This window comes from Bos indicus x Bos taurus, chromosome X (assembly GCF_003369695.1).
Source record: "Bos indicus x Bos taurus breed Angus x Brahman F1 hybrid chromosome X, Bos_hybrid_MaternalHap_v2.0, whole genome shotgun sequence".
In the NCBI taxonomy this organism is placed as follows: domain Eukaryota; kingdom Metazoa; phylum Chordata; class Mammalia; order Artiodactyla; family Bovidae; genus Bos; species Bos indicus x Bos taurus.
In genome coordinates this window covers 64,675,220-64,907,728 of record NC_040105.1, presented here as the reverse complement: position 1 = coordinate 64,907,728, position 232,509 = coordinate 64,675,220, and the positions used below count along the sequence as shown (strand labels likewise).

The 232,509-nt window shown below is 45.4% G+C and overlaps 10 protein-coding genes, 1 long non-coding RNA gene, 2 other non-coding genes and 2 pseudogenes across 43 annotated transcripts; 7 read left to right on the top strand and 8 right to left on the bottom strand.

Moving 5' to 3' along the window:
- Positions 1–21,134: 21,134 nt before the first annotated feature.
- LOC113887143 lies at positions 21,135–21,675 on the top strand (annotated as a pseudogene).
- Positions 21,676–26,550: 4,875 nt separating this feature from the next.
- Positions 26,551–26,653, top strand: LOC113888261. Its single transcript, XR_003509899.1, has one exon. It is a non-coding gene; the product is annotated as a U6 spliceosomal RNA (small nuclear RNA).
- A 109-nt stretch (positions 26,654–26,762) lies between these two features.
- On the bottom strand, positions 26,763–64,445 carry ITGB1BP2 (integrin subunit beta 1 binding protein 2). 7 transcript variants are annotated; one of them, XR_003509758.1, is made up of 13 exons: positions 64,069–64,445; positions 63,778–63,827; positions 63,631–63,687; positions 63,408–63,553; positions 62,615–62,709; positions 62,449–62,507; positions 62,236–62,306; positions 62,023–62,122; positions 61,654–61,767; positions 61,351–61,413; positions 55,419–55,457; positions 27,273–27,388; positions 26,763–27,036 (listed from the first exon to the last, which is right to left on the bottom strand). XR_003509758.1 is itself a non-coding variant. In XM_027534742.1 (12 exons), exons 1-12 carry the CDS (start codon positions 64,130–64,132, stop codon positions 27,345–27,347), a joined length of 867 nt encoding a protein of 288 aa, XP_027390543.1. In that variant the 5' UTR covers positions 64,133–64,445; the 3' UTR covers positions 27,281–27,344. The 7 variants fall into 7 exon arrangements, 4 of the variants coding, with proteins under 4 accessions (XP_027390543.1, XP_027390545.1, XP_027390542.1 ...); XR_003509759.1 differs by lacking the exon at positions 55,419–55,457; XR_003509760.1 differs by lacking the exon at positions 61,351–61,413.
- A 296-nt stretch (positions 64,446–64,741) lies between these two features.
- Positions 64,742–91,292, bottom strand: NONO (non-POU domain containing octamer binding). 3 transcript variants are annotated; one of them, XM_027534738.1, is made up of 11 exons: positions 77,789–78,047; positions 72,638–72,797; positions 71,419–71,612; positions 69,796–70,097; positions 68,896–68,991; positions 68,501–68,697; positions 68,072–68,156; positions 67,542–67,644; positions 66,987–67,026; positions 66,652–66,761; positions 64,742–65,958 (listed from the first exon to the last, which is right to left on the bottom strand). In XM_027534738.1, exons 2-11 carry the CDS (start codon positions 72,786–72,788, stop codon positions 65,824–65,826), a joined length of 1,413 nt encoding a protein of 470 aa, XP_027390539.1. In that variant the 5' UTR covers positions 72,789–72,797; positions 77,789–78,047; the 3' UTR covers positions 64,742–65,823. The 3 variants fall into 3 exon arrangements, with proteins under 3 accessions (XP_027390539.1, XP_027390540.1, XP_027390541.1); XM_027534739.1 differs by having other exon boundaries at positions 72,638–72,808; positions 77,789–77,893; XM_027534740.1 differs by lacking the exon at positions 77,789–78,047 and adding an exon at positions 91,274–91,292 and having other exon boundaries at positions 64,757–65,958.
- On the top strand, positions 91,178–106,496 carry ZMYM3 (zinc finger MYM-type containing 3). 10 transcript variants are annotated; one of them, XM_027534731.1, is made up of 25 exons: positions 91,178–91,199; positions 92,994–93,679; positions 94,616–94,659; positions 94,974–95,046; positions 95,480–95,774; positions 96,009–96,186; positions 96,542–96,760; positions 97,051–97,201; positions 97,418–97,533; positions 97,699–97,785; positions 97,913–98,063; positions 98,275–98,447; positions 98,648–98,813; positions 99,497–99,600; positions 99,675–99,840; positions 100,115–100,227; positions 100,371–100,545; positions 100,729–100,875; positions 101,367–101,470; positions 101,946–102,114; positions 102,387–102,538; positions 103,121–103,235; positions 103,771–104,025; positions 104,803–104,920; positions 105,031–105,223. In XM_027534731.1, the coding sequence occupies exons 2-25, from the start codon at positions 93,013–93,015 to the stop codon at positions 105,221–105,223; spliced, it is 4,131 nt and encodes a 1,376-aa protein (XP_027390532.1). In that variant the 5' UTR covers positions 91,178–91,199; positions 92,994–93,012. The 10 variants fall into 10 exon arrangements, with proteins under 10 accessions (XP_027390532.1, XP_027390529.1, XP_027390531.1 ...); XM_027534728.1 differs by lacking the exon at positions 91,178–91,199 and adding an exon at positions 91,525–91,619; XM_027534730.1 differs by lacking the exon at positions 91,178–91,199 and adding an exon at positions 91,705–91,800.
- Positions 106,497–107,360: 864 nt separating this feature from the next.
- LOC113888061 lies at positions 107,361–108,587 on the bottom strand (annotated as a pseudogene).
- A 9,816-nt stretch (positions 108,588–118,403) lies between these two features.
- On the bottom strand, positions 118,404–125,449 carry GJB1 (gap junction protein beta 1). Of its 6 annotated transcripts, none has more exons than XM_027534343.1 (3): positions 125,357–125,429; positions 121,147–121,205; positions 118,404–119,919 (listed from the first exon to the last, which is right to left on the bottom strand). In XM_027534343.1, exon 3 carries the CDS (start codon positions 119,901–119,903, stop codon positions 119,049–119,051), a length of 855 nt encoding a protein of 284 aa, XP_027390144.1. In that variant the 5' UTR covers positions 119,904–119,919; positions 121,147–121,205; positions 125,357–125,429; the 3' UTR covers positions 118,404–119,048. The 6 variants fall into 6 exon arrangements, with proteins under 6 accessions (XP_027390144.1, XP_027390146.1, XP_027390142.1 ...); XM_027534345.1 differs by lacking the exon at positions 121,147–121,205 and adding an exon at positions 123,362–123,449 and having other exon boundaries at positions 125,357–125,384; XM_027534341.1 differs by lacking the exon at positions 121,147–121,205 and having other exon boundaries at positions 125,357–125,449.
- Positions 125,450–125,528: 79 nt separating this feature from the next.
- On the top strand, positions 125,529–129,522 carry LOC113887289. The gene is made up of 3 exons (XR_003509694.1): positions 125,529–126,296; positions 127,879–127,968; positions 129,483–129,522. It is a non-coding gene; the product is annotated as an uncharacterized LOC113887289 (long non-coding RNA).
- A 7,536-nt stretch (positions 129,523–137,058) lies between these two features.
- TRNAC-ACA lies at positions 137,059–137,131 on the top strand. Its single transcript has one exon. It is a non-coding gene; the product is annotated as a tRNA-Cys (tRNA).
- Positions 137,132–139,959: 2,828 nt separating this feature from the next.
- LOC113887288 (heterogeneous nuclear ribonucleoprotein F-like) lies at positions 139,960–141,712 on the bottom strand. Its single transcript, XM_027534348.1, has one exon. It carries the CDS (start codon positions 141,709–141,711, stop codon positions 140,962–140,964), a length of 750 nt encoding a protein of 249 aa, XP_027390149.1. The 5' UTR covers position 141,712; the 3' UTR covers positions 139,960–140,961.
- Positions 141,713–167,208: 25,496 nt separating this feature from the next.
- On the bottom strand, positions 167,209–189,845 carry NLGN3 (neuroligin 3). 3 transcript variants are annotated; one of them, XM_027533869.1, is made up of 8 exons: positions 189,710–189,837; positions 186,523–187,179; positions 185,841–185,900; positions 181,889–181,948; positions 180,099–180,248; positions 173,235–173,420; positions 169,783–170,572; positions 167,209–169,145 (listed from the first exon to the last, which is right to left on the bottom strand). In XM_027533869.1, exons 2-8 carry the CDS (start codon positions 186,977–186,979, stop codon positions 168,302–168,304), a joined length of 2,547 nt encoding a protein of 848 aa, XP_027389670.1. In that variant the 5' UTR covers positions 186,980–187,179; positions 189,710–189,837; the 3' UTR covers positions 167,209–168,301. The 3 variants fall into 3 exon arrangements, with proteins under 3 accessions (XP_027389670.1, XP_027389671.1, XP_027389672.1); XM_027533870.1 differs by lacking the exon at positions 185,841–185,900 and having other exon boundaries at positions 167,294–169,145; positions 189,710–189,845; XM_027533871.1 differs by lacking the exons at positions 181,889–181,948; positions 185,841–185,900 and having other exon boundaries at positions 167,294–169,145; positions 189,710–189,845.
- Positions 189,846–191,576: 1,731 nt separating this feature from the next.
- On the bottom strand, positions 191,577–213,941 carry MED12 (mediator complex subunit 12). 5 transcript variants are annotated; one of them, XM_027535496.1, is made up of 45 exons: positions 213,747–213,941; positions 213,114–213,218; positions 212,715–212,906; positions 212,422–212,578; positions 211,070–211,251; positions 210,772–210,882; positions 210,391–210,645; positions 209,875–210,021; positions 209,617–209,716; positions 209,350–209,486; positions 208,854–208,985; positions 208,387–208,513; positions 207,696–207,925; positions 207,088–207,168; positions 206,777–206,947; positions 206,430–206,574; positions 206,213–206,263; positions 205,767–205,885; positions 205,432–205,575; positions 204,835–204,998; positions 204,500–204,631; positions 203,852–204,079; positions 203,531–203,675; positions 203,244–203,364; positions 202,785–202,886; positions 202,571–202,684; positions 202,147–202,322; positions 201,787–201,966; positions 200,659–200,730; positions 200,080–200,213; positions 199,750–199,911; positions 199,404–199,515; positions 199,146–199,235; positions 198,602–198,711; positions 198,239–198,374; positions 197,840–198,001; positions 196,502–196,876; positions 196,133–196,283; positions 195,772–195,977; positions 195,539–195,613; positions 195,229–195,446; positions 193,281–193,503; positions 192,335–192,466; positions 192,082–192,163; positions 191,577–191,856 (listed from the first exon to the last, which is right to left on the bottom strand). In XM_027535496.1, exons 1-45 carry the CDS (start codon positions 213,843–213,845, stop codon positions 191,813–191,815), a joined length of 6,531 nt encoding a protein of 2,176 aa, XP_027391297.1. In that variant the 5' UTR covers positions 213,846–213,941; the 3' UTR covers positions 191,577–191,812. The 5 variants fall into 5 exon arrangements, with proteins under 5 accessions (XP_027391297.1, XP_027391293.1, XP_027391295.1 ...); XM_027535492.1 differs by lacking the exons at positions 191,577–191,856; positions 192,082–192,163; positions 192,335–192,466 and having other exon boundaries at positions 193,149–193,503; positions 196,502–196,963; XM_027535494.1 differs by lacking the exons at positions 191,577–191,856; positions 192,082–192,163; positions 192,335–192,466 and having other exon boundaries at positions 193,149–193,503; positions 195,781–195,977; positions 196,502–196,963.
- Positions 213,942–214,047: 106 nt separating this feature from the next.
- On the top strand, positions 214,048–221,927 carry IL2RG (interleukin 2 receptor subunit gamma). Of its 3 annotated transcripts, XM_027535499.1 has the most exons (9): positions 214,048–214,136; positions 216,515–216,605; positions 218,642–218,795; positions 219,044–219,231; positions 219,431–219,570; positions 219,961–220,123; positions 220,690–220,804; positions 221,067–221,136; positions 221,447–221,927. In XM_027535499.1, the coding sequence occupies exons 3-9, from the start codon at positions 218,734–218,736 to the stop codon at positions 221,621–221,623; spliced, it is 915 nt and encodes a 304-aa protein (XP_027391300.1). In that variant the 5' UTR covers positions 214,048–214,136; positions 216,515–216,605; positions 218,642–218,733; the 3' UTR covers positions 221,624–221,927. The 3 variants fall into 3 exon arrangements, with proteins under 3 accessions (XP_027391300.1, XP_027391301.1, XP_027391299.1); XM_027535500.1 differs by lacking the exons at positions 214,048–214,136; positions 216,515–216,605 and adding an exon at positions 214,188–214,354; XM_027535498.1 differs by lacking the exons at positions 214,048–214,136; positions 216,515–216,605 and adding an exon at positions 218,263–218,445.
- Positions 221,928–222,327: 400 nt separating this feature from the next.
- On the top strand, positions 222,328–224,390 carry CXHXorf65 (chromosome X CXorf65 homolog). The gene is made up of 6 exons (XM_027535501.1): positions 222,328–222,522; positions 222,643–222,729; positions 222,943–223,077; positions 223,403–223,471; positions 223,942–224,048; positions 224,266–224,390. Exons 1-6 carry the CDS (start codon positions 222,498–222,500, stop codon positions 224,365–224,367), a joined length of 525 nt encoding a protein of 174 aa, XP_027391302.1. The 5' UTR covers positions 222,328–222,497; the 3' UTR covers positions 224,368–224,390.
- A 433-nt stretch (positions 224,391–224,823) lies between these two features.
- FOXO4 (forkhead box O4) lies at positions 224,824–232,089 on the bottom strand. Its single transcript, XM_027533921.1, has 3 exons — positions 231,147–232,089; positions 226,590–227,655; positions 224,824–226,265 (listed from the first exon to the last, which is right to left on the bottom strand). Exons 1-3 carry the CDS (start codon positions 231,609–231,611, stop codon positions 226,258–226,260), a joined length of 1,539 nt encoding a protein of 512 aa, XP_027389722.1. The 5' UTR covers positions 231,612–232,089; the 3' UTR covers positions 224,824–226,257.
- Between the last annotated feature and the right edge of the window lie 420 nt (positions 232,090–232,509).

Below are 232,509 nucleotides of genomic sequence, written 5' to 3'. Positions count from 1 at the left end.
CAGTCCAGCCCAAGATGGAATCCTGCTTTCAAGATGGAGCCTGTTCTGTCTGTTTCCTCCTTCAATTTAAATTGTACAATTAGATAGTTTTTGATATACTACATTATTAATTTTTTAAAATTGTAGTAAATATATATAACACAAAATTTGCCACTTTAAAGTGTACAATCCAGTGGCATTTGGTACATTCACAATGTGTGCAACCATCAGGATTGTCTATTTCTGAAACTTTTTTGTCACGATGTCAGGGAGTTTTTAATTTCCTCCATTCTGTCTCATTGCAACAAAAATTTGAAGTGACGGACAGACCAGCCCTTAGATGGACCAGTGTTACAGCTCTCAGATGTAACCAGTGTTACAGTTCCATGTTACAACTCAGTTTTATTTAGAAAGTAAAGGAAAAATACATCCTCAAGGCATGAGGGCATGCCTACCCAAAAGACTCCAAGAGAAGAGAGGCCCCTGGCCCAGTTTTGGCTCCTCTTTTTATATGTTTTTTCTCCTCCCCCTGGGCCTGCCCTATGTAAATTGGGCTAGCCAGGAGTGCTGTTTGTTTTACCTGAGGTCCTCACTCCGGTCCTTGGACCTTGCTTTGTTCTATTTACCCAGGCTTTTCCCTTCCTTATCTTTTAGCCACCGCCATTCTGGACTCCTTTTTCCTATTTTAACTACCTAACAACTCCAAACAGAAACTCTTTACCCACTAAGCAATAGCTTCTCATTCCCCTCTTCCCACAGCCCCGGTAAGTCATCCTATAATCTACTTTCTCTCTCCATGGATTGAACTTTTCTGGCTGCTATTTATCTACTGATGGACATTTGGGTCATTTCCAAATTTGACTATTGTGAATAATGCTGTGATAAACATTGGCATGCTGAAAGAAGCTGAACAGTTCTATTAAGACCTACAAGATCTTCTAGAACTAACACCAAAAAAGATGTCCTTTTCATCATAGGGGACTGGAATGAATAAGTAGGACATCAAGAGCTACCTGGAGTAACAGGCAAGTTTGGCCTTGGAGTATAAAATGAAGCACAGCAAAGGCTAATGAGTTTTGCCAAGAGAATGCACTGGTCTAGTAAACACCCTCTTCCAACAACACAAGAGATGACTATACACATGGATGTCACCAGATGATCAATACTGAAATCAGATTGATTATATTCATTGCAGCTGAAGATAAAGAAGCTCTATACAGTCAGCAAAAACAAGACTGGGAGCTGACTGTGGCTCAGATCATGAACTCCTTATTGTTAAATTCAGACTTAAATTGCATAAAGTAGGGAAAACCACTAGGCCATTTAAGTATGATCTAAATCAAATCCCTTACAATTATACAGTGGAAGTGACAAATAGACTCACAGGATTAGATCTGATAGACAGAGTGCCTGAAGAACTATGGATGGAGGTTCGTAACATTGTACAGGAGGCAGTGATCAAAACCATACCCAAGAAAAAGAAAAAAAAAAAGAAAAATGATTGTCTGAGGAGGCCTTACAAATAGCTGAGGAAAGAAGAGAAGCAAGAGGCAAAGAAGAAAAGGAAAGATACACCCATCTGAATGAGAATTCCAAAGAATAGCAAGGAGAGATAAGAAAGCCTTCCTAAGTGAACAATGCAAAGAAATAGGGGAAAACAATAGAATGGGAAAGACTAGAGATCTCATCAAGAAAATTAGAGATACCAAGGGAATATTTCACAATAAAGGACAGAAACGGTATAGACCTAACAGAAGCAGAAGATATAAAGAGGTGCCAAGAATACAAAAAAGGTCTTAATGACCCAGATAACCATGATGGTGTGATCACTGACCTAGAGCCAGACATCCTGGAGTGTGGAGACTAGGGGGCCTTAGAAAACATCACTATGAACAAAGCTAGTGGAGGTGATGGAATGCCAGTTGAGCTATTTCAAATCCTAAAAGATGATGCTGTGAAAGTGCTGCACTCAATATGCCAGCAAATTTGGAAAACTCAGCAATGGCACAAGACTGGAAAAGGTCAGTTTTCATTCCAATTCCAAAGAAGGGCAATACCAAAGAATGTTCAAACTACCATACAATTGCACTCATTTCACCTGCTAGCAAAGTAATTCTCAAAATCGTTCAAGCAAGGCTTCAACAGTACGTGAACTGAGAACTTCCAGATATACATGGTGGATTTAGAAAAGGCAGAGAAACCAGGGATCAAATTGCCAACATCTACTGGATCATTTAAAAAGCTAGAGAATTCCAGAAAAACATCTATCTCTGCTTCACTGTCTATGCTAAAGCCTTTGATTGGGTGGATCACAACCAACTGTGGAAAATTTTTCAAGAGATGTGAATACCAGATCATCAGACCTACCTCCTGCAAAACCTTTATGCTGATGAAGAAGCAACAGTTAGAACTGGACATGGAACAATGGACTGGATCCAAACTGGGAAAGGAGTACATCAAGGCTGTATAGTGTCACCCTGCTTATTTACCTTATATGCAGAGTACATCATGCGAAATGCCAGGCTGGATGAAGCACAAGCTAGAATCAAGATTGCCAGGAGAAATACCAATAACCTCTGATATGCAGATGACAGCACCCTTGTGGCATAAATCTAAGAAGAACTAATAGCCTCTTGATGAAAGTGAAAGAGGAGAGTGAAAATGTTGGCTTAAAACTCAACATTCAAAAAACTAAGGCCATGGCATCCGGTCCCATCACTTCATGGCAAATAGATGGGGAAACAATGGAAACAGTGACAGACTTTATTTTGGGGGGCTTCAAAATCACTGCAGATGGTGACTGCAGCCATGAAATTAGAAGATTGGGAAGAAAAGCCATAAAATTAAAAGACTTGGAAGAAAAGCTATAACCAACCTAGACAGCATATTAAAAAACAGAGACATTACTTTGCTGACAAAGGTCTGTCTAGTCAAACCTATGCTTTTTCCAGTAGTGATGTATGGATGTGAAAGTTGGACCATAAACAAGGCTGAGCGTCAAAGAATTGATGCTTTTGAACTGTGGTGTTGGAGAAGACTCTTGAGAGTCCGTTGGACTGCAAGGAGTTCAAACCAGTCTATCCTAAAGGAAATCAACCCTGAATATTCATTGGAAAGACTGATGCTGAAGCTCTGGTACCTCTGGTACTTTGGCCACCTGATGCAAGGAGCAAATTCATTGGAAAAGACCCTGATGCTGGGAAATATGGAAGGCAGGAGGAGAAGGGGGCGACTTAGGATGAGATGGTTGGATGGCATCACCGACTCCATGGACATGAGTTTGAGCAAGCTCTGGGAAATGGCGAAGGACAGGGAAGCCTGGTGTGGTGCAGTCCATGGGGTCACAAAGAGTTGGACACGACTGAGCAACTGAACAACAACAAACATTGGCATACAAGAATATGGTTTTGTTGATCTTCTCTATTGTTTTTGTTTTCTATCTCACTGATTTACACTTTGATCTTCATTATTTTTGTTAATTTGAGTTTTATTTGCTCTTCTTTTTACTGAGTTGAAAGCTGAAGTTATTGTTTTGAGACCTTCTTCTGTTCTGATACAGGTGTTTAGTGCTTGAAATTTACCCCCTAACTATTGCTTTAGCAGAATGTCATCAGTTCAAAATATGTTCTTACTTTTTTGATTTCTTCTTTCTCCCATGTGTTATTTCAGTTCAGTTCAGTTCATTCGCTCAGTCATGTCCGACTCTTTGTGATGCTATGGACTTAGCATGCCAGGCTTCCCTGTCCATCACCAACTCCCAGAGCTTGCTCAAACTCATCTCCATCGAGTTGGTGATGCCATTCAACCATCTCATTTTCTGTCGTCACCTTCTCCTGCCTTCAATCTTCCCCAGCATCAGGGTCTTTTCTAAGGAGTCAGTTCTTCACATCAGGTGGCCAAAGTATTGGAGTTTCAGCTTCAACATCAGTTCTTCCAATGAATATTCAGGACTAATTTCCTTTAGGATTGACTGGTTTGATCTCCTTTCAGTCTAATGGACTCTAAAGAGTCTTCTCCAACACCACAGTTCAAAAGCATCAATTCTTCAGTGCTCAGCCCTCTTTATGGTCCAACTCTCACATCCATTCATGACTACTGGAAAAACCATAGCCTTGACTGGACGGACCTTTGTTGGCAAAGTAATGTCTCTGCTTTTTAATACACTGTCTAGGTTGGTCATAGTTTTACTCCCAAGGAGCAAGGGTCTTTTAATTTCATGGCTGCAGTCACCATCTGCAGTGATTTTGGGGCCCCCCAAAAATAAAGTCTGTCACTGTTTCCATTGTTTCCCCATCTATTTGCCATGAAGTGATGGGACCGGATGCCATGGTCTTAGTTTCTTGAATGTTGAGTTTTAAGCCAACATTTTCACTCTCGTCTTTCACTTTCATCAAGAGGCTCTTTAGTTCTTAGATTTATGTCATAAGGGTGCTGTCATCTGCATATCATAGGTTATTGGTATTCCTCCAGGCAATCTTGATTCTAGCTTGTGCTTCATCCAGCCTGGCATTTCGCATGATGTACTTCAGCATATAAGGTAAATAAGCAGGGTGACTCTATATAGCCTTGACATAATCCTTTCCCACTTTGGAACCAGTCTGTTGTTCCATGTATGGTTTTAACTGTTGCTTCTTGACCTGCATACAGGTTTCTCAGCAGGCAGGTTAGGTGGTCTGGTATTTCCATCTCTTGAAGAATTTTCCACAGTTGGTTGTGATCCAGTCAGTCAGTCTTTGGCATAGTCAATAAAGCAGAAGTAGATGTTTTCCTGGAACTCTCTTGCTTTATTTATGATCCAAAGGATGTTGGCAATTTGATCTCTGGTTCCTCTGCTTTTTAAATCCAGCTTGAACATCTGGAAGTTCTCAGTTCACGTACTGTTGAAGCCTGACTTGGAGAATTTTGAGCATTACTTTGCTAGCGTGTGTGTGAGATGAGTGCAATTGTGTGCTAGTGTGAGCATTCTTTGGCATTGCCTTTCTTAGGGATTGGAAGGAAAACTGACCTTTTCCAGTCCTGTGGCCACTGCTGAGTTTTCCAAATTTGCTGGCATATTGAGTGCAGCACTTTCACAGCATCATCTTTCAGGATTTGAAAGAGCTCAAATGGCATTCCATCACCTCCACTAGCTTTGTTTGTAGTGATGCTTCCTAAGGCCCACTTGACTTCACATTCCAGGATGTCTGGCTCTAGGTGAGTGATCACACCATCATGGCTATCTGGGTTATGTAGATCTTTTTTGTATAGGTCTTCTGTGTATTCTTGCCACCTCTTCTTAATATCTTCTGCTTCTGTTATGTCCAATACCAATTCTGTCCTTTATTGTGCCCATCTTTGCAAGAAATATTCCCTTGGTATCTCTAATTTTCTTGAAGAGATCTCGAGTCTTTCCCATTCTCTTTTTTTCCTCTATTTCTTTGCTTTGATTACTGTGTTATCTAGAAGTGGATTGTTTATTTACAAATATTTGAGGATTTTCCAGAGATCTTTCTGGTTTTTTTTTTTTTTTTTTTGATCTTTCTGTTTTTAGTAGGTAATTTCAATTCCATTATTCATATTTTGTGTGACTTGAATCCTTTCAAATTCATTGAGACTTGTTTTGCGGACTATAACATAGCCTATCCTAGTAAATATTCTATGTACACTTGAAATACATATTCTATGTTCACTTGTGTGAAGTTGCTCAGTCACGTCTGACTCTTTGTGACCCCATGGACTGTAGCCTGCCAGGCTCCTCTATCCATGGGATTCTCCAGGCAAGAATACTGGAGTGGATTGCCATTTCCTTCTCCAGGGGATTTTCCCAACCCAGGGATCAAACCCTGGTCTCCTGTATTGCAAGCAGACGCTTTATCCTCTGAGCCACCAGGGAAGCCTTCACATCCTGGTAAATATTCTATGTACACTTGAAAAGAATGTGTATTTGGTAGAGTGTTCTATAAATATCAACCAGGTCAATTTGGTTGATCATTGTTCTTTGCTCTACTATATCCTTGCTGATTTTATGCCTACTCTATCAATTATTAAGAGGAGAGTATTGAAATATCTGATTAGAACTGTGGATTTGTCTATTTCTCCTTGCAAGTTTATCAGTTTTTGATTCGTGTATTTTGTAGCTCCTATATTAGAGGCACAAACGTTAGAGTTATGTCTCTTCATTCATTAATTTTCCAGAGAAGGCAATGGCACCCCACTCCAGTACTCTTGCCTGGAAAATCCCATGGACGGAGGAGCCTGGTAGGCTGCAGTCCATGGGGTCACTAGACTGAGCGACTTCACTTTCACTTTTCACTTTCATGCATTGGAGAAGGAAATGGCAACCCACTCCAGTGTTCTTGCCTGAAGAATCCCAGGGACAGAGGAGCCTGGTGGGCTGCCGCAGTCTATGGGGTCGCACAGAGTCGGACACGATTGAAGCAACTTATTAGCAGCATCAGCAGCATTCATTGATTCCTTTGTCATTACAAAATCACTTTCTTTATTCCTGGTATCTTTGCTCTGAAACTTACTTTGTCCAATATTAATATAGCTCCTGCAGCTTTCTTTTGACTAGTGTTATCATGATACATCTTTTTTATATACTTTTAACCTATTTGTATCTTTGTATTAAGAATATTTCTTGTAGGCAGCGTATGATTGGGTCTTATTTTTTTACCCAGTCTGATCATCTTTACCCTGAAACTGGGGTCTTTAGGTCATGTACATTTAACATGATTGCTGATATGATTAGGTTTGAGTCTGTCATCTTGCTATTTTTTTCATTCCCCCACTCTTCTTTGTTCTTTTTCCACCTTCTTTTGAATCAATCAATATTATTTTTATTCGTTTATCTCCTTTGTTGGCTTCTTAGCTGTACCTCTTTGTTGTGTTATTTTAGTGGTTGCTTAAAAGTTGACAGTGTACATCTATAACTTAGTCTACCTTCAAGTGTTATTATACCACTTTACAAAAAGTATAAGAACCTCATATTAATATCGATTCATTTTTCTCTTCCTGGAGTACTCTTATTATACATTCTACTTGTATCTCATAATACATGTTATTTTTTTTTAACAGTTACTTTTTCAAAAAATATTTATTTATTTGGCTGTGTTGGGTCTTTGTGGTGGAATGTGGGATCTTTAGTTGTAGCACGTGGGATCTTAGTTCCCTGAACAGGGATCAAACTCTAACCCCTGTCCTCAGCATCGGAAGTGAAGTTGCTCAGTCGTGTCTGACTCTTTGCGACCCCATGGACTGTAGCCTACCAGGTTCCACCATCCATGGGGGTTTCCAGGCAAGGATACTGGAGTGGGTTGCCATTTCCTTCTCCAGGAGATATTCCTGACCCAGGGATTGAACCCAGGTCTCCCATATGGTAGGCATTGTAGGCAGACGCTTTACCGTCTGAGCCACCTAGGAAGATCAGCATTGGAAGGTGGATTCTTAATCACTGGACCACCAGGGAAGTCCAAAACATTTACTTTTTAGTACTTCTTGTTTTAGAGCAGTTTCAGGGTCACAGCAAAGTTGAGTGGAAGGTACAGAGTTCCTATGATACATTTGTTACAATCAACATACCTACATTGACACATCAGTATTATCCAAAGTCCATAGATTACATTAGGATTTATTCTTGGAACTGTACATTCGATGAATTTTAACATAAGTATTCACCATAATAGTATTATACAGAATAGTTTCACTGCCCTAAAAATCCTCTGTGGCCTGTCTATGCATCCCTCTCTCCCTCCTAACCCTGGCACCCACTGATCTTTTTACCGTCTCTTAGTTTTACCTTTTCTAGAATGCTATATAATTGGAATTATACAGTATGTAGCATTTTCAGATTGGCTTTTTCCACTTAGTAATATACATTTGAGGTTTTTCCATGTCTTTTCATGGCTTGATAGCTCATTCCATTTTGGTGCTGAATAATATTTCATTGTCTGGATGTATTACAGTTTATCCATTCTCCCACTGAAGGACATCTTTGTTGCTTCCAAGATATAGCAGTTATGAACAAAACAATATAAACATCTAAGTGCAGGTTTTTGTGCAGACATGAGTTTTCAACTCATTTTGATAGATATCAAGGAGCGTGTTTGCTGGTCAATTACCTTTTAAAACAGCTATATTGAAATATAATTTACATACCATAAATTCACTCATTCTAAGTGTACAATTAAATGAATTTTAGTACACTTAAAACTTTGTACTATTATCATCACAATTTGATTTTAATATATTTCCATCACCCCAAAATATCTCTCATGCCCAGTAACAGTCACTCCCTGCTCCCAACCCCCAGGCAACAACCACTGATCTACTTGTTTCTAAAGTTGTATTTCCTGACCATTTCACATGAATGGGATCACACAATATATTATCTTTTTGCCTTTGGCTTCTTCCACTTAGCATAATGTTCTTGAGTTTCATCCACAATGTAGCATGTATTAATATTTCATCCCTCTTTATTGCTAAATTATATTTTTTCTTTTTAAATCAGATTTATACAGGTATAATTTATATGCCATTAAATAAGCTTGTTTTAAGTTTATAGTTTGATGACTTTTGACAAATGTATGCATCATGTAATTACTACCACAATCAAGACATACATTTCCATTACCCCCAAATAGTTCCTCTGTATCTCTTTGCAGTCAATCCCAACCACCCCCAGTGGACCACTGTTCTGCTTGCTATCACTAAAGATTAATTATACTTTTCTAGACCCTCATATAAATGGAATCACAGAGCATTTACTCTTTTGTGTCCACTTCTTTTGCTCAGCATATTTTTTAGATTTATTAATGTTGTGGGGCATAACAGTAGTTTCTTCCTTTTTATTGCTTAGTAGCAAGGATATGCAATTTGTTTCCAGTTTGGGGCCATTATGGATAAAGCTGCTATGAATATTTGTGTATAAGTCTTACTGACAAAAATAATAAACAATAATAGGAATAGAAAAGAGTTTTATTTGAGCCAAACTGAGAACTGTAGCCCAGAAGACAGCTTCTCAGATAACCCTAAGGAACTGCTCCAGATAAGCATGGTTTTCAACACAATTTTACATCTTGCCAGAACAAAGAACATCAAAGAAGTCATGGATACATTCTTTTAAGGCTTTCAAAAACAAACCAAAAAAACAGATCAGCATGTACACCCTGAGTCAGTACTGGCCTTGCTATTGCTAAGTCACTTCAGTTGTGTCCGACTCTGTGCGACCCCATACACAGCAGCCCACCAGGCTCCCCCATCCCTGGGATTCTCCAGGCAAGAACACTGGAGTGGGTTGCCATTTCCTTCTCCAATGCATGAAAGTGAAAAGTGAAAGTGAAGTCCCTCAGTCGTATCCGACTCTTAGCGACCCCATGGACTGTAGCCTACCAGGCTCCTCCACCCATGGGATTTTCCAGGCAAGAGTACTGGAGTGGGGTGCCATTGCCTTCTCCAAGTACTGGCCTTAGCACCTGGAAAAGACATCTTATCTTGAAAGGATTATCAGTATCGACATCTCTAGAAGGGAGGAATTTAATCTTTATTTTTAACATGGACATTTTTTACTTCTGGTCAATGTGTCCTTTTCTTTACTAATTAAAGCAGAGTTAGAATGTATGCTTGATAGGCCACAAACAGGCTGTGTGTATAAAATTCAAGTTAACTCAGGTATAAGCCAGAATCACTTCCCCCCACACCTCAGTGCTTGAACATTTCGTTCATCAGTCTGTTTTTAAACACATATTTTTATTTCTTTAGAGGGATACCTAAGAGTGGAATTGCTGGGTCATTGGGTAGGTGTATGTTTAACTTTGAATATTTAACATCTTGAGAAACTATCAAATAGCACACCAAAGTGGTTGTACCAGTTAAAATGCTAATGTATGACAGTCTCAGTGACTCCACACCTTCACCATCACTTAGTCTTAAGTCTTTATTTATTTATTTGATTGTGCTGGGTCATACTTTCGACTTGGGATCTTCATTCTTCATTGCAGCATGTGGGAGCTCCAGTTGCAGTATGTGAACTCTTAGTCGTGGCATTTGGGTTCCAGCTACTGAAACCAGGCCCCCTGCATTGGGAATGTGACATCTTACCAACTGGACTACCAGGGAAGCTCCTATTGTCTTTTTATTTTTTAATATTCTTTTTGGGGGGGAGCTATGGTGGGTCTTCCTTGCTGCATGTGGGTTTTCTCTAATTGCAGTGAGCAGGGGCTACTCATCCTTTTGGTGTCCAGGCTGCTCATTGCAGTGGCTTTTCTTGTTGCAGAGCACAGGCTTTAGGCACACGAGCTCAGTAGTTGTGTCTTGCAGGCTCTAGAGCACTGGCTCAGTAGCTGTGGTGCATGGGCCTATTGGCTTCACGGCATATGGGATCTTTCCAGACCAGGGATCAAACCAGCATCCCTTGCATTGGCAGGTGGATTCTTAGCTACTGGATGACCAGGGAAATCCCATATTGTCTTTTTAATTTAGCAATTCAGGTGGGTATATATAGTGGTATTTCATGGGGGTTTCCACTTGGATTTCCCTGATGCCCAATGATTTGAACAGCATTTCATTTACTTAATTGCTATTGATATAGCTTTCCTGTATAGTACTTGTTCAAATCTTTTAGATTCAAGGGATTAAATGTGATAGAGTGCCTGAAGAACTATGGACAGAGGTTCATAACATTGTACAAGAAGCAGTGATTAAAACCATCTCCAAGAAAAAGAAATGCAATAAAGCAAAATGGTTGTCTGAGGAGGCCTTACAAATAGGTGAGAAAAGAAAAGCAAGAGGCAAAGGAGAAAAGGAAAGATATACCCATCTGAATGCAGAACTCCAAACAATACCAAGGAGAGATAAGAAATGTTCTAAAGTAAATAATACAGAGAAGTAGAGGAAAACAATAGAATGGGAAAGACTAGACATCTTTTCAAGAAAGTCAGATATACCAAGGGAACATTTCATGCAAATGTGGGAACAATAAAGGACAGAAATGGCATGGACTAAACAGAAGCAGAAGCTATAAAGAAGAGGTAGCAAGAATACACAGAAGAACTATGCAAAATAGAGCTTAATGACCCAGATAACCATGATGCTGTGATCACTCAAGTAGAGCCAGACATCCTGGAGTATGAAGTCAAGCGTCACTATGCTTGATACTTCCAAAGCGTTAGGAACCATCATTATGAACAAAGCTAGTGGAGGTGATGGAATTCCAGCTGAAATAATTCAAATTCTGAAAGATGATGATGCTAAACTGCTGCACTCAATATGCCAGCAAATTTGAGGGAGCAGTGGCCACAGGACTGGAAAAGATCAGTTTCCATTCCAATCCCAAAGAAAAGCACTGCCAAAGAATATTCAAACTACCATACAATTGCACTCATTTCACATGCTACCAAGGTCATGTCCAAAATCATCCAAACTAGGCTTTAACAGTACACGAACTGAGAATTTCCAGATATACATGGTAGATTTAGAAAAGATAGAGGAACCAGAGATCAAATTGCTAACATCCATTGGATCATAGAAAAAGCCAGGGGATTCCAGAAAATCATCTACTTCTGCTTCACTGAATATGCTAAAGCCTTTGACTGTGTGGATCACAACCAACTGTGGAAAATTTTTAAAGAGATGGGAATACCAGACCACTTGACCTGCCTCCTGAGAAGCCTGTATGCAGGTCAAGAAGCAGCACTTAGAACCAGACATGGAACAACTGACTGGTTCCAAATTGGGAAAGGAGTACGTCAAGGCTGTATAGTGTCACCCTCCTTATTTAACTTATATGCAGAGTACATCATGAGAAATGCTGGGCAGGATGAAGCACAAGCTGGAATCAAGATTGCCAGGAGAAATATCAACAACTTCAGATATGCAGATGACACTACCCTTTTGGCAGAAAGCAAAGAGAAACTAAGGAGCCTCTTGATGAAGGTGAAAGAGGACAGTGACAAAGCTGGCTTAAAATTCAACTTTCAAAAAACAAAGATCATGGCATCTGGCCTCATCACTTCATGACAAATAGATGAGGAAACAATGGAAACAGTGACAGACTTTATCTTCTTGGGCTCCAAAATCACTATGGATGGTAACTGCAACCATGAAATGAAAAGCTGCTTGCTCCATGAAAGAAAAGCTACGACCAACCTAGACAGCATATTAAAGCAGAGCCGTCACTTTGCTGACAAAGGTCCATCTAGTTAAAGCTATGGTTTTTCCAGTAGTTATGAATGGATGTGAGTGTTGGACCATAAGGAGTGCTGAGTGCCGAAGAATTGATGCTTTGAACTGTGGTGTTGGAGAAGACTCTTGAGAGTCCGTTGGACTGCAAGGAGATCAAACCAGTCAGTCCTAAAGGAAATCAGTCCTGAATATTCATTGGAAGGAGTGATGTTGAAGCTGAAACTCCAATACTTTGGCCACCTGATGTGAAGAACTGACTCATTTAAAAAGACCCTAATGCTGGGAAAGATTGAAGGCAGAAAGGAGAAGGGGATGACAGAGGATGAGATGGTTGGATGGTATCACCGACTCAATGGACATGAGTTTGAGTAAACTCTGGGAGTTGATGATGGACAGGGATGCCTGGTGTGCTGCAGTCCATGGGGTTGCAAAGAGTTGGACACAACTGGACACAACTGAGTGACTGAACTGACTGGCTGACTGATAAGTTTCAAGCAAAGGTGATCATTGAAACAATAATATAGATTAGTTACCTGAAAGAAGGAAAGGTAGAGAAAAAGAGAAGCGAGTTCCACATTGGGCCTCAAGGGTGCAGGTAAAAGGAAGTACAGGAGCCAATAAAAAGGATTTAGAACAGAACATGGAGAACTAAAGACTCCACCAGAAAATTACTAGAACTAATCAATGACTATAGTAAAGTTGCAAGATATAAAATCAACACACAGAAATCCCTTGCATTCCTATACACTAATAATGAGAAAACAGAAAGAGAAATTAAGGAAACAATTCCATTCACCATTGCAACGGAAAGAATAAAATACTTAGGAATATATCTACCTAAAGAAACTAAAGACCTATATATAGAAAACTATAAAACACTGGTGAAAGAAATCAAAGAGGACACTAATAGATGGAGAAATATACCATGTTCATGGATTGGAAGAATCAATATAGTGAAAATGAGTATACTACCCAAAGCAATTTATAGATTCAATGCAATCCCTATCAAGCTACCAACAGTATTCTTCACAGAGCTAGAACAAATAATTTCACAATTTGTATGGAAATACAAAAAACCTCGAATAGCCAAAGCAATCTTGAGAAAGAAGAATGGAACTGGAGGAATCAACCTACCTGACTTCAGGCTCTACTACAAAGCCACAGTTATCAAGACAGTATGGTACTGGCACAAAGACAGAAATATGGATCAATGGAACAAAATAGAAAGCCCAGAGATAAATCCACGCACATATGGACACCTTATCTTTGACAAAGGAGGCAAGAATATGCAATGGATTAAAGACAATCTCTTTAACAAGTGGTGCTGGGAAAACTGGTCAACCACTTGTAAAAGAATGAAACTAGAACACTTTCTAACACCATACACAAAAATAAACTCAAAATGGATTAAAGATCTAAACATAAGACCAGAAACTATAAACTCCTAGAGGAGAACATAGGCAAAACACTCTCCGACATACATCACAGCAGGATCCTCTATGACCCACCTCCCAGAATATTGGAAATAAAAGCAAAAATAAACAAATGGGACCTAATTAACCTTAAAAGCTTCTGCACATCAAAGGAAACTATCAGCAAGGTGAAAAGACAGCCTTCAGAGTGGGAGAAAATAATAGCAAATGAAGCAACTGACAAAGAATTAATCTCAAAAATATACAAGCAACTCCTACAGCTCAACTCCAGAAAAATAAATGACCCAATCAAAAAATGGGCCAAAGAACTAAATAGACATTTCTCCAAAGAAGACATACAGATGGCTAACAAACACATGAAAAGATGCTCAACATCACTCATTATCAGAGAAATGCAAATCAAGACCACTATAAGGTACCATTTCACACCAGTCAGAATGGCTGCGATCCAAAAGTCTACAAATAATAAATGTTGGAGAGGGTGTGGAGAAAAGGGAACCCTCTTACACTGTTGGTGGGAATGCAAACTAGTACAGCCACTATGGAGAACAGTGTGGAGATTCCTTAAAAAACTGGAAATAGAACTGCCTTATGACCCAGCAATCCCACTGCTGGGCATACACACTGAGGAAACCAGAAGGGAAAGAGACACGTGTACCCCAATGTTCATCGCAGCACTGTTTATAATAGCCAGGACATGGAAGCAACCTAGATGTCCATCAGCAGATGAATGGATAAGAAAGCTGTGGTACACATACACAATGGAGTATTACTCAGCCATTAAAAAGAATTCATTTGAATCAGTTCTAATGAGGTGGATGAAACTGGAGCCTATTATACAGAGTGAAGTAAGCCAGAAGGAAAAACACCAATACAGTATACTAACGCATATATATGGAATTTAGAAAGATGATAACAATAACCCTGTGTACGAGACAGCAGAAGAGACACTGATGTATGGAACAGTCTTATGGACTCTCTGGGAGAGGGAGAGGGTGGGAAGATTTGGGAGAATGGCAATGAAACATGTAAAATATCATGTATGAAGCGAGATGCCAGTCCAGGTTCGATGCACGATACTGGATGCTTGGGGCTAGTGCACTGGGATGACCCAGAGGGATGGTATGGGGAGGGAGGAGGGTGGAGGGTTCAGGATGGGGAGCACATGTATACCTGTGATGGATTCATTTTGATATTTGGCAAAACTAATACAATTATGTAAAGTTTAAAAATAAAATAAAAAAATATATAGAAATTGAAAAAAAAATAAAAGTTATAAGAAATATATACAATAGTGTCAAATAGGAAAAAAAGCTTAAGGAAAACGGGGAGCAGCAGTGGCAGAGCTTCCATTGTTGTTGTTCAGTCTTGTCCTACTCTGTGATCCCATGGACTGCAGCATGCCAGGCTTCTCTGTCCACCATCTCCTGGAGCTTGCTCAAACTCATGTTCGTTGAGTCAGTGATGCCATCCAATCAGCTCATCTTGTCGCCCCCTTCTCCTGCCTTCAAACTTTCCCAGCATCAAGGACTTTTCCAATGAGTTGGCTCTTCCCATCAGGTGGCCAAAGTACTGGAGCTTCAGCTTTAACATCAGTCCTTCCAATGAATATTCAGGACTGATTTCCTTTAGGAAAACCAGTCGGTTTGATCTCCTTGTAGTCCAAAGGACTCTCAAGAGTCTTCTCAAAAAAACAAAAACAAAAACAAAACAAACAAACAAACAAAAAAGTCTTCTCCAACACCACAGTTCAAAAGCATCAATTCTTTGGTGCTCAGCCCTCTTTATGGTCCAAATCTCACATCCATACATGACTACTGGAAAAACCATAGCTTTGACTAGACGGACCTTTATTGGCAAAGTAATGTCTCTGCTTTTTGATACACTGTCTAGGTTTGTCATAGCTTTTCTTCCAAGGAGCAAGCAGCTTTTCATTTCATGACTGTAGTCACCATCTGCACTGATTTTGGAGCCCAAGAAAATAAAGTCACTTTTTCTGTTTTTTCCCCACATATTTGCCATGAAGTGATGGGACCAGATGCCGTGTTCTTCGTTTTTTGAATGTCAAATTTTAAGCCAGCTTTGTCACTCTCCTCTTTCACGTTTATCAAGAGGCTGTTTAGTTCCTCTTTGCTTTCTGCCATAAGGGTGGTGCCATCTGCATATCTGAGGTTGTTGATATTTCTCCTGGCAATCTTGATTTCAGCTTGTGCTTCATCCTGCCCAGCATTTCTCATGATGTACTCTATATATGCTTCCCCGGTGGCTCAGATAGTAAAACGTCTGCCTGCAATGCGGGAGACCCGGGTTCAATTCCTGGGTCGGGAAGATCCCCTGGAGAAGGAAATTGCAATCCACTCCAGCACTCTTGCCTGGAAAATCCCATGGACGGAGGAGCCTGATAGGCTACAGTCCATGGGGTCACAAAGAGTCGGACATGACTGAGTGACTTCACTTTTACTTTTCACTCTGCATATAAGTTAAATAAGGAGGGTGACACTATACAGCCTTGACGTACTCCTTTCCCAATTTGGAACCAGTCAGTTGTTCCATGTCTGGTTCTAAGTGCTGCTTCTTGACCTGCATTCAGGTTTTGCAGGAGGTAGGTCAGGTGGTCTGGTATTCCCATCTCTTTAAGAATTTTCCAAGTTGTTTGTGATCCACACAGTCAAAGGCTTTAGCATAGTCAATGAAGCAGAAGTAGATGATTTTCTGGAATTCCCTGGCTTTTTCTATGATCCAATGGATGTTGGCAATTTGATCTCTGGTTCCTCTATCTTTTCTAAGTCTACCATGCATATCTGGAAATTCTCAGTTCATGTACTGTTAAAGCCTAGTTTGGATGATTCTGGGTGTGAAATGAGTACAATTGTATGGTAGTATGAACATTCTTTGGCATTGCTTTTCTTTGGGATGGGAATGAAAACTGACCTTTTCCAGTCCTGTGGCCAACTGCTGAGTTTTCCAAATTTGCTGGTATATTGAGTGCAGCACTAACACAGCTTCATCTTTTAGGATTTGAAATAGTTCAACTGGCACTCCATCACCTCCACTAGCTTTGTTCATAGTGATGCGTCTTAAGGCCCACTTGACTTCGCACTCCAGGATATCTGGCTCTAGTTGAATGATCACACCATTGTGGTTATCTGGGTCATTAAGCTTTTTTTTGTATAGTTCTTCTTAGTATTCTTGCCACCTTTATATCTTCTGCTTCTGTTAGGTCCATACCATTTCTGGTATTTTTAATTTTCTTGAAGAGATTTTTAGTCTTTCCCATTCTATTGTTTTCCTTTATTTCTTTGCATTGTTCTTTGCAGAGCTTCTGAAATTGTCAATAAAAATACCTGAAGGTTGGCAACTGCAAAATAAAACATTTAGAGCTACTAAGGGAAAACTAAATGCAGACTAGGCATTAGATGAAATTGGGAAATTATACATTCTATTGAGTGTAATAATGTTATTGTAGTTATATTTTTTAAATCTTTGTCTTCTAAAGATATATATAAGCCAAAATATTTAAAAGTGAAGTGTGTAGGAAGATGTCTAGAATATGCTTTAAATACTACAGCAAAATTTTCCTAATAATAATATTAATAGTAATAAATGAGAGGGCTAAATAAGGCAATAATAACAGAGTATTCATTATTATTGAATTGGGTGATAGGTACATGGGGACTTATTATACTATTCTCTCTCCTTTGTATATGTTTGAAAATTTCCACAGTAAAAGCTTTAAAAATGAGAGTTTGGAATGACCTCCAAGATATAGTGTTAAGATAAAAACAAGATCCAGAACATGTGGATGGTACGCTATCAATTTGATAAGAAAAAAATTAAAAGAAAGACTATGAATTTTTGTTTATATATCACAGACTATCTCTGAAAAGATACTCAAGACATTGATAACTTTAGGGACTTTCGTGTTGGTGAGTGGTTAAGACTCTGTCCTTCCAGTTTAGGGCATGTGGGTTTGATCCCTTGTTAGGGAACTAAGTTCTCACATGCTATGCAGTGTAGCAAAAGTAAAAAGCAAACTGGTAACTTTAGTTGTTTCCTAGAAGGAGAAACTGTCTGGCTTGGGGACAAGAGTTACAAGGCGATTTTTAAACTGTATATCCTCTTGAAACTTTTGAAATTTTGAAACTATGTAAATATTCAAAAAGTAAATAACAATTAAAATAAATATTTTCTGATAATATGGCTCTGACTTTCATATAATCATTAAGGATTCCTACAATAAAAGAGGTATAATTTAGCCAAGAATTTTAATAATCCTAAAACCAAAATTTTTTTTTTTTTGCTTTTTATTTTTTATTTTTATTTATTTATTTTTTATCCTTCCAATTTTATTTTATTTTTAAACTTTACATAATTGTATTAGTTTTGCCAAATATCAAAATGAATCCACCACAGGTATACATGTGTTCCCCATCCCGAACCCTCCTCCCTCCTCCCTCCCCATACCATCCCTCTGGGCCGTCCCAGTGCACCAGCCCCAAGCATCCAGCATCATGCATCGAACCTGGACTGGCAACTCGTTTCCTACATGATATTTTACATGTTTCATTGCCATTCTCCCACATCTTCCCACCCTCTCCCTCTCCCACAGAGTCCATAAGACTGTTCTATACATCACTGTCTCTTTTGCTGTCTCGTACACCAGGTTATTGTTACCATCTTTCTAAATTCCATATATATGCGTTAGTATACTGTATTTATGTTTTTCCTTCTGGCTTACTTCACTCTGTATAATAGGCTCCAGTAAAACCAAAATTTGAAATAATTTTACAGAAACATTAGAGGTGGGGAAAAATATGAAAGAACAATAGGTACAAAATAATTATTGCTATAGACAGAAAAAGAATAAGTTTAAGTGTTTTGAATACAGGAGTTATTACTCATTGACTAGAAGTAAGAACTAAAACTGGAGGGGAAAAAGGAACAGGACAATTTGATCAGCCAAGCAACCAAACAAATCAATGCAGAAACAGACGACTTGAACAAGACTATAAACCAGATGACTGTTGGCTGACTGGGGACTTCTGGATACCCTCAGATGGGAGGTGACAGCCAGGGAAATGACCATGTGATTAGAGGATTAGAACTTCCAGTCCCATCCCCTGACTTTCAAGGGAGAGGGGCTGGAAATCAGTGCAATCACCAATGGCCAATGATTCAATCAAACATGCATATCAAACATGTACCTCCATAAATATCCTAACCAAAGGAGTTTGGAGAGCTTCTAGGTTGGTGAACATGTGGAGGTACTAAGTGGGTATCACACCCAGAGAAGTCATGGAAGCTCTACACTCCTTCCCCCATAACTTTATGTATCTCTTACATCTGGCTGTTTCTGAGTTTTATCCTTTTATAACAAACCAATAATCTAGTAAGTAAACTGTTTTACTAAGTTCTGTGAGGCCATTCTAACAAGTTACCAAACACAAAAAGGGGGTGTTGGGAACCTCCGATATGTAGCTGCTCAGTCAGAAACAGAAACGACAATCTGGACTTGCAATTGGCATCTGAAGTGGGGGCACACTTGTGGGACTGAACACTTAACTTGTAGGATCTGATGCTATCTCTTGGTAGATAGTGTCAGAATTGAGGTAAATCATAGAACACCTAGTTGGTATCCCCTGAGATCTGCAGAATTTCTTGGTGTGGAAAAAACACTCACACATTTGAAATACAGTAGTCTATAGGTAGAAGAAATGAGTATGTCCCCTTCATAAATTACCAAAAATGGCCCATAAAAAAATAAAAATAAAACAAATAGAAAAAAAAAAGAAATAGAAAATCCGAGATCTATATCTAGTAAGGATATTTAACCAGTAATTGAAGACTTCCCAACAAAGAAATTCGCAGGAGTACGATGGTTTCATTGGTGAATTCAACCAAACATTTAAAAGAGAAGCAACACCGATTCTTCTCAGACTTTTCCCAAAAGTTGAAGAGGAAATACCTCATAATGCACTCTGTGGCCTATTACCCTGAAACCAAAGCCAGACAAAGATACCACAAGGAAAGAAAACTACAGGCCAACATCCCTGATGTACATGGATGTAAAAATCCCCAACAAAATACTAGCATACTAATTTCGACAGCACATTAAAGAGTTCATATACAACAACCAAGTAAGATTTAGCACTGGGGTGCAGGGGTGCTTCAGTATATGCAAATCAATCAATATGATCCACGATATTAACATAATAAAGGATTAAAATCACATGATCATCTCAAATTTTATACACACATACACACACCAAGGGCTTCCCTGGTGGCTCAGCTGGTAAAGAATCTGCCTGCAATGCGGGAGACCTGGGTTCAATCCCTGGGTTTGAAAGATCCCCTGGAAAAGGGAAAAGCTACCCACTCCAGTATTCTGGCCTAGAGAATTCCATACACTGTATAGTCCATGGGGTCACAAAGAGTCGGACACGACTGAGTGACTTTCACTTCACACACACATTGTAGGGGAAAAAGTGATCTAAAGATTCAGTGCAAAAAAAAAAAAAAAGATTCAGTGCAATCCTGATCAAAATTCCAATGTAGTTTTTTGCAGAAATAGAAAAATCCATCCTAAAATTCATTTGGAATCTGAAGCGACCCTGAATAGTCAAAATGGTCTTGAAAAATAATAAAACAACCAAATTCAAAGATGGGCAAAGGGATATTTTTTTCAAAGAAGGTATAATAAATGGCCAATAAATATACAAAAAGATGTACAACACATAATTAGTCATTAGGGAAATGCAAATCAAAATCACAATGTGATACAACTTCATACTATTAGGGTGGCTATGACTAAAAATGAAAAATAACAAGTGTTGGTGAGGATGTGAAGAAATTAACTAGACTAAGAAACTAGACTAGAACTTAACTTGACTAAGAAATTGACTAGCACTCTAGTCAATGACAAAGGAACAAAGAATGTACTATGGAGAAAGGACCAGTCTCTTCAATAAATGGTGTTGGGAATTTGGACATTCACACTGAAAAGAATGAAACTGGACCACTATATTATATCATATATAAAAATTAACTCAAAATGGTTAAAGACTTAAATGTAAGACCTAAAACTATAAAACATCTAGAAGAAAATATAGGTAGGAAATATAGGAGGTAGATCTCCTTAACATTGGTTTTGATGATGATGATTTTTTTAGTCTGATAGCAAAGACTAAAGCCACAAAGGCAAAAGCAACAAGTGAGACTACATCAAGCTAAAAATCTTGTGCACAACAAAGGAAATCGTCAACAAAATAAAAAGGCATCTTATTGAATGAGGAAAATAATTACAGGAGGGAGGCTCAAGAGGGAGGGGATATATGTATACATATAGCTGATTCACATTATTGTATAGCTGAAACTAACACCACATTTGTAAACCAATTAACTTCAATTAAAAAGAAATAAAATAATTACAAGTCATATATCTGAAAAATATTTAATACAAAGAACCCATACAAGTCAACAGCAAAAAAAGTCTGATTAAAAATGGGCAAAAGATCTGAACAAGACATTTTTCCAAAGAAGACAAAAGGTGGCCAACAGGTACATGAAAAAATGTTCAACATCATTAATCATCATGGAAATGCAATTCAAAACCACAGTGGGATAGATATTACCTCACACTTGTTAAAATGACTATGATGGATGTACTTCTTTTCTGGCCAGGTCTCTTTTCTCTGATAACGCTCTTGCAAACATGGTGAACATTCCCAAAGCCCATTGGACTTTCTGTTACAAGTATGGCAAGTACCAACCTCACAAAGTGACATAGTACAAGAAGGGCAAGCATTCTCTGTATGGCCAGGGAAAGCAGCATTTTGACAGGAAGCAGAGTGACTATGGTGGGCAGACTAAGCCGATTTTCCAGAAAAAGGCTAAAACTACAAAGTAGATTGTACTCGGGCTTGAATGCATTGAGCCCAACTGCAGATCTAAGAGAATGTTGGCTATTAAGAGATACAAGCATTTTTAGCTAGGAGGAGATAAGAAAAAGGCCAAGTGATCCAGTTTTGAGCTTCATATTTTATTATGAAGACAATAAAAATTTGAGATTCTTTACTTAAAAAAAAAAGACTATTACAATCAAACAAAAAACAAGTAATAACAAGTGTTGGCAAAGATGTGGAGAAAAGAGAACCCTTATGCACTGTCGGTAGGAATGTAAATTGATACAACCGCTATGGAAAAACAGTATAGAGGTTACTCAAAAAATTAAAAATAGGACTACTATGTGATCCAGCAGTTCCACTTCTGGGTATTTTAATTTTTATTTATTTAATTTTATTTTCCTGCTGCAATGCTCGGCGTGTGGGATCTTAGTTCCCCAACCAGTGATCAAATCAGAGCCCCCTGCATTGGAAGCACAGTCTCAACCACTGGACAGTCAGGGAAGTCTTATCTACTTCTGGGTATTTATCCAAAGAAAACAAAAACACTAATTTGAAAAGATACATGCACCCCTATGTTCACTGCAGCATTATTTACAATAGCCAAGATATGGAAACAATGTAACTATGCACTGATAGATGAAGTGATAAATAAATAAATTATATATATATATATATATATATATATATATATATATATATATATATCTAAGCCATAAAACAATGAAATCTTGAAATCTGCAACAACATGGATGGACCTAGAGGGAAATGAAACAAGTAGGACAGAGAAAGATATATAGAGTATGATCTTACTTATGTGTGTAATCTGAAAATAATAACAACAAAAATCTCCAAGCTTAGAGATACAGAGATCAGACTGATGGTGGCAAGAGGCAAACAGGGGTTTTAAGAAGTTGGGGGTAGGGGTTGGGAGAAATGCATGAACTTTTTTACGTTTAAATAAATTGTATACAGTTTTTTAAAAAAGGAAATTGGAACTTTTGCACATTGCTGATGGAAATGTAAAATGTTTGTAGCTGCTGTGGAAAATAGTTTGGTAGGGTCTCAGAAATTTAAACATAGAATTACCACATGATACAAAAACTTCACTCCTAAGTATTCAGTTCAGTTCAGTCACTCAGTCATGTCCGACGCTTTGCAACCCCATGGACTGCAGCACACCAGGCATCCCTGTCCATCAGCAACTCCCGGAGTTTACCCAAACTCATGTCCATCCAACCATCCCATCTTCTGTCATCCCCTTCTCCTCCCACCTTCAATCTTTCCCAGCATCAAGATCTTTTCAAATGAGTCAGTTCTTCACATCAGGTGGCCAAAGTACTGGAGCTTCAGCTTCAACATCAGTCCTTCCAATGAATATTCAGGACTGATTTCCTTTAGGATTGACTGGTTAGATCTCCTTGCAGTCAAGGGACTCTCAAGAGTCTTTTCCAACACCACAGTTCAAAAGCATTAATTCTTCAGCATTCAGCTTTCTTTATAGTCCAATTCTCACATCCATACATGACTACTGGAAAAACGATAGCCTTTACTAGACGGACCTTTGTTGGCAAAGTAATGCCCCTGCTTTCTAAAATGCTGTCTAGGTTGGTCATAACTTTTCTTCCAAGGGGTAAGCATCTTTTAATTTCATGATTGCAGTCACCATCTGCAGTGATTGTGGGGCCAAAAAAAATAAATAAATAAAGTCTGCCACTGTTTCCACTGTTTCCCCATCTATTTGCCATGAAGTGATGGGGCCAGATGCCATGATCTTAGTTTTCTGAATGTTGAGTTTTAAGCCAACTTTTTCACTCTCCTTTTTCACTTTCATCAAGAGGCTTTTTAGTTCTTCACTTTCTGCCATAAGGGTGGTGTCATCTGCATATCTGAGGTTATTGATATTTCTCCTGGCAATCTTGATTCCAGCTTGTGCTTCTTCCAGCTCAGCGTTTCTCATGATGTACTCTGCATAGAAGTTAAATAAGCAGGGTGACAATATACAGCCTTGATGTACTCCTTTCCCTATTTGGAACCAGTCTGTTGTTCCATGTCCAGTTCTAACTGTTGCTTCCTGATCTGCATACAGATTTCTCAAGAGGCAGGTCAGGTGGTCTGGTATTCCCATCTCTTTAGGAATTTTCCAGTTTATTGTGATCCACAGTCAAAGGCTTTGGCATAGTCAATAAAGCAAAAGTAGATGTTTTTCTGGAACTCTCTTGCTTTTTGATAATCCAACCGATGTTGGCAATTTGATCTCTGGTTCCTCTGCCTTTTCTAAAACCAGCTTGAACATCTGGAAGTTCATGGTTCACGTTCTGTTGAAGCCTGGCTTGGAGAATTTTGAGCATTACTTTACTAGCGTGTGAGATGAGTGCAATTGTGCAGTAGTTTGAGCATTCTTTGGCATTGCCCTTCTTTGGGACTGGAATGAAAACTGACCTTTTCCAGTCCTGCGGCCACTGCTGAGTTTTCCAAATTTGCTAGCATATTGAATGCAGCATATTCAGGTCAAGAAGCAACAGTTAGAGCTGGACATGGAACAATAGACTGGTTCCAAATATGGAAAGGAGCACATCAAGGCTGTATATTGCCACCCAGCTTATTTACTTTATATATAGAGTCCATCATGCGAAATGCCAGGCTGGATGAAGCACAAGCTGGAATCGAGATTGATGGGAGAAACATCAATAACCTCAGATAGGCAGATGACACCACCCCTTATGGCAGAAAGTAAGAAGAACTAAAGAGCCTCTGGATGAAAGTGAAAGAGGAGAGTAAAAATGTTGGCTTAAAACTCAACATTTGAAAAACTAAGATCATGGCACCTGGTCACATCATTTCATGGCAAATAGATGGGGAAACAATGGAAACAGTGACAGACTTTATTTTTGGGGGCTCCAAAATCACTGCAGATGGTGACTGCACTCATGAAATTAAGAGACTCTTGCTCTTTGGAAGAAAAGCTATGACCAACCTAGACAGTGTATTAAAAAGCAGAGACATTACTTTGCCAACAAAGGTCTGTTTTGTCAAAGCTATGCTTTTTCCAGTAGTCATGAATGGATGTGAGAGTTGGACTATAAAGAAAACTGAACCTGAAGAATTAATGCTTTTGAACTGTGGTATTGGAGAAGACTCTTGAGAGTCCTTTGGACTGCAAGGAGATCCAACCAGTCAATCCTAAAGGAAATCAGTCCTGAATATTCATTGGAAGGACTGATGTTGAAGCTGAAGCTCTAATACTTTGGCCACCTGATGTGAAGAACTGACTCATTTGAAAAGACCCTGATGATGGGAAAGATTGAGGGCAGAAGGAGAAGTGGACGAGAGAGGATGAGATGGTTGGATGGCATCACCGACTCAATGGACATGAGTTTGAGTAAGCTCTGGGAGTTGGTGATCACAGGGAAGCCTGGTGTGCTGCAGTCCATGGGGTGGCAAAGCATCGGACATGACTGAGCGACTGAACTGAACTGAGAAATGACTCAAGTGTCCATCAATAGATGAATGAATAAATAAAATTTGGTATATACATGGAATGGAATATTATTCAGCCATAAAAAGGAATAACATTCTGATATATGTTACAATAAATATGAATCTTGAAAACATGCTAAATGAAATAAGACAGAAAAATTCAAATATTGTACAATTACATTCATATAAGTTACCTACAATAGGCAAATTCATAGAGACAGAAATTAGAATAGAGTTTACCAGGTCTGTTGGAAGGGACAATGGAGAAATATCGTTTAATAGGAACAGAGTTTCTCTTTAGGGTGAGAAAGTTCTGGAAATAAGTAGTGGTAAAGGTTATACAATATTGTGAATATACTTAATTCCAATGAATTGTGCACTTTAAAATGCTAAATTTTATGTTATATATATTTGCCATAAAAATGCAAAAAGCAGGGCTTCCCTGGTGGCTCAGTAGTAAAGAATCCACCTGTCAACATAGGATACATGGGGCTGATCCCTGGTCCAGGAAGATCCCACATGCCATGGAGCAAATAACTGAGTTCATGCACCACAACTACTGAGCCTGTGTTCTCAAGTCCAGGAGCCACAACGACTGAAGTCTGCATACCCGAGAGTCTGTGATCCACAACAAGAGAATACCATAACTAGAGAGTAGCCCCTGCTCACAGCAACTACAGAAAGGCCTGCACAGCAATGAAGACCCAGCACGGCCAAAAATAAATAAATAAACAAAATTTTTTAAAAACGCAAAAAGATCCTTGGTGGTCCAGTGGTTGGAAATCAGCCTGTCAGTGCAGGGGATGGGGTTCAATCCCTGGTCCAGGAGAATTCCACATGCTCTAGGGCAACTAAGCCCATGTGTCACAACTACTGAGCCCTCACTCTAGAGCCCATGAGCTGCAGCTACTGATGCCTGCGTGCCCTAGAGCCTGTGCTCCATAACAAAAGAAGCTACTGCAATGAGAAGCCTGTGCATTGCAACAGAGAAAGCCCACAAGCAGCAATGAAGACCCAGTGCAGCCAAAAGAAAAAAAAAACAAAAAAACATTTTAATGGGAAAAGAAAATCAAAAGCCAAAGAAGAGATTCAGAAAGTACATTTCAACCCACATAACAAGAACCTGATTTACTTAGGATACAAAAAGCTTTTACAAAGCAATAAGAAAAGAGAAATAGAAAACTAGGCAAAGGACATGAGTAGTATACACACACATGCAGAAAAAACGGAAATATATGTGAATTTTAAGTACATTAGAAAGCTTAGGGAATTCTGGTGGCCCAGTGGTTAGGACTCCATGCTTCCATGCAGGGGACACAGGTTCAGTCCCTGGTCAGGGAACTAAGATCCCACATGCTGAGCAGCGTGGCCAAAACATAAACAAACAAACAAAAAGTTTAACCTTACTCATGATAAAAAGACTGTTAAGATACCACTCTTTTCCTATAAAAATGACAGTATCAGATAGTTTGATAATATATTATTTTAGCAAAGCTGTGGAGAAACACTCATATTTTGTTGTTGGATTGTAAATCGGTATATCTTTTGTAAGGCAACTCATCAAAAAATTTTTAAAGTGTGCTCACTTTGGCACACTCTACTACATTACTACAGCACATTACTACAATTGGAATGATATAGAGGTTAGCACAGCCCCTGTGCAAGGATGATACACAAATTCATGAAGCGTTCCACATTTTTGAATACATGTATATGTATAACTGAATCATTTTGCTGTACACCTGAAACTAACACAGCATTGTAAATCAACTATACACCAATAAAAACTTTTTTAAAAAAGGAAAAAAAATAAAGTTTATATGCTTTTTTATTTGTAAGTAACAGAAAACTCAACTCCAATAGTCTTAAACAATAAAGATGATCTATTGGTTCCAGTAACGCAAATTCCAGGGACGAGTGGGCTTGGAAATTGGTTTGCTTCTGTGGCTCAACAATATCACCAAGGACCTAATTTCCTACCATCTGTCAGTTCAGTCATCCCAAGTGCGAGCTCCACTGTTTGACTCCGTTCTTGGTAGCAAAAGGGCTGCAGCACTTGAACTCTTCACATCAGCTACAACATACTGTGCAAAAGAAGAGACAAAGCTGGCTTTTATTCTCTCTCACAAGAGCAAAGGAAAAAAAAAAGAAAATCAACCTTCTTCCTCCCAATACATCAACAAATATCTTCTAACATTTCATTGACTTGGTATCACTGGATCATTCCTGAACTTTCCCTTTGACAGGACAGTGGTATGCATTGATTGGTGAAGGCCTGGCTTGCCTGAACCAATAACCAAGGCATAGGGGATAGACTTACTTTGATCATGTTACACGGTGGTGCACCAACTCTTGAAGCTGGGAGTGAGATCAGTTCCACTGTCTTCAAATTTTATGACTGCTGAACAATGGTGAAGACATGGCATGGATAGTGGGCTGGGAATGATATCAATCACTATAATACATTGATACAACAATCATACCTCTAGGAATGTTTCCTAAAATATACTAACCCACATGAACAAATAAGTATGTTCAGATGTTTTCATCAGTAAATCAGACATACATATTCAAATGCATGTGCACACACATATACACCCATTTATTATACTTGTATATACATGGTTTGCATACAAGATATCTGGAGGAATAAACAAGAAACTGACAGTGGGCATCTCTGGAAAGGGAACTGAGGGAACAGGGGTTATAATTTCAATTGTATATCCTTTTATATTGCTTGTGTTGTTTTTTGCCATGTACATGTATTTTTAGAAAAAAAATATTATTAGTTATAGGTTTCTAACCTGTAAGATTGTCAAAGATAAAAATATTTCTTACTAGTTTCTTTATTGGTCAAAATGGCCGAGCAGGAAGACTGAGCTCACCTCCTCTCACTGGCACCACCAAAATCGCAACTATTTGATGAGAGCAACTATTGATGAGAAAGACCAGAATCTAGCAGAAAAGATCTCCTACAACTAAAGTCGTAAAGAAGGAACCACAATGAGATGAGTAGGAGGGCCAGAGTCACAGTATAGTCGAGACCCATACCCCAGAGTAGGCAACCTATAGATGGGAGAATAATTACAATTGCAGAGGCTCTCCCCAAGAAGCGAGGGGTCTGAGCCCCACATCGGGTTCCCCAGTCCAAATTTCCAATATCAGGAAGATGATCCCCAGAATGTTTGGCTTTGAAGGCCAGTGGGGCTTACTTTCAGGGGAGCCAGAAGGTTATGGGAAATAGAGGCTCCAGTCTTAAAGGGCATACAAAATCTCATATGCTCCAGGGCCCAGGGCTGAAGCAGTAATTTGAAAGAAGCTTAGATCAGAGCCACCTGTTGATCTTGGCCAGCCTTCCAGAGAGGCAAGAGACAACTGGACATAGACATATGTCTCATCCTGGAGACAGAGACACTGGGGCTGGCAAGCACCATTTTGGAATCCTGCTTCTAGTTTATTAGCCTTGGGATGCTGCCCCACTCCTGCCCACCAGCCTGTAGGCACCCATATTGAGATGCTTCAGGCCAAGCAACTAGCCAGGCAGGAACAGCCACACACACCAGCAGGCAGGTGGTCTTAAAACCCTCTGAACCCACAGCTGCCTCTGGACATGGCCCTGTCCGCAGAGGGCCCAGGACCCAGTCCTATACACCAGAGCGTAGGTACTAGACCCAGGACCCCCAAAGCCCTGCAGCCAGAGACCCCCAGGACTCAGCTCTGTCCACCAGTGGGCAGGCACCAGCCTCAGGACACTCTGTGACCTGGACTCACCCACCCGTGAGCAAGCTCTAGCCTTGGAACCAGCCTCACCCATCAGTGGGCAGACATCTGCCCAAGGACCACTGTAGCACCACAACCTGCCATGGCAGGACCCAGCCCACCCACCAGCAGGCTGGCACTAGCCCTGGAACCTACTGGGCTATGCCCTCACCCACCAGCAGGCCAACATCGGCTCTGAGACCTCTTGAGCCCCTCAGCCACCAGGATCCATCCTCAATCACCAGTGGGCTGACACAAGCTTGAGGACACCCCAGACCCTGCAGCCATGTCAAGAACTGGTCTCAACCACCAGTGGCCAGACATCAGCTCTGGGACCCCTCGGCCCTGCAGCCAGAGACCCCAGGACCTGGTTCTACCCACAAGTGGATTGGCACTAGTGCCAGGACCCAGCTTCACCCACTGGTGAGTGGGCACCACTGTTGAGATCTCTTGGACTTCAACCCCACCAACCAATGGGTAGACACTGGCCCCAGGATCACCACAGCCCCACAGCTTGCCTTCTCAGGACCCAGCCAAAACATCAGCAGGCAGAGAGCAGCCCTGGGACACTCTGAGCTCTTTAGCCAGCAGCCCGGGGATCCAGCCCCATACGCCAGTGGGCTGAAACCAGCTTTGGGATGCACAGGGCCCTGAAGCCAGAGATACCAAGACCTGGCTCTGCACACCAATGAGCTGGCATTAATTAGCTTTGGGACCACCTGGGCCCTAGCCACACCTATCAGCAGGCCAATACCAGCACTGAGATGCCTTGAACTCCTCAGCCAGCCACTTAGCCCTATTTACCAGTGGGCCAGTACCAGCAGTGGAATACCCGGGAACCTGCAGCCAGGCACATCAGGAACCAGCGCCATTCACCAGCCCCATTCAGAAGGCTGACACTAGATCCAGGAAATCCATCCTAGAAACTGATTCTGCCCACCAGTGAGCAAGCACTAGCCCAGGACCACCCCCACCCCCAAACCTGGGTCCTTCAGCCAGGATCTTGTGACCTGACCCTGCTGACCAGCAGCTAGTAGCCTCTATACAATGCAGGGTCTGAAAACCAACCAAACCAGGGGTGAGCCACACCTATGAGACCACCCACAGTAGTCAACGCACCATAACAGAAGGAACCACTTCTAGAGCATATAGCTCTGGTGACAACAGGGAAGTGTGCTGCTGGGACACATAAGATGTCTCCTACAAAAGGCTACTTCTCTAAGGTTGAGAAACATAACCAATCTACCAGATACATAGAAATAAAAACAGCAAATTAGGCAGAATGAGGTGACAGAGGAACATGTTCCAAATGAAGGAACAAGATAAAACTCCAGAAGAAGAACTAGGTGAAGTGAAGATAGACAATCTACCCAATAAAGAGGTCAAAGTAATGATTGTAAACATGATCAAAGAACTCAGGATAAGAAGAGATGAATAGACTGAGAAGTTAGAAGTTTTTTAACAAAGACTTAGAATATATAAAGAACAGCAAAACAGATGAAGAATATAATAAGTGAAACGAAAACTACACTAAAAGGAATTAAAAGTACACTAAATGATACAGAGGCATGGATCAGCAAACTGGCATACAGAGAGAGTAGTGGAAATCACCAAAGTAAAACAGAAAAAAGAATAAAAAGAAAAGAGGACAGTTTAAGAGACCTCTGAAACAACATCAAGTATACTAACATTCACATTACAGGGTCCCAGGGGGAGAAGAGAGAGAAACGGACAGAGAACTTTTTGAAAACATAATAACTCAAAACTTCCCTATCCTGGATATCCATATATCCAGGTCCAGGAAGCGCAAAGTCCTAAACAGGATCAATTCAAGGAGGACCATACCAAGACACACTGTAATTAAAAGGGCAAAAATTAAAGATAAAGAGAATATAAAAAGTGCATGGGAAAAGCAACACATACCATACAAAGGAATTCCCATAAGGCTATCAGCTAACTTCAGCAGAGACTTTTCAGGTGAGAAGGAAGTGGCACAATACATATAAAGTGAAGTAAAGGAAAAAAATAAATAAAGTGAAGTAAAGGAAAAACCTACAATCAAGAATGCTCTAACCCAGCAAGGCTTTCATTCAGATTTGATGGAGAAATCAAATCAAATCTGTAAAAGTATTACAGACAGGCAAAAAAAATAAGTTCAGCACCACCAAGCCAGCTTTATAAGAAATGTTAAAGGGAAGTGAAAAAGAAAAGGCCACAGCTATAAACATGAAAATTATTAAAGGAAAAAGCTTACTGATAAAGGCAAATATACAGTAAAGGTAGTAAATCATCCACGTACAAAGCTAGTAGGAAAGTTTTAAAATAAAAGCACTAAAAATCAATAAGTTGTTAAAGGCTACACAAGATGAAAAGATGTAAAATATGATGTCAAAAACAGTAACCATGGGGTGAGGGAAGTAAAAATGCAGAGCTGTTAAAATGCCTTTGAAATTAAGAGATTAGCAGCTTAATCACATATATGTGTATATACATTGATTTTACACACACACACACCTGATGATAACCACAAACTAAAAATCTATAGTAGAAACACATACACAAAAAGAAAGGAATCCAAACTAACACTAAAGACAGTCATCAAATTACAAGAGAATAGAACAAAAGAATAAGAGACGATCAAAAAATTACAAAAATTACCCCCAAGTAATTAACTAAATGGCAATAGGTATGTATCCATCAATAATGGGTAATGCACTAAATGGAAATGCACTAAATGCTCCAATTAAAAGACATGGAGTGAATGAACGGATACAAAGACAAGACCCAAATATATGCTGCCTACAAGAGATACACTTCAGATCCAAAGACACACACAGATTGAAAGTGAGGGTATGGAAAAAGGTATTCATGCAAATGGAAATCAAAAGAAAGCTGGGGTAGCAATACTTATATCAGACAAAATAGACTTTATTTTATAGGTTATTAAAAAATTTATTGGAATTTAGTTGCTTTACAATGTTGTTAGTTTCTGCTATAGAGCACAGTGAATCAGCAATATGTATAATACATCCCCTTTGTCACCACAGAGTACTGAGTAGAGTCCACTGTGCTATATAGTAGGTTCTTACTACTTATTTATTTTATACATAGTAGTGTATATATCGGAGAAGGCAATGGCACCCCACTCCAGTACTCTTGCCTGGAAAATCCCATGAATGGAGGAGCCTGGTGGGCTGCAGTCCATGGGGTCGCTAAGAGTCGGACACGACTGAAGCGACTTAGCAGCAGCAGTGTATATATATCAAAACAAAGACTGTAACAAGAGACAAAGAAGGGTATTACATAATAATTAAGGGATCAATCCAAAGAAGATATAACAGGGATTTCCCTGACTGTCCAATGGTTAAGACTCTGTGCTTCCACTGTATGGGGCACAGGTTTGATCCTTGGTCAGGGAACTAAGATCTTGCATGCTGTGGCAAAGCTTCCTCACAGAAAGAAGCTATAACAATAGTAAATATATATGCACCCAACATAAGCACACCTAAATACATACAGAAAATATTAACAGACATAAAGGGAGAAACTGACAGCAACACAATCATACTAGGTGATTTTAACACCCCATTTCCATCAATGGACAGATAATCTAGATGAAAAATTAGCAAGGAAACCCTGGTCTTATATAAAACATTAGTCCAAATGGACTTAATAGATAAATATAGTACATTCCATCCAATAACAGTGGAATATACACTCTTTTCTAGCGCACATGGAATACTCGCCAGAAGAGATCAAATGCTAGGCCATAAAACTAAGTTTCAGTACATTTAAGAAAACTAGTATCATATCAAGTATCATATCTTTTCTAGCCACAATACTATGAGACTAGAAATCAACTACAAGAAAATAAAACTGTAAAAAAAAAAAAAAAAAACCCACAAATACATGGAAACTAAACAAACCAAAGGATCAGTGAAGAAATCAAGGACAAAATTTAAAAATACTTGGAGACAAAAGAAAACGAAAACACAATGATCCAAAATCTATGGGAGACAGCAAAAGCGGTTCTAAGAGGGAAGTTTATAGTGACACAAGGGACTTCTCTGGTGGTCCAGTGGATAAGAATCCTTGATCCCAATGCAGGGAGCCCCAGTTTGATCCCTGGGCAGGGAACTAGGGCCCATATGCTACAACTAAAGATTCTGTATGTTGAAACTGAAGATCCCACATGCTGCAACTAAGGCCTAGTGTAGCCAAATAAATAAATAAATACAGTGATATGAGATTACCTGAAAAAACAAGAAAAATATCAAATAAACAAATCTGACACCTAAAGGAACTAGAAAAAGAAGAACAAAAGATAAAGTTAGTAGAAGGAAAGAAAACAGAGAGAAATAAATGAAATAGTGACTAATAAACAATGGAAAATATCAATGACACTAAAAGTTAATTCTTCGAAAAGATAAATAAAATTGATAAACATGTAGCCAGATTCATCAAGGAAAAAAAAAAAAAAAGAAACGAGGGGCTTACCTGGTGGCTCAGTGGTAAAGAATCCATGTGCCAATGCAGGAGACTCAGGTTCAATCACTGATCTGGGAAGATCCCACATGTCACAGAGCAATTAAGCCCATGTGACACAACTATTGCGCCTGTGCTCTGGAGCTTGTGAGCCACAACCACTGAAGCCCATGAGCCCTAGAGCCTGTACTCCACAACAAGAGAAGCTACCACAATAAGAAGCCTGGGTACCTCAACTAGAGAGTAGCCCCCTCTTGCTACTGCTACTAAGTCGCTTCAGTCGTGTCCGACTCTGTGCGACCCCATAGATGGCAGCCCACCAGGCTCTGCCATCCCTGGGATTCTCCAGGCAAGAACACTGGGGTGGGTTGCCATTTTCTTCTCCAATGCATGAAAGTGAAAAATGAAAGTGAAGTTGCTCAGTCGTGTCCGACTCTTCTCAACCCCATGGACTGCAGCTTACCAGGCTCCTCCGCCCATGGGATTCTCCAGGCAAGAGTACTGGAGTGGGGTGCCATTGCCCCCTCCGCCTGTGCAACAATGAAGACCCAGCACAGCCAAAAATAAATAAACATTTTTTTTAAAAAAACCGAAAGGGTCCTAATCAATAAAATCAGAAATGAAAAAGAAAGTACAATTGATACCATAGAAATTAAAGGGATCATAAGAGACTACTACAAACTATACGCCAATAAAATGGACAACCTAAAAGAAATGGACACATTCCTAGAAATGCACAATCTCCCAAGACTGAACCAAGAAGAAATAGAAAATATGAACAGACTAATTGCCAGTAATGAAACTGAATCAGTGATAATAATAAAAAATCTCCCAAACAAACAAAAGACCAGGATCAGATGGCTTCACAGGAGAATTCTACCAAACAAACAGTTAAAGATGAGTTAACACCTATCTTTCTCAAGCTATTAAAAAAATTTGCAGTGGAAGGAACACTTTGGAACTCATTCTATGAGGCCAACATCACCTTGATACCAAAACCAGACAAGGATATCACACAAAAAGAAAATTATAGGCCAATTATCAGTGATGAACTTAGATGCAAATATCCTCAACAAAATATTAGCTAACCAAATTCAACAATACATTAGAGGATCATACACCATGATCAAGTGGGATTTATCCCAGGTATGTGAGAATGGTTCAATATCTACAAATCAATCAATGTCATATACCACATTAACAAATTTAAGAATGAAAATCTTATGATCATCTCAATAGATGCAGAAAAAGCTTTTGACAAAATTCAGCATTCACCTATGATTTAAAAACTCTCTACAAAAGTGGTATAGAAAAAAAGGGAATTCCCTGGCAGTCCAGAGGTTAGGATTCTGTGCTTTCACTGCCAAGGGCCCAGGTTCAATACTTGGTGAGGGAATTAAGATCCTACAGGCCAAAGAGTAAAAAACAAAGTGGGTATAAAGGGAACATGTGTGCATGTGTGCTCAGTCACTCAGTCATGTCCAGCTCTTTACAACCCCATGGACTGTAGCTCACCAGGCTCTTCTGTCCATGGAATTTTTCAGACAGGAATACTGGAGTGGTTTGCCATTTCCTATTCCAGTGGATCTTCCTGACACAGGGATCAAACCTGCATCTCTTGCATTGGCAGGCAGATTCTTTACCACTGTGCCACCTGTGAAGCCCACAGAGGGAACATACCTCAACATAATAAAAGCCATATACGACAAGCCCACACTTAACATCATACTCAATGGTTAAATGCAGAAAGCATTTCCTCTAAAATCAGGAACAAGACAAGGATGCCCACTCTTGCCACTTTTATTCAGCATAATAGTGGAAGTATTATCCATGGCAATTAGACAAGAAGAAGAAATAAAAGGCATTCAAATTGAAAGGGAAAGAAAATTGTCATTTTTTGCAGACCACCTAATACTATACATCGAAAATTCTAAAGACACCACCAAAAAAAGAGTAGAGCTCATCATTTGGTAAAGTGCAGGATACAAAATTAATATACAGAAATCCATTGCATTTCTATACACTAACAATAAACTACCAGAAAGAGAAATTAAGGAAACAATTTCATTTACAATCACACCAAAAGGAATAAAATACTTAGGAATAAATCTAACTAAGGAAATAAAAGACTGGTACTCAGAAAACTATAATATACTGATGAAAGAAATTAAAGATGACACAAACAGGTAGAAAGATACACTGTGTTAATGGACTGGAAGACCTAGTAGTTAAAATACTACCCACGGTGATGTACAGATTCAATGCAATCCCTAACAAAATACCCATAGTATTTTTCACAGAACTAGAACATATAATTTTAAAATTTGCATGGAAACACAGAAGATCCCTAATAACCAAAACAATTTTGAGAAAGAACAGAACTCAAGAATGATGCTCTCTGACTTCAGACTATACTACAAAGCTATAATAATCAAAGTAGTATGGTACTGGCACAAAAACAGATACATAAATCAGTGGAACAGAATAAATAAATAAAACCACACACCTGGGTCAATTAATCACAATGGAAAAAAGACAGTCTCTTCAATAAATGGTACCAGGAAAGATGGACAGCTACATGTAAAAACTGAAATTAGAACATTATATAATACCATATACAAAAATAAACTTTAAAACTCCTAAAACAGAACACAGGCAGAACTCTCTGTGACATAAATCATAGCAATATTTCTTTGGATCTGTCAATTAAGGCAAAGGAAACAAAAGCAAAAATAAGCAAATGGGACCTCATTAAATGTAAAAGCTTTTGCTCAACAAAGAAATGATCAAGAAAATGGAAAGGCAGCCTACTGAATGGGAAAAAAATATTTGCATATTATATGACAGACTAGGGGTTAATATCCAAAATATATAAATACTACATACAGCTCAATATTAAAAAAAAAAAAAACCTGATTTAAAAATGGGCAGAAGATCTAAATAAATATTATTCCAAAGAAGACACACAGATGGTCAACAGGTGCTCAACACTGCTAGTCATCAGAGAAATGCAAATCAAAACCACATTGAGATATCACCTCACACCTGTCAGAATGGCTATCATCAAAGAGACAACAAATAACAAGTGTTGGTGAGGATATGGAGAAAAGGGAACCCCAGTACACTATTGGTGGGAAGGTAAATTGGTGCAGCCACAGTGGAAACGAGTATGGAGATTCTACAAAAAAACTGAAAACAGAATTACCATATGATCCAGCAATTCCACACTTGGGCATATATCCAAAGAAAATGAAAACACTAATTTGAAAACAGAAGGTTCAATGCAGGATACAGGATGCTTGGGGCTGGTGTACTGGGATGACCCACAGGGATGGTACAGGGAGGGAGGTGGGAGTGGGGCTCAGGATGGGGAACACGTGTACACCCGTGGCGGATTCATGTTGATGTATGGCAAAACCAATACAATATTGTAAAGTAATTAACCTCTGATTAAAATAAATTTATATTAAAAAAAAGAAAATAGAAATAAACACACACACACACACAAAGAAAACAGATGTACCCCAAAGTTCATCAGTTCAGTTCAGTTGCTCAGTGTGTCTGACTCCATGGACTGCAGCACACCAGGGTTCCCTGTCCATCACCAACTCCTGGAGTTTATTCAAACTCATGTCCATTGAGTCGGTGATGCCATACAACCATCTCACCCTCTCTCGTCCCCTTCTCCTCCTGCCTTCAATCTTTTCCAGCATCAGGGTCTTTTCAAATGAGTCAGCTCTTTGCATCAGGTGGCCAAAGCACTGGAGCTTCAACTTCAATAATTCTAATGAATATTCAGGACTGATTTCCTTTAGGATGGACTGGTTGGATCTCTTTGAAGTCCAAGGGACTCTCAAGAGTCTTCTCCAACACCACAGCTCAAAAGCATCAATTCTTCAGCATTCGGCTTTCTTTATAGTCCAATTCTCACATCCATACATGACTAGTGGAAAAACCATAGCCTTGACTAGACGGAACTTTGTTGGCAAAGTAATCTCTCTGCTTTTTAATATGCTGCCTAGGTTGGTCATAACTTTTCTTCCAAGGAGCAAGGGTCTTTTAATTTCATGGCTGCAGTCACCATCTGCAGTGATTTTGAAGCACCCCCCCCCCAAAATAAAGTCTGTCACTGTTTCTACTGTTTCCCCATCTATTTGCCATGAAGTGATGGGACCAGTTGCCATGATCTTAGTTTTCTGAATGTTGAGTTTTAAGCCAACTTTTTCACTCTCCTCTTTCACTTTCATCAAGAGGCTCTTTAGTTCTTCGTCGCTTTCTGCCATAAGGGTGGTATCATCTGCATATCAGACATTATTGATATTTCTCCCAGCAAACCTGATTACAGCTTGTGCTTCATCCAGCCCAGCATTTCTCATGATGTACTCTGCATATAAGTTAAATAAGCAGGGTGACAATATACAGCCTTGATGTACTCCTTTCCCTATTTGGAACCAGTCTGTTGTTCCATGTCCAGTTCTAGCTGTTGCTTCCTGACCTGCATACAGATTTCTCAGGAGGCAGGTTAGGTGGTCTAGTATTCCATCTCTTTCAGAATTTTCCACAGTTTATTGTGATCCACACAGTCAAAGGCTTTGGCATAGTCAATAAAGCAGAAGTAGATGTTTTTCTGGAACTCTCTTGCTTTTTCAATGATCCAGCAGATGTTGGCAATTTGATCTCTGGTTCCTCTGGCTTTTCTAAGTCCAGCTTGAACATCTGGAAGTTCATCGTTCACATACTGTTGAAGTCTGGCTTGGAGGATTTTGAGCATTACTTTACTAGCGTGTGAGATGAGTGCAATTGTGTGGTAGTTTGAGCATTCTTTGGCATTGCCCTTCTTTGGGGTTAGAATGAAAACTGACCTTTTCCAGTCCTGTGGCCAATGCCAAGTTTTCTCAATTTGCTGGCATATTGAGTGCAGCACTTTCACAGCATCATCTTTTAGGATTTGAAATAGCTCAACTGGAATTCCATCACCTCCACTAGCTTTGTTTGTAGTGATGCTTCCTAGGCCCATTTGACTTCACATTCCAGGATGTCTGGCTCTAGGTAAGTGATCATACCATAGTGGTTATCTGGGTCATGAAAATCTTTTTTGTATAGTTCTTCTGTGTATTCTTGCCAACTGTTATTATCTTCTGCTTCTGTTAGGTCCAGTTTCTGTCCGTTATTGTGCCCATCTTTGCATGAAATGTTCCCTTGGTATCTCTAATTTTCTTGAAGAGATCTCTAGTCTTTCCCATTCTATTGTTTTCCTCTATTTCTTTGCATTGATCACTGAGGGAGGCTTTCTTACTGGAACTCTGCATTCAAATGGGTATATCTTTCCTTCTCTCCTTTACCTTTTGCTTCTCTTCTTTTCATAGCTATTTGTAAGGCCTCCTCAGACAACCATTTTGCCTTTTTGCATTTCTTTTTCTTAGGGATGGCCTTGATCCCTACCTCCTGTACCATGTCACAAACCTCCATCCATAGTTCTTCAGGCACTCTCTCTATCAGATCTAATCCCTTGAATCTATTTCTCACTCCCACTGTATAATCATAAGGGATTTGATTTAAGTCATACCTGAATGGTCCAGTGATTTTCCCTACTTTCTTCAATTTAAGTCTGAATTTGACAATAAGGAGTTTGTGATGTTCATAGCAGCATTATTTACAATAGCCATGATATAGAAGCAAAGTAAGTGTACATTAACAAATTAATGGATAAAGAAGATGTGTTAAAGAATAAAATTTTGCCATTTACAACAACATGGATGGACCTGGTAGGTATTATGCCTAGTGAAATAAGACAGAGAAAATAATTTGTTGCCACTTATATGTGAAGTCTAAAATATAAAATTATGTATAAAATAAATAAGCTACGTGGATTTCCATGGTGGTCCAGTGGTTAAGAATCCACCTGCCAGTGTAGGGGACATGAGTCAGATCCCTGGTCTAGGAAGATACCACACGCAGCGGGGCAACTAAGCCTGAGTGCCACTACTGAAGCCTGCATGCCCTAGAGCCTGTGCTCCACAACAAGTTACTGCAATAAGAAGCCTACACACCAGAACTAGAGAGTAGCCTCAGCTCGCTGCAACCAGAGAAAGCCCATGCGCAGCAATGAAGACCCAGTGCAGCCAAAGAAAAATAAATAAGCTACAAGGATATACTATACAACACAGGGAATATAGCCAATATTTTATAATAATTTAATTTTTTCAAGTTCTGCTTATTTATTTATTTATTTATTTGGCTCTGCTAGGTCTTAGTTGTAGCACACAGAATCTCCAATCTTCGTTGTGGCAAGCAGGATCTTTAGTTGCAGTATGCAAACCCTCAGTTGTGGCGTGTGGGATCTAGTTCCTCGACCAGGGATCAAACCCAGAAGCATGAGTTCTTAGCCACTGGACCAGCAGGGAAGTCCCTATAATTTTAAATGCTATATAATCTATAAAAATTTTGAATCATTATGTTATATACCTGAAACTAGTGTAATATTATAAATCAACTATACCTCAATTTATAAATTGTTAATAGTTAGCAAGGGTGATGAGAATCAGACTCATATATACTGCTGATGGATTTACAAATTAATATATCCTCTTTGGAAGACAATCTGGCAAAATCTATTAAAATTAATAATGCACAGAATATTTCACCTAGCACCTACACATCTAGGATTTTATCCTATTGATATACATATTGGCAAAGGTGCATGAATAAACATATGTACTGCAGGAGTGTTTGTACCAAGGTGAAAACCATTTATATATCTATTAACAGAGGATTTGTTATCTACATTATGATATATCCACAAAATGAAAGTTAATTTTTTTAATTGGAGGAAAGTTGCTTTATAATGTTGTCTTGCTTTCTGCCATACAACAACATGAGTCAGCCATAATTATAGATATAATCCCCTCCCTCTTGAGCCTCCTTCCCCTCCCCCCATTGCATCTTTCTAGGTCATCACTGCTGCTGCTGCTGCTGCTGCTAAGTCACTTCAGTCGTGTCTGACTCTGTGCGACCCCATAGACAGCAGCCCACCAGGCTCCCCCGTCCCTGGGATTCTCCAGGCAAGAACACTGGAATGTGTTGCCATTTCCTTCTCCAATGCATGAAAGTGAAAAGTGAAAGTGAAGTTGCTCAGTCGTGTCTGACTCTTAGCGACCCCATGGACTGCAGCCTACCAGGCTCCTCTGTCCATGGGATTTTCTAGGCAAGAGTACCGGAGTGGGGTGCCATTCACTGCTCTTCAGGTCATCACAGAGGAAGTTAATTTTAAGAAAGAATTCTACACAGCAATGAAAAAGGACAAATTATTATTATTGTTATTGGCAGCGCTGCATGGCTTACAGGGATCTTAGTTCCCTGACCAGGAATCGAACCCAGGCCTCTGGTAGTAAAAGCCTGGAATCTTAACCACTGAACAATTAGGGAATTCCCAAGAACAAATTATCGATACATTGAAAATAGATGAAGCTCTAAGACAATGCTGAAAGAAGTCAGATTCAAAAGAGTTCATACTCTGTATGATTCCATGTATATGAAATTCAAATATAGGCAAATCTAATCTATGACTATAGAAGTCAGAAAGCGGTTAATCTTGGAACTGGATAATGACTGAAAGAGGTCACGAGGAGCTAGCCTCTGTAGTGCTGGAAATGTTCTGTTTTGAGCTGGGGGTTGTTTCATAGATGTATTCATACACAAAAATGTATACTTCAGATTTGAACATTTTACTGTATGTAAGTTATACCTCAGTGGAAAAAATGAGGTGAATTATATACTGATAGGAATGAATTTTAAGATATATTTTAACTGTGTGTGGAGATACATGTATATCTCTGTCCATATATATATATATATATATATATATATATATATATATGGAACATTGGCAGTAAAGCAGAGGAAACAATGAATAACTACAACTCTAATGGGTAATTGCTGCAGCAGACTCTTGCTCTGAAGTCATCTGATCCCTGGTGGCCAACAATGTAAGTTTTAAAAGCCCTATGTTTACAGGTGTTGTCTAATTGGAGTTCAGGCCAAGAATAGAGAAAACAGTAGGACAGCAATATTTGAAGGGAAATAGCTGAGAATTGATTTTTTTTTAATGCCAACATTAAAACTCAGGAATCCCAAACAGGAAAAAGAAAACAAAGAAAGGAATCTCCACTCGGACATTTTTAATGAAACTTCAGAACATCAAAAAAGATTGTAAAAGAAACAAGAGAATTTGTGTCTACTTATAGTACACAATACTACCTATGACATATTCTTGTCCCTCAATAGAGAAAAAAATAGAACGGAAATATAAATCTAATCAAGTCTCTAGCTCTCATCAGTATTTAGGAAATACAAGGAACAAGAAAATATCACCACAGGGATACAATTACTAAAATGTATCTTATGGAAAGTGCTATGAGACAAATCACTCAGTTTCTTGAACTAATAAATCTCATGGGAGTTAAAAAAAAATGGTGGGAGAAGGAACGGGCACCTATAGATTAAGAGACTTAAGAAACAGGGACTTCCCTGGTAGTCCAGTGGTTAAGAATCTGCCTTCCACTACAGAGGACATGGGTTTGATCCCTGGTCAGGGAACTAAGATTCCCACATGGTGTGGGGCAAGTAAGCCCCCGTGCCACAACTACTGAGCCAGTGTGCCACAACTAGAGAGCCCATACCCCACAACTTGCGAGAAGCCTGCAAGTCACAATAAAGAGCCCGAGCAGTGCAACAAAAGATCCCTCATGCCACAACTAAGATTCAATGTAGCCCTAAATAAATAACTAAGTATTTTCTTTAAAAAAAGAAACATATCAACCAATTGCAGCATATAACCTGTGCTTGGATCATGATTCAAACAAACTAAAAATAAACACACAAACATTTATAAGACAATCAGGAAAATTTGAACAATGACTGTACACTTGATGAATATAAGAATTTTTTAGAGGTGATCGTTTTGTTGTCATGTTTAAGAAAAGTTCTTATGTCTTACAGATACATACCAAAATATTTATGGATGAGATGAAATAATATGATATCTGATATTTGCTTCAGAATAATCTTACATGGGCAGAGAAGCAGGAGCTAGCAAAATATAGATGAAACAAAATTGGCCATGAGAGCCAAAGCAATCTTGAGGAAGAAAAATGGAGCTGGAGGAATCAGGCACCACCCCAACTTCAGACTATACTACAAAGTTAAAGTAATCAAGATAGTATGATACTGGCACAGAACACAGAAATATAGATCAATGGAAGGATAAAAAGCCCAGAGACAAACCCACACACCTATGGTCACCTAATGTATGACAAAGGAGGCAAGAATATACAATGGAGAAAATACAGTCTCTTCAATAAGTGGTGCTGGGAAAACTGGACAGCTATATGTTTGTTTGTTTATTTGGCTGTGTCGGGTCTTAGTCGTGGCATGCCCTATATTCAGTTTCCATTGCAGCACATAGGATCTTTTAGTTGCGGCATGCAGAATCTTTAGGACTTTCCTGTAGTTCAAATGGTAAAGAATATGCCTGCAATGCAGGAGACCAGGGTTCCATCCCTGGGTCAGGAAGATCCTCTGGGAAAGGGAACAGCAATCCACTTCAGTATTCTTGACTGGAGAATCCCATGGACAGAGAAGCCTGCTGGGCTACAGTCCATGGGATTGCAAAGAGTCAGACACGATTGAGTGACTAAACCACTTGCAGGATCTATAGCTATGGCATGTGCGGGATCTCTTTTTTACCTGCAGCATGAAAACTCTTAGTTGCAGCATGTGAACTCTTACTTGGGGAATGTGGGATCTAATTCCCTGATCAGGGATTGAACCTGGGACCCCTGCACTGGGAGCTTGGAGTCTTAGCTACAGGACCACCAGGAAAATCCGCTGGACAGCTACATGTAAAAGAATGAAATCAGAATACTCTCTAACATTATAAATAAAAATAAGCTCAAAATGGATTAAAGGCCTAAATATAAGGCTGGGCAATATAAAACTCTTACAGGAAAATACAGACAGCACACCCTTTGACATAAATTGAAGCAAGATTCTCTCTGACGCACCTCTTAGATTAATGGGAATAGAAACAAAAATAAACAAATGGGACCTAATTAAACTTAAAAGGTTTTGTACAGCAGAGGAAACTATAAACAAGATGAAAAGACAACCCTCACAATGGTAAAAAAAATTTGCAAACAAAGCAACTGACAAAGGATTAATCTCCAAATATAAAACAGCTCACGCAGCTCAATACTGAAAAAACAAATGAGACTGTCATATAGAATGAAGTAAGTCAGAAAGAGAAAAACAAATATTGCATAATATCACTTATATGCAGAATCTGGAAAAATGGTACAGGTGAATTTATTTGCAAAGCAGAAATAGAGACACAGGGACTTCCCTGGTGGTCCAATGGCTAAGACTTCGAGCTCCCAATGCAGGGGGCCTGGCTTCAATCCCTAGTCAGGAAACTAGATCTCATAGGCTGCAACTAAGAGTTTGCATGCCACAACTAAAGACCCTGCATGCTGCAATGAAGACTGAAGATCCCCCATGGTGCAACTAAGACCCAGTGCAGCCAAAGAAAGAGAATATAGAAAACAACGGCAGGGCTTCCCTCGTGGCTCAGTGATAAAGAATCCGCCTGCTAAGGCAGGAGACCTGGGTTTAATCCCTGGTCTGGGAAGATCCCACATGCTGCAGATTAACTAAGCCCGTGCGCCACAACTACTGAGCCTGTGCTACAATTTCTGAAACCCATGTGCTCTAGAGCCTGTGCTCTGCAACAAGAGAAGCCACCACAATGAGAAGCCTGTGCACAACTAGAGTAGTCCCTGCTCGCTACAACTAGAGAAAAGCCTGCACAGCAATGAAGACCCAGCACAGCCGTAAATAAAAATTTTTTACTTAAAAAAAAGAAGAAAACAACTGCAATCATCATAATAGTGAAATACTAGTGGCATTCACCTTAAAGTCAGAACAAAATCAAGAATATTCACCTGTTTTCTCAACTAATACTGAATGTTGCTCTGCAGGTTCTAGCCAAAGCATGAAGACAAAAGTTAAAATGCTGTAAAGGAAGAATCATAAAATGTCCTTGTTTATATATGATATATAGACAATACAAGAGAATGAACTGAGATACTATTAAAATTAAATAGAAATAGAGTTTAAGTTTTAAATCAATAACTTTTCTCTATAAAAACAATATCCAATTAGAAAATGCAATGGGGGGAAGATCTAATTCATAGCAGTGAAAAAAATGATAGGAATAAACCTAACAAGAAACATACAAAATACTGACATGAATAAAATTACAGAATACTACTGAAGGCTATAAGTATGAATATTTGACAAACAGATAGATGTACAATATTCCTGAATGAGAAGTTTCATTATTTAAAAACTTTTCAAGTAAGTATAAATTTCTACAACAATCTCATTGGGATTTGTGAGGTCAGGGATAAGAGTACTAAACAAGTTGGTTCTGAAGTTCATCTGGAAGAACATATAAAAAGAGCCAAGAAACTTTTAAAAGATAGAAGAAGTAAGGGAAGCTTTGCCTACCAAATATCAAATTATTATATAAAGTTGTGAAATAGTTCAAGAATAGACAAATATATCAACGGAACTGAATAGAGAAGCAGTTATGTGTGAGAATTTAGTTTATGACAAGTATTGCATTTCAAATCTCTTCTGAGGCACCAAAGTAAACCAAAACAACATACAAAACATGTACAAACCCGAAAGGATAAAAAGTTCTTGGGATTTTCTCGATGCAGGAATGTCATTTGAGAAACTGTAGCTGAAATATTAATAGTAGCTGGGAAGAGATTTTGATCTACTACAGAGGATACAGATAAGAAGGGGCCATTTCACCAGAAAAACTATGCAAAGATCCAAGACACCAGGTACAGCAGAGGATGCACATGACATATGGGGCTGGAAACAGAGTTTAACAGAAATTTGGTACAGGGGATACTTTCTAAGACCCCCAGGGGATGCCTGAAACCACAGATAGTACCAAAACTTATAATATACTGTTTTTTCCCTATATATATTAGTATCTATGATAAAGTTTATTTTACAAATTAGGTACAGTAAGAGAATATCCAAATTGCCAGCATCTACTCTTATACTTTGGGGCCATTACTAAATAAAATAAGGGTTATTTGAACACAAGCACTGTGACACTGAGACAGTTGATCTGATAACTTCTAGGAGGTTACTAAGTGATTAATAAGAGGGTAGTGTATACAGCATGGATGTGCTGGACAAAGGCATGATTTACATCCTAGAGTGGGATGTCACAAGATTTCATCTTGCTATTCAGAATTGTGTTCAATTTAAAACTAATAACCCAATTGAAAAATGGACAGAAGATTGAAACAGACATTTCTCCAAACAAAACATACAGATGGCCAATAGGCACATGAAAAGATGCTCATCATCGCTTAATTATTCAAGAAATGCAAATCAAAACTATAATGAGGTACTACCTCACACCAGTCAGAATGGCCATCACTAAAAAGTCTAAGTCCCTGGCAGAATTCCAGTGGTTAGGACTCAGCGCTTTCACTGTCAGGTCCCAGGTCTGACCCTTGGTTGGGGAATTAAGATTCCGCAAGCCACGCAGTGTGGTCAAAAAAAATGTGTACTAGTAATAAATTCTGGAGAGTGTGTGGAGAAAAGGGAACCCTCCTACATGGTTGGTGGGAATGTAAATTGTATAGCCACTAGAGAAAACAATATGGATGTTTCTCAAAAAACTAAAAATAGACCTATGTATAATATGATCCTACAATCCCACTGTTGGCATATACCCAGACAAAACTATAATTTGAAAAGATACATGCACCCTTATGTTCATAGCAGCACTATTCACAATAGTCAAGACTTGGAAACAACCTAAATGCCCATCGACAGATGAATGGATAAAGAAGATGTGGTATGTATGTTTACACAATGGAATATTAGCCATTAAAAAGAATGAAATAATGCCACTTGCAGTAACATGGATGGACCTAGGGATTATCATACTAAGCAAAGTCAGTCAGAAAGAGAAAGACAAATACTAAATGAACATAATCTATGAAACAAAAACTGACTTACAGATACTGAGAATAGACTTGTGGTTGCCAAGAGAGAGGGTAGAGGTGGGAAGGACTAGGAGTTTGAGATTAGCAGATGCAAACTATTATATATAGGATGGATAAACAATAAGGTCATACTGTATAGTACAGAGAACAATATTCAATATCTTGTGACAAACCACAGTGGAAAAGAATATGAAGAGAATATATATATATATACATGTATAACTGAGTTACTTTGCTATACAGCAGAAATTAAATACAACATTGTAAATCAACTATACTCCAATAAAATATTTTTTAAAAACTTACAAGTTGCTTATTTCTGGAATTGTCCGTTTAATGTTTTCAGACTACATTTGACTGAGGGTAACTAAATCATGGGATGTGAAACCATGGATAAGGAGGACTACTATATTCAGTAAAAAATGCTTACCATTTCCTGAGACCAGAAGAAATGCAAAATAAAAATGAGCTACCATTATTTGCATATCTTGTTGATAAAAATTTTAATTCATAACAAAATATCGAAGAGGGTTTTGGGGAAACTGGTACCTCGTACACTGCTGGGTGGCCATGTAAACTGAAACAGCCTTTGTGGAGGGAAACTGAGCAGTATATATTAACACTTCAAATGTGTAAGGATATTTATAACTCCTTTCCAGCAATCCCACTTCTAGGAATCTATCCTCAAAAAATATTAGTATAAATATTCAAAGATACATGTATAATGATTTTAATTGCTGCATAATTTGTAATATTCAGAGAAGGCAATGGCAACCCACTCCAATACTCTTGCCTGGAAAACCCCATGGATGGAGGAGCCTGGGAGGCTGCAGTCCATGGGGTTGTGAAGAGTTGGACACAACTGAGTGACTTCACTTTGACTTTTCACTTTCATGCATTGGAGAAGGAAATGGCAACGCTCTCCAGTGTTCTTGCCTGGAGAATCCCAGGGATGGGGGAGCCTGGTGGGCTGCATCTATGGGGTTGCACAGAGTCGGACACGACTGAAGTGACTTAGCAGCAGCAGCAGCAATTTGTAATATTAAAAAACTGTCAACAACTTAAGTGTTCGCCAATAGCAGAAGAGTTAAATAAATTATGGCATATCCATACTATGCAGCACAAAAAAGAATGTCAGAGATCTATATATATTGATGTGGAAATATTTTAAAGGACAATAAAGTGATACGCTTAACAATTAAGCTACAGAAAAATATTTATAGAATAATTCCAAATTGGGCAAAAAGAAAAACCAAACCTCTCTATAAAAACATAGGTATCGCTCATACTTTTACTATGTCTCTACATGTTGTATGCCAATATGCTTATAAATGTATAGAAAATGTAAGAATACACACCAAATTTCTTATGGTGACTTCTTCTGAGAACAATTTAAGAGTTCAAATACTGTGTTTTCCATTTTATTCACATCTGTATGTTTTTGTTTTTTAAAGATGAAGGAAGCTCATACTAGTAAGTTAAATGTTTGTATCATATTGATGCAGATGATACTGAAATCTATCTTCAGCACTGATTTTTCTCATGAACTCTAATTTTGCATTTCTAATTAACTGCCTGCGAGCATTTCCACTGGAGAAGGCAATGGCAACCCACTCCAATACTCTTGCCTGGAAAATCCCATGGACAGAGGAGCCTGGTAGGCTGCAGTCCATGGGGTCGCTAAGAGTCGGACACGACTGAGCGACTTCACTTTCACTTTTCACTTTCATGCATTGGAGGAGGAAATGGCAACCCACTCCAGTGTTCTTGCCTGGAGAATCCCAGGGACGGCGGGGCCTGGTGGGCTGCTGTCTATGGGGTCGCACAGAGTCGGACACGACTGAAGCAACTTAGCAGCAGTATCAGCAGCAGCAGCATTTCCACTCACATCTTTTGCAATCATTTCAAACTCGTATCTAAAATAAAATTCACTATTGGAATATTCATATAATATTAGTTCTAGTTCCCAGTTTTCCTGTTTCTGTTAAAAGCACTAACCTACCTGTTACTTAAGTTTGAAGCCTTGTGATAATTATCTTATACCATTCCCTCTTTATCAGAAAAAAATCAAGCCCAAGGTTTTTTTTCCTTCTTTTTAAATAATATCTTACATATCTCCTTTCTACTTTCCTTATCACCCTAACTCAGGCCTTTCATTCAACAAACATATATTAAGCACATAATATATATATGCGCTAGGCAGTTTTAGATGCTGCATATAGTGCAGAAAGACTTATATGCTAGTGAATGAGAGAAATAATGTACAAGAAAAAAATAATTATGCAATATTGTTAGCATTTATAATGCTTATCTTGTACTAGGTACTATGATAAGCTATGAGGTAGATATTAAATGAGATAGACTTATCTCATTTAATACTCCTAATGACCCTATGATATAGGCACTGTTATTAATCCCATTTTATAGTTGGGGAAACTGAGGTCTATAGCTCTTAAGTACTTTAAGGTCACATAACTAGTAAGTAGTCAAGATTTGAACCCAGGCAGCCTGATGTTATATTAATAGTTTGTCCTCTTAACTGTTATGTTATATTGCTTCTCATGTAAGGAAACCTCAGCAGATGATAATGGATATGGGGAAAATCAAACAGGGTAATGTGATAGTACCTTGGCGAGTAGGTGCTAATTTAGAGAAGATGGTCAAGAAAGGCCTCACTGAGAAGTGTGATTTTTTTTTGTTTAATGGAAGAACTCAAATTTGACCTATGAAGCTTCTCACTCTGCATTTTGCTAATTACATAGGCATTATGTGGTTTCTATGTATTTACTACAAATTGGCACCTGGATCCAAAGACTAGATCAAACTCGGATTCCATCCCTTTCATATGACTATAGGATAGACATAATGTCTAATATCTTTGCTCACTATTTATCAAGGATTGCAGAACAGTGATATCCTAATTTTATTTCTTTTTATTAATTGGAATGGTTTTGGAAAAAGACATGTCCCTTCATCTACCCAGTTCATCCAGGAAAGGCAGGATAAATACTTGATTATCTCCCTTTATTGATTAATTTTTGAGATAATGAATTGTTTCCCTATCATGAGTGGTGATAGTTGAATTGTTTCCGTATCATGAGTAGTGATAGTTGAGCTGTGAATGTTAAGAAAGAATCACCTATTCAAAGACCTGGAGAAAGACTATTCCAGGTAGGGGGAACAGGTAGTACAGAGGCACTGAGGAAGGAGTGAGTTACAGTAAGTTTAAGGAACATAGAGACTAGCAGTGGCCATATTACTTTCACTCCTTCTGATGTTGTGGACTCAGTGCTTGTGTCCTCTAAAATTCATACATTAAAATCCGACCCTTCAATGTGATGGTATTAGGAGATGGGGCTTTGGGGAGGTAACTGGGCTGTAGCCTACCAGGCTCCTCTGTCCATGGGATTTTCTAGGCAATAGTCCTGGAGTGGATTGCCATTTCCTTCTCCAGGGGATATTCCCAACCCAGGGATTGAACCCGGGTCTCCCGCATTGTAGACAGATGTTTTTACCGTCTGAGCAACCAGGGAAGTCTAACTAGGATTACAAGAGATCGTGAATGGGATTAGTGCCCTTATACAAGTCATGAGAGAGCTTGCTTTCTCTCTTTCCTCTCCACCTGGTAGAGGTCCCTCATCAGAACGTGACTATGTTGGTACCCTGATCTCAGACTTCCAGCCTCCAGAACTATAAGAAATAAATTTATTTGTTTATAAACCACCTAGTCCATGGTACTTTGTTATAGCAGCATGAGTCAACTAAGACATATCTTTTAAATACATTATTCTCTCCTCCCTTCTTACTACCACACCCACTTAAGTTTGAGGTCTCATCTTTCTCTCTTAGACTACTGCAACCATCTTCAATTGGTTTCACTGTCTCTTTCTTCCACCCTAGTCAATTAACTTCTTACTCACCAAAAGCTTTCAATTCAGTGTATAAATCTTTTTGGTGAGAATGAATCTAAAGTTTTAATAATGGATGTCATTGGCAAAATAACACTGATTTAATGGATGGAGGTATTTGCTGGAAAGTAGTGCTAGAAACGAAAGACTACAGGCTTTGTACTCAAACCTGGATTTGAGTCCCAGTTCTGACTCTTGATAGATGTGTGACCTAGAGAAAATTATGCAACCTCCCTGAAGCCCAGTTTCATCATCTATTAAAAAAATAATAATAATGCTTTTAATACACTATTGTGAGAAGTAAAGGAGAATATATATTCTCATTTGAGATATATGTATATATAATATATACAAAGAGAAATAACAGATAAAGTGTGCATGTACACATGCACATTTTTTATTACAATACTTAGATCATAGTAAAGGCTCAATAAAGAGCTTTTTTAAAATTACCCTTCCCGTCATGTATCTTGCAGAAGTTCCAGTTTCAGTGATGACTGCCACATGTTTAAACTTCAGTCATTGCTAAGAGTTGTCCAAGAGTCATCAAAGAATATCTAAAACCTAAGGACCCAACTGGGATTTTAGAAGACGATTTTAGAAGATAACCACACTACTCTAGCCTAGCAGCATCCCTTTGACAAGCCTATGTGGGAATCAATGAGGCCCTTAGTTCATCAGTGATATCTCATATTGATATAACACTTTTCCAAATCACTTTTCATCTCTGATCACCTCATCTCTAACTTAAGTGGGACCCCCACCCTGGTACTTTACCTGTCACTTTATCCAGATCAGTAATTATCTCCCAATTACATCAGATTCAGTGTTTCTGACTCTAGGACCCCTGCCTCTACTGTCCTCTCTGTCTCTTTCTGCTCCCAAAGTCCCAGAACACTGCTAGAGGGAGAACCAAGCAGACCAACATAAATTCATGCTGTCCAATTTCAACTTGGTCCTCACAGCTGCTCAGCAACCCTTTTATTTGTCTCATATGTTCCCTGGCAGTCTCCCCAAAGAGGCTGTTTCAGACCTTCCTCTTTCTCCTCAAATTATAAACTCCAATCTCCCTCCTTCTACTTCCACAGATTTCATATTAGACACTTTCATCAGATCAACTGTCCATCCTGCAGCAAATCAGTAATATCTTTCTCCCTTCCAGCCTTGTCCTCTAGCCATCCAGTTTCCTTCCCGGGACAGCAATCAATGTTCTTGATCTCTTGTTTATCCTTTCAGAAATATTTTATGACTCTACAAGCTAAAGTACAGAGAAGAGGGAACTTGCACTGGTCGTTAAAGGTAAGTAGAATTTGGGTGGGTAGAGAGAAAGGAGATGCTATTCCAAGCAGAGGAAACATCCAGGGCAAAGGCACAGAGGTGGAAATGAATAAGATATATTTAGAAAACAGGGTATAGCAAGAAGAGTAATCCCCTGAGAAATAATCCCAGCTGCTGCCTCAAGAGCTACCTCTCCTTTTCTAGTTCTGACTTCAGCCTGATCATTGCTTCCCTGACTGTCCTGCTCTACATACCAGCAGAGAAGAAATCTGACACTGCATGGCCCCTCACCCATCTTATCTTGCCTGGACCTCCGTTACTATTTATTGAACCATCTGTTTCATTCCTGCTAAAGAGGTCCTAGCTTCTTCCTGAGTCAGTCTCTAGGCCAGACACCCTCCATTTCTTTGGTCACGTAGACAATTTCCTCACACCGCTGAAAATAGGACAATTAATATAGAATATGCATTGTACAGACATTATTGATCTTACCAATATATACAACAGAGAACCTATACAACAGAGATGGAATTGGCAAAACCCAGACTATGAAACTCTACTGAAAAACAATCCAACTTCCTCAACAAAAAGTTGAAAGGAAAAAAGTGACATATAATACATATTCAATCACAATGTGTGGATCTTAGATACTGATTCAAACCAAAAAAGCTGTAAAATTATTTTGACATTTATGAAACTATTAGAAATTTAAATGCTGACTTGATATTTAATGATATCAAGGAAATACTGCTTGTTTATTTTATGTGCGCTAATGATACTACAATTATGATTTTTAAAAAAGAATCCTTACCTTTTAAAGATACATAATGAACTATTTAGGTATGGGATGACATCATATCTGGAATTTGCTGCAAAATATTATGGTACAGAGGAAACAGATGGAACGAGAGTGCCCAAGAGTTGATACTAGTTGAAGCTGAGTGTTTAGTAAGGGATTCATTACAGTATTCAGTCTACTTTTGTACATGTTTTACATTCTCCATTAAAATGCTTTTTAAAATGTTATTGAATTATCAAGCATCTGATGAAAGTGTGTGTATTAATCTGAAGGAGTGGAACAGGAGGAGCTGGAATATGAGAAGAGGAAGGTCTGGAACAGCCTCTGTGGGGAGAGTGCCAGGGAATGTATGAGACAAATAAAAGGGTTGCTGAGCAGCTGCAAGGGCCAAGTTGAAACTGGACAGCATGAATTTATACTGGCCTGCTTGGTTCTCCCTCTAGCAGTGTTCTGGGACCTTGGGAGCAGAGAGAGAGGGGACAGTGGAGGCATGGGTCCCAGAATCAGTAACACTGAATCTGGTGTAACTGAGAGAGAATTACTGATCCAGATGAAGTGACAGGTAAAGTACCTAAGGGTCCCACTTAGGTTAGAGATGAGGTGATCAGAGGTGAAAAGTTGTTTGGGACACTGGTCCCCAACCTTTCTGGCATGAGGGACTGGTTTCGTGGAAGACAATTTTTCCATGGACCAGGGGGTTTGGGGATGGTTTCGGGATTATTCAAACACATTACATTTATTGTGCACTTTATTTCTATTATTATTATATCAGCTCTACCTCAGATCATTAGACATTAGATCCCAGAGGTTGGGGATCCCTAGTTTAGGAAAGCATTATATCAATGTGAGATATTACCAAGAGCCTTGCTGGTTCCCAGAGAGGCTTATCAAAGGGACTCTGTTAGGCTAGAGGGGTATGATATCAAGCTCCTCTTCTAAGATTTTAATTGGATTTTAGGTATTTGGATATTCTCAGATGGCTCTTGAACAATGACTGAGGTTTTAATCAGTAGCCATGTGACCTCAAGCAAGCTATGTCCTTCTCTGAGCTTTGGTTTCCTCATCTATAAAAACTGGGGATAATAATCCTCAGAGATCAGGTGTGAGGATTAAGTAAAATAATGTGGGTAGAAGTGTCCTACACAGTGGCATTCTATATATGATGTTTACTCCCTCAGGAGGTGAATACAATCATACATAATGCTGAAGCTAATGCAATTGTATGGTAAATATGTTATCACTTCACAGACTAGCAAAACCTGAGTGTCAAGAAAAATTTTATTTTCTGGGAATTCCCTGGTAGTCCATGCTTAGGTGTCCAGGTTCAATCCCTGGTTGGAGAACTAAGATCCAACAAGTCATTAGGTGCAGCTAAAAGAATCCTATTTTCTTACTGAAACATTATAAAATTGGATATTGGAAATGTGTCCCTCTTCTCCAAGGGAAAAAAAAAAAAAGAAACACCTCGACCTTCCCAAAAGGCCAAGGTGAAAGCTTTTGGTGAAAAGAAAGAAGAATAGTAGCGGTACTAATAATAGGTACTTACTATATGTCAGATACTGATCTAAATCTGCATTAGCTATTATTATTATAATACACAGATCTAGACCTCAAAGCAAAGATATGGCCTAGAGAGAAAAATGCATGAGTCATTTGCCTGTGGGTGGTATTTGAAGTCATGGGCATAATTAAGAGTGTCTAGAAGAGAGTTATATATATCAATATATGAAGAGACCTAGAGAGCATATTAAAAAGAAGAGACATCACTTTATGGGCAAAGATTCATATAGTCAAAGTCATGGCTTTTCCAGTAGTCTTATACAGATGTGGAGTTAGAACATAAAGAAGGCTGAGCGCCAACGAATTGATTGCTTTCAAATTGTGGTGCTGGAGAAGACTCTTGAGAGTCCCTTGGGCTGCAAGGAGATCAAATCAGTCAATTCTAAAGGAAATCAACTCTGAATATTCATTGGAAGGACTGATGCTAAAGCTCCAAAACTTTGGCCACCTGATGCAAAGAGCCAACTCATTGGAAAAGATCCTGATGCTGGAAAAGATTCAAGGCAAAAGGAGAAAGGGGAAGCAGAAGTTGAGATGGTTAGATAGCATCACCGACTCAATGGAGATGAATTTGAACAAACTCTGGGAGATAGAGAATAGAGGAGCCTGGCGTGCTATAGTCCATGGGGTCACAAAGAGTTGGACACAACTTAGCAACTGAACAACAACAATGAAGAGACTGAGCCTAGGACTGAGTCCTGAGGAACTTCATCATTGAATGGCCAGTAAGAAGAGGAGGAGCCTGTAAAAGAGACTGAAATAAATGGCCAGAGAAGTAGGAAGACAACCAAGAGGAGTGATGGGTCATAGAAGCCATGAAATGTACTTCAAGAGAGAAACCATCATTAATGTCAAATTTTGCTTGAGAGTTCAAGTAAGATAGGGACTAAAGTATCCATTGGATTTAGTGACTTGGTGGCCCAGTCAATGGTAATCTTATCACCCCAGATTGAGGCAGTTAGAAGACATATTGAAGTGTGTTGTGAATGGACTAGGAAGAAGGAAATGGAAAAAGAGTAGTTATTTTAAGAAGTTTGGTTACAAAGGAGAGAAAGGAATTAATAGTAGCTGGAGAGGAATATGAAGTCAAGGGAAATTGTTTTTGTAAGACTGAGGAGACTTGCACATGTTTAAATGTCAACGAAAATATCCAGAGAGAGAAAGGCTGAACAAACAGGGGAGAGAGAGGATAATTAATGGTGTGAGGTTTCCAGAGAGGTGTGAGGGAATACGATACAATGCACAGTGGAAAGAAATGAGAACTATAAAAGGAGGCAGGGAGAGTATTTGTGCTATTATGAATAACTATGTAGATGTGATGGTGGGAAGTAGATGATTAAATAAGATAATACATGTAAAGCACTTAGTATAATGGTTGGCAGGTTAGTTTGTATCAGAAATGGTAGCTATGGTTATTGTTGTAGTGGTGGTTAATAATGTTATACACCTGCTTGAAACTCATATTTTGGGTTTGGGGCTATGTAAAAGGATCTAGTATACTACTTTATTAATGCTGCAAATTTTAAGCTTTATATATCAAGTTTATATACAAGGGTTACTTGAAATTTTTGATTCCTCACCTCCATCCTCTCCAGGAATTCTGAGTAGTTGCTGGTCCCCTGATTTTGATAAGATAGAAAAAAGTTGTACATTTAAGATTAGTGTACTTTATACACTCTTCTATATATATTTTACATCTCTAAATTTAAAAAAGTACATCCTTTAAAGCCCCTTTTGATGTTTCACCCACAGAAAAATGACATTAAAAGTAAACTTTTGGACTTGCCTGGTGGCTCAGTGGATAAGAATCCATATGCTGATACAGGGGACATGGGTTTGATCCCTGCTCCAGGAAGATTCCACATGCTGCAGAGCAACTAAGCCTGTGCACCACAACTTCTGAGCCCACGCGCCACAACTACTGAAGCCTACACCTGCTAGAGCCTGCGCTTCACAACAAGAGAAGCCACCACAATGAGAAGCCCAAGCACTGCAATAAAGAGTAGTTCCTGCTTGCTGCAACCTAGAGAAAGTCCATTCACCGAAACAAAGACCCAGTGCAACCAAAATAATAAAGTGTTCCTACTTTAAAAAAATAGTAAACTTTTGAGCTCATTTTGCATGCTAGGAAGGTGATGCTCAAAATCCTTCAAGCTAGGCTTTAGCAGTACATGAACCAAGAACTTCCAGATATTCAAGCTGGATTTAGAAAAGGCAGAGGAACCAGAGATCAAATTGCCAGCATTTGCTGGATCACAGAGAAAGCAAGAGAATTCCAGAAAAACATCTACTTCTGCTTCATTGACTATGCCAAAGCCTTTGACTGTGTGGATCACAACAAACCATGGAAAATCCTTAGATGGGAATACTAGACCACTTAACCTGTCTCCTGAGAAACTTATACAAGAAGCAACAGTTAGAACTGGACATGGAACAACTGACGGGTTCAAAACTGAGAAAGGAATATGACAAGGCTGTATACTGTCACTCTATTTAACTTACATGCAGAGTATTCAAAATGCCGGGCTGGATGAATCACAAGGTGGAATCAAGATTGCCGGGAGATAAGATAAGATAAGATAGCATCACAGACTCAATGGACATGAGTTTGAGCAAACTCTGGGAAATAGTGAAGAACAGGGAAGCCTGGCGTGCTACAGTCCATAGGGTCACAAAGAGTCGGACATGACAGCAACTGAACAACAACAAACTTGTGGGATTTCCCTGGTGGCGCAAGTGGATAAGAATTTGCCTGCCAATGCAGGGTTCGATCTCTGCTCCAGAAGATTCCACATGCCTTAGAGCAACTAAGCCTGTGCACCACAAACACTGAGCCTGAGTTCTATGAGCCACAGCTACTGAGACCACGTGCTGCAACTACTGAAGTCCATGTGCCTAGAGCCTGTACAACAACAAAAGAAGCCACCTCAATGAGAAGCCCGCATACCGCAATGAAGAGTAGCCTCCACTTGCCACAACTAGAGAAAGCCCATGAACAGCAACAAAGACCCAGTGCAGACAAAAATAAATAAAATTATTTTAAAAGAACTTTTTTTTTTTTAGTCTAGTAAACTTCTAGACTTCCCTGGTGGTTGAGTGGTTAAGACTCCAAGCTTCCACAGCGAGGGGCACAGGTTTGACCCCTGGTTGGATAACTAACATCCCGCATGCCACCTAGTTAGAAAGGATCTGGAGGGTTCAGTTCAAGGGGAAAACTTTATTTGCACTTGAATGAGAGCAGAGAGCTAAGCCAGAATTATTGAATATCCTGAAGGTCTAGGAATCCCCTTTATTTCTGTTTAAACTTTCCTGCAAGGTAGAGGAAAGGTAGAGGAAACTTTCCTGATGCATTCTCTAACATCCCCTAATCTTGCCTCAGTTTCCAAATTCTCAGCCACGCTATGCTGCAATCCCTCACCTTTGCTGACCATGTCCATTCTCCCATCCCCATTTACGCCTAGCTACTAATGAAACCTTATGTTCCTTGAATCTGAACTGAGATAAAAGGGTGCTATGAAAAATACTTGAGATCACCTGAGGTTTGGTAAGCTTCCTAGTTTGATGTTTCTAAGAATCTGAAATCCCAGATTCTTGGCCATGCTGTTGAGGGAGTAAATCTGATTCAAGAGAGACTCCAAAAAAGAGATATCACTCCTCTAATTAAGATCTACATTTAAGGGAATTCCCTGATGGTCCAGTGGTTAGTGCTTTCACTGCCATGGTTCTGGGTTCAATCCCTGGTCAGGGAACTAAGATCCCACAAGCTGTGAGGTGCACCCCCTGCAAAAAAAAAAAAAAAAACAAACAAACCAAAACTACATTTAAAAAGAAAAGGCTGAACTTCCCTGGTGGTACAGTGGATAAAAATCTACCTGCCAATGCAGGGAACACAGGTTTGATCCCTGGTCCCATGCTACAGGGCAACTAAGACTGTGCACCACAGCTGAGCCCATGTGCACCTAGGGCCTGTGCTCTGCAACAAGAGAAGCCACCACACCAAGAAGCTGGTGCACTGCAACAAAGAGTAGCCCCCGCTTGCTGCAACTAGAGAAATCCTGCATGCAGCAACAAGGACCCAGTGTAACCAAATAAATAGAACAAAATTTTTTATTTATTTATTTATTTTGAACAAAATTTTTTAAAAAGAAAATGCTTATAATGCCTTTTTAACTCTCTTTTAAAATCATATTCAAAATCCTTGATCTAGAATTTTAGGTTCTTCCCAATCTAGCCACACTTCACTTGACTCTTTTGTTCCCTCATTTAAACCTTCTGAGGGAATTACCTGGTGGTCCAGTGGTTAGGGCACCATGGTTTCACTCAAGGGGGCACAGGTTGGATCCCTGGTCAAGGAACTAAGATCCTGCATGCCAAGTGGCCAAAAAAAAAAAAAAAAATCCTCTGATATGTTAGCAGTGGTTACAAACAGCAAAAGGACTAAGTTTGGAGAGAATCCAAAGAGGAGTTCTTACTTCTTACTCTACACATTTTTGCATTGTCTTACAATGACAATGTATTGCTTTACCCTCTGAACCACCAGGGAAGCCCTTTGGAATTTATAATAAAATATAAAAAGTAAAATAGAACACCTTCTTACCCAAGCCTGGCTCTCCCTACTCTTCCATAGCTATCCAAATTTCTTATTCTCCAAATCTCCACTCAAAATATATTTCTTAACCCTCACATTTATGGTTGATTGATTTTCAACTAGGGTGCCAGGACAATGCAGTGGGGACAGAATAGTCTTTCCCACAAACAATGTTGGGACAACTGGATAGCTATAGGCAAAAATATAAAGTTGGACCCCTACCTCATACCACATATGAAAAATTTTAAGAATTCACCTGGCAATGCGGGGGACGCAGGTTTGATCCCTAGTGGGGGAACTAAGATCCTACGTGGCGTGGAACAACTAAGTACATGTGCCACAACTACTGAAGTCTCTGTGCTCTGGAGCCCACGCGCCATAACCAGAGTCTGTGCACTACAATGGAAGATCCCACATAACACAATGAAGATCCCAAGTGCAGCCAAATAAATAAGTATTTTTAAAAAGATGGATCAAAGATCAAAAAGAAAGAGCTGAAACTATAAAACTCTTAGAAAACATAGGAATGAATTTTCATATATTAGGCAATGGTTTCTAGGATATGACATCAAAAACATAAGCAACCAAAGGAAAGATAGATAAATTAGAATTCCTAAGAATTTACAACTTTTGTGTATCAAAAGACACCAAGGAAGTAGAAAGACAACACAAGGAATGGAGAAAATATTTATAAATGTTTCTGACAAGAGATTTATCTCTAGAACATATTTTTTAAAAACCTCACTAAAAAGACAAACAACCCTATTAACAAACGGGCAAAGGTTTGGTTTAGACATTTCTCCAAATAAGATACAAAAATGGTCAACAAGCACATGTAAAGATGCTCAGCATCATTAGCCATCAGGAAAAAGCAAATTAAAACCACAATGAGATTCCACTTCACACCCACTAGGATGGCTGTAATTTAAATAAAAGACAAGTAACAAATGATATCTAGGATGTAGAGAACTGGAACCCTCATACACAGCTGATGGGAATGTAAAATGGTACAGCCTCTTTGGAAAACAGTCTGGCAATTCCTCAAAAGGTTAAAAGTTATCATTTTACCCAGAAATTACACTCCAATTATACTTGGTATATATCTAAGAGAAATGAAAACATAGGTCCACATAAAAACTTGAATGCTCACGGGAGCATTATTACAGGAGCATTACTCATAATAGCCAAAAAGTAGAAATAACCCAAATATACCTCAAGTGATGAAAAGATAAACAAGTGTTATATCCACACAGTGAAATATCATTTGGTCATTAAAAGGAACAAAGTACTGATGTCGGATGAGCATCATGTTGGATGAACATGGATGAACCTTGAAAACATCCTAAGTGAAAGAAGTCTGCCACAAAAACCCACATATTGTATGAAATATCCAGAATAGGTAAATCCATAGAGGCAGAAAGTAGATCAGTGGTTGTATCAGTTTGGGGGGAAATTGGGAGTGACTGCTAATGGGTATAGGGTTTATTTTGGGAATGGCAAAAACTTTTAAAATTGATTGTAGTTGGGACTTCCCTGGTGGTCCAATGGTTAACAACACTCTGCACTCTACTGCAGGGGCATGGGTTCGATCTCTGGCTGGGGAACTAAGTAAGATCCCACATGCTGTTGTGTGGCCAAAAAATAAAAATAAAATTGATTGTGGCTGCACAACTCTAAGTATACTAAAAAAAAAAAAAAAAAAACACCCTGAATTTTACACTTACACTTGGGTAAATTGTATAGGATGTGTACTATATTTAATTAAAGCTGTAAAAAATGTACTTGTTCCATGGTGTTTTCCCTTTCTACTACAGTCCACATTAATCACTCCATTCTCTCAACTCCTATAGCTTTTAAAATTGTACTGCACAATTTAGCACTCAAACTACTTGATAATGTTTTTTATTATCTCATGTATATTAGCCTTGACTTGTCAACCACACTACAATTTTCCTAAGAGGAATGAATAAGTCTACTGCTTCTCAGATACCTCTAAACCACCTAACATGTAACTGGGCACGTAGTAAGTACTCAGTAAATACTTGGTGGTTGTGAAGAATTGATTGCATGTGCTTGTATTCACACATGTGTGCTACACACACACACAGAAGCTGGAGGGAACGAATGCAATCTTAGATAGTGAGGTGAGAGAACGACACTATGTGAAACTGCAGAATACAAGATTTATTTAAGGGAAAAAACAGCATGGTTTGGACACTTTTGTTCTCCCCTCCTGCCTCCTGTTGCTCAGTGACACTCCATGGCCAACCATATCCTGGTCTCTGAAATTCTAAGGGAGTCACTGAGATCCTATCTAGACTTGACTGTCTGGTATCACTATTCCCCCATTGCTTCCTCCTCTTCCTCCTCCTCTGTCCAGCTCAAGTCATCATCTGAATCCTCAGACTCTTCCTCATCCATCTCTAACCCAACCTTAGCCTTAGCCTTCTCAGCCAGTGCATCGGGGTGCTCCAGCTGGGCCCAGGATCCTGGGTCAGCCTTGACCAGGGAAATTTCAACCCGAGATGGCATCAAGGAGACAGAGCTCTGCTCCACGTCTATGACCTGAGGAGGAGGGAAAGATAGACGAACACAGAAGAGAAAATGAGGAAACCAAAGGGATTGGGGTCAGGGCAGGGTGGTGATGAATGACAGGGAGAAAAATAAAAAATGCAAGATGGGGAAAAATATAGGGAAGGAATAAGTAAGGGAGAGAGAGAAAGAGGAAAGAAAGGGGAGTTGGGGGGAAGGGGAGAAAATAGGGAGAAGAGGGGGAGAGAGAGAGAATATCAAAGCAAATGAAGAGAAAACCTCCACTTTCCCACTACAACTTCGTCCCTCAAGACACCCTCTATTCATTCCAGTCCGGCCCTTCTTTTTACCCCATCTGCCTCCCCTTCTTGTGCCCCTTTCTCTTCACTTACCCCCCAGAGCTTCATCTGTGCTTGGAACACACGGTTACCATCAAAGACAATGTGGACATGAAGCTGAGAGAAAAGAATTACAGGGGTAGGAACAATCTCAGAAGGTCAGAACACATTATTATGACACAGAAGCAGGCCAGTGGTGTATTCCCTACATCCACAGGCCAGTCAAATAACCCTGACCTTACAGCTCTACCAGAGGACTATGGCGCCTACGTATTAACTGTGTATGACGACTCAGCAGGTAAGATGATAATATCACCCAATTCACTGGCCTCCCATCCAGCATCAGACATTCCTCACCTCAGTTTGACTGGCCTTCACCCAGTTGAATGCAGGAAGTGGAATCTGGCCATATATAGTCACCACTACTAAGGAATCTGTCTGATGCCAATCATGACGGCAAGATGCTGGCACCTAAAAAGAAGATGTGAAATGTGGATGGTAAGAAAGGACTCTTATCCCAAGGGGCATTCTCATGGTGTATGTGGAGAAGAAACAGAGAGTGTCAGAAAGATTAACACGACCTCATATTGCAAAACCACTGGGAGCAGAAATCTTATTTGGTCCATGCAAAAGGGAGAAGATACAGAGCTTGGCCATGAGGTACAAGGAGGAGAAATTATTTGGGAACTGGGTTCTAATCAAGAGTTCAGTAAAGTCAGGACTTACCTGCTTCCCCCAATCATGTCTACCAACTCTGCATCCTGGCTGTGCCAGGAATGCCCCAAAATCCAGGGTCTGGATGCCACAACAGCTCCAAGATTTCACCCTGAGGTAGGAATAGAATTCACTTAATCTCCTTTCCCCTCCCCACAAGCACTCCATCTTAAGGTCAACATTGGGAAAAACCTGTCTCACAGCCCACCCAGTCCCCTCCATCACCCCTCATGGAATTGAGGTGCTCCAGGGTGGTAGGTACATGGAGTAGCATCACTCTCTAGGCCTTGGTATACCTAAGACAGATAAAGGAGAATCAGGATAAGAATCAGATCAGAATGAATAAAAATGTATGCAGCCTCACATCTATACCCAGCCATCCCTCAGGCATCACGTCTCTCAAACACACGCTTGAGTCCTCCACAAACTCTCACTCACAGCATCACATCCTGGGTTCTGGCAGCTGGCCCCAATCCGGATCAAGCTACTGTCAACTCCTGGGCAAAGAAAACAAGAGTCAGGAACCCTATTCATTTCTTCCACCCAACTGCCACTTTCACTAAATTCCAGCCTGTGAAACCTGTCCTACTAAGGACCCACTTACCTGCTCCAGGTTCTTGGTCTAATTCCTTCTGTTCCAGTGCCATTTCCAGGGCTTGGGATATATTTAGCGGAAGCAACTTTGGAAGCAACTCTGACCTAGGGGGTATACGTGGGGTGATTTAGTCCTGACCCACTAACTGTGACCAGCAGTGCCAACCTTCCCACCAATGGTATTGGAATTGAAGAAGTCTGGTGAAAGTAGGGCAGAGTTAGAGAAGATGGATAGTAATCCCATTGCCAATTTTCTTCTCTGTGGATATGCCAAATCCTTGAACCCTGGGGAATTCCCCAGGGCTTCTCTTGCCAAACTACTCAGTTGCTCTAAATCCATATTTTTCTATACAACTGCAATCATTCCCTTTTATTCATCTAATTAACTGTAGACTTTCTTCTGTTGCTCATATTATTGCCACAAAATTGACTTATTCTTCTCGGCAGCCTCCTGGCTGCCAATACTACTACATTCTTAATATATAAAACATATTTTAAAACTCTTTTCCAAAAAGAAAACCCAATTCATTCAACAATCACCCTTGTATTATAACTATGTATGTATTTGTGAGAGGTTATCTACTCTGGTGATTCAAAATACCTACCCCATTACCCCATACCATCTTAAGAGCCAAGGACATTATTTCTGGACAAATTTCCCCTAAGGCACAAAAACATACACCAAGCCCTGACACTTGGGTCTCCTCATATCTCTGATCTCTAGCTCCCAAACCTCAATGACCCATTAATCACTCCTAGGAATTTTCATGAATGTACGAAAAACCCAGGGACCTCCTCTTTACTTGGGCCTCTCCCGACGCAAAGTCTCTGCTGACTTTGGAATCACATTCGGAGGTCTTTGCTCCTGAAGTGAACTGCTTGTACCAGGGCCCTCAGGTTGAGGGACCTCAGGGAGCTTCTCGGCACAGTGTGGTCCCACAGTACAGCCCTAGTATAGATAGGGAAAGAAGATTAGGGATGGAATCCTTCTACTGGGGGCAGAATACCCGAAAGTAAAGAATTTACCTTGATGTTTAGAAACTCAGAGAAATCTACAGTTCGCTTCCGGCAGCAGGACCAACCCTGATAACAAAAGACCCAGCTCAGCTTAGATTCCTGGCTGTATTTCTTTTGCAAAATGCTCTTGCTATTCCCCCCTTGCCTATTCCTCACCTTAAGTGCATCATGGAAGATTGGGACCCCAGGGTGATGGTAACAGGAATCTGTGGATACCAGTAACAAGATCAGGAAGGAAAGGAATTCTTACTTTTCCAGGTTTATATGCTTAGCATCTTTCCATATGGTATTAAAAAAAAAAAAAGAATATCAGTAAAGACTGAAGAACACCCAGACCAATTGAACTAAGGCAGGTACACACTAAATTTCTGTTCCTTTAACAGACTGCCTACAGCTGACAACTCCCTTAGCACCCACAGAGCTCCTGGCAAGGTCAGGATTACTCACCAGGAAGGTTGGTTTGGGGGTCAAAATGCTGCCCACAGCCTTTGTTATGGCAGAGTAGAGACATGGAGGCGTTGGTAGAATTACTGAAAGGGTATTTCAAGGAGTCTGGCTGCCGAGTGGGGAACACCTCTTAGTCTGGAGGCTTTTAGCTGCCTGGAAGGGCCAGCTGTTTCTATCTTTAGTTCAGGAGGCGTATACCTCCTAACATGGGCAAGGGAACTTCAATTGGTCTTCCCAGCCAATAGAAAAGAACTCAGGAACATTTTAGCTCTGAGGCTTAAGAAAAAAGTATCAGGCAGAGCAGGGCTTGGAACCTGGGTGAGGTCAGCTAACCATTGCTGAGACTTGTTTTAGATTTACCATGCCAATTTCAAGCCTGGTCAGAAAGAAATAACCAATTTTAAGCCCCCTCCCAGTTTGGTGAAGGTACCCCAATTCCTCCAGCTATTTTCTTCCTCTTTCAAAGCAGTAGCTTTCCTCCCATCCTCATTACTTCTGTGTACCACCAATAGCACCAGATCTTCAACCACTTTGACCATAGTATACATCTAACTTTCCCATGTTTGCCTAGATTAATATTTTAAGCAAAAGGTCATAAAGGATTATTCTTATAGCCTTGCACTCATCTGAGACAGAACTTCCCTTCCTCCCCCTTCAAAAACAGCACAGAAAATTAAAAGGCTTAAAATGTATTTTAATAAGTTCATGTTGCATTATTCATTTCTCAGAAAAACTTCAAAGGTATTAGGGACAAATCAAACATGGTACACCAATAAAAAATGCACAGCGTAACTACCTAAGATAGGCAAAGCTAAGAGCTACCGTCTGACATTCAGCATACAGCAACCCTGTTCTCAAGATTGTACTAGGCCTATCAAGAAAGCTGTGAATGGCAACATCACAGACACAAAAGGGCCATTTCTGGGTTGTCCTTACCCAAGAAAAAGATGGAGGCAAGTTTAACACAAGATTTTTTTAAAGATACACTAAATGAAAATCTCTAAGAGAAAATGTCTTCCTTGGGACATGAAAGGGTAATATATGGGACATAACAGAACCGTATGTATGTTGTCTGTGACCTCTGTGGACATGTGCCTGAATTCCCACCTGGGAGTGATTGGAACAGTGGGGCCAAGGTCATTGGGGGATGTTTGGTTTTTGTGGTATATGTGGCAGGATCTCTGGGGTGAGACAGTGCACTAAGTCGTGTCTGACTCTTGCGACCCCATGGACTGTAGCCTGCCAGGCTCCTCTGTCTATGGGATTCTCCAGGCAAGAATACTGGAGTGGGTTGCCATTTCCTTCTCCAGGGCATCTTCCCAACCCAGGAATCGAACCCAGGTCTCCAGCACTGCAGGCAGATTCTTTACCGACTGGGGTGGCGGGGGGGTGTAAGAACAAGAAAGCAAATAGAACAGGGTGGACAAAGAGTGGAATGATTAAGATTAATGGGGGCTCTAACTGGATCCATTTTGCCATGGCTCCCTGGCCCTCACAGGCTCTCAACAATCACATGAGATTTTAGGAATGCACCACACAGAATTGATTAGTGAAAGGATATACCACATAGAACTGATTTGTTAAATATCACCCCTCCCTTACCCTCTGCCTCCAACATACTCCCTAGAGTACTACAGGCAGGGAAGACCTAAACTATTGGGAGGAATCCCTAACACTTTTCCAGAGTAGAATTCGGCTAAGTCCAAAAAGGGTCCTTCTTTTAAGGGTTTTGGGAAACTAGACACTGCAATTTTATTAGTATCGGCGACGTTTGTTTGGAGCAAATTCAGCTCCAGGAGCTGCACGGTTGAATGCAGGAGGGGTTCCACCAATTGCCCCAATTCCTTCCATTGTAGCAGCTTGGCCAAAGCGTTCAGTTGTTGGTGGGGTCTTAAAGAGAAAAGAGAATGACGTTATAATAGAACCTGTGCCCTAGCTTCCCACCCATCCATAGTTCCTCCCCTGGAGGCCATTTCCACACCACATTCAAGGTTCCTGATGGTAGGGGAGACTAAGCCTGTTTAGAACTATAGTGGATAACCCTAAAAAGGAAGTTGCTGACAGTTCCACCCAACCATCTTTAACTTTTTATCCTGATTCCTACAGGCTAAGTAACATTATATACTAAATTCCTGGGCTAGATAAATGTTAGCCAAGTCCTTTTTCCTGAACTAGGTATATGGACAAGGGCAGGCCATCACTCTTCAGCAAATTTAACCCTATTCAAAGTAAACATTTTGACACTACAACTAAACCACCTCAGGATTGCATGAGCCATAAACCTTTTGGACTCACATGTATTTCATATGATAATGCCTAACCTTTGTTGCCTTCCCTCCAAAAAGGAACCTATTTACCCAGGGTAGCAAAAAAATGTCAATCAAGACTAGCCAGTCAGAGGATAAAATATAATTTAAGATTGGGTTTGCACAAGACTCAAAGAGCTTGAGGTTAACATTTTATAGATAACAGTGATCCTAAAAACTATTTAATCTGTAGCAAAATTGCAGCAGGCCCAAGGACCATGAAGGCAAAGTCCTTCCTCCTATCACCATTTAGCTACTATAAAGCTCTGCAGTTTACCAATCCCAAGGTTCCATCTGGCATCATAGTGGCTGGTCCTGGAGGAGCTGGGGTACCAGCTGGCACAGGAGCAGGGGGCATGGCACCTCTGTTGTTTATGCCCATAGCACCTAAAGCAGAGTAGTGATCAATAGAGGAGACAGACATTGACATTCTTTATCTATGCCAAAGGAAACAAGTCAAGACTTCTGGGCTAAGACATGTTACCCTCCCACCAAAATTTGCTTCCAGAAATGTCAAGCCCCTTAAATTTGGACTAGGTAGGAGAAGCTACATAGTCCACCAGAGATGAGACAAAAAAAGAAATCTGTACCATTAATCTCCTAAGTCCTTACCTCCCATAGCCATCTGACCCATCCGTATCTCTTGCTCTCTCTGAAAAACAAAAAAACACTCAAGACAGTCCAAGACAGCACTGCATTCATTCTACCACAATCCACTAAGGACCACACACTAAAGAACATCTGCAACAGCTCCTTGAACTAACTCACTGTAGTTGTACAATGAATTCAGTTTAGAGCTACTAGGACACAAGTCAGAGTTTCCTATTAGGAACAAATTGAGAGATGAAAGGAAAGACACATGATTTCTTTCAGGGCTCCAACCTGTACAACAACTGCTGAGGACATCAGAAGACCAGGCAAGGCTGCCACAGGACTGAATCTATCTGATCCTGCAGTCACTGAGATTAAACAGCATATACTAGCCCCAGCTTTTCATCCTAAATTGCCTGTGAGGTAAAAAGAGCTCCTCTTCAAACCTTACCTTTCCTTCCTATGACTGCTTCTTTCTAAAAGAAGTGTCACAGAATGGAAAAATTGGTCATAGCCTATTGTGTTTTCTAATCCTAGTGGTGAGTTTGTCGTATCATGGGCACATGAGAGATATACCGCATCAGGGAAGGTTCCCTTGAATCCTTCCTGCTGTCGTCGCATCATTTCTTCTTGTTGCCGCCGCATCTCTTCCTCACGGCGCCTGCGCTCCTCCTCCTGCCTACAGAGTCACCAAGATATTTAAGCACAGGCATTCCAGAACTTGAACAGATTATCTATCTTAATAGGGGACTCAGCCAAGGAGATCCAAGAGCCCACTGAAACTACCTTAGTTCTCCAGGCAACTGTTAAGTGGGCCCAGCCCTAAAACAACCCAGATGTGTCCTTTAGGGGAAAAAGTTCTTTCCCAAAGGAGCCAGCCTCATGAGACCAGTCACTCAGCTGCTTTCCTCTTTAGTGCAGTCCCAAGAATTCACAGAACCATGGGCAGTCAAAACATCTACCTAAAGGGAGAACTTGAGAAGCAGCCAGGAAATATTTGCCAACATATTTACAAATGCATGAGGTAGCATGGTGGTAAGAAGCAGGAGTGAGACATTACCTTGTAGAGCTGGTGGAGAAAAAGGGTTGGAGGAAAAAAAAGTTACCTGAGCTCCAGCTGCTTTCGTTTTTGCACTTCTTGATTGTGCAGCTCTTCCATCCTCCGAAGTTCTTCTTGACGCCTCATCAAATCTAGAAAAACAACAGACCAATTCAGAATATTCTTCACCCTCCTCATATAGGCCCATTAATTTTCCACAAATAAAGATCCAGAAAGCAAAGGGGATATTTAATCCCTGAGTGGCCATCCGAGGTATCCAGATTCCAAAAATGAAGTCAAACCTATTATTTCCTTCTCCACAGAATCCAGTATCCTCTGCCACATCTCCAAGCTCATTTGCCTACCAAGATCAACAAAATATTTCAGAGAATAAAAGCTGAAGTTTACGCCTTTCTCTACTGATTGATACAAAGAAACTCCTGAAAAAAAGTTATTTTGTCCTTCTTCTAGTTTTAAGCCTTAGGTAGATACTCACCCTGCCTCATTAGCATGACCTGGTGCTCATGGCGAGCAGCCTCCATCTCCATCTCCAGCTTCTCACGAGCTTCCTTGATGTTTCGGTCCACTTGGTCCTGCTGCTGCTTTTCCATCTCAATAAGTGCCTTCCAGCGCATGGCATACTCATACTCAAAGGAGCCAGGCTGTGCAAATCTGGGTGGCTGCTCTCGCTCTCTATTGACAAGGTTTCTGGGTTACTAAAACTCTGTCCAAGATTCTCCCAACTAAACACTACATTCCTCCCAAGGGCCAAGACAATGGCTGCCACTGAACACATACAGCAAAGACTTGCCTCTTTTACACAACCCATTACAAGCCTCCTTAAGAATAAATAGGCAAACAACTAACAGGGAATCTGACAGGATCACATACTTGTGAAATTGCTGATTCTTTATAACCAGCTTCTCTGGGAGTCCCTCCTCATCATCTAACTGGTCCATGGGCTCCACAGTCACAGGTCGAGGAAATCTGGGAGAAAGAAAAACACTCAGTGTTAGTCAAATTATAACCTTCATTAGGCTTCCCTCTCCACATGAGTCAGTGGCACAATGAACTAATTAAGTGTCAGCACTAAACAATTTTTTTTTTTTTAGCACTAAACAATTAAACATACTTCTGAAGGTGCTTTTACACCTAGTCCCAAGTAACCAAGTCCTTTAAACAGAACTCTGTGGAATCTGGGGTTGACAGGATGGGGTCAGGGTTCAGATCTCTGAACACAGCCTTTAAGTAGGTAAAGTACTTAAGTGCGGGGCTGCCCCATTGCAGCCATCATTTGCCTGCCATGCAGGAGATGCTGCAGGTGCCACAGCCTTGAGCCCTGGGTTGGGAAGATCCCCTGGAAAGGAAACAGCAACCCACTCCAGTATTCTTGCCTGGGAAATTACACGGATAGAGAAGCCTGGTGAGCTACAGTCTATGAGTTCACAAAAATGTCAGATACAACTGAGCAAGCAAACTCAGAACTCAAGATAATGACTTAGAATAAATACTAAGAGAAATGTTGCATGCGCAAAACAATTTACGAGTTCTAAAACTTCAAAGTAAGGGGAGATTTAACACTGACTAAATGACAACTTACTGAAAATGTCTATCTTTTAATCCTCATACCATTTCCATTAATTTAAGATTATACTGAAAACCCTACCAGAGAGCTGGATTGTATCTAGTCTTCTAAATGAACACAAGAACATGCTTCTTAGAGGCTAACTCCCGAGACCACAGAAGGAAGTAGCATTTAAGGTATGTTTCTGAAAATGACCCCTCACTCACGTGGTTAGCAGGAAGGAGCCTTCACTGCATCTGTCCAGAGCTTTCCGAGCAGCTGGCTTCCCTGAGAATTCAACAATGCCTTTTCCTGAGGGCCTGCCTCGATCATCCACAATGACTACAGCCCTCTCCACCTGGCCGAACACAGAAAAGGCCTCCTCCAGCAGTTCATTGGACACATACTGAGGAAGGTTTCTGACTGTAAGGGATGCACTATGGCAGGCAAAGCGCACACGCAGCTGCTTTCCACGGAGTGGCATGTTGTCCAGTTCTACTTTGGCAATCTCCGCTAGGGTTCGTGTTTCCTAGGAAGCAGAGCAAAGTCAGAATAACTCAATAGCTGAACAATGACCACCTACACAGCCATCAAGAGTCTAAAGTACCATAGCTCAATACCTCAATGTCTCAAAAAAAAAAAAAAGAAAAGAAAAAAAAACAAAACAAAACCCAAAACCCTTGGCAACAAGCATACAAAAAAAAAAAAAAGGATGGAACTGGAAGAACGGATTCATGTGTTTCAGATAATTCTTTGGTTAACCTAATTGCTCTGATGGCCTTGTAATAAATCAATTGGAAATTCTAGAGTTAACATGACTTACATGGTCATCAGTATCACAAGCTATTCTCTTAAGTGTTAAATCTGGACAACAATGACCAGCATAAAACCTACCCTTACAATACAGAAGTCAGAATTATTTTAGTTTCAGCTAGCTATGTACCAGAGTAATCAGAATCATTATACCCTCCAAGAGGCCTCTTTAGAACCACAGACCTTGATGGGACCCTCCCCTCCACATTCTTAAAGAGGAATCTGAGCCCCAGAAAAAAAGACCTGCCCATATAGTTTTGAGTTAGTGGTAGATCTGGAATGAAGACTGGTTCTAACCGTAACATCCAGTGATCTTACTAGCACATTATGTTCCTCATTTATGGAGATAGATAACACCCAAAAAGGTTTCCCCCACATACTTAAACACATTTCCTAAATCAAATCAGACATCTACACTTAAAAATGATTATGATAAACGTTATATTATGTGGATTTTAGCAATTAAAATTTTTCTTTCAAAGTAGATACAAAAAAAAAAAAAATAGATAAAAAACTGTCCCCTCAAAGTTTTGAAGACTCTTAAGTGAGATAATACATGCATAAGGGCTTTGGAAATAAATTATATAAATCTTGATCATTACTAAAAGTCTTTTCCCATTTTTTCAGGAAAAAATCTTAACTTACTAAAAGTATTTGTAGAGGACAGTAAACAGGGGAAAGGTACAGAAAAAACAAGATTAACTATGACTTGAAAGTTATTGAAGCTGGGTAACAAGTTACGTGCAGGTTCACTGTACTATTCTCTCCACTTCTATATGCTTGAAATTTCCCAATTAAAAAAAGTTCCAAAGGGCATATAAGCCCCAGAGTCCTAGGCAAATAAACCTATGTTGCCTTGAAACAAAAACCTATCAGGAAAAATTAAAATAAAATATGCATTTTGTCCTGTTCTACCAACTATAAGCTTTTACAAACATCATCTAAGAATTATTTCTACTGCCTAATTTTCCATATCCATCATTTCCCAGCTTCACCACCTTTTAGAGCACATGCTCTAAAAGCCTACAGCTGCTTACCAAGCGGATAAAGCCAAAGCCCTTGTCCTTATGAATGAAGACTTCGCCTGCCTTCCCATATTTCTCAAACAGTTTCCTCATTTCCTCCTCAGTGATGTCAGGAGGAAGATTGCCCACAAAGAGCCGGCTACGCTGGGTGAAGGTCTTCTCTCCTGGTTTCCTAAAATTCTTCAGGTCAATAGTCAAGCCTTCATCTGAGAGAAGAAACATAGTCACTTAAAAGATTGGGGAGAGATTTACAACAACTGCTGCTAGATAAGAAATGTAATTGCTGTAGAGAAGTCAACACCATTTCCCAATGGAATCTATCCACTAACCACTTATCAGTAAATTGCACTTAGAATGTGAAAGCAGTATGCAAAGATCTGGGGGGTGGAGGGAGGGAGGACAGACTTCTTAACAACTCTACTGTGGTCCAGGAGCCAACCTAGACTAACTCAGAGACAGAAAGACAATACAAGAGTTACTGTCAAAGAGAAAACCAAGCAAGTCAAGGAGCTCTACGTCAGAAGTGACTGGATTTTTACATTTAAAACATAATTACAAAGAAAAAAACCAAAAAACAAAAACAAAACTGTCCCATTTCCCAATCCCAAATCAATCTTCATAACCTTAACAGTTCCCATTCTTTCAGGCTTGGGGTAATATAATGAAAAGAAATGAGTTAGGAAAGAGTATTCTTTGTAGGAATTTTTGGAAATAAGGAAGATGCGGTTGTTTGTAGTTTTAGACACATACAAGAGGTGCTCAAAGTTAGCTGAATGGATGGGAATGTATCTTTAAAGATCTTTTACTCTGATTAAAACTAGGGAGGCAGAGGCCCCAGGCTAAAAGTATAATACTCAGTATCAGATTTCTTCTCCATTAAGTCTTAAAAACCTTCTTTATATTTTCTCTACCTACTAGTCATATGATGATTACCACAGTAAGAACCAAGCTCTCAGGTAAAACATGCAGCCATCTGTTTAGCAAAAGGATGTGCCAATGCAGCAAAGCAACCTGTATTCAACTGCTATCCTACAGATCTGCTCCTTATTTCAGAGAATCAGCCTTTTTCTATCCTAAATATTGAGATAAATAGGGAAAAGAACAACAAAGGTGTGCCACAAAAGCCCATTCCTTTATAATCCCAAGAGTCGAATCTAAAAATCAAGAAACTATTCCCAAGAGAGAACCGACTTGGGAATGGTTTCTACTTCATTACCTAGCATGTACTTACTCTGGCTGCTGGCTTGCTGCCCATTTGCAGGCATTGGTGGAGGTGGTGGCTGCTGCTGTTGCTGCTGGTGGTGCTGCTGATGGTGATGTTGATGATGCTTCCTTGGAGTGTGGTTTTGTTTCTCCAAGTTAAAAGTTTTATTGCTCTGCATCTTTGTACCCTAAAAATAAACTGGAATGTCAGACATATTCAGTGCTTAGAACATATTCAGTCACTAATTTCCTAGTGACTTACATGTCAATTAATCACCTATGGTACTATTTCAAACAGGTATGGTGAAGGAGTACAATTCAAGTATCTAAAACCACCAGCACTAGCAGTTATATTGCACACAGAAACTAGACAAGTACTAAATAAGAACAGCTTGCAATAGAATGACTTGAGGAACCTTCCAGTTCAATAACTACATGCATTGAAGTGACTTTCCCAAAATAATCTACTCCCTAAAAAATGGCCCTATCATAATATTAAATCACTTTAAAAATACAATTATTGAAATAGATTCTTGTTATCTCCAGGACTAGTAAGTCTTTGTTTTTCTCTGGCACCTTGCAGCCCTAGCCTACAGTTGATACTGTGGAAAAGTATGGGCTGTATAGACTTAGACATACTTATATGTGAAACATGGTCCTAACACTTACTAGTAAATTACTTTTGAACCAGTTCCTTAAGTTGTTATAAAAGGGATAATAAAAACACCTACCTCTCAAGGTAACTATGAAGATGAATAAATATGTGAAAATACTAGTTCTGTACTAGCATATATTGTTATTATTAAATATCATTATTAATCACAATAGAAAGATAAATGACTATCAAAGTAATAGAAGCATCAAATACAAACATATACAATCATAAAATATTAAATTTTGTCATTTAAAATCAACATAAGGGAGTTCCCTGGTTGCCTAGTGGTTAGGATTCCAAGCCACTGTTGTGGCTGGGCTTCAATCCCTGACTGGGTAATAAGAGATCCTGTAAGCCACTCAGCATGGCCAAAAAACTCATAAGATTAAAATGAAAATTCCTGGTATAATCCAGGCTGAATACAAAAGTTGATGGTTTTAAGATGGAAATTTCCTAACAGATCAGCTGAGGACCATCTCCCTTATCCAAAGGCAGTTTTCCAGTAAATTAAAGGACAAAAATCAATTCTGAATCTTTTACCCTAAACATAAGACCCTCCAGTCAGATTTAACTGAAAGATGCAGAAAATTATCTTTTCCCTGAAAACTGTATTATTAACATCATATGATTCCCTTAAAATAAATTATATTCCTCAGATTAAAAAAATGTGACAAAGGCTTGGTAACTGTTGATTCTGGATGAGGAATATACAAGACACTTATGTGTATAAAACTTTCTAAACATTGATACATTTTTTATATCATATCCTACCAAAACTGAAAATATCAATGCAGTTAAGTTTATATAAAGTTGTTTTATAAGACAATAGGTAACAAGAGGTATCAAGATGTTCATATTTCTTAACTCAGGAATTCTACTTCTAATAATTTATTCTAAGAATATAATTTTAAGACTTAAAAACTACATCCATGAAATAGTCACTGTAACTGACTTTCCAGTAACAAAATGATAAAAATGACTTTTTCTTTTTTACTGATTTTTTACATTAATTCAACAAATATTCACCAAATGCTTATTTGCTAGACACTATTCTAGTTGCTTGGGATGAATCAATGAACAGTCTTGCCTTCAGCAGTGATAACCTTCCAGTGAGAGAAAATATACATAATAATTAATTTACATAGTACTTAAGAGGTTTAATGCTAGGAGAAAATAAAAGTTGAATGGAGGGGAAAGTGGATAGGGAGTAGAAGGGGAAGATTTGCAATTTTAAATAGAGTTGTGAGTTTAGCCTCACTAGAAATCTGACATTTAAGCCAAAACTTGAATTCTCATTTATATCATTTCATCAGTCTTTTGTTCTTCATTAATAAAGTACAAACTACATCTTTAACATAGGAAACAATAAAACAAAAACCCAAAAACTGACCACTGAAAGTCACTGTTGACATTTTGATATACCATTTCAGTCACTTATTTACATATCTTCTACATTTATTGTTAATGGACTCTGTATTTTGCTGTCAACCAAGCCCTTATAGTCCTGGGACACTTAGGTTATTTATAATTTGTCACTATTATACACCAATGCGCTCAGCTAAGTCTTAGGGCACCTCCATGAACAGATATTCCTCCCACAATTTCCATTTTTGCTTCTTAACCTTTAAAAAGATACACTGTCATTCCAAAACTGCAACCATAAATGCACTATTTTATATTCACCCTTTTCTCATTCCTCCTGTCAACTTAATTATAATTGTTAATGGTTACATAAAGTCCAATTGGATGTACACTAATTTACTAAACTACTCCCTATGAGACATTTAGGCTGTTTTCAGCTTTTTCCTATTATAATGTTGCAATAAGTATTTCCGTAGGATAAATTCTTAAACACCTTTGTGACTCTTGCCACATAGCTTATAGTTTAACAACTTTAAATACTGTGAATAAGTGCAGCAGTTTCAGAGCAAATTTGACACCTTAAAAAAAGAGAAAATGTTTTTAAAAATAAGATACAAGAAATTAAAACATAAAAATAGAGCTGGGGATAGGTAAGGTGGGCATTAGCATCAGATGTTTTCCCCTATGAGTCCTACATATTAAACATCCCTGTTCCCCTGATCCCAAAAGCCTATAGCAGAAACTTGAATTATTTTCACAGCCATTTCTCCAACTATTTCTTCTTACCTCTGGCTAGAATCCAAAGAGTCTTTCTCTTTTTTTAATCTCCAGCCTTTAAGAGTCAGTGGCCCCAGCCTCAATACCTTGCATCCCATTCAGGAACCCACACTGTTATATGTTAATAGAAATCCTTACAGAGATCCACTCAAAACTGAAATATTAAAAATTCTATATTTACATCCTAACCACACCTCACCACTCCATTCAAAAAGGCCATTTTACAATTTCTTAGTAGAAATTATTTCTTTGATCATAGGGATGTTTTAAACTATTTAGAATTACTTCAATGGAAGTTATTTTTTATTTTAGAAAGTGCAATGTGGTAGTTAAGATGTTAATACCAGATATTTACTGATCACTGAATGTCAGGCACTGTGCTAAGACTATATTATCTCATTTAATACTCACAACTATCTTCTGAATAAGAAAACTGATGCACATCCAAGGTCACACAAATGTGATGAAGCATGGAGTAGAACTCAGGTCTGTTGAACTCTAAAGCTCATGCTCATTGTGAGTAATCGAACTCACCTTGATTTTAGACTTTAGGATTCAAAACACTTACTAAAATGTCACCTAACCTCTTAGTTTCCTCACTAGTAAGATGGGGGTAACATCTATCTCACAGTGCTGGTTATTTTGACCAAACCAGATAATGGACATAACAGCTATTTGTTCCTGCTGGCAATCACCACCCCTATTTCTACATATGCGGTGCTCCAGTTAGACAAATTTCATCAATTACATTCTTCCCTTGCTCTTCTGGATTCTAGCAAAAATTATTTTTACAACCAAACTGCCTACCTTTGTGTCGAGTAAATGTCTCCATAATACCAATCTTTATACTCTTTCCCTTCAGTTTATTTCCCAAGAAGGCATTCAACAGTGAACACAAAATAATACTGTATAAATCACCTAAAACAGTGCCCACAAAGTAGCAAGTATTCAGTAAGCATTTGTCCCTGTAATCTACTTCTGATGATGACCACCAATATAATTTGGAAATATGTGCAGATATCTGGGTAATAAATTCACTGCCCCTAGGCACTGGGGCCTCTGAAAAGGGAATAAATCATAAAGATCAACAGTAAGGATTTATGTCTACTTACTTGCCCCAAAGACTAACCCTGATGGACTTCTTGAGAGCAAATACATATTGCTGTTAGAAAAACTGGGGCTATTTGCAACACAACTGCACAAATGTTGTTTAAGACCAAACACTACACCACATATCTGAAACCTAAAAAAAATGTCCCCTTAATTTTCAGGAAAAGGATCAACTTTTAAGTGAAAACTGTGTGTGGGGGAAATCTGGTAAAAATCTACCAGATGGAGATGGCTGCCTGGATGTGGACCAGCCTGAAAGCTGCAGGAGGCACTGGCAACGTAAGGCCCTTTTCTAAGAATCTCTTAGGACCTTTCATTTAGTTACAAGGAACATGGACAAAGACACAATATAAATCTAGCCAGGATCCCCCCATTAGAGTGGCCAGATGTATCAAATAAAAACACATTACAGTTAAATCTGAATTTCAGATTTTGAAAAATAAATGATCTTTAGTGTCCCATTCTACGTATACTAAAAAATTTGTTGTTTACGTGAAATTCAAATCTAACGGGGTGTCCTGTATTTTCTCTGACAACCCTACCCCTACCTCAACTTTGAAGATAACAAAGTGCCTCCCAGTCCTCCTTAACCTCGACTTCTGTTAAGAACACAAAGCGGCAGCTTACGACAATAGTTTTTCCAAAGGTAAAATACCCGATAGGAAATCCATAAAATTAATTTTAATTTTTTAAAAAGTGATGTCATAAATAGGTCGAGTAGATAGGCAACAGGACAAAAAAAAGTCTTCAGGAATCTGCCTAGGAAAACAACAAGGGCTGGACTAGCAGATGAACTTCCCAGCTCAGAGTTTTGACAAAGAAGCATCGCTGGGGTAGGGGAGGGGGCCCCCTTTCTCCTCCGGAACTAACGGCCTCACGAGGTCGAGAGGAGGAGCGCCCGACAAAGCGCCTCCTCCTGCAGCCGCGACTTCAGGGCTCTCGGATAATAGACCCCACACCCTCAGGCCCAGGGCGGCTCAACGATTGGGGAACTTAGTGACAAGGTTCAGCTTCCAAGATGTGTTGCACAAAAAACGACAAGGGAAGGGAAACGGGAACCAAGTTAAAGCAGAAGGCGAGATCAAGGGAGAGCGATGGGCCCCCGCGGGTGGGATGAGGAGAACGTGTGGCCGCGGAGACAAGGCCTCAAGGGGCCGCAGAACGAACGGCCCACCTTCCTTCAAACCCAGCCTCGCCCTCATCTCTTCCTTCACCGATTGTCGCTAGAAATCCTACTCTTCTCTCCAACAAGAACTAAGTCGACCCCATACTCACCCTCCACCGACTGTTTTCTGCTCAGAGTAACGGCGACGCTACACGGCCTTTACCGTCCCGAGAAAAGAGCGCGCGACCGCCGGAAACGAGACGGCGGAGATCGGTGCCTCCCAAGGGGTACAAAGTAGCGTTCCCTATTGGTTATCTGATATGCCAATCAACATTTCTCTCCAGAGGTGGAATCGGTTTTCCACCATTTCTTCGATCTTATTGGCTACTAAATGTGAAAGACTGGAGTTCGTGTGAACGACAGATGGGGACAAAGAGCGAGGCTTTGTAGCGAGTGCGCTTGCGCAAGTTGCGTCCGCTAGAGGCGGAAAAGGAAGGGGGGAGGGGGATAAACGGGTAGGGAGTGGAGGGTCGGAAGGAGAGACGTCAACTAAGTAATGGAAAGACCGAAAGACCAAGTGATGGGAGGGGCAGAGGAGAGGGGGAAAAAGGGAGAGAGAGAGGAAAGTGAAAAGAGAGGGAAAGAGAAGGGGAGATAATGTGCGCGTAGGCGTGCTCTGAGAATTCCTGCACTGCGCCTGTGCAAACAGCTAGAGTAACAATGTCATTGTATTCAGTGTAGTAGATCTCGCTTTTTTTCTACTGAAAAAATGCCCCGCCATGTTTCTTTTTTCACATTTCCTCATTAAGACTTACACTCTGACACTTCTTACTTAATCAGATTTTCTAGTTGCGTCTCCTGCTGCCAGGTGGACTCATGAAGCCCAGCTGAAACAGTCATCACAATGGTTATGGTTAAAGAAAGGGATGGAGGAGAGGAGGGGAGATCGATACTTCAGTCTCTGCGTAATTACACAGAATTGTAACCAGCACTCTTATTTCCATGGTAACCAGGGAACCCAGCAGTCCAAAGATCATTATTGTTCCCGTGCTTTACAGAGAGAATCAACAGGTGTCATCATTGCCATGGATACATTTTAGGCCTCCAGATCCAGACTGATTTCTGTATTCCAAAGGATGCCAATTTTTCAATAATGCCTAGCTAGCCCTGTGGCTAATCGAGGACTACAACTGCTCACCTGATAGGTCTTTGTAGTTAATTCCCACTAACTCACACTCAGGGTTTCAGGGTCTTCCCACTGGCGCCACCTTATGTGGGGACACAGTGATCTAAATCTGCATTGTCTAGAACCTTCTGCAATGACAGAAATGTTCTATTTCTGCTCTGTTCAATGTGGCTGTACCTACTGGCCATATGTGACCATTGAGAACTTGGAGGAGTGCGCGTGAGAAACTGAATTATTAATTCAACTTCATTTTAATTAGCTAAAATTCAAGCAGTCACACAAGGCTAGTGGCTACCATATTGGACATATCAATACCAATGATTACCAAACTTTTTGAGAATAAATAATGCCTCTATTGGGCTTCCCGGGTGGCACTAGTGGTAAAGAACCCGCCTGCCAATGCAGGAGACACAAGAGACTGGGCTTCAATCCTTGGGTTGGGAAGAGCCCCTGGAGGAAGGCATGGCAAACCCACTCCAGAATTCTTGCCTAGAGAATCCCATGGACAGAAGAGCCTGGTGGGCTATGGTCCATAGGGTCGAAAAACGTGGGACATGACTAAAGGAACTTGGCACGCAGGCAACACCTGTATAATGAAAAATGAATTAATACCTCTACCCTGAAAAAGACATTTTTCCTGCTTACAGAAAACAAAAACAAATACCCAGGAGTAAAAAGAGAAAAGTCTCTCCTGTTCATCCCAGTGGTTACAATTATGACTGCATTCTTGCATTTCTATTTTCTATATTTATACTGTCCTGGTCAAAGAGAAAAGTTTCTACCTTTTTATACATGAAGGATTAAGCTACATAGATTTTTCTGGGCCATGGCTTTCTCATTTTAAAAATACTTTAGCTATCTTTCCATATAAATGCATAAAGATCTATAAGGACTTTTAACATCAAATATCTTACAGACTCTGGCATGATTGTTTTTAGTATATGTTGAGTGAAAAACAAAGTTACAAAAAAGCTATGGATTCAATAACATTTCAACGAACTTTTTACTTACCATAGCTGTTTACACCATTGGAAAACCAAATAAAATAACAAAAGAAAACTTGTACTTTTGTGTATCTTCTTAAGGCAATCACAACATAAGCAGAGAAATGTTAATGTAAACAATACTGTAGGCAAATGAAATAATAGTATCATGCTAAAGGTAAAGGTCACAAAGAGTCAGACACGACTGAGTGACTGAACTGAACTGAAAAGGTAAAGGTAACACAGCTCTACTTGAGTGGATCAGGAATGGCTTCACAGAAAAGAGCACCTTTTAATCATCTTAACTAAGAGGTTGAAGTCAGAGACACCAGTGTACAAAGGTTCAGAGACAGAATGACCTATGTTTTAAGTAATTTGTCATGACTGAAGAGAAGTGGGGAGACTGAATGATTGGAAATTAGACTGAAGAGATGGATATAGGCTAAATAATTAAGGGCTTGTGCCATACTTAGAATTTTTTACTTGAATCTGTATATGATGGAGCTCAGTCATCTCTGACTCTTTGCAGCCTCATGGACTGCAGCCCACCAGGCTCCTCTGTCCATGGGATTTTCCAGGCAAGAATACTGGAGTGGGTAGCCATTTCCTTCTCCAGGGCATCTTCCCGACCCAGGGATCAAACCCAGGTCTCCTGCATTGCAGGCAGACTGTTTACTGTCTCAGCCACCAGGGAAGACAAATAATTAAGAGCCTGTGCCGTGCTTAGAATTTTTTACTTTAATCTGTAGGTGATGGAGAGATTTAAGGGTTTTGTAAAAGTAACATGTCTTTATTCTCATTTTAAAAGTAATAAATGCTTATTGAAGGAAACATTCAAAAATACACATAAACACCATCCATGGGCTTCCCAGGTGGCGCTAGTGGTAAAGAACCTGCCCACCAATGCAGAAGACCTAAGAGACACAGGTTCAATCCCTGGATCAGGAAGATCCCCTGGAGAAGGAAATAGCAACCCATTTCAGTATTCTTGCCTGAAGAATCCCATGGACAGAGGAGCCTGGCAGGCTACAGTCTATGGGGTCACAAAGAATTGGACACAACTGAAGCGACTAAACACACACACATAAACATCAAAATTCACTATGCAGAAATAGCTGTTGGACTTCTCTGGTGGTACAGTGGATAAGAATCCACCTGCCAATGTAGGGGACACGGGTTTGATCCCTGGTCTGGGAAGATCCCACATGCCACAGAGCAACCAAGCCCATGCACCACAACTTCTGAAACCCACGCACCCTAGAGGCCACATGTGCAACTGAGCCCATCTGCTGCAACTCTGAGCCCACCTGCTGCAACTCTGAACCCACCTGCTGCAACTACCAAAGCCCATGCTCTTAGAGCCTGTGCCAAGAGAGGCCACTGCCATGAGAAGCCAGCACACCAAAACGAAGAGTAGCCCCACTCACCGCAACTAGAGAAAAGCCCACACACAGCAACAAAGATCCAGCACAACCATAAATAAATAATTTTTAAAAAGAAACAACTGTTAGCATTTTGGTAGATTTTCTTCCAGGCTATCACAGATACATGCGCACACACACACATAGACAGAGAGACAGAGAGAGACAAAGAGACTGAGAGACAAAGACAATAATTTTTTCCATATATGATAGGTCTGAACTTCAGAAAGATTACTGTATTAATGTACTGAGGTTGCTGTAAAAAATTACCACAAACTTTGTGACTTAACAGGAATTTATTCTCTCACAGTTCTGGAATCCAGCAGTCTGGAATAAGTATCACTGGGAGGAAATCAAGGTGCCAGCAGGGCCAGGATCACTCAGGAAGCTCTAGGAGTGTTTCTTGTCTCATCAAGCTTATGGTGGCTGCATGGCTCCAATTTCTCCCTCTGTGGTCACAGGACCTTTTCTTCTTCTTTATATGTCAAATCTTCCTCTGCCTCTCTCATATAAGCACACTTGTCATTAGATTTAGGGACCACTTGGAATACTCTTCATCTTAAGATCCTTAACTTAATCACATCTGCAAAGTCCTACTTTTTTGCCAAATAAGGTAATATTCACAGGATCCATGAATTAGGACATGGATATATTTGGGGGGCATTATTCAGCTACCACAGTCACTCTGGCAACAGTGTGTAGTAAAGATTGGGAGAGACAAGCTAAGAGATCAGAACACCAGCTAGAATACAATCATAATTTCAGGTGAAAGATGGGGAAGGACTGAACGAAGTCTTTGTAGGGACAAAGAAGAGGAAACCAAATCTAAATAATTAGAAGGTAGGATCAAGGAGGGAGAAGGCAATGGCACCCCACTCCAGTACTCTTGCCTGGAAAATCCTATGGACGGAGGAGCCTGGTAGGCTGCAGTCCATGGGGTCGCGAAGAGTTGGACACGAGTGAGTGACTTCACTTTCACTTTTCACTTTCATGCATTGGAGAAGGAAATAGCAACCCACTCCAGTGTTCTTGCCTGAAGAATCCCAGGGACGGGGGAGCCTGGTGGGCTGCCGTCTAAGGGGTTGCACAGAGTTGGACACGACTGAAGCGAGTTAGCAGCAGCAGCAGCAGCAGCAGGATCAAGGAGACTTAATCAATTAAGAAGGTAAGGAGTAGAAGACTAGAATGATTTGCAGGTTTCTGGTTTGGGTGCCTGATTGTCTGGTTGTGCCACTAACTAGGACGGGAAGCAGAGGGAAAGTCAATCAGTGCAGTTTTGGTCAAGGTGAGTTTGAGGTGAGAAGAGCCAACCAAGCAACAGAGGAAAAGGGTCAAAGCAAGGCTCTGATAAGTCCATTTTTTCCTAATTATTATTATCAATCACATAATACTTGAATATTTTCAAGGTGCTGAACATAATAATGGCGCTAGTGGTAAAGAACCCGCCGGCCAATGCAGGAGATGCAGGAGGCACATGTTCGATCCCTGGGTCAGGAAGATCCACCTGGAGGAGGTCATGGCAACCCACTCCAGTATTCTTGCCTGGAGAATCCCATGGACAGAGGAGCCAGGCAGGCTACAGTCCTAGTGGGGTTGCCCAGAGTTGGACACACCTGAAGCGACTTAGCACGCACACTGAACATAGTAATATAGGGTTTCTCAGTACTAAGGATGATCTGTCCTCCACAAATTACCAACTAGATAAACAGGTAACATCAATTTTTTAAAAAAGGTGGCACTTCCCTGGCAGTCCAGTGGGTAAGATTCTACTTCCAATTCAGGGGCCACGGGTTCCATCCCTGATCAAGAAACTAAGATCCCACATGCCACGTGGTGCAGCCAAAAAGAAAAAAGTGAATGGTCCAGTGTGTAAGACTCTGTCTTTTTTTTATTATTTTAATTGGAGGCTAATTGCTTTACAATATTGTGGTGGTTTTTGCCATACATTGACATGAATCAGCCATGGGTGTACATGTGTTCCCCATCCTGACCCTCCCCATCCCATCCCTCAAGGTCATCCCAGTGCACCAGTCCTGAGCACCCTGTCTCATGCATCGAACCTGGACTGGCCATCTATTTCACATATGGTAATATACATGTTTCAGTGCTATTATCTCAAATCATGCCACCCTCGCCTTCTCCCATAGAGTCCAAAAGTCTGTTCTTTACATCTGTGTCTCTCTTGCTGTCTCGCATATAGGGTCATCATTACCATCTTTCTAAATTCCATATATATGCATTAGTAAACTGTATTGGTGTTTTTCTTTCTGACTTACTTCGCTCTGTATAATAGGCTCCAGTTTCATCCACCTCGTTAGAACTGATTCAAATGAGTTCTTTTTAATAGCTGATTAATATTCCATTGTGTATATGTACCACAGCTTTCTTATCCATTTGTCTGCCAATGGACATCTAGGTTGCTTCCATGTCCTGGCTATTGTAAACAGTGCTGCGATGAACATTGGGGTACACATGTCTCTTTCAATTCTGGTTTCCTCGGTGTGTATGCCCTGCAGTGGGATTGCTGGGTCGTATGGCAGTTCTATTTCCAGTTTTTTAAGGAATCTCCACACTGTTCTCCATAGTGGCTGTACTAGTTTGCATTCTCACCAACAGTGTAAGAGGGTTCCTTTTTTCAAGAATCAATATAGTGAAATGAGTATACTACCCAAAGCAATCTATAGATTCAATGCAATCCCTATCAAGCTACCAATGGTATTTTTCACAGAACTAGAACAAATAATTTCACAATTTGTATGGAAATACAAAAAACCTTGAATAGCCAAAGCAATCTTGAGAAAGAAGAACGGAACTGGAGGAATCAACCTGCCTGACTTCAGGCTATACTACAAAGCAACAGTCATCAAGAGAGTATGGTACTGGCACAAAGACAGAAATACAGATCAATGGAACAAAGTAGAAAGCCCAGAGATAAATCCACGCACCTATGAACACCTTATCTTTGACAAAGGAGGCAAGAATATACAATGGAGAAAAGACAATCTCTTTAACAAGTGGTGCTGGGAAAACTAGTCAACCACATGTAAAAAAATGAAACTAGAACACTTTCTAACACCATACACAAAAATAAACTCAAAATGGGTTAAAGATCTAAACGTAAGACCAGAAACTATAAAACTCCTAGAGGAAAACATAGACAAAACACTCTGACGTAAATCATAGCAGGATCCTCTGTGACCCACCTCCCAGAGTAACAAAAATAAAAGCAAAAATAAACAAATGGGACCTAATTAAACTTAAAAGTTTTTGCACAACAAAGGAAACTATAAGCAATGTGAAAAGGCAGCCTTCAGAATGGGAGAAAATAATAGCAAATGAAGCAACTGACAAAGAATTAATCTCAAAAATATACAAGCAACTCCTGCAGCTCAATTCCAGAAAAATAAGCGACCCAATCAAAAAATGGGCCAAAGAACTAAACAGACATTTCTCCAAAGAAGACACACAGATGGCTAACAAACATATGAAAATATGCTCAACATCACTCATTATCAGAGAAATGAAAATCAAAACCACAATGAGGTACCATTTCAGGCCGGTCAGAATGGCTGAAATCAAAAAGTCTACAAGACTCTGTCTTAAGAACTATAAGTGGATGCCACCTGTATTCAACATTGTACTAGAGGTTCTAGCCAGGATAATTGGCAAGAAAAAGAAATAAAAGGTATACAAAATGGAAAGGGAAAAGTAAAACTTTCTCTACTTGGAGATGACATGATCTTATATACAGAGAATCCTATGGAATCCACTAAAAAATGTTTAGAATAATAAACAAGTTCAGCAGGGTTGCAGGATACAAGATCAATATACAAATGTCAAATATATCTCTATACACTTGCAATGAACAATTTGAAAATGAAAATAAGAAACAATCCTATTTGCAATAATATGAAAAAGAATAAAATGCTTAGGAACAAATTTAACAAAAGAAGTGCAAAGCTTATACTTTGAAAGCTACAAAACATTGTTGAAAGAAATTAAAGAAGATCTAAATAAATGGACTTTGATTAATCAGATAACAAGAGTTATCAAGGATGTAGAGAAACTGGAACTCTGCTGGTGAGAATACAAAATAGTTCAGCTACTTTGGAAGATAGTTTGGCAGTTCCTCAAACAATTAAGCATAAAGTTACCATATGATCCAGAAATGGCACTCTACCTGAGAGAACTGAAAACATTTATTCACATAAAAGCTGGTCAAAATGAATGTTTATAGCAGCATTATTAATAATAGCCAAAAGGTACATCAACTGATGAACGGTTAAACAAATATGATATATCCATCCAATGGAATATTATTCAGTCATAAAAAAGTAATGAAGTTCTGATACATGCTACAACATGGATGAATCTTGAAAACATTATGCTAAGTGAAAACAGCCAGTCACAAAAACCAACATATTTATATGATTCCATTTATATGAAATGTTCAGAATAGGGGAGTCTATGGAGAAGAAAAGTAGAATAGTGCTTGGATAAGGCTTTGGGAGATGGAGAGATGGGGGAAGATTGCTAAAGGATACAAGATTTCTTTTTAAAATGATGAAAATATAAAATTGACTGATTATTAATGGTTGCACATATCCCTGAATATACTAAAATCCATTAAGTTGTACACTTTAAATGGCCAAATTGTATAGTATATAAATTCCATCTCAAAAAAGCTCTTATTTTAAAAAAGAAGTATAAGTTGCACCCAAAGAAGTAATATTAACCTAAGTTGATTTCTCAAGGGACAGCACCATAGCATAAAGTCCTGTAGAGATCTTAGGACCCATATAGACCCAAGAGTGTGTGTCTCATAAAGTCAGCTGACCCTCTGTGGAGTAAATTAGGATATGTTGCTTCCCAACCTGGGAGAGATGTTTGGACAGGTCAGAGTGAATGTTAAAGAGTGGAGTGTAGGACTTCCCTGATGGTCCAGTGGTTAAGAATCTGCCTGTCAATACAGGGGACAGGGGTTTGATCCTTCCCATGTCTGGGAAGATACCACATGCTGTGGGGCAATTAAGCCTTCAAGCCCCAGAGCCCATGCTCTGCAACAAGAGAAGTCACTGCAAAGAGAAGCCCACATACCACAACTAGAGAGTGGCCCGCACTTGGGACAACTAGAGAAAGCCTGCTCATAGCAATGAAGAACCAGCACAGCCACATATAAAATAAATTAATTAATTAATATTAAAAAAGAGTGTAGTCAAATTTACATTAAGTCAAACTGCCACCATTGGACTTTCTGATTAGGAGGAATAGGTGCCCTTTTGCTACATTTCTTTCCTTCTTCTTTTTCTAAAATCTTCAAATAATTTTATTTTGTGTATTTAACATTTCTTAACAAAACAAAAAGAATTTTGCTTTCAATAGAATATTTTTTTCTTAATTTTCACTGAAGCAATGTTATTGACTCTGCTTACTTTTTAAAATTGAAGTAAAGTTGATTTACAATTTGTGTTGATTTCTCCTTACAGCAAAGTGATTCAGTTATAGATAAATATACACTCTTTTTAATATTCTTTTCTATGATGGTTTATAACAGGATATTGAATATAGTTCTCTGTGCTATACAGTATGTATGACCTTGTTGTTTATCCTAACTATGTATAATAGTTTGTATCCGCTAACCCCAAAACTCCCACTCCATCCCTTCTCCAGCTCTCTCCCCTTGGCAACCACAAGTCTGTTCTTTATGAGTTTGCTTCTGTTTCATACATAGGTTCATTTGCATCATATTTTAGATTCAACATATAAGTGGTATCACATGGTATTTGCCTTTCTCTAACTTACTTCACTTAGTATGATAATCTTTAGGTCCATCCATGGTGCTACAAAAGGCATTACTTCATTCTTTTTTATGGCTGAGTAGTATTCTTCTGTTTAAAGATGAAGATTCCTTATCTTTGACTGTCTGCCTTTTCTCCCTTCTTGTTTCACTCTTCTTTCTTTCCTTATTAATCTTATATTATAGAAATGTTACTGCAATTTGAATTCACTGAGGCTTTCCCCCTTTCTCCGTAACTCATTTGTCCAGCAATTCATCCAATAAATATACCAGGGACTACGCTAGAGGTTGGAGATAGAGAAGAGTAAGAACTGGCCCCTATTGTTGAGGAGCTCACAGTCTAGCATTTCCCCATTGTCTCCCTAAATGCATATATCCTTTTCTTCATTCCAGGGTACTTTGTGTATGTGTGTGTGTGTGCACGTGCTTAGTCGCTCAGTCATACCTGACTCTTTGCGACCCCATGGATTGTAGCCCACCAGGCTTCTCTGTCCATGGGATTCTCCAGGCAAGAATACTGGAGTGGGTTGCTATTTCCTTCTCCAGGGGATCTTCCTGACCCAGGAATTGAACTCTCGTTACTTCCCTGGTGGCTCAGACGGTAAAGCGTCTGTCTACAATGCAGGAGGCCCAGGTTTGATCCCTGGGTTGGGAAGATCCCCTGGAGAAGGAAATGGCAATCCACTCCAGTACTATTGCCTGGAGAATCCCATGGACAGAGGAGCCTGGTAGGCTACAGTCCATGGGGTCGCAAAGAGTCGGATACGACTGAGCCACTTCACTTTCACTTTCACTCCTGCATTGCAAGCGGATTCTTTGCCATCTGCACCACCAGGGAAGCCCAAGGGTTCTTTAGAATGGTATAGAACATTACGTAAAAATCCATATGTTTCCAGAGTAGGTTCTAAAGAGTGAACAGCACTCTAATCAAATGGCTGCCAAGTGAAAGTAAAAGTTGCTCAGTCATGTGTGACTCTTTGTGACCCCATGGAATAGTCCATGGAACTCTCCAGGCCAGAATACTGGAGTGGGTAGCTGTTCCCTTCTCCAGGGGATCTTCCCAACCTGGGATGGAACCCAGGTCTCCCAAACTGCAGGCAGATTCTTTACCAGCTGAGCCACCAGGCAAGTATCACCATTTGTTTAATCAAGTTATATGCAGCCTTGCCTGTCATGAAAAAATAATAAAAGTTTGACATCTGGCAGTAGTTAGTTAAGTAAAGCATGGCACATGCAAATGATGGAATAATCTACAGCTATTACAATTATGTTGTAGAACACACTGTACAAGATAATTCCTACTTTGAAAAAATATATATGTGAAAAGAAAACAAAGGACTGGAAGGATATACATCAAAAAGAGTAGTTGTATCTCCAGGTATGATAGGTAGGATAAAAGTGATCATTGCTTTCTTCAAACTTTCTATGCTTTTCAACATTTTTACAGTGAACATTTATATTTTTATAATCAGAAAAGTATATATATAACTAAAATGAAAGAACTCCCATTAAGACAGGGACTGAGTTTTTACCTGTTATGGTGTTTACAGAACGTTAGGACTGCTTTATAAATGGTGAATAACAAGTAATAGAACTCAGTACTATGTCATAACTGTAACAAGGCTGAAATGAGTGTTGAATTGCAGGCCACAATCTTACTCAACACCTGCTCTATTGTCCCCCATCAGCTCATTCTATGTTAGAGCCTTTCATCTGTGGCTAATACATACTCAAACCTATTAAATATGGGCACTCTTCGCTTACTCAAAGAGAAATATATATGCATATATATATATATATATATGTATTTTAACAACATGAAGGCTCCAGGGTATGAAGTCCCAAATCATTCATGAAATCAGCTGTTTCCCTTATAATACGAACAAGAATCTATTAAACACCTGCTATATGTCAGGCAAGTGTACATCTCACTTAATCTTAGTAGCATTGCTATATGAGATATCATTAAATTCACTCCAGTCATTTTCTTTTTTATATAATTGTATTTATTTATTTTTGGCTGTGCTGGGTCTTCACTGCTGCTCAGGCTTTTCTCCAGTTGTGGCAAGCAGGGGCTACTCTCTAGTTGCAGTGCTCAGGCTTCTCATTCTGGTGGCTTCTCTTGTTGCAGAGCATGGGCTCTATAGCACTCAAGCCTAAGTAGTTGCGGCTCCTGGGCTCTAGAACACAGGCTCAACAGCTGTGGCCCACAGGTTTAGGACTTAGTTGGTCCGCAACAGGTGGGATCATCTTGGATCAGAGATTGAACCCGTGTCTCCTGCATTGGCAGGCAGATTCTCTACCACTGAGCCATCAGGGAACCCCTTTGCAGTAATTTTCTAAGCACATCTATATATAGAATTTTTCTACAAAGTTAGCATCATATTTTAACTCCTTTTGTAAAAAATGTAATATCAGAAGTGTTTTCATGTGTCATTTGTTTTTTTAATAGACTATTTTTAGAGTAGTTCTAGGTTTGCAGCAAAATAGAGCTGAAAGTACAGAGTTCCCATATACTCCCTGCCCTCCCTGCCTCCCAGCTCCACAGCTTCCCTTAACTATCAACATTCCCCAACAGCGTGGTACATCTGTTGCAACTGATGAACCTACACTGAGGCATTTGTTGTTGTTGTTCAGTTCCTAAGTCGTGTCCAACTCTTTGCCACCCCATCAACTGCAGCACACCAGGCTTCCCTGTCCTCTACTATCTTCTAGAGTTTGATCAAGTTCATGTCCATTGAGTCGGTGATGCTATCTAACCACTGATCCTCTGCTACCCATTGGAAAAGACCCTGATGCTGGGAAAGATTAAAGGCAGAAGGAGAAAAGGGCAGCAGAAGATGACACATTAATATCATTCAAAACCCATACTTCAGGTAAGAGTTCACTTTTGTTGTGCATTCTATGACTTCTAACATGTCACAAACATGTATTCACCATTACAGAATCATGCAGAATAGTTTCACTGCCTTAAAAATCCTCTGTGTATCATTAGTTTTTTCAAAAATGTGTTTAATGATTACATTTATTGTATGAACATAACCAAAGTTGATTTGACCAGTCCCCTATTGTAGATTTAGATGGTTTTCTTATCTCTGTTTTAAAGATGAGAAAAATAAGACCTAGTGACTTGACAAGTGATGTATCCAAAGGCAACTGGCTAAAAAGAAGGCTGAGTTGAGATTAGAGTTCTGGTCTGTCTCCAGAACCCACACACTATACCTCTGAATACACCATCAACCCCCTTTAGATTGTCTCCCCTCAACTTGAAACCAGCACAAGGATCACAACCAGAGCAGCCAAAGATCCAAGCATGTGTTGAGAAGGGCTGGCAATACAAAAGAACAAGGTGGCCCAACTGAGATGGAACAAACTGAAAATGCAAAAAGGAGGTACAGGGACAGAGAAATAAGAAAATGAGAGATGGTTACACAGTATACTGGTTAAGATAAAGAGAAAGCCGGGTTTGGGAAACCTAAACGGGAAAATTCTTGCTTTTATCTCTGTGTATAGGAGAGAGCAAAGATAACCTCAAGGCCATGAGGGGAGCCAGGAAGGATAAGGTTTCTGAGAAAGTGAATGAGGCAAGGCAGGATAAGACTCCCAAGGACTACAAGGCTAGGAGAGGCTTAGTGTGGGAAGGAAGAAAGGCCCAGAGCAAAGAGGCAGGCCAGAGCAGGAACTGGACACCAAACCTAAACATGTGTCGGGACTCCCTTCCAGCCCGAGCCTCTTCTAGTATCTCAGGATACTAAATACTCTCCAACCCTTGGAGGTCGGAGAGGGGAAGTGGAGAGCGGGGATTGTAAAGTGCTCTAACTCTAATGAGGGCTGGGAATGGATCCTGGCACGCATTTTTTTTTTTTTTTTTTTAAAGCCAGTAGGCCTAATGCTAATACCCCCTCCCCCTCCCCTACTTCTCTAGCTTCAACCCCAGCCACACCCACATGCTAAGGACCATCCAGGAGGGGGAGTGTGTGTGTGTGGGGGGGTGTGGGTGTGGGTGTGTGTGGGTGTGTGTGTGTGTGTGTGTGTGTGTGCGCGCGTGCGTGCTCGTGCCTAAGAGAGACAGAGAGACAGAGACAAAAAAGAGACTGGGGGAGAGAGTGCGCGCGGTGGGGGTGGGGGGTGGGGGACAAGGACAGAAAGGAGGGAGAAACAGAGAAAAAGGAGGAAGAAAATCTATCGGCCTCGGTGAGGAAAACTACTGAAGAGATAACTCAGGGGGCTCTTGGGGGAAGACTCAGGGAGAAGATCCCAGAACTTACCCTAAGACCATGGAAGGAGTGGGGGAGTGTCTTTGCAGGACCTGGTTTTGGGGTCACCAGGCAGTAACAGTTACTGCATAGGCGTTGTCATTGAGCCAGAGCCATTTAACCCTCCCTGAGTGGCTGCAGAGCAGGCTTAAGACACCCCACAACTCTGAGTCTCAGAATGGTTAGGAGGGCCCGAGGCTGCAGACAAGAGGAGGAGGAGGGGCACGTGAGGGCTGGGTCCCTGCCTCCCCCACCCTCCGCTGTCACTCATTACCCCAGCAGTCGCCCAGGGGGCGGGCTCCGGAGAGGTGGGGTTGGGGGGAGGGTAATCTTGGCAGGCGCCTGCTGCATGGCGTAGGTAGGGACTGTTGAGGGGGGCGGACGCTGGGGGGTTGAACACGAGTGGGAAGCGGAGAGAGACACGAGGAGGGGGAGGGGACCGGGAACCATTTGAATGAGAGGAGGGGATCACGGGTAGAGTGGGCTCCAGGAGGTAGGGCGGGCACGGGTGTTGACGAGGGGCCAGACTCTTGAGCCAGGTAAGGGAAGCAGGTGCGTAGATTTGTTTTTTGTGGGTTAGTGTACTTGGCCCTTTGGTGGAAAAGGGGGTGCCTCCTTCCCCAGGGGCGGGCTTCCAAGCTCCGGAGGCTAGCTTTTCCTCAACTAACGGGGCCCCGGGCGGGGGCTCAAGCTCCATCTCCAGTGCCGACGTTCCACTCCGCAATTTCCAGGCGTCCATTGGGCTGGGAGTCTCGCGCCGGGGGCCGGCGCTGTCTCGCGAGCCCCCTCCTTGAGCCAGCCAATGGGGTTGGTTGCTGACGCCGCCCGCCCGCCTGGTGCATAGCGCTGGGCTCCGTGAGCGGCGCTGCCATTTAAAGGGGCCGCGACCCCTGTCCCGGCTGCTAGGGAGGGAGGTGGAGAAGGAGCGCGGGGCCGTCGCTGACTGCAGTTCTAGGCTTGTAGCGGTTACACTAACCCTGCCGCAGGTAGGGGTCGGGCCTGAATAAGCCGAACCGAACCTGCAAGCAGGAGCTCGCAGTAGCCGGGAGGGGGGTCTGAAGAGAGACCGTAGCTCCAAAATGTCTTCCTGTAAATGCCTGCGGTGGGGGGTGGGCAACAGGAGAAGAAGGACCAGGGGAGCAATAGGAAAGGGGGACTGGGCTTGAGGAAGTGGGAGACCCTGAAAGGTAACTGGGGGGAGGGGTTAGGAAAGGCAGTTGGGGGGGGCGAGGAAAGGGCTGAGGGACGACTATGCAACGCGGGGAGGGGGGTGGGGCCAGACAGGGTGGGTAAAGACTGGGGAACTGGGGGGCTCTTGGAGAGAGGGGAGGGGAGATAGAAACTGAGACCGCGGGGGCGGGAAAGGCTCCTGGTGGCTACGGCCCTGGAAGACTCTAAGGGGGCGTTCAGCCGGAGTTGGGGGGGGAGTGAAAGGTGAAGGGGGAGGGGAACTGGGAGTTGCAATGGGGTGGCGGGGGCTAGGCGGGCGGGTGGAGCGCCTGAAGAGTGGGGGTACAGGGCCAAGGCGGGGAACGCTTCTTCCCACAGGGGGCGCTGTACTGGGGGGGGGAGTGGTCATTCGCACTAAAACCTGTGCTAATGTTTGTCGATAGTGGTGGGGGCGGTTCAAGAGAAATCCAAGTGGATGGTGGGGTGTGTCCCAGAGCCTATATAAGAAGGAATTCTGGCGAAGACCACCTCTTCTGCCCTCTTTTCTACCCTTAATCTACAGCCCACATCCAGTCATCCTCATGGATCCCAGTGATTTCCCCAGTCCGTTTGACCCATTGACCCTGCCAGAGAAGCCCTTGGCTGGAGACCTTCCAGTAGACATGGAATTTGGAGAGGATCTACTGGAATCTCAGACTGCCCCAACTCGAGGATGGGCCCCCCCTGGCCCTTCTCCATCCTCGGGAGCCCTGGACCTGCTTGATACCCCTGCTGGCCTGGAGAAAGACCCTGGAGTCCTGGATGGAGCCACTGAGCTGCTGGGGCTGGGGGGGCTACTCTATAAAGCCCCCTCTCCCCCAGAGGTGGACCATGGTCCTGAGGGGACCCTTGCATGGGATGCAAGCGATCAGACCCTAGAGCCTGGACCAGGGGGCAGGACCCCTGAGGTGGTGCCACCTGACCCAGGGGCTGGGGCAAATCCCTCTTCACCTGAGGGGCTACTAGAGCCTTTGGCTCCAGATTCTCCAATAACTCTGCAATCCCCACATATTGAAGAGGAGGAGACCACCTCCATAGCTACAGGGAGAAGGGGCTCCCCTGGGCAGGAGGAGGAGCTTCCCCAAGGGCAACCACAGAGCCCAAATGGCCCCCCCAGCCCTTCAGTGGGAGAGACTCTGGGGGATGGAATCAACAGTTCTCAGACCAAACCTGGGAGCCCTAGCCCCCCTGCACACCCTTCCTTGCCAGGTAGGTTGCCTGATCAGCTGGAAAATCAAGGCTGGGGGATGGTAAGGAGGTGGCTGTGTGGGGAAGAAGTGGGGGTGGAGAGTAGGGATGTGTATGGAGGAGTTAGGGTTTGGAAAGAAGGAATAGGGATGTGGTGAAGAAGATGAAGGAAAGTAGGGAGGGAGAAGCTCAGTGGCTCTGGAGGAAAAATAGGGGCAAGGTTTCAGGGGGTGGGTTGAGAAGACTGGATTTTGTGGGAGAGAGTCCCTTTTTCTTCTCCCGGTGGGCTTTTGGTTACCAGGGTCCTTCCTTCAGGACTTGGGGAGGACACCAGGCTTCTTGGTTCTAAGATCTTTCTGTTTTGTTCTAGATGAGAGTGGGGTTTCTGGGTTTGATGAATGATGCTAGGTTCTGGAGCCAAGTGCAGAGTGCTTTCAGAGGAATGGTAGACATGCAGGGCCTAGGATTGTGTCTCTGATAGTCAGAAACTTAAGAGGCTTGCATTTCTTCCCAGTTCTACCTAGCACAGTGCCTCTCCCAGGTTGTGACCAGGGTCTTAGGGCTTATATAACCACCTGAGTCCAGGGGAACCTCCCCATACATTATTGCTTCCTTTTCCCCTTGCTACCTTTGGGTGGTTGCATTTGCTTTTGTTGATAAACTATAAATTCTTGAAAGGGATGTTACCTGTATTTCCTTAACTCCCAACCATTGGGATAGAAAGCTGGTGGGAAGGTAGGATTGTTTTTTCATGGAGAATAGCTGCAGCCCGCCCCCCCCCCCCTTAGTGCAGAGCTCGAGGTAACCCTGAGAGGGGCCTCAAGAAGCCACAGGCACGCGAGTTTTCCCTTTCAGTTTTGAGTAAGTTCTTCCCCAGGAATGGAGGCGGGGGTTGAGCCAGGGAGGGGGTGGTGAGGGCAGGCTCAAGAATTAGGCTGCTTTCTGCTTCCTTTGCAGGAGATGGCCTGACTGGGAAGGCGAGTGAGAAGCCGCCTGAGAGGGTGAGGGGGGAGGGGATTGGAAGGAGTCTGGTTCCCCCTATAGCTCTGGGAAGGGCAGACCCTTCATTTTCCCTCCCAGATGTTGTTCTGTGGAGAGTGTATGTGAGGAGAGTTAGGAGGAGGGAGGGAGCACTTGTGTCTATTGCTTCTTAAGGAGAAAGTCCAGCCTCTTTTCTCCCCTCCTCCTAAGGGCTGGGCCCAGGGTCCCTACTCTCTCTCCCCCTCCCATCTCTGTACACCCCCCAAACCCTGTACTAGTGCAGCTGGCCCTTTAGCCTGCCCCTGGTGTCAGCTTTCCTCCCCATGTTTCCAAGGTGCAGAAGAGAAGCGAGCGCGTTAGAAGAGTAGAGCCTCCAAAACCTGAGGTTGTGGATTCCACTGAAAGCAGTGAGTAGGACTTGAAGTGTGACCGGGTGGGATGTAGCCGGCATGGATCTCCCAGCTCCTGTGGTGCTGCACACCATGCAGAATGTGAAGCACCTATCTCTGCCCTGGATTGGCATGGGAACCTGGGGCAGTGGGGGAAATTGAAAACAAGAGCAGTGAGAATGGAGTTTCCTGTTTCAACTCTGCCATCCCTGTCCCCGAATCTTCTCACTTGGATCCCTACCTTCCCCTCCCTAGGACATTACAGAGTAACTAAGGGATGGTGACACCAGTAGCTTGAGATTCCAGTGTAATAGGGGCAGAGTGGAAAGCCAAGAACCATGGGGATTGGGGATCCCAGGATCAGCTGAACTACCTGCAGGTCAGGTGATGGCTGGAGGCCTGGTCCCTTAGCCTTTTCTCCCCACGCACCACCGCCCCCCCCCCCACCCAGTTCCAGTGTCAGATGAGGATTCTGATGCCATGGTAGATGATCCCAATGATGAGGACTTCGTGCCATTCCGGCCCCGGCGCTCTCCTCGCATGTCTCTACGCTCGAGTGTGGCACAGAGGGCCGGGCGCTCTTCAGTAGGCACCAAGATGACATGCGCCCACTGCCGGACACCGCTGCAGAAGGGCCAGACGGCCTACCAGCGCAAGGGGCTGCCTCAGCTCTTCTGCTCTTCATCCTGCCTCACCACTTTCTCCAAGAAGCCCTCTGGCAAAAAGACCTGCACCTTCTGCAAGAAGTACGTGAGGGTCTGGGGCTGTGGGGAGAGCAGGGATCAGGCCGGGAGTAAAGGGTGAGACAGATTCTGTTGGCAAGACCCTAGCACCATACGGGATAGAGGCAATTCACTAATAGGAAGGGTGTCTGAGAATGTTTTTGATTCTGTGGTCATTGATCCCAGAGGCGGAAGGTGGAGGCTCATGAAATGAGGGGGTGGTATCGACTAAATGTACAAGCCTGTCCCCACCTCCAGGGAGATCTGGAACACCAAGGACTCCGTTGTGGCGCAGACCGGTTCGGGAGGTTCCTTCCATGAGTTCTGCACATCCGTCTGTCTCTCCCTGTATGAGGCCCAGCAGCAGCGCCCAATCCCCCAGTCTGGGGATCTTGCTGATGCCACTCGCTGCAGCATATGCCAGAAGACTGGAGAGGTGAGGAAGCTGGATGGGGGCTGACTTTCAGAGCCTGGCCAGCCCTGAGCCGCCCCTGCAATCCTGGGGCTGCAGGGGCCAGGCCCTGTGGATGAGGGATGTGGGGAGGGGGAAGCAGCCATCGTGAGGGAGTGGATTCAAGGCTAGAGCTTCTCCAGGATTGTGTGCAGCTGGCCGTCCTTGCCTCCCAGGACCTCAGCATCAAGTCGACATCCTGATGTGCAGGTTGGGGGGTCCCTGGGCCCGCTGTCTGCTGTAAAGGTCTAGGGTGAGGTGGGGCGGGCCATCCTTGCACCAGGGTGGGTGGTGGTGGCCAGGCCCCAGCTCAGGGTGTGTGTGTGTGTGTGTGTGGCAGGTCCTGCATGAGGTCAGCAATGGCAGCGTGGTGCACCGGCTCTGCAGCAATTCTTGCTTCTCCAAATTCCGGGCCAACAAGGGACTGAAAACCAACTGTTGTGACCAGTGCGGGGCTTACATCTACACCAAGACTGGGAGCCCTGGCCCCGAGCTCCTCTTCCACGAGGGCCAACAAAAGCGGTTCTGCAACACAACCTGCTTGGGGGCATACAAGAAGGTGGGGCCGAGGGAGTAGCGCATTAGAGGGCTGTGGAAGGGGGTGTGGTCCTTGGGTGAGAAATAAAGGTGCCTGACGGGTCGAGGGCTGGGAGAAATAAAACAAATAAAGGGGGTTTCAATTGTATCTGTTATGTTTTATTTTTGAAGCTGGCTGGTGGACACACAGGTGTTTGTTATCTCATCATCTATTCTTTTTTGTATGCCTGAAATATCTCATGTTTTAAAAATTTTAAAAATAAAAGTGAAGGGACAAATCCAGCCTCAGCCTCTCCTTCCCCATCCTCACAGAAAAACACACGGGTGTACCCATGTGTCTGGTGCAAGACCCTGTGTAAGAACTTTGAGATGCTATCCCATGTGGACCGTAATGGCAAGACCAGCTTGTTCTGTTCCCTGTGCTGTACCACTTCTTACAAAGTGAAGCAGGCAGGGCTCACTGGTAGGTGCAAAGCCCTCTTCTCTGAGACCCCTGCTGGCCTTCCTTCTACCTCCCATACTCCTTCTATAGTAACCCCTGCTGCCCAACTTCGGCCCCAACCACACTCTCCCGTGGATTTCCCGTTCCATCTCTGCACTGCCTTACACCTGCTGTGTGTTCTCTCTTTCTCTCTTTCTCTCCCTCTCCTCTCTCTGTCCTTTTCTCTCTGTGCCCCAGGCCCTCCCCGACCCTGCAGCTTCTGCCGCCGCAGCCTCTCTGACCCCTGTTACTACAACAAGGTTGATCGCACAGTCTACCAATTCTGCAGCCCCAGCTGCTGGACCAAGTTCCAGGTACTCCAGACCCTGGACGAGGGATAATGGGTGTGGCAATAGAGAGGGTATGAGACCTGGGGTAGGTAGGCCTGGGCAGAGCAAAGAGCAAGCCTGACTTCCCCTCCCTCCGCCAGCCCACTGCACACATCTTGGCCCTCCCTTGTTTGTCTTCCTTCCCTCCAGCGCACGAGCCCCGAGGGGGGCATTCACCTGAGCTGTCACTACTGCCACAGCCTCTTCAGTGGCAAGCCTGAGGTCTTGGACTGGCAGGTAAGATCCCCACCCCCACCCATATTTTGCTACATGACCAGACATCTGTCTGAAGGGGTCCTTCTGCTTGGCTCTCGCTGGGTCCAGATGTCACAGCCCTGTTCCCCCACCCCATGCCCCGTCCCAGGACCAGGTGTTCCAGTTCTGCTGTCGTGATTGCTGTGAGGACTTCAAGCGCCTCCGGGGTGTGGTGTCCCAGTGTGAGCATTGCCGGCAGGAGAAACTCCTGCATGAGAAGCTCCGATTCAGTGGGGTGGAGAAGAGCTTCTGCAGTGAAGGTAAGGAGATGGGGAAGGGCCAGAGAGTCCTGTACCTTGCAGCTGGGAAGAACAGCAGATTAAGTAAGGTAGGCTTGCAGGGTGGTCCATTCTGCTCAGGACACTCTGGAGGCTGTTAAACATTTCAGGTGCACTGCCTTGAGAAAGTTGGGTCTCATGGCCACATGGAGATCTCATGTCTCTGGACTCTTCTCTGTTGCCCCCTTTCCAGGCTGTGTGCTGCTATACAAACAGGACTTCACTAAGAAGCTGGGATTATGCTGTATCACTTGTACCTATTGCTCCCAGACCTGCCAGCGCGGAGTCACTGAGCAGCTGGATGGCAGCACCTGGGACTTCTGCAGCGAGGACTGTAAGAGCAAGTACCTGCTGTGGTACTGCAAGGTAAGGGGGGCTGCATGTCACAAAGGAAGGAAAGGGCAGCAAGGAGCACGGGCTGTTGTGCCATCATCAGGCTGTGGGTCCATCTCCAGGGAGGAGGTTCCGACTAGCCCAGCTTCCGTAGAGTGGCATGGCTTATCCCAGGGCAAGGGACCCAGCACATTTTAGGGAGGCAGGTCTGACCACCCTGTCAACACCCTCAGGCTGCCCGGTGCCATGCCTGTAAGCGCCAGGGGAAGCTGCTGGAGACCATCCACTGGCGTGGGCAGATCCGTCATTTCTGCAACCAACAGTGTCTGCTGCGCTTCTACAGCCAGCAGAACCAACCCAACCTGGATACCCAGAGTGGGCCTGAGAGCCTCCTGAACAGTGAGTCCTGGGCAGGGGGCACAGTTTGTTAGAACTGGCCTGGACTCCTCTGACCCTGGGCCCAGCCCCTTTCTTCTTCCTCTCCTGCTTTCACCTCATCCCTGGCCAGAGCTCCTGTTTCTGTGTTGTTTTTTAGCTTCTGAACTGTGCAGGTACTAGAGGAGTCTCATTTAAAGGTTCTGAGAGCTTTTAAAAAGGGGTTCTGAGAGTTAGATCCTACTGATTTTCTATAAGGTATATATTGTAAGGAATGGGTACCTGCCCTGGTAGAGTGGGGCATATAGGGGTTGTGGTTCCTTTTCAGAGAGAAGGAAGTGTCAACACAAGCTCAACGTAAACACCTTTAGGGAGAATGAAGACTATTGTCATTTCTAGAATATCACCATGGCACCTCCACACTCCAGGGGTACTAAACTCCTGATGGCCATTTAATGGAAGGTCTCAAATTATGGGTTATTGGGGAAGCAATGTTTTTAATCCTTCTTGGCAGCCGGGAGCAAAGAATCTTTTTGGCCACTATTGCTGGGACCTAGAGAAGATTAGAGCTGGGGTGGAGTGAAGGGAAAATTCTAGACTTACCATTCACATTCGGAGTTCTGTTAACAAAGCCCTCCTGGAGCAGGGGTGAGGAAAACAGAGAGCTAGTGCCTCAGATGAGAGCATTCATTTGTTTTGATCTACAGGTCAGTCTTCTGAGGCAAAGCCCCAGACACCCTCTCAAACCAAAGTGGAGAACAGAAACACCATAAAGACCCTACAGGAAAATGGAAATCTGGGCAAGGTCAAGGCAAGAGCCAAGGGGGAAGATGGTCTCAAAGGGGTTACTGTAGCAGTGGTACTCATGTTCCTTTGTGTTTGCAGATCCCTGTGAAGACCCGACCAGCCCCTGCTGCTTCCACTCCTCCACCACCACCGCCACCACCCCCAGCAGCACCCCGCAAAAACAAAGCTGCTATGTGTAAACCACTGATGCAGAATCGGGGGGTCTCCTGCAAGGTGGAGATGAAGTCCAAAGGGAGTCAGACAGGTGAGCGAGGGTACCAAGGTGCCACAGGCTGTATTTTATGGTCTTAGGCCTCTTCCTATGCCTGGGAGCTGGACAAGGGAGTTTCTTAGATGGCTGAAGTGTCCTGCATATTGTTCTGGAGTCCCAGGGTCATCTGTCAACATTTGTTTCAAGGGCAGCTTTGTGATACTGAGCACATGTTAGAGCTTTTGGGGGTGATGAACAAGTATCAGGTCCTGGGGTAGATGTGACTCATCTGCCAGGGTCTCTGAGAAGACCCCTTTCTTGTCAATAGAAGAGTGGAAGCCACAGGTGATCGTGCTGCCCATCCCAGTGCCCATCTTTGTGCCAGTGCCTATGCATCTGTACTGCCAGAAAGTCCCGGTGCCTTTCTCAATGCCTATCCCGGTGAGTGTTCCTGCCCTTCCTGCTGGGGGCCTCTTTCACTTTTCCAGGCTGGAGGCCACCACCCCCACTCCCTCCCTCTCACTAGCTGTTCATCTCATGTGCTAGTGTGGTTCTTGGCATTTAGTTGGGATTCATGCCTCCAGGTGCCTGTGCCCATGTTCCTGCCCACTACCTTGGAGAGCACAGACAAGATTGTGGAGACCATTGAGGAGCTGAAGGTGAAGATCCCGTCCAACCCCTTGGAGGCCGATATCCTGGCTATGGCAGAGATGATCGCAGAGGCTGAGGAGTTGGACAAGGCCTCATCTGACCTTTGTGGTATGCCATGGGCAGCGGTGGTGAGGGAGACAGGGTGCTGCCAGTCTGTGTCTGCCTAAGGGGGTGGAGAATGGTGATCCTGTTGCCTGGTGGGATGGGGAACAGTTGGGATCAGCCCCTGAAAGCCTTTGGGGGGCACCAAGGAAGAGCTGCAGAGACTGAGCCAACCTCCCTGCCACCCAGATCTTGTGAGCAACCAGAGTGCAGAGGGACTTCTGGAAGATTGTGACCTGTTTGGGCCAGCTCGGGATGATGTCCTGGCCATGGCCGTCAAGATGGCCAATGTGTTGGATGAGCCTGGACAAGACTTGGAGGCAGACTTCCCCAAGAGTGAGTAGGATTCAGGGTGTGCCCACTGCATATAGTAGCATGTGTACCGTCAGGAAAGAAATGTTGCTTGTGACCCCAAGAATGACCCTAAACAGAAGACTCTCACAGAGAGCAGTGCCAGAGATACCAGGACACTTTTTTACACTTGAGTCTTGTTTTTTTTTTTTTTTTTCTTTTTGTAGTTGTTATAAAACTAATACAATATTGTAAAGTTTAAAAATAAAATAAAATAAAAACACATAACATAAAATTTACCAACTTAACCATGTTTAAGTTTATAATTCAGTAGTGTTAGGAATCTTCCCAATGTTGTGAATTTTATGTGTACATGCCTGTGAGCATGTTCTTTGTGTATAGCTTTGTCCTGTTGACTATAGTGAAGATGTCTGGGAGGCTCATCTCGAGTCAAGTGGACAAGTAGTGGGAGTGAGGTGGGAGGACTACAGGGTTGAGGTCTTAAAAAATCGATTTCTTCTTCCTTTCCCCTCTAGATCCTTTGGACATTAACCCCAGTGTGGACTTCCTCTTTGATTGTGGCCTGGTAGGGCCTGAGGACGTGTCTACTGAACAAGACCTTCCCCGAGCCATGAGGAAGGTGAGGACTGGAGCTTCTATATCCACAGAAGAGGGATGGAGGCATGAAGGGCAGTGGGGTGGGTGTGGGGCTTTCGTAGCCAAATCAGAAGCCTTAGTTTCCCCTTCCCTAGCCTCCTTTCTCTACCACTGTGTGCATTGTGTTGTGTTATTCACTCAGTCATGTCCAACTCTTTGCAACCCCATGGACTGTAGCCCACCACGCTCCTCTGTCCATAGAATTCTCCAGGCAAGAATACTGGAGTGGGTTGCCATTCCATTCTCCAGGGACTGTTTGCATTAAGGTACAGCCAAACTCTAGTTTCTCCCCAGTTCATCAGAGCTCATCAGAGCTGTTCCTGGGGTCCTGTGCTGTGGAAGCTTGCTGCATTCTTAAATTGGTCCCACCCCGCCCTGGTGGTGAACACTGTCCTGACTTGCTTCCACAGTGCTCCTTGCCTTACCTCTGCTACCCACTCCTTTCTCTTCCTCTCCAGGGTCAAAAGCGGCTGGTGCTTTCAGAGAGCTGTTCCCGGGACTCCATGAGCAGCCAGCCTAGTTGTACTGGACTCAACTATTCCTATGGTGTCAATGCTTGGAAGTGCTGGGTGCAGTCGAAATATGCCAATGGAGAAACTAGCAAGGGTGATGAGCTGCGCTTTGGCCGTAAGTACCCAGGGGAGGAGGGGAAGGGGAGAGGGAGCAGGGCTGTGATTCAGCTGAAGGTGTCCATAGGGCATCCTGTGCAGATGTAGAGGAGTTACAGAATAAGGGGAGATGCCATCTAGGTTTCAAGACTGAAGGCTCTTTGTGTGATTGTTGGGTTTGTTCTGGAGCTGGACGTGACTAAGGGATGAAGGGGTTAATGATGGAGCTAAGGGAAATTCTCCATGTGGAGCTGTCTTAATGCCAGCTACCTCCACTGTGTATCTTTGCAGCCAAACCTATGCGTATCAAGGAGGATATTCTGGCCTGCTCAGCTGCTGAACTCAACTATGGTTTGGCCCAGTTTGTGAGAGAAATCACTCGACCCAACGGTGAACGATATGAACCTGATAGCATCTACTATCTGTGTCTTGGCATCCAACAGGTACCACTGACATGCCGCCTCACTTGTCGTAACTCAGCACAGTAGGCAGGGTCCTACCTGAAATGATTCTGTCCCACTTCCTGTTCCTCACCTCATCTGCTGCCTTGAGCAGGCATCTCCTACTCCAGACAGGACAAGAAATGACAATACTCTACCAAAATCAAAGCTGCATTCCAGGACTATTGACCAAGGAGCAGTATTCATTGCTGTCTGGGTTGCTTTGTTGTCCTCAAACCCATGCTCAGAGGGGACGGATGGGCAGAGCGAGGTCTCCTGAATGGTGGGGTAATGTTTGGTTTCCATGGGGAGAAGTCACATGTGCCTTAGCTGACAAAGGGGTGTGGGCTTGTGAAGAAGCAGCTGTGATACGTCTCTTCCAAACTGTCTTCTCCTCCAACAGGGCCTCAGCACCTGAGAGCTGTAGGTTTACCTGGGGAAAACCACTCTGGATCACTTAACCCAGCAACTGTTTCCCATGGTCTCCTAACTGTCCAGGTCGCCATGCCTGAGGCCGTTGGCATCATTGTCTTTCCTCTAGGGCCCAGAGTCTAGCTGTATGTGTGTCTGTTTTTCTTTTTCCAGTACTTGTTGGAAAATAACCGAATGGTGAACATTTTCACGGACCTTTACTACCTGACTTTTGTTCAAGAACTCAACAAGTCTCTGAGTACCTGGCAGCCCACGCTCCTCCCTAACAGTAAGGGCCAAGGACTTGGCAACCCCTCTGCCCTTTGCTCTATTCTTCCAGTGTACCACTCCGAGCCCTGGACTCTTGGGTCTGCCACTCTTCACAAAAGGGTCTGAGTACAGGAGCGTGTAGTTGGGTGCCTTGGGGTTTAGAGCTAGGGGAATCAGAGCCCCTGTTCTTGAACATGAGGAGGGGATCAAGCCTTAGGTCTGAAGAGCTATCTCTGGGACCAAAAAAGTGACCAGGGTTGAGTGGTAAGTGAAGAAAGAAGGAAGTTGGACTCCTGAAGGTTTACATGAGTGAAACTTCTAATGCAGGTGGAAACTGGGGGGAAAAAATTCCCCCCAAACCCCACCAAAAGCCAACAAACAAATCCAGTCCTCCTGTGCAGTATAGCAAGGTGTCAGGGTTTTACACATGGTGGTCCTTTAGTGACCAAACGAGTCTGGTGTGCTCAGTGCTTGTGAGTGGAATGTGTGGGAGCAAAGGGGATAGGTGTGGGTAGCCAGTCCCTCCTGACAGCCTCTCCCCCTTGCCTTTGCAGATACGGTGTTCTCCCGAGTAGAGGAAGAGCACCTCTGGGAGTGTAAGCAGCTGGGGGTCTACTCGCCCTTTGTCCTTCTCAACACCCTCATGTTTTTCAACACTAAGTTTTTTGGGCTTCAGACAGCCGAGGAACACATGCAGCTCTCCTTCACCAATGTGGTCCGGCAGTCCCGCAAGTGTACCACCCCTCGGGGCACCACCAAGGTGGTGAGCATCCGCTACTATGCTCCTGTCCGCCAGAGGAAAGGGCGAGGTATGATGCTGCCCCCGCCTTTGCTTTTCCTCTCCCTCTGCTTTCCCCTTCCCTGCCCCACCATACCACCAGGTTGGCCCTCTCCATTATCTCTAGCTTCCCTATCCTTCCATTCCTGGTTTCCAGAAAAAAGGAACAACAACCAGTCTTTCAATCTGGTGGGAAGTGATTATCACATATAGGAGGTTACCCAGTTGCCTGTTTCCTGCCTTTCCTCATTTCAGGGCAATTTACTTTTTAGGAGGTGTGGTGGACAGGTAGGAAGCTGTTGGGTGTGTTTGGCTGAAGGGGGAGTTGACAAGAGTGAATGACAGGCTTTCCATGGCTCTGCTGCTGGGCGTAACTGCCACAGTACCTTGGTTTCTATTCTGGCCCTGGAATCAGTTCCCAAGGTCCCTTTTGGACCTGAGACTCTACCAGGACTAATGTGTGGGGTGCTGGAGCCATCGCTGTTTGTCCCAGAAAGCAGCCCTGATTTTACAGTAGGGTCTGTTTTGTCAGTTTGTCCATGTGACTTCTGAGATCACCTCTTTAGGAAATCAACTTTGGGAAGATGATAGAGAGTGTTTTAACAGTGAGAACCAGGGCACCCTTCAGAGCAGCACGTTGCAGAATGTTGAGTTGGTGCAGAGAGACTGACCGACTCTTCTGCCTTTATTTCTCCATGAGCCCATTTTGTATCCTGAGGCCTTCAACCTGTGCCCTGGACTGTGCTCTTGGAGATCCATCGTTGAGACTGCACTTTTAATGAGTCCAGGTCATTTGCCTCCTCCACAGACACAGGTCCTGGGAAACGGAAGAGAGATGATGAAGCCCCCATTTTAGAGCAGCGTGAGAACCGCATGAATCCCCTCCGCTGCCCTGTCAAGTTCTATGAATTCTATCTCTCAAAATGGTGAGTTGGTAGGTTCGCAGGAATGGCATTAGCCTGGGGACGCACGGGCCCTACTTCTCCCAGTTACTGACCTCTGTCCACCTGCCCCCCTCCTGCCCCCACCATTGCAGTCCTGAAAGCCTCCGGACGCGCAATGACGTGTTCTACCTGCAACCCGAGCGGTCCTGCATTGCTGAGTCACCTCTCTGGTATTCTGTGATCCCCATGGACCGCAGCATGTTGGAGAGCATGCTCAATCGCATTCTGGCTGTGCGTGAGATTTATGAGGAGCTGGGTCGTCCCGGGGAGGAAGACCTAGACTGAGCCCACATGCTTCCCGTATCCATCTTCCACGACGTCTGTCCCACGGCCACGTCCCACAGGGCGACAGGCCCAGGAACCGATGCTACTCATTCTGAAGGGCTCTGACTGCCCTTTTCTACTCATCCATTCCCTGCCTTCCCTAGGAATCCCTGGCTTTTACCTTCTCCCAAACCACTTGACGACCACAAGGCCTCAGTCCTCTGTACTGAGAGACTGGTCTCCCAGGGATGGGCAAAACCCAGCTAGGCCATTTTCTTCATGTTTCAGAGTAAACTCCTGGGGCCAAACTCTGAGTGAAGTGTTCATAGCTCTGGTGATCCTGTTGGCTTTGGGTTTCCTGACCCATCCCACATAGGTCAAGGCCCTTGTTCCTAGGTTTGGCCGAGGGAAGAACCCAGCTGCCTTCTCAACCTTGTCCCCACTCACTTCTCTACTCTTCCCTGGTCACAAACTAAGGGGTCTTGTATGAAAGATATGAAAGGAACTATGAAAGTGATGAAGAGACCATTTACCTAAAACACAGAGCTTAGGCACTCTTCCCTCCCACAAGATAATTGGTAGTTGGAAGCCCCTCACTACCTTGTTCCTCCTCCCCACCCCAGCAAGCACCAACGCTTGGTGCTGCAATTTAAAAAATCTTCTAAATGCTTTTTTTCCTTCAAAGGCAGAGAATGACTCTTAAGTATGGGGAGAAGACTCCTGTCCCCTTGGTTTATGTGTTTGTCTCTCTGCCATCTTAGGTTGGCATGAGCCATGGTGTCAACATGCTTAGCGGCTTTCTGTAACTGCCTCCCTTTAGTTCAGTGGACAGAGTTCCGAAGGCAAAAACCACCTTCTGACTTGGGCTGGGGCTGGGTTCCCCACTCTTGTTCTTCCCCCATTGTAAGAGCCAGGCCAAGCCTGTGGGGGCCCTGAGTCATGCAGGATGGGATCTGTGGTCAAAGGATAGGTGAAGAATTGTGGGCATGGGTCCTGCCCCCACTGCCTCCATCTTTTCTCTTCCCCATCTTGCCTCTGTAGTTGCAGAAAACTCTTAGCGTCCAGCAAAGGGGGTACCTAGTTCTTTCCCTGTTGGCTTTGCTGTTCCCCAGCCTCCTTTTTGTGTTTTTATAACTGTCACCAGTTTAGCCACTGTTTAAATTGTATATATTGTTCTGAGGCACCTGGCCTGTCCCTTCAGTGAGCCATGCCCACCTTGTGTTGTAGTGAGAAGCTGTTGTCACGACTAACCTTCTGTCTCTGGAATTGTTTCAAATAAAGAGTTAAAATTGTCTTTTGCCTTCTATTGGGGAGGGAGAGCAATGTTTTGAGGGGTGAATGATACAGTGGAGCAATGTTGGACTACTTCAGATCTCTCAAGGTGTAAAGTGAGGTGTCCCACTGCAGGCTGAGAATCATTTTTATCCATCTCACTGAATGAATCCACTAGGAATATGGTCCTTGTTATAACAAGTTTACAAACACTCAAGAGAAAGATTTATGCAGCAGCTATCTATTAAGGACCTACTTACTACGTTTAAGGACCTAGTTTCAGATTATACATTTCAGAGAAGACAGATGAACTAGACTGGGATCCTATCCCCAGCAGGTTCCCAGGCTAGAGCGGGGAGAGAACAGTGAACAGTTAGCTGCGAGACTAGCAGAATGAAATACAATACCTAGTGCTATGGGACGGAGAAGGCAATGGCACCCCACTCCAGTACTCTTGCCTGGAAAATCCCATGGACGGAGGAACCTAGAAGGCTGCAGTCCATGGGGTCGCTGAGGGTTGGACACGACTGAGCAACTTCACTTTCACTTTTCACCTTCATGCATTGGAGAAGGAAATGGCAACTCACTCCAGTGTTCTTGCCTGGAGAATCCCAGGGACTGGGGAGCCTGGTGGGCTGCCGTCTATGGGGTCGCACAGAGCGACTTAGCAGCAGCAGCAGCAGCAGCAGCAGTGCTATGAGAGAGCGAAGAATAAGGAAGTCATTTCAGGTTTACAGGGGGTTGTATGCAAGTTCACTGAGGGAGGTGGCAGTTGACCCGGGTCTCAGTAAGTAGGAGGGGTTGGGGACCAGCACAATCAAAGGCTGTGATTTCCGATGAGGGGGTGAGGGGATCAGATGTGTTGCTTTAGGGAGGAGATCTCCGGGACAATATGGAGGGTCGGGGGGTAGGGTAGATCAGAAGGCCCGGACATCAGTGGAAGGATTGTAGCTAAAATTCTATGAGCTTCAATGGGGACAGGGAAGAAAAAGAGGATGAATTCAAAATGAGTTTCAGACATTTTGAAGGTCAAGTCTGTAGGCTATGGAAGAGAGGAAAGAATCAAACATGAAATCCAGGTTTCTAGCCTTGATGACTGGAAAAGTGAGACATCTTTTTTAAAAAACAGAACAAATCCACACTTTTATTTACTTAATACAGTTTCACACAGATTCTGTGTCCAATGGTCTTAGCATGAAGTTTGCTTCGGAATTCAACACAAGCCCTGCTGCTGTTCCTTAGGACGAATTACATTTCCCCTGATTGCTCTGGTTTTGTTAGGCTTTTCACCAGGAGTTGCTGTGTTATTCTTTGCTTTCAACACGTAAGCACGTCTCTTGCCTACATATAGTTCAATTTCATCTTAAGCATAAAGACTTTCAATTTTATTTTTATTTTTTTAAGACTTTCAATTTTAAAAAGGGCTGTGTGCTCCTTCTGGTTCTGGACACCCTGCTTATAGCAAGCAAAAAAAATGGCCTTGGACCACAGCCTTCCAGATATGTTTGTCCTTTTAGAAGTCTTGTTCTAAGCAGGCCTCCACAGGCTCCTAGATGGCTGAAACAGTGAAAGTGACACTCCTTTAACCAAGTTGGGAAACAGAGGCAGGGTTTTGTTGTTTTGTCTTGGGGGTTGGTTGGTTGGTTTTTTTCAGGGGAGTTAGGGTAGGAGGATGTTGTAACAAGTTGAGGTTTTGATCACATTTGGTTTGAGACTCCACTGACACATCCATGTGGTGGGCTGTGGAACATGGCATAAAAGAAAATACCCAAACTTGAGTTTTAATCATAGTTCGGCCACGAAAACTTGGGCAAGCCTACCTTTTGAGTCTCCTCTAAAAAATGCCCTGACTTGCTCACAGAATTATTGCAAAGGTCAGATGACAAAACGGGTATGAAAGAGCAATGATGATGCTAGATGCTACTATATATACTAGGCAGTTGAAAATGTGGGTCTGAGGCTTAAAAGAGAGATAAAGTGTCTTACTTTGTTCTAGCTTTATTAAGATATAATTGACATATAATACTGCATAAGTTTGAGGTGTACAGTGTTGATTTGGTACACTTACATATTGCAAAATTATTACCTCCATTGCATTAGCCAACACCTCCATCCTGTCATTTATTTACCATTTTTTGTGTATGTGTGGTGAGAAGTTTTAAGATCTCTCATAGTAACTCTTTAGTGTATAATACAGTGTTGTTAACTATAGTCACCATGTTGCACATTAGATCCTCAGAACTTACTCATATTAGAACTGGAAGTATATACCCTTTGACCAACATCTCTCAATTTTCCCCCACACCCTAGCCCCTGCAAACTACCATTTTATTCTCTGCTTCTATGAGTTCAGCTTTTTTGGAGTCCACATACAAGTGATATCACACGGTATTTATCTTTCTCTGTCTGACTCGTTTCACTTAGCATAATGCATGAGGTGTCAATTTAGAAGTCATCTGCAAAAGGCTCCTAGCTGAAGCTATGAGAATGGACAAGATCATTCGGGGGAAATAAGAAGAGAAAAGGATAAAAAAACGGTACCTTGGAGAATATCTTCAATTAACCAGTGAAAGGAACTGAGAAGGAGAGACCAGACAAATAGGTGGAACCCCAAATCTGCCAGGTGCCAAAGGTAAAACCACCTGATTAAAAGCTATCTTTATACCACAGGCCAGGGTGAAGCCTGTTAATTTGCTTTCTCCTACTCCCATCCTCAGCAGGGCCCAAAGCCATGTAGCTTTCCTACCTCCTTCCCCTACTAGAACAGAGGAGGGTGTGATGTCATTTGCCCAACTAGATTTCTGCCCTGTGCCCAGCCTTGTGCTAATCATAAGTAAGATGAGTAAGAACTTAGAGTCTGTTCTGAGAAGTCCCCAATCTGATAGGACCAAGCTTGGGTCAAGAGTGAGCCAATTAAGGCATTTGGGGTGCAAAGTTTAAGGAGGCACTCCTGGCTGGGGTCATGCAAATATAAGGTTGGCATTTGAGCCACCCTAAGAGTGACTGCCTCCTTAAGGAGGCGTTTTATACCCTAGGTGCCTTGATTGTCTCACCCTGGTCTGACCCTGGGGAAGACTCATACGTCAATAAAATAACCAAGGTAGAAAGTAATTGCTATTCATTCTGTCCCAGGAAATCAAGATGGACCACGGAGGTGACATGGCAGCTGTGTTCTCATGAAGAGTAGATAGTTTATCAGGTAGCGTAGAGGTTCAGGGATCAATGTGCACAAAGGCATGTAGGTAAAAGAGATCTTGGGAGTGTCTTCAGGAAAGGGTGGTTGGGCTGCACAGGAGGTGGAGACTGCACAGGAAAAGGGCTGAGGAGTGATGGGAGGTGTTGCTGGGGGAAAAGGAATCAGGTTGTGAAAGGCCTGCTAAGGTGACCAACCAGTTTTAGCAATGAAAGCCCAGCATCCTGGAAACCCCTTGGTCCAGGCAAACCGAAACAGTCATACCTTCCTCAAAGCAGTGGAAAGTCATCAAAGGATTTTCACAAAGAATTGACAGGGTAGGCTTCATGGTTTTTTGTTTGTTTGTTTTTTAAATTTTCTTGACCTCACCATGGGGTATGTGGGATCTTAGTTACTTGACCAGGGATTGAACCCATGCCCCTTGCATTGAAAACATGGAGTCTTAACCACTGGACCACCAGGGTAGTCTTTGGCATCACGTTTTAAGGTGACTCTAGCATGTCTGGGTGAATGGAGAACTGAGTGCTGAAGAAACCCAGGAGGCCAGTTTCAGGGAGCCAGTGGTACAGAAATGGGTATGTCCTTTGCCTAGGGCATCTGGCAGACATGAGTTCTAGATCCGTGGCTCAGCCCTTTCTTTCCTAGAGCTGTTTGGTCTGGCCAAGTTACTATGTGGGCCTGTTTCCTCATCTGTAAATTGGGGACAGTAATTATGCTTACCTCCATGAATGGTGAGGATTAAGGGAGATACGGTTTAGCACAGTGCCCAGCACACAACAAGCACTTAATAAACATTAGCTTTTATTGTCTACATTACCAGTTAGGAGATAATTTCAAGGCCTGAAGGAAGACTGCAACATAATGGGAATGCTGAGGAGGAAAGGAACTTGAGAAAGATTTGGGAAGCCGACTTACAAGACTTTCTTTGTTGGTGAATTGATTATATTCTAGTGTGAATGATTTTTTGTTGTTGTTGTTGGCATTAATCCTCCAAGGAATCTGCTTTTCAAGACCTTTATCTCTAATTGTGGGATGAGGGGCTTTGCCCCTTAAAGGGAAGGTGGAAGGCAAAGAGAAAGTGGTAAAGGAACTGCTGGAAAATGAAGACCGCATTTGAGATTTCTAAGCTTAAGGGAGAGAAATAGTAGGATTTAAAAACTTGTCATGATTCACGGGGTTGAAAGGTAGGGGTTCTAAATAACTCTCTCTCCCCCTCTTGCCTGCACTCCCCAAATTGCCTTGCTTCCTAGAAATGGACAATTTCTGGATCCTGCTCCAAGCAGAGATCTTGGAAGAAGCACAGGGCAGCCTGTTCTTCAGCTTTCATCATTCCTCTCTCCTAACCTTAGGGCCCCCCAAACATACATCTTGTTTTCCAGCAACTTAATTTTTTCATATCATACTGAGCTTCCCCCACAACCCCCCTCTATCATGAAAGCCTTCCTAGGGCAACATAGAGCGGTTACTTTGGGATAGAGGAGATAGCACAGATTTTGGATTAGAATAGACCTAAGTGTTCATTCTAGCTCTGCAGTTTTCAGCCAGACATACTACTCAACCTCTCAAAACCTCTATTTCCTCATCTGCAAGTATGGGTATAGTAATAGCTATGTTACCATTACTGAGATGATACATATAAGTGCTTAATTTATCACCAAATCTGGTCCATACTGGGTGCTCCATGAGCAATCCCCTTTCTTCTTTCCTTTCATCCACCTAAGTTATTTCCCTTTTTCTTTCTTTCTTTTTTGGCTGCACTGCATGGCATGTGGGATCTTAGTTCTCCAACCAGGGACTGAACCCACACCCCCTGCAGTAAAGCACAGAGTCTTAACCACCACCAAGGAAGTCCCACACTTAAGTTATTTGTAAGTCTGGGAATAAAGTTTCAGAATTTATTATGATTGAGACACATTCTTTTCATTAAAACTACATTAAGAATTAAGGCCCTCCCCCCACAACCATCCTTCCACTTATATCCGAATGTGGCCATATGTACCATTACATGTGTGCAAACATAAAGATTTACCTACTTCAGCACACAATTGACAACTAGACAGTCAAGAAAACATGTTAGGTGAGACAAAGAATTTAGCTCAGTGTTTGAAAGAGCTGGTGAATCTTTCCGTTCAGTTCAGTTGTGTTTGACTCTTTGCGACCCCATGGACTGCAGCCTCCCTGGACTGCCAAGCCTCCCTGTCCATCACCAACTCCTGGAGTTTACTCAAACTCATGTCCATTGAGTCAGTGATGCCATCCAACCATCTCATCCTCTGTCGTCCCCTTCTCCTCCCGCCTTCAATCTTTCCCAGCATCAAGGTCTTTTCAAATGAGTCAGCTCTTCACATCGGGTAACCAAAGTATTGGAGTTTCAGCTTCAGCATCAGTCCTTCCAATGAATATTCAGGACTGAATTCCTTTAGGATGGACTGATTGGATCTCCTTGCAGTCGAAGGGACTCTCAAGAGTCTTCTCCAACACCAAAGCATCAATTCTTCGGTGCTCAGCCTTCTTTATAGTCCAACTCTTACATCCATACATGACTACTAGAAAAACCATAGCTTTGACTAGATGGACCTTTGCTGGCAAAGTAATGTCTCTGCTTTTTAATATGCTGTCTAGGTTGGTCATAACTTTTCTTCCAATGAGCAAGGGTCTTTTAATTTCATGGCTGCAGTCACCATCTGCAGTGATTTTGGAGCCCCAGAAAATAAGTCAGCCACTGCTTCCACTGTTTCCCCATCTATTTGCCATGAAGTGATGGGACTGGATGCCATGATCTTAGTTTTCTGAATGTTGAGTTTTAAGCCAACTTGTTCACTCTCTTTTTTCACTTTCATCAAGAGGCTCTTTAGTTCTTCTTTGCTTTCTGCCATAAGGGTGGTGTCATCTGCATATGTGAGGTTATTGATGTTTCTCCTGGCAATCTTGATTCCAGCTTGTGCTTCATCCAGCCCAGCATTTCTCATGATGTACTCTGCATATAAGTTACATAAGCACGGTGACGATATACAGCCTTGACGTACTCCTTTCCCGATTTGAAACCAGTCTGTTGTTCCATGTCCAGTTCTAGCTGTTGGTTCCTGACCTGCAAACAGATTTCTCAAGAGGCAGGTCAGGTGATCTGGTATTCCCATCTCTTTAAGAATTTTCCACAGTTTATTGTGATCCACACAGTCAAAGGCTTTGGCATAGTCAATAAAGCAGAAGTACATGCTTTTCTGGAACTCTCTTGCTCTTTCGATGATCCAACAGATGTTGACAATTTGATCTCTGGTTCCTCTGCCTTTTCTAAATCTAGCTTGAATGTCTGGAAGTTCACGGTTCACACACTGTTGAAGCCTGGCTTGGAGAATTTTGAGCGTTACTTTGCTATCATGTGAGATGAGTGCAATTGTGTGGTAGTTTGAGCATTCTTTGGCATTGCCTTTCTTTGGGATTGGGATGAAAACTGACCTTTTCCAGTCCTGCGGCCACTGCTGAGTTTTCCAAATTTGCTGGCATATTGAGTACAGCACTTTCACAGCATCATCTTTTAAGATTTGAGATAGCTCAACTGGAATTTCATTACCTCCACTAGTTTTGTTCATAGACATGCTTCCTAAGGCCCACTTGACTTCACACTCCAGGATGTCTAGCTCTAGGTGAGTGATCACACCACCGTGGTTATCTGGGTCATGAAGATCTTTTTTTGTATAGTTCTGTGTATTCTTGCCACTTCTTCTTAATATCTTCCGCTTCTGTTAGGTCCCTACCATTTCTCTCCTTTATTGAGCCCATCTTTGCATGAAATGTTCCCTTGGTATCTCTGATTTTCTTGAAGAGATCTCTAGTCTTTCCCATTCTATTGTTTTCCTCTATTTCTTTGCATTGATCACTGAGGAAGGCTTTCTTATCTCTCCTTGCTATTCTTTGGAACTCTGCATTCAAATGGGTATATCTTTTCTTTTCTCCTTTGCCTGTCACTTCTCTTCTTTTCACAGATATTTGTAAGGCCTCCTCAGACAACCATTTTGCCTTTTTGCATTTCTTTTTCTTGGTGAATCTTTGGAGGATGGCAAAGATGGCAGGAGGAAATAAAAACAGACACTTGCATAGAACTTACTATCAACTAGGTACTATTCTAAGTGTCTTTTATGTAATGAGTGCATTTGATCCTCACTGCAGCCCTGTGATAGATGTACTATTATTATCTCTATTTTACAGAAGAGGAAACTGAGGCATGGAGTGGCCAAACAACTTGGCAAAGGTCACTATGCTGTACTGACTTTTCAGAGGGTCTTCAGTTGACATGGAGAACAGTTGTTCACCATCCTGAATAAATTACCCTTTCTCTTTGAAGTCCACTGTCAAATCGCTCTGCCCTTTCTTCCATAGTTCTCCGTCAACCTTAATGCATCAAGTTGTGCAAGGTCTGCCCTGACCTTAATCTCCTCAGTATCTCCAGTCTGCCTACCATGATGAGTACAGAATTGCCTACAAGTCTAGTAGGAGCCTGGGCTTCCTATGGCATAGTGGTAAAGAATCCACCTGCCAATGCAGGAGATATAAGAAACATGGGCTTGATCCCTGGGTCAGGAAGATCCCCTGGAGGAGGGTATGGCCACCTATTCCAGTATTCTTGCCTGGAGAAACCCATGGACAGAGGAGCCTGGTGGGCTATAGTCCTGAAGGTTGCAAAGAGTCGGACACAGCTGAAGCAACTTAGCATGCACCCACACTAGCAGGGACCTAACTTTTAAAAAAGAAGCATACCTACCTGTGATAGTTAAGAGTTCAAACTCCTGTGTAAATTTCTACACATAGCATATGAGACCCTTCATGGCCTGGCCCCTGCCTGAATTGCCAGTCTTATTCCCTATCACACCCTGAGCCCCATCCCAGGCATTCTTTGCTCTAGAACACACTCCACTCTTTCAAGACCCTGAGCCTTTGCACATGCCTATATCCTCTTTCCTACTGCCCTTAATTCAACAGACTAAGCACTTACTGTGTGCTAAGATTATGCAAGTAATTACCACACAGTTTGATAAGAACTCTAATCAACACATACTACTACAATATCCTGCAGGAATTCAGAATGGGGGGAGGACTCCTTCTTTCTGAGGGGTTGGGGGGAGGGTGCAAGGAGAAGAGAGTTGAAGGTTTCATATTAGGAACTGACCTTTGAGCTGAGTCTTCAATGATTAGGAGTCTGCCAGTCAAGGAAGGGGGAGGAAATCTCCAAATGATCTTTGGCTCCTCAGTCTCGCCACACTCAGACATCAAGTCCTGGTGTCAATCCTGCGTCCAAAGGGTCTCTTACATTTGTGTCCTCTTAACTCCTCCTGCCATTGTCCAAGTCCCACAGGCCCTACTTGGGCTATTGCCACAGTCCCATGGCCAGTCATTCTTCCCCTCATTTTTCCAACCACCAATCCACTGTCTCTGCAGCTGCCAGAGTGAGCTCCCACACTGCAAATCTGAAGGTGGCCCTCCCTTACTCAAAACTCAACTATAGAACAGTCTTAATGCCTTATAGTGACATACAAGGCCCATTATTAACAGGTCACAGTTTATCTGTCCTACCTCCCATCTAGCCATTTCCCTCCTCAAATCCTTCATACCAGATTGTTTATCTAACTCTGAAGACAACACCATACCCTTTCAGATATCTGTATGGTTTCTGCCCGCTTTATTCTCCCTCCCTAAGTGCCCCAATCCTTTCCCCACCTGACAGGTTCAGACTGGCCTAGTCCAGGAATCAAAGGGAGCCTAGCTTGGTGGGCTTTTATAGCCCATTCTGTCTCACAGGTCAAGTCTGGCATTTACGTATTGTGGAATCAGTAAATGGAGCAAGCATTCCCCTCTAGCCACCACTGTGTGCACCCAGGCTATCTGATTGGGCATCTGAATCAGTTCATGGTTGCCATGCCAATTCTCTATGGAGACTGCAGCCTGCTTTGAAATCCCAACTCAGCTGGCTGGGGCCTTGACTACTCTCCTAGTTCAACCAGTCCCTTCATCCAGGAGCTGACTCTGTTCCTTTGCCCCCAGCTCCTGGTATCTCAGCACACACAGATGCTCTAAAAAGACCAGAAATGTCTCTAAGAAGTACTAGTACCGTGAGGGAGAATGTCAAGCCTTTTCCACCCTCAGATCACACCCCTTGAATATTTACCCTTGAATGGGTCATGCTCAAAAGAAGTTTGTGACATCTCCTGGACTTTGCTGTTTAGACTGCTGTCCATTCCCTGGGAAAACCCTTCATTGCCAAGTTCCTTCCACTAGCTCCAACCTGGCTGAACCAGCCTCACTCCTTTCTGGCTCATCGAGTTCTAGCATGCCCTAAGGCTGTGGTCTCGGTGCTGATGATACTATCATCCCTTACTTTTACAGTGTATAACCAGCTTTTGAACATACCTTGTTTGAGTCTCACAAAAGCTCTGTGAAAGAGGTAGAGAGCCTTATATTTCAGATGATGAAGCTGAGACTCAGGATAAGTATGAAGTTGCCAGGGGCTAGAAGTAGGTTTCCTAATTTCATTGCCATCTTCACTACTACAGTTGCTCTACTGGGTGTCTTCAGTGTGGCAAGTACTAAGCCCCACTTGCCTCCTGTATAAGAAACCCTTACATGTTTGTGACATAACCTCAAATAAAAAAGTCAGTCCTAGGGTTAGTCTGCTGTACCCACCTCCCTCTTTGCTATATATATTATGTACACCAGCCCCCCTCAAACTTCCTTTGGTCTGCTCCCACCTTCCCAGGTACTCAGTGGCAAAGAATCCGCCTGCCAGTGCACAAGATGTGGGTTTGATTCCTGGGTCGGGAAGATCCCCTAGAGGAAGAAATGGCAACCCACTCCAGTATTCTTGCCAGGAAAATCCTATGGGTAGAATAGCCTGGCAGGCTACAGTCCATGGGGTCACAAAGAGTCGGACACGACTGAGCAGCTGAGCACACATGCATGCACCTGTTTCACAACACACAAGAGAAAGTGTCCTTTTGTCTGGAACACCCAGCCCAGTAGCTTTATTGTCCCACCACTGCCCCCTGGAGAGGAAAGTCTTGATCTGGAGATGGAACCCCTTTCCAAGGGGAATTCTTAGAATCTGAAGGGAAACTAGATTTCTGAGGTGATAGATTTAACATTTCTCAATGTGGGAAGGGTATGAAGTTCCTTTGTTGAACCAGGATGGAATTTTAAAAACTTTCTTTGGCCTTTTGGACAGAAAGGAGGTGCTGTTGTTTGTTGTGTTGTGTTGTGGAGGGAGGGAGAATGTATTTCAATAAGATAAGAAATCTCCACTCACTGTGAGGGGATGGGACCTCTCCTCTGACAGTAGCTGTCGGTTTACTAAGGAAGGAGATTTCTTGCAGGAAAGAAATGTCTCTCTTTTAAGAGAGGAGGAAACTCTTTTTCAGGATTGCAAAGTGTGTGAGAAAGGAATATTTGGGCACTCCTTTCTTTTCTAAAGGAGAAACCTCCTTGAATGAGGAACCCTCCCAGGCTTTCTGTCTGAAGGAAAAAGACTGTTTCTAGAGAACAATTCTGATAAGATTATGCCTGATTTTCTCTTCCTTTCTGACATACTTCCCACAGGGAGTCAGCATTCTCTGAAAGGGAGTAGCAAATAATTTTTTCTGGTAAGAGGTAGGGAAGCTGAAGGGAGAAACCCACTGTAGGGGAAACTTTTACTCCTAGGGGCCATTGGTGAGGGCAGTGACTCTGCAACAGGGAACCCTCATGAGACTGGGGGAGGCTTTGGGGAATCCATGGAGCCCAGAGTGTCAAAGGAAGCTTAGAAAGGTTCTGGGCCAGCCCTTGTTTGCTCATATGAAAGCTGAAGCTTGCAGAAGGGAATACCTTGCTACTAAGTGACAGAACCAAGACTCGAACCCAGCTTTATCAAGTGCCAGCCTGGGGCTCTTCCCACCACAGCCCCCCAGGGAAAGAGGGGAGATACCTCTTGCTTGGGTGAGTGATGCTGAGGAAACTGCTGCTATGAAATGCTTAACCTGTGTTAGAGACATCTCTGTGGTGAGAGGCATTGATTCCTGAGGGAAGGAAACTGGGGAGAAGGGTAGAATTAGGGCTACCATCTGAGAAAAGGGGTCAGAGTCACTGTGCAATCCAGTGGGTGGCTTGGAGAGCATCCATAGGCAGTGAAGGCTCAGTTTTGAGGGAGGACAGGCCATATTTCCTCCCAGGAGTGCAGGGGACAGGCCTCGCCAAGGTGATGTATGTTACCCTCTCAGACTTGTGAACTTTCTCCATCATTTCCTGTCTTTCCAGAGGGAGTTGTCATTTTAATCTTTTTAAAATCAGAGGAAGGTGCCCAAGGAAACTTTTTGAGGGCATGTAGATGTTTTATAATAGATTGTGGTCATGTTGACAAAACTGCACAAAATTACCCAAACTCAATATATTACCTACATACTTAAAATGGATGAAAAAAATCAGTCAGAGAAAGGGATGAGTGAATTAGAGTCCAATAAAGCTGTTATTTTAAAACGGGGGCAAAAGAACCCAAACCAAACAAAAAACAGGAGAGAATGGCTCTGGGCCTGGTTGTGCCTGGCCTGTGAGGTAGTGGGATATGCGCGGCAGTCCCTCCTTGGTAGCTTCAGCTACTCAAATTGCTCTCTTTCTTTTCCCATTTCTTTCTTGATCAGCAAAAAGCCAAGGCCAGCTCATCCAGGGGGTGGTCAGAGATTGCAGGAGAAAGAACTTCACAAACACACAAGCCACCTCTTCGTTTACTGTAAAATCCTGTTTAATGTGTAACATTTCAGGCAGAGAGGCCTTGGGGACTAGAGGCAAAGGCAACCCTGACCAACCCCCACTCCAGCTTATCTGCCTGCTTCTCCCTCCCTAGCTCCTCCACCCCAGATATGTCCTCCTTTTCCTCAGGGCCAGCAAGCACTGTTCCTCCTTTTCTTTCGTTTGCTACCCTCCCTTCCCCACCCACACGTCCACAGTACCCTCCCTCCACTCCACTTGCCCACATCCCTCCCCACCAATGTGACTCCAGAAATAGGGTATCTGACAGCACGGGGTTAAGATTAGTTTCATAATTGGAGATGTTGTCAGAGCATCCCACCTCTGGTCCCCAGTGGTCCCAGGGAGAGGGAGAGGGAAGAGGAAGGGGTGCAGGCAACGAGAGCTGCCTGCACCCCCGGTAGCCTTGAGTGCTGGGTGGGTGGCCTCCAGCTCCCCACACCTTCAGGCCCTGAGGCAGAAGGCCCTGGGGAGGAAGGGAAGTAGGGAGGGAAGGAAAGTTTTGATGGAGCAACCCCTAGCAGGCAGAGGCCTGCACACTGGCAGGGGAGAAGGAGGGGCAGGCCTGGGGCAGGACAGGGGTAGGGGGCAGGATGGGAGGTTGCCTGGTCTGTGGCATCAGCAGGCCGAGCAGCGGTCACTCTTCTCAGCCAGCCCAGCCCCGGTGCCGGGGCTGCGGCGCAGTATGTCTTTCAGGGAGCCGTCCTGCTCACTCAGCAGCTTGTTGATCTCATTCTGCTTGTATTCAGGTGAGAGGCGATGGCCGAAGCCCCCTGAGCCCTTGCGGGAGGGTGGATTGGAGCGGCGCTGGGCTCGGCGGGCACAGGCCCGGAAGATGAGGTACACCACCTCGGCCACATTGAGGATGATGCAGATGCCTGAGGCGGCCAGCATGAAGACCGTGAAGATGGTTTTCTCTGTGGGGCGGGACACGAAGCAGTCCACTGTGTTGGGGCAGGGGTAGGCATCACACTTGACCAGCCGCACCATGGCGTAGCCAGGGTAGAGCAGATAAAAGACATACATGAAAGCAGCCTCGAACAACAGCCGGAAGACCACGCTGATCACATAGGTCCACCACAGTGTCCCTGAGATGTGGACCTTGTGCCTCTTCACCTCCTCCAGGTGCAGGGGGTCGCCGTGGCCCTCAAGTCGAAGCATTTTCTTTTCAATGTGCTGCTGGTGTGCCACGTGCATGGCCACGAGGAGAGCTGGGGTGGACACCAAGATGAGCTGCAGAGACCACAGACGCACATGGGAAATGGGGAAAAAGTGGTCGTAGCAGACACTATTGCAGCCAGGCTGGAGGGTGTTGCAGATGAAGGAAGACTTCTCATCACCCCACACGCTCTCGGCAGCCACCACCAGCACCATGATTCTGAAGATGAAGATGACAGAGAGCCATACTCGGCCAATGGCAGTAGAATGCCGATTCACGCCGCTGAGCAAGGTGTACAAACCCGTCCAATTCATCCTGCCTCATTCACACCTGCAAAACATGAGCCACAGAACAAGCTGTCAGAAAGCTGGGGTGGAAAGCCAGGCTCCATAACACTGCCTGACACCTCCCCCCAACCCTTCCAAGAGCCAGTGACAAGAAAGGAAGAAGGAGAGTCATAGCTTTTCTCACCACTCCCTCTCCCTTGCCAGCCTCTCCTTCTCTTTCTTTTCCTCCTCACTCATTCACTTGATGACTTGACCTCCCTGAGCCCCATCTCTCTTCTCCACCTTCATCCAACATTCTCTCCTCTCCTGCCCTTCCTTGCCAGGCCCATCTTGTTCTGCCATCAGCCATCCTCTTTAGCTTCCCCTCCCCCAGCTCCTTAAGTTTGGACCTGGGCTAAACCCAACAAAGCCCCGTTACCTTGGGGAGCGCCTATCCCTGAGGCCACCCAGACAGGTTCCCTATGGTCTCATGTCTATGCAGGGGGAGTGGTCCCTGGGTTCGCGCCTGCGTCCCAATTCATCACCGCCCGGTGCTGGGGAGTCATATGCTGCTTTATACCCAGTGTCTGCACAATGGGACCTTTGTGGGGCTCTGAACAACGCCCTTTAGAATTCAGATCAAACGCCCTGACTTCCGCCCACCCTACACACAGAGCACTTGTGTCCCAGCGCCGGACACCCAGCCTGCACCCACCTGTTCTGTGCCCGCCCGGTCCATCGCCGCACCCACCCCATAGCCCCACCAGAAGAATGGCCACAGCGGGGGGGAAGACGGAACAAGGACAGGTGCATGTAAGATGGGACCCAGGGGAACCAGAAGCCTCTGGCCTAAGGCACTCTCCCATGACTCTACTAGAAACTTAGATTCAGCAGGATTTTTCCTGGCTTAAATCCCCTCCAGGATATGGGTGAGCCTGAGGTTAGGAAAAGGAGCTCACTTTTATCAAGCTAGGAACTGTGCTAAGTATTTTCCCATATATTCTTTCTTTTGACCCACTTAGCAAGCCTCTAAGGACTACTACCCCAGTCTTTCCAGCTGAGGAAACTGAAGCCCAGATAAGTAACTCACTTAAGGTCACACAGCTGAAGTGTCTGAGTAGGATGAAACACAAAAGTGTCTGAAGCAGAAGTCTAAGCTCTTTGCATGGTACAGTCTTTGTGCTTTTGCAGATGGTGTTCCCCGAAGTGTAGGCTAGCTGTTAATGATGACAACAACAGCAACAGAAGCAAGGCTACCCATAAAAACACAAGAAGCAAGGAAGCTGCTAACCTGTGAGTGCAGTCCGATCCCAAAGTCATGGAGCAAAGCCTGACCATCTCTTCTTGAGCCTGTACAGAGGATGGCCAAGTGAGGACAAGCCAGAAGGAAAAGGCAAGTTAACCAAGCAAACAGAAGAAGGTTAGAAGATGGAAAAGATAAGAGCCACCTAGCTTCGGGTTTTTTTTTTTTTTTTTTTTTAATCTACTATGACTTTGGGGTAAGTTACCAAACCTTTGAGTCTGTGTGCACATCTATAAATGAGGTTCATACCCAGTGTTATTGTGAGGTTCAATGAAGCAACCTGTAAAAGTTCTTAGCTCAGCTCCAATTTCATGGTTGGTGATCAAGGGAAGTAAAACCTTATCAAGAAGAGAAAACAATGTGGTTTGGGGGGGAACTAAGTGGTTTGCCAAACCCAATATCCCTCTTTATTTCTTCCCAATGCTGCTGTTGACCTATAGAGTCTGTCTGAAATAGAACAGACCATTCTGTTGCTGCCCTGCCCGCGGGTCAAGTATATATTGTAACTCCTGGTTTCCTGAGCTTGCCAGTTGCTCTAGGGAAGAAATTCCCCTCTGTCTCTTAGGCAAGGGGAGGTGGCTTCCTTCTACATCCCACCTTGTCTGCCATTACAAGATCATGCTGCAAGCCAGGAACTAGCTGTGAGAACATAAGGCCTGAACTTTGTGGCAAGTTCTGGGTGGTCCTCGCTGTTGTAGGGGGAAGGGGGAGGGTATTAGTAGCTAGAAAAATTTGTTGTTATTTAGTCATAAAGTCATGGCAGACTCTTTTGTGACCCCATGGACTATAGCCAGCCATGGGTTGGGTTTTTCTGTCCATGGGTTTTTCCAGGCAAGAATACTGGAGCAGGTTGCCATTTTCTTCTCAGGGGATCGTCCCAGCCTACAAATCGAACCCAGGTCTCTTGCATCGCCTGCATTGGCAGACGGATTCTTTACCACTGAGCCACCAGAGAAGCCCAAGAAAAGTTGGGGGAGCGGAATGAAAGAAACTAAGGGGTAAAGGGATAGTCTGCACAAGGTTTCTTCATGCAGCTTAAAAAAAAAAAAAAAAAGCCTCAGTCAGTTCATGCTGTGGGCCTAAACCAGTGCGGGAAAAGCAGGAACACAGGTGCCCTTTCTCCCAACCCTGGGATTCTGAAGGCAGAGCCGGTACAGGAGGTACAATGGAAAGAAATGCTTCATCCAATGAGACCTGTTAGAGTCAAACTAGGTGGTGGAGGAGCATATTGTTAAGAATAACCATTTCCCAAGCCCCTGCTCTCTGCCAGGCCCTTGCACACCATCTCCTGTAAACCTCAAAAGAACCCTGAGAGGTAGGTGTTATTTGCAACCCTCATGTCACAGATGAGGAAACTGAGGTAGACAAAGGTGAAGGGACTTATCTCAGTGTCACAAGGTTCATGTGGTGAGTACATGCCAGAGCTGGGAGTTTTGAGCCAGATCAAGCTGACTCCCTGGTGGCTCAGTGGTAAAGTCTGCCTGCAGTACAAGAGATGCAGGAGGCGCAGGTTTGATCCCTGGGTCGGGAAGATCCCCTGGAGAAGGGAACGGCAACCCACTCTAGAATTCTTGCCTGGAGAATCCCATGGGCAGAGGAGCCTGGCAGGTTACAAAGAGTCAGACACGACTTAGCGACTAACACACATGCACACACACACACGCACACACAGAGACACAAGCTGACTCCAGAGCCCATGTTTTTTCCCAGAAGCTTTGCTGCCTCAGATACAATTATAATTTTTCTTTCTGTGAGTGCTTTTAAGAAACAGAGAGATTGAAGATTGGTCTGACTTTTATTCTCCTCTAGCCCTTCTCTTCTTTCCTATAACTGACAACTCTTCTCCTCTCCTCCCTTCCCAGGGCTTTCAGTTGCCTCCAGATTTGTTCTGTTTCCCCCTCCTTACCTTTCTCTGGCTGCTTCCTCAAACCCCAAAGCGAACTTCAGCTGTTCTCTTCTCTCTGTCGTTTAGGGATGCCTCACAGACAGCCTGGCCACCCCTGAGTTTCTAGGTTCTTTTAGCTCTCCACCTCCCATCTTCTTGAGCCCTCTGGGACATAGCCAGAAGCTCCCTTTAGAGCACCTAAGGACCCTTGTGTGAGCACTGAGATCTCAATTTTTGCTCTCCGTTTAGAAAGAGCTGATCCCTATGTCAACATCAGTACCTCAAGGGTTTCATTTCAAAAACATTCATGGGAGTTACCTGATTTTGAAATCCAAACTGTTTTTGTGACTTTGGGTTAAAGTCCAGGTGTTGATATGCTCTGTGTTGCTCCAGGCATGTTTGGCTCCTGTGTTTAATTAGACAAGATTTCTCTGACCCTGTCTGGCTCTGCCCTTGTCCTCAGATCCAGATTTGCCCAAGCACTCAAGCACAGGTCAAAATCAAGAGATTGTCCTTAGTCCCTCCAACTAATATTATACCCACTTCTCAGACAGAGAAGGTGAGGCTCAGAGAAATTAAACAACTTACCTCAATGACAACTGCACTTCTGCTAAATGGTAGAGTCAAATTTCAAATTTGTTTTCCTCTGACCTCAAAGTCTTTGTACCTTGGCAGCCTTTCATCCTTTAAGGACACTGCATTCTGAGATCAATTAGATCTCAGAACTCAAAAACTGTTCTCCGCATTCCTTTCCACATGTGCCTGCATGCGTGTGTATGCGTGTACACACACACATTCAAGTCTATCTCTTTCTGCTCCTACCTCTTTCCTGTCCCTCCTTCCAACTATGGGAAATCCTTGTATCTTTTTGGTTTGGGAAAGAGGGGCCTGGCTTGGCTAAATGGGGTTACACTCAGCCTCAGACTCCATACTCCCTCCCCCATTTCACAGGCAGCCTCTGGCAAGAAAGGACAGGGGATGTTTTTTCAGATTTTCTTCTGAGTTTCCAGCTGCCTTCATCAATTTGGTGTGGCTAAGACCAAACCCCTCCATCCCTCTCCCTCTTCACCCGCTTCTCTTCCCTGCCTCCAGCCTGTGGTTCCACAGCACCTCAGTCACTGCACTGTTCCCTCCACACTGTCATATGTATCCTGTGGACAGGCTTGGGTCAGGGCCCGTCTAGCTCATTCCAGTTTTCTCCTTCTCTCGCTCTGCCATGATCTTTCCACATGGTAATATCAGCTCCCTTTCTCACTGTTGGGACTACACCCTTTTACTCCTCCATCAACTCTCTGACTTCCTGTTGCTCTCTACTTGGGCTTATTATAGCAGCCACCACTTAGGGAATACCTATTCTGTGCTAGGAGTAGTCTGTTCCTTAACTCTTATCCTCACAACAAACCTGTGAGCTGTGAGTTATTGTCTTCAGTTCACAGATGAAGCAATGGAGACTCAAAGAAGCTGAGTAATTTATCACACAGCTGGTAAGCCAGTGCTGGAACTCAGATTAGGGCTCATGTTGGCCCCTCATCAAAGCCTGGGTCCCTTCCCCATTGCTCTGCTGCATCCACCTCTATACTTCTCTCCATTCAAACCCATCTTGTCGCTATTCTCCTCTCATCTCATTTTCTAAGTCCGTGCATTCTGCCGTGCCATTCCCAACAGATGGAACAACTTTCAAACAACTAGGGGGCTACCCATCCTTTAGATCTCCCAGTCATCAGTTACTCCAAGCTCAGCTTGAGTCTCCCTGCCTCCCTCAAGAAAATGGAAATGCATGCTCCCAAACCTTGGCCCGGCTGGCTGGTCCTCTGTGCCTACCGAGTGTGCTGTATTCATCTGCCCGCGGCCCCTATGTTGGTTGCACGCCTGGTTAGCCTTCTAATCAGGGAAGGAAAACAGCACCTGGCAGTGCCCAGCGGCCCCCACTGAACCCTAACCCTGTGTGGCAGGAAATGTCTTAAAGATATAAACTTAGCCACCCTGAGCCTGGGGGCCCCCTCCAATCTTTCTGGGGATTTGACCCTGTGGGGATGAGGGTGATTCTTGCCTGGGCAAAAAAGAATGAGAGCAGAAGCAACACTGAGCCTGGGAAAAGGATGAGATGGGGGCTACAGAGAAAGACTAAGCAAGCCTGGCACCCGGGTAGGAGGTGCCTCAGTCCAGCTCAGAGGGAAACACAGAAGGTATCTAAGTGGCTGAATGCTGAGCCCAGGAGAAGGCAAGACCCAAACCTCTCCCCAACCCCCACTTCTTCCCTCCTGGGCCACACCAGCCCCTGGGCCCACGTCCCTCAGCCCGCAGCTTCCTCACCTGGCTGCTGCTGCCCTTTCCCAGGGAATGTCTGCAGGCGTGTCTGCACTATGTCACTAGGTACTGTCAGCCCAGTCCAGGGGAGGGACAAAGAGCCCAGGGCTGGAGCCAGATATGGCCCACAGCCCAAGAGGAACCAGACAAACATTAACCAGCTCTACCTCCTCCCTCATACAATCATTAAATAAGATTGATCCCCTGAACTCCCGGTGACTTTGGAGAGACAAATCACATAGCCTGAAGTTACTGCCCCATCCCAGAGGAAGAGAGGCATCTTTGTCACCCATGTATGCATGTTCAGCCCAATCTGGGAGACGGAACTGGACCTGGGCCTCAGCCTTCAGCCTTCCCCCACCCACCGGCCACAGGTAGATCCGGTGTGTGGACGAGCTACAGAGAGGGCTCCTGCACTGGGTGCCATCCCTTCCAGCTCCCAACCTTGAAAATGCTGACTATGGGGAGAGAAAAAACAGCCATGGGCAATGGCTACTGGCCCCTTGAGGCCAAAGTGAGAGACAGCAGGGCTTCCCCCACATGGCAGTACCAGGGTTCTCTTGGGCTCTCTGCTTATTACCCATGCCCTAAGTGGCTAGGGATGGACCAGAGTGTTTCCAGTCCCATCCCACAACCCCCAAACCTCTTCCAAATTGCCTTCTACCCTCGGGGCCAAGGCAGTTGAGCCACAAAATGTACCGTGTGCAGCAACAGATCTTGGCAATCATTAAGGTAAACAGAGAATGTCAACCATTAACTGAGAGAGAAGTCCAGTCTAAAGGACAGTTTACCTGAAGACCCTGCTAATTCTGTGGCCCGGATGGCAGTGAAGAAATAAGTGAAGTCAGCTTCACTGGTTCCCTGCCTTCTCTTCACTCCAGCCCGAGCTCACTGCCAGGAAGAGAGCCAGAAACCCGGCTTCCCTTGGCCATACCCGGGCATATAGGTACATTAATTGATAAATCTTTACTGGACACCTGTTGAGTACCCAGTACTGGTTACATGCCAGGGGCAGATGGCAAAAGAGGGGAAAACATTCTAGCTGTTCTTAAGGAATTTATCAACTTCCTGAGGAAATGAGACGAAGACTCAAAAGTTGCCAGGAAAATGTCGGTGCATGTTCAGTTATGTGGTTCTAACTTAGACTGCTGAGGGAGTTGGAAGAAGGGGAAGTGAAGTGAGAGTCGCTCAGTCATGTCAGACTCCTTGCGACCCCATGTACTATACAGTCTATGGAGTTCTCCAGGCCAGAATACTGGAGTGGGTAGCCTTTCCCTTCTCCAGGGGATCTTCCCAACCCAGGAATCAAACCCAGGTCTCCCGCATTGCAGGAAGATTCTTTACCAGCTGAGCCACAAGGGGAAGATGAAGATAAATTGAGATAATCAGGGAAGGCTTCCTGGAGGAGGTAAAGCTTGAGTGGAAAAGTGAAGGATGGGTGGGAATTGGAAAGGGGAAGGGTAGGGCTAGCTTTCCAGGGAAGAGGAACACTGAGTAAAGGTACAAAGGTAGGAATGAGTGGGACATGACTGGGAGACAGAAAGGAGGCAAGACTGTGTTGGGTGGCTGTGGACAATACCAGCAGTCAGGTAAAGGGCTCAGAGCAGGAAAGATATTCAAAGTCAGGTCGGGAATTCCTTCAGTGAGTGTCTGGTAAACTTATAAGGCAAAACTAAGCTTGACACCATGGGGGTAGGCTGAGTGCCATTCTTTGGCACTTGGCAGTTCATGCTGAGCATTCAGGTTGGAGTGGATAACAAGGACTAGCATTTCTGGAGTACTTAATGGGTGAAAGGCAGTGTTCAAAGTGTTTTGCAAGTATTACTTGGATGCTCAAAATAGCTCTCTGCAGAAGGTGTTATTAATATTCCCATGTTACAGGGGAATTAAGGCATACAGAAATTAAGTGACGTGAGTGAGGTCACTCAACCAGCAAGTGACAAAGCAAGATTTGAACCCAGATAGTCTTGTGCCAGAGGTTGTTTAACCACAACATCAGAGTTGATGAGCTCTACAGGTTCCATGGAGAATCTGAGTGAGAACTGGTCCTTAACTCTAGAAGGTTCAAAACTAGCTGGAGAGATAAGATATATGCCCAAGTACCTACAACAAGGGATTATGTCCTGAATGACCTGTGTAGATACAAGGGGCCAGAAGGCATTCAGATGTAGGATTAAAAGGTACTTATTATTGGAAGAGACAGAGTTGGATGTAGATCATAAAGGAGATGGAGAGGCCAGCCATTCCAGGTGACAGGAAGCTGTGAGATGTGTTTAGGGAACGGTGGGCAGACCTGTTTGACCAGAAGAGAAAGCTCCTATAACAGAGCTCCTAGGAAGGGAAAATACAGGTCAATATCAGTGTGTACTCATTGTTTCTTAGAGTTCTGGCAGGGTTTCTCTAGGTGCTTATAGTTTTAGGCTACAGGAAGTCTTTTTGAGTAGCTTGTAGTCGTATAAAAAATACTGTTGCTAGAATTGACTTGTCCTCTGCCTGTTTATTGCTGCTTGAACACATCTTCTGGAAAGGGGACAGAAGAGAGAGCATGGGAGGGGAGGAAAATGGAGAGGAGAGGAGGAAAACTACTACAGCAAGCAGTGCAAATCCATTGGCTCCTGGTAAGCAGCTAAAATCAGCGTCTGCCTTGAATCCTAAGCAGCCTTTCTTCTCACAATGGACGTCTGGGGGGAATATTAAAAAAAATTATTTTTTACATCAGCCTGTTTACTTCCTCAAATTCACTCAGGAAGATCTTTATTAGATCTCAAAACATACAAGATAAGAGGTCTTAAACATAAGCCTGCTGTCTCCAGGATGGCTCAGATATTAGCCCAAACAAGGCCTTTCCTGTTCTGTCCCACCCAGGACCAGGACAGTTGCTGGAAGAAATTGATCACTTTATTTCAGAGCACATTTCTCCAGCAACATCGTCAGAGTTCAGAGGTTCTAAACTCATCAACAGAATCAGAAAGCCAGTGGGAGCTCTGCTCATTACATCCCGGAACAGCGCCAGCTGCCTCAGCCCAGCGAACTTAAGGCTTCCCTGGATGGTCTGCAGCAGCGCTGCCTCGCATGTGGAGTCCATCATCGAGCCTGTCCCTGGGCCTCATTACCAAACAAAATGTGGCATTTTCTATGGCTTTGATCAATGAGACAGCACTGCTGTATGGCTCAGAAATCAAAGGAGACAGCTTCCCATATAAATGTTGCTTAAGACACACAGGCCAAAAAGATCTTCCCAAATGGGTCCATAGGATTAAGGAAGTGGCTAACCCTGAAAATCTGCAGAACATTTCAAAAGTTCCCACCCCAGCTCAGGCTGTGGAAGGTTATGCAAACTGTTTCCAGTAAGGGCTGCTAGGGAAAGATGGAAGTTGTCCTGTATTAATAATTGCTCTTGGTTGTTACAAATCCTTTTTATTTATTTATTTTTAAATTATCTATTTATTTATTTGGCTGCACCAGGTCTTAGTTGCAGCATGCAGGATCTTTGATCTTCATTGACGCCTAAGGGATTTTTGGTTGTGACATGTGAACTCTTAATTGTGGCATGCAGGATCTAGTTTCCTGAGCAGGGATCAAACCTGAGCCCCCTGCATTGGGAGTGTGGAGTCTTAGTCACTGGACCACCAGAGAAGTCCCCACAGATCCTTTTTAAAAGATGTAATTGTATGAATGAGTTTGTGCCTCAGGAATTCATATTCTTAGAAGAGATCAAAAAGGGAGAGTTATCAGTATTTTTCCAAGGGGATTTCTGAAGAACTGACGCAGATAGTGCACCAATTCACTTGACGTTAAGCATATACCCTTTGCTCTCAGGACAGTTTGGAGCAGGGAACAAAGCAAAATTGCTTCAGCTGTCCTGCTCAAAAAACCTAAAAGTGTGAAATATCCTTAAACCAGCCCCATATTGTCAGGATGGTGCACTCATTCTACCAACAGTAAAGCCTAAAGGTGAGGTGGTGCTTCTTGGAGCTTATAGATTTCCTGGGAGTAAGAGCATTAAGCAGCACCGTATCTACTCCCTGCAGTTTGAAATTCTTTTTGCCCCTGCCTCCCTCATTTTTGTATTTTATTAAGACCCTGGACTTCCTTGATGGTCCAGTGGTCAAGAATCTGCCTTCTAACGCAGGGGGCACCAGTTTGATCCCTGGTCCCAGAAGATCCCAAATGCCACAGAGCAACTAAGCCCGTGAGCCACAACTCCTGAGCCGACACTGGAACTGCTGAAGCCCATGCACCTAGAGCCTGTGCTCTGCAACAAGAGAAGTCATCACAATGAGAAGCCAGGTGCACATGGCAACAATAGCCCTCCTGCTCGCTGCAACTAGAGAAAGCCTGTGTGTAGGCCCACCACAGCCAAAAAAAAGAATAAATCTTTTTTTAAGAGACTCAAACTCCTGGGGTTTAGGAATGGTCCTGTATTTCACTGATGTCTGATCACTGCACCAACGGAGAGTATGCTTGCGAAAGACCCCAGGAAATTCCACATCATTTCAGGTAGCCAAGTGAAACAAGCATAATGAGAAACTGGAACTGTTGGGCTCCTATCTTAATGTTACAGCTTGATGTCCATTTCCTGATTTTTCTGCTTTGGGGTACAAGGCACTGTAAGACCCAGGGAGCAGAGCAGGGGAAGAAAACTCCCAGGTTGCATCCAATCCCAAGGGTAGAAGTAGTGTGATAGGGTTGAGGAATCAGAGAGCAGTCCAGGTTGTAGCCAAAAAAAAAAAAAAAAAAAATGGAGCCAAGTGTCAAGTATGAAGGGTGAAGCAAAAAGCACACAGAAGAATTTAGCTTGTTCTGTTAATTGTCCAACCTGATGAGCTAACACCCTGCCCATTAAGCTGTTAATAATTTAGTACTTTCCAGTTTCCTTTCTTTATATACACACCTATCACTGAACTCATATTGTATATAAAGGGAACTTCTTTTTCATAGGATCTGTTTCCAGGACTTCCAATTAGAAACGTATTGTTTCATCACCCACCCCCTCAAACTGATAATCTAAATAAAACATGTAAATCAGACCCTAAATAGAAGCCCCGAGGCTCATCCTTTCTGTCTAATCTTTGGACTCCTCTGCCCTTCCCGCTGTCAACCAAGTTTACCAACCATAACACCACAAATGCCTTATTGAGAATCCCCTTGTCTCAGCAATCAGCCACTCTGCCCCTGTTATTTCTTTGAACCACTCAGCACTGCTAGGTCAATACCTAGGGGAGTGTCAGGCTGTTGATGACATCCTGAAAGCAAAGGCTTCTGCTAACAAGTATTGTTCATAGGAGGGATGAAAGGCTATCTAGGTAGGAAACCCAGACATTTTTCTCCCTATTTTACCTGCCCCAACTGACTCTGTTGACAGTTAAAGGGCTGATTCCTAGGCCCATTCAGATCCCTGAAATCATGAATTTTGACTGCTTTTTTATTCCATTTTGGTTCATTTGGTTGCTTTTTCCTCCTATAAAACACAAGGATGATTGAGCTACTTCACTGTTTCCTAGGAAATGGGTGTTCAGTGGCATTGGATTTGCCAGCATGAGGGCACTTTTCAGAGTGTCAAGCAGTTATTGATTGCTGAATCTGTGTTAGTGCTTTAATAAACATAAACTGCTCTTTCTCACTGTTGACATTTCACCTCACAGTGTTGGGGATGGGTTGAGCCGTAGCATGCATTGAGGTTTGGCATTATTCCTAGCGAACAACATCGTCTACGAAACTGAGCTCCACACCTTGATAAAGAAGCCCTGACTGTTATCACATGAGTCACTAGAACTTCCACAATGATTTCATACTTATCACAGGCTTTTGGGAAGGGCTCTTTCCCAAGTATTAACCCACACTCTAAATTGTGTAGCCACATATGTAACACTGGAGTGTTTCACTCAGTTCCAATGATGCTAAGTTTGTCTCTGAGCCCAGAAGAGCAATTTCTGATGCTGATTTCCTGATGGCTCCTGCTTCCAATTCCATACTATGCTGTACCCCTTATACTGAAAATCTGAGTATCAGAAAACCATCATAACTTACCTCTCTTCAGGATGCTCAAAGCCACCACACATAGTGTGAGAATCTTAAACTGAATGGTATCTGAGACTGGGCTTCTACCCTATCTGTTTTCCTTCTTAACCACATTTTTTGATATGTCTATACTTGCCATCTATACTTCTTTATCTGGTATTCACTTTTCAGTTTCACTCCAATCCAGCTTCTGCACCTGCTCCCTACTCCATTGAAATAGTTTTCACCAAGGTCACTTTGTTACTAAATCCTTTGGACATTCCTCAGAACTAGTCTTACTGACTCTGAGATGTTGGATTCACTTGACCACTCCCACCTTCTCTAAACTTTCTTCTTTGATTTTTCCATATATAAATATATAGCCTCATCCTGTGGCATGTGGGGTCTTAGTTCCCCAACCAGGGATTAAACCCGTGCTTCCTGTATTGGGAGTGCAGAGTTTAAACCACTGGACTTCCAGGGATGTCCTTCCCTTTTATATTAATCTTTATGTTTGCTGTTACACAAGCAATGTATGTTCCTTATGGAAAACTGGAAAATACCAAAACAATTCATAGGATAATAATAAAAATAATCTGTAGCATCACCATCCAGAGATAAGCATTACTACAAGGTGTGAAACCTTACAGTCATTTTTCAATGAAAATATATACTTATACTTTTATAAAATTGTCATCATACACTACATATTATTTTTATTGAGATATAACATTTTATTAACTCTAGGTGTACAGCATAATGATTCAATATGTGTATACATTGTGGAACGATCACTACAGTCACTCTAGTTAACATCCATCACCACAGAATTTTTTTCTCGTGATGAGAATTTTTAAGATCTACTCTTAACAACTTTCAAATATACAATACAGTATTATTTCTACATTTACCATGCTGCTCATTACATCCCCATGACTTATTCATTTTGTAACTGCAAATGCATACCCTTTGATTCCCTTCACACTTTTGCCCACCTTCCACCCCCCACCTCTGGCAATCATCAATCTGTTCTCAGCAATGCATACTGTTCTATATCCTCTTTCACTTGCTATTATATCATGTTTAAAGATGTCGCTTGCCTTTTGGAAATGAAGTTATGATAAACCTAAACAGCTTATTAAAAAGCAGAGACATTACTTTGCCAACAAAGGTCCGTCTAGTCAAAGCTGTGGTTTTTCCAGTAGTCATGTATGGATGTGAGATTTGGGCCATAAAGGCGGCTGGGTGCTGAAGAACTGATGCTTTTGAATTGTGGTGTTGGAGAAGACTCTTGAGAGTCCCTTGGACTGTAGGGAGATCAAACGAGTCAATCCTAAATCAATCCTGAATATTCATTGGAAGGACTGATGTTGAAGCTGAAGCTCCAAAACTCTGGCCACCTGATGAGAAGAGCCAACTCATTGGAAAAGACCCTGATGCTGGGAAAGATTGAAGGCAAAAGGAGAAAGGGACGACAGAGGATGAGATGGTTGGGTGGCATCACTGACTCAATGGACATGAATTTGAGCAAGCTCTGGGAGATGGTGAAGGACAAGGGAGCCTGGTGTGTTGTAGCCCATGGGGTCACAAAGAGTTGAACACGACTTAACTACTGAACAACAACAAAGATGTCTCTAAATATTTTTCTAAAGTGTATTTTTTAATGGCTACAGAATCTTTTTTGAATTTTCTTACAGTTTTCTCTTCAGGTCTCTCTCTTGTCTAACTGATTGCTCTATGCTTTTCTTTTACTCTGTCCCTTAAATGTTGATGTTCCTCAGAGTTCTAGTCCCTCTGTTCCTGTCACTTTTCAGGCTCTCCCTGAGTAGGCTCATCTAACCCATGGCTTCAACTACAGATAGATTCAAATCTGTATTTTCAGGCCAGACCTCACTCCTGGTCTCCAAATATGTATATGATGTTCATCTCATCTCTTCTGCCCCCAAATCTGCTGCCCCTCCAGTGTTCCCTCATCCCATTGAATGGTCTCATATCCACCCAATAGCTCAAGCCAGGAATCTACGGACTCAGCACTAGCTTCCTCCCCTTGCTTAGCCTCCTTTAACTCTGTATTTGATAAATAACTGAACCCTGTAGGTTTTGCTTCCTCATATCTTTCAGGTCCTTTTCTTTCTTTCTATTCCACTTCCACTGCCCTGGTATAGACTACAATAATTTTACAATTGGGTTAGTAAACCAGTTTCCTGTCTCCCTTCCTCCATTCCTGGCCTCTTCCAATCCATTCTCCAAATTTTCCTTAGAGTGGCCTTTCTAAAATATATATCTGATCATACCCCTCCCCTGCTTCAAATTCTCCATTGGTTCCTCATTGCTTTTAGGATAAAATCTGCCTATAATACCTCTTCCTCATTTCTTTGCCAACTCTCCATTCCTTGAAACTCAGCTCACATAGTCTGCTCTTCACATACAAAGGCTGAGGAGTGGAGAGAGGTAGCCAGTGGCCTTTTATGCTAAATTCAGGAGTTAAGGTTTTGTTCCATCCACTTTCTCTCTCCCTTAGTTTCTCCTCTGTACTGTATATCTCTGCGATAGCACTTATCGGAGTCCACCATATTGTCTGGTTAGTTATGTGTCTTCTCTATTAGGATAACACTTTAAAAAAGTATTTGACTGTACTGGGTCTTAGTTGTGGGATATAGTTGCGGGATATAGACATGTGGGATATAGTTCCTAACCAGGCATCCAGTCCATGCCCCCTGTACTGGGAGTGTGGAGTTTTAACCACTGGTCCACCAGGGAATTTCTTAGAATAACAATTTTTTTAAGGGCACATTCCATTCAAATCTGCATCAGTACCCACGTACCTTACATGTAGTAGGTGTTTAGAAAAATTTTGATGAATGATAATTGATAACGATGGAGGTGGCCAACAAAGAAATGAACTTGAGGTTTTCAACCTGTCCTTAAACTGTCAACATGAGAATGCAGGAAATTCCCGAGATTCAGTGATTAGGACTCTGTATTCTCACTGCTGAGGGCCTGAGTTCAATCCCTGGTCTGGGAACTAAGATCCCACAAGCCACAAGGTCTGGCCAAAATGAGAATGCAAGTCATCTTTTATCTTGCCATTACTCTAGAAATAGGATGATCTGCACAGAGGCCTTAGCTGAAAGCTGTGTCCAATGCTACTGAGAGACCATTAAGAACCTACTTGGCCTGCATTACCCCTCACAATTACCCACTCTTCCAAGGGAAGTGATCCAGGGAGCTTGATCAAGAATCCTTTTCCATACTACACAGCCATAAAAAAGAATGAAATAATGCCATTTTCAACAACATGGCTGCAACTAGAGATTATCATACTAAGTGTGGAAAATTCTTCAAGAAATGGGAATACCAGGCCACCTGACCTACCTCCTGAGAAATCTGTCTGCAGGTCAGGAAGCAACAGTTAGAAATGGACATGGAACAACAGACTGGTTTCAAATCGGGAAAGGAGTATGTCAAGGCTCTATATTGTCACCCTGCTTATTTAACTTATATGCAGAGTACATCATGAGAAACGCTGGGCTGGAAGAAGCACAAGCTGGAGTCAAGATTGCCGGGAGAAATACCAATAACCTCACATATGCAGATGACACCACCCTTATGGCAGAAAGCGAAGAAGAACTAAAGAACCTCTTGATGAAAGTGAAAGAGGAGAATGAAAAAGTTGGCTTAAAACTCAACATTCAGAAAACTAAGATCATGGCATCTGGTCCCATCACTTCATGACAAATAGATGGGGAAACAGTGGAAACAGTGACAGACTTTATTTTGGGGGGGTTCCAAAATCACTGCAGATGGTGATTGCAGCCATGAAATTAAAAGACCCTTGCTCCTTGGAAGTAAAACTATGACCAACCTAGACAGTGTATTAAAAAGCAGAGACATTACTTTGCCAACAAAGGTCCATCTAGTCAAAGCTATGGTTTTTCCAGTAGTCATGTATGGATGTGAGAGCTGGACTATAAAGAAAGCTGAGCACTGAAGAAAGGATGCTTTTGAACTGTGGTGTTGGAGAAGACTCTTCAGAGTCCCTTGGACTGCAAGGAGATCCAATCAGTCCATCCTAAAGGAAATCAGTCCTGAATATTCATTGGAAGACTGATATTGAAGCTGAAACTCCAATATTTTGGCCACCTGATGCGAAGAACTGACTCATTTGAAAAGACCCTGATGGTGGGAAAGATTGAAGGCAGGAGGAGAAGGGGATGACAGAGGATGAGATGGTTGGATGGCATCATGGACTCAATGGACATGAGTTTGGATGAACTCCGGGAGTTGGTGGTGGACAGGGAGGCCTGGTGTGCTGCGGTTCATGGAGTCACAAAGAGTCGGACACGACTGAGAGACTGAACTGAACTGAAATCAAAAAGAGAAAGATAAATACCATATGATATTACATATGTGTGGGATCTGAAATATGACACAAACAATCATATGTATGAGACAGAAACAGAATCACGGATGTAGAGAACAGACTGGTGGTTGCCAAGGCAGAGGGGACCGTGGGAGGGATGGAGTGAGAGACTGGGGTTAGCAGATATAGTTTTTATATACAGAATGGATAAACAACAAGGTCCTACTCTACAGCACAGAGAACTATATTCAATATCCTATGATAAACCTTAATGGAAAATAATATAAAAAGAATATATATATATCTGAATCACTTTGCTGTACAATAGTAATTAGCACAACATTATACATCAACTATACTTCAATTGACAGAAAGAATCCTTTTCCAGGGAAAGATTAACTCATGGATCATGGGAACCTCCCTATGCAAATGGCTCCAAAGACATTCTACTTCTACCTTCTCCCCTCTTTAGCACCAGTCACTGCTCTCTCTAGCTATTTGTAAACCAGCTGGCAAGGAACAATGGACCTGCATTGATCTCAGCTTATTTTAAAGAATGTGTGGTTAAGAATTTTATCTGAGTTGTCTCACCTCTCCTACCTTATCACCCTCAAGCAAACTGTCAGGTTGAACCAAGGCTTCCTGAAGCACTTTGTTGAAGATCGGCCAGTAGGGTTTCCCAGATTTTTCTTCTCTCAACATGTCACTCCATGTTCAGCAACAGGAGTTGGTCTTGCTGAATTACTAATGAGGGGATGTCTCAAGACTTGGCTCCACAGTTTTCCTCTCCTTTCCTTTCCTTTCAATAAATATCTGTTAAGTACCTATTGTGTGCCAAGAACTCTCTTGGGTCCATGGAGGATGCAAAGATGAATGAGACAAGTCTCATTAGTAGGTTAAATAATCAGCTTGAATATAAGGTAAGTGAAATAAGTGTTAAACCGAAGTATAAGCAATATGTTGTGGGAACACAGGTGAAAAAAAGGGAGACAGGAACTCACTAAACACTCAGCTATGTTGTCAATTCCTGTAACATACGTTATCATAAAGATTAATTCTGACTGGGGGAATCTGAAAAGTATTCATGCACTAGGACATTTAATTGGGCCCTGAAAAATGAGTAAGAATTTGACAGGAAGAAAATCAAAGACATTCAAAGTTGAGAGAACACTATGTAAAAAGGCAGTAGGGCATGAAAGTGCATGAGTTGTTCAAAGAACACAGAGTTTTGGGCACGGCTGGGTCATGAAGTATAATAAGGGTAGTATGGGTAATGAAGCATGGAAAGGTGGGCTGGCAGCACATTTTGGAGGAGTTTTGATACCTAGCTTGGACATCTGAGACTTCCCTGGTGGCTCAGATGGTAAAAGCGTCTGCCTACAATGCAGGAGACCCAGGTTCGATCCCTGGGTTGGGAAGATCCCCTAGAGAAGGAAATGGCAACCCACTCCAGTATTATTGCCTGGAAAATCCCATGGACAGAGGAGCCTGGTAGGCTATAGTCCATGGGATCACAAAGAGTCGGACACGACTGAGCGACTTCACTTTCGGACATTTGAATTTTATATAGTAGGCGAGGAGGAACCACCAAAAACTTTCCAATGAGGGGAATGACAAGATGGAAATGAAGCTTTAGGGAGATTAACTTGGCAGGATGAACTGGGAATGGGGTAAAGGAAAGGTTGCAAGAGTAGGTAGAAGGCTGTGTCAATAATCCAGGCACAAAGTTATAAATATTCAGTCTTGGGAAGTGGCTGTGGTGACAGGTCCAATACGACAGCAAGAGGCAACATGGTGCAGGACAAAGCACATTGACTTGGAGCTCCAGTAGTCCTGGGTTCCAGTCCTGACTCATATTTACAGGCTGTGGGGATTTACCTTTCAGGGATTCAGATTTCTTTTCTGAAAAAGGTGAAGCTTTGGGAAATAATTATCTTTAAGTTCTCTTCCAGCTCTAATGGCCTCTGGTTCAAAATAAGTCACTTGTCCAATATCACAGAACCATTATTTGGTCCCAGGCAGTCTTGTCCCTACAGGCAGTGTGCTTAACTCCTGCACTACATGGACATTTATATAGGACCAATTGACCAGATTTGATAAGGAATTAGCTGACTAGGAGAATGAAGGCAGCATTGATATGGTAATGGAGTCAGAGGGAAGCTAGCGTTGTAGGGAAAGATGATATTTCAGACATGCTAAGTATGAGGTATTGGTGGAACATCTGACTAACTATTGAAAGGGTGGGATAGCAGCTCTGGAGAGAGGCAAGGATGGGAGATTTCAAGCTGGCAATCAAAAAACCTAAAAGCAATCCTAGAAACTGTGCAAAAAGATGAGTTTTTAGAAAGAGAAAGTGAGTATAGGAGGGCAAAGAGCAAAGAACTGTGGGAAATGAGAAAAGGGTGGAAATAAAGACAAGGAAGGAACAACTGACTGTGAACCTTGAACAAGCTACTTCCATTTCCTGGCTCTTTTGTCTCCTCATTTGTAAAATGAAGGAGTTGGCACAAGTAAGCGATAAGGCTGAGACGTTCTATGCATAATCAGAGAAGACAGAAGAGAACAGAATGCCATGGAAACTGAAGAAGAGAGTTTCTAAAAGAAGGTTTGAAGAGGTCACTTGCATCTAATGGTGCAGAGGTGTCAGGAATTAAGGATTTAGATGAAGCCACTGCATTTAGCAGTTTAAAACGATCCTCTCAAAGGTAAGACTTCTCTCTCTCACACACACCACTACTTTTCTGTACACTTTCTCCTACCACTTCTAAGCGCAAATATTCTGCAAAGTTCCATTCTCTGCCCTTCACAGCAGTGCAACCACTCTCCAAAGTAATAAGGTATATCAAAAATCTCTGGTCCATATTTTCTTTTTGCACTTCAGTTCACATTTCTAATTGCCTATTGGGCACTTCCATCAGTGACTGCAATTTAGCTGGCAGTAAAAATAATAGTATTAAACATAATCACTAACATTTATTGAGTACTTAATCTTGTTTTGTCCTATACAGTAGGCATTATCCCTATTATGCAGATGAGGAAACTGAGGTTCAGAAATATTAAATAATGTGTCTGTGCTTGCTCAGTCATGTATGATTCTTTGCGACCCTATGGACTGTAGCCCATGAGGCTCCTCTGTCCATGGGATTCTCCAGGCAAGAATACTGGAGTGGGTTGCCTTGCCCTTCTCCAGGGGCTCTTCCTGACTCAGGGATCAAACCCGCGTCTCTTGAACCTCCCGCATGGGCAGGAGGATTCTTTACCACTAGCGCCACCTGGGAAGCCCAATGTTTCTAAGAGCACGCAAATGGAATGTTGCAGAACCAGAATTCTTCCTGATTCCAGAACTCAAGAGATTAATAATTTCACTATGATCAATCACCAAGTCATCATCTTTATTTCCTAAATTAGCTCAAATGCCTTGCTTTGCTGTTTGTTTCATTCTCCTCCAACATTTTGCCACCCTCTTAGAATAGGCGCTCATCCTCGTTTACTCAGAAAGTTATGGAAGTCTCTCAGTGTCTCTTCCCACTTGCAGTTGGACTCTTTCAATTCTGGACATGTGACTGATCTAGTTGAAAATAACTCTGGAAGCTTCCCATTATCTCTGTTAAAGTCCAAACTCACTAACATGCCCTTTATCTGAGCCACAAGTCATCCCCAAACATGGCAGAGACATTTCTGTCTACAAGCTCTTGCCTTTGTATCCCTCTACTTAGAACGCCCTCTCCACCCTCCACCAGGAGAATTTTCACTCATCTTTCAAATCCCAGCTCTAAAGTCATTTCCTCTGTCAGGATTTCTCAGATTCCCAACCCCTTCTGATAGAAATTATTCTTCCCTCATCTAAGCCCCTAGACCTCTTTGTCTGTCTCCTATTGTGTTATCGGCACCTTGGGGACAGTGACCTCACCTTGATCTTCTTCATATCCCCAAGAGCCAAGGCACCCAATAATATGTTCTCCGGAGTTGGAAGAAATTGTAATACTCACCTTCTGTATATTTGTTATTTAACACATGGTAACTGGTATTGTGGGCTTCCTTGGTGGCTCAGCGGTAAATAATGTGCCTGCAATGCAGGAGACCTGCGTTTGATCCTTGGGTCAGGAAGATCCCCTGGAGGAGGGCATGGCAGCCCACTCTAGTATTCTTGCCTGGAGAATCCCATGGATAGAGGAGCCTGGTGGGCCACAGTCCATAGGGTCACAAAGAGTCAGACATGACTGAAACAACTAAGCACAGACACGACTGAAGCGAGACTGAAGTGACTTAGCACACACACAACTAGTGTTGCTATTGTGAAAAGAACTACCCAGATTCCGATTTTCAGAAAAAATAGTTAACAATGACATCTTCACATCATAGTTCAGTCTCTGCATTCTGGTCTCTGCCCCAACCATCAGCTTTCATTATGCCGATAAGTGGTTTCCATATTAGAAAAGCTGCAGACATACTTCAGAGGGAACTTGTCAGTAGTGTGTGATGCTAAGAACAAATCTCATTTCTAGAAAATTATTCTTTCTTTGGTTTCCATTATATCATGCTCATGATTTTTGTCTGCACTGTCCTCCTTGGGCTCCTCTGTAGATGTTCCCCAGAGGTCTAGCCTCGGTGTCTTCTTTTGTGTGTCTGTGTGTGTGTGAAAAAGTCTCTTTAAGAAAAAAGTTCAGTTAACAAAAAAATTTAACAAGTTTCACTTAGCAAAATACACCTGAAAGGAAATCACAGTACAAAGAAAGTTGTTAGTCAAGGCCTCACCAATTCCTACAGTATTAGTGATGTGTCTCAATTTTCAAAACAAATTTTTAAAAAGCTTAAACTTAACCTAAGAAATTTTAAATGAAAGTAAACTAGAATGAACAAACATGAGAAATGTCCTCTTTGAATTAAGGACCTAGCACCTTGAGTTTTCCAAAAAAGCACGCCTCCCCAATGTGTACACGATGATGCGGTGTAAAAGATCCACATTTAACGTACTTAAAACTACTTTAACTCAGATAACATCACTCCAGAAGTACACTACCAAAATGTTAATCAAGAAAAGCTGAAAATGGTTTTAGTTTACTCAATATCTCATGCTAGAAGAAAGTTTGCATGAAAAAACACTTAAGAGGTAATTTTTTAATCCAGATTTCACAAACTCATGGTGCAAAATGGGTCCCCTAGCTTGCTCTAGAGTAGTAACTGTTTTTCACTGCTTGTTGGCTGCCTGTGAAAACTTGACTGAAATAACTCAAAAGCTACTACAAAACTAGTCATATCTACCCATGCTGTTCTGGGCACCATAGCCAGCCCCATAACGGCCACTTACAGACTGGCTCTCAAGACCACTGTAAGTGGACTGGGTTGACACTCCCATGTCTTGCATCATCTGGCTGCTATATGACCCGTTGCTGGCCCCTGTTGTGGAATTCAAGAAAAGTTCTATGTATCTATGTTGCATGTTTGCCCTGTTTTTGGACATGGCCACCATGGCTTCTTCATGAGTGGCAAACTCAACATCAGCTTCACTGGTCACTCTTCCATCAGGGCCAATCTCAATGTGGACTCTCACAGGGTTGAGCAGGGAGAAGTTGTAAATGTCATTCTCTGTGGCTTTGTAAGGCAGCCCTCTCATATGGACGCAGTGTCCAGTGGTGCTCTGGACAGTGAACTCACCATCTCTATACCTGTGGTCGTATATCTCAGACAGACAGTAACTGAGGTCTCTCCCAAACAGGTCGGTGGTGAAGCCATAGCCATCACCGAGGCTGCTGTACTCCTCATGACCCCCATAGCCTGCACTGTAGGCACCAGACCTCATCCTCTCCAGGCCTGCCTGCTTGATGATGCCAGTATACCTCCTGGCTGTGCCAGGGCGGTCATAGGGCCCTGGCAGCTGCACTGACATGAACTTCAGTGGGGGATCCAAGTATGACCTAACTCCCTCCTGACTGCTGTTGAACACCTCAATATACCTGTGCCCTATTCTCTTCTTGAAGAGATCTCTAGTCTTTCCCATTCTGTTGTTTTCCTCTGTTTCTTTGCATTGATCGCTGAGGAAGGCTTTCTTATCTCTCTTTGCTATTCTTTGGAACTCTGCATTCAGACGCTTATATCTTTCCTTTTCTCCTTTGCTTTTGGCTTCTCTTCTTTTCACAGGTATTTGTAAGGCCTCCCCAGACAGCCATTTTGCTTTTTTGCATTTCTTTTCCATGGGGATGGTCTTGATCCCTGTCTCCTGTACAATGTCACAAACTTCCGTCCATAGTTCATTGGGCACTCTATCTATCAGGTCTAGTCCCTTAAATCTATTTCTCACTGCCACTGTATAATCATAAGGGATTTGATTTAGGTCATACCTGAATGGTCTAGTGGTTTTCCCTACTTTCTTCAATTAAGTCTGAATTTGACAATCAGGAGTTCACGATCTGAGCCACAGTCAGCTCCCAGTCTTGTTTTTGCTGACTGTATAGAGCTTCTCCATTTTTGGCTGCAAAGAATATAATCAATCTGATTTTGGTGTTGACCATCTGGTGATGTCCATGTGTAGAGTCTTATCTTGTGTTGTTCGAAGACAGTGTTTGCTATGACCAGTGCGTTCTCTTGGCAAAACTCTATTAGCCTTTGCCCTGCCTCAGTCTTTACTCCAAGGCCAAATTTGCCTGTTACTCCAGGTGTTTCCTGACTTCCTACTTTTGCATTCCAGTCCCCTATACTGAAAAGGACATCTCTTGGGGTGTTAATTCTAAAAGGTCTTGTAGGTCTTCATAGAACTGTTCAACTTCAGCTTCTTCAGCGTTCCTGGCTGGGGCATAGACTTGGATTACTGTGCTACTGAATGGTTTGCCTTGGAAACGAACAGAGATCATTCTGTCGTTTTTGAGATTGCATCCAAGTACTGCATTTCAGACTCTTTTGTTGACCATGATGGCTACTCCATTTCTTCTAAGGGATTCCTGCCCATAGTAGTAGATATAATGGTCATCTGAGTTAAATTCACCCATTCCAGTTCATTTTAGTTTGCTGATTGATGTTCACTCTTGCCATCTCCTGTTTGACCACTTCCAATTTGCCTTGATTCATGGACCTAACATTCCAGGTTCCTCTGCAATATTGCTCTTTACAGCAATGGACCTTGCTTCTATCACCAGTCACATCCACAACTGGGTATTGTTTTTGCTTTGGCTCCAATCCTTCATTCTTTCTGGAGTTATTTCTCCACTGATCTCCAGTAGCATATTGGGCACCTACTGACCTGGGGAGTTCCTCTTTCAGTATCCTATCATTTTGCCTTTTCATACTGTTCATGGGGTTCTCAAGGCAAGAATACTGAAGTGGTTTGTCATTCCCTTCTCCAGTGGACAACATTCTGTCAGACTTCTCCACCATGACCCGCCTGTCTTGGGTGGTCCCACACAGCATGGCTTAGTTTCTTTGAGTTAGACAAGGCTGTGGTCCATGTGATAAGCTTGACTAGTTTTCTGTGATTATGGTTTCAGTGTGTCTGCCCTCAGATGCCCTCTCGCAACACCTACGGTCTTACTTGTGTTTCTCTTACTTTGGACATGGGGTATCTCTTCACGGCTGCTCCAGCAAAGTGCAGCCGCTGCACCTTACCTTGCAAGAAGTGTATCTTCTCACCACCACCCCTCCTGACCTTGAACGTGGAGTAGCTCCTCTCGGGCCTCCTGCACCTGCCCAGCCACCGCTCCTTGGACGTGGAGTTGCTCCTCTCCGTCGCCGCCCGTGGCCTCCGGCGGTGGGTAGCTCCTCTTGGCTGCCGCCTCTGGCCTCGGGCGGGGAGTAGCTCCTTGCGGACACTGCCCCTGACCTCGACGTGGGCTAGCTCTTCTCGGCTGCAACTGCACCGTCGCAGACTGGCACTTGGCCGCCGCCCCTGACCTCAGATGTGAGGTAGCTCCTCCTGGACGCCGCCCCTGACCTCGGATGTGGGGTAGCTCTTCCTGGATGCCGCCCCTGACCTCCACGTGGGCTAGCTCCTCCCAGACGCCCCCCCTGACCTCCACGTGGGCTAGCTCCTCTTGGCCGTTCCTGCACCATTGCAATCTGGCACTTTCGGCCACTGCCCCTGACTTCGGTCATGGGGTAGCTCCTCTCAGCTGCTCCTGCCTATGGCCGACTGGCACTCTCGGCTGTCGCCCCTGACCTCGGGCATGGGGTAACTCCTTGCGGCCACCGCCCCGACCTCGGACATTAGGTAGCCCCTCCCGGCCGCGACCTCAGGCGTGGGTAGCTTCTCCCGGCCACCACCCTTGACCACGAACGTGGGGTAGCTCCTCACGGCCACTCCTACACCGCTGAAACCTGGCACTCTCGGCCGCTGCCCCTGAACTCAGGCGTGGGGTAACTCCTCCAAGATGCCGCCCCTGGCCTTGGGCGGGGGGTAGCTCCTCCCGGCCGCCGCCCCCAACCTCGGGCGTGGGGTAATTCCTCGCAGCCGCTGCCCCTGACCTCCACATGGGCTAGCTCCTCCCAGACACCGCCCCTGACCTTCACGTGGGCTAGCTCCTCTCCGCTGCCGCCCCTGGCCTTGGGCAGGGGGTAGCTCCTCCCGGACGCCGCCCCTGACCTCCAAGTGGGCTAGCTCCGCCTGGACGCTGCCCATGACCTTCACGTGGGCTAGCTCCTCTTGGCTTCTCCTGCACCGTCGCAACCTGGCACTCTCGGCCACTGCCCCTGACCTCGGACGTGGGGTAGCTCCTTTCGGCTGCTCCTGCCTGTCACAGACTGGCACTCTCGGCCGTCACCCTTGACCTCGGGCATGGGGTAACTCCTTGCGGCCACCGCTCCTGACCTCGGACGTTGGGTAGCTCCTCCCGGCCACCACCCCTGACCTCGACATGGGTAGCTCCTCCCGGACGCCGCCCCTGACCACGGACGTGGAGTAGCTCCTCCTGGCCACTCCTACGCCGTCGAAACCTGGCACTCTGGGCCGCTGCCCCTGACCTCAGGTGTACGGTAACCCCTCCCAGACGCCGCCCCTGGCCTTGGGCGGCGGGTAGGTCCTCCCGGCCACCGCCCCCAATCTCGGGGCGGTGGGGTAGCTCCTCTTGGCTGCTGCCCCTGGCCTGGGACATGGGGTAGCTCCTCTTGGCTGCTCCTGCGACATCACAGCCTGGTGCTCTTGGCCCCCGCCCTGGACCTCCGACGTGGGGTAGCTCCTCCCGGCCACCGCCCCTGGCCTCGGACGTGGGGTAGCTCCTCTCAGCCACTCCTGCGATGTCGCAGCCTGGCGCTCTCAGCTGCCGCCCTGGACCTCCAATGTGGGGTAGCTCCTCTCGGCTGCCGCCCCTGGCCTCGGACGTTGGGTAGTCATCCCGGCCGCCATCCCTGGCCTCGGATGTGGGGTAGCTCCTCCCAGCTGCCGCCCTTGGCCTCGGGTGGGGGGTAGCTCCTCTCGGCCACCGCCCCTGACCTTGGGTGTGGAGTAACTCCTCGCGGCTGCCACCCCTGGCCTAGGGCAGAGGGTCGCTCCTCCTGGCTGCTGCCCTGACCTCAGGCATGGGGTAGCTCCTCCCAGCCACGGCCGCTGACCTCAGGCATGGGGTTAGCTCCTCTTGGCTGCTGCCCCTGACCTCGGACGTGGGAACATTTCATGCAAAGATGGGCTCGATAAAGGACAGAAATGGTACAGACCAAAGAGAAGCAGAAGATATTAAGAAGAGGTGACAAGAATACACAGAAGAACTGTACAAAAAAGATCCTCACGACCAAGATAATCACGATGGTTTGATCACTCACCTAGAGCCAGACATCCTGGAATGTGAAGTCAGGTGGGCCTTAGAAAACATCACTACGAACAAAGCTAGTAGAGGTGATGAAATTCGAGTTGAGCTAGTTCAAATCCTGAAAGATGATGCTGTGAAAGTGCTGCACTCAATATGCCAGCAAATTTGGAAAACTCAGCAGTGGCCACAGGACTGGAAAAGGTCAATTTCATTCCAATCCCAAAGAAAGGCAATGCCAAAGAATGCTCAAACTACCGCACAATTGCACTCATCTCACACGCTAGTAAAGTAATGCTCAAAATTCTCCAAGCCAGGCTTTAGCAGTACGTGAACCATGAACTTCCAGATGTTCAAGCTGGTTTTAGAAAAGGCAGAGGAACCAGAGATCAAATTGCCAACATCTGTTGGGTCATCGAAAAAGCAAGAGAGTTCCAGAAAAACATCTGTTTCTGCTTTATTGACTATGCCAAAGCCTTTGACTGTGTGGATCACAATATACTGTGGAAAATTCTTCAAGAGATGGGAATACCAGACCACCTGACCTGCCTGTTGAGAAACCTGTATGCAGGTCAGGAAGCAACAGTTAGAACTGAACATGGAACAACAGACTGGTTCCAAATAGGAAAAGGAGTACGTCAAGACTGTATATTGTCACCCTGCTTATGTAACTTATATGCAGAGTACATCATGAGAAACACTGGGCTGGAAGAAGCACAAGGTGGAATCAAGATTGCCGGGAGAAATATAAATAACCTCATTTATGCAGATGACACCACCCTTATGGCAGAAAGTGAAGAGGAAAGTGGAGAGTGAAAAAGTTGGCTTAAAGCTCAACATTCAGAAAATGAAGATCATGGCATCTGGTCCCATCACTTCGTGGGAGATAAATGGCGAAACAGTGGAAACAGTGTCAGACTTTATTTTGGGGGGCTCCAAAATCACTGCAGATGGTGATTGCAGCCATGAAATTAAAAGACGCTTACTCCTTGGAAGGAAAGTCATGATCAACCTAGTAGCATATTCAAAAGCAGAGACATTACTTTGCCAACAAAGGTCCGTCTAGTCAAGGCTATGGTTTTTTCAGTGATCATGTATGGATGTGAGAATTGGACTGTGAAGAAAGCTGAGTGCTGAAGAATTGATGCTTTTGAACTGTGGTGTTGGAGAAGAGTCTTGAGAGTCCCTTGGACTGCAAGGAGATCCAGCCAGTCCATTTTAAAGGAGATCAGTCCTGGGTGTTCTTTGGAAGGAATGATGCTAAAGCTGAAACTTCAGTACTTTGGCCACCTCATGAGAAGAGTTGACTTATTGGCAAAGACTCTGATGCTGGGAGGGATTGGGAGCAGGAGGAGAAGGGGACGACAGAGGATGAGATGGCTGGATGGTATCACCGACTCGATGGACGTGAGTTTGAGTGAACTGGAGTTGGTGATGGACAGGGAGGCCTGGTGTGCTGCAATTCATTGGTAGCAAAGAGTCAGACATGACTGAGCGACTGAACTGAACTGAAATGATTCTCTTCTTATTCTTCCCTAGAGCCTTCTCTGCTAACTCCTGTGAAGCAAACTGCACAAAGGCTTCCCCTGTAGTCTTGCCCTCAGGGTCCACAGGCAGTGTGATCCTGTTTGGCATGATTTCCAACCCTGAGAAGAACTGAATGATGTCCTCCTTGTGCATCCAAACGGGAGTCCTCGAAGTCTAACGAAACCATCACTGGAAGAGTCACCACTGTTTGGACCACTGTGCTTCAACACCAATTCCATCTCGGTTCTGTGGGACTTGAACACTTCAATGTACCAATGTCCCATGCTTACCCTGTCTTTTTTAAGGGCCATTTTTACATCATCTGATTGAAGTTCAAGAAAAAGTTGATTGAACAAAAAGTTCAACAAAAGTTGATTGAAGTTCAACTTCTGATTGAAGTTCGCCACTCTGCCTGCCTTCTGTACTGTAGATAAAATGAACACATGTGACCCCATCACGGATCATGCAGTTGGAGAGGAAATTCTGCACATCCTTAACAGAGCAGGACCAGGGCAGGCCATGGAGCTTGACCAGAAAGCCTTCATCTCTCTCAGGGCCTAACATCATGGACACTTGACAGAGCAGACGTCAAACAAGCTTGGGTGCAGCTTTGTGTGGCTGAAAAGAAAACAAAAACTTAAAGAACAGCGGGGGATGCCTTCAGCCAAAGACTCCAGGTAGGTAACAAATTGTTCTGCCTCTCCAATAAGACACAGTGCAGTCCCACGTCCTCCTCAGTGTCTTCTTACTCCAAGACTCTTGCTGAGTGATTTACTTGACTTTCTTGCTTTCAAGTACCATCTGTTTGTTGATGACTCCTAGAGCTCTATTTCAGGTTTTGATGGTTCCTTCCCACCTCCACCCCTCCAGCTCATTCCAGCCATTCCTAGTGTGAACATCCATTTCTTTGCAAACTCCCATACTCCCCTCCTGGAATCTGTGCAAGGTCAGTAGATGAATATATCTTCATATATAGTTTACCTTAGGATTGGTGTTGTATATTCTATGTATTGGGGCAAATGCATAATGACATATACCCACCATTATAGTATCATACAGAGTAGTTTCAGTGCCATTAAAATCCTCTGTACTCTGCCTATTCATCTTTCACCCAACCCCAGTCCCTGGCAAGCACTAATTTTTTTACTGTCTCCAAAGTTTTGTCTTTTCCAGGATGTTTTATATTTAAATTATAAGTATATAGCCCTTTCCAGCTGGCTTCTTTGACTTGCGTGTGAGTACATACATACACTCAGTTGTGTCCCACTCTGTGACCCTGTGGACTGTAGCCCACCAGGCCCTTCAGTCCATGGGATTTTCCCAGCAAGAATACTGGGATGGGTTGCCATTTCCTCCTCCAGGGGATCTTCCTAACCCAGGGATCTGCATTACAGGCAGATTTTTTTTTACTACTGAGCTAGCGGGGAAGCCCTATGCATTTAAGGTTCTTCCATGTCTTTTTATGGTTTGATCACGCATCCTTTTTTAGCAATGAATAATATTCTATTGTTTAAATATACACTTATTTATCCATTCACCTAATGAAGGACATCTTGGTTGCTTCCAAGTTGCACCAATTATGAATAAAGCTGTAATGAACATCTCATTGCAAGTTTTTGAGTAGACTTAATTTTTCAACTCTTTTGGATAGATACCAAGGAGTTCAATTGCTGGGTCATACAGTAAGAGTATGTTTAGTTTTGTAAGAAACCACCAGACTGTCTTCCAAAGTGTTTTCCATTTTGCATGTTCACCAGCAATGAATGAGAGTTCCTGTTGTTTCATATCCTCACCAGCATTTGGTACTGTTAGTGTTCAGCTTTGGGGCATTCTAACAAGTGTGTAGTGGTATCTCATTGTTTTAATTTGCATTTCCCTGATGGTATACATGTAGAGTATATTTTTGTATGCTTATTTGGCATTTGGTTATCTTCTTTGATAAGCTGTTTGTTAAGGTCTTTGGCCCATTTTTAAATTGGGTTGTTTCCTCACCATTGAGTTTTAAGAGGTTTTCTTTCTTTCTTTGCATATTTTGAATAACAGTCCTTTATCAGATGTGTCTTTGGCAAATATTTTCTCTTAGTCTGTAGCTTGTATTCTCATTCTCTTGACATTATTTCACAGAGTAGAAGTTTTTCATTTTAATCGTAAGCTTGTCAGTTCTTTCTTTCATGGATTGTGCCTTTGGTATTATAAAAAGTCATTGCTGGGCTTCCCTGGTGGCTCAGTGGTAAAGAATCCACCTGCTAATGCAGGAGGCATGGGTTTGATCCCTAGTCTGGGAGGATCCCACATGCCTTGGAGCAACTAAACTGGTGTGCCACAACTACTGAGCCTGTGATCTAGAGTCTGGGAACCAAAACTACTGAGCCCACGTGCTGCAGCTACTGAAGCCTGAGTGCCCCACAGCCCATGCTCCACAACAAGCAAAGCCACCGCAATGAGAAGCCTGTGCACTGAAACAAAGAGTAGCCCCCACTCCTTGCAACTCGAGAAAAGCCCACACTGCAATGAAGACTCAGCACAGGAAAAACCATAGCCTTGACTAGATGAACCTTTGTTGGCAAAGTAATGTCTCTGCTTTTGAAGATGCTATCTAGGTTAGTCATAATTTTCCTTCCAAGGAGTAAGCGTCTTTTAATTTCATGGCTGCAGTCACCATCTGTAGTGATTTTGGAGCCCAGAAAAATAAAGTCTGACACTGTTTCCACTGTTTCCCCATCTATTTCCCATGAAGTGATGGGACCGGATGCCATGATCTTCGTTTTCTGAATGTTGAGCTTTAAGCCAACTTTTTCACTCTCACTTTCATCAAGAAGCTTTTTAGTTCCTCATATTCAAAAGCAGAGACGTTACTTTGCCAACAAAGGTCCGTCTAGTCAAGGCTATGGTTTTTCCAGTGGTCATGTATGGATGTGAGAGTTGGACTGTGAAGAAGGCTGAGCGCCGAAGAATCGATGCTTTTGAACTGAGGTGTTGGAGAAGACTCTTGAGAGTCCCTTGGACTGCAAGGAGATCCAACCAGTCCATTCTGAAGGAGATCAGTCCTGGGTGTTCATTGGAAGGACTGATGCTGAAGCTGAAACTCCAGTACTTTGTCCACCTCATGCGAAGAGTTGACTCATTGGAAAAGACCCTGATGCTGGGAGGGACTGGGGGCAGGAGGAGAAAGGGACGACAGAGGATGAGATGGCTGGATGGCATCACCGACTCAATGGATATGAGTTTGGGTGAACTCCGGGAGTTGGTGATGGACAGGGAGACCTGGCGTGCTGCGATTCATGGGGTCGCAAAGAGTCGGACACGACTGAGCAACTGGACTGAACTGAACTGAAGGTGGAAATTTAGATTATTGACTTTAGATCTTTCTTTTTTTTAATATAAGGATTCAATGCTATAAATTTCCCTCTAAGCACTGTTTTTGCTGCATTCCACACATTTTGATAAGTTGTGTAATCATTTTCATTTAGCTCCAAATATCTTAAAATTTGTCTTGAGATTTCTTCTTTGACCTTTGCGTTATTTAGCAGTGTTTTGTTTAATCTCCATGTATTTTGGGATTTCCAGTTATCTTTCTGTTATTGATTTCTATTTTAATTCCCCTGTTGCCTGAAAGCAGACATCATATGATCTTTATTCTTTTGAATTTGTGATGGCCCAGAATTTGGCCTATGTGAATTTCCATATGAGCTTGAGAAAAATGTGTATTTTACTGTTGTTGGACAAAGTAATCTATGTATGTCAGTTACATCCAGTTGATTAATAATGCTATTGAATTCAACTATGTCCTTCCTTATTTTCTGCCCATTGGATCTGTCCATTTCTTAATACAGGAGTGTTGAAGTCTCCAATTATAATAGTGGATTCATCTATTTCTCCTTGAAGTTTTATCAGATTTTCCCTCACTTAATGATAAAGAAGAATTTTACAAGACATAGGAGAGATTGGGTTCAACTCTGAATACAATAAAGACAAGTGGGATTTTATAGCCAATAACCAGAGTGAAAGGGTCAGTGGATGGAAAATTACTAAGAGGACATGTCAAGGATGAGGGATTCTTGCTAAACTGACCTAACAGTCTTACTAATGGCAGGCCAAGCACTTACACAACTGAAGTGTGGGATGAAGAACTTGATCATATATCAAAGATGGGAGGATGACTTAGCAGAATTCTTTGCCAAGGGACTTCCTTGGTGGTCCGGTGCTTAAGAATTTGCCTTCCAGTGCAGGGGACATGGGCTCAATCTTTGGTCAAGGAACTAAGATCTCACATGCCATGGGGCAACTAAGCCCATGCATCACAACAAAGGTCTGTCTAGTCAAGGCTATGGTTTTTCCAGTGGTCATGTATGGATGTGAGAGTTGGACTATAAAGAAAACCGAGCAACGAAGAATTGATGCTTTTGAACTGTGGTGTTGGAGAAGACTCTTGAGAGTCCCTTGGACTGCAAGGAGATCCAACCAGTCCATCCTAAAAGAAATCAGTCCTGAATATTCATTGGAAGGACTAATGCTGAAGCTGAAACTCCAATACTTTGGCCACATGATGTGAAGAGCTGAGTCATTGGAAAAGACCCTGATGATGGGAAAGATTGAGGGCAGAAGGAGAAGGGGACGACAGAGGATGAGATGGTTGGATGGCATCACCGACTCAATGGACGTGAGTTTGGGTAAACTCTGGGAGTTGGTGATGGACAGGGAGGCCTGGCGTGCTGCAGTTCGTGGGGTCACAAAGAATTGGACACTACTGAGCGGCTGAACTGAACTGAACTGAACCACAACTAGAGAGCCTGTGTGCTGCAACCAGAGAAGCCCACATGCCACAATGAAGAGCTTGTACCCTGCAGGAAAGACCCAGTGCAACCAAAAAAAAATTATTTGCCAAGACTGAACTGGACAAAGAAAAGATATTATTCTTTTCTCTTAACAATTTAAGTCCATTTCTCATCTGGTCACCTTTTGTTTATTAGATGCCAGTTGAACCATATGTTAAGACTAAGAAGTAGAGGATATTTGCTGGATGATATGAGCCATTGGGCACTTAATGAGGGGAATTTCTGTGGAAAGAAAATAACTACAAAGCTTAGTGGTTGGAGCAGATTATAAACCCAGTTTCTGAGTCCAGAAAGTAGCCAGTCAAGAAGATGTCTATATACTGGGCTCAAAGAAGATTTCCTTACCCTAGTGGAATGAGGACACCATTGGCAATCTGATGGGTTTTCTAGCTTGAAGTTTGCATGGTTGTTTCCTGGAGCAGAACATGATAGATGCAAGTGTTCAGTGAACTTCCTGAGTGACCCACACAGCAGTAGGCACAAAGGTTGCCTATATATGATCTGCTGTGGTGATGCCCCTTTGAGGTTTACATTAAGTTGTCCAGCTTCAGCTTACAAAGCTTCGTTAGATCATGGGGGAAGGTCAGCTACCAGACAACCTTGAATCCCAGTAAGGACCTGGACAGTGATGCTTTAGTTCTCAGCAGCACCAAGTCAAGAGGGTGAGAGAAAAATTGGAAATGCCAGTTTGTAAATTGGAAATGCCAGATATTGAGGGAAACTAGAAGAATTAAGAAGCTGGTAAGGACTGACAAAATGTGCAAGCTGACAGGATTCAGTCCAATTTACAGGTAGACAACAAAGTAGAAAATAAAATGTAGTTTACTAAGAGGTGAAAAACTGTTCAAAGACAACAAACAGGACTACAATCTAATAACCAACAGAGGTGTACTATAGTTTTCTATGGAACACAAGATTTCTCTCTACAGTCACCCCCAACTTTTCCAATTCTTGTTTACAAACTACATCTCATCTCATTAGATTTGGCCTGATTATTTACATAAATACAGCAAAAAATGGTAATTGACCACATACACTTTTTAAAGTTTGCTTTCCTGGAACTTTTCATAAAGAATTCCACATTAGACTTTCAAAGGCCTTCTTGAAGCCAAGCCAAGAACTTGGCACCAAATTTCACTTGCAATACTTATAGATGTAGGTGAATTCCTCCTTTCTTGAAATCCCCCAAATAGCCCAAGATCCTGGGCCTTCCTTGCAAGAAGTGATCTTTATTCACCTGTAAATATGGGAAATCTATAAGCCAGGTACCAGGACAGTTTTTTCAAGAGGACTTTGTAAGCATTGTTCTATAAAGTCAATCTTAGTTCTGTAAAACTGTTTAGTTAGTCATATCTGATTCTAGCACATTATTTTCAAATATGACATTCCGATCAACATCTTGGGTTATGTATGCAATGTTTCTAATTATGTCCTGTTATAAGGAGGACAGATTCTTATTGAACTTATGCAAATAATTATACTGTCATGGAAATAAGAATACTCAAGAGTTTCAAATTCTGGAGAAATCAGTCAGGGAGAAAGGTTTCATTTCTGTTTACAAAAGTACAGTTTACTAGTTGTTAGTATAGCTAACTTAAAAGAGAAAGGGGTTCCTTAAATCCAGCAGCAATACTCCAAACAAAAGCCATAATCATCCTTCATTCAGTGCCATATAATTCATTCTTATTCTGCTTGATTTGGGGTTAGCAGTTTAATGAACCCATTAGCTTTTCCACTGGAGTTTTGAAAATCTTAACTAAATCCAGTGGTATGGTCTCAAAATTATTTAAATAATGCCATCAGAATCCTGTACCCCTGGTTACCTGGCAAAGTCCTTTCTGGGTCCCTGAGACTGAGTGTTACATTTTCAGGAATTTTGTGAGTGGGTTGATGTCACACTAGGCTAAGGCTAAGTCACTTCAGTCGTGTCTGACTCTGTGCGACCCCATGGACGGCAGCCCACCAGGCTCCCCCGTCCCTGGGATTCTCCAGGCAAGAACACTGAAGTGGGTTGTCATTTCCTTCTCCAATGCATGAAAGTGAAAAGTGAAAGTGAAGTCGCTCAGTCATGTCCGACCCTCAGTGATCCCATGAACTGCAGCCTTCCAGGCTCCTCCATCCACACTGGTAGCTTGAAATTGGCTATGGTGAGTGTATTTACATCACCGAAATCAGTAAATTTAGGATCTCCTCCAGCACTCAGAGCTGGTAGTTAAACATTTACCAGCACAACACTAGGCACCTCCAACTCAGCATACCTCAAACTGATGAGCTTTCTAGTTTGTATCTCCTCTTGTAAAGCCCACTCCTCACCCTATATTCCAATCTTTATGTGAATGATGTCACTATAGATCCAGCTGTCAATCAAGAAATCTTTGGCACTGTCCGTGACTCCTTTTCCCCAATCATTCACCACATCAGTCACTGCGTCTTGTCAGTTCTCTCTCAGAAATATTTTCCTGAACTAATAGTTGCTGTCACTACCTTAATTCAAGCTCCCATCATTTTTTACCTGCACAATTGCAATAACCTCCTGAGTTATCTGCCTGCCTGCAGTACATCTGGACACTATTTCTCCCGTAGTCTTCCTGAAACACCTCAATGCAATCCCATCAATTATCAACATAAAGACTGCAGCTGAGTCTCCTTTACTTGTAGGAAAATGTCCAAGATTATCAAGCAGCACCCACAACAGCCTTCATAATCTGGCCTCAAGTCTTCTTCAGATTTATATCCCCCCTCATCTCTACTGTATACCCCATGATCCAGTATGAATTGCTTATTGTTCTCCAAATGTAGCCTCCTCTTTCAAAATTTTATACCTTGGCTCATGATATTCCTTCTGCCTGAAATCCTCCCTACCACTCCAGAGTCTGGGAAATTTCCCCTCTTCTTTGAAGACCCAGCTCAGAGTTAATATTCTTTGTGAACTCTCCCAAGGAAAGTTAGTCTCCTTCCTCCTCCACAGAGTCTGTTCATGCCTCTAATATAGAACTAATCATTGTTTTGTAGTTATCTGTTTTATAGTTCTGACTCACACCCCAGAAGACTGTGCCTTACTCCAGAGCCTAGCGTAACACTTAAAACATAGTGAGAGCTCAAGATATGTTGTTGAAAGAACAGATGGGAGGATGAATGAATGGAGTTGATTCCTAGCTCTAATAACTGGGCTGTTTCCTAGGGCCCATCCTTTAAGTCTCATTCAGGTGCCCCCAGCTCTTCAGTCTTACCTTGGTGCCCTGTATGGCCACTTAGTCTTTGCTAGAATAGTGCTTTATCCAGCTCTTGCCAGATCTTTTGACATCTGGCATCATGCTCTGAAAGCCCAGACCCCATGGCATAGCCTCTGTCACTGGCTGCTAGAAATTCTGGCTGCCAACCACCTGCCAGTCTGGGCTTCTTCCTTGTGTCTGCTGCATCCTGGTTACCCTGATGCTTGCTGTACCTGCCTGTCTAAACAACTGGCTGGGGGTTCTGCTGCTGCTTCTGGGATCTTCTACTTTACCTGGTCTGCTTTCAAAGTCCTGGCCCTCCATATTCTAGCTTCCCTTGCCATCAAAGGAGTTTCATTTCTATCAGTATCCAACTAGCAGATTAGGTAAAGCACGTCGATTAAATTCATGGGCTCTAGATTCTAACTACCTAGATTCAAATCTCACCACTTCCACTTGCAGCCAGATGTGTGATCTTGGGGCAAGTCACTTCATCTCTTTGAACCACAGTTTGCTCATCTGCAACCTGTGCATAATAACGATACCTACATCATAAGGCCAATGTGAGACATAAATAAGATAATGTGCTTAACACAGAATGGGGCATATAGTATGTACTCAATAACTATTTGCTATCATTCTTTTTTTTAAGCACATTATTTGTTATTCATTTGGCTGCATCGCGTCTTAGTTGTGGCTTGCGGGATCTTCATTAGGTCATGTAGGATCCTTTATTGTGGTGCACAGACTTTCTAGCTGTGGCACACAGGCTCCAGAGTGCCTGGGCTTTGGTAGATGCAGCATTCAGACTTAGTTACTCTGCAGAATGTGGATCTTAGTTCCCCAACCAGGGATAGCACCTGTGTCCATGCATTGCAAGGTGGACCCCTAACCACTGGACCACCAGGGAAGTCCCTGCTATCATTCTTATTTTTATGTTCCCAGTATCTAGGACAGTGTTGGCACTCAACAAATGTGCACTGAAAAGAGAAGAGGAAAAAGAATAACAATCAGCAGTTATTCAAGCTTTCCTGATCAAAGTCTACTCCATCTAAATCTACTCCCATCGCAGGATGTAAGTACCCCATGGCCATTTGGTCGTCACTTACCTATTTCTGAAATCCCACCTCCTCTAGAAATCCTTTTACGATTAAGAGGCAATAGCTTTGCTTGTCCCAATCCACCTAGGTCTAAAACTCTCACAACTGCCCACCTCCACTTTTCATCACAATTACATGCATTTACCCTGATTTCTTAGCCACAAACTGCACTTATCCCAGATGTGTCATTGGCATAAATATCTCTGGACTACACATTTTACCACATTAACCCACTTCTCTCTCCCATCTCCATGTGTGCTTTCTGCATTTTTGGTGTCACTTAGCCCTTGTTGCCTTTGATGGTCAGGGCAAGGGCTGTGTGTAAAGAAATACTTCCGGATTGTTTTTTGATGAAGGAGAGGAGGTGGAAGCAGAGCTGAGGAAGGGATAGTATTTGTGTCCCTACTTGTTCTTCATGCCAGCAGGGGCAGAAAGCCTGCCGCTTCTTTCTTATTCATTGGTTACATTCCTCTCAGAGGCCAGAGGGGCAAGCCTGGACAATGCAAATGAGCTGTGGATGGGACTTAGCCAAGGGTCCTCCAAAAGGAAAGCAGCGGGGCTGATGAGGAGTGAACAGAAAAGGAAGGTGCCTTACATATTTCTCAACAACTTCTTTTCCCCAAGTGACAAACTACTCTTTCTTCCCAGAGACACAATACCAAAGTGCATAAGCTCCCTCTGAATAGCTGAGAGCACTTTGCAGATGGGGTGGTTCCTGAGTCTCCAGGGAATTTGTTGTGCACCCACTACCTACAAAGCCCTATACAGGCAGTGTTAAACCTAGGCGAACTGAAGCTTTCAATCACAGGTTTTAGCTGTGGCATAAGAGAGAGAAGGGGTAAGTAGTGATGAGCGTGTAAACAAGAGCGAGCAACTGAGCCTACAAATGCCCAAAGGGGACACATTTAGCCAGTCCCTTTCCCACTTTCTAGTACAGATCTACTATTAATGCTTGCTTCACTTGACTCTAACCAGCAAAGCATGCTGTGAGGATCCTTACCCAGGTGGAAGTTCATGCATTCATCTGTGTAAGTGGACTGGGTGCAAAACAGCTTTTAAGTTCGGTTTCAGCCCCCTACTTGTTTTTCTCACCCCCTTCCCATCGCCCACTTCCCTCCCCTCCCCACACCATTAACGACTCAAGGTCTGTTTCCTCTTTGGGGCTGCAGTCCCAAGCAGTTGTCACATGTGGCCTGATGTAGATGCCCAAGAGACTCACAGAAATGTTTGAAAACTTCCAACCCTAATCGTGTCTCCCCTGACTCCTCCCTCTTCGAGGCCAGCCATGGGAGCGGGGCTGCTTGACCTTTGCTTGGAACTCAGAGCCGCCTGGGGTTTGGCATTGAGCTGGAAACAGAGGCAGAAAGCCACCCCATCACAAGAAAGGGAAAGCTGAAAGAACAGTGACGGGTTAAGCTCCTTATAAGGAAAAAAACCTTCACGTTCCTGCACGGAAATTCCGTTTTTTGCTTCTATATGGTTCAAGTACACTGTAAAGACTAGACCCGATAGGATTCACAAAAACCATTCCCCTAAGGGTGGAGGACAACTAGGAGCGAAGAGAGAAAGAACGGGCGGGGCGGGTATTAGGAAGGACACTGAACGAAGATTTTGAGGGATGAGTCATCAAAAAGAAGCTGGGAACGAGAGCGGAACTAGTAATCTGAGCTGGGAAGGAGATGAGCATTCATTAGGCATCGATGGTGTCAATCACATCTGCTCCACAAATGACCTGAGAGCCTTCCAGGCTTCTCAGACCGGAAAAAGGGTCTCGGTGGGCGGTCTAAAGGCTTTGAAATCGGAAAAGACAGAGCGCGAGCAGCCGTCCGAGGAGCTAATGCAGCAAAAGCTGGTTTCTTAGAAAGATGGCGTTTGCCATCAAGGTCACATGGCCACTTTAGGGGACTAAACGAGATACTAGTGAGAATGATAGGAACAGCCACCTAGGATTCAGATTTTCAGAAGCAGTTTCGAATCCAATTTTTTTTTTGTCAGTTAAATTCATAAGCACATGGAAACATAAGTCCTAAAAACCATCAAAACGACATTTGAAGGAGGTGGATTTTCACTGGGGCGCTTCTCTCTCAGGGAGCTGGAAAGAGTGAGGGATCCCAGGAGTCAAGAGGACTGCAGAACCAGAAGGCAGCTGGGTGCCAGGCCAGAAGGCAACGTGGGAGGCAGGTTGAACCGGGGACTGCCAATCTCACCAGATCTATGTCAGGCTGAAGTCTAGGCAGCTTGCTCTAACGTCAGACCTCACTTGATTTTGCAAGGTTGTCCCGACAAAAGGACTTTGTTGGGTGCCCTGTACATTGTACCAGATAAGTTCACCAATAGTTAGCCTTTAGTTGGTCCAGGATAGGACGAAAAATGCTTTAACCCCTAAACTATTTGTATGTTCTTTTGTTAGATTTATTATCTGTTAGTTTCCTAGCAGATGTTATATATTTTTAAATGGCAACCCGGTTGTAAGTAAACTACAGGATAAAAAGGGATTTGTTAACTTCTTGGCCAGTCAAGTTAGGGGGGCATCCACTATGCTGCCCTGAATTGTAGGGACCAGGGAAGAGCTGGAACGTATATATTTTGTGATCGCAGAATGGAAGCATTCTGATCTAGCTGATTCCTTCCATTTGCACTTCAACCATTTTCACGCTCCCACCCACAATCCATACTCCAAACTGGGAGCTACCCAAGATTCCCAACACTCAGAAGAGCCTACAAAGGCTGTGCCTAAGAAGATGGGCACAACAGAAAACGAGACTTCAAGGGTACCTGAGAATGCAGGCAGTGGCAGAGGGGTTCACATCTTGACTAGCTTAGTCTTGTCCTTACTCAGCTCTGGCCATCCCAATTCAAGTGACCCCCTCAAACTACACTCTAGTATTACCCCATTGTGAGGCATCATCAGACTAGTTCAGTTTTAGTTTTATTGATTGCTTTGAATCTATTCAGGAATGGGGTTTGAGGGCAAAGGGAACCACATGCTGTTCTACTCTCATTTCCCCTCCCCTAAACATTTAGAAGGGCTGTAGGAAGTCTAAGGAGCCTCCTTCCCAGGTGGCTCATTGGTAAAGAATCCGCCTGCCAAAGCAAGAGATGCAGTTCGATCCCTGGGTCAGGAAGTTCCTCTGGAGAAGGAAATAGCAACCCACTCCTGTATTCTTGCCTGGAAAACTCCACGGACAGAAGAACCTGGTGGGCTACAGTCCATGGGGTCACAGAGTCTGACCCGACTAAACACGCATGCGCACGAAGCAAAGTGTAGCCTCAGGGAGCTGATTTCTTATGGAAGAGTTTGAGCTCAGTCATTCTAGACCAGTATAACTCACGCAGGAGGAAACCCTTAGGCCCGAGCTCAAGGGGGAACCAGGCCTCTTCACTGTTCCTTCCTTGGCCACCCTAGAGGCTCACAGCAGTGTCTCTTGGTCAGATCTGAAAGAGAGCTCTTGTCGCGTCTGTTACAGATATTTAAGCCATTGTAAGAAAGCGTGAGTGGGAGGGGGGGTGGAAGGAGGAGGACACAGCAAACATAAACCTATAGTCCTTGGGAAAGCACACATCTCCAGGAAAATATAGAAGCTTTAGTGACAGAAAAAAGGATGGCCAAGAGGCGTGCCTGGAGCAGCACTTTATCTTCCTCCCTCTTTTTTCTGTTAACGCAGACCCCAGAGCGACTCTACCCTACTGGAAGGAAGCTGGCCTCCTCCTATAGATGCTGGGCGGCGCTCCGGAGCTCGCAACTTAGGAAGGAAGCTGCTATCTTCCATCTCGGACACCAGGTGGCACCAAATCACAAGCATAACGCCAAAGAAAACTGGCAGGAAATGGACCTTGAGAGTCCTTGAACTATTTTTCTCCCTCCCTATTCCCCACATGGAATTGAAAAATAAGAAACCTTTCAGATATGGTGGATAATTCTAATTCAGTAAAAACACTTTAATCTTCCAGCGGAAGGTTCCTAGGATTTAAATGCAGCCTTAGTCCCCACCCTTCCCGGAGACCTAGTTCTCAGCAGCAGATAAGGAAAATGGTGACTTTCCTGGAATCATTTCAGATGCCTCCACCCTCCAGAAGAGTTGTTTTTCTCCCAGGTGGTAAGCTGAGAAGTAGCAGACACCAGACTTCAGAGGCTCTACTCAAATCCTGGGCCCCCTTCTGAAGGGCCAAGTGCTCTGTCATGTGTGTGCTAGGAAATGACCATGTCTAAACAAGTTGTAATGTGGCCAACCAGCCTCATGGCCTCTTGCATCCAAACAGGACCACTTCCAGCCCCCACAAATACACTCCATAAGTCCCCATTCCCAGGTTCCTCCACCTGGAATGCTGTCCTCTTTCAGCCATTTCTGTCAGATCCAAGCTACGCGTTGAGGTGCAGATGGAAATCCATGAAGCCTTCCTTCATTTCCCCCAGTCTGAAGGGACCTCTGCTTTTCTAAATTACCATAGTAACTTGTGCCATTTGCTCTATTTGTTGTTCAGTTGCTAAGTCGTGTCCAGCTCTTTGTGACCCCATACTGCAGCACCCCAGACTTTTCTCTCCTTCACTATCTTCCAGAGTTTGCTCAAACTCATGTCCATTGTGTCGATGATGCCATCCAACTATCTCATTCTCTGTTGCCCCCTCCTCCTCCTGCCCTCAGTCTTTCCCAGCATCGGGGTCTTTTCCAATGAGTTGGCTCTTCACAACAGGTGGCCAAAGTATTGTAGCTTTGGCTTCAGCATCAGTCCTTCCAATGAATATTCAGGGTTGATTTCCTCATTTGCTCTATGCTTCTACTTCATGTCTCCCCTACGAAATTGTGACCTCCTCAAGGGCAAGGACCATGGCCTATGTATCTTTTTACACCTTATATTGATGAACACAGTAGGCACTCAACATACAATGATGATGATATCTTACATTTGTATAGTGCTTGAAATGGCAACCCACTCCAGTACTCTTGCCTGGAAAATCCCATGGACAGAGAAGCCTGGTAGACTACAGTCCATGGAATCGCTAAGAGTCGGACATGACTGAGCGACTTCACTTTCACTGTACTGTGCTAAGTCGCTTCAGTTGTGTCCGACTCTTTGCGACCCTATGACTGTAGCCTACCAGGTTTCTCTGTCCATGGGGTTCTCCAGGCAAGAATACTGGAGTGGGTTGCCATGTTCTCCTCCAGGGGATCTTTTCAACCCGGGGATCAAACCCACGTCTCTTATGTCTCTTGCATTCGCAGGTGGGTTCTTTACCACTAGTGCCACCTGGGAAGCCCTTGTATGGTGCTTATAGTTTACAAAATACATTCACATCTATTTTCCCATTTAATCCTAACTACAACCCTGTGTATGAGGGTTGCATGAGCATCCCTATTTTACAGATGAGCAAACAGACTCAGAGAAGTTAACGAACTTGCTCAAAGTTGTACAGCTGGGAAGAAGCAGAGATGGATCTGAATGCAGGTTTTCTGACCCTAAATTCAGTTCTTTCAATTTTCTCTACCTGAGCTGGTGGCTGGGAATTCTTTCGTGGAGACTGAGGTCATGGAATTCATCATGGGACTGGGGGAAAGGGAGGAGGGGAAGATCTAAAGGTTAAACTCCTTTCATCTCTGCTCCCTTTGTACCCCTTCCCCTCCCTTGCTTCCTTGTTTCCAAAGAGGATTTCAGAATGCAATCTTACTTTGTTTAAGAATGTCCTGGTTTGAGATGTCCTTGTGGATAAGAAGAAAACACGTGAAGTGAAGATAGGACAGTAAAGGTGTATTCACAGCTAGTGACTAATGGATCTTTGGGGGCTTGAAGGGAGGTCCCTGGCCTGTCCAATAATTTAACTAACGACTTGGATCAGGACATTGATGGCATGTTTATCAAATTTGTAAATGATGCTGGTTTCAGGAAGATCCCAAGAGGCCATAATGAACCAGGAAAATGAAATGTAAAGTTTTCGTAGTCGAGTTCATCGAAACCAAATGCTTAAGTGTAAGGTAGGAGAGACATGACTCTGTGAAAAGGTTTCGGGTGTGTGAGGTGCCTGTAAGTTCATTATTTTTGACACTAGCTGCCTGAAATGCTAATGAATTCAGGCCTAGGATGTGGAAGATTACATTTGTACCTTCTTGTCTGCTCATTAGACCACAGTGGAGGACTGTCTTTAGCCTTGGACACCACAAAAGAACAGGAGCATTAACAACCTGGAGCATGCACGAAGCACAGAGACCAGGAGTATGAGAGGACTCCAGAATCATTGTATGTGAACTTGAAGAAGGGATCAAAAAGGGGGTGATTGTGGTTTGGGATCAAGTTCTCATATGTCGGAACCATCATCATATAGAAGATGGATTCATCTTGTTTTGCTCTGTAAGAGGGACAAAGGGCATGTGCTCTGGGAAAACATATTTTGACTCAACCTAAGGAAGAACTTTGATGGTTCAAGATGACCAAATATTATGCAATGGTCAGCTTTGAAAGGACAAGATATTCCTATCACTGGAGGTATTTAAACAGAGACAAGATAACTACTTGGCAAAGGCCGCAAAAGGAATCAAGCAGCAGATCATAGGGGTGAGGAATTAGGCAACCATTAAGTTGGCTTCTGACACTGTAATTTGGGGATTCAAGTCAGGGGTAGGGGTTGGGGCCAGAGGTGAACATAGTTGTACCTCAAAGTAGGTACCTCTCAACTAGTTATTATCTCTGCCTCCAGATTGCCCTGCACAGAGGCTTCAAAAATATTTTTCTGAATACTTTATCATGAGACTTTCCAGCTCACCATAGAATCTCAGTAACGCTAGAGGTCATTGGGCTCAATCCTTTATCAGATGCTTTCTTTGCCTTTGAATCACCCACAAGGAGTGATTATCCAGTCACTGCTTAAATATCTCTGTTGACGGCGAGCTGCCTACATTTGAGTTAGTACATTCTAATTTCAGAGATTGTTTTTAATCATTATAAAGTTCTTCTTAAACATAGCAAAATGTTTATATCAGGATGTTGAGATTAGGAAGTTTTTTCTTGTCTGTTTTTGAAGATGTTGGTAATAAATTTTAAAAGGACTTCAAAAGGCTGGAATCATGAGCCAAAACTTTTATTATCATTTTCTCATTATAAAAAAGAAAGAAAAAAAGCCTCTTCCTTCTATCCAGCCCAAATCTACTTTCCTGTAACTTCCACCCCATTAGATCTTAGAGCCCTTGGAGTCACACACAGAATAAATGTCCAGCTTCCTCTTCACTATGAGCCCAGTAATGATTTGCTGACAGTAGAGAAATTTCTCTGGGGATTTGCTAGTTCCCTTACTATTCTCACCACTCTTTCTCTGGCTGTACTTTTGTTGACATGTCCCTTGAAGTATGATGCCTGCATTGAACAGAGGGCCTCAAGTGTGGTCTGACCAGTACAGACGATCTACTGCACAAGACGATCACTTACTTCCTTTATTCTGGACATTATGCTCTTATTAATATAGCTTAAGGTCATGATACTTTTGGTAACAACCAAACCACACTTTTGACTCGTGGATCATGATGAGATTCCATTTACTCTAAAACCCTTTAAGTCACATCTCACACTTCTTAACAGTTACACTGTTACATTTTGAAATTTAAAAAGGTGACATCATCCTTGTCTTTGTAAACTCTGATTTTGCTATACCGAGTCCATCATACGAGCCTCTTGACATCTGTACAAGTTCTTATTCTGTCATCTCACATTTTGGCACTTCCTCCCAGCTATGTATAATTTTCAAAGTTTATCTAGTGACATGAAAGCCGGAAATCGCCTAGAATTCCCACATTTCTTCATGTTGTCCTAAAAGTATGGTGAGAGAATGTTTCTTTGAGCTCCAGATACACTGTAGGGGTAACATTCTAGTCTACCCATCGAGTCAGCCTATCAAAGGAAATGAGCTTGAGTGGGAAATGGTTTTTCCAGAATCCATGCAGGGGCTAAGTGTTCTCTTCCTTTTCTAATTGCTCACCAACCCTCATTTGTTCTAGAATCTTGCCCTCAGTCAATATTTAACTCATTGATCTCAGTGATGCAGCAGTGTGCATCCCTTTCACCCTCCATGGGGTTTTCAAAGCCATCACCAGTTGTCCTGCAACTGGAGCTGCAGGTCGTCACAGCTGGGCTGTTATTGATCGAGACTAGGAGGTGGAGTTGCTCAGAGCAGCTAAAGGCTCTCTGGGACTAGACTCCCTTGAGGAGCCTCTCTCTGGGGCTCACTTTGTCCCTTTGACTCTGAAAATCCTTCTCCTTGCAGAAAAGAAGAAACACGGGAGTTGCCAAGGAGATTTTGTTTCTTGTCTGTGAAACCATTAGCAAATTAAAGAAAAATCAGGGCCCCCCATTATTCATCTGGCAACACCCAAACTCTTCTGCTGTTATGAAGACCTCCACAACCTTTCTTTCCAATCTTTCCAAATGATTTCCCATCATTTGACTTGAACCTTTCACTTCTGTCACTGCTCCTCAAGCACATTTAGAATCTTACCTCCATGCTCTGGCTGAGGACTTTCCCCCAATTTGGAATGCCCATTATTCCATCTCCCACCCAGATCTTACCATAGCTTTTCTTGCAATTTCTCCAGCTCTTTTTACCTTCACCATACAAATGAAGTCACAGAGATTATGCATTTTACTCATCTGATCACAGTTCAGACATACTGTCTGAACTGTCTTCCTGACAGTACGCACCCCAAAGTGGGTATATTTTATCCCTCATTGTATATAGACCAGCACAGGGCCTGGCTTACAGTCCTGATAACCATCCTTGCTTCCCATGGAAATTTTCCACAGTGACTGACCTCTGGCCCTTCACACACACCACGAGTTCAGATCCCAAGATATCTGTGTCCAGCTCCTCAAAAGACTAATATAGAAACTAGATAAATCTAGAGATGGAGGCTGGATCCGGTTTAGGCCCTAATGATTTTTGCCATGTGAAATCAAATCCAAGTATACCCTCAGCCCTTTAAACAAGAACCTGGGCTTTTTTTTTTTTTTTTTTTTTGCTGGACTCAGGGCTGGCAGTCAGCAAGGGGGCCAAGAACACTCAAACCACCCAGGCACAGCACTGACTGTCAATTAGACTGAAACTCTGCCTGCATTAGAGGTCTCGCAGATCTTTTTTTAGGTGTGAAGACCAACTATGATCTCTCACTGATGAGTCCCAAATAGGGTTGGAGCTGGGTTTGCTATGGCATTTTTAGTTCTTAGAGGAGACAATGTCTACATCCTTTCCAACTAGAAAGCCTCCTAATTTGGAGGCACACACACACCCCTCAGAAGAGGAGGTTCATTTTGGTATATCTGACATGGAGTAATCAAAGGATCATAATAATAAAGACTGACTGATCTAAAATGGTCACATAACCTAGCCCTTTGCATTCAGAAAGATGAACACCATTGCTTCCCTTAGTCACTCATTCAATATGGCAACTGTTATTGAGTTACTACATGCCATGATCAACTCCTATCTACAGCAAAGTTTTGCCTTGTGTCTAACTTAATCTTTCCCCCCTATCACTCTCAGAAGATCACCCAGTTCTGTCCTGATTTAGGGGATGATATATCTCCTAATTTTTTGATGATGTTGATGTCACACTTGTCATATAGCAGGTGCTCCACAATTATTGAATGTTATTTTCATCAGCTTCCTCCTTTTTAAATTAAAAAAAAAAAAAAAAAAAACTTAGTCCTTTGGCACATTGTTTTTGCTCTTCTCCAGATCCTCTCTAGCTTTTCCACATATGCTGAAAATGTGTTGACCAAGGGCAGACCCATTACTGTTTTCAAAGTCCTAACCAATGTTAGGTAGAGTGGAGAAAATTGAGGACCATGAGAAAGGTCATATGTTACTGGACTACATTTTAGGTCTGTTTCTAACACTGTGACATTGTGTTTTTCTGAGCCCATTTCCTCAGTTATAAAATAAGTGGGTTGGACTACATGACTTTGAGCTTACTTCTAAAAAACTCAGACTGCGATTACTTCCCAGTGACTCCATGCTGAATTTTTGTTATTATGTGCTAGTATCCAAGTTAGTTTTGGAAAGAAAGAAGGAAGGGAGGGGGGAAGAAGAGAAAGAATAGGGTGAGAGGAAGGAGGGAAGGAGGAGAAAACCAGTTCTACATTAGGGATTCATCCAACTCAAGACCCACCCTGACACCCTCCCCCCAGTTCTATTTTCTTTTTTTAACTAACCTAGGTCAAGTCAATCATTGCCCATCTCTTTTGTCCCCACATACCATATTAGTATTTAGTTCTTGGTTTTGGTCTTTTTACTACCTTGTGTTTGTTCCCTCTGAACGTCATCGTGTTGTGTTGGTTCATCTCCTTCATTCCATCAGGGACACTTGGAAGAATGCTATTCCTGGTTTCTGAGGTGTCTGCAACCCCACCTAACTGTCACACTTGATGAGCAGACTCCTGGTTTAGTCCTTCAAGTCACTGAGGGTAGTACGAGATACCATACTGCTAACTCTGTGGAGCCCACTGAATCTGTCCCCCAGGGTTGACAGGGAGCTACTGATCACAGTCCTGGAGAGAAATGCTCCCAGGGCCCCAGTGACTTCTCCAACTCTAATTCACAGAACAGGAAACCAGTATCCCTGGGGAGGAGAGGGCCCCTGCTCTGTCAGTCACCCAAGGCCAGGGAGTCCACATATCTGATGCTGCACTGGATTCAGACATGAAAAAGAATTTTCAGCATATTAGAGGGCGGACCTCGTCCCAGCTCCCAGTCGTCCAGGACGAGGGCAGGGTAGTGGCGATGGTGGCAGAGGCAGCAGCGGGTGGCGGCGGCAGTGGCAGCAGAAGCCGTGGTGCAGTGGAGAAGGAAGTGTTACTTTTGCAGTTTCATTAGGAGGCCCGAGGAGGTGCCGAGAGAAGGCTTCAGCAGCAGGAACCCAGAGCGTTGGGGGGTGAGGGTGGGGGTGGGGACAGCAACCTGATTAAGATTTGAGAGGCCTTCGTGCAGGGGGTCAGCAGCCAGCCGCCCAGACTTGTATCAGCTTAAAGGCACAGGATGCAGAGGGAGACTGCGAGTCCTCTCCCGCAGAGGTGCCCTGCCAGGAGGTCTGTCGGGGCAAGGCCTGTGCAAGGGAGGCAGGTTGGGAGTGCTAACTGGATTTTTTATTTTTATATCAAGACACTGTGTTTAAAATTTTTACAAAGGACAAACTCCATGGGTTTCCGTTAGTGTTTTAAGAACTTTTCTTTAAAAAAAAAAAAAAGCCAACAACAACAAAAAAACACCGTCTTTTTGAAAGAGAAATGACATACACGAAAGAGACTCTAAAGAAAATGGGGCGAATTTCTGAGAGCATTACCCCAAGGGCAGAGGTAGGACCCAGCTTACACCCAGGGCCCCCAATAATGACATGGCCTCCACAAAACCTCGTTCACCAAATCTGGGGTCCCCTGGTCTAGGGAGGCCAATGCTCCTGGGGAACGCAGGTCACCTGTGGTCTCCACAGCCCTCCACAGAGATAGAGGCGGCTGGTGAGTTGTCCCCTATGGCCTTCCAACCCCATCCAGTGACAGCCCCTTCCTCCTTCTCCCCCATGGTCTTGCTCGAATCTGTTTCTTTCTTGGGGCTCACGTTCCTCAGTCATTGTGTGAGCAATGGGAGTTCCAAAGCCAGAGAGACCTAGGCCTGGAGCCCTCCCTTCCGGAGCCTCTTTGCACTCATGGGTTGGAGAAGCATTTGTTCCAATTTTTTTTTTTTTTAAAAATCAACAAAAACGAGACCCAGAAAAAAGACCAAGTCTAAGGGAGAAAGAGCTACTCTGCTCTTTAAAGCTCCCAAGTCTGGAGTTGGTGGGTGGTGCAGTTCCAAGAGATGCGGAAGGCGAGCACCAAGGGGTATCCAGCTGGTGCTTCAGGCTCCCTGGGAGTGTCTGTGGTCAGGTCTGGGAGCCGGCTTCAGCTGCTGTTCCATGGGTCCTCAGTTTCCCAAGGACTCGTGTGTGTCTCCATTTGAAGGGCTTGTTCAGGTTTACTTCCTTATTTGTGTTGTTGCACATGCGGGTGCATGTCCATATCTGTCTATGTTTGTGCACGTGGGTCTGCTGTTGGGTGTGGGTGCGTGCGTATACATAGATGTCTGCATGTGTCTGCGTGTGTGTGTGCATGTGTGCGTGTGTTTTTGTGGATCTGGGAGGGGAAGAACCAGGATATAGGCTGTGCTCTGGGCTGGAGCTACTATACCCGGGTGGTGGAGTGTGAGTGGGGCAGCCCAGTACTGTTGAACCCTGCGGCAAAGGTGTTATAGGGGTGCAATGTCTGCAGCCCCACCAGGGAGTTGGGGATCATAGTGATGGTGTTGGGGGTCATGAGTGGAATGTCATCAGGGGAGCGCCGCAGGGTCAGCGTGTAGTCAGGCAGCGTGGTGAGGCGCAGGGTGTCGTGGGGGGGACCTGCCTCACACTCGTGGTGTGTGGGACCCAGTTGCAGTGCTGCCAGCTCCTCCTCAGGAGCAGCTCCCAGTTCAGGAGCCCCAGCTCCCCTCTGAGGGCTGGGCTGCCGCAGGGGCTCCTGACGTCGCTTGTCCTTCCGATAGTAGAGAGCAGCGAAGGCCAGGACATTAAGGAACAGGAGGGAGGCCCCCACAGCGATGGTGACGCTTAATTCAGTGGAGTAGTCACGTGGGTTCTCCACCAGGAGTGGCCCTGCATCCTGGTCCCCGTTCCAGGACCCCTGGGCATTCTCGTTGCTGTAGGCGGGAGAGATGGCTGGTCGCTTGGTGCTCCAGGTCTTGCCATTGGGCCTGCGGGTGATGTGGGAGCTGTGGGTGGTATCCGGGGGCGGCACTTTGGTGGTTGTGGACGTGTAGTGGAACATGTCGTGCAGGTTGTATAGGTGGGGCACCAAGTGTTTCCAAAAGGCCACCTTAGTGGCCCGGTAATGATCGCGGACCCTTGGCTTCAGCCCGATGTGAAGGTACAGCTGGTCTCGGGGATTGTATTTGGACCAGGCCACTTCCTCAAAGCGGTTGGCCTTGGTGTGAATGAACTTGGTGTCCTGGGGGACCGGCTTGTTGGGATCCCTGAAATACCACATGGAAATCTGGGGTCACCACTCTATGTAATGAGGAAAAGGCCCAGATTCTTCCTTTAACACCCAGCCCTAAACCCCTTCCCCAGTCCAGAATGTCCTACCATTTCCATGTTTTTTGGGGTCCCTCACCCTGTCCATACCCCTCATCTTCCCCAGACCTTGAACTCCTATTGCCCATGGCATCATGGAAACCATCACATCTTCCCCTGCACCCATCCTCTGAGATCAAGCTATAGGATGCTTCTTCTCACAAGTTATAGAGCATCCATTCATCTTTTCAGCTGCCCAGTTTTTCCAAGAGCCCTTTAAAGGCTTTCTGAATGTACTTTATTCCCACTTCACCTGGCTTCTTACCATCTAAACTCGAATCCCATAGTTATGCCAGTAATTCTCATTCCTGCTTGATCCTTATGCTGACCAAGTTCTGAGCCTCCACAAAAATTTTTAAGGGAAGGAAATGGCATGAAAGACTAGATAAGGGGATGTATGGAGAAGGATGAAGGGGTTACCAATCAAGATTTGGGGACTGTTTTAGGAAGGGAGATGATGGAAGAGGTTTAGGTAGAGGAGCAAAGGGGAGGGCACGCTAGGGTCCCAAAGTAGAAGAACCCCCACCTTCTCCTTACCCAGTCTTGGCAAAGTTGGTCCAGTAGGTCATCACAACAGCACTGAGCATAACGTCATTCTTGGAGAAGTTGCAGGGGAAGAGGTCAGTGGGGCCTACCATAGGGACACCAAAAACATAGGGTACTTCATCCCCATGAGCTGCGTCTGACCAAGCAGGCTTCATGAGGCTCTGGCAGTGATGGTAGAAGGCGTAGAAGTAGGTAGGCGAGCCATAGCGGGCATGCAGATCAGCCGTCACCACTGAGGGCTCCACCCACTGGTGGTCAGTGAAGAGTGCCACCAATGTCTTACGGCGGGTCTCAGGATTGTCACGGTCTGCCCAGTCTGTGTACATGAACTTGATGGTCTCCCGCAGGGTGTCCTTACCCTCAGGATAGCCATACAGATTGTCCACAAAGTTGGAGACTGAATAGTCAAAGTCAGTGCCAGAGACACCATCTTCAGGGTCCACCACCCCTTCCACAAACTTGAGCCCCTCACCCTGGTTGACACCTAGCATGATGTCATAGTTGAGGAACTCGCCCTGTTCCATGAGAATCTCTGGGTCATCAGGAATGACATCACCATCAATCACTGGGCCAAAAGCCACATGGTAGCGGGCTGGCTGGATGTCTTGCTCTACCAGCTCCTTGGCACTCTTTTGCCGAAGACAGTCCACCATGTCAACTGTGTCTAGCACATTACAGCCCACCTTGTCTGCCAGCAGGCTGGTGTACTTCACCGGTTGGTAGTTCACAGCCCAGCTGGACAGAGCAGAACCGCTTTGGATGATGGCCCTCTGGAAAAGCCCTTAGAAAATAGACAGCACCAAGTCAGATCATCATGTCACTCGTGGCCTAGGCCTGGCCCTGTGGGACAGATCAAACACCTCTTCATTCCTTTTTTATTGAGGTCGCCCTCTGGGTTGAATGGGCTGTGAAGAAGGAATAACCCTTTTGCTGGAATGATGGGTTAGGACCAGAGGAGAGGTTGTTGGGCTCTTTTCCTGACTGGTCCCCCGCCTGTTTCTTATCTCCTCATTCTAGGATGATGGTTGGTAACTTCGGGGTTAAGGAAATGCCAGGAAGAATTAACCCCTTGGGTCCCAGACATCAGTTTCCTTAGGCTCCCTCTCTTTATCTCTCCTTTTCTTCCCCTCTTGCTTCCTGCCCAGCTGGGCCCAGCTCTGTGCCAGCACACCACCAGGGAGCTGGCGCTTCCACCACAAAGGGGTCTTTTTCATGAGGGATGAGAAATGCAGGCAGGAGAGAGTTTCACATTCTGGGAGTTTGGGGAAGGATTCCTGAGGGCAAAGGCCCTGTGGTCTGAAGGTCTCCAGGGCATGTGCCCTCCCAAACTGTAGCCTCCACAGGGACTTTCCTTTTCCTGAAGCTACTGATGCCTCAGGTCCAGATTTTCCCCTTGCTAAGAAGGAGCCAGTCCCCCAAACTCAAAACATAGATGATTCTTCCCCTCTATGGAAAAAAGGTATCATTCTTTCTCTGACCTCAACATTCCCAAGTAAGGGGAAATCTGGCCCACAGGTGCACAGTTCTATTCCTCTAAAAGAAAGAGTTTATGGGACTTCTCTGGTGCTCCAGTGGTTAAGACTCTGTGCTCCCAATGTAGGGGCCACAGGTTTGAGCCCAGCTCAGGGAACTAACATCCTTTATGCCATATGACATAGCCACAAAAAAAAAAAAAAAAAGAGAGAGAGAAAGAAAGAAAGTTGAAGGGAGTCTGCATGGGTAAAAAAGAGAGGGAGAGAAATATAGATGACTACATAAGAAAGCCTCATTTTTTGAAAGATTATTCTCCATTAATCAGTTACAGAAACAGAGAATAAATCTTTAAAGCAGCCAGGTTTCCAGGGACACAGGCCCACTATGACACAGAGAATTACCACCACACCAAGAAAGGCTTTCTCCTCCCGGGGAAATAGTCCCAGTCAGAGGAGGCACTGTTCCTCTGTCCAAACAGAGGCACCTTCACCACTCGTCACTTCACTCTCCTTGATGGAAAAAAGGAATTCCTCTTCCTGTACCATCACCTAGGAACACATTCTAAGTTGCCTACTTCCCACCTTAGTCTTCCCTCATGGAGTCCCTGGAGGCACAGAGGCAGAATTTCTAGGTCAGAAAAGGTGATTTTTCTCCCTGAGACAGGCCTTCTTCAAAGAGAGAATGCAAGTCTTCCTGTGAGAATATCACTAACTCATAAGGTGGATTTCAGTGAAAAACTGTGTTCTCTCTCATGGTTTTCCTTACTTTAGAGAAGGACACTTATTTTGAGAAGCTCATCTTTGCCTCTCAGAGGTAGAAAGGGCTCTTACAGTCCAGGTGGCGCTAGTGGTAAAGAACCCGCCTGCCAATTCAGGAGATGTAAGAGACACAGGTTCTGTCCCCGAGTCGGGAAGATCCCCTGGAAAAGGGCATGGCAACCCACTCTAATATTCTTGCATGGAGAATCCCATGGACAGAGGAGCCTGGTGGGCTACAGTCCATAGGTTTGCAAAGAGTTGGACATGACTGAAGCAACTTAGCATGTACTCATAGTCCACAGGTGAAGAGAACATTTCCTGCTGAACACAAAAAAGGGTCCATTTGGCCCTCTTGGAAGGGTCACTGGCAGAGGCTTCCCATCAGGCTAAAAATTAAAGTCTCCCTTAGCTGGGGTCATACAGCTTGGGGGTGGGAGAGGTTTGGTCTGGACTGTGATAAGAACTTGCCACCCCTCAAACAAAGCTCATCCACAGGTTTTTAATGCTGGCTTTGGTCCTGTCTCCCCCGTCAAGGGCAGTTCCTGTCTTACACAGACTTGCTCTTCAGAGATGAAGGCCGAGAATGAGTGTTTCTTACACCTAAAAACTAATTTCCACTCTAGAGCTCTACCCGAAGTCACGTGTCCTTCCCACACAGAAAGATTTCCCCGGCCCAAAAAGAGCCAGTGTCCCTTCAGAAAGAGAGAGAGACATCCTACTCCCACACTCCTCAATAAGACTCCCACATCACAAGGAGAACCTTCCTTTCTCAAGATATAAATGGGATTCTCTCCTTTCCTCTCTCACACTGGGAGATATACATCTTCCCCTAGAGAAACACTTCCTTTCCACTTCTCCCCAAAGAAGGCGTCCCTTGTAGCTCAGCTGGTAGAGAATCTGCCTGCAATGTGGGAGACCTGGGTTTGATCCCTGGGTTGGGAAGATCCCTTGGAGAAGGGAACGGCTACCCACTCCAGTGTTCTGGCCTGGAGAATCCCATGGACTGTATAGTCCATGGGGTCGCAAAGAGTCAGACATGACATTCACTTTCACTTTCTCCCCAAAGGGACACTGAGCTGGTAGGCGAGGGTTGCTGATTCCCCTGGGTGCTCTTGGGACATGAAGCTGGGCATCCTGGAGCCTGGAGGGCCTGGGGTCAGGGTTGGCAGCCAGCACTTGGCTAGTTCTTGTGCTGTTCCAAGAGCTACTCACCTTCAGAATGATGCGACAGTGTGAGGAGGCTGACACAGGATGCACCAATGCCTGAGCCAAAGACGGTGATACGGCGGGGATCACCACCAAAGAAGGCGATATTCTCGCTCACCCAGCGGAGGGCCTGGATTTGGTCAAGGAGCCCATAGTTTCCCTTGGCAGCCTGATCGCCAGTGCTCAGGAAACCTGAATTCAATAAAGGGCATAAGGACAGTGAAGGTGGAGGGATGGAGCATTTGGATGGCGATGACTGTCAGGGGCATAAGGATGGAGGATGAGCATGCAGTGTAGCTCTTTTCACCCAGTTAGCATTAACCATTGCTCTTTTCTGCAAGGTCCAGCACCATCACTCTGGGAAAGATCAGTTTCCTACTTCCTACTCATTCCCCAGTTTGGAAGGCGGGGTCTCCAGACTGTCTGAAAGGGATGCCTCCAGTTGGGAGACTTAAACTGCAGGAATTGTAAATGGCCAGTATCCAGCATCCTTTGCCTTGATGTGCTAACTGATACATTACTCTAGCACCTGTCAAGATAGAGTAGAAAGAGCAGGGACCTTGGCTCTACCATTTACTGGCCATGTAGTTTTAGGCAACTTATTGAAAATCCCTGGGATCTAGCTTCCTCTCCTGTAAAATGGGGATAAAATACTTCAAAGGGTTGTATCAAGGATAAAATGAGCATAGGCGTATCAGATATGCTCAGCACACTATACATCAATAGCTACTTCTCTTTTCGCTTTGTTCTGTCTCTGGAGGAAGTTAAGATTCGAAGAGACTATAATCCCTAAGCCCTCCTGGCACCCCCTGTCCAAGCTTGTCCATTTCCACTTCCTTCCAGGGCCTCAGATGCCCCCTTCTCCTCATTCTCAGGGCAAGTCCTCATTTCCCCATCCTCCAAGACCTAATGAATCAGAAACTCTGGGGGTGGGGCCCAGCAATCTCTATGTTTAACAAGCTCTCCAGGTAATTCTGATGCCTGCTAAAGTTGGAAAACCACTGGGTTAGACCATCTTTTTCGTCTGGTGGAGAAATGGGGAAGTCAGTGCAGCTCATTACCACAGAAACAGGTCTTCCCGCCCACCCACTGGGATTTGCTGCTGAGGAGACATGTCACCATGGAGACTACCTTCCCACCCACCTGCTGGGATTTGCTGCTATGGAGACTTGTTGCCATGGCGACTACCTTCCCACCCACCTGCTGGCTATCCCACAGAGATGTCCTATATTCCCCCTACTCCACCCTGCTTCCATTTTAGTCTGATCTTGCTGCTTCATTTCATCCTTTTCCCTGATATTTAGGCTCCTTGGAAGGCTATCATCTCCTGCCCTAGGCTTTTGGAAAGGTTCTTTCCAGGTGGATAGCTGTGGTGCTCTTACACACTGAAAACCTATACCTGGGTCAGTATTTTTTAACTCCACAGTTAAAAGCTCATCCACAGCCCCTGGGATGAACTTTGTGGGAGGCCATGTTTGAGGAGGCTCCCTCAGCTCACAGAGAGTTCTCCAATGGGCCTGGTAGACCACGAGCAAAAGCTGAATTCAAACAGACTCAAGCAGGCAGAAGACCTCATCACTGTCTTTCTTGAGTCCTTCTGAATCTAGCTACTGTGAAAGAGCTCATTTCACCCTCTTCAAGTATGTTATTAATTTACCTTTGGTGCAATTAAGTATGTAAAGTACTTAGTTATTCCTCTCAGGATCTAGTCACAAGCCCTCTTTAGCCCCAGGTTCCCAATGAGGAAATGAGAAGGAATTAGAGAAAGCCTGAATGAGGATGAATGGAGGAGCTCTTGTGCCTCTAGACAAGGGAACCAGCTTCTTGTCTGGCCCATTCACAAGCTGAAGTTGCTCCTGCAAGTCTTGAAAAGTATGCTGACCAAGATCCAACCTGGCTGTCCAAGCCTTGAGACCCTCCAGCAAAAATCATTGTGTTTCTCTTAGCCTGCCTGTCCTCCCTCCCTCCTCTCTCTTTCCCCCATTTTCTCTCTGCCTTGTCTTTTATTTAGGCAATAGCAGACTTGGCTTTGGTCTTTGCCAAGGTATCATTCAGTGAAATGTGTCAAATACACCTGTCCTAATCAGCAGGGAGAGCCTGCATTTGGATGTAGTAAAGTAGATTTCTCCAAAATGTACCAATTTCCTGGGTTGGGAACAAAGGCCTGAAAGGGCTGAGTGGAGGATTTGAGCATCACTGTCTTCTCCCTTGGGTCCCATGAACCTCAGGATAAGAGGCACTGAAGCTTGTGGATGACGTCATGTCAACCATCCTACTGCAAGCATCCTGCTTGAAGTGCTCTATCCAACAGGCTCAGGTAGATGATACAGTAAATGTCACTGACCACAAACACAAAAAACCTGGCAGTTTGGAAGAGCAGGCATTTTGCTGCTGGTTCCCCAGTAACTCAGTCATCCAGTGAAACCATGTGAGAATGAGGGCTGAGACACCAAACTCCATAAACTGCTAGAGCAAATCTGAGCCAGTCTCCCTGGGCCCGAGTTTATACTGCAGTACATGGTAAGCTGCTTGTCAACAGAAGACAAGGGAATCTGGTACACTGTATCAAAACCAGATAGCATGTCACCCAAGGCTTGACATTTACCAGGTTTTCAGTTTGCCTGAAGGTACCTGAGCAAGGATGTAGGATTCAGTTCTGAAACCTGAAAGAAAACTCAGCAAGCCCTTACTTCCTCAGCCCTAGGGATATCCACATCCTATATCCTGCTGGGGTCCCTTTCTTTTGTTGGTCTCAAGCCCAGTGGGGGCTTTTCAAATTATAGATACCTCTCTGCCTTGGATGGGATCCATGGACTCGCCTGTGACATTGTCTAATAAAATATGTGCATCACCTAAGATGTCTAAAGAAGCACCTTGGAGGGAACCGTCTGTTTGGGCTCAGGGCTCGGAGAAGCTGATGGAAGGAGAGTGAGTGAATGCATATAATTGAGGTCCAAAACTGGTCACATGTTTTGGGAAACAAAACAACAAAGCCTCAGCTATACAACAAAATCCCCAAGAAACAGGGACAAACCCATTTTCTATATCTGGCCCCAAGAGACAAAAACAACTCGTATGTATCCAGAGTCCAATCAGTGGCTTATTGATTACATTTGTGTTCCAGAGCAGGCACTGAAGGGCACACAGGAGGTGGTGGGAAACTTCTGGCCAAATCTTACTTTATGGCTCCTTCTGAGGTTTGAGTAGTATTATTTTGATCATTAACTATTTAAGTCCAAAGAATACAAATGTTTATTTTTTTAAAATAAATATTTTTTAAAATGTGCTGTTTTTTTTAACCCCAAGATGTGCTGTTCTGGTTATGCAAAAAAGAGGAGGTTGTAAGGTGGTGGTCGGGGTCTTAACCTGAATTTCATGGATGAGTTTCAGTGGGATCCATGAAATAATTTCTGTAAGTTTGTGTGTGTGTGTGTGGTGTGTGTGTGTGTGTATGTATGTATGCATGCAAGGATTTTCTGGGATAAGGGGCCATCATTTCAAAGGGGTCCAAGACTCCCCAAAAGGTTAAAAATTTCTGATATACAAGCTTAAGGATTAGAGCAACTGAAGGGCTGTGAAGTAATCATCAAACCAGGATATCACAGGGAGCTTGCAGCCCACAGCTCCCAAGTGACACTTCAAATCCTGAGTCTCTCCTCTGCCTCCTTTCTCTGTGTCATTCTCATCCTCTTTTCTCTTTACCATCCTTTCCTTCCCTTTCTTACTTTTCTCCCCTCATTTCCCCAATTCTCCACTCTCTCTTTGCCTTCATTCCAGCTGGTCAGATAATTTGGAACTGAAGCATATTCTTAGTATTCTCTGTGCTTTCCATTGGTCCTTAGAGAATGGAGCTTTGTGTTGATCATTTTTAAAAGCAGCTGAGTTGAACATTTTCTATCACTCTCATTTAGAAAATAAAGTAACAAAATTACGTCTGGCCTTCAACAACCATGCATGTGTGCCTGCATATCTGTATGTGATTACATTTGTATATTCATTACTCTTCAGGCACTGGGCAGCCCAAGTGTGTGGGTTTACAGCCACCTGCATGGTACCATTTTTACTGTCAGAGACTCCAATCCTCTTTCTCAATGGGACAGAACAGCTTACGAGAGCCTTGCCATAATGTCTGGAGCAACTCCGAGAGCCACAGGAGCAGTGGCAGAACTATAAAACCCGAAGCCCACTAGTCTGTGGAGAGACCAGGGAGATGCCCCACACAGGTCACATCTAGTATCTGGATCTGCTGAAGGGGACGCAGGCTCCACTTTTTTCAGAGAATATAATTTCTCCAGCCTGAACCTCCAAAAGATGTCTTGCTATCCCATGTAGTATTAAGGGGAAGTCAACAGGAGGTGGCCTTTCTGTGTATGGAACTGCACCCACAAGTGAAATGCAGCTCTGGGGTCTCTGAGGTTCGAACAGGCAAAGCCACATATTCACAAGTATATGAAAATAAGGTCCCATCAGCCAACCAGCCCAGAAGAAGCCAGGCCTACTGTTGGTTCAGCACCCAGGCCTGCAGACCTGACAAAGAGCCCTGACCCACACTGGGACTCTGAGGACACCAGCCCTCCAAGCAGGAAGTTGGCTTCTTTGTGCCACTCCAAGGGTATGGGGCTGCATGCGCCCTCAGAGGCCTGTGTGCTTGGTTGCCCTCTCTGAGGCACTTGTTTACCTCAAGACCTTGGCCACAGTTAGGCATTACCAGTTATCAAGGAAGGCACAGGGCAGAGGGGCAGCCTAAATCTCCAAAATAAGCACGTAGGCAACAAAGTATGTGTGGGAAGGGGATAAGGGTGTGTATGAGGAGGTATTTGAGAACTAAGTGTGTATGTCTGGGAGCACAGTGGTGTAAGGGATAGGAGTATATGGAGATATATGTGTGGAGAGAGTAGAAGAAATGTGTAGTGTATGTATATGGGGTATGTAAGTGTGGGGTGTGCATGAGTTTGTATGGATATGGATGACCAGGTGTGGGTATATGGATGCATGTATATTTGTAGGGTAGGAATATGTATACATGTATGTATTGGACATACATACGCTAGATGTGTATAGGAAGAGTATGTGTGCATATGTACATGTATACATGTGGGTATGTGCATGGGGGTCTGTGGGTTTGTGTATAAGGGGGGATGTATAAGGGGGAACCGGAGAAGGCAATGGCACCCCACTCCAGTACTCTTGCCTGGAAAATCCCATGGACGGAGGAGCCTGGTAGGCTGCAGTCCATGGGGTCGCTAAGAGTCAGACATGACTGAGCGACTTCACTTTCACTTTTCACTTTCCTGCATTGGAGAAGGAAATGGCAACCCACTCCAGTGTTCTTGCCTGGAGAATCCCAGGGACACGGGGAGCCTGGTGGGCTGCCGTCTATGGGATCACACAGAGTCGGACACGACTGAAGTGACTTAGCAGCAGCAGCAGTAGCATAAGGGGGGGAACATATATTATATGTAGAGCATGGAATGTGTATGTACACGTGGAAGCAGGGATATGAGGGATATATGTAGTATTTGTGTACTTTGGGGTGGGGAGGTGTGGACTTGCAGGTATGGCTCCTATATGTGTAGGGAGGGGAACAGTGGTTCATGCTTATGTAGGGAAGCTGAGGGACATATGCGTGTGTGTGAATGTTAGAGGAGAGTGGATACAGAAGTGGGGTATGTAGGGAGACATAGATCTGTGTATGTGTAGAAGATTCCCCCACCACTCCATACACACTCCACACATATAGTCTCCCCAACACACATATCTAGATACCCCACACCTTTCTACACTCCTTACCCATACCCCGCATCTTATCCATACCCCACATCTACACAGATTTCTCTCACCTCCCATGTGTACACACACACAAACACATACACACACACAGAGGTTCCCTCCCCATTGCTATATCTACATCTGTGCCCATATACATATGTGTGGTGTTTGGGTGTGGGTACCACTCCAGTACTCTTGCCTGGAGAATCCCATAGACAGAGGAGCCTGGTGGGCTGCCGTCTATGGGGTCACACAGAGTCGGACACAACTGAAGTGATTTAGCAGCAGCAGCAGCAGCAGCAGTAGCAGCATGGACCCAGGGTGTGGGTCTTTGTGTAGAGTGCATTATGGGGGTAGAGGGAAGCATGAGGTGGGCATGTGTGGTGTATATGGGCATAGACGTAGATATAGTGATGTGGAGGGAACCTGTGTGTGTGTGTGTGTATGCATGGAAGGTGAGAAAAATCTGTGTAGATGTGGGGTATGGATATGGAGTATAGAGAGGTATGCGGGTATCTGGATATGTGCGCTGGGGAAAACATATGTGTGGAGTGTGTATGGAGTGGTGGGAGAAGGTGCATATATGTGAGGGGGTCTGTAGATGTAGATGTAGGGATGTGTGTGTGTATGTTTGTGGAGGTGAGAAATAGTTGGACACATGGGGATGGATGTGGGCCATGTGGACATGTGAGGGTATATGGGTGTGCAGATGTGTGACTGACTAAAAGGAATATCCTGTGTATGTGTAGGGTGTTTAGGGATGTGAGGGTGGGAGAATAGAGATAAGGACAGGACACCAGAAAATAAATTGATTTTACAAAACTCAGCCATGCAAAAATCTGGAAGCAGAGACCTGGCTTGAGGCCTAAGAGAAGGTGTGAAGTTTGAACTGAATTTCAAATGGCATCTCAACATTCCAGGAAAGGACCTAGGGATGTGCGTAAGCTCCGAGCAGTTGGGTAAAACCATGGGATAACAACCTTGTGACCACCGTCATTAGCACCGGCTAGAGAACCGAGGGGCTTGTTCTCAACTCCTCAGCCTTCTATCCTTCCTTTGAGAGCTCAGGCTTCCTTCTAGGCATCCAACAGGGAACCATACCTAGCACTCCAACCCGATAGTTGAGGGTGATGACGATGACGTTGCCATAACTGGCCAGGACACTGCCGTCAATCATGTTGCCTGTCCCTTCCATGTAAGAGCCTCCATGGATGTAGACCATGACAGGCTTAGCGCCACTGTCCCGGATGTCTGCAAGGAGAAGGGTTGAGACACAGGCTGGGTAGGCTGCCCTTCCTCCCCCACCCCCGCCAGCCCTGGGGTGGGGTGCGGGCAGCAAAGCTATCCCAGGTTCCAGGACACCACTGCCATCTCTGAGGGCAGGACTCAGGGGGCTGTTCAGCCCAGAGCTTGGGCCATCGGCCAGAGAAAGTCAGATTCTGGTGATGTTTTTAAAGACTGGTTTCAAGTGCCTCCCAGCTGAAGGCAGCCAGGTGTGCCTGATACAGTGAGTTCTACAGAGGCTGTGGCTGAGCCCTGGGGGACAGAGGGCAGGAGGAAGAGAAAGGGCTGGTCCCTTAGCTGGATCAGTGAGTCCCTGCCCTGGGCACCCAGGAGTCCTGGGACCTGACATGGCTTTAGAGAGCAGGAGCTGGGGAGCCCTGAAACCCCCAAGGCTAGACCAGTTACATGGAAATACGGCCATTGGCAGCAGCTGGCCCCCCAGTGCAGACAGAGACAAGAGGTGTGGGGATAAGGGGCGGCACAGGAAGAGAACAAGGGAAAATGTGGGGACAGGGGAGAGAATGGCAGAGATGGGGTTGGGGGGACCTTACTGACATGGTTTCTCAACCATGTGCTCATTTACCCCATTCCCCCTGGACATCAGGCAGACTTAGCTGCAAACACTGGGGATGAGGAAGAGGTGGGGCAGAACTAAGAATGAGAGAGCCCACCCCGAGTCAGCTCTGAGATGAAGATGGAGCCTCCACAGAGGCCACTCAGCAAGGGATTTTTAAGTGGTTGCTCCCAAGCCGTGACTGTCCCAAGTGGGGACAGGGCTGATCTCCTAGACCTGCAGCACAACCCCCACCCCCGGCCTGGGAGCTGGGCTGCACCCCACTGCCCCAGAATACCCTACCAGCCACCAGTGGGCCCCCTTGAGCTGTGTGGCCCCCAGGGGTGGGGGCCAAGGCATGGAGGTAGAAGGGAATGCTCTCTGCTGCTGCAAACACAACCTGTTTTCCTGAGGAGGAAGGAAGACTGGTTCAACCGTCACCCAAAGATCTTATGCCATCCACTGCCTGGTCTGTGGCGTATTGGCCTCAGCCTGGTGTTTCAGCCTGGTTCTTGTGGCCGTCCTGAACCTAATACAGCCCCTGACCCCAGGCCATCTCTCTCTTTCTGGGCGAAGGCCAAGGAGGTTCTAGGTGGCGCTGTTCCCCAGCCCCTGGGGTCATCACTGCCTCACTCCTCACTTCCCTCTCCCAGGAGCCAACCTCCCCACAAAAACACAGGGGCTCCTGCCATTCAGGTTTCTCTGTGCCTCTCCTCACCCCCGCCCTCCTCAGTCCTGCTTTCTCTCCACTCTCCCTGCTGCTCAGTCAGGGCAGGTGCCCAGGAACCACAGAAGATGGGGAAGGAAGCTGTCTCCGGGCAGTGGGGGACCCGGTAGCTCTGCTCGTGGTCCCCTGCTCCTGCCAGCCGTGTCCATCACCCTGGAACTCCCAGTGGCTGACCAGGCCAAAGATGGATGAACAGCCCAACGGCCTTGTACAGGAACAGAAACACACCAACGGACAGACAGACAGACAGACGGGGCTTCTCCCCATTGAGAGGGGGAGGGGCTCTGTGCCATGCACCAGCCGCCACGCCCTGCAGCCCCCAAATACCTTCATCTTCATCCCCGTCATTATCCGCTAAGTCCTCGCCCTGTTTCTTAGCGCCGGATCCTGGGGACCAGACACGGGGAGACACAACAGCACAGAACAGAGAACAAAACAGAGAGAGAATTCAAAAACAGCATGACTGCAGTGTGGCCCAGCAAGCCAGCTCTGGGCCTGGGCCCAGGACAGGCAGGAGGGATGGCAAGAACTGAGGGAATGGGTGGGCTGAGGCCCAGACCTTCATCAGGATGATGGTGTTGCAGGCCCCTGCTGTGCTGGCCTCACTGCACCTCCCTACCTGCCTCTCTGTCCCCAACAGCCTGTCTCAGCCAACCACCTTCCCAGTTAGGAAGGAGGCAGCAGCAGGTGGGCCAGGGCATGGAGCTGGAGACCATCTCAGGGGAAGGCCTTCTCCCAGGTGGAAGGGGCTGCACATGCGTACACAGGCCAGCTGAGCTGGAGCGTGGGGGCAGGCGCCAAGGGTGAGAGGTGGCATCACCACCATGTAGCTACAGACGTGAGCTGCCAGGGCAGAGCCAGGGACCCTAGTCCTAAGCTATTTGGGCCCAGTGGGCAGCCTCAAGCTGGGTCTCAACTGATCCTGATTCCCACAGGAGAAAATGGGAGATGAAGCTTTCCCTCGCTGGGACCTGCTCTGAGTAATGGCAAATGGGGTTCCTGCCCACAGGAACCAGGCCTGAGAGCAGCAAGCATTGCTCTGAGATCAAAAGACAGCCAGAGAGGGAGGAAGGGAAGAGAAGGAAGGGGAAAAGGAGAAAGGGACATGAGAGAGAGAGAAACAGAGATAGGAATGATGGTAGCAGCTCCTACCATGTACCGAATGGTTACCATGTGCCAGACACTCTACTTCTGCCATACTGTTTGATCCTTACACCCCAGTGAGGGAGGGACTATCTTTATTCCTGTTTCACTGATGGGGAAACTGAGGATCAGAGAAGCAAAGTGACTTGCTTAAGATCACACAGTTAGGAAGTGCTAGAGGTGAGATCCAAACCCAGGTCTGCTTGATTCCAAAGTCAATGGTCTTTCCACTGCACCATGCCACCTTTCTGGGATGGGGAAAGGGAAGGGAAAAAATAAGTCAGGAAAAGAGGTGGATCATGGGGAAGGGGGAAGGGAGGGAATAAGAGAAAAGAAGAAACTAGAGGACAGAAGTTTAGGACCTGGCTGAGCTGGCACCAACTCTCCTTCCCATTCTAAGGAGACAAGAAGTTCATCTTGAAAATGGCTTTGAGAAAGAAGACCCACCACCCGGGTGCTGATCAGTGTGTGGAAACAGAGGTCATTCTACAGTACCCCAGGGCTTATCCTCTTGTCTAAGACATCAGATACTCTTGGCCCGGAGGCAGCAAATAGCTTTCTTTCTCAGCTGGTCTGGGTTCCCTTACAGCTATTAATCAAAACAGGAGCCGCCCTCAAATTATAAAATAACTTTTCAACTAGGGCAAGAGCCCAGCCTGAGGGGCAGAAACTGCCTCTGGCTTTCTGAACCTCTAGTGGTGCCTACCGTCTTAACACCTGACGACAGCACTGCCCTCAGAAACCCTGTGGGGCCTGGGGCATCATCACCCACGCAGCAGAAAGCCCCACCCCGTCCTCAAACAGCAAGAAATCACTCATCCTTAAACATGAATTCCCTCCAATTTGATGAAGGTGGAGGTGGGGGGACAGGGCACACCTTCCCCAGGAATTTCTTCACTTACTCTGGACCCTGACTTAAAAGATGCATCCCTTTTGTCCCCTTCTGGGAATGTCCCTGGCTTGCTGCACAGTCCCAGCCTCCTTTGTGCAGATGCTTTGCTCCCTCTGCATAGCACTCACTGAGCAACTCCTCACTGCCATGCCTGTCCCCGCCCCTCCAGGGACTAGCTAGACCACCATCCCCGAGTCCAGTACTGTGCTGCTGCAGGTGCTCAACCAGCCCTGCCTGCTCTGAACACACCACCCCCATAACCATCTCTGGGGACGGGTCTCCCCTAAGAGGCAGGCTTTTAAAATCTGTTTCAAATGGCCAACAGGCCCTGGATAGGGAACTAATTTGAGCAGCTAAATGACCAGATGCCCTCTCCCATGCTGTCTGGAACCCACTTCCCAGCTTGGCCTGTGGGGCTTCACTAAACCAGCTGAGTTTCAACACTAGCCTATGAGCTTCAGAATAGCGATCAAGTCTTTAGTTATTTCTAAATCTTTCCTCTACCTCATATCCCTCCACATCCCAACAGCACCTAGCACATGGCCTTGCCCATAGTCAACAATCATGATTGGTAAATGTTCGAACTTGACTGGTGCTTCCAGGTCTGGATTCTTAGGACTGGACTGGACTGCCCTAGGCTCTTACTGGTGCTCTGGGGGATCAACTGCTCCTAGGAAATGGTTAATGTCATTGCCTCCCCCTCCATCCCCACACCCAAGCAAGCAACTAACTACTAGAAGCAGGTTTAACAGACCCTCTTCATGAATTCTTTTACAGGTTAAAGGAATGTTAAAAGGAATGTTAAGACTGGAATAGTCCTCTACCACCTTCAGATGCAGAAACGGAGGTTCTCAAAGGAAAAGACTTGTCTAAGGTTTCACTGTGAGTTAGCAGCTGATATGGGACCCAGGCTTGTGGCTCCCAGACCCATACTCTTTATGCAGTACCTCCATCTCCTATCTTCATTCATGCAAAAGCGTTTTTACTGATTGCCTTCTGAGCTCTTTACTGAAGCCCTGAGCTGGGTGTGGGGAGGTGGTGGAAAGCTTATCTCTGGGGCAGGGGACCTCCCTCAGAGCTTCAGTGTGCATCAAAAGCACAATATATACATTTCTGGGCTCTTCTCCCAGGAGATTCTTACTCAGTAGGGAATATCCAGTCCCTAATGACCCCACCTGGGGGAATCCTGCCCTATGATTTCAAAGGAAAACAAACTCCAAGCTTGCCAAAGGGTTGTAGGGACCAGGCTGTGATTTTCCACCTGTTCCTTAGTCTGTTACTGCTTCCAATTGATTCACCCCATCTGTATTTCACCATTTGTTTCAGAGGGGAGGTGGGAATGACCAGATGGGAGTTGCCTCACATGCTACAGTGGAAAGAACACTTCCCTGAGGGTCAAGAGACCCAGGTTTTGGTCCAGGCCCTGCCACAGAACAAGGAAGGGGCCTTGAGCAGCAGCAAGTCACTCCCCTGGGCCTGTTTCCACATCTGTAAAATTGGGAAGCCAACTCGTGCCTTATAAGCTTCCAGAGAAGGGAGGGGGGGTGGATTTTCTGAGGTAAGTATGCAAATACTTTGCAAAAAACACAAAGTGGTGTTGGAACAGGAAGTTATTATACAGGTGGTGGGGGGACAAATTCCTCCTGGCAAGAGTGCCAATTTGAAATTTGAGATCTTGTGCCTCCTTTAGAGTCCACAGTTTCCAGAGACCTCCCAAGGTCTGCCATCAGGCCAGCCGGGGGCACTCAGCTATGCCCTGGCCAGAGGCGGTAGACAGGGTGGCAGGGTTGCTACGCCTGGGTACAGTTTGGTCTAAGCTCCAGGGCTGGAGAGTTGAATCTCAACTTTCAACCTGGGAAAGAGCACGGAAGGATGAGTTGGCAGCTCCCTCACCAGGAAAATGGCAGAGCCTCTGGCTCCATTTTGGTGGCTTAGAGTTTCTCCTGAGGTGACCTGGAGGAAAGCACTGGCTTGGTCTTCGGCACACACTTTAGGGTGGAATTGGGGGCCAGGAAGTTTGAAAGAAACGGGGTTTTGCTGCTTCTGCTCTGAACCTGCCTTAGGCCACCAGAGCCTCCCTGAGGGGAGCCGGGGCCCTTGGACGAGGTGGAACTTATGCCTGCTCACTGACCGCCCCCTGAGCCTGGGCTATTTGAAGGAAGGCTGGGTCCTCAGGGGCAAGGGCAGGTGGGCAGGTAGCCCTCCCTCTCTCTCTCTCTCCCTCCCCGCCGGCTGGCTACCTACCTCCTTTCCTACAAATTTTCTTGTTGGGCTTTCGGGCGCATTCCTTGGAAATCCGCTTTACTGTAAAATGAATAAAAAACTAAAAAATAACAGGAGGCCTCTGCCCAGGGGCATGCACCCCCCACCCCCCAGGCCCCAATAGCTGCTCTGCAGGCGGCACATGGCAGAGAGCCTGTCCCACCATCTCCTTATTTCTGTCACTTACCTTAGTGTGACCCCCGCGGGAGGAGGCATCAGCTAGTGAAAGAGGAGGCACCTAAGCACTGCCCACCAGGCTTGCCCCCTTCCCCCCACACACACCCAGCTCCCTTGGCCACACACACACAGGTGGAATGGCAACAGAGGGGCCCGGTGGAGCCAGCATCCTCCCGCGGGGAAGCTGCCAGCAGTGACCCATACTCCCCGGGGAACCCCCATCCAGCATCTGGCCCTAGACCTGTCAAAGCTCTCAGGCCTGGCCAGGCCCATCCTGTGGTAACAGTGTCACTCACACATGGGAGCTCAGACAATGCTGGGAGAGGAAAGAACAGGGAGGAGGAAGAGGGAGGCCAAGCCAAGTGATGGTTAAAAGCCTTTTCACAGACAGACAGATGCATGCTTCAGGGCACACGACCACATGCCAGCCACAAACACGGTGGGGCGGGTGGGAAGCAGGGAGGGCACAGCGCCTGGCCACACTCACCATCCTCCGTTGGCACATAGACGTTCAGGTAGAGGCAGTCCTCGTTAGGCTCCTGGATGTAAGTAGCGACGATATCCAAGTTGGCGGTGAACCAGACAGGAAGCATGACTTCGGGCACAGCTGTGTGGATGTTCTGGGGGCACACTGGGGGAAACTGTGTGGCGTTCCGGATGCCTGACCAGGATGGGGGCGGTTCAGGGGGCAGGAAACGTTTCTCGCCGATCGGGGGAGCTGCGTAGGGCACCCCAAGGTACTGGTCCACAGGCCCCAGGATCTCACTGGGCAATGGTACCCGGGCACCCCTTAGCTTCCCAAAGTGAGTGTTGACTGTGGGTGCTGGGGCCTGGGTACTGGCCCTCAGCACCAAGCTCAGGAACCACAAGGTGAGGCACAGGCTCCGGCCAACTGTGGGCTTGGGGCTCAGGGACAGCGAAGGTGGGCCAAGCCACAGCCACATGTTCCGGGCCGGGGGACTGGCAGGAGAGGCAGACTCCAGGGTCACAGCATCAGCCCAACAGGCAGCCCCTTCATGGCCACACTGACTTGAACCTCAAAACTGAACTCCCGAGGGACACCTACAGGTGCCCGGCAACGTACAGAGCAGGTCGTCCGAGCACCACAGCTTCAGAAAGGGGACTCCCTCAGGGCCAGACAGGCCTGTGGAAAGAGGGAAGTATGCGTCATCCAAGATGGTTGGGAGGATCGTGGAGTGGGTCTTTGGGGCCCTACCGTTCTCGGGCTGTTCTCTTATAGTTAAGAAAGGTTTCTTCACACCCGGGATTCCAAGGACCCTCAGACTGCCATTCAGAGCCATTCGCTGCACCCAGGGAAGTGGTTAGAAAAGCCAAGGGGATGGAGAGATTGACAGTTGTTGCCACTGTAAGTTGCCAGTCCCCAACTTCAACTTCTCAGCCAATGGAGTTCATCGGGGTCAACTGGAGCCAGAGTAGCATGTGGGGGAACAGGAAGTGGAGCTCAAGTTCCTGGGTACTCTTCCTGGACACTGAGCTCCTAGCCTCCAAGACCCATAACCCCCATAGGGTCCTCCACGTCAGGAGAGGGTAGGATTGTGCACCTCACTCCAGGACTAAGGCAGAATAAGGGAATATGCATCACATAAGCAAAGGGGCCTCTAGAGAGATCCCCTCTCTCTCTGGCAGGGAAGGGGGCAGGACAGACATTCACAAGAGTCCCCAGGCCCTCCTGTACATTTCTCCACAGCCCTCACTGCTTCCGAATACTTAAACATCAGTCCTTTCTGGTAGTTATCTCTAATTCACACGGGGTGCCAGAAACTGAGGCAGAAAGAAGTCTGCCTAGCACCCTAGGCATTGTTGATGCTCAGCCAGTGTAAAATAAACAACGGAGGGCGGGGGACACACACTCAGAGACTCACAGAAATAAACTCACAAAGACTCAAGAGGGAGTGAGAGAGAGAAAGCCTGAATCACAGACACTGTGATATTCACTCAGGGACATACATTTCAAACCCACAGAGACCCCCTCATATAGTCCCACCTTCTGAGACAGAGAGCTTCACAGAGCCAGAGACTCAGAGAGAGATACATTCAGAGACACACACATAGACTCACTGAAACCTAATCACACATACCACATAGGTAAATATCCAGGGACACAGGCAGCATAATGGTGACACACAGGTGGAGACAGAAGCAGAAATAGCAACACACTCGAGGCACACAGGCCTTCCGATACAACAGCTGTACAGTCAACACACATACATAGGCACACACAGACACTCCCGCATGGACACACACACACACACACACAATTGAGTTTCCCCCTATTTCTCCCGCCTTCCAAGATTGTAGGCCTGCTCCTTTAAGAACTGGCTGAAGGGGTGGGGGAGGGAGAATGGGAACGCCCGGCCACCGCCACCGAGAGAGGGGAATGAGAGCGTGTGTGTCTGTGTGTGTGTGTGTGTGTGTGTGTGTGTGTGAGAGAGAGAGAGAGAGAGAGAGAGAGAGAGAGAGAGAGAGAGAGAAGGAGAAAGGAAGAGAGAGAGAAAGGAAGAGGGAAAGAGAAAAAGGAGGAGGAGGGAGGGCGGGCAAAGAGACTAAAGGGGGGGCTCAGAGGAAATGGGGAGAAAAGTATGGGTGGTTAGATCCCAGACACTGCCCAGAATGCACCCGGGTGGGGGGAGGAGGGGAAGGGGTAGGAGTAGGGAGGTGGGGCAGGAGGGAGTGGGTGTGCGTGTGTGTATGGGGGGGCTAGTCCGCAGCTGAGTTCACACAATCCCCCCATTCACCGTCTCCATGGCAACTCCGGGGTACAGACCGCTCATTCACACGGCTTCCCCGCCAGCAACCCCCCCACCCCACACCATTAACCCCCTCGGTGCTGCCCCTCCCCGCAAATTCCATTAACCCTTTTGAGATGCCTCCCTCTCCAGTAACCCTTGAGCACCAAATGCTGTTCTCCTGTGAGTCAATTTCCTGCAGCCCTTCCCCATGAACACCTAGACAAATCAACCGACCCCCAAACGCCCTCTGTACCCTAGGACCCACTGTGAGTCCCCAAGGCCAAGATCTCCATCCTGGTCCAACTTGCAATTTGGGAGAAGACAAGGGGAGGTGGCAAAGCCGGGGATTCAGAAAGCATCTGGGGGGTATTCTGGGCTGGAGCAGTATTGGGCGGGGGGCATTGTGCAGGAATGGACTGGTGTCTAGAACTGCAGTACTGGGGGCTTTGCGGGTTCTGAATGGTATTGGGGGATGGAGCTGCAATGGAACGGGGGAGAATAGGATAAAGGCCTCCGTTGGGGGGGGGGCTGCAGAGAGTGGGGGAGGGAGTCTGGCTGTGAGATGCTATGATGGAAGAAGGATGGGGCTGCACTGCGGGGGAGGGGGGACTGGCAATGTGCAAAACAGAAACGGGGCAGGGGGCCCTCAAGAGGGGTATTTTGATGAGCATGCGGGCAGGGCAGTGGAAATAGAGGGACCATGGGCGGGAGGATGATAAGGATGCGGGATTCAGGGAGGAAGGAGGTGGAGGGAAAATGCGGGGGAGGATTGGAGGGGGGGGGGTCAGGGGTGCCGATGGAGAACATGGGATTGAGGATGGGGTGCATTGGCTGGGAAGTGGAGCACCCCAGGATTGGGAAGGGATAGGATCGGGGCAAGGTATGGGCAGCTAGAGGATGAGAGACCGGAGCAGGCGGCCTCACCTGTTCCCCGGGCTGTTGCGAGCGACTGAACCGGGCCACGGACCACCCATATCGCTTCCAGGCCAAGGGCTCCGCACCCGAATCCCCGAGATCTGCTCTCCGGCAGCCTGGCTGCTGTGCCCGCGCACCGAGGGGGCGCGCTGCGCGTACCCAGACAAGGGGGGGCGCGGTCCCTTCCATTAACTCCTTTTGCGCCAGAGATGGCTCAAGTCCTGGGGCATGGCCCAATTCCTCCCAGGCTCAAACACACTCTCCCCATCCTCTCTCTCACACACCCCTCAAATCACAGATAGACGATCTTCCAGGGCAGCTAGTTCAAACTTTACCTTCAAAGCTTGAGACCTCAAAACAAAGGGAGAAACTGAGGCACTGCCTGCAGGAGTCCTCAGTCACACTCCATGAAGACCAGCCTCCAGCCCACTTGGTATCCCTCACCTCTCCTCAGCACCAGCACCACTCAAGCACCAACAATAGGTGTGTAGTGTGGGGTGCACTTTGCCCTCATCCTGTCACTCTCAAAAAGGTCAGCATTGTTCCTTTCTGTTGGGGCATGTCAGACTCTGGCTGTCAGCATGCCAGTTGTCCAACCATGTCAGTCTCTCCCACTCCAGACCCGGCTGTCTCAGTGTCTTGTGTTCTGTGTGTAGGGCACCTGTCCAGTTTCATTAGCCCCCCATCCAAAGCCCCTCTGAGTGTCCCTTATCCCAGCCAAGCCTCTACCCGTATAGTTCCTCAGAACGTTTCTGTCAGGATAACACAGGGCAGAAGAAAGCTTCAGTCAATTATGTTCAACTTTATCCTGTTGGACAGTTCCTCTCCTTGTGCACACTACCCTTAAATTTAGTTAAGTCCCATCTGAGCAAGGGCTTCATGGACCTCAGAGGGACTTTTTTTTGTAACTTGGGTATTGATTGGTGCTCCTGGTTTTACCAGCACAACTGACAGTTCCCAGTGCTAGAGTGCAACTGTGGCCTGGATGGTATCCTGAAGTTGTCCAATCATCAGGTACCACCCACCTATGAGGTTGGGACTGGCCTCTTCCAGCCCCACCAGAGGGCTCCATGATAGTAAATCAGTTGCCTCTCATGGATAGTCTTAGATCTTGAGCCCCAAACCTGAAGGCAAGGGTACTGAAAATGGCCCTGCCACAGTTCCAAATGTCTCTGGAGCAACATTTTTGAGTTTTCTCTACTATAAGATGGGAGTGAGGAGGTCACTCTGGGTAACTGTGAAGATGGGTCGTATGAAAACAAACAGTTCCAGTAACACAGCAGAGAGAGAAAAGGGTGCTTCCCTTCACTGGTTTCTTTTCCTCTTGGAACCATTCTGCCCTTCCACCACCTATGTGATGGCAACACTTACCAATGGAGGACAATGTTTTGTCCCAGAAATGTGACTCAGGGAACTTCTCTATCTAGGACATCACTTGGTGCATGATGGGGACCATACAAGGTGGCCCAAAGGATAGGCAGTGTCTGTCACCCCCACCCCCCACCCTGAAGCTTATTCAAAACCCAGCGTGTGGGGTGGGTAGAAGAAGAATCAGGTTCCAGTGATTTTTCCCCTGGTCCAGTGGCTCCTCCCCAATCCCAGCAGTGTTTCCTCCATGGAGACAAGCTATACAGAAGCCACACCATCTAGATGAGAATATGAGCTGCCCTTATTGAGAGACTAAGGCTCCAAGTCTTAACGTATTACCAGGTTAGAAAAAGGAAGAGATGGTAGCAACCCAATTAGAATTCAGAAATGTAGGGGGTGGAAGGTGAACAGGAGAGATGATCTGAAGAGAATGAAGGTGTCGACTTGCTGGTCCAGCCCCGACACCCTTCCAAGAGCCCACCCTTCCAGGACACGCAGATTCACACACTTTCTTTGCAAAGAAGCTCTGTGTATTGGGTGCAACAGCTCTGGGGTCTCTATATAAATAATATACAAAACCCAACAGCTCAATGCCTCACATTAACAAAAATACTAAAAACTCATTAAAAATGGAGCCTAAGGGAAGAGCCCCAACCACTACTGGTGCTAGCCCAGGAAGAGGACTGGGAATTAAGAGGAAATGGTGGGGCCACATCCAGTGTACAAGCAGTTCCTCCAGGTGGCTCAGTAGCGTCCAAATATGTTGGTACTGGGCTGTGGCTGGGTGTCTGTGAAAAACCAGAGACTATCAGGAATGGGCAGCTGAGCAGGGGCGAGGGTCTGCAAGAGGAGAGCCACTCAGGCACCAAGGGAAAGGGGTAGAAGGCAATGCTTCCCCCCACAAGCTGGGCTTGAAGCAATCACCTCAGCCACTTTGACCTCTACCCTCCCCCCTCCCCCTCCCCCCCTAGTTATTCTGCGGAGGCACTCCTTGGGCAGGAAGGCAGGCTTACTAGAGAGCTGTTGTTGGAGCTGCCGGACCAAAGCTGCTGTCTGTTGTTGTTGCTGTGTCTGCTGAAGCCCCTGGCGCTGGAACTGAGGTGAAAACAGGACATGGAAGATGGAACTTGAATGTTCCCCATCCTTCTCCATCCTCACGTCCCCACCCATCTGTAGAGGGCCTGGGCTTGCCTCCTGCCTCTCCCTAGCTGCACATGCTGCCGCCCCAGTGGGGGCGGGGGGCAGGGGCTGGAATCCAGCAGCTACCTGGGGCTGGGACTGGGGCTGGGGCTGAGGAGGAGCCGCCTGCTGCTGCTGCTGCTGGTGTGCTTGTTGCTGCTGCTGTTGCTGCTGCTGCTGCTGTTGCTGCTGTTGCTGCTGCTGCTGCTGTTGCTGCTGCTGCCATGAAGACAGAAGAGATCCATGTAAGGAGAGCAAGGGGCTGAACCTCAGTGGTGGAGGGACAGGGAGAGCAGAGGAAGCACAGGGAACTCTGGGTCTGCTGCCTTCCCTGCTCAGGGAGCTGCAGAGAAAATCTAATCTGGAGCACCCAGCAGATGACCCCCAACTCTCTCCAACCGGGACCCCTGGAAAAGTGGGGAGGGAAGGAACTAGCTTCTCAAGGCCCCACTACATGCCAACTCCCCTGCGGGTACTTAAGGTACTTGCACTGCCTCATTCTATCTTTTTGTCTTTTTTTTAAATCTATTTAATTAAAGGATAATTGCTTTATAATATTTGTTTGATTTCTGCCATACATCAACATGAATTAGCCATAGGTGTACATATGTCCCCTCCCTCTTGAACTTCCCTTCCACCCCCTTCCCACCCCTCTAGGTTGTCACAGAGCACCAGGTTTGAGCTCCATGAGTCATACAGCAAATTTCCACTGGCTCTAATTTTACATGTGGTAATGTATGTTTTTCAGTGCTACTCTCTCAATTCATCCCACCCTCTCAATCCCTCTGCTTGTGTCCACAAGTTTATTCTCCATGCCTGCATCTCTACTGCTGCCCTGAAAAAGGTTCATCAGTATCATCTTTCTAGATTCCACATATACGCATTAATATATGACATTTGTTTTTCTCTTTCTGACTTACTTCACTCTATATAATAGGAGAACCACCCAGAAGAGCCTGTGCCTCTCCTTGCCCTCTTCCTCTCCTCCTCCTCCTAGGTCTCCCAGGTCCCAGATGAAATCCCAGGGCCTTACCCGCAGGATCTGCTGCTGCTGCTGCCGGATATGGTACTGTTGCTGCTGCTGCTGCTGCTGCTGCTGCTGCTGCTGCTGCTGTTGCTGTTGCTGCTGTTGCTGCTGCTGCTGCTGCTGTTCAGGCAGGATGGAAGCCGACCGGATGCCAGCCTGGACACCCTGGGGGCCCAGTGGGGTCATGGTGCCTATCATGGGTGTTTGCTGCAGTGTCTGGTGGGAAAACCTACAAAGACAAGGAGAGGCAGAGATCAAGGCATGGGCTGTGGGGGGAGAGGGGCAGATGAGCCCCAGGTCTCTGACCCCAAAGAAATACCAACAGGCCATTTCATTCACTTCTGTCACCAACTAGAAGAGCCTTTTTGGCTTGTGACAGATTACTAAGTTGGGGAATGAGAAGCAAAGACAACCCCCTACTTTAGTGTCTCCTAACCTTCATGGTTAGGGATTTTTCAATTCTGTTGTAGCTGTTTTTCTCTTATGAAGATGAAACACAGCCTGAGCATAGGCTAGCTATTCTATAAACACTCACTAAGGTTGTTCAGCTTATTACCATTGTCAGGGTCTTGAAGACTGCTGAGTTCTATTGCTCCTTACACTTTCCTGACCCCAATCGGTACTTCACCTCAACAGGCTACTGGCTGGGTCCTTGTCTCAAGTCTTCTGTCACCTTCCCTTTGCATCCTCTCCACGTGGTGGTGGTTTAGTCGCTAAGTCATGTCCGGCTCTTGTGACCCCATGGACAGTAGCCTGCCAGGCTCTTCTGTCCATGGGATTCTCTAGGCAGGAATACCGGAGTGGGTTGCCATTTCCTTCTCCAGGGGATCTTCCCAACCCAGGAATCAAACCCAGGTCTCCTGCATTGGCAGGCAGATTCTTCACCAACTGAGCTATAAGGGAAGCCCATCCTCTCCACGAGACCCATGTTAATTTCTCAACATGCCCAAATCATCACATCATTTTCCTGACCAAGAGTGCTTTCAGATTGTGTCTCAACCCCATGCCAAGCATTCCAAGCTCTCTCTCAACCTGTCCACTCCCAACCTATCCCTACTCCTTCCCTGTCACGAATCTTAAATTCCAGCCAAGCTCTTCTCCTGCCTGTCCTCCCAGCCACCCTACATGTCTTTGTTAATGCTATGTCCTCTACCTGGGATCCCCCTCCTTTTCCTCCTCCACGCAAATCCAAATCACAGCTATCCTTCAAAGGCCAACTCAGGTCTGACCTCCTTCATGAAACTTTCTCTGATGATTCAGGCCCACAATAATATCATCCCCCACTTTTCCTGAATTCCCGTTTTATTTTACAGCACCCAACTGCACAGCTGATTGTATCTTTCATTACCACATTCTCTAAGTACTTTTCTGAATAAGTCTCTTCTTCCCAGCTAGAGTAAAAATTCTATGTGGTGAAGGACTTTGGATTTTTTTCCAATAGTTTTCCTCACCCTACCTGGTCCTAGCACAGTGCTGGCCACACAGTGGGCACTTAATCAGTACCTCTAAGTAAGGGACTTTTCTTCCGGTCCACCCCCACAGTGTTCTCAACCCTAAGCTGCAGAACCTCAAGACATGATTACAATGTCTTTAGTAAGGCCTAACTGACATTCAGTAAGATGGGAGGATGTGTTCGCTGGTCCACTTCAGCATTAAACTGCTCTAATGGTAGCTAGATGACTCCTTCCCACACACTGCATCTATGAACTCCAGGTCTTTCCTTCTCATAAGCATATAAGTGATTTATCCTCTTTGGTTCTCAAAGAAACTTTGGGAAGCAAGCATGAGAGTACTGGCCACCAGTGCCCCTTCCAGCTCTGGCATTTTGTGTTGACAGGCCAGGTATGTGCTCTTGATGCCTCCAAAAGTTCTGACTAGTCTCACCACATCCAGGCCCAGGTTTTCCCAAATTGAAAGCCTCAGTGTCTCCGCCATGCCTGGCTCACTTGGGTACCTTTGAGTGGAGGTCAGCCCATGTCCGTAGGTTGGGGCCTGCTGGTGCACATAGCCACTGGGCCGCTGCTGCAGGTGGCGAGTAGGATCTACAAGAGTAGGATTGGTAGAAGGGTGGGTGCTCTGGTAAGGCTGGCTGGAGTAGCTGGGGGGCACCATGGTACCTGCAGGGCCTGTGTGTTGCTGCAATCCCACATGAGAAACATAAGGAGTATAGCCCTGGAGGGGAGGAGGAGAGAGGGTGTCAGAGCCAGGGGTGTGCAGACCAGCGTGCCTGGAGCTCCCCAAGTCTCCCCATCTTGCACCCTTACCTGGGAGGTCTGCAAACCGTACGAAGAACTGGGAGTCATCTGATGGACAGATGACTGTCCCAACATCCCTTGACTCTGTTAGAGGGAAAAAGGAAACAAACTCAAACTCTGGAAATGCTTTCTGCTGCCTCGTTTCTTGCATCTCCCACTCTCCATGTACTTGTGAAGACCCCAAATTCCTGTGACCTTCAAAAGCCCCTCTCCCTGACGGCCCTCCCTACGGCCCCTCTCACTATCTTTGCCTGGAGCTGTTGGCGAAGGCGCTGTCCTTGGGGCACTGCAGGCTGCTGCTGTCGGTACACAGATGTCTTGTAGGAGGCAGGTTCCAGTCCCATGACACCAGTCATGGTCGTGGGCAGCACTCCAGGGTAAGGTGGGCGGGTAGGCAGCTTCTGCATCGGTAACCGCACAGGGCGGTATGGATCCACACGGGGGCCACCTGGAAAGGGGAGCCAACTGACCTCTTTAGGCTCTTTGTCCCTCCATCCCCTGCTCAGCACCCTGTGCATCCATAGCTCCTGGGAGAAGTGGCATTGCCCTTCAGATGGAAGGAATATTCGGGTCAGTCCCTCGCACCCAGTGGCTGGTACCCACCTGCTGGCAGTGGCTGGTTCTGGGTGTAGAGGCCTATGGAGCTCTGCCTGTAGCTAAGGTGGGAGATGGAGCTAGGGTTGGCATGGTGCAGGAGGTCTGGAGGCACTGTCACTCCGTAGGGGCCACTTCGGCCTGGGCCCATTCCATAGTCCTATATGAACGGCAGGGGAGGAAGGTGAGAGGGCTGGGGTCAAGTGGGAAAGGAGGGCAGAACAGGAGGTGGAGCTATGTGGCTCATTGTTTTAATTCTAAAAGTACTCCTTCCTCAAATGCCCCTAGCCCTCCCACAACCAGGATCAGGAAGAGAGTGGGGCTGGGAAAGACGTGCACAGGGATGGCATGCACGGGGATGGCAGCAGCAGTGCTCACTTCCGTCTTGGCGGCAGGCTGGCTGCGCTTCTTGCCCTTGGTGGACTTCTTCTTGCGTTCCTCAGTGCTGGGTGGAGCAGCTCCAGGTTTGTCAGTTTTGGGGGGCTCTGGAGCCTTTTTTTCAGGCTCTAGCAGGGTGGGGGCAGGGGGTTCCTCGTCTTCTGGAGGCAGTGGCAGTGGCTCCAGGTAGTAGGCGCGGGGCCGGGGCCTCAGGTGTGTGTGGTACAGCAGCAGCCGCTGCTGCTCCTCTCCACGGGCCACGCGCCGGTCCACCCGGACTGTTCCAAACCAGCCCCAAGACAGTGGCGCTGATGGCTTCAAGCCCTCAAAAAGATCCCAGGGAGAGATCTTTTGTTTGGTGGAAACCTGAAGACCCTGCTCCAGAAAATGAGAAATAGTGAGCTGCTGAAACTTGGAAAATACAACACAGACCTTGAAGGCTTGCAGGAGAGGGAAAAGTATCTGTTGGCAACAAAAGAAAAAAAAGTTCATGGGTAGATTCAGGGAAGATGGTGAGAGGAAGACAGACAGACACGGATATACACACAGGGGAGGGAGAATGAAGAGGGGACGGTAGGGAGCAGAGGGAGACAGAGACAGACACTGACAGTCAGAGGAAGACAGATATAGAAACAGGAAGGCAGAGAAAGAAAAGGCAGTGAGAGACTGAAGGGAGCCAGAGAGACAGACAGAGAAAGGGAGAGAGAGAAAAACAGGAAGAGAGAGACAGGCTGAAAGAGAGAGAGATACACAGAAAGATAGAGACAAATAAGCAGGAAAACAATGAAGAGAACGCCTATAGGAAAGGATTGGGCTTCTGATTTGGAACCCCACATCCTTATTCTCCTCTCCCTCTACTACACACAATGATTATGATTACTCAATAAATACTGCAACTCACAGAAAGAGGGGACAGAGAAAACCATGCTGAGATAGGTGGATGGGAGGAAAGAGATGCAGGGATTAAAGAGATGCGGGCCATCGGCCAGGCAGATAGGTGGGGTGCAGGCTGGGCTGGAGCAGGATGGGCTGTGGGTGGGGCAGAGGAAAGAGGTTGGGGTGCTGAGAAATGGGTGGCAGGTACAAAGGTGGTGGGGATGATGGGTAGTGGGGAGGGGTAAAAGGAGAGACCAAGGAAAGAGAATGAGATTCCCAAGACAGGGAGAAGATACTTGAGGAAAATAAGTGATTATCTCACACCCCAGGGATGGTTCTTGCTTCCTCATGGAGCCCAATGAACTTGTTGCAGCTATAAGGTTTAAAGCAGGGAGGCTCTGGCCCAAAGGGGAACAAAGGTGGGAAGCAGGAAGCAGGGGGTGGGAAGATAATGGAACGTGCCTCCTTCTTGAAGATGGAGTCGAAGCCAGCAATCTTGTTGCCCTTGGTGTCAATAAGTGAGCCCTGCGGCTCACACGTGATCACATCTCGAGTCGGCTTGGGCAGTGGCAGCAGCTGGTAAACTTTCTCCAGACTATCCGACTGGCGTTCCGCCAACTCTTTCTGCAGGCACAAGAAGATGGGACAAGAGTTTCAGAACACAGGAAACAAGGAATGGGACCTCTCAGGGGCCAGCACAGAAGCTGGCCCGAAGAAAACCCTCAGTAAATCCTCACTAAACAAGTAACAAAGAAGACACAGATGTGTGAGGGAAGGGTAGAGGGGCAGGATGATGTCACTGAGGCTGGACTCCCTCAAGGAAGAGGGAGGAGGCCTCTAGGCCTCGCTCCCTCCGCTCACCCGCAGCTTCTTCACCAGGTTCATGTAGGCACGTTTGTTTTCCTCCATGCTGCCCTGGGAGATGCTGGACATGTCTGCAGCTAGGGTCCCATTGATTAGCACGCTTAGCATGTCCAGGACAGTGGTGAAGAGCTCGCTATAGCAGGAAACCAGGGAGAAAACCAGAGGAGAAAGAGTTTCAGACAGAGATGGCCGGCTTGGACATGAGCAGGGAGCAGGCACCCAAACCGTGTGAGAAACCCCAGACCCTGGACCTCAGAGCCCAAAGTGTCAGCCACATCTACTGCCAGGGTCATGCACCTGGTTTGGGGGAGGGGCTCCTCTTGGGGGCGAAAGTGGAGGGAGGGGAGGGGGATGCTTTACTTGTTGGACTGCATGTCGACAGTGCCGCTGATGATGATCTCCAGGAGGAGCACAGCCCACTCCGTGGTCTGCTGGGTGCTGCGCTGCACTGTGTCAAACATGCCCCCCACCTGCCAGGGCCACATCAAGTCAGTCAGATGGCTCAGGGGCGGAGGCCAGCCTTTGGAAGCTCAGATTAGAACCTGGGCTACATGATCTCAGGCCAACGACTTAATTCTCGACCTCTCTGGGCCTTGGTTTCCTTACTTATGTAATGATGAAGTTAGACCAAAGGATGTCCAGGATCTCATTGAACACTCCACAATAGGTGTCTAGGGCTTCTCAGGCCCAGCCAAAATCTACAATACTGAGGCAGGGTCCCTGCAAGGATACAGTCTCCTTAACCACTTCCAGGTCCCACGTCCTTTAGGAGAGATGGGTTAATACGTGAAGATCCAGGCGAACCTGGGCCCTCATCTGCATCCTCGCCTCCCCAGGCTGGGGCTTCTTTGTCTGCGGTCCTAGCTCCACCCCTTTCCTCCTTCTTCCCGGCTCCCTCTCTCACCAGGTTGAGCCGCAGTTTGAGTGCCTCATGCATTAGCTGCTTTGGTTTGCAATCGTCTAAATACTGGTCATCTCTCCAATTAGTCACAATCTAAGACAGAAACAAGTACAACACACAGCTCAGGGATTTCGTCGTGTCCATGCCAAAGCACCCAGGGTGTTCTTGTCAGAAAATACTGAAGATTAAGAGTACATAAGTAGCCTCTTGGCTGCATCCTCCTCTGCCCTCCTGCCTAGCTCCAGGCCGAAAGACCCATACCTGGTGGACCTGGCTGTAGAGCGAGGTAAGGAGTCCCTCACGCTGCTCATCCTGCCCCTTCAGACATGTCAGCACCAGGGATAAGAAGGGCTGCTGGCTCAACAGGGACATGCTAGAGACGGGACAAGAAAAAGAGCAGGACCAGGTCAGGCGACTTCCAACTTCATTCCTCCAAGCCCCCGACTCTACTCTTTTAACATGTAGCCTCTTGTTTGACCATCTTTCTTCTCCTCCAATTGTACCTTTTTCTGATTTTGACCCTCACCTCTTTGACCCAACTTCTCTTCCTCCCTGGGCCTCCTCTCCATTCCACTCCGCAATCCCAGCCCCACAACAGCCACTTTACCTCTTTTGCTTTTGTCGATCACGTTCTTTGCGGGAAGAGGAGTCCAGGTGCTGGCCGTTCTCCAATTCTTCCCCAGCAGCCTTTAACACATGCCCCTGGACTGAGGTGGGCAGTTTGGCAATGAGAGGAGCCACTAGCCATACACCCGAGCGTTCTAGAGAGCTGGAGAGATGGCACGCGCAGGGTTACAGAGGAGCCAGGCAAGGCTGGAACAATCCCTCCTCTCTTTTCTAGATGGACATGCCTGACATCTCTGGGCAGCTGAAATCATTTACACTACTGGAAGAGAAAACTCAAAAGGGGATGGGTCCTAACACATTTCTATTCAACCTGAGCACAGGCTTGGTCTTGCTGCTGCTGGGCATGTTGCTTGCAGCATTTCCAGAAGATGACCCTGTCTCTGCAGACTGTTGGAAAACCTCGATTGTGGCCTTGGCGATGTTCTCTAAGAGGGAGTTCATCTCCTAAGGAGGATGAAAGGCACAGGGGAGGTAAATAGGTTAGCTGGTGGCAAAGGCAAAGAGATAGTAGGAGAGATAGGAGATGAAGACAGAGGAAGGCACCTGTGGAGGCTGATGGGAGGGTAGGAACACAACTCTGTTGGGCATCATGCCCTCCACCACCTTGCAGTACTTCTCCAGTGCCCCACTGTCTTCTCCTTTACATACCCCCTTACAGCTGTGGCCACAGAAACAGCCTCTACTACCACAGCTGTGAACCTTCCCCACAGCTCAGAGCCCCAACACTCTCAACCCATGTCCCTTATCATCGGTTCCACACATCCGCCATCTTCCCATCCTCTCTTATCTCCAGAACCCAAAGAGAGAACCTAGGCTCCTCTATGGCAGCCCCCTTCTCTGACACATATTGTTGGAAGTGAGCATGAGAGAGGGTCTGGGAACCACTCACATTGTTAGGGGTCTGCTTGATCATGAGCTGCAGTTCCAATGAAGACTGGCGCATGGTCCACTGGTCCAAGTTCTGTGACAGAGACCCCATCAGCAAGCTAGTCAACATTGTGTCATCCCAGCCACTTAGTACCCTGATGCCAGCCCCTGATCTCTCACAACCTTGAATCACATATGCCTGGAGGTCTGAAAGGGCCCTTGACTTCCCCTCTTTAGGAAAGATCACACTTAAATAATCCAAAATGGCTGAAAATAAAACTATCCTATTTCAAAAGTGGTTTGGAAAAAATTTCACATCTTCCCCAGTTTCCTGCTCCAGAGCCTCACATTCCTCCGTATCAGGAAGTTCTGCTTAACGCTTAACTTAAATCTTTGATGTTGAAGTTGAAGCTCGCCACTCCTGTTTTCAAAGTCCTTTACAGACCCGAGGGCTAGTCTTAGTTAATCTCTCTGAGGCATTATCTTCTCTCAGCTGAAGAGGCCTCATTCCTTTAGGTTCTCCTCAACAGCTTTATTTTTCCACCCCCCAGTCACATGAATGTCTGCAGCAGTGTGGTGAGGCAGGAAGGGTGCAGGGAGACCTGGGCTCCTATACTGACTCTAAACTTACCAGCTGCGTGAGTTACTGAACCTCAGTCAAGTTACTTAACCTCTTCAAGCCTCAGTTTCATTGATGCTAAAACAAGGATATTCATACCTACTTCACAGGGTTGTTAAGACTAACTGAGGAAATCTACATAGAGTACTGAGCATGGTACCCAGCATGAAGCAGCCATTCAATAAGCAGTAGCTTTCCAACAGCATTACTACTCATCACTGAGCTACGACCGACATGCTAGACACATAAGACCAAAACCTAGACCTCCCAGATGCTCTGTCTCCCACTGATAAGCCAAAGCCCTACTCCAGCCACTTGTGTGCCCTCACCCAATGGTTCACTCTTGCGTCTAGACCATATTGGCTTGACTTCAAAACCCATGCTGGAGCTGTTTCTCTCACCACCTTTTGTCCATATCCTCATTCATCTTCCTACTTAATTCTCCCTCTCTTTTTCTCTCAAGGTTCCCATCATTTCACCCCAGGTTCAGGCCCCACCACTTCCTCCAAGACCCTCGTCACCTTGGCCTACCTGGAGAATACGCTTAATGCGTTGCCGCTGTGGGTTTTCCCCATCCTCGTTGTCCAGCAGCCGATGTGGGTAGCAGATAAGCTGCATGAGGCGCTGGGCCTGGGCACTGCTCAACACTGGGTCTTGCAGGTCATTGCTGTCCTCACACAGCGATTTAAGGCAACGTTCTCCTACCCATTCCTGAGGAAGCCAAGAATCAGGGGACTGGGCCAACCAGTGAGGGGCTTAGGAATAAGGGGGATGGACCAGAGGTTGGTGAGGGATAAAATGTATGGCGGGGAGGTGGTGTGATCATGACAGGAAACGAGACTATATTATATAGCAGCATTTAAGAGGTCTGCGGGAGAAGGTGAGACTGACCTGCTGGCAGATGCTGCGTAGCACGTACTTGGCATAGACATCCAGACTGGCTGTCTCCACAGAGATGTTGCGGCCACCCTGCCTCCGACTGCCACTGCCACCTCCTCCTTCCTCCTCTGGAAGCTCTTCTGTTCCTCCTGTCACAGTGAAGCCCGAACCCTTCAGTTCCGCATCCCCTGCGGTTCACGGGCGGGAGATATGGAGTGCAAAGTGAGATCCCAATGCTGTGTGGAGACCTGCCCCAGAGCCACAGAAGCAGCACTCCCCAAATCCTGCCGTATGGGACAGAGACATACTTCCCTCCTTCCTATCCTCCAGAAAGGTCAGAGAGACCACCTTTAGGAGGGAGAAAGACTGTCCTTTGTAGTTTAGCTGGCGCTCCACCCTATACACACTTTTGGCACCACTCTTTCTACCCCCATACCAAGTACAAACACAGCCTTGAGAACAGCAAACACAGCTCCATCCACGATGCGGTTCTGGGAGGCAGCCAGCAGGTGGCGGTCACAGGAGGAGCGGATTCCTACAGTAGGCTTGTCTGGTGGAGAGAGCTGAAGTCAGGGGAAGCCAAAGTAGAAACAGTAGGGGTAGGGTAGCCACACTATCCTTGGCAGCCTGGCTTGGATGGAGTCACTTACTTCCATCCGATTGGCAAGGATTGAGTTGAGGTGTCTTGAAAAGGTGGAGGAGGATGCGGCAGGTAAGCCGGGCCCCTGGCTCAGAGTCCTGTTCACTGCAAGCTACAGAGAAGACACAGAGGCGGGGAAAGGATGAAGGTGGGCTATATGTGGGTTTGTGGGTGCTGAGGCACTAAAACGGTGGCTGAGGTCAGGCAAAAGGAGATAACACATTGGAGAAGAGGTGAGGGAGCCAACTGTTCTATAGTGTAGAGGGGAGAACCTGGAAGGGTCAGGAACAGGAACGACTGGGGATACAGGTGCAGGGTCAGAAACAGGCCCCTCCCAGCCTGAGGCACACAACAGAACTGGCTTCTGGTGCCACCAGGAGGCCCACAGTGAACAAGGAGAGTATGGCCATTGAGTGTGTATTGACATTGGGGGTCTAGACTTTCTAGGGGTCACAAATTGGTAGTTCACCAGCATTAAGGAGTGAAGGGATGGCCGCACAGCGAATCAGATCCTCCAGGAGCAAACACTGCCGAGCGATGAGGATGGCAACAAAAGTGGCCAGGGAGTCGTGAAAAGACAGGTCACTGACCTGGAGGAAAAAAGCAGACACACACCAGGACTCAGTGTGGAAAGAGTTCTCCTACTCTGAGTGCTGGGCCTCCATTCTGCATAAAGCTGTCCCTCCACTCTCACAGTCGCTGGGAGCAGACTCCTGCCCTGGGGACTGCCCGGTGTGCCCCCACCCCCAGTCTCACATCTACATTGCAGAGGAGGTCGTTGAAACCACAAGTGCCATTGTTAGAGGAGCAGCACAAGGCCTTAAGCACTCCCAGCCACTCTGCACTCAGTGACTTGCAATAGCCGGTCAGCTCTGCACACAGGATGGCGATGTCATTCACCCTGGGGAAAAGTACAAATGCCCTCAGCAAAAACCTTGTTCCAGCAAAACCTCAGACTCATTAACTTTTCATCGCCACCCCAGCTATAACCAAGGTTGTGGTACCTCCCGGGCAAGTCATCCCTCCCAACATCAGGCGGGAGCGTGGTGCCCATGCCTCACTCAGTACGCCCCATACCTATCCGAATCATGGTGCCCCACACAGACGTGCATAAGGGCATTGCAGACAAAGCTGTAGCGGTTAGCAGGGTTCTCACTAAGACTCTTGCCTAGCCCCGTGTAGGTGAAGGTGTGAGCGGCGGGGTTCTCTAAAGTGTCGATCATGAACTCGGGTGCCCAGCGCATGTTGGACTCTGACGGCTCCACGTTGCAGTAGATGGTGTTCTTCACCTTGGAGCAGAAGTCACTGCAGGGGTAGGGGAGAGGAGAGAGCAGTATTGAGGAAGTGCTAGTGAGCCAGAGGGATGGTCAGGAAAGAGGAGAAAAGAACAAAAAGGAGAAAATGAGGGACCAAGGGCCTTAAGGCAAGAAGAGGGGAAATGGGACAAAGCAGACCAACTGGGCGGGAGAGAAACCCAGTGAGGGTAAGGCACAGGGGCCCCAGGAGGCAGGGAGGAGGAGCGTGGGCCCTGCAGGCGTGGGCTGGAAGCAAGGCTGATGAGGAAGGAGGCCCACTCTGGGGACCAAGAACACTTAGAGGACACTGTCCCCAAATGACCCTGCAGACACAGCAGGGTGGTAGGCTGTGCTCTGCTCCTGAGTTGGGTGATAGCGAGGAGATGGGATGAGGTCCCACTCTCTACCCCTTACCTTCTACCTCTCTTACCTGAAGAGTTCCCCAAATTTGCTCTTTAAATGGCTACAGGAGGTGTACAGATCATAGAGATATGCAAGGATACAGCGTTCTGCAGAGGAACCATCAGATCGGTTCATCCCATGCTTAACTACGCCACACAGCCTGTCGAGAAGGGACAAGGTCGCACCTGGAGCAATGGCGGGTCTGGGCGCCAAGATTCCTGTCCCTCCGCAATGTTCTGTCCCCTCCCTACCAGGAAGGCATGCAATTCTGCATTGCAAGAGCCTTATGTGTTCTCTGCAAGTCATTTCCAACGGCCTTCACCAGGGCCCCGTGGGTTTTGGTTATTCTGAAGCTCCACTTACCCCTCAAAGACCTGTGCCATCTGGTCCTGGTTGAGGATGAGGCAGGCATGATAGTGGCGCAGGACAGCCACGATGCACAGGCACAGGCTGGTGGTGTAGCTGCCCACCAGATCTGAGGATTTGAGAAGCAGTTCGGCCTCGACTACACTCAGTTCATTCAGCAGCTAGCAGAGTGAGTGGGGGTTGAGAAACAAGAAGAGGCCTCAAATGTTATACATCATTCCTTTTCCTGTGAGAAAACTGGAGCCCTTTCCTGCTAGAGATGCCTCAGCCTGGAAGGACTCCAGTGGCATATTCCACTGCCCTTTATTCTATTAACAACAAGCCACATAAATGATCTACCCAGTGTCCAGGATATAATCCTATGAAGTCCACAGTGGAAGGACAGTCTGTGCCCAGTGCTCTAATCCATCTCTCAGGCCTCCCCAGGGAGTACTTGAGTCTCTATTCCTGCTGGCTTAGCTCATGGGCCACTCCCCTGACACTAGCCTTTTGGTCCCTCCAAATAACATGGGACACTGGCTTGAGCCTCTGCTCTTGTCCTTGTGACCCTGTACTGCACAAACGCCCTCTCCTTCATCTCCCCAACTCCCCCACCTGAATGGCAAAGTCGATGAGGCCACTGATGCTGAGTGAATATTCCATGAGGTCGAAGATAAACTGCACATGCTGCACCAGAGGCAAGTGGTATGACATGCCAAGGGCAAAGCTCGTGATCTGCTCCAGAACATTCCGGGAGACCTAATAAGGGCAGTGGGAGTGAGATGGGAGTGGAGAGAGGTGAGAAGAACCAGGGCAGCAGGAAAGGATGATGGGGAAAAGGGGTGAGAACAGGAGGCTTAGCCTGCCTGGGGGAGAAAAAAGATAAGGAGAGAAGGAAAACAGGACAAGGAGGCCAGAATGTGGGAAGGGGGCTGGACTTAGGCCCACACCTGAGCCGTGACCTGATGTTGGTCATAATGTGAAAGGTGCTGGAACTTAGCAAAGATATCCTCGGCAGTGGGAAAAGCTTCAGGTCGGTTTCGTCGCCGCTTCTGTCCATCCTCCCCACCTGAGGGGACAGTTGAAAGGGACGAGTCAGGACAGGGAAGATAACCAGGCAACTGGGGGTGGGGGGGTATGGAGAGAAGGCTATGGTGGGGAGGGAAAGGGGAAGGAAGGGAGGGAGGGAGGGAGGAAGGGAAGGAAGGAAGAGGGAAGACGGGAAGGGAGGGTCAAGGAAGGGGTGGGGGAGGGATGAAGGGAAGGGAACAGTGAAGCAAAGGTTTGGAGGACCACAGACTATGTGGACCTTAGAGGAGTACGTACAGGGAAGTGCTAGGTTGAGGGAGGGAAGGGAGAGGGAGGGCGGGGTAGTATGGGGCTTACTGTGAGGTACCTAAGAATGTCAGGTCTCCAGGATTCAGAGGCACAATAGGAGCAAGCTGGTCTGCAGAGGGGGGGAATGAGGGGGGAAGTTTCAAAAGGACTAGAGCTCTCAGGAGACTCCAAGAGACAGGACATTGGGACATGACTGGGAGTTCCCTATGCTGGGGAAGGGAAGACTGACTAAGGTGCTCTTTGGGGGAGATCTATTTCAGGTGCCTCAAACCCACCAGTTTCTGCTGTCCCCTTGCGGTTCAGAACCTTCAGGATATCCTTGGTAATTTTCTTGATGGCATGGCGGGCATCATCTCGCTGCTTTCCCACCCCAAACAGTACGACCAACCGCTGGTTGCACTCATGGCTGCATGACTCCTCCTGCATCCCAGCAGCACCATCAGACTCCAGCAGGGATCACTCTCCCTCCTCTCAAAAGCATGCTCCATGCCCCTCAGCACCCCAGCACTCCAACCCTTCCCAGCATACCACACCCTTAAGAACAGCTCCAACCCCTCGGCAAAGTCCTTGGACAGAAACCTGGGCTCAGAACAGAGGGTCGGAAGGTGTTGGCGAACGGTACCTGGGGGATGGGAAAGTGTGTGGCATACTGCACATGCCGTGGCTGGTCATAAAGAACCCCAAGGGTTCCTTCTAGCTTCTCCTTGGGTGGGGGCTTCACCTCCTTCTCAACATCTGGTTTCTCAGGGGATGGACTGCCCTTCCCCTCACAGGGCATAGTAGGGGAGAACAACTAAGAGAAAGGCGAAAGGGCAGAACGTTTAGAGGAAGACAAAAGGATTGAGGAGGGCGCATAAAGAAACTCCCCAAAGTGGCATAACGGAAGGACCTCAGGAGCTAGATGCTTCCACACCAGTATGTAACTTAACTTACTGAGAAATCAGGCTTTTCCATGTCCTCAAAGAGCACACTGGAGCTAGGGTCAATGTCCATAGACTCTGAGAGCCCTGGATCCTGAGTGTAGAGAACAGAAGTGAAGCTGCTTTAGCCCTGAGGAGCTGCTCCTCACCATCTCGAAAGGTTGACTGGAGTTGAAGAGAGGAGCCCATACTGGGAAAAGCATTGGTTCCAGATCCAAGCCTTGACTGGTCCCTTAACCTCTGCAGGCCTTGGTTTCTCTCAGCTTTAAAATGAGGATAAGGATATCTCATGGGGGTGGCGGGCAGGGGGTGGCGGGGAATTCCCTAGTGGTCCAGTGGCAAAGACTCGGCACATTTACTGCCATGGTCCCTGGTTGGGCAACTAAGATCCCACAAGCTGTGTGACACAGCCCCCGTGAAAAAAGAAAAACAATACCTCACAGGTCTGTTGTGAGAATCAAATGAAAAAAAAATAAATAACTTGAGAGTGCTTGCTAAACTGCAAAGCACTAAGCAAATCCTACCCTCCTTATTTGGTAAAGGATTCTCAGAGGACTCCTGGAGCCAGGAAGATGGGGCTGTCAAGAAGAAACAATCTAGGACAAGGAAAAGCTCACTCACCTCCAGCTTGCTGCTGCTGCTGCCCTCAGCCTCCTTGCGCTCTGGGTCATCAGCTGGGTCATCAAAGGGAGAGGGAGGCCGGGGACCAGGGGCTCCGAAGGCAAGGTCCCCTCGGGAGATGAGGGTGCAAGTGTACATGTTGTGGGAGAAAACATCATGTCGAATCAGTTCACAGAACAGCAGTACCAAGTTAAAGAATTCCACTCGCTCACTCTCACTTCGGGGGTCCGCTGGAGAGAGGGAAGGAGAAAAGATGAATTAGAGGAGCACAAAAGAGACAGGCAGAAAGAAAGAAATACACCGAAGGCATGGTGCTCCTAGGTACCTGAAGTAGACAAGAATAGGAATGACTCAAAAGAAAAAAAAAACAACAAAACCAAAGCTCTGGAGGGACAAAGTGTGGTTGGTTATCCTACCCCACCTTCTGCCCCACACACCATCTCCTAAAGGAATACAGCATCTCTGCTATTTATACGTGAAAATGCGTCAACTGCATGCTCTCATTCTTATTCTTATCTTTATTTTTCGACCCTGTTGAATTGTAAGATGATCAAAGACTAGAATTATGTCCATAAGTCATTATGCTTAGAGCTCAAGACTGAAATATATTCCAGAAGGCCCTTCACTATGCTTTCTGATGACAGGATGGCTGAGTCTAGGCAGAGGGAACCAGAGAGTGGCAGGTCCATACTCAGCATGGGAGCCTGTGTATCCAGAAACTGTAAGAGGACATCTTGGAAAATGGGAGCACTGGGAGCAGAAAGGGAGCCAGAGGCAATGGAACCCTTCTCATCTGCAGCTTCCGATTCTCCACAACGCTGTAAGATGAAAGAACAGACTATAAGATTGGGTTTCAACTATTTCTTCACTCGCCCATGTGCAATCCTTGAACTACTGACTGTTCTGCCTCCATTCCCAAGGTTTTTACTTCCACTCCCCTCCCCTGACTCCCATTTTCTTTACCATCTCCCAATTGCACCTTGGTCGCTTCTCTTAACTCTGACATGGTTCCGCTCCTTTCTACTTTTGCCTTATGTCCTCAAATTTCCCTGTACATTTTCTACCACTTCTTCACTCTCACAATTTCAACTTTGGTCCCACTACCAGCTCAATCTGGCTTCGATCCCAACTGCCACTGCCCCATGGGCTGCCCCTAACCTCAGCCTCAATCTCTGCCTGTCTCTTCTCCAGCAGCTTGGCTACCACCATCGCACGATGCCGACCAGAACGCTTGCAGCTGACAGCCCATTCACACAGTAACGATACCACTGCATCATCATCTGAGGAGATCTGGAGACCAAAGGAAGATAGGGTAAGTAAGGTAGAGTTGAGGACAAAGAAACAAGTTCCAATTTCCTAGTAACTAGACTCCATTTTTGGAGACAGTAATGGCACCCCACTCCAGTACTCTTGCCTGGAAAATCCTATGGACAGAGGAGCCTAGTAGGCTGCAGTCCATGGGGCCACACAGAGTCAGACACGACTAAAGCAACTTAGCAGCTGCAGCAGACTCCATCTTAAAATATCCTAGGCTCAGTAAGATGGGTTGTCTCTTCAGACATCCTCTGGCTTCAATGCCTCACCACACTTTCCCCTCATATATACTGTTGCTTTTGCTCTGTTTTTCACTTTTCTTCCCCTTCTTGCTTATTACCTCGTGCCCATCCTTGCTAGGCCCCAATCCAAAGATTCGATTACAGAGGGAATCAAGAGAGTTGCTGAAGTCAGAGCGTTCAAAACTATGGCTGTCCAACACCTCCAAAGTATGGAGTACTCGTCCAATGGTGAAGCCTAAGGAGGAAAAGTGGTAAAGGGGACTTAACTAGAGGCCTGGTCTACGCCAACTCTCAGATCTGTATGTCCTTACCATCCTGATCCTTTCCCCAAACATTCTTCCTATTGTCTGTCTTCTGGCACCCACCTGCAGTAGCTTCCTGGCACTTATCAAAAGACCAGCGAACCTCAACGGCCTGTCCTCGCTCCTTGATCTGTTGCTCGATCTCCCGCAACTTTGCACGGACCTGCAAAAAGGAGGGCTTTAAGGATGTAGTAAAGCATAAAGAAAAAGGCCAGGGCTTCAGGCTAAAAGAACAGTAGCAGGCACTAGGTCACTATTTCTGAACTGGTAACTTCTCACATCCCAGTCCCCTGGAGGTACCAGGCTATTGGTCAGACTTACCTGCTGAGTGAAGGCACTGTTGCCCTCTGGCATGGGCAGGTTGGAGGGGGCAATAGGCAGGTGGTCAAGTGGTGAGCCAGTCTTGATTCGACTATCAGTCAGTGAATAGTGCCAAACCAGGGCACTAGGACAACACAGCAGGATGGTCTGCCAGACAGAAATAGCTAAGTCAAACTCGGTTTCCATGGCTACCTTCTAGAAGCCCACTGTAAGACCCTACCCTTTGGCTTCTGATCCAAAGTCATTCTGAGTCCCTGGGGTGGCACCACTCCATCTCTGAGCCCCTCTCCTCATCTACCCTCCTAAAGGCTTTGGGTCTACTATTTAGGTCTGGATGGGTATTAACTGAAAAGGAACTAACACCCCATGAATGAGAAGCCAACAATTTCCAAGCAAATTCTCAGTGCCTACTTTTGGCCCCAAGTTAGAATCACTCCCATTTTCTAGGACAAGCACCTGACTCTTCTCAAGATGCCTCTTAATACTAATACTTTCATGCGACCACCCAGTACCTACCTGAAGGATACAGCTGAGGCCAAAAACTAGGGGCCGGTGCTGAGGGCACATAAGCAGGTCACTAAAGGGTGTAGAGGGTGTGCTGCTACTTGGGGGCTGAGGAGCAGGGGTGGTGGGCAGTGTGCTTGTCGACTGAGCAGACATCACATGAGATGAGTGACTGCTCACACCATCCAGCTGCAGGGCCAGTCTCCGTGTACAGAAGTAGGCGAGGCGGCGGGAGAGGTACGCAGACTGAACAAACTCTCCAGAGTACTGTGAAGACATGACAATCAAACCCCCCAGTTCTCTCCGAGGGACACAGCTCTTGTGCCTCATATCTCCTCAAATCCTCCTGAGACACCCCCCCCCCCCACACACACACCAAATCCTAGGCCTTACTCGAAGCAGCAGGGGCAGCAGCAGTTTAAGCAATTCATCCTCTCCAGGGCGGATTTTCTCAAAACACTCAAGTACCCAGGTCAGAAACTCATGTCTGTCCAGCATTCCGTCCTATGGACACCAGGGGTGGGAAGGGGATGAGTTTCAAACAGGGACTATTAGAGATGAGGCAGAGAAAGTAAATGAAAGGATGAGGAAAACCACGAGTGGGGCAAGGTGGCAGGTGGACTCTGCTCCATGTTGGCAGAGTATGAGGTCAGGCTCATTTCCATGCCACACGACACACTCTCCTTCCTACCTGAAACATGAACATGGCCAGCTTCTCGTTGTAGTCCCACTGCCGGATTGCCATCTCAACATCATGGGGCAAGGGGCCTATAGTGGAGCCACAGCCCCCACTTCCAGCAGGCCCTGGCCGGTAGTATTCAGCCATCTTTTGAAGCTGCTCCCATAAGCACTTGGTGATGATCTGAGTCCATTCTAAAAAAAGATGGGGAGATGGCTATTTTACAATGTCCCTCTGCTTAGAACACCTTCTGTCTCCCACCTCCACTCCCAGTCACCATGTTTCTAAATCCTATTCATCCCCATATAGGCTCTAGTCAAATGCCACCTTCAACAACAGGTCCTACTGTATAGCACAAGGAACTACATTCGATATTCTATAATAAGCTATAACGGAAAAGAATACAAATAAGAATGTAGATAAACACACACACACACACATGTATAACTGAATCACTTTGGTGTACACTAGAAACTAACACAACAGTATAAATCTACTATACTTCAACAAAATAAATTAAAACAAAACAAAAACAAATATCACCTTCCTAAAGCCTTTCCAGGTATCCCCAAAAGAAAATAACCTTTATGTTCACAGAATTCTCAAAGAAACTTCTGCCTCCATTTTTTTAATATTACATAATATTATTTATTTATTTTTGGCTGCTCTGGGTCTTCATTGCTGCACACAGGCTTCTCTAGTTGTGTAAGTGGGGCTAGTCTCTAGTTGTGGAGTATAGGCTTCTCGTTGTAGTGGCTTCTCTTGTAGAGCACAGGCTCTAGGGTGTGCAGGCTTCAGTAGTTGGGGCACATGGGCTCCAGAGCACAGGCTCAATAGTTGTGGCTCACAGACTTAGCTGCTCCAAGGCATGTGGGATCTTCCCAGATCAGGGATCGAACCCATGTCTCCTGCACTGGCAGGTGGATTCTTTACCACTGAGCCACCAAGGAAGCCCCTGCCTCCATTTTTGACATTATGTTTCTATATTTAATTATGGGATTTATACAGTGGCCTTAGCATCCCTACTAGACTATAAGCATCCTAAGTGTAGGGATTAGGTAGTGATTATCTTTATAGCCCAGTACCCACTCCAGTGTTCTTGCCTGGAGAATCCCAGGGATGGCGGAGCCTGGTGGGCTGCCATCTATGGGGTCGCACAGAGTCGGACACGACTGAAGCGACTTAGCAGCAGCAGCAGCACACATACAGTAGATACTCAAGACACTTGATGTTTACTAACTGAGTGAATGCAAGATACAAGCAGAAGCAAGGAATATAGATGAGGAAGGAGAGTAATTTCAAGGTTTCTCCACCACTCTTTGAAGTGATCAGTGGAAGGATCCCTGGTATTAGGAGTTACTCACCTGTGAAGGGGTCAATATGTCTCTTCTTAACCTTGGTCTCTGAGATTGCTGCATAGTAGGCACAGGTCATCTTAATGAGCCAGGCGGCCCGCATCACAGGCACTGTGTATTTGGCTAAATACCCAAACACTTCTTCCTTCTTACTGAAAATGGGGACCTGAATGGACATTGCAAACAGTGAGACTTCTCTCACCCCAGTGAGCTGACACCCGTGTACTTCAATCTGAGAATCAGAGGGTACTTGGTACTCACGTTCCCCTCTTTGGCCTGAAGAACAGGAAACAGTACCTCACCTTTTTGGCTAGTTGTGTGAGTGGCTTGGTACCAGCCAGATCAGTAAACCAAGTGTTAATGGCACTCTGGGATCGTGCAGTCACCAGCCAGAAGTTGTCCTTCTGGTTCACTTGGGGCTTCCTTCGCCCAATGTCAGGGAGGGTGTTACAACGTAACTTCTCTGTAATGATGCTGTTGAAGTTGGAACTGATCTGAGGGAAGAAAACTACACCTCAGGGTGGGAAGAAGGGGCAGAAAGGTGGCTGTGCCTTTGATGGGCAAATGCCAATGTGGTAGCATTAGGTTACAAAGGAAAACACTGCCAGTTAGGTCATCCCTTTACGTCTTCCCAGCCTAGGGCCTTTGCTCCCTCTCAGATTCTTCCAGCCTTTTCCTTCAGCCTGATGGGGTTGTCTCACCTTGGCAGGATTAAAGTTGACATTCTTGGCAGTGCCATGTTCATCCCCAGAGACAGCGGGCTGGTTATTGAAACCTTGTTTTACATTCAAGGCCGTTAATTCATCCTGAGGCAGGAAAACAACATTTTAGCTTTTTTCTTCCTTGGGGGAGATGGTGGTGGTGGTGGAAGAGGGCAGAAGAGAAGGGAACAAGGGTGGAAAAAAATAGGAAAATGATTGGGGAGTAGATAACACATTATTATTTAAAAATAATCTCATATTCATTTGGACCCCACCCTCACCCCCACAGTACTAAGATTCCCAATCCCCAGAGCTCGCTCAACAGCACTCTTCCCCTGTGAGTTTACAAGCAGCCTTAGTTCACCCAGCCGCCTCAGACAACTTTCTGAGATCTGTGTGTGTAGAGGGGGCGCCTCCAGCGTGGCCCCAACATCACTCCCGGTTCTAGCTCAGAAACCAGCCCCCACCTCCCCCAGTTCTTACTCTCCGACACCAGTCCACTTTACTCTTCCCCCTTTCGGGACTTGCGCTCCCACAGAGCCGCCCCGCCCCCGCTTCCCCGAGCCATCAGTGCTTCCTCCTATGCCGATTGCTGGCCCCTGGCCCCCTGGGAGCCCGAATTTCTGAACTCACCTCCTTCTGTTTGGGATCTTGAGGGTACACATCAGGAGGCCCCAGCCGCGGCCGCTTCAGGGGCCGGTGTTCGTAGCTCAAGATCCCGAAGGCCGCCATCTTGCTCAGCCCGTAACGACAGAGGCGCCAGCCGGGCCCGATCGCGGCGGGGGGGGGGGAGTGGGGAGGGTAGGGGAGAGGGAGCCGAAAAGAGGGGCGGCGGTGGCGAGGACGGCAGCCGAGAGACTACAAGGGGCACGTTAGAAACTCCCGATCTTTGCCGGAAACTACCGAGGGAAACCGAGGGACGCCGGGAACCGTCTGACAATACCGACCGCAGCAGGGGCGGGCCCAGCCCGGCGTAGGGCGGAGCTCCGCGCCCCCGGAGCTTTTCGGCGCCCGCCGCAGGAGGTGGGTTTCACTCAGTCAAGATTCCTGCAGCGACCACCAGTCGTGTGCTGTACTGGGGATACGAACCTGCGAGGTGGGAGGCGGCCGAGGCAATGAGCTCGTACTGGAACTGGGTTCTCGGAGCCTCTCTCAGTTCTCGGCCTCGAATAAGGGCTAGATCGTCTGTAGGAACTCTTGCCTTTTTCAACCGTTTCTTCGTTTTCGCATCTGAAAAATAGGTATACTACTAACACCTCTTTTAAGGGACTGTTGCGAAGATTAGAAACTATATATGCATGAGAAAGCACGTGTTAAACCCTGAAAGGTCGGCTCTAATCCCTCAAGGTCTTTATGGTACATCACTGAGGTTCTTAACCTCTTGTGTTTCACAATCCCATTAAAATGCTGATGGAAGCTAAGGCCCTTCTTTCCAGAAAAAAATGCGCATAGAGATATACAAAATAGATACTTTCTAAGAAAAGGAGTATGTCAAGGCTGTATATTGTCACCCTGCTTATTTAACTTATATGCAGAGTACATCATGAGAAACGCTGGGCTGGAAGAAGCACAAGCTGGAGTTAAGATTGCCGGGAGAAATACCAATAACCTCACATATGCAGATGACACCACCCTTATGGCAGAAAGTGAAGAACTAAAGAGCCTCATGATGAAAGTCAAAGAGGAGAGTGAAAAAGTTGGCTTAAAGCTCAACATTCAGAAAACGAAGATCATGGCACTTCATGGCAAATAGATGGGGAAACAGTGGAAACAGTGTCTGACTTTATTTTGGGGGGCTCCAAAATCACTGCAGATGGTGATTGCAGCCATGAAATTAAGAGACGCTTACTCCTTGGAAGGAAAGTTATGACCAACCTAGACAGCATATTAAAAAGCAGAGACATTACTTTGTCAACAAAGGTCAGTCTAGTCAAGGCTATGATTTTTCCAGTAGTCATGTATGGATGTGAGAGTTGGACTATAAAGAAAGCTGAACGCTGAAGAATTGATGCTTTTGAATTGTGGTGTTGGAGAAGACTCTTGAGAGTCCTTTGGACTACAAGGAGATCCAACCAGTCCATCCTAAAGGAGATCAGTCCTGGGTGTTCTTTGGAAGGACTGATGTTGAAGCTGAAACTCCAATACTTTGGCCACCTGATGGGAAGAACTGACTCATTTGAAAAGACCCTGGTGCTGGGAAGGATTGAGGGTAGGAGGAGAAGGGGACGACAGAGGATGAGATGGTTGGATGGCATCACCGACTCAATGGACATGAGTTTGGGTAAACTCCGGGAGTTGGTGGTGGACAGCGAGGCCTGGCATGCTGCGGTTCATGGGTTCCCCAAGAGTCAGACAGGACTGAGCTGAACTGAACTGAACTGATACAGACTAGATACTTTGTAGGGAGATTCTTAGGCCCTCTCCTGAAGTTTATTCACATATCCTCTAAGGGTCCATGAACTTCAGGTTAAGAATCCTTGCTCTATCGAAGAGAGGCACCTACTAAGTGTCAGATGCTTTTCAGACATTGTCTCTAATCCACCCCCCCTCCAAAAAAAAAAAAAACAAAGTTAGGGATATTATTGTATCCATTTTGTGGTTGAGGAAGCTGATTTTCAGAGTGGAAGTTCACTTGCCCTGTGTTATATGGCTACTGAGTAACAATTGAGACTAGGCTACTGAGTAACATTTGAAACTAGGCTACTGAGTAACATTTGAGATTAGGATTTTTTTTTCTCAACTCTCTCTTCCTCTCTCTTTTTTAAGTAGTGTATCATCTCATTGCTATTCTTTTTCCCTTGCTTTTTAAAGTTGACCTGCACTATATTATATAAGTTACAGACGTATAATATAGTGATTGACAATTTTAAAGTTTAGTTATTATAAAATATTGGCTATATTCCCCATATTGTACAATATATCCTTGTAGCTCATTTTATACATAAGTTTGTGTCTCTTACTCCCTTACCCTATATTTCCCTTCTCCTTTCCCTCTCCCAGGACTTCCCTGGTGGCTCAGGTGGTAAAGCGCCTGCCTACAATGCGGGAGACCCGGTTTCAATCCCTGGGTTGGGAAGATCTCCTGGAGAAGGAAATGGCAACCCACTCCAGTATTCTTGCCTGGAAAATCCCATAGACAGAGGAACCTGGTAGGCTACAGTCCATGGGATCGCAAAGAGTCAGTACACAACCGAGTGACTTCATTTTCTTTCTTTTTTTCTTTCTTTCTTTCTTTCTTCTTTCCCTCTCCCAACTGGTAACCCCTAGTATGTTCTCTGTATCTATGAATCTGCTTCTTTTTTTAATGAGTTGAATTTATTTTTTAAATAAATAAATTGAACCAACAATTCACTAGTTGGTTGTATTTTTTGCTTTCTTTCTTTTTTGACCGTACCAAGCAGCTTGCAGGATCTTAGTTCCCCGACCAGACCAGGGATCAAACCTGTGCCCCCCTGCAGAGGAAGTCCTGAGCCCTAACCAGTGGACTGCCAGGTAATTTTCTATTGTATTTTTTTAGATTTCACATATAAATGATATTGTACTTTTTTGACTCTTGACATTCTTTCTATAATGATATTGCCTTTTAGAGAAAAGATAGAGTGCTGTAATAAAAGTAACAGATGACAATAAATCAGTTCAGTTCAGTTCAGTTCAGTCAGTGGTATCCAGCTCTTTGCAGCCCTGTGGACTGCAGCACGCCAGGCTTCCCTGTCCATCACCAACTCCCAAAGCTTACTCAAACTCATGTCCATCGTGTCCGTGATGTCATCCAACCATCTCATCCTCTGTCATCCCCTTCTCCTGCCTTCAATCTTTTCCAGCTTCGGGGTCTTTTCTAATGAGTCACTTCTTCACATCAGGTGGCCAAAGTATTGGAATTTCAGCTTCAGCCTAAGTCCTTCCAATGAATATTCAGGACTGATTTCCTTTAGGATTGACTGATTTGATCTCAGTCCGTCAACAATAAATAGAAAATAATAAAACTAGCAAATAACAAATAAAAGTAACAATAACAAAATGCTGTTGAATCAATGGGAAGACTAATTCTGGTTGGGGAGATGAAGACATATTGGAGAAGGTAACATTTGAGCTAACCCTGAGGAATTTTGATCCACGGAAAATTAACATGGTTTAGAAAATAAGCACAGTGCCTGGCACATATGAAAGCCTCAATAAATATTTACTAAATAATCAATTTATGTAAATGAGTCTCCAGTTAGATCTGTGTTTGGGGGAAGGTGCATCTGGCAACAGAATGAAGAATGGCTTTGAGAGCAGGGGGCCTTCAGAAAGGGAGGCCAGTTCGTGGGTTCTAGTACTAATGGTGACTAGAGGGAATAAAAGGCTGATTTAGCACAGTGGCTGTGGTCACAGAAAGGAGGACATGCCTAGGAGACACACAACAGGAGAGCTGATTGGATTCTCAGGATGAGGGAGGTGGAGAAACTGATAATGACTTTGAGGTTTCAAGTTTGGGTGATTGAAAGGGTGATGATACCATTAAATGAGATACAGACACAGGAAGAGAAGCAGATGCAGGGCAAGACGAGGAGTTTGAAGGTAGCATTGTTGTTCTTTCATTTCCGAAATCTTCTTGTAAGTCAGACCTCCTTGCCAGTCTTCACAGGGACCCAGCTCTAGAAACAGCTAAGGATGGATATTCTGATTTGGATTAGGTCAGAGGAAAGATAGCTATAGATGTGCTCATGGGAGCCAAGACTGCATTTTCTGTCCAGCCTAAGACAGTAGAGCTTTGATAGCAGTTTCAGGGTAACTGAGTCAAGGAAGAAGCTTAGCATCAAATGAGGGGAGGTTCAGACCCTCCACTCTATGGGATGAAACAATTTAGATGAGAAGGTGATGGGGAATGGTGGTGGTAGTGAACAGATCCTTCCCAGGATCTAGGTAGTCTGAGGATCCTTGAGTCTGTGACAATAGTGGATACCCAGCTTTAGTCTCTACTTAACACCACATTACAGTGGTGGTGTTATACCTACAGATTAGATTAACACCTAATCTCCTGGAGGATTTAGCCTGTGTCATAGCAGACATTCACCACACCCTCCGTAAAGCCCTGGTTTCTAAGGTTCTTTCCACCGGAAGTTATGACAGAAGGAAATGTGTGGGTGGGGAGGGGTAGTGGGTAAGGGGCCCAGGTTCCTGACACAGTCAACACCCAGGGAACGAAGAGTAAGCGCCATGTTGAAGCCACCGTTGCCACTCAGATCCCTCTTATTTCTCCAGCTACCTCTGCTGGGGGTGGGGCTGAACCCAAAGTTCCTCACGCCCAGTGGCAATGAAGACATTGGTGGGAAACCTGGGACTGGAGGAGGTTGGTGAGAAGGGAAGCTGTGGGAAGGGGGTCGCACAGAATCCTGAAACCTGCCACCGGGCATTAGAAGGATGCGGGCAGAATTTAAAAGTACTGTAGGGAGGGCAAGGGAAGGGTTCCTTGCTTCACTCTGCTTCTGCTTCTTACCATGTTGTCTTCTCTTCCCCTCCCCCACTTTACTTTCTCTCCAACCTAGACTTCTTCCTGACTTCAACACCCGCTGGGACCCTCGATGTTTCTACTCTGCCCCTCCCAAAGGTTCAGTGTTTTGTGTTCAATGTGGAGTATATGAATTGCACTTGGAACAGCAGCTCTGAGCCCCAGCCCAACAACCTGACTCTGCATTATGGGTATGAGAAGGGGAGAGGAGACGGGCGGGGCGGGGGGTGGGGGGGGAGGAGGAGGTGATGTGAAAGACTAGATGTGAAAAGACTGTGTGGGGACCAAGAAAGAGAGTAGCCAGCACCCTAAGCTCTCCACTATTTTCTCGTGGGGTAAGTCATAAATCAGTTTAGAGGAGCCGAGGCTGGGCTGTGGAAATCTGGAGTACCCAGGTTTATTTACCTCACTGTTATGCTCCCTTGAAAACCTTCTCTAGGTACAGGAACTTTAATGGTGATGATAAACTCCAGGAGTGTGGCCACTATCTATTCTCTGAAGGAATCACTTCTGGCTGTTGGTTTGGAAAAAAGGAGATCCGTCTCTACGAAACGTTTGTTGTCCAGCTCCAGGACCCACGGGAACACCGGAAGCAGCCCAAACAGATGCTAAAACTGCAGGATCTGGGTAAGTTGGAAAGGAAGGTCAAAGGATATTGTGGGATATTGGAGTATTTAAAGTGGTGTTCTTTCACCATCAGTGTATGTGGCAGAAAAGAGGAGGTGAGGGATAGAATGGGGAAGGGAGGAGGGCTCAGGGGCACTACCTTCAGGATCCTGACTTATCTAGGCCAGGGAAATGACCACACATGCACACATATCTCCAGTAATCCCCTGGGCTCCGGAGAACCTGACGCTTCGCAACCTGAGTGAATTCCAGCTAGAACTGAGCTGGAGCAACAGATACTTGGACCACTGTCTGGAGCACCTGGTGCAGTACCGGAGTGACCGGGACCGAAGCTGGACGGTGAGTGAGTGGGGGATAGCAGCCCAGGCCCAGCAAGTAGGGTTAAAGGATTCAATTAGCCAATAGGAATGCTGGTCCCCAGCTCCTGCTCTCTGTCTCTCAGTTCCCTTGCCCACCTTCCACCCTCCTCCTCTGACTCCTTTCTCTCTCCTCATCTTTGAGTTTTCTTTAAGGTTTCCCTACCCATACTCTTCCCAATACCAGAAAGACAAGTAAACAAAAGCATTCAGTTCTGGTCAGTGAAGGTAGCAGTGTGACTTGAATAGTCAAGAGAGGAGGGAGAAACTGAGAAGAACCAGAAGATGATGTGAGATGGGAGTGGGTGCAGCAGTTTTCATTCTCCCTTCTTCTATAAACACCCATCTTTCCCTCACTCTCTTTCTCCTCAAGGAACAATCCGTGGACCACAGGCATAGCTTCTCTCTGCCTAGCGTGGATGCACAGAAACTCTACACGTTCCGTGTTCGGAGCCGTTATAACCCACTTTGCGGAAGTGCTCAGCACTGGAGTGACTGGAGCTACCCAATTCACTGGGGCAGCAATACTTCAAAAGGTAAAATGGACCTAACGCATCACCCTGACCCATGAGCCGAGTACCCCAACATTTCTTGCACCATTGTCTTTTGCCCTGCCTCCCTACCACTAAGACCCCAAACTTGGTGGCCCATCTCCCCTCACTGTTCAACTCCAACTCCCAGGAAGCAGGATTTTTCTGTGTAGTGTTGGATCAGTGTGTTGTTAGAGTAGGAGGAGTGGGTTGAGAAGGAGGCTGAGGGGGTATTCAAAGGGGATACAGAATGTGTAAGATTTCCCTGCAGCATTCCCCAAAAGCCTGCATGGTAAAGATGGCTTTTGGAACCAGGCAAATGTAAGGTTTAAATCTGCCTCTGCCACTTCCTACCTCTTTGACCTTGGGCACATCACTCACATTTTGATTGTTTCTTTGTTTGTAAAATGGACATAATAATTGCTCCCTGGCCCCTCAGGAGTTGTGAGGATTGAATACACACACAGATAGTGTTTAGCACAGTGTCTGGCACCAAGTTGGCACTCTAAATGTTGGCACGTAGTAGGGGTACTATAAACGTTAGGTCTCTTTTCCTTTCCTCTTTTTGACAGAGAATATTGAGAATCCAGAAAATCCTTCCTTGTTTGCATTGGAAGCTGTGCTGATCCCTCTTGGCTCCATGGGATTGATTGTGAGCCTCATCTGTGTGTACTGCTGGCTGGAACGGTGAGAATTCAGAATCCCAGGAAAATGAGGTGGGGGGGTGGTGGTGCTGGGAATAGTAGAGGAGGGTTATTACAGGGTCTCCAGAAGTAGAAGGCGGACAGTAAGGAATCACCCAAGAGGATCACCCAAGAGGGCATGAGGATGAAAGGAAGATGCAGGCACAGGCAACACAGAATCATTTCATTCCATGTGGGAGAAGGGGGAGAAGGATAATAAAAGAGTGTGACTGATGTGGTCCTACTCCCTCTTTCTCCCTGCTCAGGACAATGCCCCGAATTCCTACTCTCAAGAACCTAGAGGATCTGGTTACTGAATACCAAGGAAACTTCTCGGTGAGAACACTGTCATACGCAGACTTCAGTGTGTCAACTGCCACCAACTGCCTGCCAGCTAGACAGAGCATGGGGGAAGGAAGGGAGGGGAGAGGGGCCCGCACTAACAGTCAGGATGTGGCCGACCATTTGGGGGATGGGCTCGACACAGAGAGACACCGAGAAGAACTGATCCTAGATTGGTTGAGGCAGATGGAAACAGTGGTATTGGGGGGCCAGGAGTATGTGTGTCCCTTCTGTAATCACAGTGGTTGCAAATCAGGAGAGTTCCCTTGGCACAGACCCCTGACCTGGAGATATTTGTCTTTAGGCCTGGAGTGGTGTATCTAAGGGACTGGCCGAGAGTCTGCAGCCAGACTACAGTGAACGGCTCTGCCACGTCAGTGAGATCCCCCCCAAAGGAGGGGAAGGGCCTGGGGGCTCCCCCTGCAGCCAGCACAGCCCCTACTGGGCTCCTCCATGTTATACCCTGAAACCTGAGCCCTGAGGCCCTGGCAAGAACCCAGGGTCCTGGAGCCCTAAACTGTGCTAACTTGCCCTTGTCCAACCGACCTGGGTCCAATGCTCACCTCGCCGCCCATGGCTGATTTTGAATTTTGTTCCCCCTATCACTGCCCCCTCATTCAATATCTCCTACTTGAGAAATGCCCCTTGGGCCGATCCATGTTTCTCATCTCCCCCAGTCCAGCCCTTCCTTCTCACCGTATTGCTTCTGCTGTCCCTCCCTCCCAATTTCCATCTACTCTTCAATTGTTCTAATGAGAAATAAAATTTCTGTTGATAATCATCAAGGATGTCTATTGTTGGGGTGGGGAACAAGGGAAACGTGGGATCCAATGAGGGTGGGAGGCACAGTACTGAGGGCACAAAACAGGAGCCATGGGCTCTGCCACAGCAGCAACGGCTCCACAAATTCCCTGGGAAGGAGTGCTGCTCCAGAAACAGACTTCACTCTAGGTGTCCTACACTCTTTCTGGGGCCCATTTTAGAGTAAGATTTACCATGCTGCCCTGATTTTCTTTGGTTATTGTCATTGCCCCCATTTTCAACACATTTTTGTAGACCCTACCCAGGTTCTTCTCCCCTTAGCCTTCCTCCACCTTCTGCCACACATAGCACTTCTGACCTCATAATGCCTCAGCTGCAGCCTCAGGCCCCACCCCTGGGGATGTTGGTTATCCACAACTGCCCATAGCTCTCTCCTGTCTGCCCAGTCTGGGCCTCCTCAGTCAATGTAATCCATCTGCCTCTCCAGCCCCCTGATCTTATGGGCCCACTTGGCCCCTCAAGGCCTCTAGGACACCCTCCTTCTGCCATGACATCTCAAGACTCTCTTTGAAGAGTGAGAAGATCTTGAGAGCATGTTCATCTTTATCAAACATGGAGGTGAGGGGTATCACAGAGCTGGAGTCTATGTGTAGGGTTGGGGGTGTTGGAGGGGCAGTGGAGGGCACAGGGATGGTGTAACTGGGGAAGGGCCACATGCCCCATCCCGTCTCTTCTCAGATAATCAGCAGTTTCTGGCCAATATTAACTGTTCTGTCCTGCTGCTGCTGCATTATGCCCGCCGTAAAGTGGGGCTGCCTAAAACAGGTGAGGAGCGTGGGGAGGGAACTCATGGCCAAGGGTCTGAAGTAGTAGGGTCATCAAGCCTACTACTTTGAGCCCCCGAGTCTTCCTGGTGGCAAGAAGAGAGCTCCTTGAATCCCTGCAGCTTCCTCAGCCTGTTCTGGATAGGATCACTGGCGCCTTTCACTCCTGCTCCCCTTCCTTAGCTGCCTTAATTACTCTGTGGCCTCCCTCCAGAAACCATCGATTTATGTGATGAAACGGGGACAATGAAGTTGTTTTTTCTGATGAAGACTCCTGGAGACTATGCCAACAAATTCCTTACAGCTCGAAACACCTACTACGTTTGTAAGGTGGAGCGTGGGGCACCAGGTAGAGACTTGGGAGCATTCCCCAGAGGTAGAGCAAGGCCCCACAGTTGGACTGTGAATCCAATCCTTCAAATAAGGGCCCCATCGACCAGATCCAAATTGACTCTCTAGTCAAGCCTAAGAGCATTGCCTCCGTGACAGTGGTTAAGTTAGCACATTCTGTGCCCCCAACCCCCACCCCGACCTGGCTGAGGGATGGACCCGAAGGGAGGAAATAAGTTACACCAGCCCAAGGTAGTATGGAGTATTAGGGTCCTGAAACTTTGGGCTTTGGAAGGGAGAGGCTGGGTGATGGGCCTGGGTGTATTGCACTACTGTATTCACAGGAACTAGAGTTGAGAGTGCCTACAAAGCATTTGTGCCCCTCCTGAAGAACCCAGAACCCGAGCTTATTGGTAAGCAGCATGATGGAGGAAGGAGGAACGTGGAGGGTACTGGACTCAGCTGGGTGATTGAGAATATAGGCTGGGGCTGGTGTAGTCTGTCAGGTAGGATCACAGGATCCTAGGTAAAGGGGTCTAGCATCTAGGTCCACTTCAGGAGTGGTGCTTGGCTTAAACCACGTGGATGTGTGTGTCTCACTCACCCCTCCTTGCCATTTCTCAGCCATCTTCTCAGTACATCTCCCTATCCCCACCATCTCATTTCCATCTTTCCCTTCATCTTCTGCTTTTGGAATCTTGGTGTCCTGCTTCCCACTGAAAAGAGTAAAGCTTAGGCACCTTTGGGTTACTTCTCAGCCTAGCTTTAGGCCCGGTTACTCCAAGTGATCCTGTGAATGATGGAAGGGCCAGGATGGGTAGGGAAGGTCTCTAGTACTCAGAGGTGTGTGTGTGGTGGGGGGGTGACTTTCCCTGGTTCCTAGATGCCTTGCGTACACAATGTGACCTCCTGGAGAGGAGTCGAGTGAAAATGCTTAGAATCCAAGAAGCCAAGAAAGTCGTTCCAATTGAATCCTCTGTGAACCTCACAGTAAGCCTTACCAAACATGGTCTGTCCCAGGAGCCTCCTTTCCCCACCTGTCTACTGAAGGCTCCTCTGCCCCAGCTCTCTGGAGTGAATTTCCTTCCCAAATCCAACATTCATGCCCAAGATCTGCCTCTCACCTCTTTGGTCCTGCCTTTGGCCCTAGTTTGTAGAAAACTTCTCTGCAGGGGCCTTTTTACTTACTGACCCTTTCCTTTTCCAGTCCAAATCATCAGGACGATCAGATGAAGAGGGGACCACTCGCAGGGCTCCCGTCTTGAAGACCAGAGCGGACTTTGTCAGTAGGAAGGATAAACATCGCTAACAAAATAAAGTGACCAAGTGAGAGCTGCAATGAAATCACTGGCATTTAATGTGAGGTTCCTTTTTTCAAGAAAGACTTCTCCCAATATCGACACCAAGGCTTAAATCTGCCCCAGGCATTGTGGAGGCTCTCAGGATCCGTAGGAGCAGGAGAGGGCAGGGGCAAGCACATGGGTGGGGGGTGAGGAAAGGCAGCGAAGTGTAGTACAATAAGCCTTTGAGGGACAGAGTAGGGGGTGGGGTCTTTTCCGACCAGACAACCTCCCCTTGGGAGGCCTATCACAGCCCGCCTACTCCTGCTGGGGTTAGGTGATGGGATGGGCATCTTCCCTCCCCCACCGTACTCCACCAAGTCCCCGGCTGAAATTCCCCTGCCCCCCACCAGTCTGCCTCTGGGCAGTCCCTATCCCGGCTCCTTCCTTATCCACAGGGGAACAGAGAGGCAGCAGAAACCAGAGCTGGTTATAGGCATTTATTGAATTAATTCATTTATTGATTTGACACACTTCCCCACTCCAATCTAGCACACGAAACAATCTGGGTAGGCCAGGCGCTGACACAGGAAATGATGGGAACCCACAGCAGGGGCGGGGGAGGGGACAATGCAAAGAGGACTGGGGGAGGGACTGCTTTGGGGGCTAGGGTGGAGAATGAGCCCCAGATGGCCTTCCCTAGCAGGTGCTAGTAAACCTGATCTACATTCTCCTCCATCCCTGCTCATTTCCCAGACCCTCAGCCAAGCTCCCCAGCTCCCCCTGCCCTGTTCCGCCCCTCCCCCTGCCTGCCACCACACACACTTCCCCATAACCCCTGCAGTCAGGCAAGGGGAAGAAGGGCAGGGACAGCTGTCTGGGGCCTGGAACAGGGAGGTCTCTGTGCCTAACTTTACCACCCTAAATCCTTCCCTCCTTCTCTTCTCCCCCCTCCCATCCCCTTCCCAGGCCACAGACTCATTCCAGGCCCTAAACTGCACTCTCCCACCATAGCACTAACCCACAAGGGGTCATGAGAGAGTGTGGCTGCACCCCACCACCACACACTCCCAGGCACAAGGTGACAGGATGAAGGCACCTGGCTTAGCTTTTCCTCAGGGAAACTCCAAGCTAGTTCAGCGCAGACCATGTTCTAGACCTGGTCCTCATGGGAGCTCTTCCCCTTGCCCCCTGCTCTCTGCAGGCCTAGGGTTCTCTCCCTTGTCTCCCCCGTGTTTCCAGGAATAATATCTGTAGTGTTTGCATCAGGTGACTATGGCAAAGCCTTCCAAAAAGAAAAAAATCATTCTCCCCATCACTAACACCTTGCCACTGTTAAACATCTCCCTATTACGTGTTTATATTTCTTTAAAGGTTTACAAAAAGCCTTTCTGTTATCTGTAGTCTTCCAAGGGTGATTTGCCTTGGTGAGCCACAGCCACTCCAGGCTTCATACCTTGGCCCTTCCAGATCCCTGTTACACCCCCAATCCCACACCACTGGCCCAAGAGGCCACTGAATAAAAATCTCAAGCTCAATCCAGCCTGGACCAGCTCAGATAAGACTCTACAAAAAAATCCTGCTCCCAAAGGCAGGGGTAAGGCCACTGGTGACTTCACATTTCCAACAGTATTGCCCGCCCATGCTACAAAATCTATGGGGTGGGAATGCGTGGGGTGGGGAGCCGAGGATGGCTCCCTAATTGGCACAGTGAGAATAAACCCTCTCCCCTTCCCCTCCCCTCTCCCTCCCCACCCCCCAGCTATATCTTTATAATTTTCTCAGTACCCAGGTGAGCAGACCCTACTCTAGCTCTAAAGCAGGGTCCCAAATTCCCTGGGAGGGGTCAAGGGTAAAGAGTGGATATGGGCACGCCTGGTTCTGTCTCTGAAGCAGGGAATGAAGCTTCCAGCCATGGCTCAGGGATCTGTGGGAAGAAAAAATAGAGGACAAGGTCAGAGGCTCATCTGGGGGCATGACAACTTTCCATCAGCAAGAACCACATTAAGGAAAACAGACAGCCCCTCCCCCATCTCTCCCGCGCTTCCGTGTAGCGGTGAGCACTGCTGAGGGGCCTTGGGGGTCCCATCTGGAAACTATGCCACTCTAAAGGGACGTCCTCCCTCTAATTCCCTGGGACCTCCAGCTACCCCTTGTTCTCAATCTCCCCCTTGCTAGATCACAGGACTAGCTGGACACCTAGGAACAGGAATAGGTTGTGAGATGCTGCCATGACTAAGATGGGCCATACCTGGCTCAAAGTTGAAGTCCAGTCCTTCGTCCCCATCCATGAGGTCATTGATGATGTTATCCATGTCACACTCCAGGTTCTCCATGTATATGTCGAGATCAAGATCCTGAGGCATTCGGTCTTGGCTTGGAGCTTCAGTAGGAGGTGTGAGCACAGGAGCCCCCAGGGGCTTGGGGACCGGGGCCCCCCCCATGACTGGAGGTGGTGCTGGTGCTATCATCGGGAGGGTGGGAACCAGACCGCTGGGGCCTGCAGCCTCTAGGGGTTTAGGACACAGGCCACCCCCCGTGCCTAGCTTACTGGAGGAAGGTATCCCCCCCAGCAGCAGAAGTGTTGGAGCCTGGGACAGAATGGGATCTACCTGGGTCATGAGGACATCGGCAGGAGGTGGTGGTGTATCAGAGGTGAGCAGAGCCTCCAAAGACTGGGAGCTTGAGAAGCACCCTTCTCCTGCTGACAGGGGCCCCTCTGCTGGGCTGAAGAGAGAGGTGCTGTAGGTGTGTAAGGGGCCCGGAACCCCAGGATGCTGCAAAGAGAAGCCAGAGAGGCTGCTCCGAGACAGCAGCGAGTGGGGAGATGTGAGATTGAGCCCATCTAACAGCTCCAGATCTTCTTTCAGGGTGGGAGGGACACCCCCTGCATAGCCACTGGCTGAGGCTGGCATTTCCTCTTCTGCCAGCACCTCAGGCTCCGGCTCCCTGGGGGAGGGCCGGGTGCTGACAGTGCTGGCATTCGAACTGCTTCGTGGACGGAAGGTGCTCCATGCATCGGCTTCCTCTCGGTTTCGAGAGCAAGGGCTGCCTGACCACTTGGCAAAGTGGCCAGCAGGGCTCCTTGGAGTGGCACCTTCACGTGGAGCGGGCAGCACAGCTGGTTTCTTCTTGGGGGTTTTGCTGCGGCCCCGGAGCAGCCTGCTGCTGCTATCCATGGAAGCTGCCCGGCGGCGGGGTGCCTTGCCGCTCTTGCCTCCCTCCGGATTCAGCATCCACCAGGAGCTCTTGCCAGTAGCCTCGTTGTGAACCTTGATGAACTTGCTATGCAGGGATAGGTTGTGGCGGATCGAATTCTGGAGGGGGCAGAGGCAACAAGAAAGGGAGGTCAGTGGTCAGCAGTCCAGTCAAAAAGGACACTGGGGCGTGGCCGGGGGGGGCAGTCCTGGAAATGCAAAGTTAGTCAAATTTGAGGGGAAAACAGGCAACAGTAGGGGTGGGAAGTAGTGGCAGGGGAGGCGACCACACACAATTCCCACCTGAAGACAAGCTTCTTGGCCAGACCTCTTTGCACAGAGGGCGGGGAGACAACCAGAGCCTCGACCTATTCACAGGGCGCTGCACCCACTTCCCCCTGAAAAGCTCACAGCCCTCTACCCGACCCAAGTCTCTGGGGGCTGCCTGGGGCTTGTAAGCATTGGAAAGACGCACTCCTAGTTCATCAAGAATTAGGCTCCAGTGGGAAAGAGCATTCCACAGCTCCACCCCTTTCCTTGAGTGCAAGCTTGGGTGGAGTTTACAGGACAGTGGCACAGCAGCAGCCCAGGACAGACCCACCCTGTCCTGAGTCAGTCTTCTGAACAGGCTGAGGGGCTAGAACCTTAGCCTGGCTGGTGCTCCACTCTACACAGGGCATTTGGGCCCTGGCACTCTACAGGATTTGTAGATTCCTTTTTTTTTTTTTTTTTCTGAGTCCCTCCACCGCCGCCCCCCTCTCCAGATTCCTTGACACACACCCTCAACTACATTCTGGCCAGGCTTCTCCCTGTGCCTCAAATACACCAGGCCCCTCCCTCCCTCCTTGTCCGGAGGAGCTCCCCTCTCTCAATTCTACTAGCTTGTCAAGATCAACCTTCAGTCCTCTTGCTTTCCTAAAGTGGTTGCTTGACTTCTGCAGCCAGATTTCTTGTTCAGTATTTTTCATCTGTTCCACACAAAATTTCCCCAAATCTATATTATGTTGTTTATAGTTTCAAGTAATTTGTATTATCAATTGTAAATGCCAGGACATGTTGTCCAGGTAGGCAGCCCTCCTGCAGTGGCCCCCTCAGAGTGCCAAGCTCCCAGTACATAATCAATATCTGTTGCCTGATCGACAGGTGGCCCTTGGGTGAAGAATGGCGAATCTCCCCTTGAAGCTCCGTCAGCTCTTGAGTGCCTTGGGTACTAGAAGCTCTGTTTTTCCTTCCTCCCTCGCTGCTGATATTCTGCTAGAGATAAGTTTTTTCCCAGGGGCCCAGGGAGCTGAGATTGGCAGCTTCTTGAACCCCTAGAGCAGCTTATTTCTACTGGCTGCTCCAGGCTAGTTGCACCATCCCTTTGTATCCGCAGGGCCTCCCCAACCCCCCCACCCCCCACTCCACCACCCCCGCACCCCACCCCCACCCCACCCCCACCCCTCAGGAACCTCCCTTCTCTTTCTTACCTCCTTTTCCCCACTTCTCGTCAGGAACTTCTGCATAGGAACTCTAAACTTAGGGGCATTTGACCTCCCACATGAAGCTCTTTAGTGTTTAGAAACTTGGGAAGAGCCCAGAGGCCTTGGAGCAACTAGGAGGCTAAGGCTATGGACAGTCAGAAATCACTTCATGTGTTTCAGCCAGATGCTCTAGATAAGGAGAGCCTTTGCCTGGGAAAATATTCTTAAGTGGCCTCTTGCTCCAGGGCTCTCTAGCGAAGAACTCCTTGTCTCCCTGGGACCCTGCAGTAACAGCACTCCAACTACTCTAGCCGCACTAATGTTTTGGGTTCCTTCAGGGAATCACACTTGTCCATCCAGCCTGGGCTCTTAGTAACTAAGAGCCACAGTTACTTCTGGCACTGTGATTTCTACCCCCTCCCCACTTCCCCCCTGCTTTTCCAATTTCTAACTCTGCGTCTACTGAGAAGGTTCATTCCCTTCCCTATACTCGGTACCCATGAGTGCCATTTGCTCATCCCTTCTTCTTTAGCCCTTGGAATTACTACCTCCTACAGGCTCTTACTTGGAGAGGTTGGCTCCCTAGAAGCCTACCGTTTTTACCTCTTGGAAGGAGGGCACCTGCTGGTTGCTCCCCAAGCCACCTAAATTAAGCCTTCTTGTTCTAAGTGAGTGCCGCCCCCTGGTGGGGTGGTGGTAACCTTGGCATATCACCAGGGAAGCCAGCTCAGGCTTGGGGGTAGGGAGTGAGGGGTGCGAGCCTTGTAGGCTCCAGACTCGGCCTGATTTGGCTTTGCCATCATTCCATGGCAGCGTGGATTAGCAGATAGAGCATATGATTTATAGTTAGACCTGAGTTCAAGTCCTCATTCTACCGATTTTGGCAAGTTTCCCAACCATTCTATACCTTAGTTTCCTAATATGTAACATGTGGAATCTCAGAACTGCTGTGAAGATTAAAATTTTTAACTACTTTGTAAATGAAGAAAACCCAATATAAGTGTAAATTCTAAGGAGGGACTACACTCCCACAGCATAACTAACAACTCATGATTATTTCTTCTACCCTGGAAAATGAACCTAAGGGAAAAGAAAAACAGCTGTGCAGGCTGGGTCCAAGGAGGGGAGCTCTTTATGAGCTGCGACTGTGGCGTGGCAGTCTACCCAGAAATAGTGCCAAGGGTCTCAGTCAGCTGTCTTGCTTTCTTTTCTGCCCAACCCCAAGGGATACTGCAGACTCAATCCCTCGATCTCTTATACCTAGAAGAAGACCCTCTGCTCACTCAACCTTCCGTATTTCCTTGCACGCTGGTCTCACCACCTACTGGAGTACAAGGCGTCAGTAGGAGTTGAAGCTCCCTAACTTTTCGAGTCCCATATTTCTCAGGACAATCTTTCGGAGCATCTAGTGCAATCCCTCCTCGAAGTTTCCTCATGGGAGGCCAAGGGAACCCCCGACCTTGTGTTCTAAAGTCAGAGCCCTATTTTTTTCCCATGAATATTCCTCAACAGCAAATGAAAACTTCCCCCCACAACTTGGATAGCTCCTGACTAGGGAGAGTTTCTTAGCATTATATAGGGTAAACTGAGGCAGCCCCTCCTTTTTTTTTTTCTCTTAGTGTGTCAGATCCATTTCCTTCCCACGGGGGTATCACTCTTTACCTTTCGCCAATTCATTCCATCTTCTTGGGTAGCAGAATCCTAGAACAGTACTTCTACCCTGAGGTACTGGGAGGCAAGCAGGGAATCCAAGTAATCCCACAGGAATGGGAGAAAAGGTGTTGGGGTGGGAGGTGGGGGAGGAGGGAAGGCTAGGTTCCTGCAGGGAATCCACACAGTTCCCGCTGTACATAGGATAAAGACTTCTCTGTGGGGATAAGTGTTTTGGGCAGCCCAAGCCAAAGTGCTGGGAGTGTTGAGCAGTGAGCAGAGAATTCAGTTTTCTCCAGGGCAAGGACAATGTCTTATTCATTGTGATCCTTCAGCATCAAGCACCTAGCAGCATATACTATGTCCTAAGTAAACGCTTGTCTAATTGACCGCGGAAGGTGGATCTCTGGGGTAGGGGTATAAAAGGGGAGGCAGAGTAGAAGTAAGGAGACGGGTGGGAACCAGGGGCAGATAGGTATTGAGGGGGATCATAGTTACCTTCCATCCTGCTGAGCTGTTGCTGTCACCCTTGTCCTTGAAGTAGGGCACCGTGCGGACCATCCACTCATAGATCTGGGCCAGTGTCAGTCGCTTCTCGGGGGCGCTTTCAATGGCCTGGCTGATGAGTTCTGCATATGACTGATTTCCCCAGGCATTTCGGCGGGAGCCTCCCTTCCGAGGACCTGTTACAGCCCCCAGGATCCCGGGCTGGGGACCCCCTGCCGAGTCTGGGAGCCTGGCGGGCAACAGGGTCGGCTGGGTGCGCCCGTCCGAGCGCCCCTCCGGGTGTACCTTCTCTCCCAGACCTGACTCCACCTCGGACGCCTCGGACGGCTCGGGAGCGAGCTCTGGTCGGGGAAGGGGCCAGGTGCAGGAGCGGGGACGGCTCTGGGGTTCGAAGTCGGGATCGAGGTCTACGATCGCGGCAGCCTCTCTGGCTGAATTCTCATTTACTGGATCCATACGTGAAGTTGGACCTCCGCCGCTCAGCGTTCAGAGGAGCCTGCCACAGTCCCTAGCGATGCCTCCCCTCAGGGGGGAAGCAACGAGGGCCAGGGGGCACATTCCTGCCAGTCCTCAGAAAGTCTCGAACTTCCCCTCACCCCTGGATGCTTGATCCTAAGCTGTCCCTTGCACACAGTTCTCCGTTTCTTCTCTGCTACAGGCTGCAGCCTCGGAGCTCTTTCTGAGACACCACCTGTAACCTCCGCCTAGCGAAGGCACTTTTCTCCTAACCTCTCAGCTTCCTGCTCTTTTAAACCTGAGGCTCCGTATCCCCTCACAAATCTTTCTCCCATCACAGAACGCCTCTTTAGCCGCAGTTCCCTCCCCCTTTTAAGTTGCTGCCCCCCGGACACTCCTCCTGAATTTCCTCCACCCGGATCACTGCCCTCCCCCACGCCCCGCTCCCTCGCGTCACTTGCCCCTCCCCTGACTCCCTCTCCCCCCGCCTTTCCCCTCCCCCCCTCTTTATCGGGTCCAGGTCTCCGCGGCCCCAGCCTCTCAAATTCCCGCACCAATCCCCCTATCAAACCCCCCACCCCCCGCCCCCCGGGTTTCCCTTTTGTTTTGCTCCAAGCAGCGGCCCCCGCCTGACGTCTCTGTTTACCACTCGCCAGGGCAGCCATCTGCGCACGCGCCTGAAGAGCGGGTTGGGAAACCGAGTTCTCTAGTCGTGCCACCCTGGTCCGGCATGGGGACTACATCTCCCGTCCTACTTCGCGGTCAGCCCGATCAGGGTGGCAGGAGAGCGGCGTGGCAGGATATAGAGAGGGGGAACATTAATTATTATTATTAGAGGTGGTCTCGGACTTTTTCTTTTCGTTAAAAATCATTTTCCTCCCCCCCCCTCCTCCCTAGT

Bases quoted from the DNA above. Each gene is read 5' to 3' on its own strand.
- ITGB1BP2 (XM_027534741.1), bottom strand. From the start codon at position 64,132: ATGTCTCTACTCTGCCATAACAAAGGCTGTGGGCAGCATTTTGACCCC. The intron at 62,508-62,614 runs GTAAGTGGGTCC...TTCTTTGCCCAG, and splicing joins AGACCAAGAACCTGGAGCAG to GAGTTGACAGTAGCTTGATC. The intron at 61,414-61,653 runs GTGAGGAATGTC...CTTTTCTCTCAG, and splicing joins TGAAGGCCAGTCAAACTGAG to CTTCATGTCCACATTGTCTT.
- NONO (XM_027534740.1), bottom strand. From the start codon at position 72,788: ATGCAGAGCAATAAAACTTTTAACTTGGAGAAACAAAACCACACTCCA. The intron at 70,098-71,418 runs GTAAGCAGCTGT...TCTGCTTCCTAG, and splicing joins GCTTTGGCTTTATCCGCTTG to GAAACACGAACCCTAGCGGA. The intron at 66,762-66,986 runs GTAAGGACTTAG...ACTCTGCTTTAG, and splicing joins GGGTCAGATGGCTATGGGAG to GTGCTATGGGCATAAACAAC.
- ZMYM3 (XM_027534727.1), top strand. From the start codon at position 93,013: ATGGATCCCAGTGATTTCCCCAGTCCGTTTGACCCATTGACCCTGCCA. The intron at 95,047-95,479 runs GTGAGTAGGACT...CCCCCCACCCAG, and splicing joins TGTGGATTCCACTGAAAGCA to TTCCAGTGTCAGATGAGGAT. The intron at 102,115-102,386 runs GTAAGTACCCAG...GTATCTTTGCAG, and splicing joins TGATGAGCTGCGCTTTGGCC to CCAAACCTATGCGTATCAAG.
- GJB1 (XM_027534341.1), bottom strand. From the start codon at position 119,903: ATGAATTGGACGGGTTTGTACACCTTGCTCAGCGGCGTGAATCGGCAT.
- LOC113887288 (XM_027534348.1), bottom strand. From the start codon at position 141,711: ATGGGAAAGACTAGAGATCTCTTCAAGAAGAGAATAGGGCACAGGTAT.
- NLGN3 (XM_027533869.1), bottom strand. From the start codon at position 186,979: ATGTGGCTGTGGCTTGGCCCACCTTCGCTGTCCCTGAGCCCCAAGCCC. The intron at 173,421-180,098 runs GTATGGTTCCCT...TATTGAATTCAG, and splicing joins CTATCGGGTTGGAGTGCTAG to GTTTCCTGAGCACTGGCGAT. The intron at 170,573-173,234 runs GTGAGTAGCTCT...CTATTTTCTAAG, and splicing joins ACTGTCGCATCATTCTGAAG to GGCTTTTCCAGAGGGCCATC.
- MED12 (XM_027535496.1), bottom strand. From the start codon at position 213,845: ATGGCGGCCTTCGGGATCTTGAGCTACGAACACCGGCCCCTGAAGCGG. The intron at 200,731-201,786 runs GTAGGCCAAGGT...TCTCTGTCACAG, and splicing joins GCATTAAGCGTATTCTCCAG to AACTTGGACCAGTGGACCAT. The intron at 198,375-198,601 runs GTAAAGCATCCC...TTCCTGCTATAG, and splicing joins GTCGACATGCAGTCCAACAA to CGAGCTCTTCACCACTGTCC.
- IL2RG (XM_027535498.1), top strand. From the start codon at position 218,313: ATGTTGAAGCCACCGTTGCCACTCAGATCCCTCTTATTTCTCCAGCTA. The intron at 220,805-221,066 runs GTGAGAATTCAG...CTCCCTGCTCAG, and splicing joins GTGTACTGCTGGCTGGAACG to GACAATGCCCCGAATTCCTA. The intron at 221,137-221,446 runs GTGAGAACACTG...ATTTGTCTTTAG, and splicing joins AATACCAAGGAAACTTCTCG to GCCTGGAGTGGTGTATCTAA.
- CXHXorf65 (XM_027535501.1), top strand. From the start codon at position 222,498: ATGTTCATCTTTATCAAACATGGAG. The intron at 222,523-222,642 runs GTGAGGGGTATC...GTCTCTTCTCAG, and splicing joins CATCTTTATCAAACATGGAG to ATAATCAGCAGTTTCTGGCC. The intron at 223,078-223,402 runs GTAGAGACTTGG...CTGTATTCACAG, and splicing joins GGTGGAGCGTGGGGCACCAG to GAACTAGAGTTGAGAGTGCC.
- FOXO4 (XM_027533921.1), bottom strand. From the start codon at position 231,611: ATGGATCCAGTAAATGAGAATTCAGCCAGAGAGGCTGCCGCGATCGTA. The intron at 227,656-231,146 runs GTAACTATGATC...TGCCCCCTCCAG, and splicing joins ACAGCTCAGCAGGATGGAAG to AATTCGATCCGCCACAACCT.